The sequence below is a fragment of the Saccopteryx bilineata genome, chromosome 3 (genome assembly GCF_036850765.1).
Source record: "Saccopteryx bilineata isolate mSacBil1 chromosome 3, mSacBil1_pri_phased_curated, whole genome shotgun sequence".
NCBI classification, from domain to species: Eukaryota; Metazoa; Chordata; class Mammalia; order Chiroptera; family Emballonuridae; genus Saccopteryx; species Saccopteryx bilineata.
Window position 1 is genome coordinate 154326669 of NC_089492.1, and position 288358 is coordinate 154615026.

The window sequence follows — 288358 nt, forward strand, 5'->3', positions numbered from 1 at the left end:
ACTATAAATACTTCACATAAGTAGAATTATACAATACTCCTTTTGTGTTTGGCTTATTTCACATAGCATGGCTCTCAAGGTTCATACATGTTGTAGCATGTGTCAGAATTTCCTTCTCTCTCTCTTTTTTTTTTACAGGGACAGAGAGAGGGATAGATAGGGACAGAGAGACAGGAACAGAGAGAGATGAGAAGCATCAATCATCAGTTTTTCACTGTGACACCTTAGTTGCTCATTGATTGCTTTCTCATATGTGCCTTGACCACGGGACTTCAGTAGACCGAGTAACCCCTTGCTCAAGCCAGCGACCTTGGGTCCAAGCTGGTGAGCTTTTTGCTCAAGCCAGATGAGCCCGCGCTCAAGCTGGAGACCTCAGGGTCTCAAACCTTGTCCTCTGCATCCCAGTCTGACGCTCTATCCACTGCACCACTGCCTGGTCAGGCTCCTTCTCTTTTAAGGCTGAATAATATTCTCCTGTTTGTATATACCACATTCCATTTACACATTCATCCATGGATGAACACTTGGGTAGTGTTACTTTAATTTTATGTAGAAGTTCACCTAGGGATCTCTCTTTTGAAGTGGCTTTCCAGTGAAAATCTCCTTCCAGCAAATCGAGCATTTAGACTTTAGCTGCCCTTGGAAAGTGAAGAGAGAAAGGGCTTGGACTTTATTGAGCTGCCATTTCATCACGCTTTACCTTGAACCTGCATATTAAACTAGGCTTATGTCAACTGATGGCCATTGGTGTCAGTTTAGCACCAACAGAAATCCCCAATTTGAGGTTTGGTTAAGAAGGAAATTTTATTCAGTACAGAAAAGCCCAATAGTGATATAGCACGGTTGTGAGGTGGGCCTGGGGCCAGACCCCTTTCTGACTAGACAGCTTTGCTCTGCTTTGGTCAGCTGCATTCCAGGACAGCATGCTCTGGTCTGTGCTCATCTGCTCTATTTGACTCCAGGGAGATATCTTTGGTATTTCAGCTCGAGCAGAGGAAATGCAATCTTCACTGGAAAAGGATAGTTTCCTGCCAGTGCCATGCCGGGAGTTGACTTTTATAGACAAGAAGTCTTCTCCTTTGGTTCCTAATTGGTCCATCCTTTTGCAAATGAGGACTACAAATCCTTGTAGTTTGATTGGCCCAAAAGGCATTGTTCTGACCAATCAGAATGGAGCTGCTCTGATTGGTTGGTAAAGAAACTTATGGGACTATAGCTGCACAGCTCTGACTGAATGGGGAAAGCCTCAGTCCAATTGGTTGAGATAGGATTCCAGGAACACTTTTATAAGGGCTGACTCAGATGTCAGAGACAGTGCAGGCACGAAGTTAAATGCAAAGGGAGATAGTTCACTGCAGGCTTCTCCTTGAAGTGCAGTTGATAGACCCCTGCGTAAGGCTCTGTTTTTTATTGTTTGTTTTATTGTTTTTCATTTGAGCCCTATGAGCCACCAAGAGCCCTTTGTAGTAGGTATCTTCTTTCTCAGGCTCCACGCTTACCTATCTTTAAAACAAATAGACATATCTACTTGCATGAAACTTCTGTCCCATTCTTCCTTTCCATTCCAAGTGTTATTTGGCGAAAATGTTTTAGTGTTGTCCCATTAACAGTTAAAAATTCTCCCATCTCAGCCTTGAGTTCTGCACATTATCTTATAATGGACATTTGCTACCATCACAAGATTTCTGCATTTTCCTTATATTGGTTATTTCAAAGCAATCATCAGGCTACATCTAAAGTATGACAGTAAAGTAACTGATTTTTTTCACTGGTGTCTAAGCGCGTGTTGTCCTTCAAAATGGCCACTTTCTCAAAATGTCTGTGCAATTATCTTCAATTCTATTTTACCAGTTTCATTACTTTACAGTTACAGGGGGCTTCATGGCTGATTACCTCGCCCCTGTTTGGCTAAATTTGGTCATGCCCCAACTTCCACTGCCACTGCCCTGACTAGTGCCTCAGGCAAAGAAGTGGAAGTGGAGGACACGAAGAAGTGTATATACTGTTTCAGGTATGTCTTTTTCATGCATCGGCTGCTTACCTGCTTGAGGAGCCTTAGTATACTGTATAACTATTGGTCATGCACCAGAAAATTCGATCAGAGCAAGCCCATTTTAATACCACGGCCCTAGATGCTACAGAGAAGCCATTTTCTTGCTGTCATCTAACCCCTACTCCTCTGCCCATGTATATACCATGCACAGTTGTGCAGACTGTGCACAGATTAAAGACACAATATAAAAACATAGATTTATCTATTTTTTATAACAATTTCCTGCCAGATGGAAGTCAGGTGCTATACGGCCTTAGGAGCAGCTCTGCTTTTGAAGATCCTGTGTATGTGCATGCACAGACACACACAACAGATTTTTCTCTCCTAATTGCTCTTTGTAATTAAAATTCCATTTTAAGCTTTCTTCTGTAATACTCAAAGTAATCACAAGGTCTGAGAAGCATGATTTAGCTGTGGCTGATACCTAATCCACAATTAACTGATTATTTCACTGTTGCCTTATCAAAGTACTTTCAGTAAAGATCTGAGTCAGTTTTAAGGAACTCATTATTACTCTCTTCTTGCTCCTGGGTTATTTTAGTCTGAAATAGAGAACTGATTTTAGGCTAGACAAGGATGCTTCCCACCTGATATGATATGGATGCTTTTGCTCAAAATTATCCCCACCAATGGTAATTTTTAGCACTTAAAATTCAGCATAAAATTCCTGAAGTGAAAGTTGAAGGGAACTTGCAGACAGAACCATGACAACCTAGTGTCATAGGTCCCAGCCCCTGGCCTTCCCTTCCCCAACCATGGAGACATTATCATTTATCTGATAGAGATTCTGCCTCTAATCTGTATAATCTGCACACTGGGCATGGTATCAGTGGACAGGAACCGGGGTGGATGGAGTGATTCAGTGAGCAGGTCGGGGAGATAACATTACCAGCATCATAGCACCTTTCCTGCTGAGTCTGGATGCAGAAGACCTCCCTAACTCAAAGCTTCAGGTTGGCATGCATTCAAAACCTCTTTGCCAATTTTTAATTCTAGTCTAGGAGTCTCATTAACATGCAAATACCTGGGAGGAAAAATCAGTCTTCATTTACTACCACCTCAGGTAGACTTGTCACCCAGGCATATAATATGAGAATCCTATTTGATTAATCTTCCTCTCCTTTGATCTCTACATCCACCATTCAGGAGGGAACTGAATTTGCTAAGGAAGATACTTGTATTAGCAAGTTTAGGTGAGGAAGGTGAGGCCACCGGGGCATGGATGATGGGAGGGGACACAAAGTGCACTGAATAGAAATAAACAGGAATTTTAGAGCTGGAATAGCATGAGAGTGGAACTGGGGTGGAGGAGGGCAAAGGAGAGAGGCAAGGGAAGGTGTGTGTATGTGGGGGGCAGGGAACCTGGACAGATGACCTTCCCCAGGGTGATGTGGTCAAAAACTCATGTGTGGCCTGAAGTGGACAATTAAGTGAGTGGATGGTGTATGGTGTATGGTGTATGGTGGATGGTGACAGCCAGGTTTCTCACTGTTGGGGTGGGAGGTCACAAACAAGCAAGAGAGGAGGGCAGAATGATCCTAATGCTACTGGATTAGAGTAGGAGACATCAGAATGAATTTATGTTTAGCTTTACACGGATTGTCACCTGCAGAAGTATTTGTTGCTATGTTCATATACTCAGGTTAGTGTACACATATTTCTTTGCTTTGTCAGCTGTGAAGGCCTAGCAACAACACCATCCCAGTTGTACTAGCGCATCTAGTCCCCAGATATTAATTTCTAATACTGTTCTCCAGTTAAAGGAACCAGGACTCCTTGGAGAAATAGCTGATTCTAGAACTTGAGCAGGAAATATATAAGATAAGCGAGCCTACAGTATCTTATAGTGACAGAAAGTAAGAAAATCCTTTAAAAAAACCCCACAATGATGTAGGTATATTAAAGGGGCACAGGAATCAACTGAAAGAGCTCTCAATGACTCAAGCTAGAAGAACTTTAGCAATAAAATAAACAAAGTAGTAATTCATTATAAACAAAAAGTATAAAATAGATATCTATAAGTTCATACTGAAATATATCAAATAATCAAAATAATAATCAAATGGGGGAAAAGAGACACATCCCCCTTAGTTAAAAATTCCAGGCCCTGGCCAGTTGGCTCAGCAGTAGAATGTTGGCCCAGTGTATGGAAGTCCCGGGTTCAATTCCCAGTTAGGGTACACAGAAAAAGCAATCATCTTCTTCTCCCCCCTCCCCTCCCCTTCTGCTCCTGCAGTTATGGCTCAAATGGTTCGAGCAAGTTGGCCTTGGGCACTGAGGATGGCTCCATAGCCTCGCCTCAGGTGCTGAAATAGCTCGGTTGCTGAGCAATGGAGCAGTAGCCTCAAATGAGTAGAGCATTGCTCAGTATGGGGCTTGCCAGGTGGATCCTGGTCAGGGCGTATGCGGGAGCCTTGTCTGTCTACCTCCCTGCCTCTCACTTAATTAAAAAAATCCAAATAATCTGCAGATAGACTACATTCCCAAGGAGGCAGAGCATAACTTCCCACCCCTTATGTGAGAGCTGTGCAGAGAGACTTCCTCCGAAAAGGGGAATGGAAAGGGGAAAAAAGTAACCTTGGCCAGGTGATCAATGCCCACATAAACAGTCATAAGTCATGTTCACACTGCGAACCTTCCTTATGAAGTGATACTATCCTGTAGGAATGCAATGTGCCAAAAACAAGGGAAATGGGTGCAGAATAGGGAACTCTCTGGAGTATCTTCTCAATTTTTCTGCAAATCTAAAACTATTCTAAAATATAAGCTTATATTTTAAAACAATGCATAGGAATGGAAATGTTAAATATGTCATTTCAAGTTCCTTATGTTGATATGATATTAAACCCACCCCAAGGTCTCATGCACTCACTTACTTTGGTTTGAGTGTTGGGTAGAAAATAAAGCCATAGGGCAATAAAGCCTACTTCCCATTTGTCTCTCTCTTGAGACCCATGGAAGGGAGTAATATCCTCTGGAAGGGGTCTCCAGTGCAGTCATATGGTCAATGACCAGCAGGAAAACAGCAGTAACCCACAGCAGAGCTGGCATAGCAAAAACAAGCAGCTTCATGACAGGAAACTCATGAGCAGACCTGACACCAACTCTTCTTTCTCAAATTTCTTAGATGAAGATGTGTCCATAAAAGTCTAGATGGAAAAACTGTTCTAATTATTTCAAAAAGTAGAAATTAAACATAGGTGTTTAGTTACAAAGCTGTTGAAAGAGCAAAAGAGAGCAGAGAAATTCTAGAGGAGCAAGAGAGAAGAGAGCAACAAACAGAGATCAGAAACTGCAATGCTCATGATGGTTCCCTCTGACTCAGCCCAGAATGGAGGACTTGAGTCTGGGGGGATGGATCTCTGTAAGGGTGCTGCTGCACTTTGGGCTTTTGGGAACCAGAATCACTCCCCTCACTGCAGCAATGGCCAATGCTAGTGTGAACCTTGAGAAAGAACACACCTACTAAGAAAGGCTCCTGGTGGCTAACTGAACTCCAGTAAGAAAGCCCCCAAAACAAAAATACAAAACCCAGAGCCTAGCAGCCTTTTCTACACAAAGGGCCTCTAGTGCAAACTGTATGTTAGGAAGAAGCCTGCACTGAACTGCCTGTCTGCACTGTGTTTCTGCCATCTGAACCAGACCTTATGAAAGAGTTCCTGGGATCCTATTTCAACCAACAGAGCTGAGGCTCTCCCCATCCAACTGGAGCTGCCAGAGCGGCTCTATGCTGACCAAACAGGATTGTGTTTTGGACCAAACTGTGAATTTGGAGTCCTTATTTGCATGAAGACGGGCTAATTCAGGGACTAGGGCAGTCACAGCCAACATATGGCCCGTGGGCCGGATGTAATGAGTTTATGAGGCCCGCGATTAAAATTTTAATATTCTCTGCTACTTTAAAATCTCAGCTACTCAGAAGTGGAAGCATCTTTGATTATTGGAAATTGAGATATTTAAGAAGATAGTGATATGCTGAAAAGAATTCCGTGTATGATTAATCTAGGGTTAACTTCCAATAATTGGTAGAATGGATTCGTGATACTTTTTTTTTTAATTCCATTATAAAGATTTACAACTTTTGTACTCGTCTGTACTCGATATGAACTTTTTGACGTTTAGCAGCGATGTAAAACCCACATTCTTTTAGGCGGAGTTTGCCAGTGCGCACTCAAGGTCAAACAATTCGTTATTTTTGCGGTCAAGTGTGCTGAATCAAGTGGCATTGTAGCATAGACAATAGCTGTAGCTGATAACTGAAAACATGTGCAGGCTGTTTGTAAAACAAAATAATTGATTTATTTGCGATATAACCCCTTCAAGCTCATTCTATTAATTAAATATTGTTTTGATTGATTGAGATACAGTTTGGATATTTATATGGTATGTAATTATATTTTTATTAAAATAATATTATACATTAAAATTTTTTCACTCACATTTATTCATAAATAAATTACATAATAAAATTTTGTTTACTTATATAAATCATTTTTGTATTTAACATTTTTTAATTTTAATATTTCATCTGGCACATGAATAAAGTTTTCTTTCTAATCTGGCTGGGGGTCAAAAACTGTTGGCCACGCCTGGACTGGGGCAGGATTCCTATCCATATAAGCCAGCTCCCCTCCAGCTCTGAAAGCACACTTTCCCTTTCTTATTTTTTTTAAATTTTATTTAGAAAATTAACTTTAACAGGGTGACATTGATCAATAAGAATACATTGATTTACATTTCTATAGCATTTGAACTGTTGATTATGTTGTGTACCAATCACCCAACATCAAATCATTTTCCATCACCTTATATTAGTCCTTCTTTATACCCTTCCCAACCCTTTTCTCCTTCCCGCACCTTCCCTTCCCCCTGGTAACCACTTCATTTTATCTATTTCCATAAGTCTCAGTTTTATATCCCATCTATGTGTGAAATCATACAATTCTTAGCTTTTTCTGACTTACTTGTTTCACTCAGTATAATGTTCTCAAGGTCCATCCATGTTGTTGTCATAAATGTCACTGTCATTTCTTTGGCTGAGTGGTATTCCATTGTACATACATACAACATCTTCTTTATCCAGTCCTCTATTGAGGGACATTTGGGTTGTTTCCATGTCTTGGCCACTGTGAACAATGCTGTGATGAACATGGGGCTGCATGTGTCATTACGTACCAATGTTTCAAGTTTGGGGGGTATATACCCAGTAGAGGGATTGCTGAGTCATATGGTAGTTCTAGTCTTAATATTTTGAAAAACCACCATACTTTCTTTCATACTGGTTGTACTAATTTGCATTCCTACCAGCAGTGAATGAGGGTTTGTTTTTCTTCACAACCTCTCCAACATTTGTTATTACCTGTCTTGTTGATAACAGCCAATCTAACAGGTATGCGGTGGTATCTTATAGTTTTGATTTGCATTTTTCAAATAGCTAGCAAAGATGGCATCATTTCATATATCTGTTGGCCAGTTGTCCTCTTGGGAGAAGCATCTGTTCAGGTCCTCTCCCTTTTTCTTAACTGGATTGTTTGCATGTTTGTTGCTGAGCTTTGTGGGTTCTTTATGGATATTAACCCCTTATCAGAATTGTTGTTTGCAAATATCATCTCCCATTTAGTTGCCTATTTATTTTGTTGTCAGTTTCTTTTGCTGTGCAGAAGCTTTTTAGTGTGATATAGTCCCATTCATTTTTTTTGCCTTTACTTTCCTTGCCTTTGGGATCAAACTCATAAATTGTTCTCTACAGCCAAGTATGTATGTTTTCTTCTTTGTAACTTATAGTTTCAGGTCTTATATTTAGGACTTTGATCCATTTTGAATAAATTTTTGGACAGGGGGACAAACTGTAGTCAAGTTTCATTCTTTTGCATGTGATTTCCCAATTTTCCCAGCACTATTTATTGAAGAGTTTCATTTCTCCATTGTGTGTTTTTGGTTCCTTTGTCCAGGATGATTTGTCCATATACATGTGGTATTATTTCTGGGTTCTCAATTCTGTTCCATTGGTTAGTATGTCTGTTTGTCTGCCAATACCATGCTGTTTTGATTATTGTGGCTCTATAGTATAATTTGAAGTCAGGTAGTGTAATACCTCTGGCTTCGTTCTTTTTTCTCAGGATTCCTTTAGCTATTTCAGGTTGTTTTATTTTTTTTGTTTAAATTTTATTGATTTTAATTTATTATGTTTACATAGATTCAAATGTCCCACTGAATATACTTCCCCTGTATCCCCATGTTCCCCTCAACATCACCCTTGCCCCTTCTCCCCAACACCTTCCCCTCTTCCCTCTACAATTTGCTGTCCTGCTCTCTATAATGCTGTGTTATGTTTATATAATTTCACTACTCCCTTTCCCTTCTCTGATTGCATCTTCTCATTCCCTTTCCCTCTGTCCTCTTTCCTCTGGTCCCTTTGATCCTGCCTCTGCCTCTATTTTGTTCCTCAGTTCACATTGTTCATTAGATTCCTCAAATGAGTGAGGTCATATGATATTTTTCTTTCTCTGCCTGGCTTATTGCACTTAACATAATAGTTTCCAAGTCCATCCATAATGTCGCAAAAGGTAAGCTTTCCTTCTTTTTCACAGCCGCATAGTATTCCATTGTGTATATGTAACATAGCTTTTTTTTTTTTTTTTTTTTTTTGTATTTTTCTGAAGCTGGAAACGGGGAGAGACAGTCAGACCGACTCCTGCATGCACCCGACCGGGATCCACCCAGAACGCCCACCAGGGGCGACGCTCTGCCCACCACGGGGCGATGCTCTGACCCTCTGGGGCATCGCTCTATTGTGACCAGAGCCACTCTAGCGCCTGGGGCAGAGGCCAAGGAGCCATCCCCAGCGCCCGGGCCATCTTTGCTCCAATGGAGCCTCGGCTGCAGGAGGGGAAGAGAGAGACAGAGAGGAAGGAGAGGGGGAGGGGTGGAGAAGCAGATAGGCACTTCTCCTGTGTGCCCTGGCCAGGAATCGAACCCGGGACCTCTGCACGCCAGGCTGACGCTCTACCACTGAGCCAACCGGTCAGGGCCAGTAACATAGCTTTTTAATCAACTCATCCACTTATGGACACTTGGGCTGTTTCCAGATCTTGGCTATTTTAAACAATGCTGCAATAGCATTTCTTTTTTTGAATCAGTGATTTGGTGTTTTTAAGATATGTTCCTAAAAGTGGAATAGCTGGGTCAAAAGGCAGTTCCATTTTTAATTTTTTGAGGAATCTCCATACTGTTTTCTATAGTGGCTGCACCAGTCCGCATTCTCACCAGCAGTGCAGGAGGGTTCCCTTTTCTCCACATCCTCGCCAGCACTTATTATGTGTTGTTTTGTTGTTGAGTGCCATTCTGACTGGTGTTAGGTGATATCTCATTGTGGATTTAATTTGCATTTCTCTAATGATTAGTGATGTTGAACATTTCTTCATCTGCCTATTGGCCATCTGTATGTTCTCTTTGGAGAAGTGTCTGTTCATTTCTTTTGCCCATTTTTTGATTGGATTGTTTATCTTCCTGGTGTTGAATTTTACAAGTTCTTTATAAATTTTGCTAATTAACCACTTACCAGATACATTGTCAGAATATGTTCTCCCATTGTGTGGTTTGTCTTTTTTTTTCTTTTCTTTTTTTCTTTCTTTCTTTCTTTCTTTCTTTCTTTTTCTTTTTTTTTTTTTTTTTTTGTATTTTTCTGAAGCTGGAAACCAGGAGAGACAGTCAGACAGACTCCCGCATGTGCCCAACTGGGATCCACCTGGCACGCCCACCAGGGGGCGACGCTCTGCCCACCAGGGGGTGATGCTCTGCCCATCTGGGCGTCGCTCTGTTGCGACCAGAGCCACTCTAGCACCTGGGGCAGAGGCCAAGGAGCCATCCCCAGCACCCGGGCCATCTTTGCTCCAATGGAGCCTCGGCTGCAGGAGGGGAAGAGAGAGACAGAGAGGAAGGAGAGGGGGAGGGGTGGAGAAGCAGATGGGCACTTCTCCTGTGTACCCTGGCTGGGAATCGAACTCGGGACTTCTATACGCCAGGCCGATGCTCTACCACTGAGCCAACCAGCCAGGGCTCTTTCTTTTTTTTTTTTTTTTTTACAGAGACAGAGAGAGAGTCAGAGAGAGGAATAGACAGGGACAGACAGACAGAAACGAAGTGATGAGAAGCATCAATCATTAGTTTTTCATTGTGCATTGTGACACCTTGGTTGTTCATTGATTGCTTTCTCATATGTGCCTTGATCGTGGGCTTTCAGCAGACCAAGTAACCCCTTGCTGGAGCCAGCCACCTTGGGTCCAAGCTGGTGAGCTTTGCTCAAACCAGATGAGCCTGTGCTCAAGCTGGCGACCTCAGGGTCACGAACCTGGGTCCTCTGCATCCCAGTCCGATGCTCTATCTACTGTGCCACCACCTGGTCAGGTGGGGATTGTTTTCTTAATTTCTCTTTCAGACAGTTCATTGTTGGTGTATGAAAATGCCTATAATTTTTGAATATTAATTTTATATTCTGCCACCTTTCTGAATTCATTTATCAGATCCAGTAGTTTTTTGACTGAGACTTTAGGGTTTTCTATGTACAGTATTATATCATCAGCAAATAATGATAGTTTTACTACTTTTTTTCCAATTTGGAGGCCTTTATTTCTTTTTCTTGTCTGATTGCTGTGGTGTGGCTAGGAATTCCAGAACTATGTTGAGTAAGAGTGGTGAAGGGGGATACCCCTGCCTTGTTCCTGATCTTAAGGGGATTTCTTTTAATTTTTGCCAATTGATTATGATGTTGGCTGTGGGTTTGTCATAGATGGCCTTTATCATGTTGAGGTATGTTCCCTGTATTTCCACTTTGCTGAGAGTTTTGATCATGAATGGGTGCTGGATTTTATCAAATGCTTTTTCTGCATTTATTGATATTATGATGTGATTTTTCTCCTTCCTTTTGTTTATATGATGAATCACATTGATTGATTTGTAAATATTGTACTAGCCTTGCCTCCCCAGAATAAATTCCACCGATCATGATGTATGATTTTTTTCATGTATTGCTGGATCTGGTTTGCTAATATTTTATTGAGAATTTTAGCATCTAAATTCATCAAGGATATTGGCCTATACTTTTCTTTCTTTGTAGTGTCTTTGCTTGGCTTTAGATTGAGGATTATGCTTGCCTTATGAAAGGAGCTTGGAAGTTTTTTCTCCTCTTGAATTTTTTGAAATATTTTGAGAGGGATAGGAGTTAGTTCTTTTTTGAATATTTGGTAGAATTTGCCTGTGAAGCCATCTGGCCCAGGGCTTTTGTTTGTTGGGAGTTTTTTGATAACTGGTTCTTCTCATTTGTTGTAATCAGTCTGTTTAGGTTTTCTGAATCTTCCAGATTGATTTTTCTTATTATAATTTTATATTTTTAATGGGATGACATCAATAAATCAGGATACATATATTCAAAGATCTACAAGTCCAGGTTATCTTGTCTTTCAATTATGTTGCATACCCATCACCCAAAGTCAGATTGTCCTCTGTCACCTTCTATCTAGTTTTCTTTGTGCCCCTCCCCCTCCCCCTTTCCCTCTCCCTTTCCCCCCTCGCCCCCATAACCACTACACTCTTATCAATGTCTCTTAGTTTCACTTTTATGTCCCACCTACGCAGATTGATTTTTTTTTTTTATAATTTTATTTTTTTAATGGGGTGACATCAATAAATCAGGATACATATATTCAAAGATAACAAGTCCAGGTTATCTTGTCATTCAATTATGTTGCATACCCACCACCCAAAGTCAGATTGTCCTCCGTCACCCTCTATCTTGTTCTCTCTGTGCCCCTCCCCCTCCCCCTTTCCCTCCCCCATTCCCCCCTCCCCCCCGTAACCACCACACGCTTATCAATGTCTCTTAGTTTCACTATTATGTCCCACCTACGTATGGAATAATACAGTTCCTGTTTTTTTTTCTGATTTACTTATTTCGCTTCGTATCATGTTATCAAGATCCCACCATTTTGCTGTAAATGTTCCGATGTCATCATTTCTTATGGCTGAGTAGTATTCCATAATGTATATGTGCCACATCTTCTTTATCCAGTCATCTATTGATGGGCTTTTTGGTTGTTTCCATGTCCTGGCCACTGTGAACAATGCTGCAATAAACATGGGGCTGCATGTGTCTTTACGTATCAATGTTTCTGAGTATTGGGGATATATACCCAGTAGAGGAATTGCTGGGTCATACGGTAGTTCTATTTTCAGTTTTTTGAGGAACCACCATACTTTCTTCCATAATGGTTGTACTACTTTACATTCCCACCAACAGTGGATGAGGGTTCCTTTTTCTCCACAGCCTCTCCAACATTTGCTATTACCTGACTTGCTAATAACAGCTAATCGAACAGGTGTGAGGTGGTATCTCATTGCCGTTTTGATTTGCATTTCTCTAATAGCTAAAGAAGATGAGCATCTTTTCATATATCTGTTGGCCATTTGTATTTCTTCCTGGGAGAAGTGTCTATTCATATCCTCTTCCCATTTTTTTATTGGATTGTTTGTTTGTTTGTTGTTGAGTTTTATGAGTTCTTTGTATATTTTGGATATTAAGCCCTTATCTGAGCTGTTGTTTGAAAATATCATTTCCCATTTAGTTGGCTTTCTGTTTATTTTGTTATCAGTTTCTCTTGCTGAGCAAAAACTTCTTAGTCTGATGTAGTCCCATTCATTAATTTTTGCCTTCACTTCTCTTGCCATTGGAGTCAAATTCATAAAATGCTCTTTAAAACCCAGGTCCATGAGTTGAGTACCTATGTCTTCTTCTATGTACTTAATTGTTTCAGGTCTTATGTTTAGATCTTTGATCCATTTTGAGTTAATTTTTGTACAGGGGGAGAGACTGTAGTCCAGTTTCATTCTTTTGCATGTGGCTTTCCAGTTTTCCCAGCACCATTTATTGAAGAGGCTTTCTTTTCTCCATTGTGTGTTGTTGGCCCCTTTATCAAAAATTATTTGACTATATATATGTGGTTTTATTTCTGGACTTTCTATTCTGTTCCATTGGTCTGAGTGTCTATTTTTCTGCCAATACCATGCTGTTTTGATTGTCGTGGCCCTATAATAGAGTTTGAAGTCAGGTATTGTTATGCCCCCAGCTTCATTCTTTTTCTTTAGGATTGCTTTGGCTATTCGGGGTTTTTTATAGTTCCATATAAATCTGATGATTTTTTGCTCTATTTCTTTAAAAAACGTCATTGGAAGTTTGATGGGAATTGCATTAAATTTGTATATTGCTTTGGGTAATATAGCCATCTTGATTATATTTATTCTTCCTAACCAAGAACAAGGTATATTTTTCCATCTCATTATATCTTTTTCAATTTCCCTTAACAATGGTTTATAGTTTTCATTATATAAGTCCTTTACATTCTTTGTTATGTTTATTCCTAAGTATTTTATTTTTTTTGTTGCAATCGTGAAGGGGATTATTCTTTTGAGTTCCTTCTCAGTTGTTTCATTGTTGGCATATAGAAAGGCTATTGACTTCTGTATGTTAATTTTGTATCCTGCGACCTTACTGTATTGGCTTATTGTTTCTAGTAGTCTTTTTGTGGATTCTTTGGGGTTTTCGATGTATAGGATCATATCATCTGCAAAAAGTGATACCTTTACTTCTTCTTTTCCGATATGGATGCCTTTTATTTCTTTGTCTTGTCTGATTGCTCTGGCTAGAACCTCTAGTACCACATTAAATAAGAGTGGAGAGAGTGGACAACCCTGTCTTGTTCCTGATTTAAGGGGGAAAGCCTTCAGTTTAGTGCCATTTAATATGATGTTAGCTGATGGTTTATCATATATGGCCTTTATCATGTTGAGATATTTTCCTTCTATACCCATTTTGTTGAGAGTCTTAAACATAAAATTGTGTTGTATTTTATCGAAAGCCTTTTCTGCATCTATTGATAAGATCATGTGGTTTTTGTTCTTTGTTTTGTTGATATGGTGTATTACATTAACCGTTTTACGTATGTTGAACCATCCTTGAGATTCTGGGATGAATCCCACTTGATCATGATGTATTATTTTTTTAATATGTTGTTGTATTCGATTTGCTAGTATTTTGTTTAGTATTTTAGCATCTGTATTCATTAGAGATATTGGTCTGTAGTTTTCTTTTTTTGTGCCATCCTTGCCTGGTTTTGGTATGAGGGTTATGTTGGCCTCATAAAATGTGTTTGGAAGTATTGCTTCTTCTTCAATTTTTTGGAAGACTTTGAGTAGAATAGGAACCAAGTCTTCTTTGAATGTTTGATAAAATTCGCTGGTATAGCCCTCAGGGCCTGGACTTTTATTTTTGGGGAGGTTTTTAATGGTTTTTTCTATTTCTTCTCTACTGATAGGTCTGTTTAGGCTTTCTGCTTCTTCTTGACTCAGTCTAGGAAGGTTGTATTTTTCTAGGAATTTATCCATTTCTTCTAGGTAGTTGAATTTAGTGGCATAAAGTTTTTCATAGTATTCTACAATAATTCTTTGTATATCTACGGTGTCCGTGGTGATTTCTCCTCTTTCATTTTGGATTTTGTTTATATGAGTTCTTTCTCTTTTTTCCTTGGTAAGTCTTGCCAAGGGTTTGTCAATTTTGTTGATCTTTTCAAAGAACCAGCTCCTTGTTCTATTAATTTTTTCTATAGTTTTTCTGTTCTCTAATTCATTTATTTCTGCTCTGATTTTTATTATCTCCTTTCTTCGGCTGGTTTTGGGTTGTCTTTGTTCTTCTTTTTCTAGTTCCTTAAGGTGAGAAGTTAAGTGATTCACTTGGGCTCTCTCTTGTTTGTTCATATATGCCTGAAGTGATATGAACTTCCCTCTTATCACTGCTTTTGCTGCATCCCATAGATTCTGATATGTCGTATTGTCATTTTCATTAGTCTGTATATATCTTTTGATCTCTGCACTTATTTCTTCTTTGACCCATTCATTTTTTAAAAGTATGTTGTTTAGTTTCCACATTTTTGTGGGATTTTTTTCCTCTTTTTTGCAGTTGAATTCTAGTTTCAAGGCTTTATGATCAGAAAATATGCTTGGTACAACTTCAATTTTTCTGAATTTGCTGATGTTGTTTTTGTGGCCCAACATATGGTCAATTCTTGAGAATGATCCATGTACACTGGAGAAAAATGTATACTCAGTCACTTTGGGATGAAATGTCCTGTAGATGTCTATCATATCCAGGTGCTCTAGTGTTTTGTTTAAGGCCACTATGTCTTTGTTGATTCTCTGTTTGGATGACCGATCTAGAGCCGTCAGCAGTGTATTGAGGTCTCCAAGTATGATTGTATTTTTGTCAGTTTTTGTTTTAAGATCAATAAGTAGCTGTCTTATATATTTTGGTGCTCCTTGGTTTGGTGCATATATATTAAGAATTGTTATGTCTTCTTGATTCAGTGTCCCCTTAGCCATTATGAAATGGCCATTTTTGTCTCTGAGTACTTTTCCTGTCTTGTAGTCAGCATTATCCGATATGAGTATTGCTACACCTGCTTTTTTTTGGATGTTATTTGCTTGGAGTATTGTTTTCCAGCCTTTCACTTTGAATTTGTTTTTATCCTTGTTACTTAGATGAGTTTCCTGTAGGCAGCATACAGTTGGATTTTCTTTTTTAATCCATTCTGCTACTCTGTGCCTTTTTATTGGTGAGTTTAATCCGTTTACATTTAGTGTAATTATTGATACTTGTGAGTTCCCTATTGCCATTTTATATCTTGCTTTCTGTTAGTTTTGTGTCTTGTTTGATCCTTCTCTTTCGTTTTTCTATCTTTTGTTTTTATTTGGTTGTATTCCATACATCTTTCCTCTGTTGCTATCTTTTTTTATCTCATGTGCTTCTGTGGTGGTTTTTTCAATGGTGGTTACCTTTGAGTAATGAAAAGGGTCCCTACCCTGTTCATTGTAGCGAACTATTTTGTGAGTACTTTTGCACTCCATCGTCCTTTGCTACTGTTAATCTCCATCTTCTCCCCCTCTTTCTTTTTGTTGTTGTCACAGTTTAAATTTGGTTTTATTGTGTTCTTCTTGGAGCTTTTACTTGTGGCTCTGTTTTTTTTTTGTTCTTTGTATCTGATTGGAGAACCCCCTTTAGTAATTCCTGGAGTGGGGGTTTTCTGATGATAAATTCCCTCATCTTTTCTGTATCTGTGAATGTTTTTATTTCTCCTTCGTATTTGAAGGATAGCTTTGATGGGTATAGTATTCGTGGCTGAAAGTTCCTCTTTTTCAGGACTTTAAATATTGGGGTCCACTCTCTTCTAGCTTGTAGAGTTTCTGCTGAGAAATCTGATGATAATCTAATGGGCCTTCCTTTATATGTTGTATTCTTCTTTTCCCTGGCTGCCTTGAGAATTTTTTCTTTGCTGTTTGTTTGTGTCAATTTCATTATGATATGCCTTGGAGTAGGTTTGTTGGGGTTAAGAAAACTCGGAGTTCTGTTTGCTTCTTGAACTTGAGGCTTTAGTTCTTTCCACAGGCTTGGGAAGTTCTCATCTATTATTTGTTTGAGTATGTTCTCCATTCCATTTTCTCTCTCTTCTCCCTCTGATATACCTATTATTCTTGTTATTCTTTTTGATGGAGTCAGATAATTCTTGTAGGGCTATCTCATTTTTTTAAATTTTTGAGTCTCTTTCTTCTTCTCTCTGTTGTGCCTCAAGTTGCTTGTCTTCTATTTCACTAATCCTCTCTTCTATCTCACCTGTTCTATTAGCTAAGCTTGTTATTTCGTTTTTCAGCTCGTGAATTGAGTTTTTCATCTCTGTTTGATTTGTTTTTATAGTTTCAATTTCCTTGGACATATATTCTTTGTGTTCATTGAGTTGTTTTCTGAGCTCCCTAAATTGCCTTTCTGTGTTTTCTTGTATATCTCGGAGGATTTTTAGTATTTCTATCTTGAATTCTCTGTCATTTAGCTCCAAGGTTTCCAATATATTAAATTTTTTCTCCATAGATTTTTCCTCATCTAGCTGTGTTACCTCTCTTTCTTTTGTATCCATGATATTCGATTTTCTCTTCCTTAATGGCATCTGAGGGTGGTTTTGTTGAAAGTATTAATGAGATTTAATAAAGAATAAAAAGTTAAAAAAATAATAAAAAAATAAAAAATCGAAAAGAATTGTTTTTTTTAAAAAAAAATTAATAATGAAATAAAGAAAAATAAAATAAAAATTAAAAAAAAGGAAATTATTCCCCCCCTCCTTTTTTCCTCTCCTCTCCTCTCCCCTCTTTTTTGAGAAAATCTTGTGGTGGACTGTGAATTATAACAAACAATGCCTGTGATGGAGGGCCTGAATTGGGGAAAAGTAATAAAGGGGCAAAAAAAAAAAAAAAAAAAAAAAAAAAAAAAAAAAAAAGAAAAAAAAAAAGGAAAGAAAAAAGAAAAAAAAAGAGCGTATGGACCCACAAAAAGCAAATAAGGAAAAAATTTGGGTCAAGAATGAAATGATTTGCTTTTAGGTGTTGGTTGTCTAAGAGTTATGATGAGAGGAATAAGAGGAAAATGGAAAAATGGGGGGACAAATTAAAAAATTACTATTGTATTTAGTGGAACAAGAACTAGATAATATGGAGAGCCAGGGATGAGAGCACTACTAGTGAGTTAAAAAGGTGAAGTAAAAACCCCCCAAAATGCCACAAACATAGGTTTGAGTCCCAGATAAGATAATTTGTTTGTTATTGAGGTTTGAATGAGAGGAGATTTAAAGGAGAAAGGAAGAAACTAATATAGAGGGAGAAAAGAAAGAGAGAGAAAAAAAGAGGTAACCACTAAAAGAAGAAAAAAGAAAGGAGAGAGAGAGAGAGAGAGTTAAGGGTTTTGGAGTGCAACCCTCATAGAGAGAAAGGAAGAGAAGAGAAAAGATAATGGGAGATGTAACACTTATGGGTAGTGTAGTTCAAGGAGAGGAGAGAGTAAGACCGGTAGAGAGTTAATCGGCCAAATTGGAGGAGGAAAAAAAAGTATCAAGAATGAAGATAAGAGAAACAAACGAACAAATATAATAAAATGGGATAGGTTATAAAGTCTGCAGATTATTCTTGATTTTGAGAGGTTATCTTCTTGCTTTTTCTTTTCTCTCCCTCTTCCTGGTTGGTGACTCTGTACCCCAGGTTCTGCCCCTTTGGCACGCTCAGGTAGAGGTTTGCAGTTGATAAGTCTCTATGGCAATGTCATGTATTGTGCTTTAGTCTCGTTGGCAGTCGAGGCTCAATAGCATTTATAGGCTCCGACAGTGAGAGAGTCCGTGTTCCTGGAGCCTTTCTCCTAGTCTTTCCTTCCTTAATTAGTAGCCTGATAATCCAGCTATGGGGTTTCTGCTGCCTCTGCCTGGATAGTAAGAGGCTCAAAGAGCTGGCAACTCCCCACTCTATTTCCACTCAGCACAGGGCTCTGGGTAAGGCTCAGTCAGTCAGAGCTGCTAGCATAATCAGGTGGGCTTTCTGCCCACTCAAAGACCTCTGGCTCTGCCACTCTGTCTGGTAACACAAGCGGGCGCCCACTTCCGGGGCGCTTGGAGGAAACTCTCACTCACTGTCTGCGACCAGGATATCCGGCCAGCAGTCTCACGCTCTGAGTGAAACCCCCAACCGCAGGGAAAAGTTGTAGCGTTGGAATTGGCTCTCGCTCCGTCCCCGTGCGCGGCTTTTGCAAGGCGCTGGGGCGGCTCGAGATTCCGCTTTGGCCCACACAAAGGCCCCTGACTCTGCCCCTCTGTGCGATAACATGGGCGCGCACTGCCGAGGCACTTGGAGGAATCCCTCACTCCTTATCTGCGTGCGCAAACCAGGATATGAGGCCGGCCGCGGTTCCCTCTGAGTGAAACACCCTCCAGCACGGAAAATCTCCACCGTTGGAATTAGTTCTCACTCCCTCCCGTGCGTGGCTTTCCCAGGAAGAAATTCTCGCCCACTAACTGCGCACCGACCAGGAGACCGGGTAAAATGGCCGCTCTGCTTTTCTTTCTTTGTTTGGGTTTGGCGCAAGTGTTAGCTTGTATTGCTCGGGTTGCCACAGGATCAGATTTTCCTCGGCTTGGATGTCTGTGCCACAGCCTGGTTCGGCCGTTTGTGCTGCGGCGGCCTGGATCTATTCACCCCCTTTGCCCGCCTCAGTTTCTATATTCACAGTTACCAGAGAAAGCCGCCCTGTTTAGGTTAATGAGGAAGGAGGAGCATTTCTTACTCCCTATTTCCTTCGGGGTTTGGTTATATATTTAGCCAATTTTTCACTCAATCATACCTTTGGGTGTATTGCGAAGCATCTGGAAGCTCCAAGTATAGGTTTTTCTGTTTCTGGTTGAAGATCTTGTTGAGTTTTGGGGGAGATTTATCGGTATCGCTTACTACCCCGCCATTACTCTGACGTCATCCCGCAGATTGATTTTTAAAAGATTATATGTTTCAAGGAATTTTTCCATTTCACCTAGGTTGTCTATTTTTTTGGCATACAGTTCTTCATAGTATTTTCTTACAATCCTTTGTATTTCTGCTGTGTCAGTTGTTACTTTTCCATTCTCATTTCTAATTTTATTCATTTGAGTCCTCTTTTATTCTTGGTGAATATGGTTAAAGGTACATCAATCTTGTTTTCCTTTTCAAGGAACCAGCTCTTGGTTTCATTGATCTTCTGTATTTTTTTTTTTTTTTAGTTCTATGTCATTTATTTCCACTCTGATATTTATTATTTCCTTCCTCCTCCTTCCTCTGAGCTATATTTGCTGTTCTTTTTCTAGTTCTTTTAGATGCAGTGTTGTTTATTTGAGCTTTTTCTTACTTCTTAAATGTTGGAATCCATGGGAGTCTGAAAGACCAGAGTAACAGGCTTTATTGAAAGGAAGAAAGGAACCCTGCCGGGCACTTCTCTCGGGGAGAAGAGCACCAGCACAAGCTAGGGGAACAAATTATATTGGGTCAAGAAGAATTTTGAGCATGTCGGTGTTGAATCAAATGTCCTGGTATGTCCAGAGCTCCTCCTTAGGGCAGCTTGTCAGCTTTTTGGAATTTCTGTCTCAGGGGCGATAGTCCAGTAAGGGTGACATTTGACAGATAAGCAGAACATCAAGAGGGAAGTTTGGAATACACATATCTATCATTTCTCAACTCTGTTGTTACATATAAAAGAAAGGCAATTATTAATTTTATAATATACAGTGAGGGGTGACAAGGAGAAAGAGGAGAAAAAATTGGAAAATTATTGCTTCTTCTGGAGAGAACTCAAGAAGGGAATCTTGCCAAGCCAAGTTCCCCACCCAGTTAAGGAGGTCATTAATTTTCATGCTGTAAGGTCTGAACCAGGTGATGTCTCTGAAAACCTGAGTGAGGAAGTAAAAAAATTTTGTGAGGTAATAATTGTTAGTTGTTTGCTGCAAGTGCTGATTGAACAGGGTGACATGGTGATATACATGGTCTCCTGGATGAGCTTCATGAGATGTGCTAGTCTGGTTCCTCTCGAATGGGAGGACATGCAGAGATTTTTAGAGACAGAGAACCTGTTGGTATAAGTTTTAGAAGGACTGAATATGTGTGGTTAAAAAGGAAGAAGGTTTGGAGAACATTTAGGAGGGAGTTTTTCAGGCTGAGGGGTGGCTTCTTCCTGCTGTCATCCCTACCTATTTGATATTTCCCTTGTGATGTTCTTCTTGGGGTATTGGAGAATAGGAGTGTAGGAGTATTTGGTTGTAGGTAATCCTAGAGATTTCTCTCATCTGGGCCTGTAGAAACTTGATAAATAAGGGGGCAAGTATTTGGAGATCAGGAATGCAGAGATAAGGAGAATTGTATAGCACGGGGTGAAAGTTCTTCCATGGTAAAGTTAGAGATATTCTTTCCTGGCAGCCCTGGAGAGAGCAGTTAGCTTGAGTTAAAAGAAAATGTTTCATGTCCATTTGTAGGCTCTTCTTCAGCCAAGGAAGACCCAGTGATCTTGTCCTCTTACTATGTGAAGGGTAAAAAGATTGCGAAGCATTAAGAGGTGAGTGCTATTCATTCTCCTAGTTCTTCAGGGATATGAGAGAGCTTTAGGGATAGGAAACCTGTAGGGGTTGAAAGATAGGATTTAGGAGGTTTGCTGATATAGGGTTTCAGATTTTTCTATTTTGCGAGGGCAAGTTTCAGAGTTGGTGTGTAGGGTTAGGTAGATTTTTCCAATTTTCTGATTGGTGAAGGTCTGCATGTGGTTATGTAAGAAACTAATGAACAAATGTAAGATGCAGGGTCTAAAAGTTAAAAAAATAAATTGGAGAGTGAGTGGACTATTGAAAGGCAATAGTCAAGACACCCAGTTTGTGTGAAACCACAGATTCCATGTTTACGAATTCGCTGGGCTTCAGAGAGAGAGCGCGCGAATAGGAATAAGACAGGGAACTAGCCAGTCCCCCCGCCCCAGACCTACTTTTGTAGAGATTTCTAAAGCAATAAGAAGAGGGATTACTTGTACAGCTCATTTGGTTCTTAGATTGACGGGTAGTGTACTAGGAATTGAAAAAGGCTCATGGGGTGGGATTAGGTTGATATTTGGGGTGAGATAGATTAGGGTACAAGTTTCTGTCCAATTAGTAAGGAGATACAAATAGGTGTTGGTCCCACACAAGTAGAAAGCCTTTGATTGGGTGAGGCAGGTTGAGAGGTGCATAGAAAATAGAAGGACAAGGGGTCAGTTTTGTTTTTCTGTTTCTGAGCTCTAGATGGTCAGGGTGGAGGAAAGAGTCATCCTAATAAGTGGGGAGAGTAAAGGATTTTTAGCTAGGGTGACTGATTAAGCATTCTTTGAAAACCAATTTTCTGACTATACAAATTCTTTTTTCTCGGAAAAACCTCCTACAACCTGCACAAACCTTCTACAACTTACATAAACCTTCAACTTTCATGTACTTTCTTATCCAGAAATAACTGGCCTTTATAACAACTTGCTTTTCCTTTTTCTTTCAAAAAGTATTTCCATACCTTATACCTTCTATTATCAAAACCTTACAATTCCTTTCTAGTCAGAACTCTTGATTTAAAATTCTTTAACCTTTAGTGACAATTAAGTTGACTTTCTTTTAATCTTTGTTTCCCTTTTCCCAAAGCCTGATTAAAAGAGTCCTTAGTTTTTTCATATATTTCCCATATGTAGACCAACCACCTTCCAGTTTGTGGTTGGAGTAAGGCATGCCGTTTTTCTACTTTAGCAGCAGTGGGAGTTGTCAGGATCATGATGTGTGGACCTGTCCATGTGAAAGTCAGTCCTTGGGTGATGTAATGCTGGAAGCGCCGCTTGGACAGTCTTTGAACAGTTTGCTGAGTCACCTATAAATCCTGCAAGTACTTAGGGAAAAGGTGGTTACATTTCCATACTTTGCAGTTAGAGTATAAGTCTAGTGACCACTGCTTCTAGCTGGAATTAGCAGCAGGTCCCAGCCTACAATAGGCATGGGGCATTGAGACAAAAGGAATAAAAGAGATACTGTACATTAAATAAAGTAACAAAATCAGACTGTCAATACCCATAGTAGAGATCTTCAAGGGATAAATAAAACTCAAATATTCAAGCATTGTAGATGGCCCTTGTGTTTACAAGAAATGAGATCAGTTTATCTGCTACTTGGAAGAAATACTTTAGGCTCATGAACGATGTCCTTGGCCCTTCAGTGGCAATTCCTAGCATGCTGAGCAAGGTCAGGTCACAGGTAGCTGGAGCAGGGCTAGAAGAGATTGAACCCTCCCTCCATGGAGCAAGGGGGCAGCATACCTTCTCATGTCCCTCTTTCCACAGCAGAGGCGTGTCCCTTGATGGGGCTGGGAAACCTGGCAGGCTTCAATTCAATGACCTTTCTTTCCACTCTGGAGCAGGGCCCTGATGGAATTCTATGAAGCCTTTTAGGGCACTGGAGCCAAAAGCTGGTATTTCCTGACTTCTTTTGGGCCTTATTTGCCTTTTCTGTTACTTCCTTGGTTGGCCATTATAGACCTTAAAAGCCATGCTCAGAAGATCTCACTGAGGGGCTTGACTAAGAGAGCAAAATTGGGAATCCAGGTTTAAAAAAGCCCATTAGCCTGAGGAGAGAAAGGATTTGGTTTGCAGTGGGAGGTGGTTGGAGACTGCGAAGGGTCTGAGTTTGATCTAGGGTGAGACTTCAGGTGGTGGGGGTTAGGTGATGCCCAGTGTAAAGCCAGTATACACAGCCACCATCACAGCTGTCTGGCCCATGCAGGTTTGCATTGGATTCACACAGTCGGTAAAGAAACAACAGAGCCAAAAACTGGTGGGCCATCATCTTCAATCCTAGCTTGCACCCAGTGGGCAAGTAAAACACACACTGGGCTCAAAAACCCACTCATTCAGTGCTCACAAAGCTACTGACTTATCCAAGTTTCCTAGAATCAAAGGTTTCTAGCTCACCAGATTTATTCACCTCTGTTCCCCATCTCCTTCCTTTTCTCTGCTCAAACTCTGCACAAACTGGCTTCTTACTCAACACTCCACCATCTTGGCTGCTTCTCCTGGCCTCCTCCATGTGGCCTCTCTCTGCTCTCTAATGCTAATCTCAAGAACCAAGAGTGCAAGCTCCTGGTCTGCCTCACTTTATAGTGCAAAAATCAAAACCTTTAATCCAATATACAAAATAGGGAAGTCTCTAATACAAAGTCACTTATCTGAGGCATGATGGGATTGCACCACCCCACATCAAAAAGGGTGGGAAAGGCTTAGTCCTAAAACCAAGCCCCAGGCTACAAGGATCCTGCCTGCCCACAGCCCACCCCCAACACACATTAATATCACCTGGCGACAGGCTTCCATGTGGGCAGTGCCATCTTTAACAAAGTGAGCATAATATATTTTATCTGCCCAACACCTAGATAGACTAGGGACTGAGAATAAAGTTGAGCCTTAGCAGAGAAGACATGATATCACTTCATAATGAGGAAGTTAAGAAGGGTGGCAGTGTGTCTCCTTGAGGCAGGCAAGGAGGGGCAGCAGAGGAGTAGGTTATTTACATATTGTAAGAGAGTACTAGTTTTGAGATTGCATGCTGCTAAATCCTGAGCTAGTGCCTGCCCAAACAGGTGTGGGCTCTTTTTGATATCCTGGGTAAGACAATTCACGTAAATTGCTGGGTTGCATTAGTGTCCGGGTAAAGGCAAACAGAAAGTAAGAGTCAGGGTGTAGAGGAATGGTAAAGAAGGCATTCTTGAGGTCTAGGACTATGAAATGAGTGGTTGTTGGGCAGATAAAATGTATTATGCTCACTTTGTTAAAGACGAAGCTGCCCATGTGGAAGCCATTGCCCAGGTGATATTAATGTGTGTCTCTGTGGGCTATGGGCAGGCAGGATCCTTGTAGCCTGGGGCTTGGTTTTAGGATTAAGCCTTTCCCACCCGTTTTGATGTGGGGTGGTACAATCCCATCATGCCCCAGATAAGTGACTTTGTATTAGAAACTTCCCTATTTTGTATATTGGATTAAAGGTTATGAATCTACACTATAAAATGGGGGCAGAACAGGAGCTTGCTTTCTTGGTTCCTGAGATTAGCATTAGAGAGCAGAGAGCAGAGAGAGGCCACGTGGAACAGGCCAGGAGAAGTAGCCAAGATGGTGGAGTGTTGAATGAGAAGCCAGTTTGTGCAGAGTTTGTGCAGGGAGAAGGAAGGAGATGGAGAACAGAGGTGAATAAATCTGGTGAGCCAGAAACCTTTGATTCTAGAAAACTTGGATAAGTCAGTGGCTTTTTGAGCACTGAATGTGAGTGGGTTTTGGAGCCCAGTGTGTGTTTTTACTTGCCCACCGGGTGCAAGCTAGGATTAAAATGATGGCCTATCAGTTTTTGGCTCCGTTGTTTCTTTACCGACTGTGTGAATCCAATGTGAACCTGCATGGGCCAGGCTGCTGTGATGGTGGCCCTGGCTACTGGCTTTATAGTGGTGTTTGAGGGAATGTGTGACAGTAACTTGTAAAGATTAGGGACTACTGGATGGAGGGGAATTACTGCCTCATTGATTAGGTGTAAGGCTTGTACGAGGTGATAAGCCCCTGAATATTTTCGAATGGGAAGGATGGGGGTATTTCAGGGAGAGTCCGTGGGGATAAATAAGGCTGGTTTAAGAGGCAGATAATTATTGGTTTAAGGCCTTAGAAACAGACACAGTTGCACATTAAACAGACTTTGCATATTATGAATTAAGAAATTTAAATGAGTGTGCTTGTTTCAATTAAAATTATACTAGAGATATTTTCTGACAAACAAAGAGACAAGACCGATTACTTACTCACATAGCTTAATATACAATTCTGCTTTCTTAAGTTTTTCGAGATAGCAGGGAGTTGCCAGCATAGAGGGGAGGAAGAGAGAAAAGAGACCGATGGACAGTGTGAACAGCTGGATGGAAAGAAGGAGGTTCAGAATCTGCAGGAGGAGGAGGAGGAGGATATTAAGTCACTCGTGGTGGCGCCACGTGGTCAGAGGAGTCAAAAGGATTTAGAGTTCTGAGGAGAGGGGAGAGGACGAGGGGTAGTTGAAGGCACAGTCAGTCTCCGAGGAGGGGGTAAGGATGAGTAGAAGAAGAAAAAAAGACAGCCGAAGCCAGTGGGGTGGGGGAATGGGTCAAAGAAGGAAAAGGGACAGAGCTGTTCATTTGTAAGGAGGGAGGAGGGGTTTAAGAACACTGTGGAGAAGGGAGGGGCCCCTGGCCAGCAGGGGAGGAGAAAGAGAGAGTGTGGTATTGCAGGTGAATGAGAAAACAGTTTTCTGTGAAGGGAGGGGGCTTTCTGGAGTGGAAAAGATTTGCAGAGGGACCAGAGAGGGGTCCTGAGAGAGGGATGTCCTCAGGGGTCAGGCAGGAGAAGGAGAGAGTTGGGAGTCCACGGAGAATGAAAGATTAGGAGCAGAGGTTTTAGGTGAGGTTTCTTTGGCCAAAACGGCCTGCATGTAGAACAGAAGGCACAGAAATTAAGGACAGGAGAGAAGGGAGAAGAAAGCCTGCATGTAAGGAATTTCTGATGCCCTCCCCGTCTGGTGGCAGGAATTGTCAAGATCTCTTAGGATATTGTAATTGACTGTCCCATTTTCAGGCCAATGGAAGTCATTGTCTAGTCTGTACTGAGGCCATGTTGTGTTACAGAAGAATATTAATTTCTTCAGTTTGAAGTCTAAGAGACCGAGTTTGGTGAGGTTTTTTCCAGGGGTCCTGAAACTTTTTACACAGGGGGTCAGTTCACTGTCCTTCAGACCATTTTGAAGGCCGCCACATACAGTGCTCCTCTCACTGACCACCAATGAGAGAGTTGCCCCTTCTGGGAGTGTGGTGGGAGCTGGATAAATGGCCTCAGGGAGCCACATTGTAGCCCGCGGGCCGTAGTTTGGGGATGCCTGTGAGGGCTCTGGTCGAAAAACTTAGACTCTGAAGAGCCATAGAGACAGGTGAGCAAGAGGGGGCATCTCTGCCTTTTGTTACTGTCCCAAGAGGAGAGAATCTCTGTTTGGAGGAGTCGTCCCTGTTAGAGGTTGTCACCACCTGTCAGGAAGCTCTGAGGACGAGAAGTCCAAGAGAGTGGAGAGGTTTGGCTAGGCTCCTAGTCTTTCATGCAGTCCACTGAGACTGAAAGTCAAACCCCTCAAAATGAGAGGCGTGTCAGAGAAAACCGTCTGACCAGGAAGGGGTGTTTTAGAGAGAAATTTAGAGGACAAATTGGGAAGGGGAAGGGAGAAACTCTTTACCTTTCTGGTCCAGCAGGGGTTCAGGGTTTGACTGCCAGAAAATAGACCTACAATTACACGTGCAAACAGAATCAGGGAGTAAGCCCAGGACAAGCGGCCGCTGACCATTGCTTCCCTGGTAGTAAGTTTGATTGGCAAAGAGGGATCATCCAGGCAGTTAGTACCGTGTCCCGGGTTTTGGCACCAAATGTTGGAATCCATGGGAATTCGAAAGACCAGACTAACAGGCTTTATTGAAAGGAAGAAAGGAACCCTGCCAGGCACTTCTCTCAAGGAGAAGAGCACCAGTACAAGCTAGGGGGACAAATTATATGGGGTCAAGAAGAATTTTGAGTGTTGAATCAAAAGTCCTGGTATGTCTGGAGCCCCTCCTTGGGGCAGCTTGTCAGCTTCTTGGAATTCCTCTGTCTCAGGGGCAATAGTACAGTAAAGGTGAGGTCTGACAGATAAGTGGAACATCAAGAGGGAAGTTTGGAATACACATATCTATCATTAAGGTATGCTTGGCCTGACTAGGCAGTGGTGCAGTGGATAGAGCGTCGGACTGGGATGCCGAGGACACAGGTTCGAGACCCCGAGGTCACCAGCTTGAGCGTAGGTTCATCTGGTTTGAGTAAGGCACACCAGCTTGGACCCAAGATCGCTGGCTTGAGCAAGAGGTTACTCGGTCTGCTGAAGGCCCATGGTCAAGGCACATATGAGAAAGCAATCAGAAGACAAGATGGTGATGCAGTAAGTGGATGTACCAAAATCCACCTCCCAGAACCAAAGTGGACTACAAACTAATTTTAAGAAGTATCATCTGGAAAAACCAACTTTGGACTAAACTAAGAGGACTCTTCAACCAAGGAACACTGAAGAAGCCACACTGAGACTGGTAGGAAAAGCGGAAATGCGGAGAGGGCTTCCCAGGTCCCCGGAGCGAATGGCAGCCAAGAGAGACTCGTGTGGTGGGAAGTGAGTTTAGCAGAGAGGGGAGGGTCCTGAATCCCAGGAACAAAGCCCCAGCCTGCAGCCCCAGAGCCTAGAAGAGGCGTAAGGACATATTTAGCTACAAACAAGTCAGGATACTGTTTGTGATAAAGAGTCTGATTTCTTAGACCGAGGATTCTTCTTAAAGGGACTGCGCAGAACTCCTCTCTCACAACCTCTCACCTGGGGTTCTGGGGGATGGGGAGAGAGGAGAGTACTGGAGTAGCAGGAAGAGAGTGTAATCTAGGAGGCACAGGGAGAAACATTTTGGGAGACAGCCACCCTAACCCCTGGGACAAGTCACTTCCCAAATCTTTCCCCCGGAAACAGCAATACAAGCACAGGGAAGCAGGACACCAGCCAAACAAGTTCTCCCATGGCACTCAGAGCAGAGTAGCTTAGAAGGAGGGAGCTTTCAGGGCTACAGTAGTGAGTGTTATGGTCTGAGCTGCAGCACCCCCACCCATATGGCTGAGGGCGAGCAGTGGCGGGACGCGGAGGCACAGTTCTGTCAGCAGTGGCAGAATGGATGCCTGCTGGCCACCACTGGGCTCACGTGTGAGCTCAGTCGTGCCCAGCTGGGGAGGAATAGGCTTGCTAAAGCAGTCAAGCCCATCTTGACCAGCAGACTGTAATCCAGCCTGTGAGAGAAGGATGGGGACCCTGGAAGGGGTGGAGACCAGCCGTTGAGCAAGGGCGCAGGAGCACAGCCTTGCTCTGCACGTGGAACCGAGGTTTGTGGCCTGACTTGGAAGCTGCTCCTCCAGCGGGGGTGGAGCCAAAAGCCCAGAACAGGTGGAGTTCTGCTACTGAGCTGAGCGTGGGCACGCAGTCCTGCCCAGCCCGTAGAGCCAAGGCTAGCAGCAGTTCCACGAGCGGGCTCCTCCTGCAAGGGCGGGGTGAAAGCCCAGACACAGGCAGAGACCCGCAGCTGAGCAAAGGTGCTCGTCACTGCCCTCAGGGCCGAGCATAAAGTCACACACAAAGGTGGGGCAAAGGCCAAGGCCACCAAGGCTTTTGCACCCGAACACATAATCACAGCCACTCCCGTGAAGGAGAGGTGGAAACAACAGCAACGTCCCAAGTGGGCAGGCACCGGCAACGCCCAATCCCAAAAGCCCTAGGCAGCAACAGAAGAGGGGGTGGCGGGCCTGCAGACAGACCATACCTAGGGAACAGAGGCCATACCCAGTGGACTCCAGTAGCCAAAACCTTCCTTTACACAGAGAAAATGCGAAGGCAGAGAAATGCAATACAAATGAACCAAGAGAAATCCCCAGAAAAGGACCTAAATGAATCAGATATAACCAAATTACCAGATGCAGAGTTTAAAATAATGATTGTTAGGATGCTCAAAGATATTAGAACAACAATAGATGGTCATTATGAACACCTAAATAAAGAGATAGGAAATACAAAAAAGGACATTGAAACAATAAAAAAGAATCAGCCAGAAATTGCAAATACAATATCTGAAAGAAAGAACACAATGGAAGGAATTAAAAGCAGGATGGATGAAGCTGAGAATCAAATCAGTGAGTTAGAGGACATGATAAATAAGGGCACGGAAGCAGAGGAGAAAAAAAAAGAGACTCAAAAAGTCTTAGGAAACTCTAAGAGAGCTCTGTGACAACATAAAGAGAAATAACATCTGCATCATAGGGGTTCCTGAAGAAGAAGAGAAAGAACAAGGGATAGAGACTTTGTTCAAGCATATCATAGCTGAAACCTTCCCTCAATTAAGGCAGGAAAACATCTCACATGTTCAGGAAGCACACAGAACTCCATTAAAGAGAAACCCAAAGAAATCAACACCAAGACACATCATAATTAAAATACCAAAGCTAAGTGATAAAGAGAAAATATTAAAAGCTGCTAGACAAAAAAAGACTATCACCTACAAAGGAGCCCCCATAAGGATGACTTCCAACTTCTCAACAGAAACACTTGAAGCCAGAAGGGAATGGCAAGAAATATTCAAAGTAATGCAGAACAAGAGCCTACAACCAAGACTACTTTATCCAGCAAGGCTATAATTTAAAATTGAAGGAGAAATAAAAAGCTTTACAGACAAAAAAAAACACTCAAGGAATTCACTACAACAAAACCAAGGCTGCAAGAAATGCTAAGGGACCAGTTGTAAACAGATCAAAGGAGAAAAAGAATGTAGCAAAAGAGGAATACAGTTTTAAAGAATAAAATGGCAATAAACAATTACATATCAATAATAATGTTAAATGTAAATGAAATAAATGATCCAATCAAAAGACATAGGGTAGCCGCATGGATAAGAAAACAGTACCCATACATATGCTGTCTACAAGAGACACACCTTAAATCAAAAGATGCACATAGACTGAAGATAAAAGGATGGAAAAAAATATTTCATGCAAATGGAAGTGAAAAAAAAGCTGGGGTAGCAATACTTATATCAGACAAAATGGACTTTAAAACAAAGACTATAGTTAGAGATAACTATAGTCACTATGTAATGATAAAGGGAGCAATCCAACAGGAAGATATAACCGTTATAAATATCTACGCACCTAATATAGGAACACCTAAATATATAAAGCAGACTTTGGTGGACTTAAAGGGTGAGATCAACAGCAATACTATAATAGTAGGGGATTTCAATACCCCATTAACATCACTAGATAGATCCTCAAGAAAGAAAATTAACAAAGAAACAGCAGACTTAAAAGACATATTAGATCAACTCGATTTAATAGATATCTTCAGAACCTTTCACCCTAAAACAGCAGAATATACATTCTTTTCAAGTGCTCATGTTACATTCTCTAGAATAGACCACATGTTAGGGCACAAAGGCAGTTTCAACAAATTTAAAAAGATTGAAATCATATAGAACACTTTCTCTGATCACAATGGCATTAAACTAGAAATCAACCACAACACAAAAACTGAAAAATACGTAACACTTGGAAACTAAATAGCATGTTATTAAATAACGAATGGGTAAACAATGAGATCAATGAATAAATTAAAAAATTTCTAGAAACAAATGATAATGAACATACAACAACTCAAAATTTATGGGACACAGCAAAAGCAGTCCTGAGAGGGAAGTTCATAGCATTACAGGCATACCTCAAGAAGTTAGAAAAAGCTCAAATAAACAACTTGACCCTACATCTAAAAGAACTAGAAAAAGAATGGCAAGTAAAGCCCAGTGCTAGTAGAAGGAAGGAAATAATAAAAATCAGAGCAGAAATAAATGACATAGAGGCTAAAGAAACAATACAGAGGATCAATGAAACCAGGAGCCTATTCTTTGAAAAGGTAAACAAGATCAATGAACCTTTAACCAGACTCACCAAGAAAAAAAGAGAGAGGACTCAAATAAATAAAATTAGAAATGAGAGTGGAGAAATAACAACTGATACAACAGAAATACAAAATATTGTAAAAAAATACTATGAAGAACTATACGCCAAAAAACTAGACAACCTAGATAAAATGGACAAATTCCTTGAAACATATAATCTTCCAAAAATTAATCTGGAATAATCAGAAAACCTAAACAGACCAATTACAACAAATGAGATGGAAAGAGTTATCAAAAAACTCCCAAAAAAGAAAAGTCCTGGGCATGATGGCTTTACAAGTGAATTCTACCAAATATACAAAGAAGAACTAACTCCTATCCTTCTCAAACTATTTCAAAAAATTCAAGAGGAAAGAAGACTTCCAAACTCATTTTATGAGGCGAGCATAATTCTGATTCCAAAATCAGGCAAAGACAACACAAAGAAAGAAAATTATAACCCAATATCCCTGATTGATTTAGATGCAAAAATTCTCAACAAAATATTAGCAAACCGAGGCCCTGGCCAGTTGGCTCAGTGGTAGAGGGTCGGCCTTGTGTGCAGGCATCCTGGGTTCAAATCCTGGCCAGGGCATACAAGAGAAGTGCTTATTTGCTTCTCCACCCCTGCCCCTCTCCTTCCTCTGTCTCTCTCTTCCCCGCCCGCAGCCAAGGTTCCATTGGAGCAGGGTTGGCCCAGGTGCTGAAGATGGATGGCTCTATGGCCTCTGCCTCAGGTGCTAGAATGGTTCTGGTTGCAACAGAGCAGTGGCCGAGAAGGGCGTAGCATCAACCCCTGGTGGGCATGCCGGGTGGATCCTGGACAGGCGCATGTGGGAGTCTGTCTGACTGCCTCCATGTTTCCAGCTTCAGAAAAATACAAAAATATATATATATTAGCAAACTGGAGCCAGCAATATATGAAAAAGTTAATACTCCATGATCAAGTGGGATTTATTTTTGGGAGGCAAGGCTGGTACAATATTCGCAAATCAATCAATGTGATTCATCACATAAACAAAAGGAAGGAGAAAAACCACATGATAATTTCAATAGATGCAGAAAAAGCATTCGATAAAATCCAGCACCCATTCATGATCAAAACTCTCAGCAAAGTGGGAATACAGGGAACATACCTCAACATGATAAAGGCCATCTATGACAAACCCACAGCCAACATTATTCTCAATAGACAAAAATTAAAAGGAATCCCCTTAAGATCAGGAACAGGGCAGGGGTGCCCCCTTTCACCACTCTTATTCAATATAGTCCTGGAATTCCTAGCCACAAAATCAGACAAGAAAAAAAAATAAAAGGCATCCAAATTGGAAAAGAAGAAGTAAAACTATCACTATTTGCAGATGATATGATATTGTATATAGAAACCCTAAAGTCACATTCAAAAAACTACTAGACCTGGTAAATAAATTTAGCAAGGTGGTAGGATATAAAATCAATAATCAGATCAGAGGCATTTTTATACACTAACAATGAACTATCAGAGAAATTAAGGAATCAATCCCCTTTACAGTTGCAACCAAAAAAATAAAGTAGGCCCTGGCCGGTTGGCTCAGCAGTAGAGCGTCGGCCTGGTGTGCGGGGGACCCGGGTTCATTTCCTGGCCAGGGCACATAGGAGAAGCGCCCATTTGCTTCTCCACCCCCCCTCCTTCCTCTCTGTCTCTCTCTTCCCCTCCCGCAGCCAAGGCTCCATTGGAGCAAAGATGGCCTGGGCGCTGAGGATGGCTCCTTGGCCTCTGCCCCAGGTGCTAGAGTGGCTCTGGTCGCAGCAGAGCGACGCCCCAGAGGGGCAAAGCATCGCCCCCTGGTGGGCAGAGCGTCACCCCTGGTGGGTGTGCCAGGTGGATCCCGGTCGGGCGCATGCGGGAGTCTGTCTGACTGTCTCTCCCCATTTCCAGCTTCAGAAAAATACAAAAAAATAAATAAATAATAAAAAAATAAATTACCGAGGAATAAATTTAACCAGGGAGATTAAAGACATGTATATGGAAAATTATAAAACATTGATAAAAGAAATCAGGGAAGATACAAACAAGTGGAAGCATATGCCATGCTCATGGTTAGCAAGAATAAACGTCATTAAAATATCTATATTACACAAAGCAATTTATAAATCCAATGCAATACCGATTAAAATACCAATGACTTACTTCAAAGATATAGAACACATGTTCCAAAAATTTATATGGAACCAAAAGAGAACACGAATAGCCTCAGCAATCTTGAAAAGGAAGAATAAAGTGGGAGGTATCACACTTCCGATATCAAGTTATATTATAAGGCCATTGTACTCAAAACAGCCTGGTACAGTCATAAGAACAGGCATATAGATCAACGGAACAGAAATGAGAACCCAGAAATAAACCCATACTTTTAAGGACAACTGATATTTGACAAAGGAGGTAAGAACATACATTGGAGTGGAGACAGCCTTTTCAAAAAATGGTGTTGGGAAAATTGGACAGCTACCTGCAAAAAAATGAAACTAGATCACCAACTTACACCATTCACAAACATAAACTCAAAATAAATAAAAGACTTAAATGTGAGCCATAAAATCATAAGCATCTTAGAAGAAAACAGGCAGTAAGCTCTCTGACATCTCTTGCAGCAATATATTTGCCGATTTGTCTCCAGAGGCAATTGAAATAAAAGACAGGATAAACAAATGGAACTTTATCAAACTAAAAAGCTTCTGTAGGCCCTGGCCGGTTGGCTCAGTGGTAGAGCGTCGGCCTGGTGTGCCGAAGTCCCGGGTTCAATTCCCGGCCAGGGCACACAGGAGAAGCACCCATCTGCTTCTCCACCCCTACCACTCTCCTTTCTCTCTCTCTCTCTCTTCCCCTCCCGCAGCAGAGGCTCCACTGGAGCAAAGATGGCCCGGGCGCTGGGGATGGCTCCTCGGCCTCTGCCTCAGGCGCTAGAGTGGCTCTGGTCGCAACAGAGCGAACCCTCGGAGGGGCAAAGCATTGTCCCCTGGTGGGCAGAGCGTCGCCCCCTGGTGGGCATGCCGGGTGGATCCTGGTTGGGCACATGCGGGAGTCTGTCTGACTGTCTCTCCCCATTTCCGGCTTCAGAAAATACAGAAAAAAAAAAAAAAAAAAGAAAAAGAAAAAGCTTCTGCACAGTTAAAGACAATAAGAGCAGAATAAAAGACAAACTATACAATGCATCTGTTAAGGGGTTGATAACCAAAATTTATAAAGAACTTGTAAAACATAATACCAGGAAGACAAACAATCCAATCCAAAAATGGGCAAAAGAAATGAACAGACACTTCTCCAAAGAGGACATACAGATGGCCAATAGGCATATGAAAAAATGCTCAACATCAGTAATCATTAAAGAAATGCAAATTAAAACCACAATGAGGTATCACCTCACACCAGTCAGAATGGCGCTCATCAAGAAAACAACAAAGAATAAGTGCTGGTGAAGATGTGGAGAAAAGGGAACCCTCCTGCACTGCTGGTGGGAATGCAGACTGGTGCAGCCACTGTGGAAAACAGACAGTATGGAGATTCCTCAAGAAATTAAAAATCGAACTGCCTTTTGACCCAGCTATATCACTGTTAGGAATATACCCCAAGAACACCATAGCACTGTTTGAAAAGAAGAAAGGCACCCCCATGTTTATGGCAGCATTGTTCACAATAGCAAAGATCTGGAAACAGCCCAAGTGTCCGTCAGAGGACAAGTGGATTAAAAAGCTTTGGTATATATATACTATGGAATACTACTCAGCCATAAGAAATGATGACATCGTATCTTTTACAACAACATGGATAGACCTTGATAACATTATACTGAGCAAAATAAGTAAATCAGAAAAAATTAAGAACTATATGATTCCATACATAGGTGGGACATAAAAATGAGACTTCGAGACATGGACAACATTGTGGGGGGGAGGTGAGGGAGGGGGTTGAGGGAAGGGAGGGGCACAAAGAAAACCAGTTAGAAGGTGATGGAAGACAATTTTATCAATGTCATCCCATTAAAATTAATCAAAAAAAAAAAAAAAGAATTTATCTCATGGCCAATTCAGGCAGTTAGAAGAATAGTATAAGGATGCTAATTCTGCTTCTCAGGCCACATCCTGCAAAAGAGGCCCCAAGAAAATTGGTGATTTGGCTCCTCTGATTTTGCCAAATGGATTTAAAAGAATTGGTCAGGAACGTCCTGAAATGGAACTAACAATACATGAGGCTAAATTTAAAGGACTTTTAGATACTGGAGCTAATGTATCTGTTATTGCTAAGCTACATTAGCCTCCTTCCTGGCCCACTCATGCAGCAGCCACAGAATTACAAGGTATAGGGCAAAGTAAATCCCCTCAACAAAGTTCTAGTTTTCTACATTGGGAAGAATAAGAAGGTCATTCTGGATTTTTTTTTCATTCTGGATTTTTTAAGCCTTATGTGCTCCCTGGATGGCCAGTTAATTTCTGGGGTAGAGATGTTTTGAAAAATATGGGAGCGTTGCTTGTCTGTCCTAATGGTTTAGTCAGTACTCAGATGCTTGATAGGGGATTTTTGCCCACCAAGGGACTAGGGAAAGAACAGCGAGGAATTCTCACCCCCATAGAAGTGACACCCAATACCAGAAGGTGTGAATTAGGATTTCAAAATTTAGCATAGGGGCCTTGGTAGCTCCTGCTACCTCAATAATGCATTGTGCAGACCCAATTACTTGGAAATCAGATAATCCTGTATGGGAAGACCAATGGCCCCTTTCTCAGAAGAAATTTAGGGCAGCTGCTCAATTGGTACAAGAGCAGCTAGAGCTTGGGCACATTGAACCATCTAAAAGCCCATGGAATACACTTCCATATTTTGATCTTGTCACCTCCTGGATTATCAAGGGGCATAGGCAACCCTTACAGCTTATTCCTTTATTCCTCCTACCTCAATGGCCCACTCATATTTCAGGCTGGGTCCTACTCCTAATTAGAGCTCTCTTTCCCCCTTCTGCCAACTTCTATTATGAATCTACCCTTGCCACCCAGCTTAGTGTATCCCAAGGTTCTCTTTACCATGCCACAGTCACAGAGCTCCAGGGAAAAGCAACCTGGTCTCATCTCTCCAGGCAGAGGAGAACAGAAGCTTCATCTCCACACATGCTGCAGATGGCTTTTCCAGTCTACCTGAATCATTACCGACTAGAAGCAGCTGTCATTGGGACTTGGACGTGAGCTGCAAAGTATAGAATTGTGACAATTCCAGTGCCATGTGGACTTTTCCTGGATGTAGACTTTTCCTGGACTCCTGCTCCTTGTGACAGCTCCTAACAGACTGAACTGGGGTTGGGTTGCATTTTTCAGGGATTTGGCATGGAGATGGTGCCAACTTGGACTTGGTGAACATGTTAAGGACAGCACTTTTTTATAGATTCTTGCTGTAGTGGCCAAGAGTTTGCTTAAAGGGTTTAACCACTGATAAAAAAACAAAAACAAAAAAAAACAAGAAAAGAAAAAAGTATATATATGGCTGGATAAAGAAGATGTGGCACATATACACCATGGTATACTATTCAGCCATGGGGGATGATGACATCGGATCATTTACGGCAGAGTGGTGTCATCTTGATGGCATTGTATGGAGTGAAGTGAGTGAAATGGATAGGGCCGGGAACTGCACGATTCCATACATTGGTGGGACATAAGGACGAGACTAAGAGTCATGGACAGGTGTGGTGGTTGTGGGGTGCGGGGGGAGGGAAGGAGGGAGAGGGGCAGCGGGAGGGGGGGCACAGGGAAAACTAGATGGAAGGTGACGGAGGACAGTCTTACTTTTGGTGATGGGTATGCAACATGGTTGAATGACAGGATGACCTGGACATGTTTTCTTTGAATATATGTACCCTGATTTATTGATGTCAGCCCATTAAAATTAATAAAAATTTATTTTTTAAAAAAAGAAAGCAATCAATGAACAACTAAGGTGTCGCAATGAAAAAAACTAATGATTGATGCTTCTCTCTGTTCCTGTAAAAAAAAAAAAGGTATGCTTGTAATGCTATGAACTTCCCTCTCAGGACTGCTTTTGCTGTGTCCCATAAATTTTGATTTGTTTTATGTTCATTTTCATTCATTTCAAGAAAATCTTTGATTTCTTCCTTGATCTCATCTTTTTTTTTTTTTGTATTTTTCTGAAGTTGGAAATGGGGAGGCAGTCAGACAGACTCCCACATGCACCCGACCGGGATCCACCCGGCACGCCCACCAGGGGGCGATGCTCTGCCCATCTGGGGCATCGCTCTGTTGCAACCAGAGCCATTCTAGCGCCTGAGGCAGAGGCCACAGAGCCATCCTCAGCGCCCAGGCCATCTTTGCTCCAATGGAGCCTTGGCTGTGGGAGGGGAAGAGAGAGAGACAGAGAGGAAGGAGAGGGGGAGGGTGGAGGAGCAGATGGGTGCTTCTCCTGTGTGCCTTGGCCGGGGATCGAACCTGGGACTCCCGCACGCCAGGCCGATGCTCTACCACTGAGCCAACCGGCCAGGGCCTGATCTCATTATTAACCCATTCATTATTTAATAACATGCTATTTAGTCTCCAAGTGTGTGCATATTTTTCATTTTTTCTATTGTAGTTGATTTATATTATCAATTTATTGTGATTAGAGAAGATGCTTGATATGATTTCAATCTTCTTAAATTTATTGAGACTTGTTTTGTGTCCTAACATGTGGTCTATCAAGAGAATATACCATGAGCAGTTGAAAAAAATGTATATTCTGCTGCTTTAGGGTGAAAGGTTCTGAAGATATCTATTAAATCGAGTTGATCTAGTGTGTCCTTTAAGGCTGCTTCTTCTTTGTTAATTTTCTTTTTTGAGGATCTATCCATTGATATTAGTGGAGTATTGAAATCCCCTACTATTATAGTATTGCTGTTGATCTCACCCTTTATGTCCATCAAAATATGCTTTATATATTTAGGTGCTCCTATATTAGGTACATAGATATTTATAATGGTTATCTCTTCCTGTTGGGTCGCTCCTTTTATCATTATGTAGTGTTCTTCCTTATCCCTTTCTATAGCCATTGTTTTAAAGTCTATTTTGTCTGATATAAGTATTGCTACCCTAGATTTTTTTTTTCATTTCCATTTGCATGAAATATTTTTTTCCATCCCTTCACTTTCAGTCTATGTGTATCTTTTGTTTTGAGGTGTGTCTCTTGTAGACAGCATATTTACGGGTCCTGTTTTTTTATCCATGCAGCTACCCTATGTCTTTTGATTGGAATATTTAATCCATTTACATTTAAGGTTATTATTGATGTGTAGTTGTTTATTTCCATTTTATTCTTTAAATCTACATTTATCTTTTTCTAGATTTTCCCCCCTTTGTTTTGTTTACAACAGACCCCTTAACATGTCTTGCAGCATTGGTTTGGTTGTAACAAATTCCTTGAGTTGTTTTTTGTCTGGGAAGCTTTTTATTTCTCCTTCAATTTTAAACTATACCCTTGCTGGATAAAGAAGTCTTGGTTGTAGGCTCTTGTTTTGCATTACTTTGAATATTTCTTGCCATTCCCTTCTGACCTCAAGTGTTTCTGTTAAAAAGTTTGATGTGTCATCCTTATGGGGGCTCCTTTGTAGGTGATTGCTTTTCTCTTGCAGCTTTTAGTATTCTTTATGTCTTAACTTTGGTATTTTAATTATGATGTGTCTTGGTGTAGGTCTCTTTGGGTTCCTCTTTAATGGGACTCTTTGTGCTTCTTAAACTTGTGTGACTTTTTCCTTCATCAATTTAGGGAAGTTTTCAGTTATGAGGTTTTCAATCAGCTTCTCCATCCCTTGTTCTTTCTCTTTTACTTCAGGAACCTCTATGATACGGATGTTGTTTCTCCTCATGTTGTCACAGAGCTCTCGTACAGTTTCCTCAGACTTTTTGATCCTCTTTTCCTTCTGATGTTCTGATTCCATGCTTTCATTTATCTTGTCCTCTAAATTGCTGATTTGATCCCCTGTTTCATCCAGCCTGTTTTTAATTCCTTCTAGTGTAGTCTTCATTTCTGATATTGTATTTGTCATTTCTATCTGATTCTTTTTGATGATTTTAATGTCCTTTTTGATGCTTCCTATCTCTTTATTTAGGTGCTCATTATGTCTGTCCATTGTTGCTCTAAGATCCTTGACCATACTAAGAATCATTAGTTTAAACTGTGTATCTGGTATCTTGTTTATTTCCATCTCATTCAGTTCTTTTTCTGGGGATTTCTCTTGTTGATTCATTTGGATTGCATTTCTCTGTCTTCCCATTTTGTCTCTGTATAGACTGCTCCTTTGGATGTGCTATTTGTTTAGCCAGCTGAGTATAGGGTTAATGTTATCTGCCTCCAGCTTTCAGTTTTGTTGTTTCTAGATCTTCTTGGGTTGGCATCAGCTGTTGTTTGTAAACCCTTGTGTGCTACTTGTCTGCTGCTAATGCTCTTTTCGCTATTTGTGTTGGAGTTTTCTATGCCTTAGCTGTGCCAGATGTGAGGAGCCCTTCAATAAGATACCACTCTTACTAGGGTTGTTAGGTCCTGAGCTGATGCTCTCCATATCTGGCCTCTGGATGTGCCAACCCTGTATCTCTCTGGCTAGAACCTGGCACAGACCAGTGGGGGTCACTGCTTATGACTGGCCCTTAGCAACCTTCTTGGAGCTACAGGCGGTCCAGAATTTGTGGCTGCTTCTGCTGGGCCCAGAAGTCATTGTGAATATCAGCTGCACTCCTAGGCTTGCTTTTATCTATTCTTGGCCAGTGTGTTTGGCCTCTCTATTCCAGAGGTGTGGTCTGCTTGCCAGCCCATCGCCAACAGACTCCTCAGGGGCTCAGGCATGGGTACTGGTGCTCCACCGGGTGTGCGGGTTCACGGACCACAGCTCAGGCCACCCTTGTGGGTGCACAAGGCTGCCTCACCAGGCCCTGCCCCCTCTGTTGTGTGGGCTACCCTGTTGAGCACCACAGTTGCTGCTGCTGCATCTAGGCCTATCCACCCTTTGGAGGGTACTCAGCAGTGTGGTGGGGGCAGTGTAGCCCAGACCTCACACTGAAAATTTGTGTCCCTGATGTGCCCTTTGCTTCTAAGCGACTCTGCACTGACTGGTGTAGGAGAGCCTCTGGTGGGAGGGGTAATTGCTTCCCTTTGCTGGCATTGGTTCTCCCAGGAAAAATGGCCACTTTAGGTTTGGAGAGTGGTTAGGGGGGCTGTCCCCCACAGTCTCTCCCTGTGCCTCCAAGACTACACTTTCCTCTTGCAACTACAGTCCTCTCGGTGTTCCCCACTCCTGGGTCCCTGGGTAAGTGGCTGTGAACGAGGTTTTCTGCATGGTCCCTTTAAGACAGAGGCTGGGTCTGAGAGTTCTGTCTCCCTCTTGCAAACAGTAACCTGGCTCTTCTTTCAGCTAAATACTGTCCCTATGCCTCTTCTAGTCTCTGGGGCTCCAGGCTGTGGCTCCGGTCCTGGGGTTGAATGAGGACCCACAACTCTCTCAGCAACCCAACCCGCTGTGAGAGACCCTCTGGGCTGCTGCTCACTCCTGGGAGTGGGGCAGCTCTTTCTGCATCTCTGCTCTTCCTACCAGTCTCACTGTGGTTCCTTTCGTTATGCTTGGTTATAGATTACTCTTAGTTTGGTCCAAAGTTGGTTTTTCAAGATGATTGTTTCCAAGTTAGGTTGTAATCCACTTTGCTTCTGGGAGGTGGGAGTTGTAACATCTGCCTATTCCATTGCCATGTTCTCGCAACCTATTCAAGGTTTTTTATGTTTCCATGCAAACCTAGTAATTTTTTGTTCTGTTTCTTTAAAAAATGGCATTGGGATTTTGATGGGGGTTGCATTAAATTTGTATATTACCTTGGGTCAAATGGCCATTTTAACTATGTTGATTCTTCCAATTCATGAACAGGAAATATTTTTCCATTTCTTTGTGTCTTTTTAAATTTCTTTTAATAATGCTTTGTAGTTTTCAGTATATAGGTCCTTCACATCCTTTGTTAAATTTATTCCTAGGTACTTATTTTTTGTTGTTGTTGCAATTGTAAAGAGAATTGCTTTTTTGAGTTCATTTTCTGAAGTTTCATTGTTGGCATATAGAAAAGCAGTAGACTTTTGTATATTGATTTTTTTATGCATACCTATTTTTATTTACTTATGTATTTATTTATTTATTTTTACAGAGACAGAGAGAGTCAGAGAGAGGGATAGACAGGGACAGACAGACAAGAATGGAGAGATGAGAAGCATCAATCATTAGTTTTTCATTGCGCATTGCGACACCTTAGTTGTTCATTGATTGCTTTCTCATATATGCCTTGACCATGGGCCTTCAGCAGACCGAGTAACCCCTTGCTCGAGCAAGCAACCTTGGGGCCAAGCTGGTGAGCTTTTGCTCAAACCAGATGAATCCATGCTCAAGCTGGCAACCTCGGGGTCTCAAACATGGGTCCTTGGCATCCCAGTCCGACGCTCTATCCACTGTACCACTACCTGGTCAGACTGTATATTGATTTTGTATCCTGCGACCCTACTATTTTGGTTTATTGTTTCTAATATTGTTTTGATGGAATCTTTGGGATTTTCAATATACAGGATCATGTCATCTGCAAAACGTGATACCTTTACTTCTTCTTTCCCGATATGAATGCCTTTTATTTCTTTCTCTTGTTTGATTGCTCTGGCTAGAACTTCCAGCACTACATTGAATAAGAGTGGAGAGAGTGGCCAGCCTTGTCTTGTTCCTGATTTTAGAGGAAAAGCCTTCATATTTTCACCATTTAGTATATTAGCTAATGTTTTGTCATATATGGCCTTTATTATGTTGAGGTACTTTCCTTCTATTCTGATTTTTTTGTGTTTTAAACATAAAGGGATGTTGCATCTCATTGAATGCCTTTTCTGCATCTATTGATAGGATCATATGATTTTTGTTCTTTGGTTGATGTGGTGAATTACGTTGATCAGTTTCTGTAAGTTAAACCACCCTAGTGCCCCTGGAATGAATCCCACTTGATCATGATGTTTTATATTTTTAATGTGTTGTATTCAATTTGATAGTATTTTTTAGCATTTTTTTGTATTTTTCTGAAGTGGGAAGTGGGGAGGCAGAGAGACAGACTCCTGCATGTGCCTCACTGGGATCCACCTGGCATGCCCACTAGGGTATGATGCTCTGCCCATCCAGGTCATTGCTCCATTGCAACCGGATCCATGCTATCACCTGAAGCAGAGGCCATAGAGCCATCCTCAGAGCCTGGGCCAACTTTTGCTCCAATGGAGCCTGGGCTGCAAGAGGGGAAGAAAGATATAGAAAGAAAGGAGAGGGGGGAAGGGCAGAGAAGCAGATGGGTGCTTCTTCTGTGTGCCCTGGCTGGGAATTGAATGTGGGACTTTCACATGCCAGGCCAATGCTCTACTGCTGAGCTAGCTGGACAGGGCAATTTTGCTAGTATTTTGTTTAGGATTTTTGCATCTGTATTCACTAGAGATATTGGTTTGTAGTTTTCTTTTTCTGTGTTATCCTTGCCAGATTTTGGTATGAGAGTTATGTTGGCCTCATTAAATGTGTTGGGGAACATTGCTTCATCTATTTTTTGAAAGACTTTGAGAAGGATAGGTACCAAATCTTTTTTGAATGTTTGGTAGAATTCACTAGTGTAACTATTTCATCCTAAACTTTTGTTTTTGGGGAGGTTTTTGATACTTGTTTCTATTTCCTCCCTGCTTATAGGTCTATTTAGGTTTTCCACTTCTTTGTGGCTCAGTCTAGGAAGATTGTATATATAGTTCTAGGAATTTATTCATTTCCTCTAGGTTGTTGAATTTGGTGGCATAGTCTTTCAAAATATTCTACTATAATCTTTTGTATATCTATGATGTCTGTGGTAATTTCTCCTCCTTCATTTCAGATTTTGGTTATATGAGTCCTTCCTTTTTTTTCCTTGGTGAGTCTAGCCAGTGGTTTTTTTATTTTATTGATCTTTTCAAAGAATCAGCTCTTTGTTACATTAATTTTTTCTATAGTTTTTTGTTTTCTATTTCATTTAGTATTACTCTAATTTTTACTATTTTTTTTCTGTTGACTTTAGGTGACTTTTATTCTTTTTTTTTCTAGTTCCTTAAGGTGTGATGTTAGGTTGTTTACTTGGCATCTCCCTGTTTCTTGATATAAGCCTGGAATGATATAAACTTCCTCTTATTAGTGCTTTTGCTGCATCCCAGAAATTTTCATATGTTGCGTTGTCATTTTTGTTTGTATATATCATTCTTTTCTCTTTTTAAAATGTTTATTTTATTGATTTTAGAGAGAGAGGAAGAGAGAGAGAGACAGGAACATCGAGCTGTTCCTGTATATGCCCTGACCATCAAACTGGCATCTTTTGCTCTTCAGAACAATGCTCTAACCAACTGAGCTATCCAGCCAGGGCTGTATATATCTTCTAATCTCTGCTTTTATTTCTTCTTTGACCCAGTCATGTTTTAGAAGTATGTTTTTAATTTCCATAGTTTTGTGGGTTTCTTTTTTTTAAATTTTTTATAGATACAAAGAGAGAGTCAGCGAGAGGGATAGATAGGGACAGACAGACAGGAATGGAGAAAGATGAGAAGCATCAATCATCAGTTTTTTGTTGCAACACCTTAGTTGTTCATTGTTTGCTTTCTCATATGTGCCTTGACCGCGGGCCTTCAGCAGACCGAGTGACCCCTTGCTTGAGCCAGTGACCTTGGGTCCAAGTTGGTGAGCTTTTGCTCAAACCAGATGAACCTGCATTTAAGGTGGCGACCTCAGGGTCTCCAACCTGGGTCCTCTGCGTCCCAGTTCGATGCTCTATCCATTGTGCCACTGCCTGGTCAGGCTTAGTTTTGTAGGTTTCTTTACATTCTTTTTTATAGTTGAATTCTAATTTCAAAGCCTTATGATCAGAAAATATGCTTAGTATAATTCCAATCTTCCTGAATTTGTTGATGTTAGTTTTGTGGCCCAACATATGGTCTATTCTTGAGAATGTTCCATGAACACTGGAGAAGAATGTATAATCTGATGTTTTGGAATGAAATGTCCTACAAATGTCTATTATGTTCATTTGGTCCAGAATGTTGTTTAAGGCTGGCATTTCTTTATTGATTTTCTATTTGGATGGTCTATCTATAAAGTCAACAATGGTGTGTTGGAATCTCCAAGTATGATTGTGTTTCTGTCTGCTTATATTTTTAGATCAGTTAGTAGATATTTTATATATATATATATTTTTTTTCTTTTTTGTTCCTTAAGTGAAAAGTGGGGAGGCAGAGACAGATTCCCACATGTGCCCAATCGGGATCCACCCAACAAGCCCACTAGGGGAAATGCTCTGTCCATCTGGGCCATTGTTCCATTGCAACTGTAGCCATTTTAGTGCCTGAGGTGAGGCCATGGTAACATCCTCAGCTCCCAGGCCAACTTGCTCCAATGGAGTTATGGCTGCAGGAGGGGAAGAGAGAGATAGAGAGAAGAGAGAGGGGGAAGGGTGGAAAAGCATATGGTCACTTCTCCTGTGTGCCTTGACCAGGAATTGAACCCAAGACATCCACACGCTGGGCAGATGCTCTACCACTGAGCCAACTAGCCAGGGTCTCATATATTTTGATGCTCCCTGGTTCAGTGCATATATATTAAGAAGTATTATGTCTTCCTGATACAATGTCCCCATTATCATTATGAAATGTCCATCTTTGTCTCTGGTTACCTTTGTTGTCTTGAAGTCAGCATTGTCAGGTATGAGTATGACTACCCTTGCTTTTCTTTATTATTTTCTTGGAGAATTGTTTTCCAACCTTTCACTTTGAATCTACTTTTGTCCTTGCAGCTTAGATGTGTCTCTTTAAGGCAGCATATGGTTGGATTTTTGCTTTTTGATCCAATCTGCCACTCTGTGCCTCTTTATTGGTGAGTTCAGTCCATTTACATTTAGGATAATTATTGACAGTTGAGAATTTCCTATAGCCATTTTATATTTTGTTTTCAGGTAGCTTTGGGTCTTGTTCAGTTCTTCTCTTTTTTGTTTCTGTAAGTTGTTTTTATTTGGTTGTATTTCATACTTCTTTCCCGTTTTTTCTTTTTTAAGTTGTGTGTTTCAGTAGTGGCTTTTTGTGGGTGGTTATCATTATGTTAAGAAAAAAATGTTCATATGGACAAGAGTCTTTCGTCATATGAGTGCTTCTACACTCCATCCTCCTTTGCTATTGCTGATCTTTATCCTCTCTCCTTTTATGTTATTGTCACAGATTATCCTTGCTTTTATTGTGACATTGTTGGAGCTTTTACTTGTGGTTTTGATTTGGTGTGTGTGTGGTTGAATAATACCCTTTATTTTCTGCAGTGGGTTTTTTCTGGTGATAAATTCCCTCAGCCTCTGTATGTCTGTAAAAATTTTTATTTCTCCTTCATATTTAAGGATAACTTTGATGGATATAGTGTTCTTTGCTGGTAATTCCTGTCTTTCAGTGTTTTGAATGTTTGGGTCAACTCTCTTCTGGATTGTAGAGTTTCTGCTGAGAAGTCTAATGATAACCTAATGGGCTTTCCTTTATATGTTATGGTCTTCTTTTCCCTAGCTGCCTTGAGGATTCTTTTTTTTGTCATTGACTTTTGACAGTTTTATTATGATGTGGCTTGGAGTAGGTCTGTTTGGGTTGTGGTAGCTCAGCATTCTGTTTGCTTCTTGGATTTGAAGCTCTCTTTCCATAGGATTGGGAAATTCTCATCAATTCTTTGTTTGAATAGGCTCTCCATTCCCTTCTCCCTCTCTTCTTCTTCTGATATAGCCATTATTCTTATATTGCTCTTTCTGATGGACAATTCTTATAGAACTCTCTGTTTTATTTTCTCTAATTTGTGAGTCTCTCTCCTCTTCTTTCTGTAGCATTTCTAGTTGCCTGCCTTCGATGTCACTGATTCTTTCCTCTGTCTGGCTTGTTCTATTAGCTAAACTTGCTACCTCAGTCTATAATTCACATATTGAGTTCTTCATCTCCATTTTTAAGGTTTCAATCTCCTTGCCTGACCTGTGGTGGCGCAGTGGATGGGGTGTTGACCTGGAATGCTGGGGTCGTCAGTTTGTAACCCTTGGCTTGCCTGGTCAAAGCACATATAGGAGTTGATGCTTCCTGCTCCTCCCTTTCTCTCCCTCTCTCATCTCTAAAAATGAATAAATAAAGTCTTTTTAAGTTTCAGGCCCCTTTGGTGAGGCATTCTTTTTGTTCATTGATTTGTTTTTTGAGCTCATTAAAGTTGCTTATTGGTGTCTTCTTGCATCTCCTTGAGTATTTTCAGAAGTTCAATTTTGAATTCTCTATGATTTAATTCCAAGGCTTCCATGTGATTGAGATATTTTTCTGGAGATTTTTCATTTTCTTTCTGAAATACATCTCTGTCTTATGTAGCCATTGTATTTTATTTCTTCTTCCTGATGGCATTTGAGAGTGGTATTGTTAAGAACCCTAACAAAAAAATAAAACTACTAAAAAAATTGAAAAAGTAAAAAATAATACAATAAAAATGTAAAAAATTATGAGGAGTAAAGAAGAAAAACCATAGGAAAGAAGATTGAAAGCAAAGAAAAAATAAAAAACACCCACAAGAATAAGATTAAAAACATAGAAATTTAAAAAATAAAATTCATTTTATGAACTTGACTCCAATGGCAAGAGAAGTGAAGGCAAAGATAAATGAATGGGACTACATCAGAATTAAAAGTTTTTGCTCAGCAAGAAAAACTGATATCAAAATAAACAGCCAACTATATGGGAACTGATATTTTCAAATGACAGCTCAGATAAGGGCCTAATATCCAAAATTTACAAAGAACTCATAAAACTCAACAACAAACAAACAAACAATCCAATAAAAAAATGGGAAGAGGACATGAACAGACACTTCTCCCAGGAAGAGATACAAATGGCCAACAGATATATGAAAAGATGCTCAGCTTCATTAGTTATTAGAGAAATGCAAATCAAAACTACAATGAGATACCACCTCACTCCTGTTAGATTAGCTATTATCAACAAGACGGGTAATAGCAAATGTTGGAGAGGCTGTGGAGAAAAAGGAACCCTCATTCACTGTTGGTGGGACTGTAAAGTAGTACAACCATTATGGAGGAAAGTATGGTGGTTCCTCAAAAAACTGCAAATAGAACTACCTTATGACCCAGCAATCCCTCTACTGGGTATATACCCCAAAACCTCAGAAACATTGATACGTGAAGACACATGTAGCCCCATGTTCATTGCAGCACTGTTCACAGTGGCCATACATGGAAACAACCAAAAAGCCCTTCAATAGAAGACTGGATAAAGAAGATGTGGCACATATACACTATGGAATACTACTCAGCCATAAGAAATGATGACATCAGATCATTTACAGCAAAATGGTGGGATCTTGATAACATTATAAGGAGTGAAATAAGTAAATCAGAAAAAAACAAGAACTACATGATTCCATACATTAGTGGAACATAAAAATGAGACTAAGAGACATGGACAAGAGTGTGGTGGTTACCAAGGGTGGGGGGGGAGGGAGGACATGGGAGGGAGGGAGGGAGAGAGTTAGGGGGAGGGGGAGGGGCACAGAGAACTAGATAGAGGGTGACGGAGGACAATCTGACTTTGGGCGAGGGGTTTGCAAAATAATTTGATGACAAAATAACCTAGACATGTTTTCTTTGAATATATGTACCATGATTTATTAATGTCATCCCATTACCATTAATAAAAATTTATTAAAAAAAAATAAAATTCAAAAATGAAAAAGAGAAAAAAGAGTAAGAAGAAAAAAAGGAGAAAGGGAGGAAAAATAAAATTTGAGTTTGAGAGTTATTTTCCAGTAGGTGTCACTGTATTACAACTTTTAGGTCTGTGAAGTTCTTGGGCTGTCCACTGAGATGTTGGTGAGGCAATGATGTAGGGGGGACCACAGTCGAGTGGATGGGTGGGGCATGTTGTGAGGGATTTACTGCTCTGACAATGGCCATCTCAGGCTTCCTGGCACTCCTTCTCATGTCTCAACAGACTTAAGGACTGGCCATGGAGCACCTCTGTTCATCAGGGGAGAGAGTGGTGCTGGAGAGCTAGCTGTGGGGTTTGTCTCTGCCACTCTCATTACTGCAAGGTGAGGGAGGTGGGGTCTGGGAGGCTGACGGCTGCCGTTTAGCTTTTTTCTGTCTCTGCTGAGTGCAGTCTGCAGGCAGACTGAGGTAACATTATGACCTTGTACTTCATTTATCTTTGATTTATCTCCCCCTCTGCCCCTCTGTCTCACCACTGCTCCTGGCAGAAGGAGACCAGTCCCTCTGAGTTTCCCTCTCCATACCGCTAAGACAAAATCCAGAGAGCCTGAGCTTCCCTTCTCCCCATAGTCTAGCAGAGACAAGAAAAATCCCAGTCACTCTGGATTTATCGCCTCTCCTCTCCAAAGCCCACTGTGATTGCGTTTTATCTTCTGCCCCCCTTTTTACCCAATCCCACCTTTAGTCCATTTGGTGCATGGTTCTTTCAGGTGCACCTGTGAGCCAGCTGGGGTTCCTCTGTGCATTATAGTTGTTCAGTTGTTGAAATTTCAAGGGAAGATATCAGGAGAATCTCTCACACCACCATTAATCTGACATCATGCCTATTTTTATAAAGAAAGTTTTACTAGGACATGGCCATACCCACTCATTTACATATCATCTGTGGCTGCTTCCAGCCATCAACAGCAAGCAGCATGGACTACTTGTGACAGCAGCTATATGGCCCACAAATACAAACACTATCTGGCCCTTTACAGAGAAGTTTGCAGTGTCTCTACTTTCCCTTTCTGACAGAGATTGAAGACTACCTCTCTCTGGCTGAGCTAAAATACTAAAGATCTCTATCTGTTTGGGTAAAGGGGGTCAGACCAGCACAGGCAGGAGCAGACCGAAGCAGATTGGAGCAGATCAGCGCAGTGCAGAGCAGGCTGGCAAGGAGAAAACGAGCAGAACAGAGCAGACCACCGAGGAGCAGAGGAGGGCAGAGCTGTCTAGCAGGAGAGGGGTATGATCCCAGGGCTTCCTCACAACTGTGTTGTTATCACAATTGAGCTATTTTGTACTGAATAAAGTCCTTCTTAACTAATCCCAAGTTAAAGATTCCTATTGGCACTGAATTGGTACCAACCATTAGTGATGGCCATGCTGGAATAGTCAGAAGGAAAACCAATTGCAGAACCTACCAAGGAGCTGGAAGATGCAGTGTACACACTCCAGCCCCAGCAGAACAGCACAGAATCTGGAAGCTCAGATGAAGGCTGAGACAATTGGGGAATAACCAGCAAAGGAAGGCACCCTTGACCACGGCATGAGCAACTCTTGGTTTGTACTAACCCTTAAGACCTTTCAGAATCTTTCTTTCCAACATTACTAATACCTTTTCTTCTTGTTTCCTGCTCCTCCTACCAAACAAAGATCCTTTCTGTGCCCTGTGGGGTCCTTTCCTTTCCAGGGACCTTGCCTTTGCTACTTCCTGATGGATGTCCCACACAATGTGTATGAGAAAAAAATCTTACTGTTCTTTCCTTTCTCTCTTCTGACCTGGAAACAGAGGTGTCCTGGTAAAACAAATAAAATAACCAATTTCTAGTAATTGCTCATTTCCATGGGATAACTGTTAGATAGGACAAGGCTCTCTAGATCTGGCCGGGTCTAAATGTTATTTCTAAGTGCTATTGTTATTTGTTAAAGTGTAGCACAGTATTTTGCAGACTCAACTGTAAACATGATAAGCTTGAAGGAACCCAAAGTTAAGTGTACCAAAGGAGAAATTAACCTGCAATTAAGCAAATATAAACAATGGCTGAACTTCTCTTTAAGACAAAGCTTTGGCTGTGAATCCCTCTACTTGCTCCAAGTAAATAAAATTATCTAATGACAACCATGTCTCTGTTCTTGAATAGAACACTCCAAGCTATGAACTCCTAGAGCTGGGTAACATAAACACTCCCACTGGAGTTGCTAATATTCAGCTTGGGTAAGCCTGTACAAGCTGATCTGTCTGGTATACTTCCTGGAAGCAATGTCTTGTGAAATTCCTTAGTCGTCCATCTGAGCCTCTCCCAGAGCACTCACCACTTTCTACCATGAATTATAGTTATTTCTGTACATGGCTTCACTCTCCTACAGAAAAGGATAGGAATAAGGCATGGATTCAAAAAGCAGCCCAACACACAGCAATGTGGACACTGACTAAACTCTCAGAGCTTCAATTTCCTCATCTGTTAAAGGTAGCAACAATCCTACATATATCACAGGGATGTTACAGAATTAAACAAGAAAACATGTGAAAGCATCCTACTTAACAGTTCCTGGCTCATGGTAGCAGTTTTATAAATGCTAGTTTTCTATCTTTCTTAGGCTTCTCACAAGCTAGAAAAGGAGCCATATTACAATTCATTTTTTAATTACCCCAAGTGTCAAGAACAGTGCCTTTTAAGTAGAATTTTCTTGAAAATATTCTTGTTCACATTTCCATGGAGAGAATAAAGTTGATAGCAAGGTCAGGGTGGGGTGGTCAAGAGCCCAGAACCTGGTGAGGTGTTAGGGTGGGCTGATTGGAAAAGTGGAGAGGAGCAACAAGTTTGGATTTAGCTCAGCCCAAAGTTTCCCTAATGAGCCAAGAGGTCCTCTTTGGCACCTCCTTTCCCTCGGACATTCTTACAGCCTCTGGATGCACACTTACTATTTGTATTCCCCAATTCTGGCTTTGGTTGAACTGGAAATCAGGGCCTTGAGCCACAGTTTTCTGGGTGGTAACAACAACAGCAGCAGCATTTCTGACTGCAGCTGCTGATGGTATTTTCATATACATAATCCAGTGGGGCAGGAAAAATTGGCAACAGTGTGCCATGGCAGGAAATGCACTCACCTAGGACTGCTGTGTTTTAAGGAGTTTTGTACAGAAATAGCATGTATTTCACAATTTCTGGCCTTCTTGATTTGATATAACCAGTGGTGGGATTCAAATAACTTAACAACCAGTTCTCTGCCCTAATGTCCATTTTAAGTATAAAAAAAAGATATATAGCCTGACCAGGCGGTGGTGTAGTGGATAGAGCGTTGGATTGGGATGTGGAGGACCCAGGTTCGAGACCCTGAGGTCGCCAGCTTGAGTGTGGGCTCATCTGGTTTGAGCAAAGCTCAACAGCTTGGACCCAAGGTCGTTGGCTCGAGCAAGGGGTTACTCAGTCTGTTGTAGCCCCACGGTCAAGGCACATATGAGAAAGCAATCAATGAACAACTAAGATGTTGCAACAAAAAAACTAATGATTGATGTTGCTCATCTCTCTCCATTTCTGTCTGTCCCTATCTATCCCTCTCTCTGACTCTCTCTCTGTCTCTATAAGAAAATAAAAATAAAAGATATACCAAAAGGTAGTTTATTATTTCATACATTTAATACTTAAATAAGAATAAAAGAGGTACACAAAACTAGATTGTTACAAGAAAGTTTTAAAATATTAATGAAAAATATTAAATAATACCTGACAAAAAACAATAAAACTGTTATTTAAGATATTTCCATGTTGCTTCTTGATTGGCATCGTCACATGCAATTTTCTTCACTTTTATCCTAGCTTCCTATCGGTTTCACAATTTGGGGACAGAATGAAGATTGCTACTGGCGCTGAGAATACACTGTTGTGTAGATGAACATTAAAGAAGAGTAAGGAATGTAAATCTGTGACTTCACATTGGGCGGCTGCCCAGGTGCCTACCTTAGAGGAACCCTGATTACAAGTGCCATTTTAACAACCGGTTCGCGGAACAATTAGGTATCGGTTCTTCTGGACTAGTGCAAATCTGTTGAATCCCACCACTGATAATACCTATCAACTAACTCCCAGTTACACTCTAATATGTTTGGATTCCACTTACAGCTTCAAGCTGACACTGATTGCTTTCTCATATGTCCGTGACCGTGGTGGTGTGTGTGTGTGTGTGTGTGTGTGTGGTGGGGGGGTCCGGGCTCCAGCCTAGCCAGTGACACTTGCTCAAGTTAGCAACTTTTGGGCTCAAGCCTGAGAACCTGAGCTCAAGCTGGACCTCAAGTCTGGGACCACAGGGTTTCAAACGTGGGTCCTCTGCATCCCAGGCCAATGCTCTATCCATTGCACCACTGCACCACTGCACCACCGCCTGGTCAGGCTTAATAAAGTTAAAGAAGCACATTCAGTGAAGTTTAGCAAATGTGCCTGGTGTTCCGAGATCAGCAACTCTGCTGTCTGCTTTGATTTCTCCCTGTGACTGAAGATCAGCACGTCTGATCTGCAGCTCTCCAACACTTTTTGGCATCTCTCTTGATTTGACAACATAAATATCTGTGGGAATTGTAAGGTCGATGGATGAGGCATGGTCATGTGGGGAACTCATATCCAAAAATGTAAGGTATTTTTCCCCGTCGAGAAGGAAGGAACGGGTCCGAGCCGCAAAGTGTGGAGTAATAAATGGCTTTATTGAGTACAGAGCGCACATCCCGCCCGGCAAGGTTCCCTGGCCCCGAGGAAAGAAAGATGGAGGCTAGGGAAGTTGCAAAGATTAAACCATGTGGGAGATATTTAAAGGGTCCCTCTAGGGAAGTGGAGCTACTATGACGTGGTAAAATTTCACTGGCTGGCAGATGATCGCTTCTTTCCAAATGGTTCCTGGGAAGCTTCCTTTGGCGGGCTTGATTGTGGGCGGTCCTAGCCAAAGTGGGCGGGTCTGAGTTCCCCACATGACCATGCCTCATCCATCGACCTTACATTCTGACCTTTTGTGTTAAATAGAAAAAGGGGCGCCGTTTATTCGTCTGGCTACTTCCTGCTGAATAGGGGCATCGTGGGGAAGGGGAGATTGGAAGGTGGTGGCTTTGAGGGGTGTCAGGAGGAACATCTGTGTGGCTGTGACTGGAGAAATTTCGCAGATGCAGTCCTGTAAGGATTTTTAAAAAAGAGAGGAGTAATAGGGGATTTTGCAGGGTCCAGCCTTTTGGTGAGCTGGAGATGGATGGAGTCCAGTGGTTCCAACTGCCAAAGGTCCTATAAGGAGGCAAGCTTAAGGCAGAACTGCATGTCAGGAGTGGCGTAAAAAGGGGAAAGGAAGAGGGTCCCATCCATTCCCATAACCGAAACCTGTGAGGGAACTAGAGGTCCAGAGTATGAAGGCAAAAACAGAGAAGGCAGCCCCCATGTCCACAAGAAATGAGACAGACTGACTTACCCACTTGTTGCAGAACCCTGGGTTCTCCGAGTCCAGGCTGTGTCCTAGGAGTTTGAGTGATGCACCCACCTGGCTGGATTGGCCTTCCATTTGGGCGGCTTGTCCTCCACGTAGAGGCGCTGAGGAAAAAACCTGTTGCCCAAAGGGGCAATCACTCCGCCAGTGACTGGGCTGCTTGCAGTCAGAGCAGGGTTCAGTGGGCAGCCGCCGGCAGGGGCCCTGCCGGGACCAGTGGTCCTGCTTGCCACACTTAAAGCAAGCTGCTGGTGGCTCTGCTGGTCTCAGGGTTGCCACGAGAGTTTGGGTTTGGAGCGTTACCTTCTGCTGCATGCGGGCCTGGCAGAACAGCCTTGGCCTGTTTTAACTAATTGGGACCATTAAAAACTTTAAATGCCGTGTTCACAGGTTCCGGATAGGGGTTTGGGGGTTTGGGAATAAGAGGAGGGGGCTCGTGCGGAGCCCGGCACCCAAATCCCGCAGGAAAAACCCTGGAGCCAAAGGCAGGACAGGGCAGGAACTTCCTGTAAGAAAACTGGGGTTGCACTTCCTGAAAACTGGTGTAAGAGCCAATGCCAGGTTGAGAAAGGCCTGCCGGAGGCAGGACTAGAGAACACAGTGAAGGGAGGGGCCCCTGGCCAGCAGGGGAGGAGAAAGAGAAGGTAGTAGATGGTAAATAAGAAACAGGTTTTTGCGAAGGGAGGGGAGAGAGAGTTTGGAGTCCGCGGAGAAGGAAAGATTAGGAGTAGAGGTTTTAGGTGAGGTTTCTCTGGCCAGAAAGGGCCGTGCAGTGGAACAGGCAGCATAGGAAATAAGGACGGTTGCGCAAATAATTAGAGGCCGTGAATGTAAGAGATCTTCAATCAGTTCCCAGCTTTTTTGGTGATAGTTAAATTGGTGAGGGTGTTAACACCGAAAGTCCCTTCAGGAGGCTAATTGAGTGGGTTCTGTGGCCTGGCCACAGCAGAGAAGAAGAACAGTTTCTTCTTCCTTAGGGGGGGAAATTCCTGTGCCCTCACAGCCGCACTCAGTTCTCGGAGTGGTCAGACCTGAGCATTAGCATCCTAAAAACTCAATGTCCAGCCACGGATGAAAGTGGATGTGCTAGGGGAGGTCTCCACAAGCACACGCTCACTCAGACGGACAGAAAAGACTTCCCTGACGTAGCTACGGTTTTGGACAGGGAGTCTCGGAGGAAAGAACTGAGAGGAAAGCTGGAGGCAGGGGACTTACCGCACCGTGCACCGAAGTGGTTAGAGATCGGAGATCCTGGTTCTTTCTTGGAGGGGAGGAGAAAGGAGTGGTCCTTGCAGACTTCTAACTCCTTCCGGGTTTTCGGCACCAAAAATGTAAGGTATTTTTCCCCGCCGAGAAGGAAGGAAGAGGGCTGGAGCCGCAAAGTGTGGCATAGCAAAAGGCTTTATTGAGTACAGAGTGCGCATCCCGCCCGGCAAGGTTCCCTGGCCCTGAGGAAAGAAAGAGAGATGGAGGTAAAAAATGGAGGCTAGGGAAGTTGCACGGATTAAACCGCGTGGGAGATATTTAAAGGGTCCCTCTAGGGAAGTGGAGCTACTATGACGTGGTGAAATTTCACTGGCTGGCAGATGATTGCTTCTTTCCAAATGGTTCCTGGGAAGCTTCCTTTGGTGGGCTTGATTGTGGGCAGTCCTAGCCAAAGTGGGCGGGTCTGAGTCCCTACGTCACCATCCCTCTATCCACCGACCTTATAGGAATCATCTTTTCTTTCCTATGAGACCAGTGTTTCTGTGGTTCCAGTGATGACATCTCTGTGTTCCTTGACACACCTCCATGCTTGTAGTAGGCATTCAATAGATGTCTATAAAAGAATACTTCAGATAGCACCATAATTCACCCCCTTAACTGTGTTAAAATGGATACGCAGCCCAAGTGTCCATCAGTGGACGAGTGGATTAAAAAGCTGTGGTACGAATACACAATGGAATATTATGTGGCCGTGAAAAAGAAGGAACTCTTACCTTTTGCAACAGCATGGATGGACCTGGAGATTATTATGCTAAGTGAAATAAACCAGGCAGAGAAAGACAAATATTATATGATCTTTACTTATATGTGGAAGCTAATGAACAAAGTGAACCAAGGAACAGAATAGAGGCAGAGGCAGGGTCACAGGGAGCAGAGGGACATCTGTCAAAGGAAAGGGGATGAGGGGATGGGATCAGAGAAGGTGAAGGGATTAGTGAAATTATATATACATAACACAGAGATTCAGTATTGGGACAGCAAATCTCAGAGAGAAGGGGAGAGGGAGTTAGGGGGAGGGTGGCAAAGGGGGTATAAATAGGAACACGGGGTTGGGGGGTGAGGGTGTTATATTGAGTGGGACACTTGAATCCATGTAAACACAAATTAAAATTAATAAAAATTAAAAGTATATATACACTCAACAAATTGGAATGAAACACATCTGATGACATGTTCAGCTAGGCAAAGACAGTGTGATTTCATCCTTTCCTTTTCCTGGTTTGTCCTAATTATACTACTGACATTATTTTCTTATAATAATAATAATAATAATGTGACCAATCATCCTCCTTTAGGGAGGACAGTCCTTCTTTTGTAAGTTCTGTCCTCCTTCGAAAAGTGTCCTCCTTTTTGATTTTGGAAGACTAATCTGTAAATATCCATATTTGATCAATGCAGTTGATTCATTTTGTGTGATGTGATGTATTTGTATCTAAATGAGTACTTTAGCCCTGGCCGGTTGGCTCAGCGGTAGAGCGTCAGCCTAGCGTGTGGAGGTCCCGGGTTCGATTCCTGGCCAGGGCACACAGGAGAAGCGCCCATTTGCTTCTCCACCCCTCCGCCGCGCTTTCCTCTCTGTCTCTCTCTTCCCCTCCTGCAGCCAAGGCTCCATTGGAGCAAAGATGGCCGGGTGCTGGGGATGGCTCTGTGGCCTCTGCCTCAGGCGCTAGTGGCTCTGGTCGCAACATGGCGACGCCCAGGATGGGCAGAGCGTCGCCCCCTGCTGGGCGTGCCGGGTGGATCCCAGTCGGGCGCATGCGGGAGTCTGTCTGACTGTCTTTCCCTGTTTCCAGCTTCAGAAAAATGAAAAATGAAAAAAAAAAAAGAGTACTTTTTTCTTACAATTATTATTAAAAATTAATAGGCATGTAAGCATAATTGCAATATAAAATTAGATATTAGTATTAAGCATTTATATTATACTGTATTTCTGTTGCAATGAATAGAATGTTTCTTTTATTTATGATACTGTTTTCTTCATTTTTGTCCTTTTCCTTGTAAAAAAGTTGGTCACCTTAATAATAATAATAAGCGCTTTATTTTTATAAGACATCTCAGTCCATCACAGCACAGAAGTTTTTTACTTCAGCTGTGTTTCAGGGATTAATCATTTTCTCTGCTGCTACAGTAACTAAGAAAGCAAGGACACAGCTCAGAGAACTGATCAACTTTCTGAGGGAAGGCCTTCAAATAACTTCAAAGCATGGCCAAATTTAGCATGCATAAATATTTCTTTTCATCGCAACATTTTACTGCCCACCACATGCCACCAGGTGGGTTGGGTTCGGAAACCTGGCAACAGCGCTACACTACAGTCCTCAGGCTGGGGACACACCTATCTCGTACACTGCACCAGCCCAATCTCCGGGAAAAACACGCCAGTATGCGCATGCGCTGCGCCCGTCCCACCACCCCTCCTAGCTACATTCTTCGAAAACCGAGGTGAGAGCCGCTGCAGTTGAGCCAGGGGGAGAGGAGGCGGAGGGCGGGACGTTGGGAGGGTGAAGGCTGGGGCTGAGTTGCGCGTGCGCAGTGGTTCTGCTAGCAGGAAACTGGCTTGCGGAGGCAGGGCTTCGCAGGCAGCTAGAGGCGGGGCTCTCCCGGGCCGCCGCCGCCGCCGCCGCTGCCGCCGCCGCCGCCGCCTCCGCGTATTGTGCAGCAGGCGGCCCCGGAGCAGCAGGGCCCTAGACCGGCGCGCTCCTGGGGATGGTGAGCAAGGCGCTCCTGCGCCTCGTGTCTGCCGTCAACCGCAGGAGGATGAAGCTGCTGCTGGGCATCGCGCTATTTGCCTACCTCGCCTGTGAGTGAGCGCCCGCGGCCGGCGGGGAGCCTCATTCATTCCTGGGCGCCGTGGCGGCGGGGCGGGGGTCGGCGGGCTGCGTGCGGCCCCGGAGGCGGCCCTGCAGCCCGGTCTTTCTCCCCTCCGGGACCAGCACCTCCTTCTTCCCCTCATTTCCGGGAGCTTCGGACTCTCGTCCTTTCCACTTTTGCGACAAAGCTGCTAGCAACTTGGGCGCAGACCTTCGACCAGTTAGGCCCGGCGCAGCGGTCCTTGTACCGGAGCGCAGTGACCACGGGGCCCCGCACAGCGGAGGCGCCGCCGTCCTTGACCAACACCGCACACCGTGGCCACAGCCCACTGCCCAAGTACCCCTCCTTGGAGCCTGGGACTGCTGTCCGCGTCGCCCCGGGAGCCGGCCAGGCTTTCGGCTGGCGATTTGTGAGCGTGCCGCACGGGGACACCCTGGGGACATCCGCGGCCCCGCCGCAGTGCGGTGTTGGTTAAGTAGGATAAAAATACTGTTGCCGTTGGCATAGACTCTGCTCTGACTGCTCCTCAGGAAAAGTACTCAGCATTTATTTAACTGTTGGGGAGTCCAGTGTTGCCGGCCCCCGCCGGCCAGCGGACGCTCCCAGGTGTGCGGGCGCTCATGGTTTCCCCGGCACGGCGCTCGGTCTTCCTGTCCCTGACAGCAGGCGCTTCCTTTTGTGCGGTTCTCGTCGCTGCTATCACTCACGGTCGCACCCGACACTGGGCAGGTGTTGGACTAAATGTCTTCTTACAGGCATAAACCGTTTTGTTTTTTTTTAAACTTAAGATCTCGATGGGAGTATATTTAAATGTTTCTATTAATACTTTGCCAAGTGCAAAAATTGGACTAGAAATAGCTCCCAGTGTGAGCTGCGTTTGAACCCTAGCCACCAAACACACACTCAAATTAAAGCACCTGCTAACCGGTCGAGTTACTAACCTTGATTCCGGAGGTGAGAGGGGACTCCGGAAAGTAACTTAGGTTGAGCACTGACTGGGAAGATGTGTGTGCTTCAGACCCAGCCTGTCTAGTGGAGCCCAGCTATTCCAGGAGGTGGAGCTGAGGAAGCTCTAGCGGGGCTTCTGGTTGCTAGGCAAGGTTTCCAGCTGCGAGGGAGGAAGTGTGTCTGATCAATTGTAAATAAGAAAAGCGAGACCCAAGGGCAAAGAACGACTTGAAGTTGCATAAGTATTGTTATGACAGTAATATTACCAAAACTTGCTTATTGCTTATTGTGTATGTGCAGGCATGAGTCTCTTTGGTTGTCTCAATTACCTCAACAGTTCTAGGAAGTAGGTACTATAATTATTCTCATTTCAGAGGTGAGGAAATTAAGGCAAAGAATAATTAGGAGAATTTATGGATGATCACACAGATGATAAGCTATGGAAAACCCAAGTTTTGAACCTGGAGAGGCCAGGGAGCTGAGGCCTAGAACCTAGGTCTGCAGCAGGTTCATGTTGATATGAGGGTTTCTAAAGTTAGGGTGTTTAGAATTAATTGGTAGAGGATCCAGTAGAGACATGGAAAGGTATTCACCATTCATTCAACCAGGAACTACCAACTCCTTACTGCTGTGCTTGATATCGGTGGACACCAAAGAGTGTAGAACACCTAGGTTTTGCAGTTAGAGTCTAGGGCAGTGGTTTTCAAACTGGAGTGTGCATCTGATTCATCTGGAGGATTTGCACAGCACAGGCTGCTGCCACCTACCTCCAGTTCCTGGCTCAGTAGGTCTGGGGTGTGGCCTGATAATTTGCATTTCTAATAGCTTCACCTAGGAAGCTGTTGCTTCGATTTGAGGATCCCACTTTGAGAATGACTGGACTAGAAGGAGAGATGGCTGTGAATTAAGATATCACCCAAATGAGGCTTAAATTATAAATTGGTAGAAGGAAAGAGATGAATAAAGTTTATGACAGAGATTCCTGAGTTAGAGCAAAAGGGATGTTTGTTTACTTGAAGAATTGAGGGTTGAACTAAGAATCGAAGGATATGTAGGAATATATGTAGGAATTAATAAGGAGGTGAAGGAGGGAATGTGTGCCAAAAGGAACAGCATGTGTAGAGGTCCTGTGGCAGCCAAGAGCAAGGAGTATTCTGGGCATGCAAAGGAGGGTAGTGTATTTGGTGTGTGAAAACGAAGTATAATGATGAGGCTGCCCCACCAGACAGGGGCCAGAAAAGGTAGGCATAGGAGAGGCCTGTTCCAGCTTGTGAAGTGGGAGGTTTTATTTGTGAGGGGTTTAAGAAGCAGTGTTACTGATGAGCATGGGTGGTAAATCTGAGACACTTTGCAGGAAAAATGTTACAGGGTTCCTGAGGACCTGAAAGGAACACAGTGTCCAGAAAATGTAAGTTAACAGTGACTTCTGTGATTTTTTTTGTTTGTTTGTGGCAGAGACAGAGTTAGAGAGAGAGACAGACAGACAGGAATGGAGAGAGATGAGAAATATCAATTCTTCGTTGCGGTTCCTTAGTTGTTCATTGATTGATTTCTCATATGTGCCTTGACTGGAGTGGGGGGGGGGGCAGGGGGGCAGGGGTGGCTACAGCAGACCCAGTGACCCCTTGCTCAAGCCAGCTACCTTGGGCTCAAGCTGGTGAGCCTTGCTCAAACCAGATGAGCCTGCCCTCTAGCTGGCGACCTCGGGGTCTTGAACCTGGGTCCTCCACATCCCAGTCTGACACTCTATCCACTGTGCCACTGCCTGGTCAGGTCAACTTCTGTGATTTTTAATGTCTACTTTCCCTTATTATTAATCTTGCCGCCCTATTATAAGTAAATCTCACCTGTGTTGACAAAACTGTCCATACTCCCAAATAACACACTGTCCCTGTTAGCCAGTCCCCCTTCTAGAAATGCTCTTCCTTTTCCTCTCTTTGGTTCTTTAGTCTTTCTCCCTTTCTTTTGCCTCCTCTTCTTCAGTCTTTTTTTTTTTTTCTTTTTTGCCTCTGGGGCCCCAGTGCTCTTCTTGCCACCACATAACTCTTCTATACCATGCTTAGTGGTATGAGCATATGCCAAATTATATTGTACTTATGTTCCTTTCCATGCATATGTTTTCTTAATAAAATTACTAATCCTTGGGGACAGGGAGTGTGTCATATATGTTTCAGTCCTTGTGGCACTTAGATCAGTGCTATTAGGTCATTGGAAGAGCTCCACGGTCTGATTGTTTGAAAATCTGGGCCACCTACTTGGCAGAGACAGCTCCAGTTACCTTTAGTGTTTTTTAACATGCACCTAGTTACAGTTTAATAAGGCAGATAGCCTCTGCAGGAGTTGTTAGGCAAAACAGTGCCCTCTGCCACTACGGTCTCCTGAAAGGCAAGCACTTGACTTCCTAGCTGATTATTTCAGTGTTTGTCTTTGTGCTATAGAATGATCTGCCTCTTGATTATTCATTAGTAGATATTTGTTAATCTAGCAACTTTCCTTTTTGGAAGGTTATTGTTTATTCTCTTTCTTCTGCACCTATGCTCACCACCTCCCGTGTAGGTATGGTGGAATTGGGGGAGATCAACATTTAGTAGTCATGTATGACTAATGCCATTCATAGTGAGCCATGTTGTAGATTACATTTTGCTTTCCTTGGAGCTAATAATTGGCTTTTAAAAAAAATGTACTTTGCTTTTAAGGTACTATTACTTATTCAACACCAACCTCTTTGTTGGTTGTGTCTTCCTGCGAGATGCTCAGAAGTGTCAGGGCCTCCTCTGGAAGAAGTGCCCCAGCCAGAGGCAGATTTTAACGGCATGTGCACTGGGCACGCACCTTGGGCCCCGACTTCTGAAGGGCCTTGCAAAACACTTTTTTCTAATGAAGAGGGGGGCAATATTTTCTTCTGTGCCCAGGGCCTCAACCAACCTTAATCCGCCTCTGGCCCTAGCCTTCAGACCTGCTCTGCCCATCACACTCTTCTGTCTCCTGCTTCCTCATCCTTATTTTACAGAGATGTACACCGGTGAGCAAGCATTTGGAGACTTTGTCCATAAATATCTTTTCTGTCTTCACATTTAATTGATAGATAATGCAGAATTCTAGAACAGGGTTTCTCAGAATTTTTCAGGCATTGTTCCTTTCCCTTTTGGCTTTTAGTGTTGATGAGTTTCAGGCCAGTCCCTTTCTGTGTGATTTGCATTTTTTTTCTGGAAGATTGCAGGATCTTTTTGCCTATGATAGTCACTTTAGGCTCTCTGCCCCGTGGCCTTCCCTCACTCCTGGAGTTTGATGGCCACATGTAATCACTGTGCCCAGGGGCTGAGGGGGTGCCCACTGCACTTCTGGGCCCAGTGGTTAGTTGTGAAGGCAAGTGTCTCCAGCTTTCCAGATGACAGTGCTTAGTATGCAGAGCCCCTCCCATGAAATAAACCTTAAGACTGCATCTTTGTTCTAACTAAGCGTTTGAGGGACCGGAGTTGGTTCCTGAAGCAGCAGGGCAGAGTCTGCTCTGCCTGACCCGCCCTGTGCTCTGCCTGCATGTCTTGTACCCACAGTGCTGGTTACTTTTGGGCGCTTGAAATCCAGAGACTCAGATTCTTCAGTTCTGAAAGTTTTCTTAAATTACTTTTTGGTTATTTGCTTCCTTCCATTTTCTCTTTTCTCTTTCTGGGATTTATTATGCTGATGTAGAATTGCCTGGTTTAGTCTAATTTCCAATTTTCTCTCTTTAAAATTTTGTTGTGCTTTTAGGCAACTTCCTTTGTAGTCTTAACTCTTTTAGTTATTTTAAACAAGTTTTATTTTTGCTATCATTTTTCACTTATAAAAGTTCTTTTTTGTTTCCTGAATTAAAAAAATTGTCTTTGTTTCTTGGTTGTATTCTCTTCATGATAGTTTTGTTTGTTCAGGTTTCTTCTTACAGATGAGCTTCTTTCCCCCAGGTGCACTTGTACGTTTCTTGTTGGAGGCTCTCCTCATCTTTCTAGTGACCTAGGTCATGGGCTGGTGTTTGAGTCAAGGACTCAAGTGGATGGAGAGCTGCCCCTTTGCTGTAAGCTGTGTTGCTTACTGGTGGAGTCTTACCACCTCAGTACCATGGGACTGTCCTATGAGCGTAGTGACAAGGCTGTCCCATTCCCCTGCTGACCAGGGCAGCCTAGCCACTTGCAGTCTGGGAGCCCAGTGGGGAGTGGGCCGAAAGATTTTGATCATCATCTTAGTTGGACTTGGAGCTCCCCAGTGTGAGACCCCTGCATTCTACCCTTTCTAGGATGGAACTGCCCATCTTCTGTTAAAGCAGGAGTGGAGCTGGCAGTCACATTGCTGTTCAGACAGATTTGAAAGTAAACTCTTAGCTGCCTTGTCACCCATGTCTAAGTGCAGCAGGCTGATCATTTTCAGTCCTTATAATGCAGTGGTTTTCATCGTTTTTCATCTCATGGTATACAAACTAACTGCTAAAATTCTGTGGCACACTAAAAACATATTTTGCCAGTCTTGACAAAAAAAAAATAGGTATAATTTTTGATTAATTTGTACTGGATGGCTATTGCTGTGTTCTCTTGACTGTAGTAATTTTTTAAAATTTGAGAATCTAAAGGAAAAGAGGTTAGTGCCCCTGACTAAATACTAAGTGTATTTTAAAAATTCTTGCTGCACTTTGGTTGAAAATTGTTGTACTAAAGTATAACTCGGTCTTTTCCACTCCATCTTCTCATTCTTGACCCCCTCCCTTCAGTGACCCCCTCTTCATCTGCCAGCAACATTTGTACCCCTTTTTCTTGTACACATGGGTTTATACAACAAGAATAAAAACAAGTTTATTTTCTGACATTCTAGTGGAGTCTTTTCATCTTGAAAACTAGAGTTGTGATACCTAGTTAATATTCATTTAATTTTTAGTGTATCATAGATTTGGTTGTAATGACATTGTATTTGTAGTACCTTTCTATTCTATTCTATACATATTGCTGTTATCTCACTGAAAATTTCAGAAAAGACATGAAATTAAATCCTGAGAACCATATAAAAGCACGTTTTGGCCTGACCTGTGGTGGCGCAGTGGATAAAGCGTCGACCTGGAATGCTGAGGTCGCTGGTTCAAAACCCTGGGCTTGCCTGGTTAAGGCACATATGGGAGTTGATGCTTCCGGCTCCTCCCTCTCTTCTCTCTCTATCTCTCCTTCTCTCCCCTCCCCCCAATAAAAATGAATAAATAGCCCTGGCCAGTTGGCTCAGCGGTAGAGCGTCGGCCTAGCGTGCGGAGGACCCGGGTTCGATTCCCGGCCAGGGCACATAGGAGAAGCACCCATTTGCTTCTCCACCCCTCCGCCACACCTTCCTCTCTGTCTCTCTCTTCCCCTCCTGCAGCCAAGGCTCCATTGGAGCAAAGATGGCCCGAGCGCTGGGGATGGCTCTGTGACCTCTGCCCCAGGCGCTAGAGTGGCTCTGGTCGCAACATGGCGACGCCCAGGAGGGTCGCAACATGGCGACGCCCAGGATGGGCAGAGCATCGCCCCCTGGTGGGCAGAGCATCGCCCCATGGTGGGCGTGCCGGGTGGATCCCGGTCAGGCGCATGCGGGAGTCTGACTGTCTCTCCCTGTTTCCAGCTTCAGAAAAATGCAAAAAAAAGAAAAAGAATAAATAAAATCTAAAAAAAAAACCTTAAAAAAAAATAAAAGCATGTTTTGTGTGTGTTAGCTTTGCATTTATGATACTTCCCTGAGTAAGGAATTGCTATTGGAGTAGTTTTGCAGTCTAATCAGTTCCTCTTGAATTCCCTGTAAACATTTACTGGCCTGCTGTCAGGGAGGAGGTGCAGCCTGTTAGCATCCTGATGCCAATCGACTCTGGGGAGAAAAGACAGGGAAGAACAAGCATATTCTAGTATGTGTAGCTGGTGTTTTGATTGGCCTGATTGGAAGACTCAGCCAGTCTGCTGAGATGCAGGTTCCTCCTCAGGCCTACAAAGTCAGAGCCTGGAATCTTCCTCCCTTCCCTCCTTGGGGTCTGGGAGGGTCAATCTAGAAATTGTGTTGAACCCTCAACATTTTATTTTAAGAATTTTCATACCTATCTTTTGCTCTTTCTCTTGAAACATAAATTGAGCAAACACCCAAGGAATTTCCTGCCTAGATATATCAGTTCTATTTTTTCCTCACGTTTGTCCTCTGTTTTTATATTTTTCTTGTGGAAATACTGGAAAATTGTAGATATAATAATGCTTCACTTTCCAATACTTTAATTTTCTAAGACTAAAGACATTCTCCTGTATAGTCTTGTCACCATTATCATTCTCAAAAAATTAACATGAATGTCACTAATCTACAGTTTATATTTGAATTTCCTCCAATTTTATCATAAATATCTTTTATAGCCTTTTCTGTTTTTGTTTATTTCTTAATCTAGGATCTAGTCAAGGGTTGCACATTGCATTTGACTGTTATGTGTCTTTCTTAGGATTAAATTCAGTTAAACTTTTTTTTTTTATAATAATGCGTATTGGTTTATATTATATAAGGGTTATCTCATTGTTGAAAAGTGTGGCACCTGGCAGGGTCCTCACATCACTTCATTTTAAAGGCACATTTCTGTAGTCCTCAGTCTGGGATGATTCCTGGAGACCTTAGGGCCATCTCTAGTTTTCGGCCAGTGCTTTAGTCTCCATTGACAGTCCCTGCCTGGATCCCTTTTTAGAGTAGGACTCACCAAATGGTGATTATCTAATTCTGCAAACCCTTTCTTGCCAGTGTTCTTCTGAAAAGAAAAGAATAACTTGCCCTCCCTCTTCTCTCACTTGCTGCATTTGTTTCCTGAGGCTGCTGTAACCAGTTGCCACAATCTAGGTGGCATTAAAACAAGGGATTTATTCTGTCCTAGCTCTGGAGGCTGAAAGTCTGAATTCCAGGTGTTCACAAGGCCAGGCTCCCTCCTCAGGCTCCTTGGAGGCTCCCAGTGTTTCGGTGGTAGGGGCATCGTTTCTCTCAGTGCCTCTGTGGGTTATAGCGTCTCCTCCTCTTCTGTCACATCTCCCCTTCACTCTCTGTAAGGGTGCTTGTCACTGGATTTAGGGCCCAACTGGATAATCTAGGGCAGCCCTTATGGGGCAAGAGGCACACCGGTGTGCTGCAACAATTTTTAAAACATGCAGTACCTTACTGTTTAATCAGGGACACTGACCTCTTTTCACTCGATTGTCAAATAAAAGAAATGACGACAACACACTAATCATCTGGTGTGAACGAATCAAAATTATACCTATATTTTTGTCAGATCTGCAAAAAATAGATTTTATGGTATGCCGCAGTCTTTTAGTAGTTTTGTGCCATGAGATGAAAAAGGTTGAAAACCACTAGGATGATCTTTTGGTTCTAAGATCCTTAATTACACAGAGATCCTTTTTCCAAGTAAGGTTATGGTCACAGGTCTAGGAATTAGAACTGGGGGATACCAATCAATTTATAAAAACCCCCCTCCCCACTTTTTAAAATCACTTGCACTTTCAATCTTCAAACACGTCCTTGATCTTCGGATGCGTGAGGCTCATTGTGTTCTTCTCATGCCCAAACCTGGAATCCACTTTGTCCACAGAGCCCTGCTGCCTTTCAGTGCAGAATGTTCTTTAAAAATCAGGGTCTGAGGCTCTGACTGGGTGGCTCCGAGGATAGAGCATTGTTCCTTGTGCCACGGTTGTGGGTTCAATCTCTGGTCAGGACACATATCAAGCAACCAGTGAGTGCACAACTAAATGGCATAACTAAGTAGAATGAGTTGATGCTTCTCTCTCTCTCTCTCTCTCAAACCAATGGAAAAATTAAAAAACAAACAAACCAGAGTCTGAGCACTAGTGTACCCTTGCTATTCAGGTGTCGTGGCTCCTATCTCTTTCAGCGGGCAGACCTGAAATGAAAATATTTTTTCCAATCATGAGTCAATGCTTGGTACCCCCAATTTAAATCTTAATACAACTGGTTTCTTCCTTATTCTGTATACCTCTTTCCTTTTCCCCATGGTGAAAATCTTGTCTCTAACAGCAATAGAAACTCATTTGCTCTGTACTACCACACAGATAAAACAGTTCCAGAGTTTCTACATCAATACCGCAACCAAAAACAAACTTAATAAAATTCAGGCTTTGTAATTATTTTTGGCCTTTGAATATATCCTACTAAGGATGTGCATTTTAAAGTATTGTGTTCAAAAACAACTTGAAGTAATTTTTATCTATGCCTCTTATAAGTTAGGTTTATTTTTTTCTGTTTGTGTTCAGTTCAGGATTTTCTTTTATCTTTCTGATGATTAAAGTTATCAATCGTTTATTTTTTTGCACTTCACTTTATTTTGCTTCACAGATGTTGCATTTTTTACAAATTGAAGGCAAGACCCTCGACCAGCAAAAAGATTGACTCTTGCAGTTGTCTGAGGCCAAATCTGCACTGTCTTTGAGATGTGCCTGTACATGATTCGAAAGTCACACTATGTTAAAGTTATGTTAGACATCTCTTGCTGCAGTCTCTCATTTCTCCACCATATTTCCATTTTTATTGGTCTGTTTTATCCATCCTAGATTTCTTTTTGCAAATACAGGCATTTGTGTGTATAATGTGTATACTGTTCATTTTTACCTCCCAAGGTAGCAGGGTACCCAGGCTGTTCTGCCTCTCTTTCTCTTGCCTGCAGTCAGTGTTTCCTGGGAAGCACTCTACGTAAGAGTACAGCTGCAGATCACCTCGGCTCGGTTCTTCTCTTGTGCAGGTGTGCACTGCAGCTTGTTTGACCAGCCTCCTTGGGGGACATTTGAGTTTCTTGAACTGTTTTGCTGTTGCATGTAGAGCTGCAGTGGTAAACGTGCAGCTGCTCCCACCAGCCATACCGGACAGCTGTGCCAGCTACCCAGCAGACTGTACTGACTAGTGTTAGCATTTTCATCAAGTTGAAAAATGCCATCTCCTTGCTGACATACTTTTATCTTATTGAGTGTCCTTAAACTTTTTTTCAAATGTTTAAGGACTGTAGATTTGTACTTTTTCTTTTTGAGAACTATTCATGTTTTTTTGCCTTTTTCAATTGAGGTTTTCATCTTTTTCACCTCTTATTTTTAAGAGTGCTTTATATATTGGGGATGTTAACTGCCCTTTGTGAAGTAAATTATAGCTAGAAATATACATCTAGTCTTTGTCCCCTGTTCCTGGCACAGAGGTTTTAAAACCTTGGGATTTCTAGGCATAACCGGGCGGTGGCACAGTAGATAGAGCGCTGAGCTGGGATGCAGAAGACCCAGGTTTGAGACCCCAAGGTTGCCAGCTTAAGTGCGGGCTCATCTGGTTTGAGCAAAGCTCACCACTTGAGCCCAAGGTCGCTGACTCGAGGAAGGGGTTACTCGGTCTGCTGAAGGCCTGTGGTCAAGGCACATATGAAAAAGCAATCAATGAACAACTTAAGTGCCGCAACGAAGAATTGATGCTTCTCATCTCTCTCCCTTCCTGTCTGTCCCTCTCTCTGACTCTGTCACTGTGACAAAATAAATAAAATTTAAAAAATCAGTAAATTAAAAAAATAAAACCTTGGGATTTCTTGAGTGATAGGAGTGGCTTTGTTATTCATAAGAGCCCCCTTTTGGTCATACCTGAGTTTATGCCACTTAAGTGACTAGGGTGGGGCCCCTGGATAGCTTCAGGATGGGGCTGGAGGGTTGGCACTCTCAGCCCTGCCCATGGTCCTCCTAGAAGAGGACTGGGGTGGAGGTGGGGGCTGGAGATTGAGCACTATAAACACTCAGGCTCCATGAGCTTTGCTGAGCTTCCCTGGTAGACACGTGTAGGTGTGAGAGTGGTGCACCTGGAGAGGATGTTACTGGGGTTCCCCAAGACCAATAGCCACAGGAAACCCCAGAGAAATTTCCAGATGGTTTTATTAAGCTTATCTTGCAGCATAGAGGAAGGAAGGTCCTCCAAGCTGTCTGGGGGTGCTGGCTCAGCTTGGTTGTTTTTATAAGCTGGAGACAAAGCAGGCTTATGCAAAGAGGCAGACTTTTTTCAAAAAGGCAGGTGTAATGCCAGGCAGGTCCACATTGGATTTGGGCAGATGGTCTAGAAATTGCAGACCTGGAAAGCATTGGGCCATTCCTATTCAACAGAGTCTCACAACAGCGGATGAGCAAGGGAAAAAAAACCTCTTCTCACTGCCGCAGGCAAACAAACTGCAAAAATGGCCCCTCACAGTGACAGGCTGGCAGGCAGTCCACCATCTGTCATCCGCCCTGAGGGCAAGCACTGGGAGCCTTACATAGGTGATACACACGTGGCCCTGTCACATGCTCACGCTAATCAGGCAAAGTACAAGTGAGCAAGCCTAACACAGCTGTTTTCCCAACGGAGATAATGGTAAAGGTGCCAGCAGCCCTTAGGCACAGAGGTGATAAGTTGCAGGGAGCGGGATCCTTTGGGGCTTTTAAGGGCAGAACTTAAAGGCTGACCTGATGTAAACTTTGTTCAAAAAGAGGAGTAAACATTAGATGAGAATAACTTTGGATATGTTTTCTAACTTTGCTGTTTCATTTTTTCGCTTATAAAATGAAAATACTGTGCTCTCATATTAAAAAAAAATACTGAGGAATTAAAAGAATTTCATTAAATATAGGTGGTAACTTCGGATGAGCCACCTGGGGAAAAAGGTGTTCCAGGTGTGGGTGTCATAAAGTCTGTGGCGGTGGCGGGGGCACTGTTCTCAGGCAGGAAGGGCAGTAGAAGTGGGTGCTCCATGGAGGATGGGCTGAGGGTTTCTTTGTCTCCCCTGAATTTAGAAGGGCAAGGACTGAATTTCAAGTTAATCTATCAGTTTCTTTGACTACTTGGTTCAGCTTTTTATTGCTCTAACAAAAATTAAAAAGTGAGGTAAGCAATGATAGGAAACACTTGAACCCCTTTGTAGTCTTTCTCCGAGGGAGTCTGAATTTTTTAGAAGATGAAAACTATTATTGTGGTGAGATTTGGGGATTTTACTCCCAAATCTTGGTAACTTTGAACATTTTTATAGTATTTTCAGAAACTGAGAACAGAACATGCTGGTTCTAAGTTGTCATTCAGTGACCATAATGTGGGACAATGCTGCTGTGGCTGAGGGAGGGGGGGCAGCGGGGTGAGCCCAGGCAAGCTTGTCTGTCTTGAAGACCCCAGAGCCCCAGTACCCCAGCTTGGTGGTTGGAAGGCTCATGCCTCAGGTCCAGCAGTAGCACCCTGTCTAGGCCAGGCACTAAGTCCGCAGGGCCCTGGCCTTCCAGGTGCACCTGCTAAAACCTGCACTTACCACAGGCACCTGCCACACCTGCCTGGCTCACAGGCCAGGGCCCACCTGCTGCCTCGCCCACCCCATTCCCAACCCCTTTTGCACCTGCCCACTCACAATCACCTTTCCCCTTTTTACACCCCACCTCACCTGTGACCCATGCCCCCACTTTGCACTCACTTCCCCTCCCCCATTCTTTCCTCTTGCTAGCAGGAATGCTCTCTCTCCTCTTCTACCTGCTCCTCCTATACTCCCCTTCTGTCTCTCCTCTCTCCCTTCCTTGCCTCCCACTGTTGTAAGGTACCAAAAACCCCCTGAAAATTGATATTGATATTCTGGGAGGAAAGGTTAGGCTTTCCTATCAGGCTTTCCTGTTTCCTCCCTCCTTTAGGGAGGGGAAGAAGAAGAATGTAGAAGTTTCTGGCTTGCAAGAACAATGGGTCATTCAATTTCAAATCTAAATCTAACCTAGAAACTTCTTTTTCTTTCAATTGGAGGCAGAATTTACATACCACTTTGCATTGTTTGTAGTTCCTCCCCCTCTCTGGAATCTCGAGGGTAAAATACCTCTAGGCTAGTGAGGGAAGATGAACCCTGGAAAATTTGTAAACATCTTTGATTGTGTTACCTTGAAAGTCTTAATGTTTCTGTGTATCCCCTACAAATGTTGCCAGCTTGTACTGTGACTTCATGCTCTCCCTAGCCCTTGTGTGATCAAGGGTATATAAGCATCCCCTGAACTATTTTTGGCACTGCATGATTTGGGCTTTCAGAAGCCCCATGTCAGCCATATACGGCCGGCATATTTAATAAATCTCCTCTAATAAGACTCTTCAAAATTCATCTGGACTGGGTGTCTCTACGTGAACTTGATGAAATGAGGTGTAGTGCCTTTCAGAATCTGGGGTGCGGTACTTTATAACACCGCCTCTTCCCCCTGCACACACACCCCACTCTCCACCCACTCCCTCACCTGCTCCCTCATGCACACACTCACCCCCTCTGCACTTGCCCCCTCAGTCTCATCCCCTCAGTGCAACCCTGGGTCTGCACTCTCCTGGACTGTGCTATCTCTGATAAAACCCGTGGGTAGTGTTAGAATCCATGGGAGTCCGAAAGACCAGAGTCACAGGCTTTATTGAAAGGAAGAAAGGAACCCTGCCGGGCACTTCTCCCGGGGGAGAAGAGCCCCGGTTACAGACTAGGGGCGAGTTATATAGTGTTTGGGAGAGCCTGAGGGAATACTGAGGCAAAAGTCCTGGTATGTCCGGAATGCTCTTCCTTGGGGGGCTTCGAGCATGTGGGTGTTGAATCAAAAGTCCTGGTGTGTCCGGAGCCCCTCCTTGGGGCGGGTTGTCAACTTTTTGGAATTCCTTTGTCTCAGGGGCGGTAGTCCAGTAAGGGTGAGGTCTGACAGATAAGCGGAACAGCAAGAGGGCAGTTTGGAATTCACGGATCTATCATTTCTCGACTCTGTGGTTACATATAAAAGAAAGGTAGTTATTAATTTTATAATATATGGTGAGGGGTGATGAGGAGAAAGAGGAGAAACAATTGGAAAATTATTTCTTCTGGAGAGAACTCAAGAAGGGAATCTTGCCAAGCCAAGTCCCTCATCCAGTTAAGGAGGTCGTCAATTTCCATGCTGTAAGGTCTGAACCAGGTGATGTCTCTGAAAACCTGAGTGAGGAAGTAAAAAAAAATTTGCTGGGTAATAATTGTCAGTTGCTTGCTGTGAGTGCCGAGTGAACAGAGTGACATGGTGATACATGGTCTCCTGGATGAGCCTCATGAGACGTGCTGGTCTGGTTCCTCTCAAATGAGAGGACATGTGGAGATTTTAAGATACAGGAAACCTGTTGGTATAAGTTTTTTAGAAGGATTGAATATGTGTGGTTAAAAAGGAAGAGGGTTTGGAGAACATTCAGGAGGGAACTTCTTGGGCTGAGGGGCGGCTTCTTCCTGCTGTCATCCCTACCTATTTGATATTTCCCTCATGAAGTTCTCCTTGGGGTACTGGGGAATAGGAGTTGTTGGGCAGATAAAATGTATTATGCTCACTTTGTTAAAGAGGCCGTTGCCCAGGTGATATTAATGTGTGTTGAGAATTGTTGTAGCCTGAGGCTTGGTTTTGGGATTAAGCCTGTCCCACCCTTTTTGGTGTGAGGTGGTACAATCCTATCATGCCTCATAGAAGTGATTTTGTATTAGAGACTTCCCCATTATGTATATTGGATTAAGGGTTTGGATTTCTACACTATAAAATGGGAACGGAGAGGGAGTTTGCGCTCTTGGTTCCTGAGGTTAGCATGAGAGAGCAGAGAGAATAGAGCCAGCAGCGGGAGGAGGCCACGTGGAGAAGGCCAGGAAAAGCAGCCAAGATGGCGGAGTGCTGAGTGAGATGCCAGTTTGTACAGAGTTTGTATCTGGGATAAGGAAGGAAATGGGGAACTGAGGAGAATAAGGCTGTTGAGCTAGAAACCTTTGATTCTAGGAAACTCGGATAAATCAGTAGCTTTGTGAGCACTGAATGTGACTGGGTTTTGGAGCCCAGTGTGTATTTTTACTTGCCCGCCGGGTGCAAGCTAGATTAAAGACTATGGCCCACCAGTTTTTGGCTCCATGGTTTCTTTACCGACTGTCCGAATCCAATGCGAACCTGCATGGGCTGGGCTCCTCTGATAGTGGCCCTGGCCTTGGCTCTTGGCTTTACAGGAGTGTAGGAGCATTTGATTGTAGGTAATCCTAGAGATTTCTCTCATCCCAGCCTGTAGGAACTTAATAAAGAAAGAGGCAGGTATTTGGAGATTAGCAAGGTTGAAAGATAGAATTTAGGAGGTTTGCTGATATAGGGTTTCAGATATTTCTGTTTTGCGAGGGCAGGTTTCAGGGTTGATGTGTAGGGTTAGGTAGATTTTTCCAGTTGTCTGATTGGCGAAGGTCTGCATGCAGTTCTGTAAGAAACTAGTGAACAAATGTAAGAGGCAGGGTTTAAAAGTTAGAAAAGTAAATAGAGTGAGTGAACTAATGAAAGGCAATAGTAAGACGCCCAGGTTGCACAAAACCACTGATTCCATGTATACAAATCCGCTGGGCTTCAGAGAGAGAGAAAGTAGGAATAAGACAGGGAAGTGGCCAGTCCCCCTGCCCCTAGATCTACTTTTGTAGAGATTTCTAAAGCAATAAGAAGAGAAATTACCTGTATAGCTCGTTTGGTCCTTACATTGATGGATAGTGTATTAGGAACTGGAAGAGGCTCATGGGGTGGGATTAGGTTGATATTTAGTGTGAGATAGATTAGGGTACAGGTTTTTGTCTAATTAGTATGGAGATGCAGATAGGTGTTGGTCCCACACGAGTAGAAAGTTCCTGATTTGGTGAGGCAGGGTGAGAGGTGAATAGAGAATAGAAGGACAAAGGGTGGGTTTTGTTTCTTTGTTTCTGAGCTCCAGATGGTCAGGGTGGAGGAAAGAGTCATCCTAATAAGTGGGGAGGGTAGAGGATTGTTAGCTAGGGTGACTGATTAAACATTCTTTGAAAACCAGTTTTCTGACTATACAAATTCTTTTTTCTCGGTACAAATCTCCCACAACCTGCACAAACCTTCTACAACTTACATAAACCTTCAACTTTCATGCACTTTCTTATCCAGAAATAACTGGCCTTCATAACAACTTGCTTTTCCTCTTTCTTTCAAAAGTATTTCCATACCTTATACCTTCTATTATCAAAATCATACAATTCCTTTCTAGTCAGAACTCTTGATTTAAAAAATTTTAACCTCTAGTGACAATCAAGTTGACTTTCTTTTTATCCTTGTTTCCCTTTTCCCAAAGCCTGATTAAAAGAGTCCTTAGTTTTTTCATATATTTGCCATACATAGACCAACCAGCTTCAGGTTTGTGATTGGAGTAAGGCATTCCGTTTTTCTATTTTAGCAGCAGTGGGAGTTGTCAGAATCATGGTGTGTGGACCTGTCCATGTGAAAGTCAGTCCTTGGGTGATGTAATGCTGGAAGTGCCTCTTGGACAGTGTTTGAACAGTTTGCTGAGTGACCTATAAAACCTGCAAGTACTTAGGGAAAGGGTGTTACATTTCTACACTTTGCAGTTAGAGTTTAAGTCCTAGTGACCACTGCTTCTAGCTGGAATTACCAGCAGGTCCCAGCCTATAATAGGCATGGGGCATTGAGATAAGAAGAACAAAGGAGATACTAAACATTAAATAAAGCAATAAAATCAGACTGTCAATACCCACAGTAGAGATCTTTGAGGGATAAATAAAACTTAAATATTCAGGCAAGGCATAGTAGATGGCCCTTGTGTTTACAAGAAATGAGATTAGCTTATCTGCTACTTGGAAGAAATACCTTAGGCTCGTGAACGAACAATGTTCTTGGGCCTTCAGTGGCAATTCCCAGCATGCTGGGCAAGGTCAGGTCACAGGTAGCTGGAGCAGGGCTAGAAGAGACTGAACCCTCCCTCCATGGAGAAAGGGGGCAGCTTACCTTTTCGTGTCCCTCTTTCCACAGCACAGGTGTGTCACCGGTGGGGCCAGGAAGCCTGGCAGGCTTCAGTTCAATGACCTTTCTTTCCACTCTGGAGCAGGGCCTAGATAGAATGCTGTGAAACCCCTTAGGGTGCTGGAGCCAAAAGTTGGAATTTCCTGACTTCTTTTGGGCCTTATTTGCCTTTTATGTTACTTCCTTGGTCATTATAGACCTTAAAAGCCATGCTCAGAAGATCTCACTGAGGGGCTTGACTAAGAGAGCAAAATTGGGAATTCAGTATTTAAAGAAGCCTATTAGACTGAGGAAAGAAAAGATTTGATCTGTTGTGGTAGATGGTTGGAGACTGTGGAGGGTCTGAGTTTGATCTAGGGTGAGACTTCAGGTGGTGGGGGTTAAAGTAATGCCTAGATAGACTAGGGACTGAGAATAAAGTTGAGCCTTAGCAGAGAAGACAGGATAACACTTCATAGCGAGGAAGTTAAGAAGGGTAGTGGTGAGTCTCCTTGAGGCAGGCAGGGAGGGGCTGCAGAGGAGTAGGTTATCTACATATTGTAAGAGAGTACCAGTTTTGAGATTGCATGCTGCTAAATCCTGAGCTAGTGCCTGCTGAAACAGGTGTGGGTTGTTTTTGATCCCCTGGGGTAAGACAATCCAGGTAAACTGCTGGGCTGCATTAGCGTCTGGGTAAAGGCAAACAGAAAGTAAGAGTCAGGGTGTAGAGGAATGGTAAAGAAGGCATTTTTGAGGTCTAGGACCATGAAGTGAGTGGTGTTTGAGAAAATGTGTGACAGTAATTTGTAGAGATTAGGGACTACTGGATGGAGAGGAATTACTGCCTCATTGACTAGGTGTAAGGTTTGTACGAGGTGAAAAACTCCTGAAGGTTTTTGAACAGGAAAGATGGGGGTATTTCAGGGAGATTCCGTGGGGATGAGAAAACCTGGTTTATGAGGTGGGTAATTACTGGTTTAAGGCCTTAGAAACAGACACAGTTACACATTAAACAAAGACTTCACATATTATGAATTAAGAAATTTAAATGAGCGTGCTTTAGTTGTTTCAATTCAAATTATACTAGAGATATTTTCTGACAAAGAGACAAGACGGATTACTTACATAGCTTAATATAATTCTGCTTTTTAAGTTTTTCGAGATGGCAGAGAGTTGCCAGCATAGAGGAGGAAGAGAGAAAGCAGGTGGATGGTCAGTGTGAGCAGCTGGATGGAAAGAAGGAAAGTCAGAATCTGCAGGAGGAGAGAAGGAGGTTAAAGTATTGGTGTGGCGCCACATGGTCAGAGGAGTCAAAAGGATTTAGAGCTCTGAGGAGAGAGGAGAGAGCAAGAAGGAAAGAGGCACAGTCACAGTTTGTAAGGAAGGAGGAGGGGTCGGAGAGGAGACAGACAGAACTGCAGTTTGTAAGGAGGGAAGAGAGGTCAGAGATGAGACAGGCACAGCTTCTTTGGAGGGGGGAGAGGACGAAGAACACAGTGGAGAAGGGAGAGGCCCCTGGCCAGCAGGGGAGGAGAAAAAGAGACTGGTGAATGAGAAAACAGGATTTAGTGAAGGGAGGGGCTTTCTGGAGGGAAGAAACTCCAGTAAAAAGATTTGCTGAGAGACTAGAGGGGTCCCGAGAGAGGGGTGCCCTGGGGGTCAGGCAGGAGAAGGAGAGAGTTTGGGAGTCCGCGGAGAAGGAAAGATTAGGAGCAGAGGTTTTAGGTGAGGTTTCTTTGGCCAAAACCGGCCTGCGTGTAGAACAGAAAGTACAGAAATTAAGGACAGGAGAGAAAGGAGAAGAAAGCCTGCACGTAAGGAATTTCTAATGCCCTTCCCGTCCGGTGGCAGAAATTGTCAAGATCTCTTAGGATATTATAATCGAATGTCCTGTTTTCAGGCCAATGGGAGTCATTGTCTAGTCTGTACTGAGGCCATGCCATGTTACAGAAGAAGATTAATTTCTTTGGTTTGAGGTCTGAGAGACCGAATTTGGCGAGGATTTTTATGAGACATTAGGCCTAGAGGGGTCTGGTCGGAAGGCTTAGACCCTGAAGAGCCCATAGTGGAGACAGGTGAGCAAGAGGGGGCGTCCCCGCCTTTTGTCACTGTCTCAAGAGGAGAGAATCTCCTTGTGGGGGAGTCGTCCCTGATAGAGGTCGTCACCACCTGTCAGGGAGCTCCGAGGATGAGAAGTCCGAGAGAGTGGAGAGGTTTGGCTAGGCGCCTAGTCTTCCGTGCAGTCCACTGAGACTGAAAGTCAAACCCCTCAAAACGTGAGGCGTGTCAGAGAAAACCATCCGACCGGAAAGAGGTGTTTTTAGAGAGAAATTTAGAGGCCAACTGGGGAAGGGGAGGGAGAAACTCCTTACCTTCTGGTCCAGCAGGGGTTCAGGACAGGGTTAGACTGCCGGCCAATCAACCCACAATTACACGTCCAAACAGAATCAGGGAGTAAGCCCGGGACGAGCTGCTGCTGCCCATTGCTTCCCTGGTTGTAAGTTTGAACGGCAAAGAGGGATCGTCCAGGCAGCTAGTACCCTGTCCCGGGTTTCGGCACCAAATGTTAGAATCCATGGGAGTCCGAAAGACCAGAGTCACAGGCTTTATTGAAAGGAAGAAAGGAACCCTGCCGGGCACTTCTCCCAGGGGAGAAGAGCCCCGGTTACAGACTAGGGGCGAGTTATATAGTGTTTGGGAGAGCCTGAGGGAATACTGAGGCAAAAGTCCTGGTATGTCCGGAATGCTCTTCCTGGGGGGGCTTCGAGCATGTGGGTGTTGAATCAAAAGTCCTGATGTGTCCGGAGCCCCTCCTTGGGGCGGGTTGTCAACTTTTTGGAATTCCTTTGTCTCAGGGGCGGTAGTCCAGTAAGGGTGAGGTCTGACAGATAAGCGGAACAGCAAGAGGGCAGTTTGGAATTCACGTATCTATCAGGTAGAAGGCTGGCATTTTCTAGGACTTGACATACAGTCACATCCATTGCACATAGTTCTGTCTTTGTGATGGTCACACCACTGGTGGGAAGTCAGCTCAGAGTGCCAAGTGCCCTGGTCACTTGTGTGATACGCTGGGCATGGTTCCCCTGGTCTAGGTGCACACACTTCCCACGCCATGAACACTGCAGTTTGGACAGGCAATAATGAAATAATTGGAAATAGGGAAATGACGTGTTCAGCATGGAAAATATCATTAGGTAGTGAAGTTCAAAGATGATAGAATCAGTCTTCCTAATTGTTGGAATCCATGGGAGTCCGAAAGACCAGAGTAACAGGCTTTATTGAAAGGAAGAAAAGAACCCTGCCGGGCACTCCTCCTGGGGGAGAAGAGCACTGGTTACAGACTAGGAGCGAGTTATATAGTGTTTGGGAGAGCCTGAGGGGATACTGAGGCAAAAGTCCTGGTATGTCCGGAATGCTCCTCCTTGGGGGGCTTCGAGCATGTGGGTGTTGAATCAAAAGTCCTGGTGTGTCCGGAGCCCCTCCTTGGGGCGGCTTCTCAGCTTTTTGGAATTCCTCTGTCTCAGGGTCAATAGTCCAGTAAGGGTGAGGTCTGACAGATAAGCGGAACATCAAGAGGGCAGTTTGGAATTCATGTATCTATCACTAATGTTCGCATATTAAGATGCCTTTGCCTGCAGAAATAGTCTCTTCACTGAGTGAGATCTTTATTTTTGGCTCTCAGCCATGTTTTATGATTTCTTTTTAGCATTATAAATAAAGCTCTAATAGCAAATACATTGTGAACTAAAAAGTTTTTTAACAGCAAGCTGCAGAATTAACCCCAACGTCATATTCCATTTTTAAAAAGTTTTCCTTTGCCTTTTGCACGAGTCCTTATATATGCACGTTATCCCATCTTGCTCTCAATCTTTATGTTCTACTTTCCAAAAGAAAGTTCGTTCACATTAACTGTTTCCGTTGTATCCTATCTTTGCATTCTGGGTTTGGTTACCGGATAACTTCTCCTTCCACTTAAGAGGTTGTGGTGAGAAGTCTAGATTTACTTTTTCTTAGCTAGTTTTTTTTTTAAACATTTTTCTTGGCTTGTTTTGCCTTAGGCATTCTAACAATAGATTCATCCATCATTATTCTACGTAATTGGTGGAGTTTGTTCAAAGTAGCTGGAAAGGAAGTGTCTGCAGCCGATCTGTGGCCATCAGTGGTTTGCAGCAAAGCCATCGAAGGGGGCAGCAGCAGATATTATTGAGTGGCCTGCTCTGTGCTGGGGGCTGGACTTCCACCACCTCTGCCTTCTGCTCATGCTGGAGTGCCAGTGTCCCTGTGTCTCTGCATAGTGAGGTCTGAGATGTGCTGGGAAAGCCCCTGCTGTCATCACTCTTGGGCAGCAGCCTGGGATTCTGGGAGGGTCTGCTCAGGAGTCTCCCCTTGGGTTTCTCTTATATTATACTTTCATGAGTCTGTTCTTTTCATCAGAAAACTAGGCTATGCGCTTATTTCTTTGACAGAAAATAATGTACAGTTCCTTAGGTTGAGTCACTGTGTAAGTGGAAAATGCAGAATACTAACATGGCAACTGCTGCTGCTGAATCAGGCCAGGCACTGTTGATGTTTGTGAAATTGGGTAGGAGGAGGGGCAGGGAGAAAGTAGAGTCCTCTTGTTATTTGCCTTTGTCCCTAGTAATGTGAAAACTCAAAGTGCATGTTTGGAGTCTGGAGCTCAGGAGTTCTCTGACATTTTCTTTCTCTTTTGACCTATTTATCCAAAATTTTATGCTGTTGTTCAGTTTTTCAGATTAAGAGCCTTTTGAATGTTTACTTATTAAACATGTAGTAATACTATACACTAGACTCTTGAGAATATCTTTGAGTGGAACCTGTTTACAAATTTATTGGTGTCCTGGGAGGAGGTGAAGATTTGAGGACAGAAGGTATCTTAATTCCAGCTTATGTAAGATACAGTCTCATAATTGTTACTTGCATAAGGTGGATCACACCGCTAGCTTTCTTTCCTAGGTTTCTTGCCTTGGAGTAGTGAGCTTAGTTGAAAAACGTGGAAACCAAGGTATTTGGCGATTAAGCATAGTTTCCAGTTTGCATAATATCAATAAGATGCAAGGGTTATGTCTTTTAGAGGCTTAGTTGTAATTCATATTTTCAAACAATGTGGAAGCATTTGGAAGCTCCCTCTCTCTTTTTTTTTCCTTTTGGCTAGTGGTAAGCCTAGTCCCTTTCTCTTCCCTTCAGGCACGAGTGGACACTAGTCTGTATGTATTAATCATCTGATAGTTTTCTTTGCACTGTGTTTATAAAGTATGTTTAGTTTCTCTTAAAATGTAAATGGTTTTGACCATTTGGTTAATGTAAATGGTTAAAATGTAAATGGTTTAAACCATTATGTGATTTGCTTTTTTATTTTGCATATGGAAACAGTCTTTGAATGCAGAGATCTACCTCTTTCATACAGCTGGTTGCATAGAACCCAGTGGTAGATGGTTATTCCATGTCCAAGTGAGAGTTAGACTGTGCTGGGTGAGGGCTTCCGGTGGGAGGGTTCTTTTCCTTCAAACAGTTGTTCTTACAGCTTTTGTGAATAAGAGTAAAACACCTCAAGTATATAATTCAATATTTAGAATTTTAAAGCTTTACCTTAAAGCAGCAGTTCTCAACCTGTGGGTCGCGACCCCGGCGGGGGTTGAACGACCAAAGCAAGGGGTCGCCTAAAGCCATTGGAAATACATATTTTATTTAAAAATGTATAATAAATATGTATTTTCCAATGGCTTTAGGTGACCCCTGTGTTTGGTATTTTCCAATGGCTTTAGACGACCCTGTGTTTTGGTCGTTCGACCCCCCCCCCGGGGTCGCGACCCACAGGTTGAGAACCGCTGCTCTGGGAGGAGAGTCAGATACCATGATGATGCCAGGATTTTCCTGCTCGTAAGTGTGCCTAGTCCATCTCACAAGGACCCAGCGGCCAAGCAAGCTTTCCATCAGAGCCACTGTGCTTTTCATTAAAGGTGGGACCCTCTGTGACCAGTTACTGGTTATTTCATAGTCAGGAAGCACAAATTTACAAGAAGACCCAAGGCATTCAGTGGGTTGGGAAGGCTGGGGAAGGATTGGCATGCTCAGAACTGCGCTACCTGCTTAGGCAGGTGATAGAGGAGTACAGACTGATGGGGTAGGGGAGAGTGTGCCCCATGGAACCCCTTATATATATATAGGTTCCAGAACTGATACATGTGTGTATGTGTATATGCATATACACATACTTTTTACCCTCATCCTTTTATATTTTCTGCCTTTGTTTTATTTATAATGAACATAATATAGTGGTATATACACACATGTGCAGTGCATGTGCAAGATTTTTTGATGTTAGGAGTGGGCAGTCAAAATAATTTGGACAACTTGGAAATCTTGATCAAGAAAATAACAAGGACAACGGCATTCAGGGCAAACCTTCTTGGTGAGAAGGGAGAAATGCCCTGTGGAGATGACAGAAATGGGAAGTCCGTGAGGGAGGGGGCAGGTCATGCTTTGGCAGAGCCTGGGTAGGGGGTGGGCCCAGGGATGGAGCAGGATAGGAGCTAAAGGGACAGGTTGCACAATGAGTCCTCAGGGTCTGCCAGCTGCCTGGGAAGGAAGGGGAGGGCAGCCCAGAGGGAAAGGGGGCTTCTAGAACTATGCCTATTAGAGGGGGTGTGTGGAGAGGACCTATGTTGACATTGTTTTTACTCTGTTGTTGTCTCAACAAAACATGGTGTGTCTTAGGGGATTGGAGCGTGGATGAGGAACAGAAGTAGGATATGTGTGCAGAGGATCTTGAGTGGTAGGTGAATTCATGTCAGCTGGTGCACTTGTTAAAATCAAATGGCTGGGCTCTGTGCCCAAGTTCCCGATTCAGGAGACCCGGTGGGGCCTGAGACTGCATTTCTACAAGTTCCCAGATGCTGCTGCACCAGCGATGCAGGGACATACATACTCTGTAGCTTTGCTCTGAACAGCTACAGAGCTTGTCTTGTTCACCTATAGGAGTCTCCAAGGAATGTTCTCTTATTCAGGCTTTTAAAGCAGAGTGGTGGATTTTCTCGAGATGGTAGTTGAGTAAATACTTTAGGACTTCTCTGAGCTTTTCTAACTCACTGGTTTGGGGGATTTTAATAAGGCTTGTATACTTTGCAAGCCAAGGCACAGACCTCCCTGGATGGGAAGGAGCCAAATCAGTGTTCTCAAGACCTCAAAAGTAGACTTCAAACTTTCTTCCTGCGAGTTGTAGACATTAAAATAATGCAAAATTAGGCCAGTGTGCTCAGTGGATAGAGCGTCAGCCTAGTGTGTGGATGTCCTGGGTTTGATTCCTGCATACAGGAAAAGCAACTATCTGCTTCTTCATCCCTCCTCTCCCCCTTCTCTCTCTCCCCCTTTCTCTCTTCTTTTCCCACAGCCATGGCTCAATGAGTTTGAGCGTTGGCTCTGGGTGCTGATGATGGCTAAGTTGATTAAAGCATCGGTCCCAGACAGGAGTTGCCAGGTGGGGCACATGCAGGAATCTGTCTCTCTATCTCCCCTCCTCTCACTTAAAAAAGAGTATATGAGGTCCTGGCCAGTTGGCTCAGTGGTAGAGTGTTGGCCTGGCATGCGGAAGTGCCAAGTTCAATTCCCGGTTGGATCTGTTTCTCCACCCATCCCCCTTTCCTCTCTCTCTGTGTGTCTCTCTCTCTCTCTCTCTTCTCCTCCTGCAGCCAAGGCTCCATTGGAGCAAAGTTGGCCCTGGCACTGAGGATGGCTCCATGGCCTCCACCTCAGGTGCTAGAATGGCTCTGGTTGTAATGGAGCAATGCCCCAGATGGACAGATCATTGCCCCCTAGTGGGCATGCTGGGTGGATCCCGGTTGGGTGCATGTGGGAGTCTGTCTCTGCCTCTCTGCTTCTCACTTCAGAAAAATACCCCCCCCAAAGAAAGTGTAGAAAGGTTATACCTCCTGTCTCCCAGCCTTTCTTCTGTGAATAAGTACACACGCATATAGTTTTAAACATGCACATAGTTTTAAAAAGCAAAAAATTGATTATGCTGTATGTATTCTTTTACGTTTTTATTCTTAATGTTGACATTTTTACATGTAAAGACTTTTAAAAAGGACCAATCCTCTATAAAGTCCACGGTTTCTTGCATTTTTACCCTCTTTGTAAAAAGAGGAACATCTTAGGGCAGAAATTTTTCCTGTGAGAATGTTGTTGTGAATTTATTAGGTAAGTTTATGGGATGGTATGAATCACTTAGAAGTGTTTTATAGCTGTAATGCGAGCCCTGCCAGCAGGAACTGCAGGGGCTGCAGGGGCTGTGGGGGCTGGAGGCAGGGAGTTGAGAGGACTGTTGTCTTGCCTGCTTCTGGGGCTCATCCCTGGGTCTGGCCTTGGGGAGTGCCTGGAGCAGGGCTGGTGTCGCAAGTAGGTATGAGAAGCAGGTGCCCTTGCTAGGGAGCCTGGTGAGATACCCCTGGTTGCCTTTTTATCTGGGATACTTTTCATTCTGTATCACCACTTAGGACAAACACAGGTGTGGCTGGCTGGGCAGGGTCTAGGGCTCTGTCTGGGCTTCTTCAGGTTAGGGAGCAGGCAGGGATCTCCCTTCAGTGACAGCTACTCTGGTGGGTCATGCTGCCTGCCTTTCTACCCCCTCATTCATGTAGTGGGAATGGAGGTGGAAGCTCCCTCCTTCTGCACTTCTCCCTTTATTTGAAGAATTAAAAACAGAATAATATCTTCTAACTTGACCTTTCTTATTTCTTTAAACAATACATAATACTTTTCTTATTACAACAATATAGAAGTGCATAGTCTTATCTGATTTGAAAAATATTTTAGTTGTGCTACCTAAAAGTTTATCCAGGTGAGTCAAATATTTACTTTGTTACAATACTAGAATTGTGAGTGTTTGTTGGAAGTGAGCAAGGGTGTATCTCTCCTAAGGGCAGTGAATGTTTTGTTCAAGTGGAGGCAGGTAGTCTGGGTGATTAGGGTGGTAAAATTTCCCCAGACCTTGACCCCCTCTTTTTACCCAGGTGATGAGTCTGTGCATAGCTTTGCCTTTGACGGCTGGAGGGTACACACGCACTTGGTAGGGAATGCACCGGGTGGGGAGGAATTGAGCCTCGTGTCCTAGGTTGATTTGAAGGCTGCCATGGGAACATCTGAACGTCAGTGGGTGAAAGGGTTGAGGATTTACCTAACTATGTTTTGGTTCTAGTTAAGTCTCACTGCTTAACCAACTACTTCAAAATTTGGTAGAATAAAACAGCAAGCATTTTATAACACTTATGGGTTCTGTGGGTCTGGAATTTGAATTGTGGATTGCTGCTCTGTTTTGTGATGTCTGGACTTCAGTTAAGAAGTCTGGAAACGGGTGGGCCTGGAGAAGCCCTGAGGATGGGCTCTGCTAGGACTGTTAACAGAGTGCCTGCTGGTGACCTGTCCAGTTGTGAAGTCGTCAGACTCACAGCCAGTGTCCCAGCAAACGAGGTGGATGTGCCCATTCTTTGGACAGGTTTGAAGACTATCATCATGGAGGCCTTTGTATATAAAACACAGTGACACTGTAAGTTTGCATGAGCACTTGGCAGACAGGCTAGTCATAGCTTAGATGGGGCATTTTGTTTGAGTTCACATGCTCAGAAAATCTTGAACAATAGAGCACAGTGAGTGCAGTGAGGTCAGTGTTACTGGATGTTCAGGGTGCCCTCTGTTTGTACAGGTTTCTATTTTGAACACCAAATGAATTTCTAAATGGAAGTGTTCTTGACTCAAGCAAGTAGAAGGCCAGAATTGCTATTCACTCTCCTGAAATGGGGAACATCTTCAGTGTTCAGATGGGTTTTGTCACCCTACTAAGGATTTCATGAGGCTAGTGTGACTCAGTTTGAGTTTGAGTACATATCACACACTAGGAGTCTGAGGGGAGGGGATTTGTTTAGAGACAAGTTTGAAAAACAAACAAAACCAAAAAAGAACAAGATGTCTTTTGTTTCTTTCAAGCCCTGGACAGGTCACACAGGTCTCGGAATGAGGCCTCTAATTTGTGACTGTTGGCCAGAGATATGTGTGGTCACTACTTGTGTGACCCTGAGCAAGTCACATGATAGTCCTCTTGGCTCTGATCTTTTTCTGGGAAATGGAGGTAATAACATGACCTTGTGATTAGAAACAGGGAGAGCGAAAGGCTCACGTGGCAAGGCTGTAGTTGCTGCACATCCCAGACACATGCGTTGGCCTTGTCAATGATATCCCCAGGACTGTGGCCTCTGCCCATCTGGATGCAGCAGTGAGTGCCACGTTTTAATGAACCTTCAGCATACCGATCTTGGGTCCTTGCCTGTTCTTCGGTTGGTGCTGGCTTCCCAGGCCTGTGTTTCTACTAGCCCATTAGACATTTTTCACCTGCAGCACTGTACGATGCCTGGAACCCAGCATATGCTGTTCCCCGCTGTCCTCCGTCAGTGGTGTTCTTTCTCCTGACATAGTAGTATACATGTCACCACCCCACCTGACCTCTCACCTAACCCTGATATAACACCCATTTCCAAGACCTGCCAGCTCTGTCCTCTGCATTCTGTACTTCAGCCAACTTTCTCCTTTGTCCATCTGTCCCGCTTCCTCTTATGCTAAAACACAGTTCTGCCAGTTATACACCGAATGCTTGCTGGTGCCCATTAACTAGAAAAAGTCTTGGAATGCTACAAAAGGTAAAAGGATGGTGCTCCTGTTGGGTTCATTGACAGAATATCCCCTGGGGAGCTTGTTAAAAATATCTTGGTCCAACTTGACCCTGTGGGCTCCTTGTCTCTCTTTCCCCTCCATCCCTTCCTGAAGGTCCCTCTGCTAGCCCTTCCCCACTCTTCCCTCCAAGAGCATTTCCTTCAGAGCCCATTACATGTCCCTGCCCATCTTCACAGTTCAGTGACCTGCATCCTCCTCTCTGCTCCCCAGGGCTAGGTTGACTGCAGCCTTTACTACTCTGGTAGGTATTCTATATGGGTGGCTGGTGGCTGTTTCGCCACAAGGACAAGGAGATTGCACCTAGTCATTCTGGTATCTCTTAGAGCAGGGATTGGCAAACTGATCCATGGCCAAATCCAGTGCACTCTCTAGCTAAGGAAATTTGTGACAGTTTTTTTCTTTTTCTTTTTTCATTTTTCTGAAGCTGGAAACAGGGAGAGACAGTCAGACAGACTCCCGCATGTGCCCGACCGGGATCCACCTGGCACGCCCACCAGGGGGCGATGCTCTGCCCATCCTGGGCGTCGCCATGTTGCGACCAGAGCCACTCTAATGCCTGAGGCAGAGGCCACAGAGCCATCCCCAGCGCCCGGGCCATCTTTGCTCCAATGGAGCCTTGGCTGCAGGAGGGGAAGAGAGAGACAGAGAGGAAAGCGCGGCGGAGGGGTGGAGAAGGAAATGGGCGCTTCTCCTGTGTGCCCTGGCCGGGAATCGAACCCGGGTCCTCCGCACGCTAGGCCGACGCTCTACCGCTGAGCCAACCGGCCAGGGCTGTGACAGTTTTTGAATAGTTGAATAACAGTAAAGAAAAGAGAATGCTATTCATAACACAAAACTTGAATGTCAGTATCCTTGAGTGAAATTGTGGGGTCACAGTTATGCATTTATGATATCTGTGGCTGTTCCATAGGGGCGGAGTTGTGTGGTTGCTTCAGACATTGTATGGCCACAGAGCCCAAACTGTTTATGATCTGTTCTTTTACAGAAAAAGCTTGCCAACTCCTGCCTTCAGGTGCCTATTTCCAATCACCGGAGAGCTTTTCATTCATTCCTTCTTTTAACAAATATGTAATGTGCCCATAGGACGTGCATGTGTGCCAGTGGCACAGATGACAGCAGTGAACAAAACAATATCTTTGCCATATAGAGCCTACATTTTGTTGGAGAGGATCAGACAATAAACAGATTCACAGATAAATCAATATAAAGATATATTAGCTGGTGATAAGTGCTGTGAAGAAAAAGAAAGCAGGTTTAGTGTGAGTGTGGAGGGAAGAGTAGGCAGTGGCAGAAGTTTTACAATATTACAGATGGACTGGTCAGAAGATCTCTTTGATAGGGTAGCTTGAACTGAGACCTGCATGAACTGAGAGGAGGCTGTGAAGAGGCATTTGAGAGAAGTGAGAGCCTGAGGCAGGAACAGGCTTGGCAAATTGGAGAAATGACATGGGACCAGTGTGGCTTGAGCCTGGGCACTAAGAACAGAGAGGTGGGCAACAGGTCGAGGTGTGGTTGTGACTGGTCATCAGATCCTGCAGGGTGTAGGTTCTCTGTCTTCACCAGCAAATATTGATTCTTAGGCCCCGGTCCTGAGATTCCCCTGGGAAGCCTGGATTTTGTCAGTTGAGACGAGAATACAGACCTCACAGCTCCACCCCATCCCCATTCTTGTCATTGTTAGGTCCTGAGAGCCTCTTCAAGCTAAAAGGCATCATCAATTAGGAGCCTCAGCTCAGTAAATAAATGTTTTCATTTTAAAAAGGACACTTGCATGTATGCTGGTGACATCTGTCACTGCTGTTGGAACTTTGCCATATCTCTCTGGCTGGTGTTGAGGGACTGAGTCTCTGTGACCTGGGTAAGTTGCCCAGTGTCTTCTGGTGGACAGTGTTCCACCATTTCCTGCACAAGTGGGGTCAAGCTGTTTTCGCCCTATAGTCTCAGATGGGTCCCTACTGGGCCTTACCTCCTTTGGGATCACTCTCTTCTGGCCCACTGCTCTTGGGGTTCTCCCTGTACATTATGTGCATATTGCTTATCAGATACCTGAAGTTTTGTGCACAGGGTCTTACCCTACCTGTGTCCATGGGCACTGATTTGATTGGATAGCTGGCTGGTGGATGAGAAGGAAGGATTGTAGGAAACATTGAAAAAAGGTGAGTTCTCCATGGGTTCTCTGTGCAGTCAGCAACACCATCACTATGCTGAGTGGGTGTGCCCCTGGCATGCCTGCCAGTGGGCATGCCTTACATGCCATGTTACATAAGTATGTGCCCATGTAGAGAGGCAGGAGAGTGGTTTCCTTAATTCACACTTCTTCCTGAAACTTAGGGTGAAAGTGCATGTGCTTTCCACATGACAGTGGCAATCAGATGCCAAGCAAAAACCTGCTGATGCATACTGCAGCCATCTTAGTTATAAAGACAGGAAATGGAAGTGGTTGTTGGTCTGACCCAGTGTTGTCACTGTTTAAATAGTCCTGAGCAGGAGGCGGTGTCTTCTTTACTGCCTAGTATTCAAGGAGTACTTGATCCCCATTCTAAAACTAAAATTCCTAAAATTCCAAGCTTTTACGGACTCCTGAATTGGTGGGTCTTCATTTGTTTGGGGTCTTGGAACTCTTTGGAGGATTTTTGAAAGCTATGGTCGAGTGCTTTGCCTTGATTTTCAAGGGTCCTTCCCCTTCCACACACATTTTCTGAAACTCATCCATGAATCCATGGAGACCCATAGACTTCAGGCTGAGGAATTGTGTTCTAAAGAAATTTATCTGAAGTAGTGATTAATATTTAAGAAACTAAGATTGAGAACCAAAATGACAGTGGAGTAGGCAGATGCACAGACTCCTAGCTCACACCACCAAACTGGATTACAAATTAATTTTGGAACAGCCAGCGTGAAAAACCAACTTTGGATTAAAAGAACAGGTCTCAAAAACTAAAAGCAAAGAAGAAGCCACATCAAGCCTGGTAGGGAGTGCCAAGGTGCGGTGGGTCTCCCCTGCTTCCAGGAACGAAGGTAGGGTGAGACTGAGAGCCCAGAAGGGCTCTCATTACAAGGAGAAGAGCAGAGAATATCACAGCCACTTGCCTGGGGACCTGGAAACGAGGTGAGCTGAGAGGGCTGGCTTATCTTCCAAAAGGAAAGTGGGGAGAGAGAGACAGACCGTGATAGGCAGAGGAATGCATGGGATGACCTGAGAAGCTGACTCATCCAGTATGGAGGCAGCCATAGCTGGGGGAGAGGTTGAACCCTCAACAAAGCACAAGCCTAAAGTGGATCCAGGTGACCAATCTCCAGAAAACTCCAGCTCCAATCAGAGCAACAAGACACAGCTAAAAACAGGAAGTGGGGAGAAGGGGCAGGACCTTGGGTCTCCATGGAGATCTGATATACACCTCCCTCTACAGAAACTAAGAAAGCACCCCATTCCAGGACAGAAGTTGGTGCAGATGAGGCCTTCAGAATCTCAGGTTACATCCACCACATTCCTGGATACAGCTCCAAATAAGCCCCCTGCTGAGATCAGTAAACAAGACTACCACTGAGTTAAGAAAACTAAATAGAAAACAAACAAATCAAAACTTCAAAGAGGCTTTAGGTAAGGAGATCACAGCTGGAAGAAGCCTACAAGTCATAGAGAATATTGGGTAGGCAGAGAAGCATAAGCATATGCTTCAAAAAGATAAATTCTCTGATAAAGTCTGATCAGAAGTAATCAAATTACCGGATGCAGAGTATAAAATAATGATTTTTAGGATGCTTAAGGATCTCAAAGCTACAATGGATGGACTTAACACTTCAATAAAGAAATTGAAAGCATCAAAAAGGACGTGGAAATCATAAAAAAGAATCAGACAGAAATGACAAACACAATATCAGAAATGAAGACTGCACAAGAAGGAATTAAAAGCAGGCTGGATGAAGCAGAGAATCAAATCAGCGACTTAGAGGACAAGATAAGTGAAAGTACCAAAGTGGAGCAGCAAAAAGAAAAGAGACTGAAAAAATCTGAGGAAATTCTTTTTCTTTTTTTTCCCCCCTGAGGAAATTCTAAGAGAGCTCTGTGAAAACCTAAAGAGAAACAACATCTGCATCATAGAGGTTCCTGAAGTAGAAGAGAAAGAGCAAGGGTTAGAGACCTTTTTCAATGAAATCATAGCTGAAAACTTCCCTAAATTGATGCAGGAAAAAGTCACACAAGTTCAAAAAGCACAGAGAATTCCATTAAAGAAACCCCCCCCAAATCTACACCAAGACACATCATAATTAAAATACCAAAGCTAAGTGATAAAGAGAAAATATTAAAAGCTGTTAGAGAAAAAAAGGCTATCACCTACAAAAGAGCCCCCATAAAGATGACATCCAACTTCTCAACAGAAACACTTGAGGCCAGTAGGGAATGGCAAGAAATATTCAAAGTAATGCAGAACAAGAGCCTACAACCAAGACTTCTTTTTTTTTTTTTTTTTTGTATTTTTCTGAAGCTGGAAACGGGGAGAGACAGCAGTCAGACAGATTCCCGCATGCGCCTGACCGGATTCCACCCGGCACGCCCACCAGGGGCGACACTCTGCCCACCAGGGGGCGATGCTGTGCCCCTCCGGGGCGTCGCTCTGCCGCGACCAGAGCCACTCTAGCGCCTGGGGCAGAGGCCAAGGAGCCATCCCCAGCGCCCAGGCCATCTTTGCTCCAATGGAGCCTTGGCTGCGGGAGGGGAAGAGAGAGACAGAGAGGAAGGGGGGGGGGTGGAGAAGCAAATGGGCGCTTCTCCTTTGTGCCCTGGCCAGGAATCGAACCTGGGTCCCCTGCACGCCAGGCCGACGCTCTACCGCTGAGCCAACCGGCCAGGGCTACCAAGACTTCTTTATCCAGCAAGGCTATCGTTTAAAATTGAGGGAGAAGTAAAAAGCTTCCCAGAAAAAACAAAAACAAAAACTGAAGGAATACATTACAACCAAACCAATGCTGCAAGAAATGTTAAGTGGCCTGTTGTAAACAGAACAAAGGGAGAATATAATATAGTAAAAGAGGAATATAACTTTAAAGAATAAAACTGCAATAAACAACTACATATCAATAATAACCTTAAATGTAAATGGATTAAATACTCCAATCAAAAGACATAGGGTAGCTGAATAGATAAGAAAACAGGACCCATACATATGCTGTCTACAGCAGACTCACCTCAAAACAAAAAATACACATAGATGAAAAATAAAAGGATGGGAAAAAAATTTCACACAAATGGAAATGAAAAAAAAAGCTGGGGTAGGAATACTTATATCAGACAAAATACACCTTAAAACAAAGACTATAGTAAGGGATAAAGAAGATCACTACATAATGATAAAGGGAGCAATCCAACAGGAAGATATAACCACTATAAATATATATGCACCTAATAAAGGAGCGCCTAATTATATAAAGCAGTCTTTGATGGACATAAAGGACGAGATAAACAGCAATACTATAATGATAGGCGATTTCAATACCCCACTAACATCAGTGGATAAATCCTCAAGAAAGAAAATTAACAAAGAAACAACAGAATTAAGGGATACATTAGATCAACTGGATTTAATAAATATCTTCAAAACATTCCACCTTAAAAAAGCAGAACATACATTCTTTTCAAGTGATCATGGTACATTCTCTAGGATAGACCACATATTAGGCCATAAAACGAGTCTCAATAAATCTAAGGATTGAAACCATATCCAAGCATCTTCTCTGACCACAATGGCATGAAACTAAAAATCAGTTACAATAGGAAAACTGAAAAACCTCAAACACTTGTAAATTAAACAGCATGTTTTTAAACAACGACTGGGTCATCAATGAGATCAAGGAAGAAATAAAAAATTTCCTTGAAACAAATGAAAATGAACATACAACGACTCAAAATCTGTGGGACACAGCAAAGGCAGTCCTGAGAGGGAAGTTCATAGCATTACAGGCATATCTTAAGAAGCTAGAAAGAGGTAAAAAAAACAATCCTGCAACTAAAAGAACTAGAAAAAGAACATCAAGTAAAGCCTAGAGGAAGTAGGAGGAAGGAAATAATAAAGATCAGAGCAGAAATAAATGACATAGAGACTAAAAAAACAACAGAGAGGATCAATGAAACCAAGAGCTGGTTCTCTGAAAAAGTAAACAAGATCGATGAACCCTTAGCCAGACTCACCAAGAAAAAAAGAGAAAGGACTCAAATAAATAAAATTAGAAAAGAGGGTGGAGAAGTAACAACGGACACAGCAGAAATACAAAGGATTGTAATAAAATACTATGAAGAACTCTATGCCAAAAAATTAGACAACCTAGATGAAATGAACAAATTCCTTGAAAATTGTAATGTCAAAAATCAACCTGGAAGAATCAGAAAAACAGACTGATTACAACAAATGAGATGGAAACAGTTATCAAAAAACTCCCAACAAACAAAAACACTGGGCCAGATGGCTTCACAGGAGAATTCTATCAAACATTCAATAAAGAACTAATTCCTATCCTTCTCAAGCTATTTAAAAAAATTCAAGTGGAGGGAAAACGTCCAAGCTCCTTTTATGAGGTAAGCATAATTCTGATTCCAAAACCAGGCAAAGACAACACAAAGAAAGAAAAATATAGGCCAATATCCCTGATGAATTTAGATGCCAAAATTTTCAACAAAATATTAGCAAACTGGATCCAGCAATACATGAAAAAAATCATACACCATGATCAGGTGGGATTTATTCTGGGGAGGCAAGGCTGGTACAATATTCACAAATCAATCAGTGTGGTTCATCACATAAACAAAAGGAAGGAGAAAAACCACGTGATAATATCAATAGATGCAGAAAAAGCATTCCATGAAATCCAGTACCCATTTATAATCAAAACCCTCAGCAAAGTGGGAATACACGGAACATACCTCAACATGATAAAAGCCATCTATGACAAACCCCCAGCCAACATCATACTCAATGGGCAAAGGTTAAAAGCAGTTCCCTTAAAATCAGGAACAAGGCAGGGGTGCCCACTTTCATGACTCTTACTCAATATAGTTCTGGAAGTCCTAGACATAGCAATCAGACAAGAAGAAGAAATAAAAGGCATCTAAATTGGAAAAGAAGAAGTAAAGCTATCATTATTTGCAGATGATATGGTACTGTACCTAGAAAATCCTAGAGCTGCAGTAAAAAAACTACTGGACCTGGTAAATGAATTCAGCAAGGTGGCAGGATATAAAATTAATACTCAGAAATCAGAGGCATTTTTATACACCAACAATGATCTGTCTGAAAGCAGAATGAAGAAAAACAATCCCCTTCACTATTGCAACAAAAAATAAAATACCTAGGACTAAATTTAAGCAAGGAGGTTCAAGACTTATACTTGAAGAATTATAAAACATTGATAAAAGAAATCAAGAAAGATACAAACAAGTGGAAGCATATGCCGTGTTCATGGCTAGGAATAATAAACATCATTAAAATTTCCATATTACTCAAAGCAATTTATAAATTCAATGCACTTTCGCCTGACCAGGCGGTGGTGCAGTGGATAGAGCATCGGACTGGGATGCGGAGGTCCCAGATTCGAGACCCAAAGGTCACCAGCTTGAGTGCAGGCTCATCTAGTTTGAGCCAAGCTCAGCAGCTTGGACCCAATGTCGCTGGTTTGAGCAAAGGGTTACTCGGTCTGCTGTAGCCCCATGGTCAAGGCAAATATGAGAAAGCAATCAATTCACAACTAAAGTATCGCAAAGAAAAACTGATGATTGATGCTTCTCATTTCTCTCTGTTCCTGTCTGTCTGTCCCTATCTGTCCCTCTCTCTGACTTGCTCTTTGTCTCTGTTAAAAAAAGAAAAAAAATTCAATGCAATTCCTATTAAAATATCAATGACATACTTCAAAGATATAGAACAAATATGTATTTCAAAAATTCATAGGGAATCAAAAAAGAACATGAATAGCCTCAGCAATCTTGACAAAGAAGAATAAAGTGGGTGGTATCACACTTCCAGTCATCAAGTTATACTACAAGGCTATTGTACTGAAAGCAGCCTGGTACTGGCATAAGAACAGGCATATAGATCAATGGAACAGAACAGAGAACCCAGAAATAAACCCACAACTTTATGAACAATTGATATTTGACAAGGGTGATGATAGCATACAATGGAATAAAGACAGTCTGTTTAACAAATGCTGTTGGGAAAATTGGTCAGCTACCTGTAAAAAAATGAAACTAGACCAACAACTCACACCATTCAAAGAAATAAACTTAAAATGCATAAAGGACTTAAATGTAAGTCATCTTTAATATATGCGGCTTAAGTGTCTGTTTGATGCCGATAGCTTATTGGTTGCTTGCGTAACTGTACTAGCCAATGGGGTGAAGTTGCCACGGCTGAACGCAAAGTGAGCGGGTCAGGGGGAAGGTGAACATTTGTTTGCATTGGCAGTCATTTGCTTTTGAAACAATTTAAGGCTGAACGCAAATTGAGCGTGTCAGGGGGAAGGTGAACATTTGTTTGCATTGGCAATCATCTGTTTTACATAAAAACTACATCTTAACGTAATTTCTTTTAAGAATGCCTCCTAGAAAATACTGTAAAACTTGCCTTTGCTATGACCATCAATAAGTTTCAGGGCCAAACGCTTAAGCGTGTTGGCATTTTTTTTTACCTGAGCCTGTATTTGGACACGGTCAACTTTATGTTGCCTGTTCAAGAGTTCGTGAAAGAACGGACGTAAAATTAAAAATAATTGATGGTCCTCTGCAAGGCGAGCTTAAAAATGATGGAAAGATCTATACAAGAAATGTTGTGTACAAAGAGATCTTTGACATGTGAATTAACACTTGATTATTTAAATCACCTTTATTTATTGAGCTAGCGGTGGCTCTTAAGAAATGCCGCCAGTGGTTTCCTTCATTGCACTCTACTTGAAGCAATTAAGCAAGTAGAAGGGGGAAACCCCGTGGGGCACTAAGCAAAGGGGCGTCCTCGCCGCCTGCCCTGGGTAATTCAGTTTGAATTAGCAGACACCTTTGCACAAATCATTTTAATTACAATTTATAATATCTAGAACAGCGGTCATTTCGTATGACCGCCAGGCTTTCTATTGAAACCATAAGCATCCTAGAGGAAAACAGAGACAATAAGCTCTCCAATATCACTCGCAGTGATATATTTGCTGATTTATCTCCACGCACGAAGAAAATAAAGGACAGGATGAACAAATAGGACTATATCAAACTAAAAAGCTTTTGCACAGCTAAAGACAATATGAACAAAATAAAAAGAAAAACTACACAATGGGAGAACATATTCGACAATACTTCTGATAAGGGGTTAATAACCAAAATTTATAAAGAACTTGTAAAACTCAACACGAGGAAGATAAACAATCCAATCAAAAAATGGGCAAAAGAGCTGAATAGACCCTTCTCCAAAGAGGACATACAGATGGCCAATAGGCATATAAAAAAATGCTCAACATCACTAATCATTAGAGAAATGCAAATTAAAACCACAATGAGATATCACCTCATACCAGGAAGAATCGCACTCTTCAACAAAACAACACAGAATAAGTGCTGGCAAGGATGTGGAGAAAAGGGAACCCTCCTGCACTGCTGGTGGGAATGCAGACTGGTGCAGCCACTGTGGAAAACAGTATGGAGATTCCTCAAAAAATTAAAAATAAAACTGCCTTTTGACCCAGCCATCCCACTTTTACCCCAAGAATACCATAGCATAGTTTGAAAAGGAGAAATACACCCCAATGTTTATGGCAGCATTGTTTACAACAGCGAAGACCTGGAAACAGCCCAAGTGTCCATCAGTGGACGAGTGGATTAAAAAGCTTTGTTACATATACAGAATGGAATACCATGGGGCCATGAAAAAGAAGGAAATACTATTTTTTGCGACAACATGGATGGAACTGGAAACTATTATGTGAAGTGAAATAAGCCAGGCAGAGAAAGAACAATATCATATGACCTCACTCATCTGAGGAAACTGACGAACAATATGAACTGAGGAGCGGAATACAGACAGAGGCGGGTTCAAAGGATTCAGAAGGAAAGTGGACAGAGGGAAAGGTGATGATAGGCTGATAGGATGGGTCAAGAGCAGAAAAACAAATCCTGGAGCTAAGGGAGGAGGGCATTATGGGGAGGAAGACGGGATATACTGGGGAACACAGGTGACATTAGAATCTATGTAAACACAGTAAATTAATAAAAAAAAGGAAAAAAAATAGAAACTAAGATTACTACAGATATAAGTATTTCTTTTAGACTTAGACCTAAAGTTTATTTTGATAACCTTTAATGAGATACAATTTGCATATATAAAAGTATCTTTTGAAGACATTAACATAATATAACTATCATCAATCAAGATACTTACATTACACCCAAAGAGGTCCTTCATGACCCTTTGCATTCAGTCACCACCCAAGACAACTCCTGAGCAGTTTATCATTACTATAGATTTGTTTTGTTGTTCTAGAATTTTATATAATTGGGATCATTCTGTGTGTTATCTTTTGTGCTTGGGATCTTTGACTTGGCAAAATGATTTAGAAATTTATGTCAAAATATTTTTTGTTACATTTTTAAAATTAATTTTAAGGGGGTGACATTGATAAATCAGGGTACATATGTTCAGAGAAAACATCTCCAGATCATTTTGACAGTTGATTATTTTGCATACCCCTCACCCAAAGTCAAATTGTCTTCTGTCACCTTCTATCTGGTTTTCGTTGTGCCCCTCCTCTCCCCCCACCCCCTCTCTCTCCTTCCTCGCCCCCTCCCCACCCCACCCCCTCCCTTTCCTCCCTTTCCTCCCCTCCCTCGTTCTCCCCCACCCCCACATTACCATCACATTCTTGTCCATGTCTCTGAGTCTCATTTTTATATCCCATCTATGTATAGAATCATATAGTTCTTAGTTTTTTTCTGATTTACTTATTTCACTCTGTATAATGTTATCAAGGTCCATCCATGTTATTGTAAATGATCCGATATCATCATTTCTTATGGCTGAGGAGTATTCCATAGATTATATTTACCAAAGCTTTTTAATTTATTGGTCCACTGACTGGACACTAGGGCTTCGCTATTGTGAACAATGCTGCCACAAACATAGGGGTGCATTTCTCCTTTTGGAACAGTGCTATGGTGTTCTTGGGGTATATTCCTAAAAGTGGGATAGCTGGGTCAAAAGGCAGTTTGATTTGTAATTTTTTGAAGAATCTCCATACTGTTTTCCACAATGACTGCACCAGTCTGCGTTCCCACCAGCAGTGCAGGAGGGTTCCCTTTTCTCCACATCCTTGCCAGCACTTATTCTGTGTTGTTTTGTTGATGAGCACCATTCTGACTGCTGAGAGGTGATATCTCATTGTGGTTTTAATTTGCATTTCTCTAATGATTAGTGATGTTGAGCATTTTTTCATATGCCATTTGGCCATCTGTATGTCCTCTTTGGAGAAGTGTCTATTCATTCATTTTGCCCATTTTTTGATTGGATTGTTTGTCTTCCTGGCGTTGAGTTTTACAAGTTCTTTATAAATTTTGGTTATTAACTACTTATCAGACGTATTGTCGAATATGTTCTCCCATTGTGTAGCTTGTCTTTTTATTCTGTTCTTATTGTCTTTAGCTGTGCAAAAGCTTTTTAGTTTGATATAGTCCCATTTGTTTATCCTGTCTTTTATTTCACTTGCCCGTGGAGATAAATTGGCAAATATCAGTATATTGCTGCGCGAGATGTCGGAGAACTTACTGCCTATGTTTTTTTCTAAGATGGTTATGGTTTCACGGCTTAAATTTAAGTCTTATATCCATTTCGATTTTTTTTTGAATGGTGTAAGTTGGTGCTCTAATTTAATTTTTTTGTAAGTAGATGTCCAATTTTCCTAACACCATTTATTAAAGAGGCTGTCTTTACTCTATATTGTATGCTCTTACCTCCTTTGTCAAATATCAGTTGTCCATAAAGTTGTGGGTTTATTCCTGGGTTCTCTGTTCTGTTCCATTGATCTATATGCCTATTCTTATGCCAGTATCAGGTTGTTTTGAGTACAATGGCCTTGTGTAGTATACCTTAATATCAGGAAGTGTGATACCTCCTGCTTTATTCTTCCTTTTTAAGATTGCTAAGGCTATTTGTGTTCTTTTTTGGTTCCATATAAATTTTTGGAATATGTGTTATATATCTTTGAAGTTTGTCATTGGTATTTTTTAAAAGTTAATTATTAATTTTAATGGGGTGACATCAATAAATCAGGGTACATATATTCAAATAAAACATGTCCAGGTTATCTTGTCATTCAATATGTTGCATACCCATCTCCCAAAGTCAGATTGTCCTCCGTCATCTTCTATCTAGTTTTCTTTGTGCCTCTCCCCATCCCTCTCTCCCTCCTTCCCTCCCCCCACCTTTCCCTCCCCCTGTAACCACCACACTCTTGTCCGTGTCTCTTAGTCTCGTTTTTATGTCCCACCAATGTATGGAATCCTGCAGTTCTTGTTTTTTCTGATTTACATATTTCACTCCGTATAATGTTATCAAGATCCCACCATTTTGTTGGAAATGATCCGATGTCATCATTTCTTATGGCTGAATAGTATACCATGGTCTATATGTGCCACATCTTCTTTATCCAGTCTTCTATTTTTTTTTTACAGTGATTAAAGCCTTTAAGCAAACTCTTGGACAATACAGCTAGAGTCCATAAAAGAGTAGTGTCCTTAACATGTTCACCAAGTCCAAGTTGGCCCCATCACCATTTCAAATCCCTGCATATGCAACCCAACCCCAGTTCAGTCTGTTAGGAGCTGTCACAAGGAGCATAAGTCCATGAAAATTCCACATCCAGGAAAAGTCCGCATAGCATTGGTGGGATTGTTGTCACAATTCTATACTTTGCAGCTCACGCCCAAATCCCAATGACCGCTGCTTCTAGCTGGTAATGATTCAGGTAGACTGGAAAAGCCATCTGCAGCATGTGTGGAGATGGAGCTTCTGTTCTCCTCTGCCTGGAGAGATGAGACCAGGTTGCTTTTCCCTGGAGCTCTGTGACTGTGGCATGGTAAAGAGAACCTTGGGATACACTAAGCTGGGTGGCAAGGGTAGATTCATAATAGAAGTTGGCAGAAGGGGGAAAGAGAGCTCTAAATTAGGAGTAGGTCCCAGCCTGAAATATGAGTGGGCCATTGAAGTAGGAGGAATAAAGGAAACACTATATATTAAACAAAGCAGCAGAAAATAGGCCTATCAACTCCCACAACAGAGATTTTTGAGGGAAGAATAAAAAGCCTGACTATTCAGGCAATACATTGTTAAGTGGCCCTTGTGCAAATGGGATCAGTTTACCTGCTTCTTGGAAGAAATATTCTAGGCTTGTCCGCAGTGTCGTAGATGGGGTCGATGGCCCTGGGCACCTTCAGCCTTCAGTGGCAAACCCCAGCATTCTGGGCAAGGTTAGGTCATAGGTGGCTGGAGCAGGGCTGGAAGAGACTGAACCCTCCCTTAGAGGAGCAAGGGGGAAGCCTACCTTCCAGTGTCCCTTTTTCCTCACAGCAAAGGCATGCAAGCTTTAGCTCAATAACCTTCCTTTTCACTATTGAAGCAGGACCCAGATGGCATCCAAATGGTCTCACTATTGAGACCCCTTTGCGGCGTTGGAGCCTTTAAGGGCGTATCCTAAAAGCTGGTAGTTCACCTGATGTCTATTGTCCTTTTTCTGCCTCTAGGTATCTTAAAAGCCATGCTCAGAAGATCTCACTGAGGGGTTTGAGGATCCCCATCTGCCTATATAAATCTTTTCCATATATCTGGAGCTGTTTGGAAAAAGACAAAACAGTGTTATTAGCTGGATCAAATAAAAGAAAGTAGAAGTTTGCAGGAGAAAAAGATTTGATGTCTCCTATTCATCAGCATTCAAAAGAAATTTAAAAATTTTTAAGTAGCCCTGGCTGGTTGGCTCAGTGGTAGAGCGTCGGCCTGGTGTGCGGGGGACCTGGGTTCGATTCCCGGCCAGGGCACATGGGAGAAGCGCCCATTTGCTTCTCCACCCCCCCTCCTTCCTCTCTGTCTCTCTCTTCTCCTCCCACAGCCAAGGCTCCATTGGAGCAAAGATGGCCCGGGCGCTGGGGATGGCTCCTTGGCCTCTGCCCCAGGCGCTAGAGTGGCTCTGGTTGCGGCAGAGCGACCCCCCCCCCCCGGGGCAGAGCATCGCCCCCGGTGGGCAGAGCGTCGCCCCTGGTGGGTGTGCCAGGTGGATCCCGGTCAGGCGCATGCGGGAGTCTGTCTGACTGCTGTCTCTCCCCATTTCCAGCTTTAGAAAAATACAAAAAAAAAATTTTTTTTTAAGTAAAAAGCACGATACAGTAGACCTGTAGGAGTTCCAGGATATGACTCCCCCCTTTTAAATTTTTTTAAATTGACCTTCAAATATTTGCTGGGTACACTTTATTTATTTTTTTTTCTTTTATTTATTCATTTTTTAGAGAGGATAGGGAGAGACAGAGAGAGAGAAGGGGGGAGGAGCTGGAAGCATCAACTCCCATATGTGCCTTGACCAGGCAAGCCCAGGGTTTTGAACCGGTGACCTCAGCATTTCCAAGTCGATGCTTTATCCACTGTGCCACCACAGGTCAGGCGCTGGGTACACTTTAATAATACCTTGACTTTAAAAATTGTAAGAAATACACATAATTCAAAAGGTTTGACGAAATACAGTAAATGCTTTTGCTCCATATCCAGGAGCATTGTCAGTTTAACTATTATTGATAGTTTAGGAAATCCAATAATAGAACAATGCATACAGACAATGAGCTATAATGTGCTTAGCAGCCTCTCCTGTTCTGACAGAGGTTACTATAAATCCAGAATAGGTATCCACTGTAACATGGATCTGGGACTGTTTGCCAAATGAAGGTATATGAGTAACATCCATTTGCCAAAGTTGTCTTGGTAGGGGTCCTTGAAGGTTAACTCCAAATGAAGGGACAGACTGTAGTATAGGACCCCTTGGACAGGATTTCCCAATCTGCCTTGCTGCTTCCCAAGAAAGTTGAAACTGTTACACAGGGCTGCAGCGTTCTGGTGATGAATAGTATGAGACTGAATTGCTCGATCTGTCATGGTTGCTCCCAATAATTTTGTTTTGGGTAGCTTGATCGACAAGGGCATTCCCTTGTGCTAAAGCTGCAGGGAGCATAGAGTGAGCTCAAGTATGTCCTATAAACATGGAGCTCTATGTTGACATACAAGTGTTTGAAGAAGGAGGAACTGCTGAAATAGTTCATCAGCATTTGTCCCTAAGACAGCAGTCTTTATAGTGGAAACACCATAAGTAAATATTTGCTGTCTGTATATAGATTAAAGGAGGAATATGGCAAATGCTGAAAAGCCATGATAATGGCATATAATTCTAGTCTTTGAGCTGATTTTAAGTTGACAGTTTCAGTATAAAGTTGTCCATTGATTTGCAAGAGCGATTTGCCATTTAGTGGAAGTTTCCCAGAGCCATTGTTGTTGAACCTTTGAAAAAAGGAACACAAATAATTTTGAGGCTCAAAACCTATAAGCTGTAAGGGTTGCCTATGCCCCTTGATAATCCAGGAGGTGACAAGATCAAAATATGGAGGTGTATTCCATGGGCTTTTAGATGGTTCAATGTGCCCAAGCTGTAGCTGCTCTTGTACCAATTGAGCAGCTGCCCTAAGTTTCTTCTGAGAAAGGGGCCATTGGTCTTCCCATACAGGATTATCTGATTTCCAAGTAATTGGGTCTGCACAATGCATTATTGAGGTAGCAGGAGCTACCAAGGCCCCTATGCTAAATTTTGAAATCCTAATTCACACCTTCTGGTACTGGGTGCCACTTCTGTGGGGGTGAGAATTCCTCGCTGTTCTTTCCCTAGTCCCTTGGTGGGCAAAAATCCCCGATCAAGCATCCAGAGTACTGACTAAACCATTAGGACAGACAAGCAACGCTCCCATATTTTTCAAAACATCTCTACCCCAGAAATTAACTGGCCATTCAAGGAGCATATAAGGCTTAAAAAAATCCAGAATGACCTTCTTAATCTTCCCAATGTAGAAAACTAGAACTTTGTTGAGGGGATTTACTTTGCCCTCTACCTTGTAATTCTGTGGCTGCTGCATGAGTGGGCCAGGAAGGAGGCCAGTGTAGCTTAGCAATAATGGATACATCAGCTCCAGTATCTAAAAGTCCTTTAAATTTATGCTCATGTATTGTTAGTTCCATTTCAGGGAGTTCCTGACCTATTTTTTTTTAAATCCAATTGGCAAAATCAGAGGAGCCAAATCACCAATTTTCTTGGGGCCCCTTTTGCAGGATGTGGCCTGAGAAGCAGAATTAGGATCCTTATACTGTTCTTTTAACTGCTTGAATTAGCCGTGAGACAAATACTTTTTTTTTGATTAATTTTAATGGGGTGACATTGATAAAATTGTCTTCTGTCACCTTCTAACTGGTTTTCTTTGTGCCTCTCCCCTCCCTCAACTCCCTCCCTTTCCTCCCCTCCCCACCCTGTAACCCCAACACTGTTGTCCATGTCTCTGAGTTTCATTTTTATGTCCCACCTATGTATGGAATCATATAGTTCTTAGTTTTTTCTGATTTACTTATTTCGTCAGTATAATGTTAAGGTCCATCCATGTTGTTGTAAAAGATCCGATTTCATCATTTCTTATGGCTGAGTAATATTCCATATTATATATATATCAAAGCTTTTTAATCCACCCGTCCTCTGAGGGACACTTGGGCTGTTTTCAGATCTTTGCTATTGTGAACAATGCTGCCATAAACATGGGGGTGCATTTCTTCTTTTGAAACACTGCTATTGTGTACTTGGGGTATATTCCTAAAAGTGGGATAGCTGGGTCAAAAGGCAGTTTGATTTTTAATTTCTTGAGGAATCTTCATACTGTTTTCCACAGTGGCTGCACCATTCTGCATTCCCACCAGCAGTGCAGGAGGGTTCCCTTTTCTCCACATCCTCGCCAGCACTTACTCTGTTGTTTTGTTGATGAGCGCCATTCTGACTGGTGTGAGGTGATATCTCATTGTGGTTTTAATTTGCATTTCTCTAATGATTAGTGATGTTGAGCATTTTTTCATATGCCATTTGGCCATCCGTATGTCCTCTTTGGAGAAGTGTCTATTCATTTCTTTTGCCCATTTTTTGATTGGATTGTTTGTCTTCCAGGTATAAAGTTTTACAAGTTCTTTGTAAATTTTGGTTATTAACCCCTTATCAGATGCATTGTCAAATATATTCTCCCATTGTGTAGTTTGTGTTTTTATTCTGTTCTTACTGTCTTTAGCTTTGCAGAAGCTTTTTAGTTTGATAAAGTCCCATTTGTTTATCCTGTCTTTTATTTCACTTGCCTGTGGAGACAAATCGGCAAATATATTGCGAGAAATGGCAGAGAGCTTGTTGCCTATGTTTTCTTCTAAGATGCTTATGGTTTTATGGCTCACATTTAAGTCTTTTATTCATTTTGAGTTTATTTTTGTGAATGGTGTAAGTTGGTGGTCTAGTTTCATTTTTGTGCAGGTAGCTGTCCAATTTTCCCAACACCATTTGTTAAAGAGGCTGTCTTTACTCCAATGTATGCTCTTACCTTCTTTGTCAAATATCAGTTGTCCATAAAAGTGTGGGTTTATTTCTGGGTTCTCGGTTCTGTTCCATTGATCTGTATGCCTGTTCTAATGCCAGTACCAGGCTGTTTTGAGTACAATGGCCTTATAATATAACTTGATATCAGAAGTGTGATATCTCCGACTTTATTCTTCCTTTTCAAGATTGCTGGGGCTATTCGTGTTCTCTTTTGGTTCTATATACATTTTTGGAATATGTGTTCTATATCTTTGAAGTAAGTCATTGGTATTTTAATTGGTATTGCATTGAATTTATAAATTGCTTTGGGTAATATAGATATTTTAATGATGTTTATTCTTCCTAACTATGAGCATGGTATATGCTTCCACTTGTTTGTATTTTCCTTGATTTTTTTTGTCAATGTTTTATAATTTTCCAAGTAGAAGTCTTTAATCTCCTTGGTTAAATTTACTCCTAGGTACTTAATTTTTTTGGTTGTAATGGTGAAGGGGATTGTTTCCTTAATTTCTCTTTCAGACAGTTCATTGTTGGTGTGTAAAAATGCCTCTGATTTCTGAGTATTTATTTTATATTTTTCCATCTTGCTTAATTTATTTATCTGGTCCAGTAGTTTTTTGACTGAGACTTTAGGGTTTTCTATATACAATATCATATCATATATCAGCAATTAATGAGGGTTTTTCTTCTTCTTTTCCAATTTGGATTCCTTTTATTTCTTCTTCTTGTCTGATTGCTGTGGCTAGGCCTTCCAGGACTATGTTGAATAAGAGTGGTGAAAGAGGGTACCCCTGTCTTGTTCCTGATCTTAAGGGGGTTGGTTTTAAGTTTTGCCCATTGAATATGATGTTGGCTGTGGGTTTGTCATAGATGGCCTTTATCATATTAAGGTATGTTCCCTGTATTCCCACTTTGCTGAGAGTTTTGATCATGAATAGGTGCTGGATTTTATCAAATGCTTTTTCTGCATCTATTGAAATTATCATGTGGTTTTTCTCCTTCGTTTTGTTTATGTGATGAGTCACATTGATTGATTTGCGAATATTTTTACAGCCTCCCCAGAATTAATCCCACTGTATAATGCTGTATAATTTTATTCATGTATTGCTGGATTCAGTTTGCTAATATTTTGTTGAGGATTTTAGCGTCTATATTCATCAGGGATATTGGCCCATAATTTTCTTTCTTTGTGTTGTCTTTGCCTGGTTTTGTAATCAGAATTATGCTTGCCTCATAAAAGGAGCTTAGAAGTTGTCCTTCCTCTTGAATTTTTTGATATATTTTGAGAAAGATATGTGTTAGTTCTTCTTTGAATATTTGGTAGAATTCACTTATGAAGCCATCAGGTCCAGGAGTTTTCTTTGTTGGTAGTTTTTTGATAACGGTTTCAATCTCATTTGTTGTAATCGGTCTGTTTAGGTTTTCTTATTCTTCCAGATTGATTTTTGCAAGATTGTGTGTTTCAAGGAATTTGTCCATTTCATCTAGGTTGTCTCGTTTTTTGGCATACAGTTCTTCATAGTATTTTCTTACAATATTTTGTATTTCTGTTGTGTCAGTTATTATTTCTCCACTCTCGTTTCTAATTTTATTTATTTGAGTCCTCTCTTTTTTTTTTTTGTTGTTGAGTCTGGTTAAAGGTTCATCGATCTTGTTTACCTTTTCAAAGAACCATCTCCTGGTTTCATTGATCCTCTGTATTGTTTCTTTAGCCTGTATGTCATTTAGTTCTGCTCTGATCTTTATTATTTCCTTTCTTCTTCTACATCTCGGCTTTACTTGCTGTTTTTTTTTCTAGTTCTTTTAGATGCAGGATTATATTGTTTATTCAAACTTTTTCTAGCTTTTTATAGTATGCCTGCAGTGCTATGAACTTCCCTCTCAGGACTGCTTTAATGTGTCCCATAAATTTTGAGTTGTTGTATGCTCAATATCACTTCTTTCTAGGAATTTTTAAATTTCTTCTTTGATCTCATTGTTAATCCATTCGTTATTTAACAACTTGCTATTTAGTTTCCGTGTGTTTGAGAATTTTTGAGGTTTTCTGTTGTGGTTGATTTCTAGTTTCATGCCATTGTGATCAGAGAAATTTATTGATCTGATTTCAATGTTGTTAAATTTGTTGAGACCACTTTTGTGCCTTAACGTGGTCTATCCTATAGAATGTGCCATAATTACTTGAAAGGAGTGTATATTCTGCTGCTTTAGTGTGAAAGGTTCTTAAGATACCTATTAAATTGAGTTGATCTAGTGTGTCCTTTAAATCTGCTGTTTTTTTTGTTAATTTTTGTTTTTGAGGATCTGTCTAGTGATGTTAGTGGAGTATTGAAATCTTCTACTATTGTAGTATTACTCTTGATCTCACCCTCTATATCCATCATCATCTGCTTTATATATTTAGGTGCTCCTATATTAGGTGTGTAGATATTTATAACAGTTATATCTTTCTGTTGGATTGCTCCCTTTATCATTATGTACTGGCCTTCTTTATCTCTTACTATAGCCTTTGTTTTAAAGGCTGATATAAGAATTGCTACCCCAGCCTTTTTTCATTTCCATTTGCGTGAAGTATTTTTTTTCCATCCTTTTACCTTCAGTCTATGTGCATCTTTTGTTTTAAGGTGTGTTTCTTGTAGACAGCATGTGTACGGGTCCTGTTTTCTTATCCACACAGCTACCCTATGTCTTTTGATTGGATCATTTAATTCATTTACAATTAAGGTTTTTATTGATATGTAATTGTTTATTGCCATTTTATTCTTTAATGCTGTATTCCTTTTTTGCTATATTCTTTTTTCACTTTAATCTGTGTACAACAGGCCCCTTAACATTTCCTGCAGCATTGGTTTGGTTGTAATGAATTTCTTGAGGTTTTTTTCATCTGGGAAGCTTTTTATTTCTCCTTCAATTTTAAATGGTAGCCTTGCTGGATAAAGTAGTCTTGGTTGTAGGTTCTTATTCTGCATTACACTGAATATTTCTTGCCATTCCCTTCTGGCTCAAGTGTTTCTGTTGAGAAATTGGATGTCATCTTTATGGGTACTCTTTGTGGGTGATATCCTGTTTTTCTCTGGCAGCTTTTAATATTTTCTCTTAATCAGTTAGCTTTGGTATTTTAATTATGATGTGTCTTGGTGTAGAGTTCTTTGTGTTTCTTTTTAATGGAATACTCTGTTTTGTGAAATTGTTAGAGTTTTTCCTTTATTAATTTAGGGAAGTTTTCAGCTATGATATGATTGAACAAAGTTTCTATTTCTTGTTCTTTCTCTTCTTCAGGAACCCCTATGATGCGGATATTATTTCTCATCATGTTGTCACAGAGCTCTCTAAGAGTTCCTCAGACTTTTTAGTCTCTTTTAGTTTTTCTGCTCTGCTTCCATGCCTTCGTTCAACTTGTCCTCCAACTCGCTGATTCGATCCTCAGCTTCATCCATCCTGTTTTTAATTCCTTCCATTGTGATCTTCATTTCTGATATTGTATTTGTCTTCTCCGACTGACTTTTTTAATATTTAATTATCCTTTTTTATACTTGCTATTTCTTTATTTAGGTGTTCGTAATGGCCATCCATGGTCGTTTTAAGATCCCTTAAACATCCATATAGTCATTACTTTAAACTCTGCATCCGGAAGTTTGTTATTTACATATCACTCAGTTCATTTCCTGGAGGTTTCATTTAAATTGCATTTTTGTGTCTTCTCATTATGTCTGTGTGTTTGGGTGTATTGTTTGCAGAGCTTGTTGAGTCTAGGCTTGGTGTTGCCTGCCTCCTGTTTTCAGTTGTGTTTTTTCTAGGTCTTCTTGGGTTGGCCTACAGATATAAGTATTGAGGTAGCATTTTTATTTTTTGTAGTTGGAATCGGACAATTTTTCTAATACCTTTAAAAAAATTGTTTGATTTTAGAGAGAGAGGGAAGCATTCATTTGTTGTTCCACTTCGTTTTGCAGTGTATTGTTTGCTTCCCTTATGTTGCCTGACCAGTGATCAAGCCCACAACCTTGGTGTTTCCGGACGACGCTCTAACCACCTGAACTAGCTAATTGCCTAGGGCTAGGGCTCTCATTTTCAATTATAGCTTTAAAATAAGTAAATGTTTGCCCTACATGAAACTTTCTATGTAATAGATTCTCTTGGTCTAGGTTTCCCAGCATAGCATGAAGTCTAGATACAGACATAATGAGAATTGTAGAACCAGTGTGCCTCAGTTTGCATACAAAGTATTTTTAAAATTAATATTAAAATTAGAATAATTTAAAATATCTTGGTAGCTATGTAAAGGAGTTTGGAATCTTTTCTCTTTTATACTTTAGTTAATATTGAAAATCCTTGTATTATATGTAATAAATTTAATTTAGTTCAGTTTAATTCCAATATTTATTGAGTATATCTATTAGTAATTCCTTTTTAGACACTGTAAGATGGGTCACAGTAATGTAAGTACAGGGCAGAATTTCAAAAGCAACATGCATTTTTGACAGTGTTTAACCTGCAGTGTTCCAGGATAGCTCACACAAAACACAGGATCAGGGCTTCATAATTGTGGGAAATCACTTATGTTTCTTCCTTGAAATGATTCTGCAGTTAAGGCATCTTTTATTGCCTTGTCTGGTGCTGAGTGCTTTTCATGCTCCAGAGCAAAGCATATGGAGCTTTTGAGAGTTTAAAAGGAAGCCAAAACACTTGACATGAAACTGTTTTAAAGATTAATTGGTAATAACACTTTTTGTAGATAAAAAGTACTAAGGAAGGGATAAATGAAAGAAAGTGCAAACATTCCTTGACCTATATTCACCTCATTTTGGTGCCTGGCCCTCATGTATTTGGTGTTGGAGATGTAAATGAGGAAACACCTGATCTTACACAGAGATCACCTGTAAACTGCCAATTCAAAAAGAAATGTGTAATAGGCCCTGTGGCAAAACAGAGGGCCTCCAGTGTCCCCTGTGCAGGTGGGGAGGTTGAGTGCTCAGGTGAGATTGAGTGCACTTCTGGCCTAGGCAGGAAGCCATCTCCAGAGAGAGCTAAAGGGTTGGGTTGGTGAGTGGTTTAGGGAAGGTGCAGAATCTGGTGGAGGGGGCTTTCTGGAGGGGGCTACTGTGAAAGGCTGGTTGGTGGGGAGGAGAAGAGACTCATGAAAGCTTGGGTTGACTGGAAAGAGCAGGCTGCTGGGAGGGCAGTGAGTGTGCTTCCAGGTACTGAAGGTTACCTGAAGAGTTCTAAGCCACTGAAATAGATTTGGGTGTTGTCTGCTTATATCCATTTTTTTTTCTATTTATAAAGAGTGGTACAGCTGTGGCTCTGGGTTTCATTCCTGGGGCAGATCCCCAGATCCCTTTCTGCTTCCCAAGGGAGAGATGCTTAAACAGGACAGGTGGGAGATGGAGGATTCAGGAGATCCTGGTGTCTTCTAGGAAGGAGAAAGTGTCCAGGGGTGTCGGAAAACAGCTGTGTTAGGCTTGCTCGCTTTTACTTTGCATGATTAGTGCATGAGCATGTGGCAGAGCCATGTGTGTGTGTGTAGCCTACATAAGGCTACAGGTACTTTCCCTCAGGGCTTTTTAGGCTACAGGTACTTTCCCTCAGGGCTATTTAGGCTACAGGTACTTTCCCTCAGGGTTGTTTAGCATGGGTTGCTTGCCTGCTGCTACTATAAGGGGCCATTTTTCTGTTCATTTGCCTGCTGCCATGAGAAGCTGTTTTCCCCTGCCTGTTTGCTCATCTGCCGTTGTGAGACTAGTAAATGGGAATGACCTTACACTTTCCAGCCCTGCTTCCTCTACTGTCTACCTGAATCCAGTGTGAACCTGCCTGGCCACCGACATTACATCTGATGTAATGGTCAGGATTCAGATCATTTCAGTACAGAGCTGCCAAGGGTGGCTTAGAGGAGTGGCTGTTATTGAGCATGTGGTTCTGGGTGGCTCTCTTATTGGGGGCTGTGGGCTGGGTGTTTTTTATAGCTGAGCAACCAGAAACTAAAGCTTTGTGCAAGAGGCCACCTGAGTTCAAGAATTCCAGTGTGGGTTTGAGACTGAGTGCCGACAGTGGCAGGAGCTGAAATAGTTGATCGAGTAGGAATTGGAGGTTTGAGACCTTTAGTTTGCCCTAGAAGCTAAATGCTGGCAGCGGCAGTTGTTAGAGACACAGCTGTGGGTTCAGGAGCTTCAGTTTCATCTTCAGACCATGAGCTAGCCGCTGCAAAAGTCAAAGTAGTCGTTGAAGAAGGAATTGTATTTGTCCCGGTAGAGTGGCTTTGAGTTGGTGGTAGGAGGTGCTTCCAACTCAGAGGAAGAGGTTTGAGCTGTAATTGCTGTCAGGAGACTCAGAGCCCAGCTGGTGGTCACCCAGAAGGTGAAAACCCAGGAGCCAAAACTGCCCTAGGGACAGTCACAACCCCTTATGCAAGTAGTTGAGCCCTCTGTGGTCTAGCCTACACCCAGAAAGACTTGATGGAGTTAGGAGCAAAATTCAAGCAGAAACCCACTGAGCCCCTGGCAGCTTGGTTGCTATGGTTGTGGTACACGGGGTGGATGGCATCATGTTCTCTGGAACAGAGATAGAGAAATTAGCCTCCATTACCACATACTCCTTGAGGCAGCATCTCAGAACTGCCATGACAACTCAGGAAATCATACCCTGTTAGAATGAGTGATGGCTGCCATTTGTATAGTCTGGCAGAATGCTGGGGACTTACCTGGGGCAGTGAGTCGGTGGCCATCGTATATTGAGCTGTAGCAGGTCCTCCAGGTACTGGGTATGAGGAATGCTGCTTTCAACCTGAGGCCCTGTGGGACAGATGAGGAAGTGTTTACAGCAGTGATGAGGGACTTATTCTCTGTAGCGCCCTGTCAGCCCTTTTTGAGTCACTAGTGACTATCTTGGGCCCATATGTGGGGAAACCCATCAACGTGGTTACACAGATGGTAACAGATTTGGAGGAGGTAAAGGCAGCATGGAACCATAAGGCTGTGTGGGCTGTTGCCCATGCTCCCTCCCCCACCACAACTAACAAGAGAAATGGGCCTGTAAAGGTTACCTGAATACAGGTGTGGGTAGATTTGAATGTGGCTGGGGCAGATAGAGGGAAATTAGATGGCAGGTCTAATAAAGTACTGTTAGAGCTTTGGCAGCAGCTTAAACCAGAACAGAGGTTCCAACCACTGAAAAAGTACGGGAAGCAGGTGGCCCTGGCAGCTGCCAAGAAAATGGCTGGCTCTCTGCAAGATTATATATTGGAGAAAGCTGAGGGAAAGGAGGATCCCCAGGACCCGTTGAGCCAGTTTAAATAGGGAGAAAGACCGAGGGACCTGTCCAGCAACAGAGACAGGCAGGGACCATGAGGCTCTATGTGTAATTGGCAGTCCACTGGTACCCTTCTGATGTGCAGCAGGTTTTGGGCCTAAATGATAATACATGCTTTTGCAGCAGCTGAAAGAACTGTCATGGAGACACAAGCCTTGAATGTGTTTGACCCCGCCAGGCCCTGTGACCTCTGAAGGGTTTGAATGGGGCTTGTGGCAATGGATAGAGCACTTATGGAAAGGTGCTGAGGTCTGTTATCAAAGAGCTGTATGGCTAGTTGCCTGTAATAGACCTTCATCTTGGTGATTTGCACAGACAGCTGAGTTGTCTATCATGGACTGATTATTGAGCGGTATAACTGATTCTAGAAGCAGAGACTGTGACAAGAGGGTGCACCAGCTCCCTTTGCGTTATGGACATGCCACTTGTGGACAGTACTACACTCTCAGTGGGAGGGCGTGGCACCTGTGGAAACCCTCCTGTACCAGGCAGCTATTCCCATCCAGTTGCAGATAACATACCAAGGACACTATTCAAGCTGGGCTTTGGACAGCAGGACAACGTGCTCCTTCCTTCCCCAGTAGTGCTCCTTAAAGACCTACAGTTTCAGTAAAAGAAATGGCCCTGGGTTATACAGGCCCCCCCACCTGCAATGGATAGCCTTGTTGGCACTGTGAGGTAGGGAGTTAGGAGTGGGCCTCCAGTTATCTACCTAGGCAGAGTGCTCAGGGAGACATTTGAAGGGCACCTTTGTAATTATTGTCATTTTTGGTACAGCTTGTGCCTTTGTAATTCTGTTGCTGTGGTCTGTACTGTTTCTGTTTATGTGAGGTACCTCACTTCTCACACAGGGAAGATACTTGTCACGTAGATTGTGAGGTGAGCAACCCTAAAGGGTGGACAGTAGGGAAAACAGCTGTGTTAGGCTTGCTCGCTTGTACATTGCATGATTAGTGTGTAAGCACGTGGCAGAGCCACGTGTGTGTAGCTTATGTAAGGCTATGGGGTGCTTGCCCTCAGGTGGATCACCTGCCCATCACTGTGAGGGGCTGTTTTGCTGTTTGTTTGCCTGGTGCTGCGAGAAGTGGTTTCCCCTGCCTGTTTGCTTGTCTGCCTTCACGAGACTATTAAACAGGAATGGCCCAATGCTTTCTGGCTCCGCAGTTCCTCTGCCGTCTTCCTGAATCCAGTGTGGGCCTGCATGGCCTTGGCCACCAGCATAACAGTGCTCGAATCACCGTGGAAACTCAGTGTTTTGGCATTTTCAGTCTTTTTCTATGCATTTTTAGTATCAGGTGTCATAATGCATATATATTTTTTTCTTCTGGAACTCTCATAACTGCATCCTCATGTTACAACATGGTTGCATAGTCATATTGAATGGCTTTCTGATTTCATTGAGTAACGATATCATAATTTAGGTAGCGGCTTTCCAATTGTTGGATATTCTGGTTTATCCCATTGTCTTTTTTTCTTTAATTATAAATAAGACCATACTTTATGAAGGCAGCTTTCCTATATATATATATGGTAATGGCTTGAGGATAATAATCAAAAGAAAATCACATGATCTAAAGGTATAAAAGGTATAAACGGAATAAACAGTTTCTCCTTTTTTTGATGAATAATGAATATATTACAGATTTATTTTAGTTTCTTCCATTTCTTGCTCACTTGCCACTTTTATTTAGTTGTATTTATTAATTTCTTTTCAATTATAATTTCCTCTATTTGAGGAAGGATATGATTTTATGGAATCCACAACATGTTTCTTCTTAATAGTGGGAATTTCTTGCTAGGGGTGTGATTTTGGACACTTGAGTTCTATTCAATAAACATTAATTAAAGCTCTGCTCTGTACGAGAGGGTAGCAATCAGAAGATGTCCAGGAGTAGCTCCAACCTGAAGGCTTTCCCAAGATCACAAAATTGCATGCCCTGCCATGGTGAAGGTGTTTGTTATTTGCTCTCCTTCTTTCCCCACCACCTAAGAAGCACCTGAGTATCTGGCCCCGAAGAGGAGTTCAGCATTTGGGGAGTAACCACGCAAGGCCTGTGCATGGTGGAGGTTACTTGAAATGGTAACTCAATGTCCAGTATTATGTTTTCAGAGTCATCCATGGTGAAATTTCACCATTGCAGCTGGACTGATTTAGGCATGTTTACTGAGTGCCAGTTGAAGACAGGATAGCCTGCTTTGCAGGTGTCTGTAATCAGGGAGCTAGGCCAGCCACTGAGACATGGGAATGTAAGGGAGATGGGATAGGTGCTGAGAGAGGATAGATGATTGCTAGTTGAAGTTAAACCACATGTCAGGTCTTTATTTAACTTCTCTGGGTTTTGGTCTCATCAACATTTAAAGGAAGTGGGCGAAGAGCTTCAGATCTTTTCTTGGCATGCAGGTCTTTGATCCTTGTGACTGGCTCTGCCTCAGACAAAGATTGGGGACTCCTGTTATCGAAACACATGTAGAGTTGAACACCAAACTTCAAAAGAGATATTCCAAAATTGTGGGGGTATAGGATTGTGTTTTCACTTAATTTTTAGTAGGACAATATTTTAACAGTGTGCATTGTCTTGTTCTTGTCTTCATGAGGTATAAGTTAGTTTTCTCAGTGAATTTTAAAACATTGGTTAAAAATTAAAACTGTATTTATTGAAGTTCATGAATGTCATGAACTTAAGTATTGATATTTTCTTCTTTCCCTTACAGCTGTTTGGGGCAACTTCGTTGGTATGAGGTAATTATTTTTAATAATTTGGATATTGTGATGGGGTTTTATGGACACATTTCAGTTACTATATATATACCATTGTTATGGGTTAATTAAATTTTTTTTTTTACAAAATGAAACCGAATATTTTGCTATTCACACATCTGGGCTGTGTCTTTGTGGTTTTTTTTTTTTTTTTTTTTTTTACAGAGACAGAGTCAGAGAGAGGGATAGACAGACAGGAACGGAGAGAGATAAGAAGCATCAATCATCAGTTTTTCGTTGAGACACCTTAGTTGTTCATTGATTGCTTTCTCATATGTGCCTTGACCGTGGGCCTTCAGCAGACCGAGTAACCCCTTGCTCAAGCTGGTGACCTCGGGGTCTCGAACCTGGGTCCTCTGCATCCCAGTCCACTGCCCTATCCACTGCACCGCCGCCCGGTCAGGCTGTGTCTTTGTTTTTAAGTGAGAGGAGGGGAGATAGACTCTTGGATGAGCCCTGACTAGGATCCACCCAGCAACTGCTGTCTGGGCCAACACTTGAACCTACTGAGCCACAAGAGGGGAAGAGAGAGAGGGGAAGAGAAGCAGATGGTCACTTCTCCTGTGTGCTCCAACTGGGGATTGAACCTGGGATGTCTGCACACCGGGCTGATGCTCTATCCACTGAACCAACCGGCCAGGGCCTGGGTTGTGTCTTCTGTGGATATTTTCAAGGGTAAGGCTGGTCTTTGCTCCAGGGGCAGACCACATGGATGCTCAGACCATCTGTCTATCCCGAGGACTCGTCTAGGCTTCTGTGCATTATCTGTGTTGCCTAATAAGGCAGGAGGAACACTTATAAACGTAAAATCCTGTGTTAATGTTAAAAAAAAAAAGTGAGCAAAAAGTAATCATTCATTGTAAGAACAAATTTGGTGCCATTAGTACAGTTTTAACTTACAGAAGAATTTGTCTTGGTAGTACAGTGAAAAGAATAGCAGTCATGGTTGTGGTGACTGAGTTGGATTTGGAAGTTGAATGCTGCTGTGTGAGGCTACAAGGGTGACGGGTTGCTGTGCCCCTCTAGACTTCTCAGTTTGGGTTGGTTTTGCAAGGCAGGGCCCTGTTATGCTGAATCCTGCCACCAGGGCTTGTGTGTGTCTCCCAACAAAGGCTTCTGTGTGTGGCTAGGTGGGGTGTTCAGATCTCATTTAAAGGAGCTCTTGTTTTTTTACTTGGAAAAGCTCCCATTTTGTATTAAATCCCCAGGAAAGCCCAGCAGTCAGACTTGTACTTCTGAAGACACAGCTCTTGCCTTGAAATCCCATGTTGGGTGTAATGTGAAAATGACATTATTTTAATTTAATTGAAATGTCTCCCTGGTCCTCTTATTTTCCTCTAGCATACCCCCTGGTGGAGGGAATTGGCTCACATGACTGATATTTGGGAAGGAGAGAGAGGTGGGTTGTAGGCTTGGGTTTGTGTTGTGGAAATTTGTTCAGAAATAACACTAGATAGAAGTCATAAAGCCTTTCCATTGATCTCAGTTTTGTAGCTTTCTACTCAACAGGTCTCTCCAGGAAAATGGTGAACTAAAAATTGAAAGAAAGATTGAAGAGGTTAGTCTCTTTTATATTTCTCTTTTATTTCATTCTTTCTACCCTCTTCCCTTCCCTCCCTCCCTTTTCTTCCCTCTCTATTTTTATGTTCTATATATTTATTTACTTTAGTTCCTTTGCTTGTGCTGGTATCTTTATTGTACCATATCTCAAAAATGGCCACTTATTAATAGGAGACTTTGTGTTTGTTTCACTGTAGATGCATCTCTGTTTTAGCCTGGGTCTGTTCTCTACAGGATGCTTTATTAAAACAAATTCTACCTTAAAGGCAAAATGAATTTAAACTTTTATAGGACGTTTTGGGTGAGCCTTTCTCAAATTTCTTAGAGAAAGGGAAGTGATTACCTGTACCAGGAATGGTGGCAAGCACCAGGTCCACTCACCTGAGTAGAAGCTGAAAGGAAAAAGGCCCAACTCAGATGCTAGGATTTAGGGAACATAAAGAGTGTCCGTAGATGCAGATGGGGAAATCACACACCGCTCACTGAAGGTTGGCACCTCTGGTTGATAGTACACCTTCTTTTTAAAAATAATTTCTTATCTTTTAGTCAAATAAATGTAGATGTGGATAGACCATTGTAATGTGGGCCTAGGAAGGGATGACGAGTTCCTCATTTTGATTTGAACCACATGCTAGATTCCTGAGGAAGTCTTTGGATTGCCCTCGTTGTTCTGTCCATGCTCCCAGTATTAACACGTGGGTAGCGATTGATTCATGGCCTGTGGTTTTCTGTGCTGGAGCTGACTTCGTGGAGATAACATGCAGAAGCAAGATGTTAAACTTTGGTGGGCGGCTATTAGGGAATTTTTGGTTCCTGAAAAGACTCCAGTGGTGTTGAGCTGCCTATTTTTATGAGCCTGAAAACCACCTTTAATACTGTTCATAGTAAGGTCGGAAATTAAAAAGGTTAATTTTCTGAGAAACTTACACATCTATGGAGTAACAGTTCCAATGTGCAATTTATCATCTCAGTTCTAGAATTGTGATGGAGGTGGAATAACTTTATTTCAACCTGGAAGTAAATTGTGGAGATTAAAATCTGTTTTGCATATGTCATGCCTATCTGAAATATCAGAGTTTGGTAAAAGTGATGAAAGACTGTGATTTTGCTTTACAACTGATATTAGTTGTTTTTGTTTTAGATTGTTGAACCACTTAGGGAGAAAATAAGAGATTTGGAAAAAAGGTATGTATACTTTTTTCTTTTGCATTTAGGAAAATGCTTTTATCTTAGTAGTTGACCTAAGAAAGTCAATATCTTAGATAAGTTCATCTCAACTGAGTAATTAATTCTATAGTGTGAAAGACACAAGGCACTGTTAAGACAAGAACTTCCCCATGACAAGTTAAATTTTTATTCTGAAATTTGGATGCAGTGTTTTTAAAACTTTTTGACAAACTTAATGACAGAAGGTCATTAAGAATTTTTTAAAATCATTTAAAATTTTTCAATTACAGTTGACATACATTAGTATATTAGTTTCAGGTGTACACCCCACTGATTAGATATTATGTAACTTACTAAGTGGTCATCCTGATAAATCTCGCACCCATTGACTGTATTCCCTATGCCAGGGGTTCCCAAACTTTTTACACAGGGGGCCAGTTCACTGTCCCTCAGACCATTGGAGGGCCGGACTATAAAAAAAACTATGAACAGGCCCTGGCCGGTTGGCTCAGCGGTAGAGTGTCGGCCTGGCGTGCGGGGGACCCGGGTACGATTCCCGGTCAGGGCACATAGGAGAAGCGCCCATTTGCTTCTCTACCCCCACCCCCCCCTTCCTCTCTGTCTCTCTCTTCCCCTCCCGCAGCCAAGGCTCCATTGGAGCAAAGATGGCCCGGGCGCTGGGGATGGCTCCTTGGCCGCTGCCCCAGGCGCTGGAGTGGCTCTGGTCGCAGCAGAGTGATGCCCCGGAGGGGCAGAGCATCGCCCCCTGGTGGGCAGAGCGGCGCCCCTGGTGGGCGTGCCGGGTGGATCCTGGTTGGGCGCATGCGGGGAGTCTGTCTGACTGTCTCTCCCCATTTCCAACTTCAGGAAAAAACAACAACAACAAAAAAAAACTATGAACAAATCCCTATGCACACTGCACATATCTTATTTTAAAGTAAAAAAAAAAAGGGAACAAATATAATATTTAAAATAAAGAACAAGTAAATTTAAATCAATAAACTGACCAGTATTTCAATGGGAACTATGCTCCTCTCACTGACCACCAATGAAAGAGGTGCCCCTTCCGGAAGTGCGGCGGGGGCCGGATAAATGGCCTCAGGGGGCCGCATGCGGCCCGTGGGCAGTAGTTTGGGGACCTCTGCCCTATGCTATACTTTACATCCCTATGACTGTTATCTGTACTTCTTAATTTCTTCACCTTTTTTTTTTTTAAATTATCCATTGATTTAATGGATAGAGAGACAGGGAGAGAGAGAGAAAAGCATTGACTTGTTGTTCCCCTAGGTGTTCCATTTAGTTGTGCACTCATTGGCTGCTTCTCATATGTGCCCTGACTCAGATCAAACCTGCAACCTCAGTGCCCGGGGACGATGCTCTATTTACTGAGACACCTGGCCAGATCCTCCCTTTACCTTTTATTACTCACCCCCCACCTCCCCATATCTGGCAACTGTTAAAACGTTCTCTCTACCTATGAATCTGTTTCTGTTCTTGTTTATTTGGTTTTTTAGATTGAATTGTTGATATGCATTTATTGCCATTTTGTTATTTATTTTTTTGTCTTTTTAAATATAATACTACTCTGCTGGTAGTGAACTCCTTTAGCTTTTTCTTGTCTGGGAAGCTCTTTATTGTGTCCTTTGATTCTAAATGATTGCTTTGCTGGGTAGTCTAATCTGGATTGTAGGTTCTTGCTTTTCATCGCTTTGAATATTTCTTGCCCTTCCCTTCTGACGTGCAAAGTTCCTATTGAGAAATCAGCTGACAGTCTTAGGGGAGCTCTCTTGTAGGTAACTAATTGCTTTTCTCTTGCTGCTTTTAAGATTCTCTGTCTTTATCATTTGGCATTTTCATTATGCTGTGTCTTTGTGTGGGCCTCTTTGAGTTCATCTTGTTTGGGACTCTCTGTGATTCCTGGACTTGTATGTCTGTTTCCTTCACTGAATTATGGAAGTTTTCTGTCATTTTTTCAAATAAGTTTTCAATTTCTTGCTCTCTCCTCCTTCAGGCTCCCCAATAATGTCAATGGTGGTATGCTTGAAGTTGTCCAGAGGTTCCTTACACTGTCCTCATTTTTGTGGATTCCTTTTTATTATTTGCTGATCTGATAGGGTGTTATGTGCTTCCTTATATTCCAATGCTGATTTGATTCTTGGCTTCGTGTATTGTACTGTTGATTCCCTGTAAATTATTTGTTTTAGTAAGTGTATTCTTTATTTTAGACTGCTCCTTTTTTATGCTGTTGAAGTTGTCACAAAGTTCATTGAGCATCTTTATAACTAGTGCCTTCAACTCTGCATCTAGTAGATTGCTTGTCTCCATTTTGTTTCTTCTTTTATTGTAGATTTCTCCTGTTTTTCATTTGGTAAATGTTTCTTTATCTCCTCATTTTGGCAGCCTTCCTATATTTGTTTGTATGTATTAGGTAGAGCTGCTATATCTCCTGGGCTTGGTAGAGTGGCCTAATGTAGTAGGTATCTTGTAGAGCCCAGTGGCATAGCCTCTTCATTTACATTACTTGGGTACTTCCCATGTGCCCCCTTACCACCTTTTTAGTCCTCACCAGTGTGGGCTGTGTATACCCTCCTCTTGTTGAGTTTTGATTGCTGTTGGGATGTCAGTGGGAAGGATTTACCCCCAGGCTGATCAACTGCAAGGACTGGCTGTTCTGCTCACCATCGACCTCTGACCACCATGAATGATCTATTGTGCAGAGGCCTACCCCACAGAGCAGGACTTACTTCAGTGGGGATCTGGTACCTGCTGAGTCCACCCCTTAAGTGTGTGGTGCTTCAGCATGGTCTGAAGCTGTCCACTGAATGCACTGGCTCTGGAATCTCCTGGGAGGTGCAGGCCATAGTTAACCACCACCTCTGTTTTGCCTGGAGCTACCTGGCAGAGCTACAAAGTGATCTGCAGATGGCTGTTACTTGTGTTGGACTTGGAGGCACCCAGGGAGGCCAAGCTGCGAACCAAGGCTGGCTACTGCTAGTGCCAGGCCTGGGGCTGCTTAGCAAGGAGTAGAGGTCTCTCTGAGGCCAGATGCTCCTTGTTTGAGAGATTTTTGGAAAATATGAGGCATGAGCCAAGGCAGGATATTCTCATGGAAAGCCACTGGAAACAGCTTGGATGGGTGTATCTCCTGCAGGAGGTTGAGGCCAGTGAGGTTCACACTGGATTTCGGCATACCCCAGAAGAAATGTGGTGCCAAAAAGCATTGGGCCATTCCTATTTATTTACCATAGTTCTTGTGGTAGCAGGTGAGTGAACAGGCAGAGGAAACCTGCTTCTTGAGGTGGTGGGCGAGCAAACGGGGTAATCCCCATAGGGAAAGTACCTGTAGCCATATATAGGCTATGCACACAAAAATGGCTTTCTGCCAACTGCAGAAATCACTAATTGTGTAAAGTGATTGCAGCCAGAAAACAAGAAAGCAAGCTTAACTGCAGCCTTTTCCCATACACTCCACCTCTTTAGGGTTGCTTGCCTTACAATCTATGCAACAGGTATCTTCTGTGATGGTCCCCTTGAGAGTAAGGTACATTGCATCCATATCCCACAGAAGCAATAGAGACTACAGTAACAGACTACTAAGGCACAGGCTATACCGAAAATGACACTCGAGGTGGTGCGTTAGCTAAAGACGCCCACAATTCTTGGAGGGGAGTCCCTGGTTAAGTGCTCTTCCACCAGGCATGCAAGGCCTGGTTTACATTGTCCCTCAAGGCATTTGCCAGCACTAAGCTACGAATGAAAAGAGAATTGTTAGCAGTACTAAGAGAGGCTAATCTTTCCCTTCTGGTACAGGCCAGAGTTTTGTCTACAGACTACACAGTAGCAGGTACCAGAGGCTGCCCCAGGCAGGCATACCAAACCTTATTGGCCTGCACACTAGAATCTTCTGGTTCTATGTGTAGAACTTATTATAGGCCGTATAATGGCGAACTTTTAATAGGCCATAGAGAAATTACCAAGCTGCCCTTTACAATGATGTCTCCCTGAGCACTCAAGGGATAATACACTTCTACCTTAGGCAGCCAGGTGCTAGTTGCCCAGGGAGTTAACTGGTGGCCCACCTCTAGTCTCTTACCCCATGATTGCCACCCATCATAGGTGTGGGGCCAGTACCTTCCAGAGCCATGTCCTTTGAAGCCGTTGGCCTTTAAGGAGGGCTGTTAGGGCAGGCAGGAGCACATTGCTCTGCCTTCCAAAGCCCAGCTTGAGTAAAATGTTCTTGGTGCATATCTGCAACTGGATGTGAGTAGCTTCCCAATGCAGGAAGGCCCCCAAAGGAGCTCGGCCACCTTGTCGGGTCTCTCATTCAAAATCCAGAGTGCTATCCACAAGTGGCATGCTCATCCAGCAAGGGAGCCGATGCCCCTCTCTTGTCTCAGTCCTTGCTTCAAGAGTCCATTATACCACCATTATACCACTCAGTGATATTAATAGCCTGTGGGTGGTTGGGAACGTGGTGTTTCCTGTCCACCCTCAGGTCTTGAGCCCATTGCTTCACCATGAAACCAGTGAGATGGGTACCGTTGTCACTTTCAAGAACCAGTGGCATCACAGATGGTCCAGATCCTGTATGACTGTCCTCCGGTCTGGGTTACGGTGGGGTAAGCAGCAAGCAGACCAGTGGCAGTATCTACACAGGTGACCACCTATTCGTACCTGTCTGATTTCAGTAAAGATCCAATGATGTCTGTCTGCTCCCATGTCAGTGGAACACGACGTCTTTGGATCTGTCCAGGTGACGCCAGTTGTCTCCGAAGGCGCTCCTTGGAACACACTGCATACTGGCCACAAGCTGTCAGTACTTCTGCATAGGACATAGGCAAGTTTCATACCTTAATCATAGTCCACATAGTTTTCTGCCCTGCATGGAGCTGATACCAGTGAAGCCACTCCACCATATCACCTGTTGGCGGAGTCTCCAACCATCACACCCTTGCCAGGGTGTCTGCCTCATTATTCCTGGGATGAGCTAGAAGGGAATGTCCCAGGACATGATATGATATACTATCACTTATTTCTGGTGTCATACTTCCCATAAGTCCTGCCACATGGCCTGACCCCATAGTGGGCAATGCATTACCATATACTGGTTAATATGTCAAGTAGCAATCCAAAGGGTCAGTCCACGATAGACAACTCAGCTGTTGGTGCAAGTTACCAGAGGTAAAGGTTCATTACCGGCAACTAGCAATATAGCTCTTAATTCCACCCATTGGCTGCTTTGGCCTGTGTTTGTGTCCATTTAAATAGTCTCAGTGGCCAGATGGAAGGTTACAGCCATCTACCTGGCAGGTTGGCCCCTGCTAGAGCCATCAGTATACCAGGCATCATTGGGGATGGGTGTCTGCCCTTCCTGGTAGGGACTGACTTCAGGTTCTGCCTCTTGAGCTCCAGCTGTGCCTGACTCTAGGGTTGCTTGGGTGACGGGACCCAAGACTTCCTGCAGTTCTGTCCTCAATGGGCCGGTGTTAAGAGCACAGCGTTGTTGCAAGTATGCACCCTAGTTGGCCAGGGTGGAAGTTTGTTGCCCAATTTCTCATCGATCCTACAATGGGGTATGTTGTCTTGACCGTAACTAGAGTGGTCATAATACTGTCAGTGGCTAGGAGGCAGCATACAGAGCTACAAGTTGTTTCTCACTAATAGTAACGGACTGCAGCACCTTTCTACAATTGGGACCAAAACCCAATAGGTTGCTATAAGCACTCTGTTGCCACAAACATCATCCAAAACCCTAAGAGGTCACATGGTCAAACACATTCAAAGCCTGTGCCATCTTGACAGCTCTCTTAGCTGCTGCAAAAGCACCTGTGTCTGCTCCGTCCAATCCCACTGAATTCCCTTCTGATTATATTGGGAGCACAGTAACTGAGCCAAACAGGGTATGAATGCTCACTAGTACCCCAACAGACCTAGAAATTCCTGTAACTGTTTTACTTTAGTGGGCACGGAGAACACCTGGATCTTATATATAACTGCGTCAGGGATAACTTTAGTCTTACCCAACCAAACAACTCCCAAGAACTTGACAGATAATTCAGGTCCTTATAATTTGCCCTCATTGACTGCCCAACCACAGGCTTTCAAATGGGACAGCAGAGTAGGGAATGCTTGCTCCAATTCTGGAAGAGAGTCACTGGTTAACACGATATCATCAATGTAATGGTACATACAAATTGCCTCTGGCTGTTTTCATTTAGCCAGGTCAGCAGCCACCAGCCCAGGACATAAGGTGGGGCTATGCAAATAGCCCTGTGGTACCTGCTGTGAAGGTCCATTGCCACCCTTATCAAGTGAAGGCACATTGGTCTTGACTCTGCAACTGCATCAATAGAGAAAAAGACACTAGCCAAATCTCCACAAAGTGGTATGTCCCCAACTCAGGGTTAGCCTTTCCATTGTCTGTGACAGCTTCCCTTCCTGTCTTAAACAACCAAGCTTCAGGCAATTGAACTTTTTCTTTGACTGTATTTTGAAAACTTTGTCTGGAGTAACAGTTGGGTCTTTAGAAGTTTACAAAAGAAAAATAACATTCTTTTAGGTTTATTTAATTTATTTTTCTGTTGCGCATCAACATTGTACAAGTTTTTTATCAAGTCCAGAATAAATGGGAGCATTTTTTTTATTTTGGTGTTCTCATTAAATGATTAAAGAAGAATAAGGATGAATAAAATTCATTGATCAAAATGTATTCATTTTCTTCTCCTTAATTGGTAGTTTTTATGTAGTCAGGAAAACTATTAATTTCACCTTTAATGGAGTGAAAGTTGTTAGTATTTTTAACAAATTCAGTTGTAATAAAAGATTATTTGTAAAAAAAGACAATTGGACTTTGGGTGACGGGAATGCAGCATAAGCGAATGACAAAATAACCTAGAGCTGTTTTCTCTGAACATATGTACCCTGATTTATCAATGTCACCCCATTAAAATTAATAAAAAAAAGATTATTTGTACTTTAAATTATTCTTGCCATATGATGCTGAAATTATACTGCTTGTAAAATTTCACTGGATAAGAGCAAGAATTTCTGACTTCAGTATGACTGGCATACTTTAGTTACCTGTTGTAAAGCCAGTATCTAAGGCCTTATCACAGCAGCCTGGCCCATGCAGGTTCGCATTGGATTCGGATGGTCGGTAAAGAAACAATGGAGCCAAGAACTGTTGGGCCATCATCTTTAATCCTAGCTTGCACCCGGCAGGCAAGTAAAAACACACATTGGGCTCCAAAACCCACTCATTCAGTGCTCACAAAGCTACTGACTTATCCGAGTTTCCTAGAATCACAGGTTTCTAGCTCCCCAGACTTATTCATCTCTGTTCCCCATCTCCTTCCTTCTCCCTGCACAAACTCTGCACAAACTGGCTTCTCACTCAGCACTCTGCCATCTTGGCTGCTTCTCCTGGCCTCCTCCACATGGCCTCTCTCTGCTCTCCTCTCTGCTCTCTCCTGTCTAATGCTAATAATCCCAGGAACCCAGAGAGCAAGCTCCTGTTCTGCCCTCATTTTATAGTGTAGAAATCCAAACCTTTAATTCAATATACAAAATAGGGAAGTCTCTGATACAAAGTCACTTATCTGGGGCATAATGGGATTGCACCACCCCACATCAAAAAGGGTGTGAAAGGCTTAGTCCTAAAACCAAGCCCCAGGCTACAAGGATCCTGCCTGCCCACAGCCCGCCCCCAACACACATTAATATCACCTGGGTGACAGGTTTCCGTGTGGGCAGCGCCATCTTTAACAAAGTGAGCATAATATATTTTATCTGCCCAACACCTGTGAAAAGTGAATCAATTAGATAACTTTCCTATGAGGCAGTGTCTTACAACATAAGATCTCTTTTAAAAGTGTGAGAATTATCGAATTCCCTTTGATACTTTTCTGATCTTTCCATTAACATATATAGTTACCCCCTGTACCCATTACATTCACCACTCAATTCCCTTCCCATCTGACAAATATCAGTCTGTTTTCTGTATGATTTTTGCTTTGCATTTCTTGTTTTTATTTTATTTTTTAGAGTCCACATGTGAGTGAAATCACACAGCACTTACCTTTCTCTGACTTATTCACATAACATGATACCCTCAAGATCCATCCATGTTATTGCAAATGGTAAGATTCTCTCCCTCCCTCCCACCCTCCCTCTTTTCCTTCCTTCCTTTCACTGGGTAATATTGCATTGTATATATCTACCACAACTTTTTATATTTATTCATCGATGGACATTTAGGTTGTTTCTATACCATGACTGTTGTAAATAAATAAATCTGCAGTGAATATAGGGCTGCATAAATCTTTTCAAATTAGTGTTTTTCATTTTTTTTTTTAGAATACCCACAAGTAGAATTTCTAGATCACATGGTTGTTTTACTTTTAATTTTTGAAGGGAAGTTCTTACTGTTTTCCACAGTGGCTGCTCCAACTTACTTTTCCACCAGTAGTGCACAAGGGTTCTCTTCTCTCCACATCCTCTCCAGCACTTACTTCTTATCTTTCTGAGAATAGTCATTCTGACATGTGTGAGGTCATATCATTCTGTGGTTTTAATTTTCATTTCCCTGATGATTAGTGATTGTAAAGCCAGCAGCCAAGGCTACCATCAGAGCAACCTCCTGGCCCATGCAGGTTCGCATTGGATTCGGACAGTCGGTAAAGAAACAACGGAGCCAAAAACTGATGGTCCATAGTCTTTAATCCTAGCTTGCACCTGGCGGGCAAGTAAAAACACACACTGGGCTCCAAAACCCACTCACATTCAGTGCTCACAAAGCTACTGACTTATCCGAGTTTCCTAGAATCAAAGGTTTGGCTCACCAGACTTTATATTCACCTATGTTCCCCATCTCCTTCCTTCTCCCTGCACAAACTGCACTAACTGCTTCTTCCTCAACACTCCGCCATCTTGGCTGCCTCTCCTGGCCTCCTCCACGTGGCCTTTCTCTGCTCTCTCTGCTCTCTCATGCTAATCATCCCAGGAACCAAGAGAGCAAGCTCCCGCTCCGTCCCCATTTTATAGTGTAGAAATCCAAACCCTTAATCCAATATACAAAATAGGGAAGTCTCTAATACAAAGTCACTTCTCTGAGGCATGATTGGATTGTATCACCCCACATCAAAAAGGGTGTGAAAGGCTTAGTCCCAAAACCAAGCCCCAGGCTACAGGGATTCTGCCTGCCCACAGAGACACACATTAATATCACCTGGGCAACGGCCTCCACGTGAGCAGCGCCACTTTAACAAAGTGAGCATAATACATTTTATCTGCCCAACAATCCACCCCTATGTTCACTTTACTACCCACAATCTATACCACTGGCATCCCTGTGCAAGGAAATTAGAACATTACACAAATTACAACAGCAAAAATCATACAGTTTCAACAATTACAAAGGTACATTTCACCAATATCTGAGCACCTTGCCAAAAGCGCAAAATGTCCTCGGCCTTCTTTCTAGCCACGGGAAAAGCTTCCTGGGGTAGGGAAGGGCCTCCATCAAAGCCACCCTCCACCCCCATCAGGGTATTTCACATTGTCCAAAATCCGTAATTCGTAAGTCCATCCAACAAAGGAGCCAATGCCCACTCAGGTCGTAGTCCAGGAAATCAGTCCGTGAACATGGGGCGTCAGCCACCCCCCTCATCCCTGCCTTCCTGGCAGGTCTTACACTGTCCCAAAGAGGGCCACATGGCAATGGCAGTCAGCATTTCCATCTCTGCTCCGGATAGCATGCCCAGCCCTATGTCCCAAAATCGCAGACCTGCCGGGGCCGCAGTAGGTGCTCCTTCCAGCTGGGCTTCCATCTTTTGGAGACTGTAGATCACAACTCCAGCTCGATTCTCCTCATCTTCCAAAGAGGAACTGAAAACACCAGCTCCCACTGCAGGGCTCGAGTCCTGGGCTGCCGCAGCCTTCTGCTCCACAGACCTTGCAGCTCCGGACCCGATCTCAGCTTCAGCCTCAACCTCAGCCCTGGCCTCCCGCCGCTGCTGGCTCTCCACCACATCCAGGGCAATCTGCAACTCACGAACCCGTGATTCCTCCTCCAGCAGCTGCTCCATTTCCAGGTGAATCTCGCAAACCTGGTTGGCCTCCTCCTCCTCCAGCGCTTCCTTCAGCTCCAGGGTCAGCATCTCTTTCTCCCTCGTTTGCTCCAGCTCCTTCCACTGCTTGGTTGGCAGGTCCCGGGCAGCCTCTTCCACAGAGCTCTCAGTTTCCTCACACATGGCTGTAAAAGTCAGCCAGCCTACGGTCCCCAAAAGGACAGCCATGGGGAACCATAACAGCAGCCAGTCCTCTACTCCACCACTCAAAGGCTCCTTGCCGATCTGTATCGAATCCTGCCACAGACTATGCCAAATGTAAAGCCAGCAGCCAAGGCTACCATCAGAGCAGCCAAAGTGAGCATAATACATTTTATCTGCCCAACAGTGATGTTGAGCATATTTTCATGAACCTGCTGGCCATCTGTATGTTTTCTTTGGAAAAATGTCTGTTCAGATCCTCTGCACGTTTTTTAATCAGTTGCTTTTTTTTTGTTATTGACTTGTATGGATTCTTTATATATTTTGAATTTAACCCCTTATCAGATACATGATTTGCAAATATCTCCAATTTAGTTGGTAAAGCCAGTAGCCAGGGCTACCATCACAGCAGCCTGGCCCACGCAGGTTCGCATTGGATTTGGACAGTCGGTAAAGAAACAACAGAGCCAAAAGCTGATGGACCATCATCTTTAATCCTAGCTTGCACCTGGCGGGCAAGTAAAAACACACACTGGGCTCCAAAACCCACTCACATTCAGTACTGACTTATCCGAGTTTCCTAGAATCACAGGTTTCTAGCTCACCAGACTTATTCACCTCTGTTCCCCATCTCCTTCCTTCTCCCTGCACAAACTCTGCACAAACTGGCTTCTCATTCAACACTCCGCCATCTTGGCTGCTTCTCCTGGCCTCCTCCATGTGGCCTTTCTCTGCTCTGCTCCCTCTGCTCTCTCATGCTAATTTCAGGAACCAAGAGAGCAAGCTCCCATTCTGCCCCCATTTTATAGTGCAGAAATCCAAACCTTTAATTTAATATACAAAATAGGGAAGTCTCTAATACAAAGTCACTTATCTGGGACATGAGGGGATTGCACCGCCCCACATCAAAACAGGGTGGGAAAGGCCTAGTCCTAAAACCAAGCCCCAGGCTACAAGGATCTTGCCTGCCCACAGCCCGCCCCCAACACACATTAATATCACCTGGGCAACGGGCTTCCATGTGGGCAGCGCCATCTTTAACAAAGTGAGCGTAATATATTTTATCTGCCCAACAGTAACCTTTTCATTTTCTTGATGGTTTCCTTTGTTGTATGAAAGCTTTTTAGTTTGATGAAGTCCCATTTATTTATTTTTGCTTTTGTTGCTGTTGCCTTTGGAGTCAGATCCAGGAAATCATTGCCAAAACCAGTGTCAGTGAGCTTGCCACCTATGTTTTCTTCTAGGAGTTTTATGGTTTCAGGGCTTAGTTCAAGTCTTCAGTCCATTTTCAGTTGATTTTTGTGTGTGGTGTTATTGGTGGAGTTTCATTTTTTTTTTTTTTGCATGTTTAGTTTTTCCAATCCATTTATTGAAGAGACTTTTTTCCATTGTATATTGTTGCCTCCTTTGTCTCGATTGATTAACCATATATTCGTGGGTTTATTTCTTGGCTCTCTACTCTGTTCTATTGATCAGTGTATCTGTTTTTTTGCCAATACCATACTGTTTTGATTACTAGAGCTTCTAATATAGTTTGATGCTGGGGAGCATGATGCCTCCAGCTTTGTTCTTCTTTCTCAAGATTATTTTGGCTACTTGGGATCTTTTGTGGTTCCATAAAAATTTAGGATTGTTTTCTGTGAAAAATGTCATTGAAGTTTTGATACAGATTGCGTTTAATGTAGATTGCTTTGGGTAAAATGGATATTTTAACACTACTAATCTTCCATTCTATGGGCATGAAATATTTGTGTCTTCAATTTCTTTCATCTTTATGTGTTGGAATCCATGGGAGTCTGAAAGACCAGAGTAACAGGCTTTATTGAAAGGAAGAAAGGAACCCTGCCGGGCACTTCTCTGGGGGAGAAGAGTGCTGGTTACAGATTAGGGGCAAGATATATAGTGTTTGGGAAAGCCTGAGGGGATACTGAGGCAAGAGTCTGGTATGTCTAGAATGCTCCTCCTTGGGGGGCTTCAAGCATGTGGGTGTTCAAAAGTCCTGGTATGTCCGGAGCCCCTCCATAGGGCAGCTTGTCAGCGTTTTGGAATCCTCTGTCTCAGGGGCGATAGTCCAGTAAGGGTGAGGTCTGACAGATAAGTGGAACATTAAGACGGCAGTTTGGAATACACATATCTATCATTATGTCTTATAGTTTTCAAAGTACACATATCTTTCACGTCCTTGGTTGAATTTATTCATGGGTATGTTGTTCTTTTGATGCAATCATAAATGGGGTTGTTTTCTTAATTCCTCTTTCTGATAGTTCTTTGTTATTGTGTAGAAAAGAGATTTTTTTCATATAGAATTTGTACCCTGCAATTTTACTGAATTTGTTCATTAGTTCTAACAGTTTTTTGGTAGTCTCTAGGGTTTTCTATTTATAAAATTATGTTCTCTGTAAATAGTGAGTTTTACTTCTTCCTTCCCAATTTGTATGCCTTTTATTTATTTGTCCTGCCTAATTGTTTTGTCTAGGACTTCCAATACTGTGTGAATGAAACTGGTGAGAATGTGCATCCTTATCTTGTTCCTTAGAGGAAAAGCTTTCACTTTTTTACTATTAACTATTGTGGGTCTGCTATATATGGCCTTTATAATGTTCAGGTAAGTGTTGTCCATACCCACTTTATTAAGAGTTTTTCTTTTTAATGGATGTTCAATTTTTTCAAATGCTTTGTCTGTAGTTATTGATATGATCATATAATTTTTATCTTTAATTTTGTTAATGTGGTGTATCACATTGATTGAACTGAGGTCAGGTGGAGAATGTTAGTGGGACCCCCTTCTTGGGAGGTCTCTTAGGCAGGAGCTCAGTATGGATAAAAGTAGGCCCTACTCTGGAGCCTAATCCCTCAGCCAATGCTGAATACTCCAATTCTATTTCTCCCCAGAGAGGTGAGCAGCAGGTTTAGGTTGGATGGGGCTGGCTATCCCCTCTGCAGAAGTACTTTTAGCTGAAGAGCTCTTGGTTTCAAGAAGAAAGATTAAGAGAGTCTCCCTCTGGGGCTGATTATGAGCCTTCCCCCAGAAGGTGGCTAAGGCCCTCAACTGGTTCTAGCAGTAGGCTCTAAGGAACTTACACTTTGAATGTCTGAGCTCTAACCCTCTTTCCCTTTCTTTTGTGTAATTTAGCCCAGTGGGGGAGGGTATTTGGGACTTGGGCCTGCTGACTGTGAGGCTCTACCTTGCCCAGTACATGTGAGCTGCTCTGTAGGTACAGACCATAGAAAGTGGAATTTGCTCCACCTGGGTATGGTGTCTGATGAGCTTTCCTTTGGATATACTGCTAGTATTGCTAGTTGGATCCTTCTCTGATGTCTGGAGATGGCCACTGTATGTGTTAATTCTGGCTCTCTTAGGAGGGAACCTTTGCAGACCAGTGTAAGACACTGCCTGTGACTGGCCCTCAGCAACCTTTTTGGAGTTAAAATCAATCCAGAGTTTGTGGCTGCCTCTGCTGGGTTTAGGTGCACATGGAAGGACCAAGCCACACACCTAGAATGGCTTTTACCAGCACTGGGCCTCAGGGCAAGTCAGCAGAAGACAGGAGGTTCCCTGAGATTCCTCCTGCTGCCTCTGTTTTCTGGCTTCTAATCAGGAATCAGGAAAGATGGTGGGTGGGATTCCCACCCCAGGGCTCCAGGTACCCACCCCAGGTATAAAGCCAGAAGCCACGGCCACTATCACAGCAGCCCGGCCCATACAGGTTCCCATTGGATTCGGATAGTCGGTAAAGAAACAACGGAGCCACAAACTGGTGGGTCATAGTCTTTAATCCTAGCTTGCACCCAGCGGGCAAGTAAAAACACACACTGGGCTCCAAAACCCACTCACATTCAGTGCTCACAAAACCACTGACTTATCCGAGTTTCCTAGAATCAAAGGTTTCTATTCTAGCCTTATTCTCCTTAGTTCCCCATCTCCTTCCTTGTCCCAGATACAAACTCTGCACAAACTGGCATCTCACTCAGCACTCCGCCATCTTGGCTCCTTCTCCTGGCCACATGGCCTCTTTCTGCTCTCTGCTCTCTCATGCTAATCATCCTAGGAACCAAGAGAGCAAGCTCCTATTCTGCCCCTATTTTATAGTGTAGCTTCACAACCTTTAATCCAATATACAAAATAGGGAAGTCTCTAATACAGTCACTTCTCTGAGGCATGATTGGATTGTACCGCCCCACAGCAAAAAGGGTGGGAAAGGCCTAATCCCAAAACCAAGCCCCAGGCTACAAGGATTCTCAACACACATTAATATTACCTGGGCAACGGCCTCACGTGGGCAGCGCCATTTTTAACAAAGTGAGCATAATACATTTTATCTGCCCAACAATCCACCCCTATGCTCACTTTACTACCCACAATTTACATCACCGGCATCCCTGTGCCAGGAAATTAGGCACATTACACAAATTACAACAGCACAAATCATACAGTTTCAACAATCACAAAGGTACACTTCACCAGTCTCTGAGCACTTAGCCCAAAGCGCAAAATGTCCTCGGCCCTCTTTCTAGCCACGGGAAAAGTTTCCCGGGGCAGGGGAGTGCTTCCAGCAAAGCCACCCCCCCACCCCCATCAGGGTATTTCACATTGTCCAAAATCCGTAATTCGTAAGTCCATCCAACAAAGGAGCCAATGCCCACTCAGGTCGTAGTCCAGGAAATCAGTCCAACCGCATGGGGCATCAGCCACCCCCTCATTCCTGCCATCCTGGCAGGTCTTACACTGTCCCAAAGAGGAGCACATGGCAATGGAAGTCAGCATTTCCATCCCTGCTCCGGCAAGCTTGTCCAGCCCTATGTCCCAAAATCGCAGACCTACCAGGGCCGCAGTAAGTGCTCCTTCCAGCTGGGCTTCCATCTTCTGGAGACTGCAAATCACAACTCCAGCCCAATTCTCATCCTCCAAAGAGGAACTGAAAACACCAGCTCCCGCTGCCAGGCTCAAGCCCCGGGCTGCCGCCACCTTCTGCTCCGCAGACGTTGCAACTCCGGACCCGGCCTCGGCCTCGGCCTTGGCCTCAGCCCTAGCCCCGGCCTCCTGCCGCTGCTGGCTCTCTGCAACATTCAGGGCAAGCTGCAACTCACAAACCTCTGAATCCTCCTCCAGCGTTTGCTCCATTTCCAGGCGAATCTTGAACACCTGGTTGGCCTCCTCCTCCAGCATTTCCTCCAGCTCCAGGGTCAGCATAGATTTCTCCTGCGTTTGCTCCAGCTCCTTCTGCTGCTCGGTTTGCAGGTCCCAGGCAGCCTCTTCCACAGAGCTCTCGGTTTCCTCACGCATGGCTGTAAAAGTCAGCCAGCCTACGATCCCCAAAAGGACAGCCATGGGGAACCCTAACACTAGCCAGTCCTCTACTCCACCACTCAAAGGCTCCTTGCCGATCTGTATCGAATCCTGCCACAGACTACGCCAAATGTAAAACCAGGAGCCAGGACCACCATCACAGCAGCCTGGCCCATGCAGGTTTGCATTGGATTCGGACAGTCGGTAAAGAAACAACGGAGCCACAAACTGGTGGGCCATAGTCTTTAATCCTAGCTTGCACCCGGCGGGCAAGTAAAAACACACACTGGGCTCCAAAACCCACTCACATTCAGTGCTCACAAAACCACTGACTTATCCGAGTTTCCTAGAATCAAAGGTTTCTAGCTCACCAGCCTCCTTCCTTGTCCCAGATACAAACTCTACACAAACTGGCATCTCACTCAGCACTCCACCATCTTGGCTCCTTCTCCTGGCCACATGGCCTCTTTCTGCTCTCTGCTCTGCTCCCTCTGCTCCCTCTGCTCTCTCATGCTAATCATCCTAGGAACCAAGAGAGCAAGCTCCTATTCTGCCCCTATTTTATAGTGTAGCTTCACAACCTTTAATCCAATACACAAAATAGGGAAGTCTCTAATACAGTCACTTCTCTGAGGCATGATTGGATTGTACCGCCCCACAGCAAAAGGTGGGAAAGGCCTAATCCCAAAACCAAGCCCCAGGCTACAAGGATTCTCAACACACATTAATATTACCTGGGCAACGGCCTCACGTGGGCAGCGCCATTTTTAACAAAGTGAGCATAATACATTTTATCTGCCCAACACCAGGGCTCCAGGTATAGGTCTGTCCGGATTTTTTTTTACAAACCTCAGTAGTGTGTGGCCACTAAGAGTCCAGTGATTGTGGCCATTGATACTCAGAGATTTGGTCTATCCACAGTCTGGACAGTTTCTACTGAATCTCCCGTGGGGTGGAAGTGCCAGTCATATTTTCAGGAAAGTGGGGGGGGGGAAGAGCTCCAGCCTTAACATCATACAACTGAGTCACTGTCACCCCAAGTCTTTTCATCCCCGGGCTTCCTTGCCAAAGCTGCTTACTTCTCTTCAGGGCCCAATCTACATAGGGTGGGGCAAGAGAGACTCCCAAGGGCGGGTCAGTTGCTTTCCTTCAGGCTGATGCTGCAAGGAGGGGATTGCTCCACCCATGAAAGACAGCTACAGCTGTATTGGTGAATGACTCAGCACAGGGATTCCTGTGGCTGTCCCCACTATGTCTCTTCCTGGGCTGCCAATTTCACAATCTCGTCACAGGACTCTAGTGTCAGCCTTCCCTGTGCCAGAGCCACGATTACTGGCTGTGAAGGAGATTTTCTGTGTTGGCCCTTTAAGAGAGTGCCTGTTGTCTCTGAGCTCTCCTGTCTCTTTCTTGCAAATAGAAACCTCGCCTTTTTTCACTGTCAAATGCTATGTGGGTACCTCTTCTAGGCTCTGGCGCTCTAGGCTTGGGCATCAGGCCTGGGGATTAGGCCCCACACCTCTCAGGAAAAACCTCCCTGCTGTCTCTCCAGACCCTCAGCTCCCACTTGCTCCTCCCTGGGAGCAGGGTAGCCCTTTTTGTGTCTCTGCCCTTCCTACCAGTTTTGATGTGGCTTCTTCTATGACTCCTTGGTAATAGACTCCTGTTCATTTAGTCCTGAGTTGGTTTTTCAGGATGATTGTTCATAAATTTAGCAGTAAGTCTGGTTTGTTTCTGGGAGGAGGTGGGTGAAATGTCCATCCACCTACTCCATCACCATCTTGGACCTGTATTTTTCTTGTGATTGATTTCTAGTTTCATACCATGATGGTCATAGAAGATTGTTGATATGGTTTCAGTTTTCTTAAATTTATTGAGCCTTGTTTTGTTTCATAGCATGTGGTGTGACCTTGCAAATTGTTGGGCAGATAAAATATATTATGCTCACTTTGTTAAAGATGGCACTGCCCACATGGAAGCCGGTCTCCAAGGTGATGATATTAGTTGCCCTTCTCGCTTGGAATGGGCGTAATTATATTAATGTGTGTTGGGGGCGGGCTGTGGGCAGGCAGGATCCTTGTAGCCTGGGGTTTGGTTTTAGGACTAAGCCTTTCCCACCCTTTTTGATGTGGGGTGGACTTTGTATCAGAGACTTTCCTATTTTGTATATTGGATTAAAGGTTTTGATTTCTGCACTATAAAGTGGGGCAGACCGGGAGCTTGCACTCTTGGTTCCTGAGATTAGCGTTAGAGAGGAGAGCAGAGAAAGGCCATGTGGAGGAGAGGAGAAGCAGCCATGATGGTGGAGTGCTGAGTGAGAAGCCAGTTTATGCAGAGTTTGTGCAGGGAGAAGGAAGGAGATGGGGAACAGAGGTGATTAAGTCTGGGGAGCTAGAAACCTGTGATTCTAGGAAACTAGGATAAGTCAGTAGCTTTGTGAGCACTGAATGTGAGTGGGTTTTGGAGCCCAGTGTGTGTTTTACTTGCCTGCCTGGTGCAAGCTAGGATTAAAGATGATGGCCCACCAGTGCTTGACTCCACTGTTTCATTACCGTCTGTCCGAATCTAATGCGAACCTGCATGGGCCAGGCAGCTGTGATGGTGACCGTGGATACTGGCTTTACACAAATGTAATATGTGCACTTGAAAAGAATGTATATTCTCCTTTGGGGTGAAATGTTCTGTGTATTTTCAATTAAATGCATCTGCTCTAGTGTGTCATTTGAGTCTCCCGTTTTCGTGCTCATTTTCTGTTTGGAGGATCTCTTCAATTTTGTCAGTGGGGCCTTAAAATCCACTACTATACCTGTATTATTGTCGATCTCTTCCATTATGTTTATGAAGATTTGCTTTAGATATTTAAGTGCTCCTGTATTGGGTGCAGAAATTTTTATAGGGATTATATCTTGTTCAACTGCTCCCTTTATCATTATATGGTGTTGTTCTTTGTCTCTTACTACAGCCTTTGTTTTAAAGTCTATTTTGTTTAATATAAGTATTGCTACCCCAGCTTTTTTACCTTTCCAATTGCTGTAAATGTCCCTTTTTTGATCTCTTTACTTTTAGGCTTTGTGTATCTTTATCTCTTATAGATAAGATGAATGTCTTGTTTTCATATCCATTCAGCTACCCTTTATCTTTTGCTCAGAACATTTAAGCCATTTACATTTTAAGTGATTATTGATAGGTACATATTTATTGCCATTTTATTCTTTTCACTATATTTTATTTTATTTTTCTTCTTCTTGTATCTTTAATATTCCTTGTAGTACTGGTTTGGGGTTAACAAACTCATTTACCTTTTTCTTGTCCTGGAATCTCTCTTATTTCTCCTTTAATTTTAAATGATAACCTTGCTGGGTAAAGTAGTCTTAGTTGTAGGTCCTTGCTTTTTAGCACTTTGAATATTAATGCCAGTCCCTGTTTTTCTTTTTAAATATTTTATTATTTTTTTGAGAGAGGCAGGGAGAAAGAGACGGGAATATCGAGCTGCTCCTGTGTGTGCCCTGACTGGGGAATTGAATTGGCAACTTTCATGATCCAGGACGGCGTCCAACCAACCAAGCTATCTGGCCAGGGCTTTGTTTTGTTTTGTTTTGTTTTTTAATATAGACAGAGAGAGGGAAGGGAAGAGGAAGCATTTATTTGTTGTTCCACTCAGTTGTGCATTCACTGGTTGCTTCATATGTGTGCCCTGACCAGGGATCGAACCTGCAACTTTTTTGGGGGATGACACTCTTAACTGACTGAAATAACTGGCCAGGTCCCTGTCCCTTCTTATCTGAAATGTTTTTGTTGAGAAATGAGCAGACAGTCTTATGGAAGCTCCCTTGTAGGTAACTAACTGTTTCTTGAAGCTTTTAAAATTTTCTCTTGGTCTTGAACCTTTGTCATTTTAATTATGACGTGTCTTGGTATGGGGCCTTTTTGGGTCCATCTTGTTTGGGACTCTGCATTTTCTGGACTTGTGTATTTTTCTACTTCACCAGATTAGGAAACTTTTCTGTCCTTATTTATTTAAATAGGTTCTTGATCACTTGCTCCTTCTCTTCTGATACCACTGTGATAAAGATGTTGTTACGCTTCATGTTGTCCCACTCGTCCCTCAAACTGTCCTCACTTAAAAAAAATTTTTTTTTCATTTCGCTGCTCTTATTGGGTGTTTTTTTCTACTTTGTCTTCCAAATTGCTGAGTCCACTCTTTGTTTCATCTAAGCTAGTTTTTTTCTTCTAGTGTATTCTTTGTTTCTAACTGGTTGTACTTTATGGTTCCTATGTCCTTATGTTGAACATCTTATAACCGTTTCTTTGAACTCTGTAGCTGATTAATTGCTTGCCTTTATTTCATTTTGCTCTTTTTCTGGTGATTTCTATTGTTCTTTCATTTGGGCTCTGTTTCTTTGTTTCCTCATTTTGGCTGCCTCTGTGTTTTTTGTTTTCTTTGTATTAGGTAGATCTGCTGTGACTCTCTGTCTTGATAGAGTGGCCTTATGTAGTAAGTGTCCTCAGGAGCCATGATGCAGTCTCCTTGGTCACCCGAGCTGGGTGCTCCAGGAATGTTGCCTGTGTGGGTTGTGTGTTTCTCCTGTTGTAATTGAGTCGTGATTGCTCTTGGTTCGTTTGTGTGTGGGATTTACTCTCAGGCTGGCTGACTGTGAGGCTCAACCCTGATCCCAGTGTGCCTGTTGCTGTGCAGGTGCTGACTATAGGAAGTGGAATTTGCCTCAGTGGGGTCTGGTGCCTGCCAAGATCTTTCTTTGGTTTGCTGTTTGTGAAGCTAATTGGATCCTTCTCTGATGTTGTCCAATGCTGGCTGATAGGTGTGTTGGTTCTTGGCCTTTGGGAAGGGACTATGGTGCAGGCCAGTTTTAGACGCTACTTGTGACTGGCCCTGGTTAACATGTGGAGGTATAAGCAGTTCACAGTTTGTGGCTGCCTCTACTGGGCTTAGGTGCATGTGGGAAGGACCATGCTTTGCACCAAGGCTGACTTTTGCCAGCATCAGGCCCAGGGCAGATCAGCAAATGTTCCAAGTCACCCTGAGAGCTGCCTGTAGCTACTTCCACATGTAGGCTGCCTGTTAGGCTCAGTCACTGTTGGGCAGATAAAATGTATTATGCTCACTTTGTTAAAGATGACACGAGGAGGCCATCGCCCAGGTAATATTAATGTGTGTTGGGGGTGGGCTAAAGGCAGGCAGAATCCTTGTAGCCTGGGGCTTGGTTTTGGGATAAGCCTTTCCTACCCTTTTTGATGTAGGGTGGTACAATCCAGTCATGCCTCAGAGAAGTGACTTTGTATTAGAGACTTCCCTGTTTTGTATATTGGATTAAGGGTTTGGATTTCTACACTATAAAGTGGGGATGGAGCAGGAGCTTGCTCTTGGTTCCTGGGATGATTAGCATGAGAGAGCAGAGGGAGCAGAGCAGAGAGCAGAGAAAGGCCACGTGGAGGAGGCCAAAAGAAGCAGTCAAGATGGTGGAGTGTTGAGTGAGATGCCAGTTTGTGCATAGTTTGTATCTGGGATAAGGAAGGATATGGGGAACTGAGGAGAATAAGGCTGGTGAGCTAGAAACCTTTGATTCTAGGAAACTCGGATAAGTCAGTGGCTTTGTGAGCACTGAATGTGAGTGGGTTTTGGAGCCCAGTGTGTGTTTTTACTTGCCCGCCGGGTGCAAGCTAGAATTAAAGAAAATGGCCTATCAGTTTTTGGCTCCATTGTTTCTTTACCGACTGTCCGAATTCAATGCGAACCTGCATGGGCCAGGCGGCTGTGATGGTGGCCTTGCCTCCTGGCTTTACAGTCACTGAGAGAGCCTTTGGTGGTACTTGAGTTGCATGAGGTTGATTCTCAGTGAGTCACCAAATAGGGGCGAGTTGTGTTCACCAGAGTGATATAGATTTAAAATCGTTGCCAGTGCTGAGTCTGAGGTCATTTAGCCAATGTCTCTGGATGTACTAAGTCTACCTGCCAGTCAGTGGGTACTTGCATATTTTTGTTGTAAAGTATCATACCCCAGATGCTGAAAAGTACCGTACTTCAATTCCGTGGGTTCACGTAGAGACACCAAGTCCAGATGAATTTTGAAGGATTTTATTAAAGGAGATTTATTTAATATGCCGGCCGCATATGACATGGGGCATCTGCAGACCCAAATTGTGTACCCCAAATACATCTTAGGGGCTGGTTATATACCCTTGATCACACAGGCTGGATGGGAAGCATGACATCATGACACAAACTTATAACATTTGTTTAGGGGATCCACAGAAACATTAAGCATCTCAAGGCAATACAATCAAACATACTTACAAATCTTTTAGTATCTGTCTCCCCTCCTTTGCCTAGACTCTAGGTATGTTACTCTCAGGATTCCAGGAAGGGGGGAGGAACTACAATCAATGTAAGGTGGTATGTAAATTCTGTCTCTTATTGAAAGGTAAAAGAAGTTCCTCAGTTAACCTTTATTCTTTAGTTAGAACTAAATGACCCATTGTCCTTGCAAGCCAGAAACTTCTACATACTTCGCCCTCCCCTCCCCAAAGGAAGGACGGGACAGGAAAGCCTGACCTTTTCTCCTAGAATATCAATATTAATTTTGCAGCTTTTTGGTACCTTACTACACCTTTGGGTTTTGACAGGGTCTCGGAGTCATCGAGGTGAGGCCAACAGAGACCAAGATAGACCCAGACAGACCAAAATTTGTCCATGTTAAGGAGAGCTCTGTTCAGGTCTGGTGTGTGAGCGAAAAATGGTTCCTGTCTAGAGCCATGCAACTCAGTCTGTCCTAGATTTTCCTGGGAAGAGAGGGAGCCTAGCAGGGTGGTTCCACTGGCAGTTAGGAGTATGGAAATAATGGATATCCAGTGAGGGGGAGGTCCTGATAAGGCTTGGGGGGGGGGGATGCAGAGTGGCCCCCTGCCTCACAGCCACACATATCAGTCTGTTCTTTAGTTTGCCTCAACCTCAGCAGGGTGGAGCCACTGGAAGTCAGGTGGGCAGGACCATCAGAGCGTGGAGAGTTGGGCTAGCAGACCTCCTGTGAGGAGTAAGCTTCAGTCAGGGAAGGTGGGGGGTATGCTTCCTGCCTCAGAGCCACATGAGAGTCAGTCATTGACACCCTGAGTCTGCCCAGGCCTCTACACCTTGGCCATGGCAGCTGATTCCTTAGGGAGATGTATGCTCTGCAGGGTGGGGCAAGAGGGAGTCAGAGGTTGGGGCTGTTGCTTTCCCCCAGGAAGATACACCACAGAGGGAAGTGCTCCACGCATGAAAGATGATGTCTGTGGTGTGGGAGGATGACTCAGCACGTGGACCCCAGTAGCTGTCTCTTCAGCTTTCTCCCCTGAACCACAAACTCCAATTTTTCCTCTTGCAAGTCCAGTCTAGTCCACCCTCCATCTGGCTTGTCACTTTGAGCAGAGTGACCCCCAAGAAATATTTTTGAAAGGTAATGATTATATGTTTATTAATTCAGAGAAAGAAATGGGGAGAGTGCCATTCTGTAGTCCTAGTAAGTGGATTATGTGGACTTCTTTTTTTTATTGCATCCCCATTTCTTAATACTTTGATTATATGCCATTTTTAAAATTTCATCTTTATGTCATTGAATGTTCTTTGAATAGATAGCAAATAATGATAATTTAAATTTTAAGAAAAACATCTTTACTGGCTGTTCATTAAATAGCAAGGTTGGAGTCTGAAACAGCATAAAGTAATGATAAAGAAATAATTTGGGGCACAAGTAAAGATTTATTATTTAATTCATATTTCAAACCACTGGCAAGGTATAGAGTTCAGGTTAAGCCTGCAATGGTGGATGTGAGGTCTCAGTGAAGGCAGGGGGAATTGGGGCAGGTGTGAGGGCACACAAGCATTGTTGATGTTTCTTTTGCTATCCTCCACCTGCATGGTTCAGGAAGTGTTTAGAATGACAGAAAGTGTCACGTCCCAAAGCAGACATCTGTCAAGCGCCCTCAGGCCGCAGGATGGCTGTGATGAAGGTGGCCCTACCCTGCTCCACAGCAGTAGGCACACTCACTGAGGGGGGCAGTGCTAAGGACATCCCCTGTCGTTTCAGGCTGATCACTTTATGAGGGATACAAATGTCTACGCAATATGTTGTACACCTGAAACTAACATAATATTGTATGTCAACTGTAATTAAAAAATAAATTAAAAAAAGAAAAAAGACGGCCCTTGCCTGGCGGACAGCAGGAAGCACTAACTAAGGTGCATATTAATATGAAGGAAGGCTGGGCTTCTCACCGATTCCCTCAGACTGTCCCACCCGCCTCCTTGTTTCTGTGTCTGCAGGGGGAACTTGACATTTTGAGAACCTGGAAGCTCAAAATAGAGAAATTTGATTGCATTGTTCCACGTTCCAAGTTAACCATGGAGGAAATGCATTCTGAGTCCCAGCTGGCTATGTGGAGGGGGTGAAGATGGTTCCCCTGGCCCAGCACCACTCCAATGAAAATAATGACAATAGTGCCGATTTCTTGAACTTGTTTAAAACACTTTAAGAAAGGCTATTTCAAAGCTGCACTTGGCAGTTCTCATTTGACATCTTACATGCGATTTATGCTACTATCATTGTGGGTTGGGACTCATGGCACCTTTACCTGGGACAAGATGCATTAAAAGATAAAATGAGACATATAGTAGATTCTGAACAGATGGTGAGAGATAGAGTGCTGATGCTCAGTTGTTTTGCCCAGGGGCACGAGTTGGGATGGAGTTGTGAACCCTCCTGAATCTGGAGGCCCAGCTGTGCTATCCCCCCAAGGCACTTCTCCTACTTTGGGTCTGTGACTTTAGGCAGCTGCCTTCTTCCTTCCAGGCCCTGATGGGCATCTTGAGATTGTCGCTACCTCCTTCGTTTTGTGTTTAGCTTTGGCTTCAGGGAGCCTACACATTCTTCAGTTTTCCTTTCTGGGGATAAAATCTCAAGGCAAACCCTTATCTTGGTTTGAAGCAAGGAGTATGATATGTTAGCTCTTTCTTGAATTCAAATTAGCCATTGATGGCTTAGTTTCTGCCACACTCTCTTGGAGTGGAGAGAGAAGGGACAAACAATAACAGTTCTCAAATTGGGTACTCGTGTTTTTTTTGTTTTGTTTTTTTTTCCTGAAGCTAGAAACGGGGAGAGACAGTCAGACAGACTCCCGCATGCGCCCGACTGGGATCCACCCAGCACGCCCACCGGGGGCGATGCTCTGCCACAACCAGAGCCACTTTAGTGCCTGGGGCAGAGGCCAAGGAGCCATCCCCAGCGCCCGGGCCATCTTTGCTCCAATGGAGCCTCGGCTGTGGGAGGGGAAGAGAGATACAGAGAGGAAGGAGAGGGGGAGGGGTGGAGAAGCAGATGGGCGCTTCTCCTGTGTGCCCTGGCCGAGAATCGAACACGGAACTTCTGCACACCAGGCTGACGTTCTACCACTGAGCCAACCGGCCAGGGCCTGTGGGTACTCGTTTTGATGGGAGAGAAAATACTCACAGGAGATGTTTGACTTTTTCATTTTTAATCTCTTTGTATTATACAGCTTCACCCAGAAATACCCACCAGTAAAATTTTTATCAGAAAAGGATCGTAAAAGAATTTTGGTAAGTTTGCATGTCTGATTAATATTTGTCATATTAAAAAACTTGCTTTATAAACTGAGGTATAATTCACACACCATAAAATTTATCATTATAGAATATACAATTCAATGGTTCATATAGTATAGTCACAGAGCTGAAACAGCATCACATTCTAATTCTAAAATATTTTCATCACCCCCAAAAGTACCTACTCCATACCAGTTAGCAGTCATTTATCATCCTCCTCAACTCCAACTCCTGGGGCAAAACTACTTTCTATCTTTATGGATTTTACTGTTTTGGACATTTCATATGAACAAAATGATACATTATGTGGTCTTTAGTATCTGATTTCTTAAACTTAGAATAATTATTCTAAGGTTCATCCATGCTGTAGCATGAATCAGTACTGCATTCCTTTTTATGGCTGAACAATATTCCATTGTATGGATATACCTTATTTTGTTTATCCATTTATCAGTTGATGGCACTAGGGGTTTTCAGTCTGAGGCTATTTGTGAATAATGCTTCTATAAACATATGTGCATAAATTTTTGTGTTGAGATAGGCTTTCAGTTCTTTTGGGTATGTACCTAAGAGTGGAATTGCTGGGTCAGATGGTAACCCTATATACCACTTTTTGAGGGAATGTGATACTTTTCCAGAGCAGTGGTTTTTAAAACCTTTTCTGGTTCACAGATGACTGTAATGACTCCATGGGGGCTTTCTCATCTAGTAGTCTGATTGTTTAGCATTGATACAGATTCACCAGTGAAAGAATTCTATTTATTCTGTAGCTTAACATGTGTCCAAAGAGATTGGTGCCTTTACATTAAAAAAAAAAAAAGCTCTGTTGAGATATAATTTGTATACCATATACTTCATCCTAAGTGTACAATTCAATAGTTTTTAGTATATTTGCAGAGTTGTGCATTTCTACCAATATTAGAACATTTTCATAACTGCAAAAAGAAACCTTGTATCTATTAGCAGTCACTCTATTTTCCCCCACACCCCTCCCTGCACCCCAGGCCCTAGGCAACTCTAATCTGCTTTCTGTCTGTATAGATTTGCCAATTCTGGATATTTCCTGTAGGTGGACTAATGTAATATTTGTCCTTTTGTGACTGGCTTCTTTCACTTAACATGTTTTTAACATTCATTCATGTTGTAACATGTATCACTACTTCAGATGTTTAATTACCAAATACTATTGCATTTTGTGGATGTTTATTTACCTATTTATCACATGAGTCACATGGTAGCTCTATATTTAACCTTTTGAGGAACTGCAAGGCTTTTGCCAAAGTGACAGCCCCTTTTTACCTTCCCATCAGCAGTGTCTGAAAGTTCTAGTTTTGTCCTCATCCTTGCCAACATTTGTTGTATTTTGTATTTTTGTTTGTAGTGCTCCTAATAGGTTTGATGTGGTATTTCATGGTTTTCATTTGAGTTTCTCTGATGGCTAATGATATTGAGATTCTTTTTGTGTGCTTATTGGCCATATCTGCGTCTTCTGTGGAGAAATGTCTATTCAGATACTTAGCCAGTTTTTTTGTTTTTTTTTTTGTGACAGAGAGAGGGACAGATAGGAATAGACAGACTGGAAGAGAGAGATGAGAAGCATCAGTTCTTCGTAGCAGCACCTTAGTTGTTCATTGATTGCTTTCTCATATGTGCCTTGACCGGGTTGGGGGTTGGGCTACAGCAGACCCAGTGACCCTTTGCTCAAGCCAGCAACCTTGGGCTCAAGCTGGTGAGCCCTGCTCAAACTGGATGAGACCATGCTCAAGCCAGTGACCTCGGGTTTCAAATCTGGGTCCTCCGTGTCCCAGTCTGACGCTCCATCCACTGTGCCACTACTTGGTCAGGCGAATGTAGAACTCTTCTAACTCAATAGTAAAAAGGAAAATAACCCAATTAAAAAACTGGCTTGCCTGTTCAGGCAGAAATAAAATGACATATATATGGTCAAATCATCTTTGATAAAGGAGCCAAAACACACGCAATGGAGAGAAGAAAGCCTCTTCAATAAATGGTGCTGAGAAAACTGGAGAGCCATGTGCAAAAGAATGAAACTCGACTACAGTTAGTCTCCTTGTACCAAAATTAATTCAAAATGGATCAAAGACCAAAATATAAGATATGAAACAATAAATTATACATTTCTATTCTGTTCCATTGGTCTGAGTGTCTATTTTTCTGCCAATACCTTGCTGCTTTGATTATTGTGGCTCTGTAATATAATTTGAAGTCACGTATTTAATGTTCCCCAGCTTCGTTCTTTTTCCTTAGGATTACTTTGGTTATTCGGGATTTTTTATAAGTACATAAAAACCTGATGATTTTTTGTTCTACTTCTTTAAAAAATGACATTGGAATTTTGATGGGAATTGCATTAAATTTGTATATTGCTTTGGGTAATATGGCCATTTTAACTATATTTATTCTTCCTATCCAGGAACAAAGAATATTTTTCCATTTTTTGTATCTTTTTTGATTTCTCTTAACAATGCTTTGTAGTTTTTATTATATAGGTCCTTTATATTCTTTATTATATTTATTTCTAGGTATTTTATTTTTTCTGTTGCAACTGTAAAAGATTATTTTTTTGAGTTCACTTTCTGATGTTTCATTGTTGGCATATAGGAAGGCAATAGACTTCTGGATATTAATTTTGTATCCTGTGACCTTACTGTATTGGTATTTTGTTTCTAATAGTCTTTTTGTGGAGTCTTTGGGAGTTTTGATTTATAGGATCATATCATATGCAAAAAGTGAAACCTTTACTTCTTCTTTCCCAATATGAATGCCTTTTATTTCTTTCTTTTGTCTGATTGCTCTGGCTAGAACTTCCAGCACTACATTGAATAAGAGTGGAGAAAGTGGGCAGCCTTGTCTTGTTCCTGATTTTAGAGGAAAAGTCTTCAGCAATTTGCCATTTAATATGATGTTAGCTGATGGTTTATCATAAATGGCCTTTATTATGTTGAGATATTTTCCTTCTATACCCATTTTGTTGAGTGTTTTAAACATAAAATGATGTATTTTATCGAATGCCTTTTCTGCATCTATTGATAGGATCATATGGTTTTTCTTCTTTGTTTTGTTGATATGGTATATTATGTTAACTTGTTTTATGAATGTTGAACCATCCTTGTGATTCCAGGATGAATCCCACTTGATCATGATGGACTATTTTTTTAATGTGTTGTATTCGATTTGCTAGTATTTTGTTTATGATTTTAGCATCTGTATTCATTAGAGACTAGCTGTACCCGGCCACGTGTTCCTGTGTCTCAGCCTGGTTGAATGGAAAAGAAAGAAAAGAGAAAGCATACGTTTCTAATATGTTTAATTTCACAATGCTTGTGGTTATACAATATTTTTTGTTGTTCCATTGTCTGTGCAGATATAGAGATTGTCTGGTTTGCCAATTCTAGAACACGCAACATATAATTAATTGTCCATGTGAGAAGCAATCCATGTGTAGATCTAAACCGCACAATTCTAAAGATTGGCCCTGAGCTTTGTTGATGGTGATTGCAAACACCAATCAAATTGGGCACTGCAATCTCTTAAATTAAAATGGCATATCTGTTGGAATCATAGGAATGCGAGGAATGAGGACATCTTCACCTTCGAAAGGTCCTGTCAAGATTGTTGCTTCTACAGTGTTGCTCATTAATTTTTTTTCTGCAAGCCACGTGCCGTTGCAAAGCTTTGGCTGGTTGATATTTTACAACATGATAATTGGCACGCCGATTTTCAATTGCAGTACGTGTGGTGGCATCCTTGGCAGATCGACTGAATTCAGAAGTTCTGTTGGATAATTAACCACTTCATCTGCTTCCACAACAGTGTCAACGGACTTATATGTGACTGACTCGCTTTGAATGTTAGACTGAATAATATTGTTAAGTTCGTAGACGTCTTTGTTCTTGGCCGCAAGAATAGCTCGTTTACTCAGTCAATCATGATTCTTATAATTGGTTTGGATATTGGGAAATACTTTTTAAACCAATTCTTCTTTTGACAGTCACTAAATTGCAGAAATTATGAGGCAATGAAATTCGTCCTGAGGTCAGATCAACCGGCACCTTTTCGTTCCCAATTTCCAGCAATTGATGTGAGAATATCTCAGCTGATCGATCGTTTTACAGCTGGACACACATATTTGTAGTTAATTTTAACGTCTTTACGTGTTGCCACAAAGTAGAGTATTTCAGGCAAGCATTTATTTCATCTGCTGGTGTCGATTGAGGAATTACAGGTAATGTTTGCAATCAATCTCCTGCAAGCAATATTAATGCGTTCCCAAATGGTATGATGTTTTCGCGCATATCTTGCAATGATCAATCAAGAGCCTCGGGCGATTTTTTGTGCACCATTGTGCATTCATCCTTAACAATAAGTTTGCATTTCTGCAATACTTTTCCCATGCCGGATGCTTTGGAAATGTTTCACGTGGGAGTTTCAATGAATTGCATGTTCAGTGGCAATTTCAAAGCAGAATGAGCAGTTCTTCCACCTGGTAGCAGTGTCACAGCTATTCCGGATGAAGCAAGAGCTAAGGCTATGTCATATTAGGATTGAATTGCTGCCAGAATCAATCTAATTAGGAACATTTTACCAATTTCTCTTGGTGCATCTAAGAAGATTATTTCTCCAGCCCCATTATTTACAGTTTGCATTATTTGATTGTAAATGCCTTTTTGCTCAAGCGTTAGCTTAGGAATATTTGATTACACATACGACAAAAGTTCACCTGTGTTGTAATTTTGTTCACTATGCAATTCCACATTGAACAAAGCAGCAGCTGATTGATTCGGTGATGGCATTCTCAGTTGATTGAGAACTTTGTTCATGATTTCTATGCACAAATCTTCAATCATTATCAACGCTTTGTTGTAGATTTCTGCTGTGAAATCCATGTTCATATTTGAATTTTTGCGTATTCGACGGAAAATATCTTCAGCCATGTGCGATTTATATTTCTCCCATAACATTGAAATGGAATTGTAAAATATTTAGTATAGTGTGTGTTGCTTTTATGTCCAACAGATGGCACTGTTTTTTTTTAAAAAACAACATGTTTTTACCTGTCACAGGTGTGACATCTATATATTAGTAGGTATATAAAACCCATAAAAACACGCATATTCAAATACAATGTTGTGTCAAAATTTCAAAGAAATCGGTGAAGAACTTTAGGAGATTTAAAATTTTGAACAAACGAACATTTACTTTTTTATTTATATAGATATGGTCTGTAGTTGTTTTTTTTTGTGTGTGTGTTGTCCTTGCCAGGTTTTGGTTTGAGGGTATATTTGCTTCATAAAATATGTTTGGAAGTATTGCTGCTGCTTCAATTTTTTGGAAAACTTTGAGTAGAATAGGAACCAAATCTTCTTTGAATATTTGATAGAATTTACTAGTTTAGCTGTCTGACCCTGGACTTTTATTTTTGGGAGGTTTTTGATAGTTGTTTCTATTTCCTCCCTGCTTATGGGTTTGTTTAGGCTATCTACTTCTTTGTGACTCAGTCTAGGAAGATTGTATTGTTCTAGGAATTTATTCATTTCTTCTAGATTGTTAAGTTTGGTAGCATATAGTTTTTCATAGTATTCTATGATAATGCTTTGTATATCTAAGATATGTGTGGTGATTTCTCCTCTTTCATTTTGGATTTTGTTTATATGAGTTCTTTCTCTTTTTTCCTTAGTGAGTTTTCCCAAGGTTTTGTCAATTTTGTTGATCTTTTCACAGGACCAGCTCCTTGTTTTATCGCTTTTTTTCTATAGTTTTTCTGTTCTCTATTTCATTTATTTCTGCTCTGATATTTATTATTTCCTTTCTTCTGCTGATTTTGGGTTGCCTTTGTTTTTCTTTTTCTAGTACCTTAAGATGTGATGTTAAGTTGTATACTTGGGCTGTCTCTTGTTTGTTCATATAAGCCTGTAGTGATATGAACTTCCCTCTTATTATTGCTTTTGCTGCATCCCAGAGATACTGATATGTTGTATTGTCATTTTCATTTGTCTGTATATATCTTTTGATCTCTGCTTTTATTTCATCTTTGAACCACTCATTTTTGAAGTATGATGTTTAATTTCCACATTTTTGTGGGTCTTCCTTTTTTGCAGGTGAATTCTAGTTTCAAAGCTTTATGGTCAGAAAATGCTTGGTATAATTTCAGTTTTTCTGAATTTGTTGATGTTAGTTTTGTGGCCCAACATATGGTCAGTTCTTGAGAACGTTCCATGTACACTGGAGAAAAATGTATACTCTGGCGTTTTGGGATGAAATGTCCTATAGGTGTCTATCATATCCAATTGTTCTAGTGTTTTGTTTAAGGCCAATATTTCTTTACTGATTTTCTGTTTGGATGAACGATCTAGAGCTGTCAGCAGTGTATTCAGGTCTCCAAGTATGATTGTATTTTTGTTTGTTTTTATTTTTAGATCTGTTAGTAAATGTCATATACTTTGGTGCTCCTTGGTTTTGTGCATATATATTAAGAAATGTTATGCCTTCTTGATTCAATGTCCCCTTTATCATTATGAAATGACCATCTTTGTCTCTGATTACTTTTGCTGTCTTGTAATCAGCATTGTTAGATATGAGTATGGCTACACCTGCATTCCTTTGTTATTATTTGCTTGGATAATTGTTTTCCAACCTTTCACTTTGAATTTATTTTTATCCTTGTAGCTTAGATGTGTTTCTTGAAGGCAGCATACAGTTGGAGGTTTTTTTTTTTACAGGACAGAGAGAGGGATAGACAGACAAGAACGGACAGAGATGAGAAGCATCAATCATCAGTATTTTTTTTGTTGCAACATCTTAGTTGTTCATTGATTGCTTTCTCATATGTGCCTTGACCGCGGGACTTCAGCAGACCAAGTAACCCCTTGCTTGAGCCAGTGACCTTGGGTCCAAGCTGGTGAGCTTTTTGCTCAAGCCAGATGAGCCCGTGCTCAAGCTGGCGACCTCAGGGTCTTGAACCTGGGTCCTTCCGCATCCCAATGTGATGCTCTATCCACTGCGCCAGCACCCAATCAGGTTTTTTTTTTTTTTTTTATCCACTCTGCTACTCTGTGTCTTTATATTGATGAGTTCAATCTATTTATATTTAATGTAATTATCGACACTTGAGGGTTTCTTACTGCCTTTCTATATATTGCTTTCTGATAGTTCTGTATCTTGTTTGGTTCTTCTGTTTTGTTTTTCTGTCATTTGTTTTTATTTGGTTGTATTCCATACTTCTTTCCTCTGTTTCTTCTTTTTTTAAGCCATGTTTTTCTGTCATGGGTTTTTCAGGGGTGGTTACTATTAGGCAAATAAAAGGATATATATCATATTCATTGTAGTACATTATTTCATGAGTACTTCTGCACTCCATCCTCCTTTGCTACTGTTAATTTTTGTGTTCCTCCTTTTTTTTTAATATTTTTCTAAGTTGGAAACAGGGAGGCAGACAGACTCCCACATGTGCCCAACTGGGATCCACCCAGCATGCCCACCAGGGGGCGATGCTCTGCCCATCTGGGGCGTCGCTCTGTTGCGACCAGAGCCATTCTCGCGCCTGAGGCAGAGGCCATAGAGGCATCCCCAGAGCCCGGGCCAACTTTGCTCCAATGGAGCCTTGGCTGCGGAAGGGGAAGAGAGAGACAGAGAGGAAAGAGAGGGGGAGGGGTGGAGAAACAGATGGGCACTTCTCCTGTGTGCCCTGGCCGGGAATCAAACCCGGGACTCCTGCACACCAGGCCGATGCTCTACCACTGAGCCAACTGGCCAGGGCCTCTTCCCTTTTTTTTGTTGTCACAGATTAATCTTGGTTTTATTGTGATCTTGGTGGAGTTTTTAGTTGTGATTTTTTTATTTTTGGTATCAGGTCGGATAACACCCTTAAGTATTCCTTGAAGTGGGGGGCTTTTCTGGTGATAAATTCCCTCATCTTTTCTATATCTGTGAATGTTTTTATTTCCCCTTCATATTTGAAGGATAGTTTTGATGGATATAGTATTCTTGGCTGGAAGTTCTTCTCTTTCAGTACTTGAAATATTAGGGTCCACTCTCTTCTGGCTTGTAGATTTTCTGCTGAGAAATCTGATAACAGCCTAACAGGCCTTCCTTTATATGTTGTATTCTTCTTTACCTGGCTGCTTTGAGGATTTTTTCTTTGTCATTGGTATGTGATAATTTTATTATGATGTGCCTGTTTTTATTATGATGTGTCTGTTTGGGTTAAGGTAACTTGGTGTTCTGTTTGCTTCTTGGATTCGAGGCTCTAATTCTTTCCACAGGCTTGGGAAGTTCTCAATTATTTGTTTGAATATGTTCTCCATTCCATTTTCTCGCTCTTCTCCTTCTGATCTACCCATTATTCTTATGTTGCCTTTTCTGATAGAGTCAGACAATTTCTGTAGGGCTTTCACATTTTTTAAAATTTATGAGTCTCTCTCTTCTGGTCTCTGTAGTATCTCTAGTTGCCTGTCTTTTATGTCACTAATTCTCTCTTCTGTCTGACCTCTTCTATTAGCTAAGCTCGTTACCTCATTTTTCAATTTATGTGTTGAGTTTTTCATCTCTGTTTGGTTCCTTTTTATAGTTTCAATTTTCTTGGTGAAGTAGTCTTTTTTTTCATGGAATTGATTTTTGAGCTCTCTAAATTGCTTTTCCGTGCTTTCTTGTACTTCCCTGAGTATTTTTAAGACTTAAAATTTTAATTCTCTATCATTTAACTCCAAGATTTCTAAGCAATTGAAAACTTTTTCTAGAGAATTTTCATCATCTATCTGAGCTACATCTGTCTTTTGTATCCATATTTGATTTTTTTCCCCTTAATGGCATTTGAGATTGGCATTGTTAATAACATTAATAAGAGATAATTAAAAATAAAATAAAAATTAAAAAGATATGAAAAAACAAATTTTATAATGATAAGTGGAACAAAAACTACAGATAACAAGAAGCAGGAACTGAGGAAAAATGACAAGAGATAAAAAATCAAGTAAAAAACATGCAAAAAGCCACAAAGAAAAATATGAATCCAAAATATAATAATTAGTTGATAAATGATGATCAAATGAGAGGAGAAGAAAAATAAAAGTAAAGGTTTTTTAAATGAAACCCTCTTAAAAATCAAGAATGGAGAATGTAAGAACTATGGATAATGAGGTTCAAAAGGAAAAGGAAAGAAGATAAAATGACCGAAATGGAAAAAAAGCAAAAACAAAAGAAAAAAGTTATAAAAATGTAATTTTTCTCTGGTTTTGAGAGATAGCTTCTTCCTTTCTTTCAGCAGGTGGTGCTGTACTATAGGTTTTGCCCCCATGGGCTCTCAAGCAGAGATTTGCTGTTGTGTCACTGTGATAATGACACAAGCTGGGCCTCAGTCTCATTGATAGGCGGGGCTTGTTAGAGCTTGGAGGCTCTGACAGTGGGAGTTTCAGTTTGCCTCTCCACGTCTCTCCCAACTGAGCTATCAGCCTGGGGACTTAGCTGTGAGGTTTGCCACAGCCACTGCTTGCAGAGCAAGAGGCTCTAAGAGCAGCCAGGTCCTTCCTCGAGTACTATTCAAAGTACAGGTCTGGGTAAGGCTGTGGCAACCAGAGCTGCCAGCAAGAGCAGGCAGGGCTGGGAGCCGCTTGCAGATCTAGTGCCTTTCTATGGGCCTTTGGACAGGTCTAGTACTTCTCAGCGCGCCATGGGCTGGGAGCCAGTTGAAGATCAGGCGCCTTTCTAAAGGCCCCTGGCCTGTCTAGTATGCCTCAGCTCTCTGCAAGTCCAGAAATAAACCCACACTTTTATGGACAACTGATATTTGACAAAGGAGGTAAGAGCAAACATTGGAGTAAAGACAGCCTCTTCAACAAATGGTGTTGGGAAAATTGGACAGCTACCTGAAAAAAAAAAAATGAAACTAGACCACCAACTTACACCATTCAGAAAAGTAAACTCAAAATGAATAAAAGACTTAAATGTAAGCTGTAAAACCATAAGCATCTTAGAAGAAAACATAGACAGTAAGTTCTTTGACATCTCTTGCAGCAATATATTTGCCGATTTATCTTCATGGGTAAGGGAATAAAAGACAGGATAAACGTATGTGACTATATTAAACTAAAAAGCTTTTGCACAGCTAAAGACAATAAGAACAAAATAAAAAGACAAACTACACAATGGGAGAACATATTCGACAATACGTCTGATAAGGGGTTAATAACCAAAATTTATAAACAACTTGTAAAACTTAATACCATGAAGACAAACAATTCAATCAAAAAATGGGCAAAAGAAATTAATAGACACTTCTCCAAAGAGGACATACAGATGGCCAATAGGCATATGAAAAAATGCTCAACATCACTAATCATTAGAGAAATGCAAATTAAAACCACAATGAGATATCACCTCTCAGCAGTCAGAATGGTGCTCATCAACAAAACAACACAGAGTAAGTGCTGGAGAGGATGTGGAGAAAAAGGAACCCTTCTGCACTGCTGGTGGGAATGCAGAGTGATGCAGCCACTGTGGAAAACAGTATGGAGATTCCTCAAAAGATTTTTAAAAATGGAACTCCCTTTTGACCCAGCTATCCCACTTTTAGGAATATACCCCAAGAACACCATAGCAGTGTTTCAAAAGAAGAAATGTACCTCCATGTTTATGGCAGCATTGTTCACAATAGGGATTATCTGGAAACAGCCCAAGTGTCCGTCAGTGGACGAGTGGATTAAAACGCTTTGGTACATATATACTATGGAATACTACTCAGCCATAAGAAATGATGACATCGGATCATTTACCACAATATGGATGGACCTTGATACCATTATACTGAGCGAAATAAGTAAATCAGAAAAAACTAAGAACTTTATGATCCCATACGTAATGGGACATGAAAATGAGACTCAGAGACCTGGACAAGAGTGTGGTGTATGGGGGGTGGGGAGACGGAGGAGGTTAGGGAAGGGGAGGGGCACAAAGGAAACCAATTAGAAGGTGACAGAAGACAATTGGACTTTGGGTGACAAGAATGCAGCATAATCAAATGTCAAAATAACCTGGAGATATTTTCTCTGAACATATGTACCCTGATTTATCAATGTCACCCCATTAAAATTAATAAAATAAAAAAAATTTAAAAAAATAAAATAATGTGACTACAGCCAACACCACAATAGCTGTCTGGTGTGAATGAATCAAAATTATATGGGCTTTTTTTGTGAGAGTGGCAAAAAAATATTATTAATTAGTTTATGTGTGCTGTGAGATGAAAAGAGTTGAAAATTACTGCTCAAGGGGAAAATCTCTTAGCTTCTGATGTTGGTAGTCACTCTAGAGTTCCTTGGCTTGTAGACGTGTGACACCAGAATTTGCTGCCACCACCACATGATATTCTTCATGTGTGTCTCAGAGTGGATTTAGGGTCCATTTTCCTCCTGTGTGACCTTACTTAGCTAATCACATCTGAAATGGCCCTGTTTTCAAATAAGGTCACATTCTGAGGCTCCAAGAAGGGCACTAATTTTGCAGGACCTATGTATTCAACCGTATAAAACTGCTTTGAAGACTTTGTCGTATTTGATTTCTTAGCATTTTTGGTATGATGTGTGTGTATCTGTTTTTTATATTTATTGTGTTTGGAGTATGTTGAGCTTCATAAATGGGTAGATTAATGAATGTGTTTCATCAGTTTTGAGGAGTTTTCAGCCACTATTGTTTTGAGTATTTTTTCTGTTCCCCTCTCTTTTCTGTTGCTTCCAGTGCATGCGTGTGGGTATGCTTACCGGTGCCCCAGACTTGTCTGAGCTCTGCTCAGTTCCTCTTGTTTTCTCTGCTCTTTGGATTGCATGAGCCCTCTTGATCTATCTTCAAGTGTGCTGAACCTTTTTTCTACAATCTAATGTTGAATCCCTCTGGTGAATTTTTTGTTGTTGTTGGTATTGTAGTTGTTCCAGAATTTCCACTTATTTGTCTTATAATTTCTCTCTTTAGTTTTAATTATTTCTTTAAACATGGTTTCCCCTAATTCTTTGAGCCTGTTTGTGATCGTTGTTTTGAACAACTTTGTTAAAGTTAACAACCAGGCTCTTGTCCAGGCAGTTTTTGTTGCCTGGGTGGTTTTCTGTGTACAGGTCATGTATTCCTGTTTCCTGTTTCTTTGCATATCTTGTAATTTTTTTTGCGGAAAACTGGACATTTTAGTTGTAGTATATTATAGCAAGTCTGGATATTGCTCTTCCATCCCCTAGAGCCGTGATGGTGAACCTTTTTATAAAACCGCCCACTTTTGCAGTGCTGGTCAACCTGGTCCCTCCTGCCCACTAGTGGGCATTCTAGCTTTCCTGGTGGGCGGTAGCGGAGCAACCAAACGGCACCGCAATTGGCCCATCCTGAAAGCTGGAACACCCACCCACTAGTGGGCAGGAGGGACCAAGTTGACCAGCACTTCAAAAATGGGCTGTTTTGGCCCACCATGAAAGCTGGAACGCCCACTAGTGGGCGGGAGGGACCAGGTTGACCAGCACTGCAAAAGTGGGCGGTTTTTATAAAAAGGTTCGCCATCACGGCCCTGGAGAGTAGATATATGTTTTTTTGTTTCTGTATTTATTTAGTCACTTGGCTGGTTTGTTTTAGTGAAGTCTGTGTCTCCTAGAGTGTGAAGCTCTGATGATTACTCCTTAGAGGCCACGGACTTGGGAATGGGTGCGCTTGACCAGGGAGGACAGTGGTTCCAGCAAGGCTCTTATTGACCAGCTCTTTCCCTGATTTCTCTGTTAAGCTCTCTGCATTGTGTGGCATACCAACTGTTAGGCTTCATAATTGCCAGTTGAGTGAACTCTTCTTTCAATTAATGCTTTGAGTTATATCATATATTGCTCCCCAGTCTGATCCATTAAATCCTGGTCCCTTTGCAGAGGTGGATTTTGAGGCCCTTCTTGGAGGTTTGTTCAGCCTAGGGGAGCTCTCAGGTGTCTCTTTCCCTGGGTTCCCTCCTGAACTGGCTGGCTTGTGGTTGAGTTTGTTGTTCTAGAGCTACCAGCCACCTCTCTGTTGCTTACCACCTAATTCTCCATTGTTTTTGAGAGCACCCTTATGCTTGAAGTTCCCTACACTCTCTTTCAAGTAAAGTTGTTTTTGGAGAGCCTGAGCTTTGGAGTACTCTTGTGTTTATTGACTGCCTCTGTCCTCAGGGAATCTCTGAGTCACTGCTCTGGAGCTCAGGGAGAGAGTGACACTGCTGCTTCATAAGCAGGGAGCGGGGCAGGAGCCGAAGCCCTAGTCTTCTTGCCTTGCCCCTCAGCAAATCTCCCACTGTGCCAGGCTGGGACAGGAGTGACCAGTCTCATTAGTCGCACAGCCTTCTGTGCCTGGCTTAGTCTTCTGCTTTCTGAGTGGGTCCTTGGTGGAGGAGGTGAACTCTTAACCCTCTGGCTCACTTGCCAGGAATTTCGCCTTTGCATCTCAGAGCTGGAAGGGTTGGGAAGTGCTAGAGAGTGGCCCTTCATGGTGAGATTCCGTCTTTTGACTGGGAGGTCCATTTTGGCCATGTCTACCACTCCCTCCCAGTGTGAGCTGTGAGGGTAGAGGGTAGCAGCAGGAGCAAACCATGGCATGTGTTACAGACTCTTACTGAGTTTTAGTAAATTTTCTTGCATAAATGTTTCTTCATTTGTTGTATATACGCTTATGACAATTTCTAGAGACTTTAAATGGTTGGTTTTTTAAAATTGATTTTACCGTTTACAGTGGTTTTGTTGGGAAACAGTCTGTGGAGCACCCCACACTGCTGTTCTGGAAAAATTTCTTATCTGTGACCTTGATATATAAATGTTTAGTACACAGGTTGTTTCTTGTTTTTCTCCCCATCATCTAGGTTGTAGGACTATGTATCCCAAACACCAAAGTAACACTCTTTTTTTTTTTTTAACAGAGACAGAGAGTCAGAGAGAGGGATAGACAGGGATAGACAGACAAGAACGGAGAGATGAGAAGCATCAATCATTAGTTTTTCATTGCACATTGCAACACCTTAGTTGTTCATTGATTGCTTTCTCATATGTGCCTTGACCGCAGGCCTTCAGCAAACCAAGTGACCCCTTGCTCGCCAGCAACCTTGGGTCCAAGCTCGTGAGCTTTTGCTCAAACCAGATGAGCCCGCGCTCAAGCTGGCAACCTCGGGGTCTCAAACCTGGGTCCTCTGCATCCCAGTCCAATGCTCTATCCACTGTGCCACCGCCTGGTCAGGCCAAAGTAACACTCGAGTCAGTATTAAATATGTTTCCCCCACATAATTTCCCTATACATCTAGAAATTATAGAAGATCTCTTATCTTTTTAGATTGTTTACATAAATCTCACCTTGATCAGACTCTAAAGTCTGTTCTACTTGTATACCCATTGTCACATCAGAAATGTGTATGCTTGTAAGTATGCTTGTAAGGATTATGCCAGTAAATTCAGCAGCAAAATTACTTTTCCTATTAGTGGAATCAGAAAATCTGATGCTCTACACTAATTTATGAACCCTGCACAGTCTTGCAAAGGTTATTATTTCCATGTGGGATGTTCTTCCTGTTGATTCTGAGTAGTACTGAGTTTATTTCACTTGACACATAACCACAACAAATGGCCTTAGTGTTTTTCATCTGCCACCTCATAGATCAAGCAACATGACAGAGTCATTTTGGTGTCCTAGTCTGGCATACTGTTGTTAAAACTTAATGAGACTTTTCAGTAATTGTTGAAGCCTTAGAACAAGGAAGAGGTTTGTTTGAAAAGATTTTTTTTTTCTGATTTACCAAGAAGCATGAGTTTGAGTGCTGACCTTGAACTTTAGCTGCCTGTTAATTCCCACAAGAGTGAGAACTATACACAAGTGCATGGAGATGAGCTCATAGACTGCGGTGCCAGGCAAAGCTGTGTGAGGCCAGATCCATTTCAGAGTAAGAGGTCTTTACGTCTTTTCATCCTACTGTGTTTTGGCTCTTGAATCCTTGTTCTTCAGAAAGTATGTCTGTGTTTGGTGATTAATTTTCCTGAGCAAGCTTCCTAAGCAATCAGCTTCAGCAGGTTTTGTTTCTATTTCAAATGCTTGCCTAATGGGCTGAAATTCATTAGGAAAACAATTTTATAACCATCCAGCTATGTTACAGAAATCTTTTGGTATTTTAGATAGAAGGGCATTGTTCAAGAAAAATAGTTCTAATCCTTTTTTTTTTTTTTTTCTGTATTTTTCCGAAGCTGGAAACGGGGAGAGACAGTCAGTCAGACTCCCGCATGCGCCCGACCGGGATCCACCCGGCACGCCCACCAGGGGGCGATGCTCTGCCCCTCCGGGGCGTCGCTCTGTTGCGACCAGAGCCACTCCATCCCCAGTGCTCGGGCCATCTTTGCTCCAATGGAGCCTCGGCTGCGGGAGGGGAAGAGAGAAACAGAGAGGAAGGAGAGGGGGAGGGGTGGAGAAGCAGATGGGCACCTCTCCTGTGTGCCCTGGCCGGGAATTGAACCCAGGACCCCTTGCACGCCAGGCCGACACTCTACCACTGAGCCAACCGGCCAGGGCCAGTTCTAATCCATTTTAAATAAGATTAGGATGGTTCTAGCAATTTTATGTTCCTCCTAAAACTAGGCAAATGTTGGAGATGACTGTGTGTGGTTTGATACAGTGCAGTTCTGCTCACTCTGAGCCACTTCTGTTTCAGGTGCTGACATTCAGTGAGCGTGCTATAGAACATTTTATTTTACAAAGTTGCATATGATATAGTTGCATTAGAAGAGATTAAATTTCCTTTAGAAAGATGTGATTTTTCTCATTAAAAAACTGTGGAAAACGGGCCCTGGCTGGTTGGCTCAGTGGTAGAGCATTGGCCTGGCATGCAGGAGTCCCAGGTTTGATTCCTGGCCAGGGCACACAGGAGAAGCACCCATCTGCTTCTCCATCCCCCCCCCCCCCCCGCCTCTCCTTCCTCTCTTTCTCCTCCTCCCACAGCCAAGGCTCCATTGGAGCAAAGTTGGCCCGGGCGCTGAGGATGGCTCCATGGCCTCTGCCTCAGGCGCTAGAATGGCTCTGGTTGCAACAGAGCAATGCCCCAGATGGGCAGAGCATTGCCCCCTGGTGGGCATGTTGGGTGGATCCCAGTCGGGCACATGCGGGAGTCTGTCTGACTGCCTCCCCGTTTCTAACTTCAGAAAAATACAAAAAAAAAAAAAAAAGAAAGAAAAGAAAAAGAAAAAAAAAGCGGAAAACGGGAAAATGCAATCAAATAAAGGTAAAGTTAAATGAAATCTCACCTCATGAGTTGTGCCCTAGTGGTGAACCAATTGGAAATTCATTCCAGAAAAATTATTTCAAATCATTGTTTAGTTATAAAAGTAGAATGTAGGAGTACTCAAGATAAAACGCAAACTGGACAAGCTGACAGATAGATTGGAAAAAGGAAAGACTGGAATTAAGACGGGACTTACATATCGTTTACCAGTGTTCTGGGGATGTTGATGGTTAAACCTCTGTTCTTCTGGGTGCTGTCTCTGAGGGGATTCAGAAAACAGTGCTCTCAGGAGAGAGTGAGTGTAGCTGATGGAACATCGTTGAGTGTCAGGACTTCCCACAGTTCACATTCTAATCCATGTTTGTATTTCCATCAGCTTGCATGTAAATATCTAGTTGTGGTTGACAGTGGGCAGATGGTACCCCTCTAGCTCCCCTAAATCTACCTTTTTCACCCAGGACAGCCAGCTCACCTGTGATAAACCCTGCAATTATGTGTCAGATTTTATTTGAACAGAGGACTTCATGGCAAATTAAATGTTTTAAAACTATAGACCAAGGTGTTTACTTTTTATTTTAGGTAAAAAGAATTTTTTTTTCCTACTGTAGATTTTTTTTACTTTGGAAGAGGAGCATGAGGGAATGCACATTTTGATAGGAGAGAAAGCAGATAGAGGATAGGACAAGACATGACAGAAAGGTTCCCATCATTCACGTATCTGTTTTCTGAGTTTATTCCTTTTCTTCCCACCTCCCTGAAATGAAATATGCTTTATCTAACCCCCTCAGTAATAGTATCCCATTGTGTATATGTTACCCCACCTCCTTTCATCCACTGACAAACACTGAGTGCCATACCTTGGCTATCATAAATAATGCTTCAACAAGAACCCTTTAAGAATCTAAAATTTTCTATCAAAGAAGACATTTTGAAACTTGGAACTACTACTTTTCTATCTTTCTTACTGGGTGGTAGTTTCAGTTTTTAGGCTGTTTGAAAGCTGACAGGTGGCTGAACTTCTTGCTCTGGTGTAAGCAGTGAAGATACTGCTCTAAAGCCTCTGCCCTCTCCTTCCTCCTGCACCTAAGTGAGTGTTAAGTTGTGGCTGCACCAGAAATACATCTGGAAGTTGATTGTCACTGTGTTCTCTTGTGCTTTCTCTGGGGATGTTTTACACACTGTCTTGATGCAGATAACTGGAGGAGCGGGGTTTGTGGGTTCCCATCTCACTGACAAACTCATGATGGATGGCCATGAGGTGACCGTGGTGGACAACTTCTTCACGGGCAGGAAAAGAAACGTGGAGCATTGGATCGGCCACGAGAACTTTGAGCTGATTAACCATGATGTGGTGGAGCCCCTCTACATCGAAGGTGAGTGACACCAAGCACTGTTACCACTTAGAGGCCCGTAGCTGTGGGCTCATCAAAGCAGTCAGCCCCTGAAAGTAAGCCAGAGTCTGACTCAAGACACATCCAGTTTGTGTTGTGTTTTGTTCCTGAAATCATCTTTCTGTGTCCAAGGCACTGGTCTAGTTTCTGTGATAGAAAATGTTTGTAACAGTGTGAATGTCTGATTTCGCTATTACATTCCCCCTCCCCCTAGAGGATGTGCGTGAGTTCACCACATATTCTGGAAGGAATGAATGCACACATAATGCTGACCAAAGCTAACATCTAGCCCTCAGCAGGGAGAGCCCCTGTCAGCAATCCAGGAATGGGTGAAGCAGGGAATTTTGGAGGGAATAGAATAGCCTCATTCCAGCAAATGGCCTTACTGTGGCCCTAAACTTGGTGCTGAATTTGGTTAAGGCTTGCCCAAGATCTGACAGATTGAACTTGTATGATCTCAAGGACCAACTTCAACACATGACACGGTAGCTTCATTCAAGCAAGCTGTGTATTTTCTAAGTAACAATGGACACATCTATTCCACTGTAGATGATGATCATTTTAAATCCACAGATGCAGAATAAGTGGGTCTAATTTGGTACCCGACATGTTTTCCAGCTGGGCCTAATTTCACAATCTGTTGCCTCCAGTTGTGCATATGTTTGACCAGTTGATTTCTAGAAAGTAGGTTTCATCTATCAAGGTCTCAATTGGTATCCTTCTGACACTACTGCTCTTCTGTTTTTTTGAAGCTCAAAGGGAGATAGGCAACTGCCAGGGATGTGAACCAGACTGGAATTTTTTAAGGAAGTTACAAATTAGCCAGTTATAATAACTCAGGATAGATAGAAGTGGCAGAGGGATACTACCAAGAAAGTGGGGCAGTTATTATTGTACTTAGATAATACTCGGAGTCTCCTAAAATATTTCCTGTTGAGAGAAGATGAGTACGGCGAGGGACTATCAGCAAGAGAGCTAGCCAAGAAACCTACTAACCTCTGCCTGGTTTTGTTCCCCATTTTGGTCATGTGGGGTTATGTTCAAAATTGTACCTTTTTTCAGCTTGTCATAGCTGCTGCCAGTGTTCTGTAAACATGGGTTCTAGTGTGACTTGTGTGGCAGAGGGGAGGAAGAAGTGTTACCATGTTTTGTACAAAATAGGTATGTCCATATATTTAATAAATAGTTATATAGTGTTATAAAAAAAGTGAAGGACAAATACTTTTCTCAGACAAAAATTGCCTGTAAGGACCTGCCTTATAAGAAGCATTAAAAGAAGTTCTTACATGATGTTCTTTTAATGCCTTATAAGAAGCATTAAAAGAAGTTTCTTTACAGAAACTCAGACCTACATAAAGAAAAGAAGAATGTTAAGAAGGAGTAAGTGGTGGTAAACAAAAACCTTGGAAGCTAAAAGTTGTCTGGGAAGAAAGGGTTTATTGAGCCATATGCTAGCCAGGGAAGGGCCAGGTTCTGGGGCGCAGCCTAATCCACTAGCTGCAGGGCCCAGTGAGGAAGACATGTCTGCCATCCTGGGTTTGGTGAAGACAGATGTTAAGTTGCTTGGAAAGAGTTTATACTGGGTATACATAAAGGGGGCGGGAGAAGATGAAGCGGAGAAGGTCCTGGTGAGCTGCCCTTAAAGAAGTATTTCCTGCTTCTGGGTTGGTTGTAGGCAACAGTCCCGCATAACTCATGGCTAATCAAATGTGGTTCATATTGTGGTTAGCTATTCTCTCACTCCAAGTTTCAGCATACATTCAGGAATGTAAGCAATCTTCTCTTGGTTTTGCTGCCACCCCCCATTCCCCACTCCCTGGCTATAAATGATTAACTCCCCTTGTATTTTCTGCCCATCTTCTTGGCCTGCTATAATTTAATTTAGGACATCTCAAAATTTTTCTCCTGTTATAAAATAAAAACATTTATTTTATCTTTAATTGAGCTAACAGATAACAGCTTCTTCAAAGTAATGAAAGCAATATATTGGGTGATTTCTGTTTATGGACAAATGAAATGAATGATAGCAGTGTTTAGGAGATAAGTGGAAGAATTGGGGATATCATTGTATCAGGTACCCACTAAATGTGAAGCAGATAGTGTTATTGAAAGTGGATGTAAGAGTGACGTCACAGAAATGGCGCCGTGAGCAGCACGTCCGACAGCTCTCCCCTAAATCACAACAAATTTATCAACTAGAAACAGAAAAATTTATCCTCGGAGCATTCCGGAGTTCCACACAAACTGATAGCAAAAGGACTGTTATCACTTGAATCTGAGAGACGAGGGTGTGGAGGAATCTACCACAGGGACGTTCTTTCAAACCGCAAGGAAGTGCGCCTGTGGTGAGTCAGCCCATATACTTGGGAACCGCGAGACGCCGCGAGCGGCCGACGCGAGCCGCCACCGCGAGCCGCCGCCACGAGCCGCTGCCGCGCGCGCCCGTTCCGGTTGAGCACCGCTGACGTTCCCAGCGGCCCGCACACTGCGAGTGGGGGTCGCCCCATTCACGCGCGTGCCTTGGGCATTCCACGCGCCCAGGGCGCCCTGCTGGCCCGCACACCCAGGGGGCTCCATTATCCTGCGCCTGGTGCGGTCCAGCCGCCAGCGGCGGGGCGAGCGGGAGAGGCTTGGGAGATTCTCTCCGCGGGGCACCTCACCCAGCCATTCAAGCTAACAATCAAGCGTTGGGGGAGGGGCGCGCGCAGGCAGCCTGAAATACCTTCGGAAGCACAGCTGCGACCCAATCACTGAAATTAGCTTAACCCATGAAATCTGCGCACCCTCGGTTCTAATTGATAAGATCTCTCTCAATTCAGCGATCCAAGACAAGAGGCATGATATTTTTTAGTGCCTCTCACTAAAGGGGCGGGGGCAACTTCTGATTAATAGAGCCTCCATATTTAGGGATAAACGCTAACAAGAAGGACTTGGCAGATAATAAGGTCTATACTACACTAGTCGTAAGCAGAGACTAGTGCCTCTTCTTCCCTGCAAAAACAGGCTACAAAGTGTGGAAAGCCTGGGTTGAGAGGTCCAACTAAATGATAGGTGCTGAACAGTCACCTTGACAACAATTGACTCCCACCCCCGCCTGATTACACTGGAGGCCCTGACTGTCAGAGCCTTTCCCAAAGCCTTGCACTGAGTGGGGATAGAGTGGGGATTTCCCAGCTCTTTGAGCCTCTTACTCCCCAGGCAGAAGCAGTTGCAGCCTTATAGCTGGATCACCAGGCTGCTAATTCAGAAAGGGGGGACTAGGAGAGAGAATCCAGGAAAGCAAACTCTCTCATCATTGGACCCTGCAAACGCCAACAAGCCTTTACTTCCAGCAAGACTAAAGCCAATTATATGACATTGCCATAGAATCCCATCAACTGCAAATCCCTACCTAAGAGTGACACAGGGGCAGAGCCTGGGGTACAGAGTCACCGACCAGGAAGAGGGAGAGAAAAGAAAAAGGAAGAAGTTAACCTCTCAAAATCAAGAAAAACCCACAGACTTTACAACTTGATCCACTATTTTTTTTTTTTGTTGTTGTTGTTGTTGTTTGTTTCTTCTATCTTTTTGCCTTTATTTCCTCCACCTTGGTCCTTCTATTCTCTGCCCATCTTATGCTTCCCCTTTCTTGAACTACACTACCCATGAGTGTTGCATTTTATTTTTCTTCTTCATCCTCACCCTCCTTTAAGGTTATACTCCAAAACACTTAACTCTCACTCTCTCCTTTTTTTTTTTTTTTGTCTTGCTTTATTTTGTTTTTTTCTCTTCCTATTTTATTTCTTCCTTCGTTTTTCTGTTTTTCTTATTTTTTCCTTTCTATTCGTTTTTTCTTTTCTCATTTTACTTTCCTCCCATATAATCCTCAATCACGAACAAATTAGTTAATTTGGGACTCAAGGCTTTTTTTTGGCTTTATTTCTCTTTTTTGCTTTTGTTTTTATTTTTTTTTCTTGTTTGTTTATTTTTGTGGCATTTTGGGTCCTCCCAACCCAAGGTCTCCATTGTATTTAGTCTTCGCTCCACTTAATACAACAGATTTTTACTTATTATTTTTATTTTTTCTTCTTTATTATTCTTTTTTGGTCCTTTTTTCTGGTTCCCTCTTATCCCTCTCATTATATCTCTTAGTTGACCATCACTTACAAGCAAATCATCTTATGCTTGTCTAAGATTTTCTTCCTTTTTTTTTTTTTTTTTTTTTTTTTTTTGCATTTAGTAGGTCCCTACTCCCTTTTTTTTGCCCCTTGAACTCTTCACCCCAAATCAGGCCCTCCATCATTATAGGCACGATATTTCCCTGAGGAGGGGAGAGGAGGGAAAGAGAAGAGAGAAAAAAAGGGGGAAATAATAAATTATTACTGTTTTTTTTGTGGGGTGTTTTACCTTTTTTTTTTTTTTTTTTTTTTTACTTTTTACTCTTTATTAATTCTAATTAGTGCTATCAATAAGACCACCCTCAGATGCCGATAAGAAAGAGGAAATCGAATATTATGGATACAAAAGAAAGAGAGGTAACACAAATAGATGTGGAAAAATCTATGGAGAGAAGACTTAACATATTGGAAGCCTTGGAGCTAAATGACAGAGAATTTAAAATAGAAATCTTAAAAATACTCAGAGATATACAAGAAAACACAGAAAGGCAATATAGGGAGATCAGAAAACAACTCAATGAACACAAAGAATATATTACCAAGGAAATTGAAACTATAAAAACAAATCAAACAAATGAAAAACTCAATTCACGAGCTGAAAAACGAGGTAACAAGCTTAGCTAACAGAACAGCCCAGATTGAAGATAGGATTAGTGAAATAGAAGACAAACAACTTGAGGCACAACAGAGAGAAGAAGAAAGAGACTCAAAAATAATAAAAAACGAGAAAGCCCTACAGGAATTGTCTGACTCCATCAGAAAGAATAACATAAGAATAATAGGTATATCAGAGGGAGAAGAGAAAGAAAATGGAATGGAGAATATACTCAAACAAATAATAGACGAGAACTTCCCAAGCCTGTGGAAGGAACTAAAGCCTCAAATTCAAGAAGCAAACAGAACACCAAGTTTTCTTAACCCCAACAAACCCACTCCAAGGCACATCATAATAAAGATGACACAAACCAATGACAAAGAAAAAATTCTCAAGGCAGCCAGGGAAAAGAAGAGTACAACATATAAAGGAAGGCCTATTAGATTATCATCAGATTTCTCAGCAGAAACTCTACAAGCTAGAAGAGAGTGGACCCCAATATTTAAAGCCCTGAAAGAGAGGAACTTTCAGCCAAGAATACTATACCCATCAAAGCTATCCTTCAAGTATGAAGGAGATATAAAAACATTCACAAATACAGAAAAGATGAGAGAATTTATCAACAGAAAGCCCCCACTCCAGGAAATACTAAGGGGGGTTTTCCAACCAGATTCAAAGAACAAAAGAAAACAACACCACAAGTAACAGCTCCACCAAGAACACAATAAAACCAAACTTAAACTGTGACAACAAAGGAAAAAAAGGGGGGAGAGGATGGAGATTAACAGTAGCAAAGGATGATGAAGTGCAGAAATACTTATAAGATAGGGTACTACAATGAATATGGTAGGTACCCTTTTCATTACTTAATGGTAACCACCCTTAAAAAAACCACCACAAAAACACTTGACTTAAAAAAGGTAGCAACAGAGGAAAGAAGTATGGAACACAAACAAACAAAAACAAATGATAGAAAAACAAAAGAGAAGAATCAAACTAGATACAAAACTAACAGAAAGCAATTTATAAAATGGCAGTAGGGAACCCACAAGTGTCAATAATTACACTAAATGTAAATGGATTAAACTTACCAATAAAAAGACACAGAGTAGCAGAATGGATTAAAAAAGAAAATCCAACTATATGCTGCCTACAAGAAACACATCTAAGCAACAAGGATAAAAACAAATTCAAAGTGAAAGGCTGGAAAACAATACTCCAAGCAAACAACACCCAAAAAAAAGCAGGCGTAGCAATACTCATATCTAATAATGCTGACTACAAGACAGAAAAAGTACTCAGAGACAAAAATGGTCATTTCATAATGATTAAGGGGAAGTTGAATCAAGAAGACATAACAATCCTTAATATATATGCACCAAACCAAGGAGCACCAAAATATATAAGACAGCTACTTATTGACCTTAAAACAAAAACTAACAAAAATACAATCATACTTGGAGACCTCAATGCACCGCTGACGGCTCTAGATCGGTCATCCAAACAGAGAATCAATAAAGATATAGTGGCCTTAAACGAAATACTAGAACACCTGGATATGATAGACATCTACAGGACACTTCATCCCAAAGCAACAGAGTATACATTTTTCTCTAGTGTACATGGAACATTCTCAAGAATTGACCATATGTTGGGCCACAAAGACAATATCAGCAAATTTAGAAAAATTGAAATTGTACCAAGCATATTTTCTGATCATAAAGCCTTGAAACTAGAATTCAACTGCAAAAAAGAGGGGGAAAAACCCACAAAAATGTGGAAACTAAACAACATACTTCTAAAAAATGAATGGGTCAAAGAAGAAATAAGCGCAGAAATCAAAAGATATATACAGACAAATGAAAATGAAAATACGACATATCAGAATCTCTGGGATGCAGCAAAAGCAGTAATAAGAGGAAAGTTCATATCACTTCAGGCCTATATGAACAAACAAGAGAGAGCCGAAGTAAACCACTTAACTTCACACCTTAAGGAATTAGAAAAAGAAGAACAAAGACAACCCAAAACCAGCCGAAGAAAGGAGATAATAAAAATCAGAGCAGAAATAAATGAAATAGAGAACAGAAAAACTATAGAAAAAATCAATAAAACAAGGAGCTGGTTCTTTGAAAAGATCAACAAAATTGACAAACCCTTGGCAAGACTCACCAAGGAAAAAAGACACAGGACCCAAATAAATAAAATGCAAAATGAAAGAGGAGAGATCACCACAGCCATCATAGATATACAAAGAATTATTGTAGAATACTATGAAAAATTATATGCCACCAAATACTACAATCTAGAAGAAATGGATAAATTCCTAGAACAATACAACCTTCCTAGACTGAGTCACGAAGAAGCAGAAAGCCTAAACAGGCCAATCAGCAGGGAGGAAATAGAAAAAACTATTAAAAACCTCCCCAAAAATAAAAGTCCAGGCCCAGACGGTTATACTAGTGAATTCTATCAAACATTCAAAGAAGACTTGGTTCCTATTCTACTCAAAGTCTTCCAAAATATTGAAGAAGAAGCAATACTTCCAAACACATTTTATGAGGCCAACATAACCCTCATACCAAAACCTGGCAAGGATGGCACAAAGAAAGAAAACTACAGACCAATATCTCTAATGAATACAGATGCTAAAATACTAAACAAAATACTGGCAAACCAAATACAACAACATATTAAAAAAATAATACATCATGATCAAGTGGGATTCATCCCAGAATCTCAAGGATGGTTCAACATACGCAAAACGGTTAACGTAATACACCATATCAACAATACAAAGAACAAAAACCACATGATCTTATCTATAGATGCAGAAAAGGCTTTTGATAAAATACAACACAATTTTATGTTTAAGACTCTCAACAAAATGGGTATAGAAGGAAAATATCTCAACATGATAAAGGCCATATATGATAAACCATCAGCCAACATCCTATAAAACGGCATAAAACTGAGGACTTTCTACCTTAAATCAGGAACAAGACACGGTTGTCCACTCTCTCCACTCTTATTCAACGTGGTGCTAGAAGTTCTGGCCAGAGCAATCAGACAAGACAAAGAAATAAAAGGCATCCATATCGGAAAAGAAGAAGTAAAGCTATCACTTTTTGCTGATGATATGATCCTATACATCGAAAACCCGAAGGACTCCACAAAAAGATTATTAGAAACAATAAACCAATACAGTAAGGTCGCAGGATACAAAATTAACATACAAAAGTCCATAGCCTTTCTATATGCCAACAATGAAATATTAGAAAACGAACTCAAAAAAATAATTCCCTTCACGATTGCAACCAAAAAAATAAAATACCTAGGAATAAACATAACAAAGAACGTAAAGGACCTATATAATGAAAATTACAAAGCATTGTTAAGGGAAATCGAAAAAGATACAATGAGATGGAAAAATATTCCTTGTTCTTGGATAGGAAGAATAAATATAATCAAAATGGCCATATTACCCAAAGCAATATACAAATTTAATGCAATTCCCATCAAAATCCCTATGAGATTTTTTAAAGAAATGGAACAAAAAATCATCAGATTTATATGGAACTATAAAAAACCCCGAATAGCCAAAACAATCCTAAGGAAAAAGAATGAAGCTGGGGGCATTACAATACCTGACTTTAAACTCTATTATAGGGCCACGATAATCAAAACAGCATGGTATTGGCAAAAAAATAGACACTCAGACCAATGGAACAGAATAGAAAGCCCAGAAATAAAACCACATATATATGGTCAAATAATCTTTGATAAAGGGGCCAACAACACACAATGGAGAAAACAAATGGTGTTGGGAAAACTGGAAAGCCACATGCAAAAGAATGAAACTCGACTACAGCCTGTCCCCGTGTACTAAAATTAATTCAAAATGGATCAAAGACCTAAATATAAGACCTGAAACAATAAAGTACATAGAAGAAGACATAGGTACTAAAATCATGGACCTGGGTTTTAAAGAACATTTTATGAACTTGACTCCAATGGCAAGAGAAGTGAAGGCAAAGATAAATGAATGGGACTACATCAGAATTAAAAGTTTTTGCTCAGCAAGAGAAACTGATATCAAAATAAACAGACAGCCAACTATATGGGAACTGATATTTTCAAACGACAGCTCAGATAAGGGCCTAATATCCAAAATTTACAAAGAACTCATAAAACTCAACAACAAACAAACAAGCAATTCAATAAAAAAATGGGAAGAGGACATGAACAGACACTTCTCCCAGGAAGAGATACAAATGGCCAACAGATATATGAAAAGATGCTCAGCTTCATTAGTTATTAGAGAAATGCAAATCAAAACTACAATGAGATACCACCTCACTCCTGTTAGATTAGCTATTATCAACAAGACGGGTAATAGCAAATGTTGGAGAGGCTGTGGAGAAAAAGGAACCCTCATTCACTGTTGGTGGGACTGTAAAGTAGTACAACCATTATGGAGGAAAGTATGGTGGTTCCTCAAAAAACTGCAAATAGAACTACCTTATGACCCAGCAATCCCTCTACTGGGTATATACCCCAAAACCTCAGAAACATTGATACGTGAAGACACATGTAGCCCCATGTTCATTGCAGCACTGTTCACAGTGGCCAAGACATGGAAACAACCAAAAAGCCCTTCAATAGAAGACTGGATAAAGAAGATGTGGCACATATACACTATGGAATACTACTCAGCCATAAGAAATGATGACATCAGATCATTTACAGCAAAATGGTGGGATCTTGATAACATTATAAGGAGTGAAATAAGCAAATCAGAAAAAAACAAGAACTACATGATTCCATACATTGGTGGAACATAAAAATGAGACTAAGAGACATGGACAAGAGTGTGGTGGTTACCAAGGGTGGGGGGGGAGGGAGGACATGGGAGGGAGGGAGGGAGAGAGTTAGGGGGAGGGGGAGGGGCACAGAGAAGTAGATGGAGGGTGACGGAGGACAATCTGACTTTGGGCGAGGGGTTTGCAACATAATTTGATGACAAAATAACCTAGACATGTTTTCTTTGAATATATGTACCATGATTTATTAATGTCATCCCATTACCATTAATAAAAATTTATTAAAAAAATAAAAATAAAAAAATAAAACTATCCTGGCCTATTGAGAAAAAAAAAAAAAAAAAAAGAAAGTGGATGTAATTAGGTCTTGTAAAATGTAGGAGAACCACTAAAAATTTTTAAAGAATAATTGCTATGCTAAAAGAGGAGAGAGAATATAATCTTATATAACACTTAATTAAAATGAGAGAAGGCATAGAATAGTAGAAGACAAAGAACAAGGGGCATGAATAGAAAATAATTACAGGATGTTATATTGATTGGGACACTTGAATCCATGTTAACACCATAAGTTAAAATTAATAAAAATGAAAAGGATTTAAAATATACACACTAAAAAAAAAGAAAAGAATTATAAATATGGAAGATATTAATCTAAGTATATTTGTAATCACTTTATATATGAATGGTCTAAATACACCAGTTAAAGAAACAGAGACTCTCATAGTGTTTAAAAAAAAACCCAAAACCCAGCCCTAGCTGGTTGGCTCAGTGGATCGAGTGTCACCCCAGCGTGTGGATGTCCTGGGTTTGATCTCCGGTCAGGGCACACAAGAGAAACAACCATCTGTTTCTCTCCCTCCTCCCTCCTCCCTCCTCCCTCCTCCCTCCTCCCTCCTCCCTCCTCCCTCCTCCCTCTCCTTCTGCCTCGTCAGTGGTTCGATTGGTTCAAGCGTCTGCCCTGGGCGCTGAGGATAGCTTGATTGATTTGAGCATTGGCCCCAGATGGGGGATGCCAGGTGGATCCCGATTGGGATGCATGTGGGAGTCTCTCTATTTCACCTCCTCTTAAACGAAATAAAACCTTACTACATTTGACCCTTAAACAACACAAGTTTAAACTACAGGGGTCTGCTGTAAATGTATTTTCTTTATGATTTTCTTAATAGAATTTTCTTAATAGCATTTTCTTTTCTCTAGATTACTTTATTGTAAGAGTATAGTATATAATGTTTCTTTAATCATTTTTTATTTTTCTATTACAGTTGACATACATTATTATATTAGTTTCAGGTGTATACCCCTGTGACTAGACGTTACATAACTAAGTGATCATCCCAATAAATCTAGTACCCACCTGACACCATACATAGTTATTAGAATATTATTGCCCATATTTCCAATGCTCTATTTTACATCCCCATGAGTATTCTGTTACTACCAATTTATACTTCTTAATCCCTTCACCTTTTTCACTCACCCCCTCAACCTCTTATCTGACAACCATCAAAATATTCTCTGTGTTTACGAGCCTGTTTCTGTTCTGCTTGTTCATTTATTTTGTTTTTTAGATTCAATTATTGATAGATATGTACAGGGTGGGGCAGAAATAGGTCTGTACTTGTGTGTACATGAATCAGTTTATTCTTGTATTATTTATTAACAGTTGCATTGTTTTTCATACAAACAACTGTAAACCTATTTTTGCCCCACCCTCCACCCTGTCTTTTTTTTTTTTTTTTTTTGTATTTTTTTCCGAAGTTAGAAGTGGGGAGGCAGAGACAGACTTCCGTGTGCACCTGACCGAGATCCACCTGGCATGTCCACCAGGGGGCGATGCTCTGCCCATCTGGGGTGTTGCTCTGTTGTGGCCAGAGCCATTCTAGCACCTGAAGCAAAGGTCATGGAGCCGTCCTCAGCACCCGGGCCAACTTTGTTTCAATGGAGCCTTGGCTGCGGGAGGGGAAAAGAGATAGAGAGGAAGGGTAGAGAAGCAAATTGGCGCTTCTCCTGTGTGCCCTGACCGGAAATTGAACCCGGGACTTCCACATGCTGGCCGATGCTCTACCACTGAGCCAACTGGCCAGGGCTGCACCCTGTCTTTATTGCCATTTTACTGTTCATAGTTTTGATTTTTTTCCCTCTCCTTCTTCCTTCTTCTTCCTCTTCTCTTTTCTTATTCTTCTTCCTTTCTTTCCTCTTCTCCTCCCCTTCTCCTTCCCCTCTTCCCTGCCTTCTCTTCCTCCTTTCCTCTACCTTTGTCTTCTCCTTCATTTCATATAATATTGGTTTGGTGGTGATGAACTCCTTTAGCTTTTTCTTGTCTGGGAAGCTCTTTATATGTCTTTCCACTCTAAATGATAGCTTTGCTGGGTAGCATAAGCTTAGTTGTAGGTCCTTTCTTTTCATTACTTTGAATATTTCTTGACAATCCCTTTTGGCCTGCAAAGTTTCTGTTGAGAAATCAACTGACAATCTTAGGGAGCTCTCTTGCAGGTAACTAATTGCTTTTCTCTTACTGCTTTTTATTTATTTATTTATTTATTTATTTATTTATTTATTTATTTATTTATTTATCTTTCTGAAGCTGGAAACAGGGAGAGACAGTCAGACATACTCCCGCATGCGCCCGACCGGGATCCACCCAGCACGCCCACCAGGGGCGACGCTCTGCCCACCAGGGGGCGATGCTCTGCCCCTCTGGGGGGTCGCTTTGCCGCAACCAGAGCCACTCTAGTGCCTGGGGCAGAGGCCAAGGAGCCATCCCCAGCGCCCGGGCCATCTTTGCTCCAATGGAGCCTTGGCTGCGGGAGGGGAAGAGAGAGACAGAGAGGAAGGAGGGGGTGGGGGGTGGAGAAGCAAATGGGCGCTTCTCCTATGTGCCCTGGCCAGGAATCGAACCCGGGTCCCCCGCACGCCAGGCTGACGCTCTACCGCTGAGCCAACCGGCAGGGCCTTCTCTTACTGCTTTTAAGATTCTTTGTCTTTACTATTTTGCATTTTAGTTATGATGTGTCTTTTTTTTATTTTTTTATACAGAGACAGAGAGAGAGTCAGAAGAGGGATAGACAGGGACAGACAGACAGGAACGGAGAGATGAGAAGCATCAATCATTAATTTTTCATTGCGCATTGCAACACCTTAGTTGTTCATTGCTTGCTTTCTCATATGTGCCTTGACTGCGGGTCTATAGTAACCCCTTGCTGGAGCCAGCGACCTTGGGTCCAAGCTGGTGAGCTTTTGCTCAAACCAGGTGAGCCCGCGCTCAAGCTGGCAACCTCGGGGTCTTGGACCTGGGTCCTTGGCATCTCAGTACGATGCTCTATCCATTGCGCCACTGCCTGGTCAGGCAGTTATGATGTGTCTTGATGTGGGCTTCTTTGGGTTCATCTTGTTTGGGACTCACTTTGCTTCCTAGACTTCTGTGTCTGTTTCTTTCAGTTTCAGAAAACTTCAGTTGTAGAAGTTTTCTGTCATTACTTTTTCAAATAGATTTTTAATTTCTTGCTCTTTTTCTTCTCTTTCTGGCCCTCCAATGATGTAAATCTTGGTATGCTTGAAGTTGTCCCAGAGGTTTCTTAGACTATCCTCATTTTTGTAGATTCCTTTTTATTTCTTTGCTGATCTGATAGGGTATTTTATGCCTCCTTATATTCCAATTGCAATCGCTGATTTGATTCTTGGCTTTATCTACTCTACTGTTGATTCCCTGTAACTTCTTTTTTGTTTTTTTAATTTTTAAAATTTATTGATTAGAGAGAGAAGCATCTGTTTTTTGTTCCACTTAGCTGTGCATTCATAGGTTGTTTTCTGTATGTGCCCTGACCAGCAATCAAACCCACAACTGTGTCATATCAAGATGATGCTCTAACCAACTGAGCTTCCTGACCAAGGCACCCTGTAAATTATTTTTTATTTCAGTTAGTGTATATTTTATTTTGTACTGGTTCTTTTTTTATGCTGTTGAAGTTCTCATTAAGCATCTCTCATTGAGCATCCTTATAACTAGTGTTTTGAATTCTGTATCTAGTAGATTGCTTGTCTCCATTTTGTTTAGTTCTCTTTCTAGAGTTTTGTTCTGTTCTTTTGTTTGAGACATGTTTCTTTGTCTCTTCATTTTGGCTCTTCCCTGTGTTTGTATGTATTAGGTAAAGCTGCTCTGTTTCCTGGGCTTGGTAGAGTGGCCTGATGTAGCAGGTGTCCTATAGAACCCATGAGCTGGGCACTTCCCATGTTCCCCTTCCCGAACCCCTTTTGTTTCACCTTGTGGGCTGTACACACCTTCTTTTGTAGTTGAGCCTTGATTGCTGTTGGCATGTCAATGGGAGGCATTTACTCTCAGGTTGAGCAGATGCAATGACTGGCTGTAGCTGGGAAGAATCAGCCATGCAGAGGCTCATCCCATTCAGCAGGACTTATTGAAGAGATTCTTTGCTGCCTTGCTAAGTCCGCCCCTTGAGTTTGTTGCTTGTGGAGGTGGTGAGTGGTGCTTTGACATGGTCTGAAGCTGTGCACTGGGTGTGGTGGCTCTGGGGCCTCCCAGGAGGTGCAGGCCAAGTTCAGTCACCTCCACTGTCTGTCATTGGCTACCTAGCATGAGCTACCAAGTGATCTACAGATGACTGCTGCTTGTGCTAGGCTTGGAGATGCCCAGGCTAGGCCAAGCTGTGAATCAAGGTTGGCTGCTGCTAGTGCCTTGCCTGGGGCCACTAATGGAGAGATATGGAGCATGCTAAGGCCAGATGCTACTTGTTTGAGAGTTTTTTTTTAATTTTATTGAGAAAATTAACAGGGCGACATTGATCAATTAGAGTACATAGGTTTCAGGTGAACATTTCTATAGCATTTGAACCATTGATTATATACTGTATAACCATCACCCAAAGTCAAATCATTTTTCATCACTTTATATTTGTTCCTCTTTATACCCTTCCCCCTATTCCCCCTGCCCCCTTCCCCTTTGTCCCCCTTCCCCTGGTAACCACTTCACTTTTATCTATGTCCACGAGTCTCAGTTTTATATAGTTCTTAGTTTTTTCTGTAAATGTGTTTGAAGGATGTAATTTACTTATTTCACTTAGTATAATGTTCTCAAGGTCCATCCATGTTGTCATAAATGGCACTATGTCATCATTTCTTATGGCTGAGTAGTATTCCATTGTATATATGTACCATATCTTCTTTATCCAGTCCTCTATCGAGGGACACTTTGGTTCTTTCTATGTCTTGGCTACTGTGAACAATGCTGCGATGAATATGGGGGTGCACGTGTCTTTACATACCAATATTTTTGAGTTTTTGGGGTAGATGCCCAGTAGAGGGATTGTTGAGTCATATGGTAGTTCTAGTCTTAATTTTTTGAGGAACCACCATACTTTCTTCCATACTGGTTGTACTAATTTGCATTCCCACCAGCAGTGAATGAGAGTTCGTTTTTCTCCACAGCCTCTCCCAGTACTTATTATATGTCTTGTTGATAATAGCCAATCTAACAGGTGTGAGGTGATATCTCATTATAGTTTTGATTTGCATTTCTCAAATAGCTAGCAAAGATGAGCATCTTTTCATATATCTGTTGGCCATTTGTATGTCCTCTTGGGAGAAGTGTCTTTTCAGGTCCTCTCCCCCCTTTTTAATTGGATTGTTTGCTGGTTTATTGCTGAGCTTTGTGATTTCTTTACAGGGGGTCCTCAGGTTATAACAGTCTTGACATACGAAGTTTCGAGTTTATGACATTCACTTGCATAAAAACTTTAAAAAAGGAGACGTAAGTGTTTCGGCTTATGCTGTTAGTGTTGTACTTACAGACTACGTGGGTGAACTAGTGTGGTTGCATGCAGTGGAAGAAGATGCAATCATGTGGTGTATGAGTGAGGGAGTTGGCACCCCCAGTATGCTTACCTATTCCATTTTGGACTGTTAAAAGCATAAGTGTTCTGTTTGTGTTAGGCCAGGGTGTGTTTCGATTTACACCATAGTTCGGGTTATGTCACTAGTGTGGGAATGAAACTGGGTCATAACCCTCCTTGTATATATTTTGGGTATTAACCCCTTATCAGAGCTATTTGCAAATGTCATCTCCCATTTAGTTGGCTTAGGCTCATTTCTTAACGCTCCTGTTTTTCTAGCTGTGATTACAGTGCTTGGCCCTTGTAAATGTAACAGAGTTGCCAAGGGAGGGGTCATATGGCGGTCAGCATCTTCTAGAGGCACATGTCCAGCAACTGAATGAGCCTACCTCTCCCCTTTTTTCTTCCTCTCTCTACCCCCTGCTTAGAGTTTCCAGTGCTGTGCTCAGTTTTGGTATACTCTGAACTGTGTAATTGACATGGTTTGAGGGTGTTTTTTCCTGGGCTGTGAGGGGTTTTGCTGCTCTGTTATTCATATTACTTAGTACAGTATTTCCATAGCACTTCTCATTGTATCATTATAGATTATTTGTGATTGTTCTAAAGTTTCTCCCCAACTCTTTTCTTCAGAATTCCTTACTGGATTAATTAGTTAACAGATTCTAGTAGCATGTCCTTTTTAGGACAAAACTGTAGTTAATGTTTTGGGCAGAACACAGTCTCAAGGGAAAGGAAGGCTGTTGAAAACATTAGTTTTTCATATGGTTTTCAGGATCCTCAGTAGGATACTTGGGTGTTGCTATTTAAGTAAACATTACAAAATAGTTTTATAGGATGTACTTAGCCTTTGCAGGTAGGGTGAACAGGGCTAACTTAACTTGTCCAGCATGAAAAAGCAACAAACCAGATGATGCAAAGCCTTTTGGATGAAGAAACCCCAAGTTATGTCTTATCTTTTCACTCAGCTCACTTCACTGTTCCCAGATTGACTGGGGCCAAAGCACCATATAGCAGTGTGTTTGTTTTCAGTCGCAGATTTCCAGGTTGCCTAGACAGTTTGATGCATTAGATCTGTCCAGGAGTCTGCATTTATGTGCCCCTGGGTTATGGAGAGGCTGCCCTCCCTGCAGAAAACCAAGCTGGATGGTGACCCGCAGGAAGAAGAGGGCTTGCTTCTCCTGCTCATGAGCTCATCAGCTAGTGAAAATGTGTTTGAAGGATGTGATGAAGCAGACTGAAGTCATTGTTAAGCAGTGCACGGTGGCCCCCAGTGAGTTACTTTCTGGGCACTGAATGGGCTTCCTACACAAAGTGGCATTTGAATTGAGCCTTGTGGAAGAGAGCCTGAGGCAGGTAAAGGAAATAAGTGTCTGTGTTGCTATGTTTGATGTCAGGGAATTATGACTCTTAAGGCACCAATGTTGTTTTTTCTTAGTCTTTGATGCAGTTTCCTTCACTGCACACGTTGTCACCTCAAGGGCTAAAAATACTGTGGAATATTGGTGCTGTAAGACCATCACCCAGACTTGTTGGTTTCCACTGGCTTTGGGGAGCATTTGGAAGCCCTGTCCATGTGAGCAGAACTGCCAGTCAGTGACTTGTGAACCAGGCGGGACGCCAGTTTAGGCTCAGGTAGGTGCGCGTGCTCCCTGGTGTGGCACTCAGCTGTGCGGTCTGTCCACATTCATTGTTTTGAATCTGGCGCAGTCCTACTCGAGAGCAGCTGCGGGTGTGACAAGGTATTTTAAAAGGGAAATGCGGCCTGAGCAGGCAGTGGCGCAGTGGATAGAGCGTTGGACTGGGATGCGGAAGACCCAGGTTCGAGACCCTGAGGTCGCCAGCTTGAGCGAGGGCTCATCTGCTTTGAGCAAAATCTCACCAGCTTGAGCCCAATGTCGCTGGCTCAAGCAAGGGGTTACTCGGTCTGCTGAAGGCCCGCGGTCAAGGCACATTAAAAAAAAAAAAAAAGCTTTCAAAAGGGAAATGCGATGGTCTGCTCCCTTATACCTGCAGACCGTGGGTGTTTAAGAAAGCAGGTGTTGGTCCTGGCCGAATGGCTTGGTTGGTTAGAGCATCGACTCAAAGTGCAGAGGTTGCTGGTTTGATCCCCAGTCAGGGCACATACAGGAGCAGATCTGTGTCCCTGTATCTCTCTTGCTTCTTTTTTCTAAAATTAATAAAAATAAACATAAAAAAAGCAGGTGTGTGGGCACTAATCTGTGCTCTTATGATCACATTTGTAAGCTAGAAAAGATTAAACAGCCTACAAATACTGGGGTTTTGTGAGAACTGTCTTGTCAACTTGCAACCCTCATAATAGAACGTTTGCTTTTTGTTTTTAGCTGTTTATCAGCACAGAAGAACTGGTGGGAGTTAGCAGTCCCAGGAATTTCCTCCTACTTAGATCTTTTCAGTCGATTTGTATATTGAGAGATTACAAGTAATTTTAAAAGGTTTTGTGTATTTTTAGAGTTTTTTGGGGGGGACAGACAGAGAGAGACAGATAGGGACAGACAGACAGGAAGGGAGAGAGATGAGAAGCATCAATTCTTCATTGCGGCTCCTCAGTGGTTCACTGATTGCTTTCTCATATGTGCCTTGACGGGGGGGGGGGGAGGCTACAGCAGATCTAGTGACCCCTTGCTCAAGTCAGCGACCTTGGACTCAAGCCAGTGACCTTGGACTTCAAGCTAGTGATCATGGGGTCATGTCTATGATCCCATGCTCAAGTTGGTGACCCTGCACTCAAGCTGGCGACCTTGGTGTTTTGAACCTGGTGTTTTGTCCCAGTCCGATGCTCTATCCACTGTGCCACTGCTTGGTCAGGCTATTTTTAGAGTTTTTTAAGAAAAATTATTCTTTCAATATATTAAGGGTTCTATTTTTAAGTTAATCTAGTGGTTTTCAAAGGTGGCTTTTAAACACACATGTGTGTAAATGTCTGGTGTCTCCCACCTGGAGTGTCTGTGCTGGGGGCCCATGAGCCCAGGCGTTGTGAAGCTTCATCAGGCATCCCTGATGCAGAGCAAGGGTGGAGGGAGAATCTCGAATGATCTGCAGTGGGCCAGGAGCCTGATTTTGACCCCTTATATTCCCAGGGTTGAGAAAGGGAGAACAAATATATAAACTAAAATGATTCATTTTGACTTCAGCTTATGTAATAAAGGTTTTACGTATTTCCACTAATACTTGTTTTTGCATCCGCTTTTGCCACTCATAAGTACCTTTGTTTTTTGTTTTTTATCATCTTAACCATTTTTTAAATATACAGTTGAGTAGTGTTAAGTATATTCACATTGTTGCAAAACAGATCTCCAGAACTTTTTCATTTGCAAAATGAAACTATACCATTGAACACTTAACTTCTGTTTCCTCTCCCACTGGGCCCTGCTAACCACCATTCTACTTTTTGATTCTATGAACTTTACTACTCTAGGCACCTCATTATATAAGTAGATTCCTCCAGTATTTGTCTTTTTGTGACTGGCTTATTTCACTTAGAGTTATGTCCTTAACATTCATCCATGTTGTAGCATGTACAGGGTTTTCTTTTTAAGGCTGAATAATATTCCACTCTATGTGTATGCCGTATTTGTTCATCCATTCGTCTGTTGATGGAACGTGGATACTTCCACTTCTTGGCAATTGTGCGTGGTACTGCTCTGAGCAGGAGTGTGAGTGTGCAGAGGTGGCTTCAGGACTCTGCTTTCAGTTCTTTGTTATATCCCCAGGAGTTGAATTCCTGATCACATGTTAATTCTATTTTTAATATTTTGAGGAACTATTATACTGTCTTCTATAGTGGCTGCAGCTTTTTACATTCCCACCAACAGTGCACAAAGGTTCTAGTTTCTCCACACCTCACCAACACTTGTGATTTTCTGTTACTGTTTCAATAGTAGCCCAAGGGGTGTGAGGTAATACCTCCTTGTTATTTGGATTTGCATTTCTCTGATGATTAGTGACATTGAGTATCTTTCATAAGCTTGTTGGCCATTTGTATATAATCCTTGGAGAAAGTCTATTCAAGTGCTTTGCCATTTTTTAATTGGGTTGATTTATTTTTTTAATTTATAGGAATTCTTTATATAAATATATTCTAGATGTTAACATTTTAGCACGGTTATGTTTTGGAAACGTTTTCTCCCATTCCATAGATTGTCCTTTTACTCTGCTGATGTGCCCTTTGTCATTGGCATAAAGTTTTAAAGTTTGACATAGTCCCAGTTGTTTGTTTTTGCTTTCATTGCCTTGTTTTTGGTGTCGTATCCAAGAAATCTTTGCCAAATCCCATGTGAGTGTCAGCTTTTCTCTTGTGTTTTCCTCTGGGAGTCTTTAATCCATTGTGAGTTAATTTTTGTTTTATGGTGTAGTAAGATAAGGGTCCACCTTTATTCTTTTGCTTGTATATATCATGTTTCCCACCATTTGTTAATCCTTTCTCCTTTCACAAGTGAGTGACATGGTATTGTTGAGGATCATTTGACCATATACAAAAAGATTCATTTCTGGGCTCTATGTTCCATCGGTTTATATATCTGTGTTTTTGTGATTACCCCACCATTTTGATTATTATTGCTTTGTAATAGTTTCAAAACCAGGAAGTGTGAGTCCTCCAACTTTGTTCTTTTTAAAATAAGATTGTTTTGGCTGTTCATGCTTCCTTGAGAGTCCGTATGAATTTTAGAATGAAATTTTTTTCTATTTATTTGAAAAATACTGTTGGGATTTGGACAGGGATGATGTTACATAGTATTAATATTTATTTTTAAACAGGAAGACCTTTTAAAAAAGTCACCTCAAGAGTTTGCTGTAATAGTCTTGACAAAATAGCCTCACAAACAACCAGAAGATGAGATCTGCAGTCTTTCCCATGTTCTTGCCTCCCTCCACGTATGGTCGCAGTGTAGGTACATGCAGGTACAAGGGCTCTGTGGAACGGCAGTGCCCCCCCCACCCCCCCCCGTGCCCCTGACCATGGTGGCTCGTGTGCGCAGACGTGCAGACACATTTAGGCTTGAGAGACTGATGATTAGGGCAAATTAAGTGGCGACCAAGCTCACAGCCTGGAGAATTCCACTCTGATGGGGAGCTGCCACTTCTGCCCTTGTCTGAGGATGGAAAATTGTTGTCTGACTCTCGTTCTAGGGTTGGAGTGTGTTTCAGGAAATAGCCCCCAGGTCCTAGAGGGTTCTGCAGTTTTTCCCATGCCCTCCTGGATATGTCAGGCGATTTTCAGGTGGTGATGTGTGGGTGGGGAGCTTCGGCAGTTTTGGTGGGGGGTGTTTTTTGAGATAGTTATGTCAGAGAATTAGTCATGGAGACTGTTTTTTGGGTTTGCTCGTTTTGCCTGTCATGTCTGAAACCTAGCCCCTAGTGTGCTGTTACCTCAAAGGAGAGCCCTGGCTTGGAAGAGAGTTATGGAGGAACCCCGGCAGGTGCCCTTGTAGGGGTCCAAGCTGTGACAGGGGATTCCCCGTGGCAGTGGTGTTTCAGTCCCCGTCCGTGAGTCTCCTGTGGTGATGCTTGGGATTTTTGGCCTGTAGCTGAGGTGAGATGGCATGGCCCAGACTCTGCCTGCAGGTGGCTTTCCTCCTTTGTGCTCATTCACTGCTGCCCTTTCGCAGGGAGATGCTGTTCCCAGGGGCCTCTGTTGGGTGGCAGGTGTCACCAGACCCTGGAGAGAGGGTTGTGGGTGGTGGTGTTTGAGGGATGTCTGTGCACGAGGGGAGGTGTGGTTTTCTGTGTCCTGGGTACATAAAAGCAAAGTGAAAGGCGGTATCTCCCATGCTTTTGTGCCTTTCCTTTTACATCAGATTTGTTTTTCCAATTAAAAATGTTTACCTTAGAACAGTGATTTTCAACTGATGTGCCACAAGAATTTTTAAAACATGGATACCTGACTATTTAGTCAGGGGCACTGTTGTCTTTTCCCTTAGGTTGTCAAAATAAAAAATGACAACAGCTAACATGACAATTACCGCCTGGTGTGAATGAATCAAAATGATACACATTTTTATTTGTCAGATCGGCAAAAAATATATATTTTTTGGTATGCTGCAGAATTTTAGTAATTGGTTTATGTATACCATGAAATGAGAAAAAGGTTGAAAATCACTGTTTTAGATATTCATGCTTAATTCTGTGTCTGAAAAGTCAGTCTCCTTTCTGATGTAACTGCTTTATTTTGGGCAGATCTCAGAAAATAATGAGCTTGGTAGTCACATTGATCCTAATTAGTAGAGAACTGGCCCAAATAAGTGGCCCAGCTCATGTTTTTGTTCCAGATAATTAGAGTTTCTGGTTTTGTTTAAAAATTCTTCTAATGGTAAATGCAACTTAGTTTCTAGGAAGAGTAATAAAAAAGTTTGGTGAAAGATACACGAGTGAACACCTTTATAAAACAGTCTGAATTCGGGCATTCAAAATATTTTTAGTGTTTTTCTTGGAAATAACAGACTTCATTTTGTTTCCTGTAGTTGACCAGATATACCATCTGGCCTCGCCAGCCTCCCCTCCAAACTACATGTACAACCCCATCAAGACGCTGAAGACCAACACCATTGGGACGCTGAACATGCTGGGTGAGTTGCCCTCTCTTTACTTTGCAGAGGTTGGGAATGTTGTAGGCAACTCCCAGCCTAGGCCATTGACTGTGCTGTAGAAGTTTAATCCGGGTCTTCACAGCCCTCCCTCAACTCTGCCTGGGCTATTTCAGTGTGACTATATTTGCCATCAGAATTGGTCATGTTGGAGATGGTCATTGTAGTAGCCAGTCTGTGCTGCCCCAGCACAGTACCCTGGGATGACCACCTGTGCTGCCAAGTGACGACCCAGTCTCCCTCCACTCCTCTCTGATGCGTGGTGGGTGTGCATCCTGCTGGAAAGGGAGCTGGTGGCTCTGTTCTCAGATTGGGTTGGAGAGGACTACATGCACACTCACCATAGACACACATAACACACCACAAAGACGTGCACATCACACATACACAACACACGCGCATGCACATAGGCACATACCATAGACGTATACACAGAGTGATAACACACACACACACACACACACACACACACACACACACACGGGAGTTTCAAGAGTGCTCTGGAAGGGGTAGGAGGAAAACTGTCCTTATGGGGTATTGAAACCTAGTCCCTGGCTCCAGACAGACCTGCAGCATTCACCTTACAAGTCCTGGATGAGAGTGAGGACCGTTAAAGGGGCCACCTGTGTACTCCCAGGTGACATGCTGTGGCTGACAGACACATTGCTGCCTGAGTCGGGCATGCTGCGATGGAGCTTGGCACAGGTTCCAGACTCACTAGGGGTTTTGATGAGTTACAAAGTGGAAGAAAGGAACCACTTTTGAAAATGTCAGGTAAAAATGGACTTAATTACAGGAACATTTAAAACAAGTTCTATAATTAGGTTTGGGAAAGATAGCACAAAATTTTAATTGAACTGAAGCATCAGACAAGGGTCTGAAAAGGCAACTGGAGACTGGTTTTCAAGCTATCTGTACTAGACATTTAGGGGACTTTAAGCTCTGCATGAAGTCAAAGGATTTATTCTTAGAATTTAGAAAAGGCACTTGTCCTCCTCTGTTATGACTCCTACCCTGGTCACCAGACAGATGAAAGTGCCCTCCCTTTTCTGCTTAGAGATGAGGCATGTCACAGGCTGCCTGTTTCTCACCATGACGGCTCCGCCCCTTCATCACGCTCTCTGTCTCCCCGACCTCTGCTCATATCACTACTAGACACAGTAGAGGAAAAGTCACCAAACACGTGATGTTAAGAAAGATGTCATTTATTCTGCTAGTTTGGCACTGCAGTCAGTGTGCCCAAGCTACTGCCCTGCTTACTGTGGGGGGATTCCGATAAGGACTCCGCTCATCCTTCTGGGGAGCCGGGCGTCTTGGGGGAGATAGGACATGGCAAGGCACCGGCGGTGCTGACTAGGGAGTGAGGGGTTCTAGAAGAGAATGGCATGCTCTCGAGTTTAAGGTGAAGTCACTCGGGCTGAGGCTTATACCCTGAGTGAGGGTGGACCTGCAGGTCTTGGAAGAGTGGCAAAGGGTCTTCTGGGAATTATACGGGCAGATACTGGAGAGGGACGATTGTGATACCGGAGAGACCCAAGTGAGACTTTATTCTGAAATGAGAGGAATGTTGCTAGCTAGCTATTTAGCACTTGAGATAAGATGCCTGAATGGCGCCTAGCCCCTTCCTGGTTGGGCCCTCCTCTCTCTGTGGTGTCACTGCCTCCATAGCCTATGCTTGAGCCTCTTCGTGCTTCAGCCCCTTTGTTCGGTCTCTGCACAGACACCTGGGCACTACAGCAGCACAGCTGTGTTCTCCTTGTTCCCCCTTGTGGAGAAGGAAGATGTTCTGTGTCTTGAGTACATTATGTTCATATCCTGGTTGGGATACTGAACTGTATAGATGAGCAAGCTTTTACTGTTGGGTGAAACAGGATAAAGGGTACATAGGATCTCTCTGTATTCTCCCAACTGCCTTTGAATGTACAAGTCAAATTAAAAGTTTAATTAAAAATGAATACCTCGGATCCTTCACTTTAAAGCCACAACCATTGTCTCTGTGCAGTGACACGTGTGGTGATCCCCTCACAGACTGCAACGTGGCCTGTGGCCTTGGGAACCTGTAGCCCTAGCCCTCACGTCTTGCTGCATCCCTGACCATTTCTTCCTCAGCACATGGCGGCATGTGCACAGTAGCCTCCAAAAATGTGCTTCTCAACAGCTCTGTTGTCTTGTCCTTCATGTGCATCTTCACACCCCCCAGGTGCCCCTGCACACTCACACCCCTGTCTGCTCATGCCAGGATGCTTCCTTCTGTCTTGCCTGGCCTCCCCAGAGGGCTGCAGTTACATGTGCCTGCCTCCCCTGCCCATCACAGCGCTTCGTGGCTGTGTGCGGGGCTGGGTGCTGAGGGGGTGCTGCCCAGGGGCCCTCGGAGCCTGTGTCTGTGCCCATGGCTCAGTGCTGGAGTACGTTGGGGAAGCATGGGGCTCAGTGAAGTACAGTGGGGTTGTGCTGTACAGGGCTTCTCAGAGCCTCTGACGTCATCCAAACTGGCCACACTTATACAACTACCATAGAGAATAGTGTTTAGTCCACTGTGCATGTGAGTGGTCAGTGAAGGAAAGGGTGCAGAGCAGGATGATGGAATGTGTAAGTTGCTTTGGTGAAACCTAGAGGGAGGTGGGAGGGCAGGGTGGAGGTGCCTGGACAGGGGTGCATGTCGAGGAAGGTGCGAGGGACTGTGTGAAGGGCCTTGCCTCATTCCAATAACGGCGAAGCTTTCTCGTAACATACTGGGTGATGTGTCGGGCAAAGGAATCTGAAACTCGACAAATCACACTTCATCAAACAGCAGATTCTGTGTTTAGCCCTGCTTACAATGATAAGTATCTAACTAAATACTGTGCTTCTGAGGGTTTGTGTATGTTTTCCTGTTTTTATTGTTTTTTGGTATTATTTCCAAAGTAGATGCAATGAGAGTGGATAACTGAAGATGCATGAGTGATCAGATACCATTAATACTAGAAAATTGTGAAATTGGCTACAGAAATGTTCACATGTGTTTTTTCCTTGTTTCCCTGAAATTGAGTTTCTCTTCCCATGTCCCTGCTCTCTGTAGGGCTGGCAAAGCGCGTCGGTGCTCGTCTGCTCATGGCCTCCACTTCGGAGGTGTATGGAGGTAAGTGGGCTGGGCTCCCCCAGACAGCTTCCATCCTGTCTCAGATGAGTAAGAGACCAAAACCGAACCCAGAAATCCCTCTCTGAGAGGCTCACCTGCTCCTCCGTTCAGGGCACAGCAGAGAGAGTCCTGTCTCTGTCACCGTGGCCTCTGGGCTCCCGCCCTCTTGCTGAGCACACCCTCGGAGGACTGTGTCACAGTTCCTTACCAAAGGGGACCTTCCACAGAAGTGTCTGCCGTTCTGCTCTGAAAGTACCCCTAGAAGTCAGTGAAGCATTCGGGATGCTTTGCCAGTTTAGCTGGTGCATGCTGTTTGTAAACAATGCATAGTGAGCCGACCCACTGAGAACTCCGGGTTGACCTTGACGCTTGCTTGTTGAAGGGATGTGTGCCGACACTTCACTGTTGTATAATCATTTCTGGATGATCCTGCTATTTCTGGGAGTGCCAGAAAACTCAAGGGCCTGTTCTGCCCACTTGCAGCACTTCACCCCACCCCACAGGAGTGTGCAGCTGGGTGCAGGGCTTTGGAGCACTGCTTAGTGGGTGCAGCAGGAGCAGACTGCCATGATGGAACTTAACCCATTCACATCCTGCTATGGATAGGACAAATGGGGGAGTGGAAGGGCAACATGGGAAGAGGTGAGTTTTTATTAAAGGCAACCAAAGGAAAAAAGTCTGAGACACAGAAATGCTACTACATGCAGTTATTGTGTTCATTGTAATCCCTTTGAAAAGGTGAGCACCATCTACTTTGCAATCCTTGGTGGTTAAAAGAACGGAAATGTCCACAGTTCCCTCCCCTGTTCGCCGTGTTGCTTTAGGAATAGGTAGTTGAGTGGATGCTGGAGTTCTCCCCTCCCTGTTCTTCCCATATGAGACTCTACAGGGGATCAGCAAGTTCCCCACTGGTATTGGACGGTTCCCCTTTGCTTCCTTCTGTGGCTTCACATGTCACAAAAGGAGTGGCGTGGACAAAGTCTGTTGGGCTGTATGTTTTTAAATGCCTCAGACCTAAAGGTGACAGTGTTCTGTGTCTCAGAGGGCACAGGGGCATCTTCCATATCTGCCCTAGTCCTCCTCCTTCCTCACTTAGCGTCTGTGCATTTGGCAGTAGCTTGTGTTCTTTAGGATCTTCAATAATCTATGGGCCAAACTCATGGTGTCTACCTGGTCCACTGGGATCCATACTGGTGCCCAGTATCTCAGAACTGCAGTAAACTGGCATGTGGGCCTGTGCACTCGGTCTGATAGCTGGGCAAAGTGCTGTCAGAAGCCTGATTAGAAACCAGCTGTGACTCTGGCCCTTTACTTTTCTAATTCAAACTGATTTTGTGAGGAAACTTTAAAGCTGTGTCATGGACCTCAGGCTTCTTGGGCATGTCAGCCCCAATGGTGCCCGTCAGGGTAGGTGGGTGTGCCCAGCCTTCTCTTCCTCATCGTTTGCCAAGTTTAGGATTGTCTCTTTTGTAGTCCAGCTTGCCCAGCCCTTGTGAAAACTCCCCAGGAAAGGCCTGGTGTGAATTACGTCCTGGTTTCCCTCTCCCTGAGGGTGTTTGCCCTAAACGTCTCCTCTCCGGGCAGTGGAAGCGTGCCTCCTCTTGGGGGAGTTAAGCCTCAGCGGAGGCAGCAGGGTCTGCGTCCGCACGGACTTGCACTGCCCTCTGGAAGAGGAGCCAGTCTTGGTGGATGGCCAGCTGAGGCACGTGTGTGTCCATGTCCCCTCCCTGTAAGGGTCCTACTGTGCCCATAAGCCGAAGTTAGACTTCTGCTTCAAGGTATGCAAGAAGGGAATTTATAACAGATTTTTGGGTAAAGATTTACATATTTTATACCATGATTATATAAAATTCCTGGTATATTAGACTAGATAAGTTTGTTATTAATTCACATTATTACTGGGTTTTCTTAAGTAGTTATTCCCTGGGCACATCTTAAAGTGTGATTGATTCTTACACCAGAGAAACAGGAATTGGGAAATAGAAAATACATGCTAAAGGAGCCATTTGCCACTTGTCATTGATGTTCCCATGACACGGGACCAGGCCCCTGGGTGTCTGCACATGTGAAAGTCATTTTCCACAGAGATGCTCTTAAATTTTCAATAAATACATGCTTTGCTTTCATTACATACATATATATATTTATGTGTGTGTGTGTGTATGTATCTATACATACACATTTTTTTAAGTGAAAAAAAGAGGAGATAGTGAGATAGACTCTCGCATACACCCTGACTGGGATCCCCTTGATAACCCCTCTCTGGAATGATGCTCAAATCAACCAAGCTATTTTTAGTGCCTGAAGCTGATGGCTGGGATTAACCGACCCATCAACAATGCTCTGGAGGGGAAGAGGGACAGAAGGGGGAGAGGAAAGGGGAGAGAAACAGATGGTCATTTCTCTTGTGTGCCCTGACCAGGAATTGAACCTAGGATGTCCACAGGCTGGGTGGGCCAACACTCTACTCCTGAGCTAACTGGCCAGGGCTGCATTACATATTTTAAATATAAAATTGAACCATATATCTCTTCACATAGATTATATTTAATTATAGTTTGTATAATAATTAAAAAGTCAATAGTTTATGGGAGAGAAGGAAGACAAAATTGAGAACCTTTGATCTTGTGTTTTCCTGTAATTGCAATACTAATGTGAGAGGCAAGAACCATGTCCCACTGGAACTTTGGACTGTGGAGCACTGAGGTTGTCCAGATCTGGTCTCTTCATGTGGAAGTTTATCCTGGTCTTCTCACAGCTCCTTTTTATCATAAATATTCAGTGTTCATCATGAATCTGAACTTGCAACAAAAGCAAGATGAAAACACGGTCTGATTTCTCCCCTTCATAGATCCGGAAGTTCACCCTCAGAGTGAGGACTACTGGGGCCACGTGAACCCGATAGGCCCCCGAGCCTGCTACGACGAAGGCAAGCGTGTTGCCGAGACCATGTGCTATGCCTACATGAAGCAGGTACCAACCTGAGCGTGGGAGCCAGGGGTGCAAACACCAGAGCTCCTGTGTCAGTTAAATGTCTGGGGGCGGGGGTTTGGGGAGGAAGCCCAGGTTCCCACAATCATAAATGATAGGGATTATTCACAGGTGCCACCTTTAGAAATAAAATTATTTCTGGAGGTAAATTCTTAGGTTTGGAATGCTGTCGCACAGCTAGGCAGCATGTCGCTTGCTGTCCAGTTGCCCACCAGCAGTTACCAAGTGCCCTATTGTCCTAGAGCAAGTGGTCAGTGGCTTGACCTCCAGAACCTAATAGAGACAGAAATGAGCTGATGACAGCTTTTGTCTGCACCTGTCTAGAGACTGTTGCTTACTGCCCTTTCCTGCTCTCCTAGTTATTCATTGCTCTGCAGAGGATTTCTCTGTGGGTAGTCTCATGGCTCAGATTTGCGCACTCACGTGCTGTAGCGGAGGAACCCGTGGACTGAAAGGCAGAGTTCCAGCCTGGCTCTGCTGTGCCTTGTCCTCAGAGATGTGCCCTGGCCTCCTTGGCCTTTCGGTTCTTGTCTCTGATTGGGGTTCAGTGCACGGTCCTCCTACCTCAGGGTAGTTGTGTGGGAGCAGATGGGACATCAGACAGGCCCCCGAGGAACCTGGCCAGAGCCTGGCTAGTCCACTTATTTTGAGGTGACTACCCTGTTGTGTCTGGACCTGCACTCCTCACAGAGGGCCCTTTATTAGAGGAAGGGACACATCAACAGGACAGGCTGTTGACAGATGTGTGGGAGCTTGTGCTCTTAGGACTTAACAGGACTGGGCATATGTCCCTGGGAGCAGTGCTCCTCAGGCCTCTGGGGGGCTTTGTAGAGGACAGGGCCGTGTCTGGGTGCCTGGTGCTGAGCTGCCGATGGCCAGGATGTCCCCGAGTGTCTTCTTAATGAAATGCCAGCATTAAAGACCCACAGAATAACCTTGTGCTGATGTGAGTATTTAGGCCTTTCCACCTGTTTCTTGGCCAGAGGCAGAACTAAGACCTTTGTAAGCTACTTTGGACAGTTGGCTTATAGTATCTATTAATTTTTAAGAAACACTAATCAGTTTTAGAAAGGACATATCTTTGTCATTTTTGAGCTCAGATTATCTTGACCCCAAAATTTAAGCTGGTCTTTCAGATACATAGCACAGGCTGTGTGTGTGCTGGTGCTTGAGAATCCTGACTTGAGTGCATGAGGAACGTGTGCCTGCACTTTAGTGCAGAGTCAGTTTGAAAAGAATCATGTCTCCCAACTGTTCTTTGCTTTCAGTTTAGTATTTGTCAGTGAATTTTTACATAGGTAAAGCTGGTGGGCATAGGAATTTTTATTGAACTTTTAATTTTTATTAAATGATTTGTAGTGTAACATGATTATTTTGTAAGTATACATATTATCTTAAGGTATGAGCTCATGATGGTGATGGTATGAGTGGTGACATAGTCGGTATTACTGAGCACTGACTGATGCTAGGATGGTCACCCCTCTGGGCACGAGCCAGGGTGTGCACTTCACACCCATAATAACAGTGGCATCCATGTCATCCGTTGTGAGCTTGGGATGTAGCACCTGGATGACGGGACTGTCAGCTTTTACATGGCTGCTCACAGGGTCTTGGGAGAAGACAGGCATGAATGGTGTGCCCTGAAATCTGGGAAGTAATATGCCCTTTCGAAGCCCCTTGTGTGGACAGCTGGTCTGTGGCTAAGTGTTCCCACACAGCTGGCGATCCGTCTCTCACCTGAAGAACTGATTCTGCTGTGGAATGTCTGGCATGTGCTTCTCTACAGGAGGCCCTAACATGATTGACAGTGGGTGGGAATGTCACACCTGTGGTCATGGTAACAGTGTGCTTGGTCTCTGTGGGGCTTAGCCTGTGGTGGGCTCAGTCTGCTTAGTCTCCCCTCATTCTCACGGCCCCTTTCAGGTGGGGCTGACTTGCCCATTTTATAGGTCAGCACCTTGGCCTATAAGCAGAACTTAGACTCATGCCTGGCAGCCTGCAGGTCATGTCCCTCTACCTCTCCCGGCTGTCTTGGTGGGTCACTGAGGGCGAGGGGGCTTGGCTGAGCATGAGAAGACATAGCTCCAAGTTCAAGGGCCCAGGACAGCAGTCCAGGTGGCACTGCTCTAGAAGAACCATTGCTCCCCAGAGCAGTGAGGGTCATCAACAAGGGCTGCAGTGGAGCATTGTCACTTTATAGTTCTACAGAATAGCAGCTTTTAGGAGAAAATTCAATACTTGAAGTGATGCAATTTGTGCTATCTATGGATTAATGAAAGAAAATGACCAGCCTGACCAGATGGTGGTGTAGTGGATAGAGCATCAGACTGGGATGCAGAGGACCCATGTTCAAAACTCTGAGGTCACTGACTTGAGCATGGGCTCATCCGGCTTAGAGCATAGTCTCACCAGCCTGAGCACTGGGTCGCCGGCTTAAGCATGGGATCATAGACATGACCCCATGGTCGCTGGCTTGAGACCAAAGGTCGCTGACTTGAGCAAGGGGTCACTTGCTCAGCTGTAGCTCCCTTGGTCAAGGCACGTATGAAAAAGCAATCAATGAACAACTAAGGTGCCACAACAAAGAATTGATGCTTCTCATCTCTCTCCCTTCTGTCTGTCCCTATCTGTCCCTCTCTTTGTCTTTCTCTCTGTCTCTCTCTCACACACACAAAAGAGAATGAAGAATGACCAGAAAGAAGGATGAGTCAGGTGGGATGCTATGTCTTTGGCATGTTTTTAATTAACTACTTAGTAATACATATTACTATTTTTTGTATATAATGATATTCACTCAAGTATAAATCGTTGTATTATTCCCTACGTGGATATATTTTACTCTGAATAAACCTAGTATATAAGGATTGAGAATATAAACAAGATAGAGATAGGAATACTCTTTTTATAGTTTTCTCTTTCCCAAAGGATTCTCTTCTGAGTGTCTCTTAATGAAATATGCTAATGTATTAAAAATAGAATTTGATTTCCCAGGAAAAAAACCCCGTGGCATGTATATAAAGAGAAGGTCCCTTGCATTTTCTTTGGGGGGAAAAATGAGAGGGCAGTGGTGATTGGAGGGCTTAGCATCTTTCACGAATACTTAGAACTTGTCAGACGAATTAAACTGTGGCTTCTGTGTGCACTTGGATGTGGTAGTTTTATAAATGCGGGGCCTTCTCCGGTGGGCTGTGGCCAGTGCCTGGTATGTGTGAACTCAGCCGAGCAGGAGCCTGACATTCCCAGACCCTTGGCCCACCCACTGGGCAGGGCCTGCGCACGGCTGCCATCCATAAGCCGCAGAGATGTAGGGCACTGATCAGTCATCTAGTAATCCATTGGCCTTGAACGGATGGCTTTGTTTGATTTTCTGACATGAGAACACTTAAGAAAACAACATGGTTGATATGTACCTTATATTTTAGTTTTAAAAAAATTACACAGCGAGCTAAAACAAATCAAATGTTCTGTGGGTAAGATTCATACCCTAGGGATGCAGACTCTGTGGCCTGGACCTGCCCCGCTATGCCATCTGCTTCTTGGGCACCCGCTCTCTATGCCTGCTGGCCCTCCCAGAAGCTGGCAGAGGAACACGTTCTCCCCTGGCCTTGAGCGAGTGCAACTGCTGTGTGGCCAGCACTCAGACCCGGTAGTTCTGCTACAACTAGAGTGGGCTGTGTAGGGAGATTGCTAGGCAGGCACATGCCACACTCCTCTGAGCTTGTGTGGCTTTCCTCCCTCTGTCACCACCCAGAAGGGGTTGGAATGGGTTAGCACAGGGGTTGGGAACCTTTTTGGCTGAGGGAGCCGTGAACGCCACATATATTAAAATGTAATTCCATGAGAGCCATACAACCACCCGTGTACATTATACATTATCCAATAAAAATTTGGTGTTGTCCAGGAGGTCAGCTGTGATTGGCTCCAGCCACCCGCAACCACGAACATGAGCGGTAGGAAATGAATGGATTATAATACATGAGAATGTTTTATATTTTTAACATTATTATTATTTTTATTAAAGACCTGTCTGTGAGCCAGATGCAGCCATCAAAAGAGCCACATCTGGCTCGCGAGCCATAGGTTCCTGACCTCTGGTTTAGCACCTCAAGAGGCCTGCTCAGCAAAGTGAGCTCTGCCTTCTATAATGACCTGGGCCTTATGTACGGGTAGGGAGCAGCCCCAGTAAGAAGTGTTTATGAGAGGCCACGGGAAGTGTGGTGCTGCCTCAGGGCTGCAGGGACCCCTGCCTTAGGGAGGTTGTAGGGCAGCTCCTACCTCAGCTGCAGGGACCCCTGCCTTAGGGAGGTTGTAGGGTGGCTCCTCTCTCAGCTGCAGGGACCCCTGCCTTAGGGAGGCTGTAGGGCAGCTCCTGCCTCGGCTGCAGGGACCCCTGCCTTAGGGAGGTTGTAGGGTGGCTCCTCTCTCAGCTGCAGGGACTCCTGCCTTAGGGAGGTTGTAGGGCAGCTCCTGCCTCGGCTGCAGGGACCCCTGCCTTAGGGAGGTTGTAGGGCAGCTCCTGCCTCGGCTGCAGGGACCCCTGCCTTAGGGAGGTTGTAGGGCAGCTCCTGCCTCGGCTGCAGGGACCCCTGCCTTAGGGAGGTTGTAGGGCAGCTCCTGCCTCGGCTGCAGGGACTCCTGCCTTAGGGAGGTTGTAGGGCGGCTCCTGCGACTTGGCCTGGGCAGGGGAATGAAGGAAGCCTCACAGGGTAGTCCTGTTGGACTGGGGAGTGCTTCCCGTTAGCTCTCTGTTCTGTGCTCTGCAGGTAAGTACACCCTGTTGCCTTTCAGGACCGGCTGTGCATGTGGTGGAAGCACTTGCTCTCCCTGTGTGCTGCTTGTTTCATCCTCCAGCACCACCCATCAATAAAGACGGTGGCTGGTCATACTGTGGTGTTCAGTGGAGAGATCAGTCTCCAAGGAATGGTCACACTGGAAGAGAACTTGAGAACGAGAGCTGCTTAACCCCTGCTGCTAAAACTTCTATGCTTGGGAGATGTTGGAGTTGGGGAGGAAACCCTATACCTTCACTTCTGCCTGCCTCTCCAACCCCTCCCCCTCCTGGCTGTGACAGATGACTTGAAAAAGAGGCATCCTGATGCCAGCTTACCCCTCTGGGTAAGCTGTCTAGTCACTGTTGCCAAAGCCCAGTCATTAAAGTGATCCTAGGCACCTGGTGGAAATGTTTCTGAGATACTTTACATGGGGTCACCATGATGCCAAGAATTTAATGTAATCAGGGAATGAGGTCAAAGTTCAAGGGCAGATACTAGATTTCAGGCCATCACTTGGAGATAGGAATGATGACTGTTTCAAAGCAGAGTCATGTATTTTCTTTTAATTCATGTAATGGAGGCAGAGGGATATTGTTATCCCCATTCCAAAGATTAGGATCTGAAATGTGAAAAAACACAAGTGACTTCCTGAGGAATGTGTGACTAGTGAGTGACAGGACCTTGGTGACAGCCCTCCAGCTCCCCAGCCTCCCCACATGCTCCCCAGTGCCTCTTGTGTGTGTTCCCTGTGCTGCTTACCTGTGTGTCCTTAGCCTGCTTGCCCACATGGCACTTTGAGCATCTGTCCCCTCTGTGCCCCCTACCTCTATGCCAGTTGACTTGCACTTGCAGGAGTCAGGCTGGTGCTTGACAAGAACTTGGTGGCACTTGGAGACGTAAGTGGATGAGTCCTGGTTCCCCACATGGGACAAACCATGGACACGAAGTGATGTCCGGCATGCTTTAAGATGACTCTGTTGTCCTGCCATGTAGACAGAGGCCTTGTATCTCACAAGCTAGAAACAGATAGATACCCTCACATGCTGTTCCTGGCAGATGAAGTGTTGAATGTGAGTCAGCAGTTTGAGTTGCTCACTGGTCATCAGAGTAAGTTCTCCCTTAAAAAGAGGCACGGTGGCTTGCCGGCACTTCCTGGGTTTTTATCCTAGGAAGCAGGGCTTTGGGTGATTGACCCTTTCTTCAGGCCTGAGATGCCCATCAGACCACCACCATGAATAGCACGTGGGGACCTGCTGACTATCCAACATCCTGCCTGGGACCACTGCAGGATCCCAAGGGCTGTCAAATGGCTGACAGACTGCATGCTCAGCTGGTACCTTTGTGTCCTGATGCTACGTAGAAGGAGCCAGTGCACTAGAGGAGAGCTGGTTTCAGTGGAGGGAGCTTTGGTTTTAATTTAATTCAGAAGATGAGGCTTAATCTGGAGCTAGTCTCTTTGATGTCAGCTGGCCTTGGGAGCCGGAATTCTGGTGACCCTGTGTCGCCCAAGGTGATGATTCAAGTGGGAAAATAAAAACTAGCAGGCTTGTTTGGGGTTGGCCAGATAGTGCTGGCAGAGCTCTGTTTTTAAGGAGGCCATGCTCTGGAGCATAGTTCCTGTGGAAAGGGAAGGTCAGGAGGACAAAAGCGTTGGTTTTGCTGCGACACTTGCAAGCTCACGATCTTCCTCCTGCCAGGCTTGTGGATCTGACTGCTGTAAATCTGCTAAAAGTTTTCTAGTTTCGTCCTAAAAGAAAGCCATATTTATCCACTTCTGATTCTTTCGTCTTAACAATTAAATGCAAGTGGATACTTTTATTTTCTATTTAGACCAACATCTGTGTACCTCCTGCTTTCCTCTCTTCCACTGTTGGTGTTTTTTTTGTTTGTTTGTTTTTTGTTTTTAAAATTCTCTTGTTTAGTTCAGTAGTGAAAAGGGTTGATTCAAATTCCTGGACTGAGTATAACAACTCATATCTTAGTCCTCAGAATCTGAAAAATCATATGAAAACATTACAATGTATTGCTGGGAGGAGTTAGCAAAAATACAGTGCTTTAGTTTCTAAAAGTTTACTGTATGCTGGGTCCATGACTCCCAACCGCTTCCTGTTTCAGTACATGTAGAAACTGCACACCAGGGACTCAGATGAGGCTGCTGTTGGCAAACATGGCCAGCTGAGTGGCTCCAGCCTCTTTGAGACCAAACGTGAGCCCTTGGGACACTGTAACTGATTGCTTTTAACTCACTATACAGCAAGCAGAATTCAGTGTCTCACAGCTCTATTAGCTAGGAGTCCAGGTGGTTCCTGATGTGTGCCCCATGGTGAGGCAGTACAGTAAGAGAAGAGGGGAGAGGAAAAACGATGTTTCAGCCAGTTGTAATGACGGTAACAACTAATATGTATCACCGCTGGGCTTGCACTAAAGGTAATACAGGCTTAATTTTTATAATAATGCTGTGAAGTAAGTACTGTTCCTCTCCCAATTCTGCTCTGACTGAGAGAGGGTAGGTGCAGGCTGGCTAAGCAATGGAGTGGGCTCACACAGGAGACCCAGTCTTTAAGATACCTCCTACCTGCCTCAGACACCCAGAAGATGTACGTCTGCAGCCTGATGGATCCAGCAGATTAGAGACACATACACTGAGAAAGTCCACTAATTCAGAGTTTGTGTTAATCCATGTGACTTCTGTGTTCATGAAAAGCCTTCGGTGAAATGAATAATTAGACAACATAGTTGAAAGAAGGCTTTTAGGGTTTAAAAATATACTTTCCTGGTTACATACTTAAAAATATGCCTTCCCTGATTGCAAAAGCAATACTTATATTAAAAATAGAAACATTTAAAGAATACACAGAAGAAAACGAATGTCTAATCCTACCATGTAGGTATGTCTCTTTCCAGGCCATTCAGCTGACAGCCTGTAGTGGGTGCCATGTTGTCTTCAATCTTTGGGTGGAACAGACTGGGGTGTTGGCAAAGTGTAGCATTTAAGAATGTTTATGGCCCTGGCTGGTTGGCTGAGAGGATAGAGCATTGGCCCAGTGTATGGACGTCCTGGGTTTGATCCCCAGTCAGGGCACACAAGAGAAATGACTATCTGCTTCTCTCCCCTCCCATTCCCCCTTTTCTCCCTTTTCTTCTCCTGCTTCCAGGGGCTCAAACGGTTTGAGTGTTGGCCTCGGGCACTAAGGATAGCTTGGTTGGTCTGAGCTTGTCAGCCTTAGGTGCTAAAAGTAGCTCAATTGATTCAAGCATCAGTCCCAGTCAGGGATTGCGAAATGGATTCTTGTCTGTGCACATGTGGGAGTGTGTCTCACTATCTCCTCTCCTCTCATTTAAAAAAAAAAAAGAATGTTTATATGTTTCTTCTTTCCTAAGATAAACCACTCTTTTTTCAAATCAGCTATTAAACATACATGAATAGATTTATTCTTTATTAAGTGATAAATTTGCAAAAAATAGTATGTGAAAAAATTATAAACGAATGAGCACAGCATGATCCCATTTGAAAAATTAGATACTGGGGGGAAAATGTGTATAAACGCACAGTGTCATGCAAGTGTTCTAACAGTGTTAATATGGTAACCTTTTGGTGTTGGGACGTGGGACATGTTAGACTCTCTTTGTGTAGTCTTTTGGGTTTATTTATATGAGCACATAGCACATGATACAAACAAAACAGCCATTTTCATTTGGAATGAAAGCAGACTGCAAAGTGAAACGTGTCTCACCTCCTCTGCTTCCTGTTCCAGGAAGGTGTAGAAGTGCGTGTGGCCAGAATCTTCAACACTTTTGGGCCACGCATGCATATGAATGACGGCCGGGTTGTCAGCAACTTCATCCTGCAGGCGCTGCAGGGGGAGCCGCTCACGGTATGTGCCAGTCTCTGAAGCCAGGCGTTGGCTTCTTTCCAGCTATGAAAGTCCTAGATGGCATCTTCTTCCACTAGAAGGCTATTTCATCTACCCTGACAGTCTGTTGTTCACTGTTGCTACCTTCACTAATTGTCTTCTGGAGAACCTGCAGCTTCTCATCAGCACTTGCTGCTCCACCTTGCACCCATGTGCTAGAGATACCTTCTTTCCTTAAACCTCGTGAATCAACATCTACTAGCTTCAGGCTTTTCTTCAATTTATCAATTAAGTGTGCTGTCTTACATGGGTGCAGGTCATAGTGTCCTAAAACAATTATAGCATTAACATCAGAGATCACTGATCACAAGTCACCATAACAAATATAATAATAATGAAAAACTTTGAAATACTGCAAGAATTTCCAAAATGTAGCACAGAGACACAAAGTCAGAAATGCTGTTGGAAAAATGGTGCCGATAGACTTGCTTGGTGCAGGGTTGCCACAAACCTTCAGTTGGTAAAAGACTGCAATATCTCTGGAGCCCCATAAAACAAGGTGGGCCTGTCTCTGTGTCACTGAGTTCTGTAAGTCACCCACAGAAGCTGTAATCTAAGCAGAATTGTGTTCCAGTTCAGAAAGTTCAGAAAATGGATGAGTATGGTTTGGGTGGAGCTGGCTAAGTAAGTTTATTAAACTTAAGTTTATTTTGAAGAGACTTTATTTCATAGTTGAGTTCAAACACAGAAACACGCCAACATCTTTGCAGTAGGGTTGGATTCTGCCGTGCCACCTGGCTGTGATTTCTTCAATTTACAGATGAGAACGGGCTTCACTGAGGGCAGTTATTTTCCCAGCACAGCCCAGATATGGCAGATGTAGGATTTGAATCTAGGTATTAGTAGCATTTACAAACCTTGCTATTTTTCCAAAGGAAATTGTGGAGAAGCCATACTTCTAAGATCAGTCCAAAGTTAGCATTGTTATTTACCCCTCATACCAACAGTCTGGGTTCATAAATGATTCCTAACTCTAGCCCTTTGTCTGTGCAAAGATGAGCAGACTCCTAGGCACCTGAGACCTTGCAGCTAGGGTGCCATGCTCCCCACAGTACCCCATGGGTGTACCTCTCCTTTGGGGAATTCCTGGATGACCAGGCTGCTTTGACCTGCACACAGTGCTCAGGGTCAGGCCTTGCTGGCTAGCACACTCACTGAACACTGTGCTATGCTGGGCTGTAGCAGGGCAGGGATGAGTGGGACTTCATTCCTGACCCAGGGGGAGGGCTGTTAACCACAGGGCCGAGCAGTGCATTCTTTCCTGGGAATGAGTCTGGGGAGTGTCCCAAGGACGTGATCTCTGAGCTGGTCCCTGAGCAATGAGTAGCTGTGCCAGGTGGGAAGCAGATGAGAGGTAGAGACCTGGAAGCAGCAGTGGACACAAGAGTGTGAGGCCCCTTCCTCCCACCACTCTGTCTTCCACCCAAAGTTCCCTGGGTGGTTCCCTACCTTGGCCACACATTATAGTGACCTAGGGAACTAGAGTACCAGGTGCTGGCTTCCCGGCAGAGGTTGTGTGGCCTGATCTGAGAGGACCCAGCTGTCCTGATGGCAGCCTGTGGAGGACTGGGTGAGACCTGAGTGCTGTTTGTGTAGGTCTGTCCCCTGCTGGATCCTGGCCCACAACCTGACACATCACAGGACTGACGAGATCTGACTCCCAATGCTGTCTTTTGAGGAAAAACTTTGTACGTGTAAATACGCACATAGTATTTCTGCCACCTTCTCACCACTGGGTATAGTTTTGAAACTCATACATGAGGCCTAACTGTTGGTGTTCCCCTAGGTGTACGGATCCGGGTCGCAGACCAGGGCCTTCCAGTATGTCAGGTAAGGCAGCAGGCCGAGCGAGCCTCGGCCTCCGTGGGACTCCAGCGAGGCTGGTGCTGACCCAACAGGCTGTGTCTCCTTTTACAGTATTTGCTCTCACAACTCTTAATGGTGTGGCTTATGGAAAGTTCATCTTAACTTTAAGATGGGAAAGTTCTTTCAGGTCTCTGTTTAAAGTTGAAAAGTTTACATGCGTGTGTACGTGGCTGGTGATTCCTGTGCTAGCCCTCTGCTGCCACCTAGTGTTTCATAGGTAAACTCGCTGGAGTGGACGTAACTTGATTTCAGTTCAGGTCAACGTAAGACTTGGCCTTAAACATCCAGCAGATCTACAGGCTCTGAATTGGCCTCACTTCACACACACATGGCTTTCTGGGTGGGTGAGCATGTCCTGCTGTTGGTGAATTGTGTGCCTAAAATTATATCGAAGAAATTTGAGTAGTCCCCTGTGGTGAGTTTTGTTGTCTTCGTGGTATTCTAGTTTTTGTTGTCAGTTCAGTTGGTGACCAATTTTAAAGTGCAGTTTGGATTCTGAGAGAAGGGTTACCACGTAAACAGTTACATAGGCCCAGACACTGCCCCATGTGACAGTTACTGAGAATTCTATGCAGGTTTGCAGTGTTTTGAACTATTATATCCAGTTCTTTTTCACTTTCCAGGGAGAATACCATATTTTTCGCTCCATAAGACACACCTAGGGTTTCAAGGAGGAAAATAAGAAATAAGAAAAAAAGGCTCTGCACCAAATGGTGTGTTAAAATATTTAATAAAATATACCACAATAATATTTCAACAATGTAAGCTCAACAGCAGTATTAACAACCATTAGCACTGTTATTAACAAATGAGAAGAGACTTTAATGTTCAAATACTCTTCTAGTCTGGGAACCTGCAGCAGCTAAAAAAAAAAAAAAAGAATATTTGTTTCATAAGATGCACAGGCGTTTCCCCCTCTACTTTTGGAGGGAAAAGTGCGCCTATGGAGTGAAAAGTACGGTACCCTGAACTGCCTATCAGCCAGGAAATACTTTCCTGGTGGCAGTGGGTGCGGCCCCAGCCAGAGCAGTCAGAGACTTGTGTCTGACCATGTGACGGTCCAGGGGAGAAGTCTCCTTGAGAAATGGACCTGCTTGCTACTAAAAAACAAAACAAAAGACAGCCAAACAAAAAAAACCTTAAAAACAACCAGTATAGATTTTTCCTGAAAATGTTTGTTGTTTTTGAATTTTCACTTTTAGTCCAAAAGAAAGCTATGAGTAAACATAAATAATGGTCAGTGTTCCCTTCCCATGCCTTCCACCCCCACCACTCATTAGCATGTTGCCCAGCAGGACAGAGCGCCTTGGGAATGTGTGAAGGGCCCACTTTGCTGGCCAGGCTTTGTGAGAAGGGACTGAGCCAGGACATCTCAGGATTGCTTCCACTTCCGTGCACTTAACCTAGGCACCTGTACTCAGAGGGAGGGGTCACGGCACATTTCTGCATTGCGACCATAGTAATTTGACTTCTGTGTATTATCTTTTCATAATATTTTCTCACCCCACCCTCCTTCAACTGCCCCCCGCCAAGTCTGTGCACTTTCTTGAGGGACCTTGCAGTCTCTATTTGTACTGAATTTCCTGAACTGCCTCATCAGTGTACCCATGTTTCTGCACACCTCATGAAACGTTAGTGAGACCAAGTAAAAGGGAAGCCAGGACCCATTCTTTCTACTAGTCTCATTATTGCAAAGACATCCGATACAAAATTCATTGAAAACAGCCTCAGATACTTGTGCTGATAATTAAAATACAGTGTGTCTGTAAAGTCATGGTGCACTTTTGACCAGTCACAGGAAAGCAACAAAAGACGATAAAAATGTGAAATCTGCACCAAATAAAAGGAAAACTCTCCCAGTTTCATACCTATTCAGTGCAGTTCGATGTGGGCTCATGCACAGATTTTTTAGGGCTCCTTAGGTAGCTATCCCGTATAACCTCTACAGACTCATCACTGACTGATGGCCTACCAGAACGGGGTTTCTCCACCAAACTGCCGGTTTCCTTCAACTGCTTATCCCACCAAGTAATGTTACGGACACACTATATTATAAGAATTTAGTGGTGCTCGTGTCCCACACCATCCAGTGTGGGACAGGCTTGGCCACACTGCCAGGCCTGCTCTGCTAGGCCTGGGTCATGCATGTGGTCATCAACTCAGAGACCAGCAGACAACTTGAAGACAGAACTTTAGAAGTCTCACTGGATATGTTACTGATAACCCTTTCAGAAAGCCCTTCCTTCACAACACCGCATCCTCATCACGCCCCTCTCTGATGGAAATCTCTATCTCGTGTCAGAGAGGCTGGGATAATGAGGCCTCATGACTTTACCAATCTCGGCAGAGAGCTTTCCCGACTTCTACTTTTAGTTATTCAAGACTCAGCTGAAAGGCTTAACTTAACCAAAGTTGTGCTACTTTTAGTAAGCTATTTTTTAGAAACTGAGAATCTTCCTACTTCACAGTTAAAAATATACAGTATCTGAATTTGTAGTCACTGTACTAAATCAACTGTTCCTGAAATTCATGGTTGCCTTGAAACAGCATCGTATGGTTCCTGAGGTCTAGGTCATATGCATTGACATCCTGGCATGATTGTGTTTGATATTTTCATGGTCAGGTTATGTCCTCATCCACATAACAAAGACATGTTATAGATATATTTTTAAAGTCACTTTGTCAAAATGACACTTAAAAAGGGCTTCAGGTCAAACGAGTGTGATCTATGCAATGATGACCTTAAAAGTTGTCAGCTTATTACATGTAAGGTGTGTGACCTGCCTCCTCCATTCCCCAGGTGAGTTTGATTGTGTAATAGTCACCTTCCCATTAACATGGGCCCTCTTCTTCCCCCCAGTTTCAATAATAAAAATGATTATTACTACTCAATGGCAGCTTTTAATGTCTTTTACGAATACGCAGAGACATATGCCACAAGAGGATGTGCTGTGATGTGATAAATACTGTCAGAGATGAAGTGACTTGTATCAGTTTCTAGGAAAGAGAAACTGCCACTGTTGGCTATGACTTGCATTCGCGCTTGAATCTGTGAAAGCAGAATGGACTTTAGGCATATTCATACAAAATACCCATTTGTTGTAAAGAGAAACCCAGAAAATTGTTTATTAAATATCCCACCAAAAAAATAGTTCTTCAATGGGAAGGATAGCAAAAACTAAGGTTTTCTTTTGGAAATTTACCTGCTCCTTTATGGTAATGATGGAGGGAGAGGTTTCAAAACAGACTTTATTTGGATCACCAAACTGAACTTTAAAAGTCTTAGAAATATAGCTGATGAAAATAGACTTAGAGAAAGTATTTATGTATCGCAGTGAGGTGTCATTTTTACGAAGTAACTTTTTTTTAACAGAGCCACACTTTAGAGCTTCTGAAAATAAGAAACAAACCTTGGTAAGCGAACATTTGCTTACTTATCTTCACCTCCATGGCCCAGTCTATCACAATCCATCTGAAACATCCAGATACCTCTTACGGTCTCATATGAGGTCTTGTGGGTGTGGGTGGTGGCTCACTGAAGGCTGAGGGGATCAGGAGCAGCGTTCCATTTGGTTTCAGCTCTCAGTGTTGTTTGGCTTTCTCTGTGCTGCCCAGTGTGGGGATAGGATTCAGGGGTCTTTTCATTTCAGTGGGTCTTTTTGTTGTTGTGTTTTTTTAATCATCTGCTTTCGTATGGGCCAATTACCTCAGTTCACATGTCATAGGGAATTTCATCAGAAACTGTGTCAGTGCCATAGTTTTTGGGTGTGTGTATTTTAACTTATTTTTATTTTGTGATTGGTAGAGGATTTCGGAAATTTGCAAAACAGCACTCAACCCAATCACTTAGTTTCCATCCTGATTAGCCGTCTACACCCCCACCCACTGAAAGCAAGTTCCAGATGTCATGTCATCTCATCCATGGGTACTTTAGCTTTCTTAGCACCCTCTTATTGGCAGGATGTTATTTTGACATCCAGTTTTCCATTTGGTTTTGGTTTCCTTCCGGGAGGTGGCTTTTGTCTGACACTCAGCATCTGCATGCTCTGCAGAAGCACCTGAGCTGGCCTTCCCTTCTCTCCTAGTGACCTGGTGAACGGCCTAGTGGCTCTCATGAACAGCAATGTCAGCAGCCCTGTCAACCTGGTGAGTATGTGAGTGCGCCTTGTCCCCCCACCTCTAGGTCCGGTCACAGGCTCCTTCCCTCTTGTGAAACCGTGGAGAGCAGCAGGCTCTGCTGTTTGCTGTACCTCAGTTGAGGCATGCCTGCTTGTTGATACTGAATACTAGAGAAAGAAACACAAAATAAAACAAAGTTAGAAATTAGAAGTGAAATGTTGGCAAGACATGGACAAACAAGGTAATAAACACTAAGCCTACTCCATCCACCTAAAAATTTGTAAAGCATTTGGTAGTGGTGGGTGGACATTATTTTGTGTACATCCCTTCTCCATCATTTAACATGCTGATGATCTTTATAAGATTGATTTCATGGGGTTGGAGCTGGAGGCAGTCAGTAAAGTTTCCCAGGAACCTCTGTGATTCAGCGGCACAGACCAGTGTGTTAGACAGTTTGCTCCGCCCCTTCCTCACTTCTGCAGTCCCAGAGTCTCCAGGTGGGGAGGGCTGGAAGAGTGTTTTGTCTGGCCTTAAACACATTTAGTGCTGGTGAACTTGCTTCTCCAAAAGAAATTCTTTCTGTCTTTGGCCAGTTCTGGCTCACAGAAAGATTTTCCTTACCCTTAGGACTAAATCTCATTCTCTGTACACCCACTTGCTGGTCTTCCTTCTCTTGGTGTGGGGCCATTCAGCACTGGTCTGAGGCTCTTCATTGTCATAGCTTTCTAAGGACTTGAAGGGCAAGGTCATACCCCCCGAGTCTTCTCTCTAGCTTTTCCAGCCGGAGTCCTCTTACCCTGCCAGTCACTGTCTTCTGAATATTTCCTTGCCACGTCGTTCATAATGTGAGGTTCACTGTAGACTGTCCAGCATTCAAGCTGTTCTGCTTCTATTGACGCCAGCTGACACGAGTGCCCCTCAGTTCACTAGGGAGCCACTTCGACATTGCTTCACCTCAACAGTGTCACCTCGACAGCGTCATGACAAAGTCTGTGTCAGGTGCTTCTCCCAACCACCTCTCTTGCTCCCTGCAGTGTTTTAGAACTGGTGCTGCCATGCTTGCTTATTTCTGGAAACCACTTTGACTCAAAAGCCTTTCCTTGTACTTTTCTGTGTAGCCAGCTGTCGTAAGCATGGCTGTAGCATTCCTTTTTCACTGAGCTGGGAGTGGGCTCTTATCAAACAGGAGAGACTGGGCCCTAGAGAGGTTGTTCCCGGTGGAACTGCTGACCAGCTCACCAGTACAGGTGACTGCCAGTACCTGGCCTGTGTTCCTTTCATGCACTTTTGAAGAAACATCAAGTAAAAAGAGAATGTGGTGTGTGGTGTGAGTCTCAGTCTATCCGAGTATTTACCAATCTGACACCCTTAGACAGGCCACCCTCACCCTGGTATTTTCTCCACGTGCCCTTTAAATTGTGTGTGTTGTCAGCCATGTCTTTTCTTTAGATGCCACGTCCCTGCTTCCTCCTTTGTGAAGGCGTCTGAACAGGGATGTTTGGGAACTCTCATCTCTCATAGAAACTCATCTTCTTCGAGTCTGAGGTGTGCCTTCTCCCAGGCCCCCTCTGTGGACTGGTCCGGCCCAGGGCCCCTGCCTCTGACTTTCTAGCTCAGACTGCTCTGGGAAACTGGGAGTAGAGCGTGTTGAGGATCTGTAACTGCCAGATTTGTGGCGGTCTCTTGCTGGGGGGCAGCACATCAGAGCAGGAGTGTGGGGAGAAGAGAGGGGCAGTGGCCGCTGCAGTGTGTGAGAGGAGGAAGAGGAGGCGAGAATGGTTCTCCTGAAGTCCCCCCACATCAGCCTGCTTCATGCACTTTGTTGCCTCCCCCTCCCCCACTTGCCCAGAGCCCTCGCCCAGAGTGCGTTTCCCTTCCAGTATAACCTTCAGCCGAAGTATGCATGTTCGTTAGTATGTACGTTGTTCGTACAGTGCACTGAGACAGAAAGAAATTGTCTGAGGAGAGCTGATTTTATAGACCAAACTTTTATTATGGAAAGTGACACTGCAGTTAAATGTCAAAACTCTGCCACCTGCCTGGTCTGTCCTGGAAGTGGTAACTCTTCCAGGGAATATGTGTTCACACAGATACTCTTGACCTTGCCAAAGGGGTGTTCTTGTACCAGATGTTTGTCTAGAACAGTGTGTTTCAGCTGCTGGTCTGTGGACTGGTCCACCAGAAATTTCCTGCCGGTCTGTAAATTAACCACCTCCATGTTCAAGGATTATAGACCAAGGATTATAGACTCCTATTGTTTTCTTACAACCTGAAGGTGGTTAACTGTTTTGAGAACTGGCACAACACTTCTGGCAGACTGGCACCAGTCTGTAGACCATGGTTGAAAAATACCTGTCTAAAGGACAAATGCGAAGTTCACTCTGCCGTGTTGAGTAGTCATCGTCCAGAACAGTTAAGCACCCAGTGAACCGTGAGGCAGGGGTCTGGGGACTTCTGGAGATGCCAGAGTTGGCCCAAACACCTAGGAAGACATTCATGTGTGTGGGTGGCAGGGGTGGCATTTGCTGTTGCGAGTACACTTGTAACTAGAACCCATTTCTTCCTTAGGGGAACCCGGAGGAACACACAATCCTAGAATTCGCACAGTTAATTAAAAACCTCGTTGGTGAGTAGGACAACACCCTTTAGAGTGAAGCTACCTGCACTTCCCCTGTCACTTAAAATACCTTGACTGGGGCCTGACCTATGGTGGTGCAGTGGGTAGGGCATTGTTAACCTGGGATGCTGAAGGTGCCAGGTTCGAAACCCCAAAGTCACCAGCTTGAGTGCAGGATCATTGACATGATCCCAGGGTCGCTGACTTGGCTTTGACCTCCTGGTCAAGGCACATATGAGAAGCAATCAGTGAACAAATAAAGTGCCACAACTATGAGTTGATACTTCTCATCTCTTTCCGTCTCTCACAAACAAACCAACCACCTTGACTAGGAAATGTGTATTTAATACAAGCTAACTGAATTAGATGAACAGCAGTTTTATCAGGAGCACTTAATTGTTTCCTGATTCTTAGTTAAGGAAAGGTGAAGAGGAGGGGATGGGGAAGGAGCGAACTTTGCTTACATTTGTAAGGACTGTGGAGCAGGAAGCCTGGCTCTGTCCCTAGGGCCCGAGCCCTGACAGTGGGAGTCTATGCTGCATGGTGACAGTCTTTGTTCTTCAGAGCCTGGCTGTGCTGAGTGCAGAGGGTCAGAGCTCAGGAGGTCGTCATGCCAGCTGCATGTTTCTGATGGAGTCCGTTTACAGTTTAACCTTCTGTGTCCAGCCTGGGCCGGCCAGCCATGGAATTTGGAGGCAGTGTGGACACTGGAGTAGCCCCAGGCATGGGTCTGCTCTTCAGCCATAGAAGTTTGTGACTTTTCAACAGTAGCAGACATGCCCTAGGTGTCCTCTTTGTCACATTATCAGACTCACTGGAGCTCTGGGAAATCCTGCACTGGGGTGTAGGGGCAGAGGTATCTATTTGAGTCAAGGCAAAACCAGACTGGCATGTAGTTGGCTAGACTGGGGATGGATGTGATGTAGGATGTTCTGAAGTTACTGTCCAGACCCTGCTTAGCTGGCTTGATTCTGCAGGGTTGTCCTTCCTGGCATGAAGCTGTTACCTGCCAGCATTTGCTCATTCCCTCTGTACCGCTGAGCGGTGAGGAGATGATCTTCCTGAGACATAAATCGCTGTGGCTCCAGCAGCCTCCATTCAGATCCACTGCCCAGGCTTTTCCATTCAGAATGTCCATCCCTGCCCAGCAGAGGGGAGATGTACTCTGATAACAGCTAGTGTGGGACTGAGGCCACTGTCCAGAGCCAGGCCTGGGGCCGGCCTCTGCAGTACCATCCCACTCAACAAATAAATGCAAAAATGCTGAATCGCACACCCCACCCATCTCCTGGAATAGAATTTACTTTTATCAAAGATCCTCAGGTGACCCATCCGAGTGTTGAAGTTTGAGAAGCACTGGCCTGAGTGGCCTGTAGTGTGGCTGCTGTGTTTCTGTGAACAGCTGTGACACACCACCCCACACCACAGTGGCTGAACGCAGCAACTGTTTTATTTGTCCAAGATTCCATGATGGGGCTGGCCTCCACTGCGGATTCTTCTGCAGGCCTAGGCAACGGTCACTGGTATGGCTGTGTTCTGCTAGCCAGCAGGCTCTGGGCCCAGCCAGGGTGCTGAACAAGCCAGGCTGTCTGTCCTCTGCACGTAGTCTCTGCAGCACAGCAGCTGGACATCTTATGTGTTGGCTCAGGGCTTGCTCCTGTAGGCCCATTAGTGCCCACGTCTTTGTTAGGGGTCAGCCTGAAAGTGGCCTGTGGTCATTTCCCCTGCGCTCTACTGGCTAAATGAGTTAAAGACCAGTCTGATTCCAGGCCAGGGCCTTGACCAGGGCTTGAGCACCTGAGGTGCCCTGTGGGGGCAGCAGCATCCTTTGCTATTTTGGAGTCATACTCAGTGGGCACACCTGCTGTGTTAGCATGGTGGGTGGTCTGTCTTGGAGCCAGCAGTGCAGGACCAGCCCTGGAGTGTCACTCAGGCCATTAGGAGCAGAGTAACCTGCCCCTCACCTAGCTCTCGTGGGACAGAGGACAGTTCCTCAGGTAGCTGAAGGACTCGATATGTGTCACGCAACCCGTACCCTGTTTACTTTGACGTATCTAGTGACATGTGGTATTCCTAGGGGTTTGTGATGCCCTTACCTTTCTTTTGTTTTGTTTATTGAAACAACTCAGGTAGTGGAAGTGAAATTCAGTTTCTCTCTGAAGCCCAGGATGACCCGCAGAAAAGAAAACCAGACATCAAAAAAGCGAAGTTGATGCTGGGGTGGGAGCCTGTGGTAAGTGTGGGGTTCCATGACTCGGGGAGCAAGGACGCCCCTATCACGCATTCACGTCCTTGCAGGTGCTGAACATTGTCGGCAGCCCCTGGTGGAGCGAGGTGGGCGTAGACATCTGGGCAGTCCAGACGTCGGGTTTTCTTCAGGCCATTTATTATATGTTTGTCACATTGTATGCTTGTCACGTTGTGAGTCTCATCCTCTGACCCTGGGAAAGGCTTGGGCCTACTGCATTTGTGGAATCTCTCCCTCTCTTTCTCTCTCTCTCACACACACACACACAACTTCCTCTGTGAAAGCAGCAGTGAGGGTGATGGCCACATGTAGTGCTGGCCTTGCACAGCCTCGGTTATCCTGCTGTCTCCACGTGGCCCAGATGTCTTCGTACCTGCAGGGTTGGGCGAGGTTGCTGTCAGCTGGGCAGACAAATCCCACACAGGCAGAGCACCAGGTTGGAAGTGTGAGAGGTGGAAGGTGAGGGAAAAGGTGGACATCCACACCTTCCAATGTGCTTAGACTGTCAGACTCTCATGGCCGCAGGAAGCTGCAGAGCTCCCCACTCAGCCAAGAATGCCAGTCGTCCTGGGCTCTGTGTCCCCCAGGGCTGCACATGGCCTTCCTGGGTGACCTTGTCTCCAGAAGCAATCTTACCGTTTACCATCTGTCCTGTCTCTACCATTCCCTCTTTGCCTTGTGCCCCCTGCCCTGTGCACCCTGGGCCTTGCTAGAATGTGCTCTCCCTGAGGACAGAGACGTTTGGGCTTGGACACAGCAGTCGGCCCAGCAGCTCCCACAGAGCCTAGCACAGAGTAGGTACTTGAAAAATGTACAGCCATCCTAGGTGTGGCCCCATGGGCTGCATTTTTTCCATGTTGGGTCACAGATACACAGAAGAGGGGTGCAGGCCATAGCTCTTCTCCTTTAGAAAATGTAAGTTCCCCCTATCTTTATGAGTTCTCAGCTGATACCCCAATAATAAAGGACATATTAACAAGAGAAAAACAGAGGTTTATTAACATGTATACCTCATGTATACATGGGAGATACCAGAGAAAAATGAATAACCCAAAGAAGTGGCTTAGAATTCAGGCTTATGGCCCTGGCTGGTTGGCTCAGCGTTAGAGCATTGATTGGCCTGGCGTGTGGAAGTCCTGGGTTCGATTGCCAGCCAGGGCACACAGGAGAAGCGCCCATCTGCTTCTCCACCCTTCCCCCTCTCCTTTCTCTCTATCTCTTTCTTCCCCTCCTGCAGCAATAGGTCGAATGGTTCGAGCAAGTTAACCCTGAGCACTGAGGATGGTTCTATGGCCTCTGCCTCAAGTGCTAGAATAGTTTGGATGCCGAGCAATGGAGCAGCAGCACCAGATAGGCAGAGCGTCATGGGGGTTGCCGAGTAGATTCTGGTTGGGGCACATGCGGGAGTCTCTCTAGCTCCCCTCCTTTCACTTAAAAAAAGAAAAAGGAATTCAGGCTTAAATACTATCTTTGTAGGGAAAGAGGAGGGGGAATGTAGACCTTTTAGGGGAGAGTAAATGATTTTTAAAAAAGATGAATGAACCCTTAGAAAAATAAGTGGGAGATTAATGGTAGTTTGTGACAAAGGTTATCTGTGAAACTTGAGTGTCCTCTCCTATAATGAGTCCTCCTTGGTTGATGAATCTCCCTGGGAGGGATTTATATCAGTCGAGGTTTTTTTTGACAAAGGGAAGTTCAGAGAAAACCTCTCCTTGCATTTTCTGTTTTTCAAGCGCCTGCAGCTCAAAATCATCCATGTGCCAATGAGGCAGATTTTGGAGTGACATTCTACTACCCTTCAGAGAGCTAGATAATTAAGTGAGTAGAAACATAGGCTGTTGAACCTTAAAAAATGAGAATTCTAGTTCTATCCTTATTTTATCCTCTGATCTACAAGTCTAAGTGATCTCCTGAAGGCCACACAAATTGTTGAATGACATAAAAATACAATTATGCCCAGACTTAACAAAATCTAATATATAACAATGCCAGCATTACAGAGCCTGTTACAACAGACATAGTCTTCATATTTAGAAGGAATTTGTCATTGTTCGTAGAACCTTTGTTTTAAACAAAATACTTTGAACAAAGTTAAATGCACATCCACTACACAGTAACTGTTACTCATAACTTATGTAAAGAATGTTTACAGTGGGTATTGTTATTTGTCCGGAGTTAAACACATATTTTAACATTGTTGGAAATGAGGCATCTGTAGCTAGTTTTTCTTCTTACTAGAGGTTTAATTCATAAGAAAAATTTGAGAGTTCTTGTCCAAAGGGGCTTTTAGTCATATCTATCTTCATATTCTGTGTCTGTTTGTAACAGCTTCATTGAGGTTGGCATACAGCAGACTGCCCATATTTAAAATGTACAATTTGATAAGTTTTGACATGAAACCATTACCACCAAGATAACAAACATATACTGCTTCCCCCGCACCCCCAGTTTCTGGTGCCCCTGGGCGGTGCCTCCCTTGTACTCCTTTCTCCTTTTCTTTTCATGGACAGTTGGTGAGATTCCTGTTTCCTGTTTGCTGCAGGGCTGATCTAAAGTAAGACTTTTTTAGAAAGTCCTTCTCAGACTTGGCCTTTTAGGTTACTGGGGTGAAAGTGAGGTATGTGGGTCAAATCCCGGTGCTTTCCAGGGCATCTCTTGTCATGGTAGGTGTATGTGTGCGTTATTTTAAAAGTGATCTTTGTGGCCCTGGCCGGTTGGCTCAGTGGTAGAGCATTGGCCTGGCGTGCAGGAGTCCCGGATTCGATTCCCAGCCAGGGCACACAGGAGAAGCACCCATCTGCTTCTCCACCCCTCCCCCTCTCCTTCCTTCTGTTTCTCTCTTCCCCTCCAGCAGCCAAGGCTCCATTGGAGCAGGGTTTGCCCGGGCGCTGAGGATGGCTCTGTGGCCTCTGCCTCAGGCGCTAGAATGGCTCTGATTGTGGCAGAGCGATGCCCCAGATGGGCGGAGCATCGCCCCCTGGTGGGCATGCCGGGTGGATCCCGGTTGGGTGCATGCAGGAGTCTGTCTGACTGCCTCCCCATTTCCAACTTCAGAAAAATACACACGCAAAAAAAAGTGATCTTTGTGACTGATTCCAACTGGAGTAGGCATCAAACCTACAAGAAATAGTTAAGATCTCTCGGGGGTGACAGCTCATTTTATGTCATTCTGTAATATAAGTTGTCAAATTTTCTAGGGTATGCTGAAGGGCTCTTTGGAAAGATGACTAGCTTCTCCCAGGCACACTGAGCACAGTTGTGACCCCTAGTCGGCACTTCTTTCCTGTGCCTGGGACAGCCTGTTGTTTTAGTGAGTGGCCAACTAGCCTCATTCTCACTTTTTCTTTCATTAAACAGGTTCCGCTGGAAGAAGGTTTAAACAAAGCAATTCACTACTTTCGGAAAGAACTCGAATACCAGGCAAATAATCAGTATATCCCAAAACCAAAGCCTGCAAGAATAAAGAAAGGCCGGATGCGCCATAACTGAAAACCTCATTCTCGGGACCGAGACTCCCCTGTTTCACACTGATGCGATGTATTTTTGTCTTCTTTTTTATTTTTTCTTAAAAGAGAGACTTAAACAGGTGTCATGAAGAACAAACTGGAATTTTATTCTGAAGCTTGCTTTAAAGAAATGGATGTGCCTAAAACCTCCTCTCAAAAACCTGCAACTTTTGCCTTGCACTTTTTAAAATCTGTCTTTTTATGTAAAATAGCGTAGATGCATCTCTGCGTATTTTCAAGTTTTTTATCTTGCTGTGAGAGCACATGTCTTGACTGTCGTTGACAGTTTTATTTACTGGTTTCTTTGTGAAGCTGAAAAGGAACATTAAATGGGGTAAAAAAATGCCGATTTTATTTATGAAAGTGGTATCTACAAATGAGATATTATGCTACACACAAAGAAAACAACCACCTGACAGTACTGTCCCGCAGGTGGCTCACCGGCATTTTTTCTTTGGGTGGATGAAAGCATTCTGTGTGAGAGCTTTGTTTCTTTTAATTCAGAATTTTTCTAAGGTCCAATTTTAATTGCAAATCTGACTTTGGAACATTTCTGTTGGTTATCATGATCAGGATTTTGAAATCACTACTGTGTTGTGCTGCATATTTGGGGGGTGTTGGGGAACAAAGTTAAGGTATTCTTGGTTAACAGTGGTTAAATATGCTATTTTTAATAAAATATTGAAATTCAATTTCTGTTTTAAAGGTTGGTTGGCTTTCTGCTTTCATTGTTGGATTGCTCAGAAAAACATTGGAGAATTTAATTTTAAAAATTCTGAGAACATTCATGTTGGTATAATACATAATTTGATAAGAAGATATTGAAAGCATTTATATGCTCCTTGGGCTGACTCTTAATATACTTATTACCTGCTGTGTGAAGAGAACTTCATCTCTCACCCAGGTTAGAATCACTGTGTGTCCTTTTCTGGCTATGCAAGCCAGATGGAGAAAAAGAAGTACCTCTGAACTAGCTCACTGAGTGGAAATTTGGAGAGCTTTCACTTTCATTAAGAATTCTTTCAAGATTTAGTGTTCACATTCTTGTATTCCTTTTATAACAAATGGAAGATCAGTGCAGTAAGCTGAAGCAGTACCTCCAGTGGCTCTGCATGACATGGACAAACCTGGACTGGCACCAAGGAGGGAGAAGCATCAAGCATTTGGCCACAACACTTGTTTCCCTAACCAGGATTTTTTCTGTCAAGAACACCTTGGAATATTTTTTTTTAATTGGAGACACTGGTTTTATTCATCATTCTGAATTCTCTGCAAGATTTTGGAACCAGAAGTCAGTGCTAGATTGGATGTGGTTTGAGAAGAAAAAGAGAGGCCTCAAGGGTAGTTTCTTATTTTTGATGGTCATTATTTTGGCCAGAACTTAAAGATACACAATTTACTAAGCAGGGATGAACAGAGCTCAGAAGCTTGTTTGGACACTACTAATGATGCCCATACATTGGAGACAGAACACAGACAAGAAGGGGAGGGAAGTGTGTGGAGCTAAGCCGTGTGGTGCTGTGGGGAAAACAGCGGTGTTAGGCTTGCTCATTGGTTTCCCAGCTGCAAGCACTTTGCATGATTAGTGCGTGAGCACATGGCAGAAAGCCACATGTGTGTCTCTATGAAAAGGAATGGGTGCTTTTCCTCGGGGGCGATTCTCCCAGATCGTTCTTCTGCACTGCAAGGGGCGGTTCCCTGATTCCCTCAGCGGCCACAATGAGGGGCGGTGTTCCTGATACCTTGCCCTCCACTGCGAAAAGCTGGTTTTCCTTTGTTATTCACTCACCTGTCTCTGCAAACCTCCAATAAATGGGAATGGCCCCACACTTTCTGACTTCACAGTTCCTCTACCGTCTGCCTAAATCCAATGTGGACCTGCCTGGCCTCACCCACCAGCATTACAGGTGCACTTTGGGAATGCCCCAGAGCCCCAGGCTCCAGAGTTCTACCTGGTTACTTGTTCATTCTGTAGCACTTCTATGGGTTTCATTCTTCTGAGATTATTTCCCATTGATTTTATAAAATGCAGGGAACATGGAAGAAGAGGAGACAGGGTTGTGTGTCATAATTCAGGCTCAGGAGAGGGCAGTACATGCAGGGAAACAATGAAAACTTCATATTCAGCATATCACTGTCCCAGGGAGACAGGAAGGTGGTATTGAGGGATCTGGATTTCAGTGACACCCTTGTGAATGCTGAGCCCAGCCCATAGGCCCTATGTGGACTCTTGCCCCATTGTGGCTGCTCCATGAGTGTTGGAGTCTTCAGTCACTGGTTCTGGTGTAGGATGAGCTGCTGTTTGGTTTAACAGTTTTTAGTTTTGCATGTGTTTGACTTAGTTCTGAACCTGGAAGTTGTGTTGCGTTAAATGCTGATTTGGCCAGGAGAGGGGTTTGCAATTTAGTCTCATGAGAGAGCAGGGAATTCTAGGTGCATCTCAGAGGTTTCCTTGGGTAGAGGAGCTGTGAGTTTTACAGTTTTAGTTTGCATATTAAAGTGATCTGTGTGCTTTGTCTAGACTTTCTCGGTGGATGATTGTCACCATTGCCAGAGCATTGAAAAATGGCTTGCCCTAAGGCTGCTACCATGATTTTTCCCAAGGGTGGTATGTGCATTGCGTCAAGGACCCCAACAGGGCTTTGTAGTTCTAATTATCGAGATGAACCACCTGCTTATTCTGTATTAAAAATTCTTATCTGGATTCTCTTTGTACCTTTGCCATATTGGGGAATAAGGGTCATTTTTATCTACAGCTGTGCTGTGGGAAGGGAAAAGGTAGGGATTTTATTATCCAGAATCTTAATTTTTATTCACCCTTTAGGCGGAACAGTGTCTAGGGGGCTGGTGTTAGTTCCCTTTCCCCAGGGCAGTTAGGCCTGATCTAACCCCCACAGGTTAGACTGTGAATTAGTTTCTCCTAAGGGCAGGTTTTGTTATGAAGAACAGAGTGCTCTGATGTAGTTGATAATGTTCGTTTTCCCTTCCTGGTACTAGAAGCATGAGGTCTTTCTCTGCTCTTCTCTATGAGAACCCAGTTGAGCTCTGGGAGATAAAACTCAAATTTTTGGGGTCCCCCTATGAATGGCTCCTCTTGAATTTTTAAACTCGGGCTTGTCTACACTGATCCTCCAACAATTTGTTCATTATATCCAATAGTTCAGATTTTCCTACCCTGGCCCTGGTTCATGAAGGTGGAGGTTGCTAATCTGGTATATTGTGATTCTCTATTTGCCTGTCTCTCTCCCAAGTTTGTCTTCTGATCTCACTTCTCTGGTTTATCCAGTAAGAGTTGTTGATTTTTGCGTTCTGCTTTTTAGCAGTTAGGATGCAGCAATGACTTCCCAAGATACTTACATGTTGGTTAATGGTAAGGTGACTAATATTTGACAGTGAAAAGGAGGACAAAAATAAATTGAAGAAAACAATATCGTAAATAAAAGAAACATTTTATTTATTGCAACAGTAATACACTATAATATGATAAATGCATAATAAAACATTTGTAATATTTTATATTATAATTATGCTTACATGCCTATTAATTTTTAATAATTGTAAGGAAAAAGTACTCATTTAGATACAAATACATCACATCACACGCAATGGATTGACTCTGCATCAATCGAATATGGACATTTACAGATTAGTCTTCCAATATCAGAAAGGAGGACATGGAGGAGGACACTTTTCGAGGGAGGATGGAACTTACAAAAGAAGGACTGTCCTCCTTAAAGGAGGACGCTTGGTCACCTTATTAATGGGTTTATTAAAAAACCTTACTCTTTTGGTACATTTTGAATTTTGTGTTTCTGTATTTTTAATACATTTGATTTGAAGTAAAACTAATGTGATAGTATAAAGACCCAGCATTCAGAAGCCAAAATAGCTGACTTTACATTTATCCATCACAGGAGGTCAGTTTTTTTTGTTTTGTTTTGTTTTTTTTGAATAGGAGAAATGCTTTTCAAAAACTTTTTAAAAAATTGATTTTAGAGAAAGAGAAAGGGAGCAAGAGAGAGCTAGAAACCAATCTGTTTCTTTGTATTCCCTGACTGGGGCTCAAATTGTTGACCTTTGCGTGTTGGAATGATGCTCTAAACAACTGAAGAAGACAGAAAATTGTAAAGAAGAGACTTCTGTTTCCAAGGAGATGGCGCAGACATATTTTTCCTACCCAGAACTATGTAAAATTCTGGGCATTAAATATAAACCAAACGTAAGGATACTCTGATAGTATGTAGAGAAAGGCGGACAGCCAGGAACCTCAGGACCCAAGGAAGGTCACAGCGGCATTATGGGCTGACTTATGTCCCCCAAAGTCCTTACATTGAATTCCTAATCCCTATAACCTCAAAATGTCATTTTGCAGGTAGGGTGTTTAAAGAGGTTAGTAAGTGACAAGTAAAAGGCATCCAAGTTGGAAAGGAAGATAGTTATGTAGAGAAACCTGAAGTTTCTCCCCCCCACTTTCTCTAAAAATCATTAAAAAGAAAGTGCAGAATTCCTAAATGAAGGGCAAGCTGGGTGTCACCTGCATTACCTACAGAATCTGGAAAAGCTTGTGCACCTCTGAAGGTTGCCCAGCTCAGGACAGAGAAAAAGATGAGGGCAGACTGCCCTGTAATAGAGTCCCCAAAAACTCCACTTTGACTCAAGGGCCAATGACAGATAAGCCCATCACACTGAAGGTGCAGTGAGCATGCTGTCTTTCCAGCCTTCATTTGGGTGGAAAGGTGTGGAGAGGGCATCCATGAGAAGAGTAACCACCAGCTGTTCCTGCACGGCCTACGAATCCACAAGTGGAGAACTTAAGGTGCGGTATGGTCCCTGTTTTGTAGGCCCTTCCAAAAACCTACCCTGCCCCAACCCCTGCACTCTAAGACACTAGCAAAAAGGAAGTACATGTGCTACCTGGAAGAATCCAGCCTTACTCAGGCTTTAATTCTTAAGGCTCCAAAGAAGCATGCCATAGTTAGATATTGCATAAAATCAAGGAGAGAAGACACCATGAGTGAGAAACAATGGATGGCAGGCAGATATCTGCAAAGACTTCTTCAGATACTGACAATAATGATGTCTATAAAAGAAGTTTAATACTTCCAAAGAGATAAAAGATACTTGAGGCCCTGGCCAGTTGGCTCAGTGGTAGAGCGTCAGTAGAGTGTGGATGTCCCGGGTTTGATTCCCGGTCAGGGCACACAGGAGAAGCGCCCATCTGCTTCTCCACCCCTCCCCCTCTCTCTGTCTCTCTCTTCCCCTCCTGCAGCCAAGGCTCCATTGGAGCAAAGGTGGCCCGGGCGCTGAGGATGGCTCTGTGGCCTCTGCCTCAGGCTCTAGAATGGCTCTGGTTGCAATGAAGCAACACCCCCTAGTGGCATGCGGGTGGATCCCAGTCAGGCACATACGGGAGTCTGTCTCACTGTCTCCTCACTTCTCCCTTCAGAAAAAAAAAAAGAATACTTGAAAATCTGAATAGATGACAGAGACATAACATTTTTTTTCTTAACTCAGAAAATTAAATTTAATGGAGTGATATTGATCAATAAGAATACACAGGTTTCAGGTGAACAGCTCTATACCATTTGAATTGTGTTGTGTGCCCATCACCCAAAGTCAAATCATTTTCCGTCACCATATATTTGTCCCTCTGTTTCCCTCCCCCTCCCCCTGATAACCACTTCACTTTTATCTATGTCCATGAGTCTCAGTTTTATATTCCACCTATATGTGAAATCATACAGTTCTCAGCTCTTTCTGATTTACTTATTTCACTCAGTATAATGTTATTAAGGTCCATCTATGTTGTTGTAAATGGCAGTATGTCATTTCTTATGGCTGAGTAGTATTCCACTGTATATATGTACATCTTTATCCAATCCTCTATTGAGGAACACTTTGGTTGTTTCCATGTCTTGGCCACTGTAAATAATGCTGCGATGAACATGGGGGTGCATATGTCTTTACTAAGCATATATATATATATTTTTATAATTTTATTTTTTTAATGGGGTGACATCAATAAATCAGGATACATATATTCAAAGATAACAAGTCCAGGTTATCTTGTCGTTCAATTATGTTGCATACCCACCACCCAAAGTCAGATTGTCCTCCGTCACCCTCTATCTTGTTCTCTCTGTGCCCCTCCCCCTCCCCCTTTCCCTCCCCCATTCCCCCCTCCCCCCCCGTAACCACCACACTCTTATCAATGTCTCTTAGTTTCACTATTATGTCCCACCTACGTATGGAATAATACAGTTCCTGTTTTTTTCTGATTTACTTATTTCGCTTCGTATCATGTTATCAAGATCCCACCATTTTGCTGTAAATGTTCCGATGTCATCATTTCTTATGGCTGAGTAGTATTCCATAGTGTATATGTGCCACATCTTCTTTATCCAGTCATCTATTGATGGGCTTTTTGGTTGTTTCCATGTCCTGGCCACTGTGAACAATGCTGCAATAAACATGGGGCTGCATGTGTCTTTACGTATCAATGTTTCTGAGTTTTTGGGATATATACCCAGTAGAGGAATTGCTGGGTCATAAGGTAGTTCTATTTTCAGTTTTTTGAGGAACCACCATACTTTCTTCCATAATGGTTGTACTACTTTACATTCCCACCAACAGTGTATGAGGGTTCCTTTTTCTCCACAGCCTCTCCAACATTTGCTATTACCTGTCTTGCTAATAACAGCTAATCGAACAGGTGTGAGGTGGTATCTCATTGCCGTTTTGATTTGCATTTCTCTAATAGCTAAAGAAGATGAGCATCTTTTCATATATCTGTTGGCCATTTGTATTTCTTCCTGGGAGAAGTGTCTATTCATATCCTCTTCCCATTTTTTTATTGGATTGTTTGTTTGTTTGTTGTTGAGTTTTATGAGTTCTTTGTATATTTTGGATATTAAGCCCTTATCTGAGCTGTTGTTTGAAAATATCATTTCCCATTTAGTTGGCTTTCTGTTTATTTTGTTATCAGTTTCTCTTGCTGAGCAAAAACTTCTTAGTCTGATGTAGTCCCATTCATTAATTTTTGCCTTCACTTCTCTTGCCATTGGAGTCAAATTCATAAAATGCTCTTTAAAACCCAGGTCCATGAGTTGAGTACCTATGTCTTCTTCTATGTACTTAATTGTTTCAGGTCTTATGTTTAGATCTTTGATCCATTTTGAGTTAATTTTTGTACAGGGGGAGAGACTGTAGTCCAGTTTCATTCTTTTGCATGTGGCTTTCCAGTTTTCCCAGCACCATTTATTAAAGAGGCTTTCTTTTCTCCATTGTGTGTTGTTGGCCCCTTTATCAAAAATTATTTGACTATATATATGTGGTTTTATTTCTGGACTTTCTATTCTGTTCCATTGGTCTGAGTGTCTATTTTTCTGCCAATACCATGCTGTTTTGATTGTCGTGGCCCTATAATAGAGTTTGAAGTCAGGTATTGTTATGCCCCCAGCTTCATTCTTTTTCTTTAGGATTGCTTTGGCTATTCGGGGTTTTTTATAGTTCCATATAAATCTGATGATTTTTTGCTCTATTTCTTTAAAAAACGTCATTGGAAGTTTGATGGGAATTGCATTAAATTTGTATATTGCTTTGGGTAATATAGCCATCTTGATTATATTTATTCTTCCTAGCCAAGAACAAGGTATATTCTTCCATCTCATTATATCTTTTTCAATTTCCCTTAACAATGGTTTATAGTTTTCATTATATAAGTCCTTTACATTCTTTGTTATGTTTATTCCTAAGTATTTTATTTTTTTTTGTTGCAATCGTGAAGGGGATTATTCTTTTGAGTTCCTTCTCAGTTGTTTCATTGTTGGCATATAGAAAGGCTATTGACTTCTGTATGTTAATTTTGTATCCTGTGACCTTACTGTATTGGCTTATTGTTTCTAGTAGTCTTTTTGTGGATTCTTTGGGGTTTTCGATGTATAGGATCATATCATCTGCAAAAAGTGATACCTTTACTTCTTCTTTTCCGATATGGATGCCTTTTATTTCTTTGTCTTGTCTGATTGCTCTGGCTAGAACCTCTAGTACCACATTAAATAAGAGTGGAGAGAGTGGACAACCCTGTCTTGTTCCTGATTTAAGGGGGAAAGCCTTCAGTTTAGTGCCATTTAATATGATGTTAGCTGATGGTTTATCATATATGGCCTTTATCATGTTGAGATATTTTCCTTCTATACCCATTTTGTTGAGAGTCTTAAACATAAAATTGTGTTGTATTTTATCGAAAGCCTTTACTGCATCTATTGATAAGATCATGTGGTTTTTGTTCTTTGTTTTGTTGATATGGTGTATTACATTAACCGTTTTACGTATGTTGAACCATCCTTGAGATTCTGGGATGAATCCCACTTGATCATGATGTATTATTTTTTTAATATGTTGTTGTATTCGATTTGCTAGTATTTTGTTTAGTATTTTAGCATCTGTATTCATTAGAGATATTGGTCTGTAGTTTTCTTTTTTTGTGCCATCCTTGCCTGGTTTTGGTATGAGGGTTATGTTGGCCTCATAAAATGTGTTTGGAAGTATTGCTTCTTCTTCAATATTTTGGAAGACTTTGAGTAGAATAGGAACCAAGTCTTCTTTGAATGTTTGATAAAATTCGCTGGTATAGCCGTCAGGGCCTGGACTTTTATTTTTGGGGAGGTTTTTAATGGTTTTTTCTATTTCTTCTCTACTGATAGGTCTGTTTAGGCTTTCTGCTTCTTCTTGACTCAGTCTAGGAAGGTTGTATTTTTCTAGGAATTTATCCATTTCTTCTAGGTTGTTGAATTTAGTGGCATAAAGTTTTTCATAGTATTCTACAATAATTCTTTGTATATCTACGGTGTCCGTGGTGATTTCTCCTCTTTCATTTTGGATTTTGTTTATATGAGTTCTTTCTCTTTTTTCCTTGGTAAGTCTTGCCAAGGGTTTGTCAATTTTGTTGATCTTTTCAAAGAACCAGCTCCTTGTTCTATTAATTTTTTCTATAGTTTTTCTGTTCTCTAATTCATTTATTTCTGCTCTGATTTTTATTATCTCCTTTCTTCGGCTGGTTTTGGGTTGTCTTTGTTCTTCTTTTTCTAGTTCCTTAAGGTGGGAAGTTAAGTGGTTCACTTGGGCTCTCTCTTGTTTGTTCATATATGCCTGAAGCGATATGAACTTCCCTCTTATCACTGCTTTTGCTGCATCCCATAGATTCTGATATGTCGTATTGTCATTTTCATTAGTCTGTATATATCTTTTGATCTCTGCACTTATTTCTTCTTTGACCCATTCATTTTTTAAAAGTATGTTGTTTAGTTTCCACATTTTTGTGGGATTTTTTTCCTCTTTTTTGCAGTTGAATTCTAGTTTCAAGGCTTTATGATCAGAAAATATGCTTGGTACAACTTCAATTTTTCTGAATTTGCTGATGTTGTTTTTGTGGCCCAACATATGGTCAATTCTTGAGAATGATCCATGTACACTGGAGAAAAATGTATACTCAGTCACTTTGGGATGAAATGTCCTGTAGATGTCTATCATATCCAGGTGCTCTAGTGTTTTGTTTAAGGCCACTATGTCTTTGTTGATTCTCTGTTTGGATGACCGATCTAGAGCCGTCAGCGGTGTATTGAGGTCTCCAAGTATGATTGTATTTTTGTCAGTTTTTGTTTTAAGATCAATAAGTAGCTGTCTTATATATTTTGGTGCTCCTTGGTTTGGTGCATATATATTAAGAATTGTTATGTCTTCTTGATTCAGTGTCCCCTTAGCCATTATGAAATGGCCATTTTTGTCTCTGAGTACTTTTCCTGTCTTGTAGTCAGCATTATCCGATATGAGTATTGCTACACCTGCTTTTTTTTGGATGTTATTTGCTTGGAGTATTGTTTTCCAGCCTTCCACTTTGAATTTGTTTTTATCCTTGTTACTTAGATGAGTTTCCTGTAGGCAGCATACAGTTGGATTTTCTTTTTTAATCCATTCTGCTACTCTGTGCCTTTTTATTGGTGAGTTTAATCCGTTTACATTTATTGTAATTATTGATACTTGTGAGTTCCCTATTGCCATTTTATATCTTGCTTTCTGTTAGTTTTGTGTCTTGTTTGATCCTTCTCTTTCGTTTTTCTATCTTTTGTTTTTATTTGGTTGTATTCCATACATCTTTCCTCTGTTGCTATCTTTTTTTATCTCATGTGCTTCTGTGGTGGTTTTTTCAATGGTGGTTACCTTTGAGTAATGAAAAGGGTCCCTACCCTGTTCATTGTAGCGAACTATTTTGTGAGTACTTTTGCACTCCATCGTCTTTTGCTACTGTTAATCTCCATCTTCTCCCCTTCTTTCTTTTTGTTGTTGTCACAGTTTAAATTTGGTTTTATTGTGTTCTTCTTGGAGCTTTTACTTGTGGCTCTGTTTTTTTTTGTTCTTTGTATCTGATTGGAGAACCCCCTTTAGTAATTCCTGGAGTGGGGGTTTTCTGATGATAAATTCCCTCATCTTTTCTGTATCTGTGAATGTTTTTATTTCTCCTTCGTATTTGAAGGATAGCTTTGATGGGTATAGTATTCGTGGCTGAAAGTTCCTCTCTTTCAGGACTTTAAATATTGGGGTCCACTCTCTTCTAGCTTGTAGAGTTTCTGCTGAGAAATCTGATGATAATCTAATGGGCCTTCCTTTATATGTTGTATTCTTCTTTTCCCTGGCTGCCTTGAGAATTTTTTCTTTGCTGTTTGTTTGTGTCAATTTCATTATGATATGCCTTGGAGTAGGTTTGTTGGGGTTAAGAAAACTCGGAGTTCTGTTTGCTTCTTGAACTTGAGGCTTTAGTTCTTTCCACAGGCTTGGGAAGTTCTCATCTATTATTTGTTTGAGTATGTTCTCCATTCCATTTTCTCTCTCTTCTCCCTCTGATATACCTATTATTCTTATGTTATTCTTTTTGATGGAGTCAGATAATTCTTGTAGGGCTATCTCATTTTTTTTAATTTTTGAGTCTCTTTCTTCTTCTCTCTGTTGTGCCTCAAGTTGCTTGTCTTCTATTTCACTAATCCTCTCTTCTATCTGACCTGTTCTATTAGCTAAGCTTGTTATTTCGTTTTTCAGACTAAGCATATTTTTTAAAGGGAAAATATAATTGAAACGTATCCACTGCAATCTAGTTCCAGAAATAAATAATAAAATGGGGAAGAAGTAACAAAGTAATAACAGTGAGAATTTTTCTAATTTGTTTAAAAACACTGACCCTCAGATTAAGAAGCACAGCAAACCCCAATGGACAGAAATATAGATAGAGCTGACAAAGATGGATATAATAGCAAGTTGGAGAGGACAGTAATACCCATAGAGGAATCACAGAAGAATAGTGAAATTCATAACAGTGGAAACCATAGGCCAGTGTTATTATATCTTCAAAGTACTGATTAAATAACCAAAGATTCTATGCCAAATGAAACAAGGGAAAGTGTCAGACTTGAGAATTTACCACCAAATGACCCTCAAAAGGATTCTGAAGAATCTAATTCAAACTGATGGAAAATGACCTCATGTGCATACGTGAGCTGCAAGGAAAAATAGTGAACTGAAATAAATATATGAAAATCTAGATAAACCGATGACTACATGTGAAACATAATTTGTGGGGAAAATATTGATACAACAGGCTAGATTTTAAATTCCAATTTATAATAGTTTATACATTAGCAGGAAAATTGAAGAACAGAGTGTTGAAAGGTTCAAGAGAAGACTATGGCCATTGATTATCTGTAACTTCTTAAATATGTATTAAATGGGAAAAATGCTAATAGAATAGATCCAGTTAACAGAACCAACAAGTAAAGGAGAACAAAATAGCCCTGAAGGCAAGAGAGGGGGAAAGGAAAAGGTAAAATGGGACAAGTCGAAAGTTCAAAATGGGATATTAGAAGTAAAACCAAATCACTAATCACACTAAGTATTAGTGAACTAAATTCTCTCATTAATAGTTATACTATGTTTTAAAAACAAGCAAAAACAATTTGAGCAATGTACTCTACCAAAGACACACCTAAAGAACACAGAGGAATAAAGGCAAAATTATGGAAAAGATAGAACAGGTAAGTAGGAACCAAAAGGAGGCATGTGTAGTCACACATATTAGGAGAATTCAGGCAAAATGCATTATTAGAAATAAGGAAATTTGCTGCATTTGTAAGTGATTCCATTCACCAGGAAGACTTACTGATTCTGAATCGTGTACTACATGAATTTGCCTATAGCTTCGTGTAAAGCCAGACTGACAGGATTAAAGGAAAAACTCATCAAGTCCATCATAATAAATTTTAATACACTTAACAGATCGCACGCTAACCATTAGATTGAATGGATCAAAAGGAATAAAATAGAAAAATGTGTAAAGTATAAGTATGAAACTTGAGCTAATGGGACTTGACTACATTTGATGTCTGGAAAAGACACATTCCTTTCAGGCACATACGAACACTTTCCAAGGCTGACACACACATTTGACATAGCTGGCCGACCTCATGTGCTCAAAGGGTCACATTATTTTTTAACCATGATGCAATGAAGTTAGAAAACAAAGCCAATAAGATAATTAAAAATATTTATTCACTTGGAAATTTAATAACAATTCATGGGTCCAAGAAGAAATTATAATTGAAATTAGAAAATTTCAGTATGCAACTTTTCACATCCAACTCATGAGATACAGTACTGGAAGAAAACTTAGCATATTAAATGCTTGCCTTTAAAAAAAAATAAGAAGGCTTAAAATGGAATAAAAAATTAATATAAATCAAAGATCCATAGATGCAGAGCCAAGGAAATTACAAGAACAGAAATTCATGCAATAGAGAGAAACAGATAAAGAAGAGATCAACAAAGCAAAAGCTGCACGTTTGGAAAGATAAGCTTTTTTTTTTTTTAAAGGCACAAATAAAGTGGAATGAGCCTGACTAGGAGGTGGCACAGTGGATAGAGTGTTGGCCTGGGATGCTGAGGACCCAGGTTTGAAACACAGGGTTGAGTGTGTAATCATTTACATGACCTCATGGTCACTGGCTTGAAGCCCAGGGCCGCTGGCTTGAGCAGGGAATCACTGGCTCAGCTGCAGCATGAGAAGCAATCAATGAACAACCAAAGTGCTGCAATGACAAGTTGATGTTTTTCACCTCTCTCCCTTCCTGTTCCCCTCTCTCTGTCTCTCTCGCTATAAATAAATAAATAAATAAATAAATAAATAAATAAATAAATAAATAAAATAATATAATATAATATAATATAAAATGGAATGAAAAAGGCCCTGGCTAGTTAGCACACTTGGTTAAGAGCATTGTCCTGAAATGACAATGTTGAGGGTTCAATCCTCCGTCGGCACACTCGGGAGGCACCCAATGAATGCATGACTTAGTGGAACAATGAACGAATGCTTCCCTTCCCCTTCGCCTCTCTCTTCCTTTCTCTCTCTGTCTCAATCAGTAAATTAAAATTTGAACTCTGGCTGGATAGCTCAGTTGGTTGAAGCATTGTGCTGGAGCACTGAAGTGCTGGTTCGATCCCTGGTCAGGGCACACACAGAAGCAGCTCCATGGCTCTCACTTTCTCTCTGTCCTTACCTCTCTCTCTCTCAAAAAAAAAAAAAAAATGTAATGAAGAAAAGGAGAACATTAGCACAGATGCTACAGAGGAAAATAGATAAGAGGAAATTAAAAACAACTCTCAACACACTTCAAAACATTGATATAATGGATGATGATGTGTTAAGATAGAACTTTGCAAAACAAATCAAGGAGACAAAATTGGACTAAACCTTTAACTGTAAAAAAAATGCAATCAATAGACATTTTATGATGAAGAAAGCACCACATTCAAATGGCTTTATATGAATGTTGCTGAACACTTGGGAAACAGATAACTTTTATTTTTAAACAGAGAATAGAAAACATTTATGAACATGGATGCAAAAATTCTGAATAAATACTACCCAACCAACAACAAATGAATAATTTTTCATTAAGTTATGTATATTCTAGGCATTAATTGATTAGTGTTAGAATTTTACTAATAGAATTTACCACATTAATCATAGATTAAAAAGGAAAAACTATATTATCTAATAGATAAAAATAGGAAATTTGACACCCATATGACATTAAAAATTTCTTAGCATATTTTGAAAAGAATCGAAATTTTTTCACTTAATAAGAAACATCTACAAAAAGTATCCAGCAAACATAGCTATAATGAGACATGAGAAACACTTCTTTTGAGATTAGGAATGAAGCGAAGATGTTCTATCATCCTTTCTCCCTCCATTTTAACATTGCATGGAAGTGTGAGCCAGCCAGGAGTGGTCAAGAGAAGACACAGAAGTTTTGAGGGTGGGATGTAATATAGTATAGCCACTGTGGGAAAGATGTGTATCAGTTCCTCAAAAATTAAACAATTACTGGATGATTCAATAATTCCACTTGTGGGCATTTATCCAAAAGAATCAAAAGCAAGGGTACACAGAGATACTGGTATACCACTTTTATAGAAGTTAAAAGGTGAAAGTAATCTAAGCGTCTAGCAACAAATGAGGGGATAAACAAAATGTCATCTAACAGGTACTGGAATAATATTCAGCCTTATGAAATCCTGTCACGTCCTACAACATGGAGGAACCCGAAAGACATTTTCTCAGTGAAATAAACCAGTCATAAAAGTGCAATACTGTATACGATTCTACTTCACTGAGGTTCCCAGAGTAGTCACATTCACAGACATAGAAAGTAGAATGGTGGGTTGCAGGGGCTGAGGGAGGCAGGGAAGGAGAGTTAGTATTTAATGGGACAGTTTCAGTTTGGAAAGATGGAAATATTCTGGAAACGGATGATGGTGATGGTACAAGAAACATGAACCTACTTTGGCTACTGAAGTGTACCCTGAAAAATGGTTAAAATGGCAGATTTTATATTTATTTTACTATAAATTTTAAAAAGTTATAATGACGACAAAGGAAGAAATAAAATTACTATTATGCAGATGCTATTACTGTCCATAATCATTGCTCTCATGATGTCAATATTTCCTACTAAGCCCAGGATTTTTTGTTACCTACAGCTCCTGAATGGGAATGTGTTTCAGAGACTGTATGCAAAATTATGTGTTATTTTTCTGAGAAAGAACAAACAAGCTTCTATTGGACCAGCGCTTTTCTTTTTTTTCTTTTTTTCTTTTTGTATTTTTCTGAAGCTGGAAACGGGGAGAGACAGTCAGACAAACTCCCGCATGCGCCCGACCGGGATCCACCCGGCACGCCCACCAGGGGCGACGCTCTGCCCACCAGGGGGCGATGCTCTGCCCCTCCGGGGGGTCGCTCTGCCACAACCAGAGCCACTCTAGCGCCTGGGGCAGAGGCCAAGGAGCCATCCCCAGCACCCGGGCCATCTTTGCTCCAATGGAGCCTTGGCTGAGGAAGGGAAAGAGAGAGACAGAGAGGAAGGAGGGGGGTTGGAAAAGCAGATGGGCGCTTCTCCTGTGTGCCCTGGCCGGGAATCGAACCCGGGACTTCCCCACGCCAGGCTGACGCTCTACCGCTGAGCCAACCGGCCAGGGCAGACCAGCGCTTTTCAACTGGTGTGCCACAAGAATCTTTAAAACATGCAACATCTGGCCCTGGCCGGTTGGTTCAGTGGTAGAGCATCAGCCTGGCGTGGGGAAGTCCCAGGTTCGATTCCCGGCCAGGGCACACAGGAGAGGGTGCCCATCTGCTTCTCCACCCCTCCCCCTCTCCTTCCTCTCTGTCTCTTTCTTCCCCTCCCGCAGTCAAGGCTCCATTGGAGCAAAAGATGGCCCAGGCGCTGGGGATGGCTCCTTGGCCTCTGCCCCAGGCGCTAGAATGACTCTGGTAGCGACAGAGTGAAGCCCCGGATGGGCAGAGCATCGCCCCCTTGTGGGCGTGCCGGGTGGATCCCGGTCGGGCGCATGTGGGAGTCTGTCTGACTGCCTCCCCGTTTCCAGCTTCAGAAAAATACAAAAAATAAAAAATTAAAAAAAAAAAAGCATGCAACATCTGACTATCTAGTCAGGGGCACTGACCTCTTTTCCCTTAGATTGTCAAATAAAAAAATGACTACAGCCAACACAACAATAGCTGTCCAGTGTGAATGAATCAAAATTATACTTTTTTTTTTGTCAGATAGACCAGTGGTTTTCAACTCTTACACTAGGGAACCAATGAAAACAGAATTATTCAGAGACTGCTAAGGCAGAAATAAAAACCATGATTAGTATTTTGCACATTATCTTTTAATTATAATAGTATAAAGTGAAAATTCTCTCAAACAGTAAAAAACATATTTTTTAATAGAATACAACTGAAATTTCTAGAGAGCAGTATTCAATTCAAGTAAAGCGAGTGTGAAATCTGACATTGCTTCTTTGCAATATACTTAATACCCAAGGCTGCAGTTTTGTTTCTGAGTGATGAAGTGTTATATTAACATCCATTCCGTTTCTCTGGTTGGTTTTTATAAGTGATAGGGCCAAAAAAGTCTTCTCACACAAGTAGGTAGGAGAATACGATTAAAAATTTAATAGGTTTGCAACTAAGAGATGAATATATTTTTTTCAGTGATATCCAAAATTGTGACAATGATTGCATTTTATGTTTGGACACCAGAGTGACATCAGAAGATAAACCTATCAGTTTTTCTTTTTCATAGTGATAAAGGGAGCAGGAGTTGATATCTTCTGTGAATGGGTTTATTGATCCAGAGGTTACCTTTACGAGGATCCTTATTCTCAGGGTAATAATGGTCCAAGTTTTGAACTAATGCTCTTAAATGTTGACTTTTTATACAGTGTGTCCATAAAGTCATGGTGCACTTTTGACTGGTCACAGGAAAGCAACAAAAGATGATAGAAATGTGAAATCTGCACCAAATAAAAGGAAAACCCTCTCAGTTTCTGTAGATGATGTGGCAGCATGTGTGCATGCACAGATAATGATATAACACCATGTATACAGCGGAGCAGCCCACAGCCATGCCAGTTGAGATGTGGACGGTACAGAGGAAAGTTCAGTGTGTTCTGTGGCTCGCTAAATTCGAATCCGTGACCAAAGTGCAACGTTGATATTGGAGTGTTTATAATGAAGCGCCATCACATAGGAATAACATTACTCAGTGGGATAAGCAGTTGAAGGAAACCGGCAGTTTGGTGGAGAAACCCAGTTCTGGTAGGCCATCAGTCAGTGACGAGTCTGTAGAGGTTATACGGGATAGCTACCTAAGGAGCCCTAAAAAATCTGTGCGTGAGCCCACATTGAACTGCACTGAATAGGTATGAAACTGGGAGAGTTTTCGTTTTATTTGGTGCAGATTTCACATTTCTATTGTCTTTTGTTGCTTTCCTGTGACTGGTCAAAAGTGCACCATGACTTTACGGACACACTGTATATTAAATATGAATTTCTGGTTGATGTCTGTAGCAATCAAAGAGTATTGGAAAAGTGGAAACATTTCTACATCTTGTTCCTGTAAGTGACTTTCCCAAAAAACAAGTTTCTTTTTGAATGAGTCTATCTTATTTCTTTATTTTCTTTTTTGTGACAGAGACACAGAGAGAGACAGAGAGAGGAACAAACAAGGACAGACAGATAGGAAGGGAGAGAGATGAGAAGCATCAATTCTTCATTGCAGCTCCTTAGTCTCCTTAGTTGTTCATTGATTGCTTTCTTATATGTGCCTTGACTGGGGGCTGCAGCAGAGCAACTGACCCCTTGCTCAAGCCAGTAACCTTGGGCTCAAGCCAGCGACGATGGGGTCATGTCTGTGACCCCATGCTCAAGCCAATGACCCTGCTCTCAAGCTGGTGAGCCTGCACTCAAGCTGGTGACCTCGAGGTTTCAAACCTGGCTCCTCTGCGTCCCAGTCCAACACTATATCTACTGTGCCACTGCTTGGTCAGACCATCTTCTTTCTTTTTTTTTTTTTTTTTTTTGGCATAGACAGAGAGAGTCAGTGAGAAGGACAGACAGACAGGAAGGGAGAGAGATGAGAAACATCAATTCTTCGTTGCGGCACCTTAGTTGTCCATTGATCGATTTCTCATATGTGCCTTGACCGGGGGGCTACAGCAGACTGAGTGACCCCTTACTCGAGCCAGCGACCTTGGGCTCAAGCTGGTGAGCTTTGCTCAAACCTGATGAGCCTGTGCTCAAGCTGGTGACCTCAGGGTCTTGAACCCTGGTCCTCCGCGTCTCAGTCCAATGCTCTATCCACTGCACCACCGCCTGGTCAGGCTACCATCTTATTTCTTAATGCAAAAGTGTTTGTGTTAAACCCCTGAAAAGAAATATTAATTTGTTTAAGAGGCTGAATATATCCACCACATATGCAAGCTTCTATTCATTCTTCATTCAACAATAACTCTATTAATGAAGAGTTTTGTCCTTGCAGAACCTGTTTCACTTCCCTTAGCTCAAGAAGGCGTGAAAGAGCCCTTCCATATAGAGAAGGATGTTGGTGTTGTTAATCCATGTATCATTCACATTCATTACTGCGTTCAATTCAGGGGAAAGTTTCTTTGCAACTGAATGCTTCTGGCAAATCATACAGTGCATGGACATTTCTAGATGTGCGATGTTCTTTATTTTTAAAACTCCCTGAGTGAGGTTCAATCACAGTTGCAGCCCTATATGTATACACTTCGATGCACTTTCCCCAGTCTAAGCCCTTTACTTGAAATTACTCATTAAGAGTATAAATATCTCTCAACTAGTGGTCTGACCAGGTAGATCAGGACAACAGAGTAGTTCTTCCCTGAAGTCTTTATCATCAATATAGCTCATGAAGCAAAGTAGAATAATAATATGGTTACTCATGTCAGTTGATTCATCAAGCTGAATAGCAAAAACAATTCTATTTCTTTATCCCCTCTACAACTTGCTCCTTAATATCATTGACCATATCAACAATTCTGTTCTGAATGATATTGGCTGGAAGTGGTATATATCCTCACATTTTCATGTGGCTTGAGGACCCAAAATTTCCTGAGTGACTAATTCTTCACCAATAATGAATTTTGTTTGTTTGTTTTCAATGTTCAAAGGGCAGAAAAATAAGACACTTGAAGCAGCAATTTTCTACTAGTTATCATTTTCTTCATTTGACTTTTCCAACTTTTCATTTGGTTGTGCAATATTTCAAAAAGAATTCAGTGGTTTCTCAATCAGATCGCTATGCTTCCAACACAAATGACGAGTAAGGTTGGAAAGTTTCATTGCATCATTTGATAGAATTTCAGAACATGCTACACACAAGGGCTGTAGCAATAATTCACTACCAGGTACTACAGTGAAACCAAGTTTTAAATACTCCTTGTGTTACTGCCTAACAGTTTGTGTGTGTGTGTGTGTTTTGGTTTCTATTGCACCTTCCAAATTATCAGCACATTTCTTTTAAACTTGAAGCACTAGTACTTGATTTATTTTGTGTCATCACTACTTTTCTTTAGACTATTGTTTTCACTTTTGAAGAGAGTTAAGATGTTTTTCTGTTTTTTTCTTTCCATTTTCTAGGGCTTAAAATTTACAGCACAATGACCCTAAACACACAATAATTTATTTGCAAATACTATAGACATGTGCTGAACAGGTAAGTACATAAATGACTATTTGCACAAGTGTGAAAAAGAAATGTACTACTGAGAGAGGAAGGGGGCCAGAAACAGAAACATGCAATGGATAGTTTTATTATACTGCACATGATAGTGCACTGTGGTGCAAAGCACAATGCATGCCACATGGACAACACACTGAATGCTACATAAGTTTGTCCAAAAGCTATTTGTGCAAGTATGTAAAAATAGTGGTCTGACTAGAGAGAGGGCATGGGAGTTAGAGCCTGAGCATAACCTAGCCAGCCAGAAATGGAAACATACATTGAATAAAGTTCCATTTTACCAAGCATAACAGTGCAACAGGTACAAGCTGGTGCTTGATTTCTTAACTCCAAATGTACGATGCCTTGAATACTACATTGTCGGGAGCCGATCCACAACTGCTGTCTGACAAGGTCACAGCAGAAGAAGACCCACAACTGCTGGCTGACAAGGTCACAGCAGAAGAAGATCAAAAACTGCTGATTGACAAAGTCACAGCAGAGAAGACCAATGGCTGTGGGGTGACAAAGTCACTGCAGTGAAGACCAATGGCTGCGGGGTGACAAAGTCACCACAAAGGATAGGCACAACGATACTTCCCCCTTTGACTTTTTGAATTAATCTGGCCTTATATCCCCCCTTTTCTGGGTGTGTGCTATTAATTATGGCACAGGGATAATAGTACCGTGCTTTCCCTGTAGATTCGTAGTGATTTCTTTGGAAATGAGACAGAGGGTGTGAGTTCCACAGAAAAGCCTGCAAGCCCCTTGAACTGGGCTCATAGACATAAGAGGCTAGCTATGATATTCCTCGTAAAGGGTTAAGTTTGTAGAAGAATTCCTTCTTAATCATGATAAAAAGAATAGATTGTGACTTGTGAATGGTTAGGAGGCAGTGGCTGTGCACAGAGCACCCTTGGCCTTCACTTAACATTTTTCCTCCCTAGCCTTTTCATGTGATAAGTAGAGAAACATTCCTTTCTTCTTTGATCTGCAAATAGTGGTATATTCTGAGAAGAATAGAGTCAGAACTTAACTAGTGTTTAAATATAATAAATAAGTAATATTTGATTAGACAATAGTATCTTAGATAAGGTATAGTAGGATGGCCCATTGTGTGGCCTAGAATGAGAGCGTAGTCAGCAAGAAAAGAATGTTTTACTAAGAGAATTGTCTTTTGACTAAAGGCAATTGCTAGGCTTTCTCAATGAGATGTTCTCATGAGATTTAAAAATATAGGGAAATCCATGGAATGTCTTGTGTTGCTGCTGGGCTATCTTGCAAGTGCACTCTGCATATCTTTGAATGAAAGCTATTCTTGATGTTATGTTAATTTCTTTAGAGGCAAGCCTTTTAGAATCTTGTGAGAAAAAGTAGGACACTGCATAAACCCAAGGCCATTTACCTGAGCAAGCGGTGGTCCATTGTTAGTCGTCTGCTAAATCTCTCTCTGCCCCTTAACTCACAACAGTAGTAAAGTTAGTTAACTTTTAGAACTAATACTCTAAAAGCTTTTACTGATGTTGTTATCGCTATTCAAGTTATTTTGTATTTTGAATGATTTGCTACCTGACTTGTGACTCATAGATGTAAATTAACTGTTATCCGGAAACATGCAAACATAGTGAAACAAAAGCAATAATTAACACCATGTGATTGTAACTCGGTGTGCGTGTATAAAAAGGGAGCTATACTAGCATTTTGGCAGAGATGCCTGGCAGTAAATGCTAACCGGAGAATAAAGAGAACGAAAAGAATTCGGCTCTCTCACTCCATTTTCGCCGACGCCGTCTCCTCCTGTGGGACCCCTGGATACCCCCCCCCCCCGGGGCTGGACCCCGGCACTACATAAGTTTGTCTGAATGCTTTTTGTCTATTGCACATGATTTGTAAATGCTCTGCGTGATGCAAAAGGTCATTTGAATAAGCCTGCAAGTTCCAAAACTATCTAAGGCAACCTCAATAGTATTTTCAACGATGATACAGGCTGATAAGTGGCAACGACCCTGAGCATAAGCAAATTCAACTAAGATCACTGGGTCTGTAATCTTCATACAACATCAAGGTGGTGAATTCTTTCATGAACCAGCATGAAATTTCTGGGGGACCGGCAGTTGAAAAACACTGAATAGACAATATTTTTTTGGTGTGCCACAGAATTTTATGTGTACCATGAGATGGCAAACATTGAAAATGGCTGCATTAGACTCTCAGAGTGTTTTGTGACCTACAAAAGTATAGAGCCATTCTAAGTGGACCCTCCTATGTTCATCCCCCTCCCCAATACCCGCCCTGTGGTGTGACTGTGCAGGCTGTGACCGGACTGTTTCCTATCGGTAATGCCCTTGGGGCCTTCACTGGGCCCCCATTTCCTTCCCCGCTTCCTCATCCCCTTGGCCCCACTCCAACACCACTTTTTCTTTCATTCACTCAGGTGATTTAAATCTGTAGCAAAGTATACTCTTAAATCTTTCTTGAATTCACTGGACAAGGTTGAATTTTGTTAAAATAGGTGAGGCTCTGAAACCAACCAAAATCCAGGGTTTGTCTATTACTCTTCATTTCCTGGACAGTAACAGGTCCAGCTCTAGCGTAAGGAGTCAAACCCAAAAAGCCTAGTTCTGTAACCTTAAATAATGTTCTTGCTGGTTTTATATCTTGCATTTAATGTGGACTGAAATTATTATTACTACTTTTAGTGAGAGAAAGAGATAGGGACAGACAGACAGGGTGGGAAAGAGATGAGAAACATCAGTTCTTCATTGGGGCACCTTAGTTGTTCATTGATTGCTTTCTCTTACATGCCTTGACTGGGGGGCTCCTGCTGAGTCAGTGACCCCTTGCTGAAGCCAGGGACCTTGGACTCAAAACAGCGATCTTGAGCTTCAAGCCAGTAACCTTTGGGTTCAATTCAGTGACCATGGGGTCATGTCTATTATACTACGCTCAGCCAGTGACCCTGCGCTCAAGCTGGCGACCTTGGGGTTTTGAACCTGGGTCATCAGCGTGCCAGGCTGACACTCTATACCATTGCATAGTCAGGCTATTGTGGACTGAATTTTAATGAAAGGAAGACCCTTGCTGAGTCCCAGGGCCTGCCTGGGGTGGTGAGGATTTCTGGGAGGGCCACATTGGGATGATAACAAGTGGTGCCTGTCAGATGACGCTTCAACTTTAGAAGCATCCAGGTAATGAAAACTGTCACCAGCTTAATTTTCATCCAAATCCATTCTGAGACTTTTTAACAAAATGTTTTTATTGCCATTTTAAACGAAATGCACTGTTAAGTACTTGCATAAAATATCAAAAAGCACTGAACTCTTCCTCTCTGGGCATAGGAAGTGGGCAGAAAAGAGCTACTGAGACAGCGCAGCAAGAACCGGCTGTGCCCGGCATCATGAGGAGGAAGGGGGATCGCTGCTGGATTCTTAGTAGTCATCATAATTGACGCTGGCTCCGTGTCGGAAGCTTTCGGGGCTTTGGGGACCAATGGCGGCATCTTCATCATAGTGATGGAGGTGGTAGTCATAGTAGTCATGTCCGTTCCGGTCTCTGTTTAGCCAATAGGTGACATCATCTTCAAATTTCTGGAGGAGAAGACAGAAAACTATAGAGAATGGATTTAAGGACACATATACCCCTGACCACATCTTACCACGGGTTTTCTCAGTAGTGATTTTCTTCAATGATTTAACAAGCCTTACTAAGAAGACGTCCTGTTGCAGTATTCCTCTGCTCAGAGGTCAGCACAGCCAGCCACAGATGACTGATACCACATTTTCCCCAAAGGAGGTCACACCCATGCCCATGAAAACTTCTGTCACATGAAAATTTACAAATATATTGCACACATCATCAACATTTGTTTCTTTTTTAGTAAATAAAATGGACATCTGCCTAATACAGTAACAACTTGGCCTGACCCCTGAAACTGTACGTGGCACACACGTCTTATCTTCCTGTCCCACTCTAGTGCACAGAGTAGATGCTTAACAAATGTTGGCTGAGTTTAATGTCACGGCCCTGGCATTGGACAGCCACAAGGCAGGCTATTTTGGGTACTCCTGACAGTGACCTTTACACCTGTGTGGCTCAGGAGCATGCACAGATCCACAGAAACTGCGTCAATGGACATAGCATGTCAACACAAGTAAGACATTCCCAAGAAGCCCACAGTTCCCAAAAGACACATATGAAAACAGTTGCAGTTAATAAAAATAAAAGGGAAGGAGGATTGCAGATGAGTGAGACGTGAAGAACGATGTTCTGGTTTGCAGTCTGGGCAACTGGTCTTTGCTGTTAATCCATTTTTAAAGAAGAGACTAGTTTTTTGTTACAATGTAGTGAAGGTGCGTAATGTATTTGAATTGAACGAACTCACACTTGTTGATGCTCAGGACTTGGTGGGAGATTTGGGGTAAGAGCAAAAAGGCAAAGCAGGCAAAAACAGGCTGGGGAGGTTAGAGTGTGTTTAAAAGTTTGGGCTTTGGGGCCAGGTTTTCTCAAAGTGTGGCCAGAGCATCACTGCTTCCAAATCTCTAGGGTTGCTATAAAATGCAGGTTCTCGGGCACCACTGCATGCCTCCTGGGTAAAATTTTCTGGTGGTTGGGTCTCAAGAATCCAGTTTAATTTTTTATTTAATTTATTTATTTTTGTATTTTTCTGAAGTGAGAAGCAGGGAGGCAGAGAGACAGACTCCTGCATACACCTGACCAGGATCCACCTGGCAAGCCTGCTAGGGGGTGATGCTCTGCCCATCTAGGGCATTGCTCTATTGCAACCAGAGCCATTCTAGTGCCTGAGGCAGAGGCCATGGAGCCATCCTCAACACCCGGGCCAGCTTTGCTCCAGTGGAGCCTTGGCTGTAGGAGGGAAAGAGAGAGATAGAGAGAAAGGAGAGGGGGAAGGGTGGAGAAGCAGATGGGCGCTTCTCCTGCGTGCCCTGGCTGGGAATCGAACCCGGGACATCAACATGCTGGTCAACACTCTACCACTGAGCCAACCAGCCAGGGCAAGGAATCTATTTTTATTTTAATAAGACTGCCGGTGACCACTAACTAATATATGCCAACTCTTTGAAGCTGGCAGCCTAGCCTCACCTACAATGCTGTTCTCAGTGGCCATCCTCCCTGGCTGAGTGCCAGACCAACTGTGCCAGGCTGAAGAGCAGGACTCTATGCCTGTCTCTGTGTACTTAGCCGCGGGGCATCGAGGAAGCCTCCCCAGCTTCTGCCTTGAAAAGGAGGACACTAGCTTGTCTCCCAATGTTGCAGTTTTTCCTTTCCTTTCCTTTTTTTTTTTTTTTTAAGAGAGAAACAGACAAGAAGGGAGAGAGATGAGAAGCGTCAGTTCATAGTTGTGGCACCTTAGTTGTTCATTGATTGCTTTCTCATACATGCCTTGATGGAGGGGGGGGGGGGCTCCAGCTGAGCCAGTGACCCCTTGCTCAAGCCAGTAACCTTGGGCTTTAAGCCAGTGACCTTTGGGCTCAAGCCAGCGACCCTGTGCTCAAGCTGGTGAGCCCACACTCAAGCCGGTGACCTCAGGGTTTTGAACCTGGGTCCTCAGTGTCCCAGACTGATGCTCTATCCACTGCACCTCTGCGTGGTTTGGCACTGCAGTTTTTCCTATAGCAAAACATTCTTGTTCCTCTATTTTTCTCATTTTAGAATCTTGTTACAGTAATATAATGTTATAGTAATTAAATATATAGAAATATAGAAATACGGATATAATATTAAAAGCCATTAATGCAAGTGAATAAGACTACGCCCTCTGGGTGGGAACTAATCTAGTGTGTAGAGATATGATAGGCAAGAATATACCTTTTGCACAGGGCCCAGCTAGTGTGTGCATGAAATTATATAGATAAAGAGCCCCCTGGGAGGAACTCCCTAAAAGTGGCTTGATGTGACAATTCTGTAGGTTAACAGAAAAAAAAGCTCCCAGCTAGGAACTCCCTACAAGTAGCTTGATGTGACGATTCTGTAGGTAAACATAAAAAAGAGCTTATTGCTAGGAACTCCCAAAAAGTGGTTTGATGTGATAATCCTGTAGATTAACACCTGTTAGAAGGTGTATGCCAGAAAAGGTACGAAAGTGAGGAGTCCCCAACTGTAGTTAGTTGTCCAGACTCCAGCATTAAACGTGGACTGTCTCCACTCCGCTCTGACCAAGGACAGCCGAGAGGAGCACGCCAACAGGGTCCCCTTAAGCTGTACCCAGGCACGCCAAAAGTATTTGTGAGTAATAAACTACCTGTGTGATCCTTGCAATTAACTTGTGTGTTGGTCGTGTCTTTCCTCCGGTGGCAATTGGTCTTGGTACCAATAAGTAGAATCCTCATAGCTGCCTCAAGAGTAGTCTCAAAGAGGCTGCCAGCCCTGCTGACAAGCAGGAGTGTCCCACTGCACGGGGCAGTCGAATCGGGGATGCCTGATCGATGTAGAGCTCAGGCTCTACTGGGACAAATCTTGTTTGAGGTTTGGTTTAAAATATATTTTTTCACTAAAATTTTTAAATGTTTTATGACTACTGAAAAGAATGCAGGCTCATATTTTAAAATCTGTATGTAGGAGATGAACAAAGAAAACGGGAGATCATAATTCCATTGCCAAAGAGAGCCACTACTGACATTTAATAAGTAAAAGTGTCAGGTGCTGCTGAAGAGGGGAGAGAGTTTTGCCATCACATGTGAATTATGTGCATATGCAATTTGGCAATACTTAAGGGCTTTAAATGTAATTCTACCTTTGTCCCAATAACTCCCCTGGGCAGAATTTAACACTAAGTGAGAAACAAACCACACACAGATGCAAATAACAGCGCCTGCCTTTTGGGTTGCTGTGAGTTCATATAAGAACTAGAATCATTCCTGGCACAGAGTTTGGCTATTTTGTTTAGCTATTTGCACAATAAAAAATTATATTTGTGCCTGACCAGGTGGTGGCGCAGTGGATAGAGCGTCGGACTGGGATGCGGAAAGACCCAGATTTGAGACCCTGAGGTCGCCAGCTTGATCGTGGGCTCATCTGGTTTGAGCAAAGCTCACCAGCTTGGACCCAAGGTCGCTGGCTTGAGCAAGGGGTTACTTGGTCTGCTGTAGTCCCACGGTCAAGGCACATATGATAAAGTAATCAATGAACAACTAAGGAGCTGCAACGAAAAACTGATGATTGATGCTTCTCATCTCTCTCCGTTCCTGTCTGTCTGTCCCTATCTATCCCTCTCTCTGAGTCTCTCACTGTCACTGTAAAAAAAAAAAAATTATATTTGCTTAGCAAAATGATAATTGGGAAACTGATATATCCAATGGTTGGGAATGAAAGGGAAATTATGATAAGGCTACAGGTTTGCATTCTATGCAGCCATTAAAAATAGTCTCTTCGACCCTGGCCGGTAGGCTCAGTGGTAGAGTGTCGGCCTGGCGTGCGGGGGACCCGGGTTCGATTCCTGGCCAGGGCACATAGGAGAGGCGCCCATTTGCTTCTCCACCCCCAACCCCCTCCTTCCTCTCTGTCTCTCTCTTTTCCTCCCGCAGCCAAGGCTCCATTGGAGCAAAGATGGCCCGGGTGCTGGGGATGGCTCCTCGGCCCCTGCCCCAGGCGCTAGAGTGGCTCTGGTTGCGGCAGAGCGACTGCCCGGAGGAGCAGAGCATCGCCCCCTGGTGGGCAGAGCGTCGCCCCTGGTGGGCGTGCCGGGTGGATCCTGGTCAGGCGCATGTGGGAGTCTGTCTGACTGTCTCTCCCCGTTTCCAGCTTCAGAAAAAAAAATACAAAAAAAAAAAAATAGTCTCTTCAGGCCCTGGCCAATGGTTCAGTGGATAGAGCATTGTCCCCGCACACTGGGGTTGCAGGTTTGATCCCTCATCGGGGCATGTAGGAGAAGCAACCAGTGAGCACTCACTAAATGGAACAGCTAAGTGGAACAACAAATTAATGCTTCTTTCTCTTCCTTCTTCTTTTTCAAATGAATGAAAAAAAAAAAAAGTGTCTCTTCAGCACCTGGGCCTGTTTTATAATTGAATTGTTTGTTTTATTGTTCTTGAGTTATATGAGTTTTTTATATACTTTAGATATTAGCCTTTGATCAGAGGTATTGTTTGCAAATATCTTCTCCATTCAGTTCGTTGCCTTTTTGTTTTGTTGATGGTTTCTTCTGTTGTGCGGAAGCTTTTCAGCTTGACACAGTTCCATTTATTTATTTATTTATTTATTTTTGTTTTGCAATAAATTAAATTTGAAAATGATGTCTCTAAAGATTTGTTTTCACCTATTTCAGTATTTTGTATATACCCTTGACTCACAATATGAATCATGGGCTAGTTTGGAAAAACATTTCCATCTGCCCTCATTGGAGAGCTTTCTTTCCCCTCATCTGCTCCCAGTTGGGAGGTAAGCCAAGTGCTCCTCACCCTAGGCCTCGTGCACTATGCTCCTCCCATGCTCCCAGGCCCTGCGCAGCCCTGTCAGTCACTTTGCTGAATGCTGTGCAGTAGACTCCCCCACCTTAACCCTATGCTGTTTTACCTGTCCCTGGTCCTCAGTTGGGAGTATGTGATTATAAACATTTTTTCTGTAGTTTGCTGAATAAGTTCCAGTCATACTATCTGGACACATGAATGGAACTATCTTTTCTGAAAACACATTGACAATTATTCCCAAAACTTCCGCAAAGACCTGTCTCTCTTTAAAAGTCGGTTTTCATCTCTTTCTATTGTCCTTATAGATCTTTGCATTGATCTTGTTTCTGACATTTTTTGAGATAAAGCTGATAATGTTTTGGGGAAGTTTTAAGGACACCTAGGCAAAACTGTTATAATTGTTCCTAGGACCCTGGATGGGTAGCTCAGTTGTCCCAACATGCTGAGGTTGTGGGTTCAATCCCAGTCTGGGTACAAGAGTCAACCAATGACGGGATGAATGAGTGGAGCAACAAATTGATATTTCTCTCTCTCTCTTTCTTTCTCTCTCTCTCTCCCTTCTCTCTCTCTAAAAATCAATGGACTAAAAAAAAAATTGTTCCTAGGAAAATCAGATTCTCAAAGAATCTAAGTTCCTGCCAATTTGGGCAGTGATCTCTCTGGAATTCAGTTTCCCAAACATATTAGAAGGGACTTCCAGTTGGACTTAGTGTGATGGAAAACTCCAGCTGCTGTCCTCATACTGATGGTCATGTAGCAGCCCAATGTCTGGATAATGCTTGGCTTAGCATGGCGGTTTGTATTTCTGGAGCGAATAATGATGACTAATATTCTGTGTCCCGTTTCCCCAAGCTATACATCTGCCCCCCCCCCCCCACTGCCCTGCAGGGAGCCAGGCCCTCATCAGGAGAGAATACCCACCGCCTCGTCAAAGCCCATGTAGAGGAACTGCTGGTACCACTGCTGGACCTCTGGCCGGGTCCGGTCCCACAGCTGCCGCCTCTGGCGCTTCAGACTGCCTAAGAAGTCTTTGGCTTTGCTCTCGTTAACAGCCACTTCCGTTTTCTTTGGAGTGGGCGCTGAAATGAGTAATTCCCACCCCAAAAAGTACAAATTAATGATTTCTTGTCTTGTTGGGGTGAATCCAGTAGTGGGATTCAGCTGATTCACACCAGTTTGGTAGAACTGATACCCAATTTTTTGTTGAGTTCAGTGAACCGGTTGTTAAAATGACACTTGTAATCAGGGTTCTCTCTAAGGTGAGAGAGATTTACATTCCTTACTCTTAATGTTCATCTGCACAACAGTGTATTCTAAGCACCAGTAGTAATGTTTATTCTGTCCATATGTGAAAAAAATTGCAAGTAAGGACACCAGTCAAGAAGCAATATAGAAATAAATAACAGTTTTATTGTTTTTTGTCAGGTATTATTTAATATTTTTCATTAATATTTTACAATTTATAATCTAGTTTTGTATACCTCTTTTATTGTTCGTATTTAAGTATTAAATGTATGAAATAACAAACTACCTTTCAGTATGTCTTTTTTTTATACTTAAAACAGTCATTAGAGTAGAAACCCGGTTGTTAAATTATTTGAATCCCACCAGTGGGTCAATCACTAGTATACAGCCCACCCATATACAGTGCCGCCTGGAGAAGATGGGTTTGACTCAGTGTTGTTTCTTAGGTGGGGTCCTTATTAGTAAGTTCTCCTGTTTGGGAGCAGCCAGGTGAAGCGGCATGTGCTAAACTCCCACTTCTCAGGCCCAGGGCTAAAATAAATTCAGCTCATCCTCTGCAGCACTCCCCACGCTCAAACACCTGGCCTTGGCCTTAGACAGGGGCTGGTGGCTTACCCCTTGGGCTGTCTAGTGCCCCCGGTGCATTTGCACTGCACATGCAAACAAGAAGGCATGGTGCTTGCTCAGGAGACTAGGTAGCAAAAACGACTTGAATGACAAGCCCTGCGGGGCAGGTGTGACAAGTGCTCACCTTAGATTGCCAGAACACACAGTGAGACCTTGGGCCACTATTCCTGGGCCTGAAAAATCAGTGAGGAACCGGATGAGTGTTGAAGGGTCCAGATGCTTTAACATGTGTCCTCTGTCATCTTTCTGTGTGATCTCCACTGTTTAAAGGGACTGCTGCAGGATGTGCTCAGGGGGAGCAGCTGCTGTTGAGGACACCCCTGCTGTCTGGCTGTAAGCCTCTGGCTCCTCATCTTAAAACTGAACTATCCGTGTGTTATGAAGGCTGTATAGGGTGGCGGGAGTTAGGTGCTCCAAGTGTTCGTTGGTCACATAGGTAACTATCAAAGGGTTTTTTTTTTTGTTTTTTTGTTTTTGTTTTTTACAGAGACAGAGAGTCAGAGAGAGGGATAGACAGACAGTTACGGAGAGAGATGAGAAGCATCAATCATCAGTTTTTCGTTGCGACACCTTAGTTGTTCATTGATTGCTTTCTCATATGTGCCTTGACCGTGGGGCTACAGCAGACCGAGTAACCCCTTGCTCGAGCCAGTGACCTTGGGTCCAAGCTGGTGAACTTTGCTTAAACCAGATGAGCCTGCGCTCAAGCTGGTGACCTTGGGGTCTTGAACCTGGGTCTCTCATCCCAGTCCGATGCTCTATCCACTGCGCCACCACCTGGTCAGGCTGAAAGGGTTTGTTTTTATTTCACTCTTGTTCATCTGTCTCCCTCAGGGCCTGTCACACTGTGTCACACACAGTAGGTGCTCCACATATATTCCTTGACTTGAACTGAATAAAAATTGCAGATGTACAAGCAGGACCTGTGACTATCCTGGAGGTTTCCTCTCCAGCAACCCCCTTTGTCAGCCCCTGCAAAACCTTCTGTCACTGGTTGTCCCTTGGGAAGACAGCTGGCTTCCCAGCATGGGGAGGAAGCCCTTCAGGGCGCCTCACAGACAGTGGGGAGACCGGGGCCTCATAAGCAGCTGGAGACACTGGGAAAGATGCCCTGGCAGCCTCCATTTCTGAGAGGAGCTTCAGGTGCTCAGGGCCCACCCGGCACTCCTGAGGGCCCACCGGACGAGTGTGGGTGAGTGCTGGCCTGTCGGAGGGAGCCATGCTAGCCTATTACAGTCTCTGCTAACTCAGACAAGAATAAGTGATTAACACTCACATCAGACATGTGGTCACACTTTTTAATTTCTCAGGGACAGTTAACTTCTTAATTTTACAGGTGAAGGTGAAAATTCTCAGAGAAAATGGCCTTCACAAGACCACACCACTGGTTTCAGGATGGACCTGATGACCGCGCCTGGACTCTCACTGTGCGGCTTCCAGACTGCTCCATTCCTACGGCATTTTGCTGCTGTTTACCACATTTATCTTAGGAGTATTTTTCATGACAAGTGTTAGTAACAAGATGTTTTTCTGTTTAACCCTCCTCCCACTGGTGAGATGGACATGGACCACCAGGAGAGCACAGTGCTGTGCGCCCAGCGCCTGTGCGTTTCTGGGCTCTAGAGGACATGCTTTAAATCAGATGTGTGTTCTAGGGCAGTGGTCCCCAACCTTTTTTGGGCCACGGACTGGGTTAATGTCAGAAAATATTTTCACGGACCGGCCTTTAGGGTGGGACGGATAAATGTATCATGTGACTGAGACAAGCGTCAAGAGTGAGTCTTAGGCGGATGTAACAGAGAGAATCTGGTCACTTTTTAAAAATAAAACATCGTTCAGACTTAAATATAAATAAAACAGAAATAATGTAAGTTATTTATTTTTTCTCTGCGAACCAGTACCAAATGGCCCACGGACCAGTACTGGTCTGCGGCCCGGGGGTTGGGGACTACTGTTCTAGGGTACCACGTCCTAACACAAGTACCATTCAGTGAACACTGTAGCACTGTTTATTTTATTTCTGAGTCCACACTGATAGCTTTCAAACATTTGCTGGCAATACTATTTATGTAATAAAATATCACACCACACACCCACAGAATAAGCTCTTCAGATCTGCAGACCCTTGAAGGACTAAACATTTCTGATTTTCCAAATATGAGACTCCAGTGAGCATGTTCAGCATTGCCATTTCATTCGACTCCCACGAAGAATGCAACCCTTACCCGTTTGGGGTGTGCTTACCTTCCCGTTTCTGCAGCATCAGCTTGAGTTTATTTCCATTTATGGCACCTAAAGTAATGAAAATAGAAGTCAGGTTCAGAGTTGTACTGTGTCTTTAATTTCCCAAATGCAAAAATCAGTTGGAAAAACTTACTGCATGCACCTTGATTTGGCAACTTGATAGTATTACAATGTTTAAAGCTTGTTACATTGCCTGTTGTGCAGAAAAAGCCAGTCAGGCTGTCCACGGTTAAGACTGGTGACAATGACCATGGTTGACCAAGAGCATTAGGGTCTGAGCTAGTCTTTGCAAAAAGTGACATTGTTCTTCCAGTGCTCACGTCTTATTATGAGGGCCAGCCCCGGTTATATGCAGTTTCCTGTAGACTTTCTCTTTTCATGGTATAGTGGGTGGAAATGCCTCCCCTTCCCTTAGTTCATGGCCACCTGAAACCTTGGAATGTGAACTTATTTGGAAATAGGGTCTTCACAGATATTATTAGTGAAAGCTCTCGAGGTGCTATCATACTGAATTTAGGATGGGCTCTAAACCCCACAACTGGTGTCTTTATAAGGAGAGGAGAGGATGCAGAGAAGGTAGCCATTCGAAGATGGAGGCAGGCAGAAATGAGGGTTAAGCTGACACAAGCCAAGGGACACACCTCAGCTCTCTAAAAATTCAGCTCAGTTTGTACCTTGTCCTGATCATCTTATAATCAGGCATTACTTGTAGCATTTGCTAATATTTTATTCACTTCCAAAAACGTTTCTAATCAGCTCAATCATTACAATAGAAAATAATGTGTCTGGCCTGATAGAATATCCCACTCCCTGAGGTGATCTGGTTTGAGGACCTATCAGTGCCTCTGATCCTAAAGTGCCGCATATAAGCACAAGGCTTGTCCTCTGAAGGGGAACCAAAGTCCTGGGGAAAAGCCCAGCCTCATTAGCAGTAAGCCAAGCATCTTCAGGTGGAAGAAGCTAGGCTGGGCCCAGGATACACACTGGCACTGAGGTGCTTTTGTGAGCAGGCACTCAACCTCCAATTCTATGGGCAAGCCCCAAGGTCTGTGTTTCTATCTGCAAGGTACAGTTTCCTGAGAAAAGAAGCTATGGTTTTTGCCAGATTCTTAAAAGTGTCTGGGACCTGAATAAGATTAAGAACCCCTGCTTAAAGAATTTACTAGATAGTTGAGGGAAAAGAACACCCTTGTAGGAAAAGATTACAAACTGGCTGCCCACAGCTGAACTTTTCCTGTGATATGCTTTATTGTCAAGCCCAGTGTTTACAGAATCTGAATTTGAGCACCTCTGGGCCCATGTCACTCAGCATGGTTATAAACCACAGCTTCACCTTAGCCCCCTGTAAGCATTCAGATTTGAGTGACACCCAACTGCCTTTAGAGCAGGTGTGCCAACAGGGAGCCCGGTTTAGAGGGGTCGCTAGAGTTTGCACTGACGGACTGGGGGTACAGGTAGGTGCTGCCCTCATGTCTTCCACAGGAGGTGGGTGTCTGCAGGACAGTGGGCTCAGACAGTAGCACCATGTACGGTGGCCCACTGAAGAATTCGTTGGGTTTCATTGTCTACATGCGCATCAGTCTACAATGATGCAGTTATTTTAAAGGCAATTCCAATTTTTAGGCTGCTGTAATAACAGGGTATTATCTTGTGGAAAGGAAGTAACTGTCCTGTCTCTGTTCCATCACTCCTCTGATCAGATCACTGCTCTACTATCTGGTTCAGTTCCCAACATCTGACTTTCAGAAGGTCACAGAAAAACTGGAGTTGTGGTCAGAGGAGAGAGTCAGGAGAGGACAAGGGCCCAAACATGTGTTATATGAGAAAAGAGTAAAAGAATTTATATGTTTAACCTAGAAAAGGAAAGCCATGGCTCTAAGGGGCCTCATGGCCATGGATAGGACATGAAGTAAGGTTTCTAGCACTTGGCAGCCATACAAAATTGGCATATGCTGTGCCAGGAAGTTTCATCTCAAGAGTTCTGGAGGATTCTGAGCACAAATAAGCAGAGCCAAGCACTTGATGAGGTCACCACAGATGAGATTACTCAGAGGGCAGGGTACAACTCTTAACGAACTGTAGAAATGATCCCTGAAAGTATAGTTTTAGGGTGCGACTCTTAAAGGCTGTGCTTTCTTTCCAACCTTAAGAGCCAATGAAGAAATCAATGAAATCATTTCTCAAAGCAGACAGGTATGTTTCTTGGCACGAATATCACTAATTCACTTGTTGAGCTACAACAACTCATATGGAATTAAGTCCCTCCACCTGCTTGCTTTCTGTAAAAGTTCTGAACAATGAATGAATAAAATGTGCTCTGATATAGAAAGAGATGCTAAGTTTAAGCATTTACAATGATGCTGCAAATGTGTTACCACTGCTATAGATTTGAAGCCTCGCCAATTCTCAGCAATACAGCCGAAAAATATGAATAAACGTTAAATTACAAATTGTCAATATTGTCATTGTGCCATTTACTACACATGGAACTATGTGGATAAAAAAGGGGCCACATACTAAACCTGACAAGCTCAGGGGAGGCCTGTGTGGCAGCCTTACAAACTCAGAGACCTGAAGTAACTACATAGGATGGTCTGAAATGAAAACTTTCTAACTAAAAGTGAGTCAGGGCCCTGGCCGGTTGGCTCAGCGGTAGAACGTCGGCCTAGCGTGCGGAGGACCCGGGTTCGATTCCCGGCCAGGGAGAAGCGCCCATTTGCTTCTCCACCCCTCCGCCGCGCTTTCCTCTCTGTCTCTCTCGTCCCCTCCCGCAGCCAAGGCTCCATTGGAGCAAAGATGGCCCGGGCGCTGGGGATGGCTCTGTGGCCTCTGCCCCAGGCGCTAGAGTGGCTCTGGTCGCAACATGGCGACGCCCAGGATGGGCAGAGCATCGCCCCCTGGTGGGCGTGCCGGGTGGATCCCGGTCGGGCGCATGCGGGAGTCTGTCTGACTGTCTCTCCCTGTTTCCAGCTTCAGAAAAATGAAAAAAAAAAAAAAAAAAAAAAAAAAAAAAGTGAGTCAGGGCAGGTAGTCTTCTCCTAGGCCAGTATCTTCCTGACAAAAGTCCATTTTTTAACCAAGTCTGTCTATTGTCTTTTTGCATCTAGATCACGTACTTTTGAAACATCAGGATAATTTGTCCCCCTCACCACTCTTCGCTGCACCAGAACAGAGACCACAAAACCCCTCACTGTTATTGTTAATGTGTTGTTAACTGTTAACTATCCTATACTCACACATATAAAACGTGTCTACTCATTTTATTTTTTATTGTTTATTTTTAATTAAGTGAGAGCAGAGGAGGCAGAGAGACAGACTCCTGCATGCATCTGGACAGGGATCAACCCTGCAAGTCCCCTATGGGGCAATGCATTGCTCCATTGTTCAGCAATGGAGCTATTTTTAGAGCCTGAGGGGGAAGCCATGGAGCCATCCTCAGAGCCAGGGGCCAACTCGCTGGAACCAATTGAGCCATGGCTATGGGGGGGTGGGGTGGGGAGGGATGGAGAGAAAGAGAGAAAGAGGGGAAGGGTGGAGGAGCAGATGGTTGCCTCTCCAGTGTGCCCTGACAGGGAATCTAACCCATGACATCCACACACCAGGCTGATGTTTTACCACTGAGCCAACTGGCCAGGGCCTATTCGTTTTATTTTTTAGCCAATCCTAGAGATCCCACTTCTTTGGCTTTCTCCTGCTTCCCTAATCCATCACCAATGACTTTCAAGTAGCCCCTTAGGTCTTCCCCTTTGATTCTGGTATATACAATAAGCAGTAAAAGTGCCACCCTCTAGCATTTTCTCAATCTGTTGAAATTTTGCTTCCTGGAAATTGTCATTAGTTTGGCTCATATATATTCTCTACAAGTTTAAATGTTTCTTACATTGACAACTATAACTTTAACACATAGAACTGGACACCATACTAAATTTGTTTGAAGAAAAACACAAAGAACAAGTGAATAACTGATTTTTTCCCTATAGCATGGATTTCTTTTATTCCAACACCATCAATTCCTATTTCTATGCTGTAATAATAGGCACTTCTGAATTTATAACATTTAATTACCTGGTATAGATCTCCCAGCAGGTTCAGAATTGCAAAATATCTTTTTGATTAACTTATCAATTGATCAGAAGGGCAATGGCCATTTTTCCATTAAATATTTTTGGATGTCACAAAGAGCTACCTTTGGGACTCTACATAGGTATAAAGATTTTCATTTTATGTCATTAGAACTTTCACATTCCAGCTCAATTATGGTACTATAATATCTTAATCTCACTCTTTTCACTATGCTCTTGGTATGAATGAAATAAAATACAAGCCCTGAAAAGAAATGTCTTATAGCCAATGCTCTCTCTCTTTATTGGGATGTGCTTCTTAAAATGGGAGGAACAAAGGGTAGGAGGTAGACAAATCATGTAACGGGAAATTATCCACTAGCTTCCCTGTGGCTGTAATTTAGAACTGCAGGACTCCTACTTGAACAGGACCCCTACTGGTCTAAGGACCCCAGCTTCTGCCTCAGGGATCCCACTGCATGCCTGCTCCCTCCCCTGAAGGAGCTTGGTTTTCAATTCCTGCTTTGACTAAGTAAAATAAGGAAGCTGAGCAACCCAGAAAGTCTTCCATTTCCATCAGCTAGTGGCCAGCTAATGTGCAATGTGAAGAACATCAGCCTCAAGTCTTGGACAAGTCACTTAATGCCTTCCATGCCTAGTAGTAGATCTGGGGCCACAGCAACTGCTTCTCCCAGTTGTGAGCCTCAAAGGCACTAAGGTAGTATCATCCAGAAAAAACACACTATTTCAGATGGCCTTTCTTAAGGTGGGGTCTGTGTGTCTCTCAGCATTCAGATGTCTGCCCATTCACCAGACAGCTTCATTTCAGGAGTATATGTGAATGTGCACATATTACAGGAAAAGTTTCATTGGGAATTTTCAACCCATTCGCTGAAGGCTCCTAGAATAAGAAGGTGAAGCATGTCTCCTTTAAGAGCGTTCCCCATATGAGATGGTAGGTCTGCTCACAGCTTTGCTACCTGGAACTTGACCCAGCTGGGAAGTGGGGGAGGGAATTTGGATGATGATGGGCCTTTTGGGCTCGCCTCAGTGTGTGTGTGTGGGTGGTGGTGGTGGTTGGGAGTGGGTGCACTACCCTATTCAAGCTCCTTTCCCCCTTTCGCCATCACATTAGTCCTGAACACTCCTTGCCCTTCTTTCAGACCTCAGGCCCCGGCCCTCATTTTCTCCCAAGGTTATCAGACTTATCTCACAATGCCCTTGGCCCAAGAGTACTAGTTGCTACTCGAGCAAGTGCAAAAACCAGCATCGGATCAGCCTTTGTCCGGTCCCGGTTCAAAATGGGTCCCTCTGCCCCCACTCCAGCACTGACCTCCCTTCCCCGCTCCTAGCATCGCCCGGCTTACTTGGGCTCAGACACAGCAGCAGGAACAGTGACAGCGCAGTCACCGACAGGACAGCGGGCCGCGCGGAGGAGGAGGCCATGGCTGCAGGACGGAACCGCGCGCACTACTGGCCGCCGCGCGGGAGGACTAGCTTGCGGACCGAGGGGCGCGGATGGGAGGGCACTGCCTGCCTCCCTGACGGGGCGGGGCCACCGGCCAGGCCGCGCGCCCAGCGCATCTGAGCCCGGCCCTCCGGCCACGTCCCCAACGCCACGGTCCAGAGGGCAGCGGGCGGCGAGGACCAGCGCGACGCCAGCGGCCCAGGGAGCGGCTACGCCGCCCAGGAGGGAAGGCTGGCTCCGGGAGGGGTGGCGGGCGGACTGCCGACCCCAGCCCAGGTCTCCCCGCTCTCTTCCCGGCCCTCTCGCCCCAGACGGCACCCTGTGCCTGTGCTGTCCTTGTCACTCAGCACCATTGGTTTAGGAAAGAGGTCTCTGGAATTTCCTTAATTCCCTGAGTTGCGCTTAAAGATCCCTTTGGCGGCACTGTGTTTGGGATATTTTGAAAGACACTACAGTGCGGGCTCAGAGCTGCCATCCAAAAAAGCAGCTCGCCCCAGCTCCTGGAAGAGGAGCCTTTTAGAAAGCAGGCGCGGTGAGCCTTTGGTGCTGGCACAAGTCCCCGCGGGATGTCCTGTGGTCCGCGCTCCATACCTGCCCCCGAGTGAGGCCGAAATGGGGACTGGCAGGGTGGAGAAGGAAAGCAGAGATGATTTGTCCAAGCTGACTTGGGCCGGTCACCTCAACCATCTTTCTAGGCCTGTTCCCTAAATAGCCACAGTGTTGAAATTACCTGGGGGCTTTCAAGCTAAGATCTGCTCTGAACTCAGCTTCTTTCCTTTACCCAGGGTCTGACTTTCCACATCTTTCAGTGGTGAGTGCCTCCCTGCTTCACCCTGTGATTAGTTCGCATGTGTGTCAATATTGAACCAGAAAAAACAAATGGTGGCCAACCAAGAGAAAATGTGAAGTGGGTCTGACAGAGACACAAGGACTGTGCTGCACAGGTTTCCCGAGAGGAGCAGAGAGGTGATATCAAACAATCAGGTGGTTGTAGCTTGACCAGGCAGTGGTGCAGTGGATAGTGTCAGCCTGGGACACAGAGGACCTAGGTTCACAACCTGAGGTCCCTGGCTTGAGCGTGGGCTCATCCGGCTTGAGTGCAGGTCACCGGCTTGAGTGCAGGTCACCAGCTTGAGCATGGGATCTTAGACATGACTCCTGTGGTTGCTGGCTTGAAGCCGTGGTCGCTGGCATGAGCCCAGGGTCACTGGTTTGACTGAAGCCCCCTGGTCAAAGTTCATATGAGAAAACAGTCAATGAAAAACTAAGGTGACACAACTATGAGTTGATGCTTCTTATCTCTCTCCCTGCTTGTGTGTCTGTCCCTCCAGCTCTCTCTCTCTCTCAAAACAAGAACCAAACATCAGATGATTGCAGGGAAAAGTATAAACCCTTGGGGAAGCTCTGGAGTAGGGGATAGGATTAAAAAACAAACAAAAAACTGAAAAAACAATATGTACACTTTTGTCCAAGGACAAGAAATTCATTATTAGAAAGAAAATCAAAGCAAATAGAAAGTCGAAGTTCTGTTTGGAGTGGTTTAGAACATACATTAAAGATATTAATTATAATCTCTTGTTTGTCTTGTGGAGATCATCCTCCTTTGCTTCAAATCTCCAACAGAATTTGCTTCTAATATAATATTTAAATCTTTGTCTCTTAACCAGGATCTGATTACAACTGAGTTCATGGAGCCAGAGGGCAGTAACCCTCACATTACACCCTCTACCCATCTCTTCTTGTGTACACTTGGAAACACAGTGGCAGTTTTACTTTTTGTTAATTCAAAGAGGCCAGGGGGGAGGAATGTCTGCTTTAATCAGTTCATACAGTGGTAGGTTATGAAGACAAAATAAATATTGAATCCTAATTTTTAATGGGCCTATATAGAAAAAGTACCTTGATTACTGTTTCATAATAGAATTGGTAAGACAGATTAAGGCTATCCTACAGAGAATTATTTCAAAATAATTGTCAATAAGGTGAGAACATTTCTTGAGGATTAGCTGGATGCTTCTCCCCAAGGAGGGGATGGAGATGGAGAGAAGCCCATCCTCTAGCCCACTTCACGCCACTCACGCTGGTCCTAGGCAGGACAGCAGCATCTCTCACTAGAAGGGTGATGACCAGAAGACACAGCCAGGACAGTATGCCTCTGAAAAGTCTTCATTTTGAAGCTAAGATGCTTTCTAACCAAGAAGATAAAAATAATTGCTATGTGATATAAAAGGCCCATTTGATAATCACACAGAGCTTCGAAGTATACAGGGGGCCCTAGGGTTTCGACACAGTTCTATTCCTATGACAGTGATGTAACCCAAATTTTGGTGTTAATAGAAACATAGCCTAGCCTAACACAAATGGAGCACTTGTGCTTTTAACAGTCCAAAATGGCATGGGTAAGCGTACGGGGGGACACCAACTCCCTCACTCACACACTGCGTTACTGCGTATTCTTCTGCCTTGTACAGCCAAACTAGTTCACCCATGTAGTCTGTAAGTATGATGCTAACAGCGAAAGCAGAAACACCTACGTCTCAATTTTTTAAAGTTTTTATGGGAGTGAACATTGTAAACTTAAAACGTCATATGTCGAGACTATCGTAACCTGAGGATCCTCCTGTACTTGCAAAACAAGAGAGGTTTCCAATATATTCTACAGTTCCTGGATAAATGGAACATTACACACCCTTCATAATGACTGAATTCTTTACCTCTGCCAATAAGAGACACAGCCTCTTCATGTAAAATGTTCATTAAAGATGTGAAGATCAAATACACGGCATAATGATCAAGAAACAACATTGTCTACATTCCAAGAGTCCCTTTTCCTTCTCCTCCCTCCCCACCTCACATGTACTATAACATAATAGTGTAGTTGGTGCAATCTTTTTTTAGAAACATTTTATTGGTATTTTATTTTCATTTCCTTAAAAAGAAAAAAAACTCTCCTGAAATAAAGATTGCGGTCATCAAGAGGAAGACATTAATTAATAAAAAGAAGTGTTCAAAAGCATAAGATTTATGACTGTCGATTTATCCACTCAGTTCAGTTCTATCCTGTATCCATATCCATTTCTTAAATGCTCACTGGATGTTTTTGGCTTAGACAGTATTCTACAGTGAAATGTCTTGTCTCCAGTATTCTTGTCTTTTTTGCACATTGTTGCTAACATTTTGTCACCAGTAATAAAATGGCACAGTGCACATTCATCTACTATCACATTTGTCTTCCCGTCATTTCCATTCATGATGGTCTATGGCAGGGGTCAGGAACCTTTTTGGCTGAGGGAGCCATGAACGCTACATATTTTAAAATGTAATTCCGTGAGAGCCATACAATGACCCGTATACGTTACTCATTATCCAATAAAAATTTGGTGTTGTCCCAGAGGACAGCTGTGATTGGCTCCAGCCACCTGCAACCATGAATATGAGCGGTAGAAAATGAATGGATTGTAATACATGAGAATGTTTTATATTTTTAATGTTATTTATTAAAGATTTGTGAGCCAGATGCAGCCATCAAAAGAGCCACATCTGGCTCGCGAGCCATAGGATCCCGACCCCTGGTCTATGGTTTTACCTGAATCCCTGCTCTGTGGGGATTTTCTTGCCTCTTTCCCACACCAATGTAGAGGAGGCTGGCAGGAGAAAGGCGACTGACCAGGCCCCAGTGGCCATTACTGCCACCTCTTTCAGTACGAGGGTGTGACCTAAGTCCCTAGGTTTTAATAAGCAGTGAGTGTTCTGTGGCAGGGAGCCACTCACTGTGCCTTCGCAGGAAGCTGCTGAACTCAGTGTCTCAATGAGAGAACATCAAAGAATTTGTGGCTACCTTTAATTCACCACTCCCCCCCAGCTTCAAGGTCAACCTCAGATGCAACTTCCTCTAAGAAGCCTTTTTGCTTCCCCCTTTTGTGCTAGAGTGTTCTTTCTTTTGAATTCTTCAACACTTATGTTTTCCCGTTTTACCTTGGATTTCTCTGTGTGCCTTATTTCTCTTTTCTCCATTAGATTTTAAGCTTTGAGCTTCTGAATGTATTTGTAATTTTTAAAAAATTTCCCATAGCCTGACCAGGTGGTGGCGCAGTGGATAGAACGTCGGACTGCGATGCGGAGGACTTAGGTTCAAGACCCCAAGGTCGCCAGCTTGAGCACGAGCTCATCTGGTTTGAGCAAAGCTTGGACCCAAGGTCGCTGGAGCAAGGGGTTACTCGATCTGCTGAAGGCCCGCAGTCAAGGCACATATGAGAAAGCAATCAATGAACAACTAAGGTGTCGCAACGAAAAACTGATGATTGATGCTTCTCATCTCTCTCCGTTTCTGTCTGTCCGTCCCTATCTATCCCTTTCTCTGACTCTCCTCTCTGTCTCTGTAAAAAAAATAAAATAAATTTCCCATAAAACAGAACACTCAAATATATGATGAATGAGTAAATGTGAGTCATCTAAAAGTGAGTCTGTGGATACACAGATCGTGTATAAACAAGATTATTTTGAATGTCTTTGTTTTTTTATTTTAAGTTTGATATTTAAAAAGTATACATTACACATAGCAGCAGCACAGTAACAATAATAAAGACAGAAGGAGAGTGAACCCTGCCAAATGCCAACTGTAGCAACGGTCTACCCCTAAGGATTGGTAAGCATGGGGTTAATTATTTTTGCTCAGTGGTGGGTCCTCACAATTCTGTTCCATTTATTAAGCAAATTTCTGTGGTGGAATTTTAATAACTTCTGCCATTTTAAATAACTAACTGAAGCCAAAGGCAGGAAAAGCAGGAAAGTTTCCTTTCAGTCTAAAAAAATATTGAGGAGCACAAAACCCTTATTATGCATGTCGCAGCTCACGACACAGAGTCTCTGTGCACAGGCCTCTTGTAGAGCTGCTGGAGCTTCACACGCAGATGTGGCCTCGTCGTGAAGATGAGTGTAAGCCCCCATCCAGATGGCCTGGAGACAGACCAGAAGTCTCCAATAAATGGTCTTCTAAGGGATTTCTGGTGAGAAGAGTTGATTTTATTAGAATGGATTAGCACATGAAATGAGGCCAGTTTCCAGACTCTTCATACCTTGAACTTGCAGCATTTTAACTAAAAAGATCCTGACAGCTGAGGAGATCACAAGGACAGAGCAAACTGCCATGGTGGCTCCCGTGCACATTTCCGAAATCCTTTGCCTGTGGATTCTTAATGTAAAATTCTGAGCAGCACTCAACCATCTGAACACAAAATATGGGTTTTAAGGCAGGAGCTCGTAGCTCCAGAGGTGGCAGACACCAGCCTGAGGGCACCTAGACCAAGGCAGAGGCCTGCTCTGGACCTTACTCTGTGACCCAGGTATGGTCAAGCTGCCACCTGCATGGATGGGCCAAGCAGAGGCCAAAGAAATGACAGGCACCACCAGCACGTGAGGATTTCTTGCTTGCTGGATGACTCAAGAGCCCTTCACTTCCAAAGTGGTGGAACAAAGATCTTGTCATTGCTCCTGCAGGCCACGGAATGTTGTTGATAGAACCTTATTCAGTTCTATTGGGGCCAAATTATTGGCACTTCACTGTTTCTCTTCTTTTTTTGTGTGTGACAGAGACAAAGAGAAGGACAGATAAGGACAAACAGACAGAAAGGGAGAGAGATGAGAAGCATCAATTCTTCGTGGTGGCACTTTAGTTGTTCATTGATTGCTTTCTCCTATGTGCCTTGACTGGGGGCTACAGCAGAATGAGTGACCCCTTGCTCAAGCCAGTGACCTTGAGTTCAAGCTGGTGAGTCTTGCTCAAACTAGATGAGTCCGCGCTCAAGCTGGCAACCTCAGGGTTTTGAACCTGGGTCCTCCATGTCCCAGTTCGACACTCTATCCACTGTGCCACCGCCAGGTCAGGTGGAGCTTCACTGTTAAGTACACACAACACACAATTCATAGAGCTCCCCAAGAAGGTAGTAATTGTTATGTTATTTCCCCTCACTTCCCCTCTTCTTTTAGTGTTGTCTCATTTCATAATCTGTTTTATGTTAATTACTGAGCATAGACTTTTAGGATTGCCCTGTAAATTCAGAGAGAAAATGTAGATCACGCTACCTCTCTAAATCCTTAATGTCAGAGTCAGAGTCATAACTTGTTTTAAGGAGTATCTCTAAGACACTTTGTTTAAATAAAAAAATATTTTTGATAAGGTACTAACAAATTAGGCACCATTCATCGAGGAGAGAAGAGCAGCAGTGACAACATCCCCTCCAAGCATTTTATCCACTTCCAAATGGCTGTTGGGTACAGAGGGCTATCCTGGTCGTGAAAAACCTATAGTTTAAATGGTACTTTGTGACATCCAGTTTGAGTTTTGCCAGTCCTGCAGGGAAGGCAGGAATGCAGCCTCCATCTATAGATAAGGAACCGGAAGGTCAGAGGTGTGACTCGCCCATAAGCAGTTCCTACCGGTGTCCAGCCTTTCTGCCTCTCAGCTTGGTGCTCTACATCCCTCTGGTCCCTTCGTGCCCTTGGATTTCCTGGAGACAAGACCCTGTGTTGGGTGCCGGGTGAAGCCTGATTCTTGTCCTTGGGTTGCCCATCTTATCAGAAAGGCAGGACCTCAACATGAGAGTGATGGGGAGCTGTAAACTGCAATAAGATTTTGCAGCTTGAAGGCTATCTCAGAACTGGCATTTTTAAGGACCCCAAACAACCAAGCTTAATATTATTGGAAACAAAAATGGTAAAGGTTTATGGAAGTGATTGATAGTTTATAAAGCACCTTCTGATGGAGTTCATTATTTCAAACTCAGGGGTCTGGACTGAGGTCACTTTTCTCTAACAAAACATGTCTCTTCATCTTAAGATTCTGCTTAGGAATCTCATCTCACCCAAGATATTTATGCAGTAAATTTCCTTTGCTTTTTCATGATTATAATGCCATTCATATCATCTTAGCTATTAACATGAACTAGCTTAGATATTTTCTTTGTGAGATTTAGTTTCTGCTCTATTTCCCCCCATGAGTGTATTGAAGGGGAAGGGGGAGTGTATTTTGAAGTCACTTTTCATATTGTGTTTATTTGGCCTCCCGGCTTAGATACACACTCTGAGTCATTGCTCACTGCCCACTGGGAATGTCATCCTGGAGAGCTGCCTGGGTGGAGGTGCAGGAAGAAGTGTCTGGCCCTGGCTGGTGGGATGGCTCCAGGTCTGGGTGGGGGTCGAGGGGTTTGTTACACAGGTGGTTCCTGGTAGCCCTTTTCATCAATCCTCTCTCTTATTTGAAGGCCCTGGAGGAGGCTGCTCCTGTCCCAAGGCAAGGGTGACATCAGTCAAAGGGCACATTCACACAACAGCCCCCTGTGACCATGGTGGTTGAGTCCTGTTAGCCTCTCCCTCCTGTCCAGACAGACCCTAGGTGCCACTCACTGGGAATACAGCCCTGGGACCCAAGCTGTGAAGGATTTGTAGGAGCCCCACTCCCTATCATGCATATAAGTTACACCCATAGAAATGTTTCTGACTTTTCCCAACTGTCCCAAGCCTGAAAACTGAGTCTAATAACATCTACATGTTCTAATTATTTCATTAAGATATAATTGAAGTACCATAACTGCATCCAGTTAAAGTATGTAATTCAAAGAGTTTTGACGAACATACATTTCACAACCACTACATGATCATGACACTATTTCTATTACTCGGAATGTCCCTTATGCCACATGGCAGTCACTCCCCTCTTCCCATGCTCTGGTCCCTGGTGACCGTAACCTGCTTCCTACCACCACAGCCTTGCCTTTTCTAGAATTCCTCATACATGGAATTATACACTGTGCATTCTAGTGTATTTGGCTCTTGCCCTTAGCACAGTGTGTTCTAACACATGTTGTTGTGTGTATCAGCAGTGTTCCTCTTTATTGATGAGCTTTGTTGATGATTCCATTGTATGGATTTAGTGTAATTTATAAACCTATCTAATTACCAGTTAATGTATACTTGAGTTGTTTCCATTTTTTGGATACTAGACATAAAGCTGCTATGGACACTTGTACATATGTCTTTGAGTGGACATGCTTTCCCTTCTCTTCTGTAAATCATGGTGGGCAATGGCTGGGTCATATGTTAGGGCGTGTTTAGCTACCTGTTTTAATCTTCATAGTGATCATGAACATGTGTGAGGCCACCTGTTTATTCATCAAATGTCACTAGTGAACAGTCAAGTGGATAGGCTCTGGGAACACAGAGGCTAACGAGTCCCTCCCTTCAAGGGGGATTTGCCGTTTCATCAGCTCCTGGAAGGAAAGTGAGTGAACTTAATGGGTTCTCATAGCTATGTCATGATCCTGCCTGTGGGGTATACTTATGAGCAGAGAGACTCGCTGCTCCACGGAGAAGCCACCTTTGAAACCTTTCCAATTATTATAAAGTTATCTAGTTGAGCCTGTCCCTTCTTCTCTAACACTGCTTTCTGGGGTAAGCCTAACCCTTTCACTCAATCCATGAGCCTAACGGACACTCCTTAGCTCTGTAATTTGTATCAGCTGACTTCTTCCTTTCCCTTTCAGTCTCAGTGGTACTCGTGAGGCCGTATTGATGCTACCCTTTTAGGCTGACTACCTTTCGTCCATGCTCTGCAGCATTCCCAGCTCACCTTCTAGTCCTTTCCTCTGCACATTGCCTCCAAAATAGCCCTGGGTTCATTCCAGAATTGTTGTCAGACTGAACTGAAAACTATTTTGACAGAATCACCATGTCTCTGGGAATGCCCCGCCCTCAAGGAATGTTCCATCTCACCCCCAAGCTTTCCACAGCCCCATCTCCTGCCCCAGAGTGGCCAGGGAAGACCATTTCCTGCTACCCCTATTTTCTCTATTCCCTTTCCTCCACCCCTCCCTTTAATAGGATTAGTCCCAACAATATTGGCAATATTAATACAAATCCATAAATAACACATCAGAGGAAAATACCTGCATTTTAATCTCTTTGATTTTTATTGCGTTAGAAAGAAAAAGTGTGTCCTCGTCACCAGAATAACATCATGGATAGGTGAACGGCGCTTTCTGCAGGTGTTTAGACTCGCTGGCAGATGCTGCTTCTGCAGATGCTGAATTTGTGGCAGTGGTTTTCCTTTACTCAGAGCTGAGGCTGAGCTACTGAGAAAGCCAGAGGGCCAGCTGTCTTCCTCTGTCGTCATGCTGGGCTTTGCCAACCTCTCCGCCTTCACCAGCTGGCCCACGAGACCCTGGGCCTGACTGTGCTGTTGGTCTCCCAGCGCTCGCCACCAGGTCCTCTTCTTCCTGTACCCATTACCGATCCTCCTCTTATGTCTGGGCTGGCCTTGGACCTGTTGTGACTGATAGCAGAGGTCAGCAGACTATGGCTTGCAGGCCATCACACATTCTTGTGACTAAAGTTTTAATGGAACACAGCCAGTTCCTTCCTTCACGTATTGTCTATGGCTGCTTTTATAGTGCAACCACAGAGTTGAATCTTTGTGACAGGGACCATATGGTCCAGATGAATGAAGCCCCGTGATTAAGTCCAAGGAACCAGCCCCAGAATCACCCAGCTGAGCCACCCAGCTCATGAAAATTGTGAAAAATCATTGTGAGCTGCCATCATTGACACCGCTGAGTTTGGGGGTTTGCTATGCAGTGGTAGGAAGCCCAGCAATGCCGCAGCTCAGGGCCCATGAGGCAGAAGTACAGAAGGCAGGCAGGGGAGAGGCAGGAGGAAAGCTGAGAAGATCATGGAGAAAGGTTGGAGGAGCACACCAAGGAGGAAAGGAAAGCAGGGGAGGGAATGTGCTAGGTGAGTGAATGAGGGTGGGACTTGCAGGGCTTACGTAGAGCATCATGGAGCAGGGGGAGAGTGGACACACCAGGGCAAGTCCTAAGGTGTGGCCTTTAGCAAAGTGCAGAGATCCATGTTTTAAAAATACCAAGTGCAGGCCCTGGCCGGTTGGCTCAGTGGTAGAGCGTCGGCCTAGCGTGCGGAGGACCGGGGTTCGATTCCCGGCCAGGGCACACAGGAGAAGCGCCCATTTGCTTCTCCACCCCTCCGCTGTGCCTTCCTCTCTGTCTCTCTCTTCCCCTCCCGCAGCCAAGGCTCCATTGGAGCAAAAATGGCCCGGGCGCTGGGGATGGCTCTGTGGCCTCTGCCTCAGGTGCTAGAGTGGCTCTGGTCACAACATGGCGACGCCCAGGATGGGCAAGCATCGCCCCCTGGTGGGCAGAGCGTCGCCCCTGGTGGGCGTGCCGGGTGGATCCCGGTCGGGTGCATGCGGGAGTCTGTCTGACTGACTCTCCCTGTTTCCAGCTTCAGAAAAAATGCAAAAAAAACCCAAAAAAAACCAAGTGCAGGTATTTTTAAAAATGTGTGAAACTATACAGCAATGCATGTAACAGACACCTGGAGTTTCCAGGACATGGTGAGTTTTTGTCATATAAAGAACATTGTGCTTTGTAGCAATCTTGTTAAGTTTAAATCTTTTTAAATGTGTGCCATAATGTGCAGTTTAATGGAATGCTGTGAGAACTTCAAACCAAAGGAACTCAATCAAATTCCAAGGGTCATGCAAGTCAACCCACAAAGACATCCCAACCTCCTGCTGATGCTCAGTCCACTAGGCGTGCTGACAGCCCTGGACTCGCCTGGGAAATCTTGCAGTGAGCAGCCCCCACAAGAGAGGCTATGAGACCTTGCTTGGAGGTGCTCCACTCCCTCTGCATGGTAAATTCCATGCCATTGTTTTCTAGTGGTACTTTAAGTCCATCTTTATTCCAGTATTTAATCACATGTTCACAATTCTTCCATGGGCAGTCAGTAGCAGTTGCTTGTGATTTCCTGCTCTCAACATGGTGGAACATTTTTCCAAAAATGTAAGTGAGTAAGACTTTATAGAGTGCCTACGTGTGCAAGGTGCTGCTCTAACACAAGTAGAAAATCATGATGAACAAGAGATATTCCCGGCCCTTAACAAACACACTGTTTAGTTTAATAATATATTTTCTCTGTCTTTCTTTTAAAGGGTTGAGGGAAACCACATATCCAAGACCACAAAATTCTGTTTCTCCTTCCATGATGGGGGGACGTGGTAGGTGAGTTAGAACATAGTTTGCTGTTTTTTGTTTTAAACCAATTAAAAGATGACCACATCAGAAAAATATTGGGTAAAGGACAATAGAAAATCTGTGACCAACCAGAACTGGATTCATGGCTCCACTAGAAAAACGCCCATCTGGCCAAGGGTACTGAAGAGTCTTCTTATTTGCCCAACACTCACCCATCAGCATTTGTTCTTTGATCTGCTTCTACCAAGAATGCCCTTCCCTTGTTCCAAACATGTTTCCTTCTCTTAGGTGATCTGCTCTCCAGGCCTCCATTGGTTGACCCAGAAGTGTACAGCTAATCCAGGTCCCATTCCTGGGCCTCTTGGGCCTGTGTCAGGAACAGTGTCGCTAAATGTGGCTGAAGGAAATGTTGGTATCTGTGTTAGCCGTCACATGGAGAAAGCAGTCCACAGAAGGAAGAAGAATAAAGTTGTGGGGGAATAACAGAGATGAGAAATGGGCACTCTCAGATCTTGTCAGGTGGATTCTGCAGAGGCCAAGACCTTCCTGAGCCTGAGCGACAGCCTGCAACAGTTCTGGTAATTATGTACTTGCTTTAATTAGTTCAGTAAGACTCTGTCGCTTAAGACCAAAAGTAGCCTGTTATCCCAAAATTTCCACAGAAACAAGCTACTCATGATTTAATACCCAGCTTGAAATAGCATGAAAATAAAAGTGGCCGTCTCACAGAGCACTCTCTGTTGTAATTTCCATTTTGGTACTTGGGCCAAAACCACTGTGCATTTCCTGTCTTACTCCCACAGAGGCTGGCAAGGGGGGTGGGGTGGCTGCGGGGGGTTCAGACACTCTGGAGCATACAGCCAGTAATGCTGGAATCTGACAGGAAAAAGGGAGAATCCATTTCCATTAATAAGAAGCAACACGGTTCTTCGTTGACTAGCTGAAGCTTTTATTGTAATTTTAACATTAATATACTTCATACACACTTGGGAGGAGTCTCTCCAGCACTCGTTCTCCCACTCCTCACAGACACCCAGACCTGAGTTGTAAAGCTCAAGATTGGACATGAATGTAATTAGCAGTTTGTCTCTTCTATATATAAGCAGCTCATATTGATTATACTGAGCATTTGGTTTCTTTTATTAGTTGTTTTTTTTTTATATGAATCAAGTCATATTTTACATAGCATGGGGAAAAAAAACCTTAAGCACTTACATACTCTGCAAGATTTGAAAAAAATTTCAACCCCAATCAACTCAATTAGTACTCCTTATCTTGTAATGAGGAAGACTTAAAGTAAATAACCTTGGTAAAATTTTAGAGAAAAATACATTGGTTAAAATTTGCTTTTTAAAAATAATCTGGTTCAGTACTGGGGAAGTCTAATATCTAAATCAATTGAATTTTTAGTTCCCAGATTCATTCAAACATTTTGATTAAAGGATTCCAATTATATACTACTGGTTGTAGATATGAGTGAATATGATCAATTTTACAAAGCTTAAATGCAAATATTTTTATCTTGGGTCAGCTTTTTATTTTATTTTATAAATAAATTTTTATTAATGTTAATGGGGTGACATCAATAAATCAGGGTACATATATTCAAAGAAAACATGTCCAGGTTATCTTGTTATTCAATTATGTTGCATACCCATCACCCAAAGTCAGATTGTCTTCCGTCACCCTCTATCTAATTTTCTTTGTGCCCCTCCCCCTTCCCCTTCCCCTCTCCCTCCTTCCCTCCTGCCCCCCCTTTCCCCCAACCCCCGGTAACCACCACACTCTTGTCCATGTCTCTTAGTCTCGTTTTTATGTCCCAACAACGTATAGAATCATGTAGTTCTTGGTTTTTTTCTGATTTACTTATTTCACTCCATATAATGTTATCAAGATCCTACCATTTTGTTGTAAATGATCCGATGTCATCATTTCTTATGGCTGAGTAGTATTCCATAGTGTATATGTGCCACATCTTCTTTATCCAGTCATCTATTGAAGGGCTTTTTGGTTGTTTCCATATCTTGGCCACTGTGAACAATACTGCAATGAACATGGTGCTACATATGTCTTTACGTATCAATGTTTCTGAGTTTTGGGGGTATATACCCAGTAGAGGGATTGCTGGGTCATAAGGTAGTTCTATTTTCAGTTTTTTGAGGAACCACCACACTTTCTTCCATAATGGTTGTACTACTTTACATTCCCACCAACAGTGAATGAGGGTTCCTTTTTCTCCACAGCCTCTCCAACACTTGCTATTACCTGTCTTGTTGGTAACAGCTAATCTAACAGGTGTGAGGTGGTATCTCATTGTAGTTTTGATTTGCATTTCTCTAATACATAATGAAGATGAGCATCTTTTCATATATCTGTTGACCATTTGTATTTCTCCCTGGGAGAAGTTTCTATTCATGTCCTCTTCCCATTTTTTTATTGGATTGTTTGTTGTTGAATTTTATGAGTTCTTTGTATATTTTAGATATTAGGCCCTTATCTAAGCTGTTATTTGAAAATATCATTTCCCATTTAGTTGGCTGTCTGTTTATTTTGTTGTCAGTTTCTCTTGCTGAGCAAAAACTTCTTAGTCTGATGTAGTTCCATTCATTTATCTTTGCCTTCACTTCTCTTGCCTTTGGAGTCAAATTCATAAAATGCTCTTTAAAACCAAGGTCCATGAATTTAGTTCCTATGTCTTCTTCTATGTACTTTATTGTTTCAGGTCTTATATTTAGGTCTTTGATCCATTTTGAATTAATTTTAGTACAAGGGGACAAGCTGTAGTCGAGTTTCATTTTTTTGCATGTGGCTTTCCAGTTTTCCCAGCACCATTTGTTGAAGAGGCTTTTTTTTCTCCATGTGTGTTGTTGGCCCCTTTATCAAAAATTATTTGACCATATATTGTGGTTTTATTTCTGGACTTTCTATTCTGTTCCATTGGTCTGAGTGTCTATTTTTCTGCCGGTATCATGCTGTTTTGATTGTCGTGGCCCTATAATATAGTTTGAAATCAGATATTGTAATGCCCCCAGCTTCATTCTTTTTCCTTAGGATTGCTTTGGCTATTTGGGGGTTTTTATAGTTCCATATAAATCTGATGATTTTTTGTTCCATTTCTTTAAAAAATGTCATTGGAATTTTGATGGGAATTGCATTAAATTTATAAATTGCTTTGGGTAATATGGCCATTTTTTTTTTTTTCATTTTTCTGAAGCTGGAAACAGGGAGAGACAGTCAGACAGACTCCCGCATGCACCCGACCGGGATCCACCCGGCACGCCCACCAGGGGGTGATGCTCTGCCCACCAGGGGGCGATGCTCTGCCCATCCTGGGCATCGCCATGTTACGACCCTCCTGGGTGTCGCCATATTGCGACCAGAGCCACTCTAGCTCCTGGGGCAGAGGCCACAGAGCCATCCCCAGCGCCCGGGCCATCTTTTGCTCCAATGGAGCCTTGGCTGCGGGAGGGGAAGAGAGAGACAGAGAGGAAGGCGCGGCGGAGGGGTGGAGAAGCAAATGGGCGCTTCTCCTATGTGCCCTGGCCGGGAATCGAACCCGGGTCGTCCGCACGCTAGGCCGACGTTCTACCGCTGAGCCAACCGGCCAGGGCCAATATGGCCATTTTGACTATATTTATTCTCCCTATCCAAGAACAAGGAATATTTTTCCATCTCATTGTATCTTTTTCGATTTCCCTTAACAATGCTTTGTAGTTTTCATTATATAGGTCCTTTACATTCTTGGTTATGTTTATTCCTAGGTATTTTATTTTTTTTGTTGCAATCGTGAAGAGGATTATTTTTTTTGAGTTCTTTTTCTAATATTTCATTGTTGGCATATAGAAAGACTATGGACTTTTGTATGTTAATTTTGTATCCTGTGACCTTACTGTATTGGTTTATTGTTTCTAGTAATATTTTTGTGGAGTCTTTGGGGTTTTCAATGTATAGGATCATATCATCTGCAAAAAGTGATACCTTTACTTCTTCTTTTCCGATATGGATGCCTATTATTTCTTTCTCTTGTCTGATTGCTCTGGCCAGAACTTCTAGCACCATGTTAAATAAGAGTGGAGAGAGTGTACAATCCTGTCTTGTTCCTGATTTAAGGTGGAAAATCCTCAGTTTTATGCCATTTAATATGATGTTGGCTGATGGTTTATTATATATGGCCTTTATCATGTTGAGATATTTTCCTTCTATACCCATTTTGTTGAGTGTCTTAAACACAAAGTTGTGTTGTATTTTATTGAATGCCTTTTCTGCATCTATTGATAAGATTATGTGGTTTTTGTTCTCTGTTTTGTTGATACGGTGTATTACGTTAACCGTTTTACATATGTTGAACCATCCTTGAGATTCTGGGATGAATCCCACTTGATCATGATGTATTATTATTTTTTAACATGTTGTTGTATTTGATTTGCCAGTATTTTGTTTAGTATTTTAGCATTTGTATTCATTAGAGATATTGGTTTGTAGTTTTCTTTTTTTGTGCCGTCCTTGCCTGGTTTCGGTATGAGGGTTATGTTGGCCTCATAAAATGTGTTAGGAAGTATTGCTTCTTCTTCAATTTTTTGGAAGACTTTGAGTAGAATAGGAACCAAGTCTTCTTTGAATGTTTGATAGAATTCACTAGCATAACCGTCTGGGCCTGGACTTTTATTTTTGGGGAGGTTTTTAATAGTCTTTTCTATTTCTTCCCTGCTAATTGGTCTGTTTAGGCTTTCTGCTTCTTCATGACTCAGTCTAGGAAGGTTGTATTGTTCTAGGAATTTATCCATTTCTTCTAGATCGTTGAATTTGGTGGCATATACTTTTTTGTAGTATTCTACAATAATTCTTTATATATCTATGATGTCTGTGGTGATTTCTCCTCTTTCATTTTGGATTTTGTTTATATGAGTCCTTTCTCTTTTTTCCTTGGTGAGTTTTGCCAAGGGTTTGTCAATTTTGTTGATTAATTAATTGTTTTATTAATTTTTTCTATAGTTTTTCTGTACTCTATTTTATTTATTTCTGCTCTGATTTTTATTATTTTCCTTCTTCGGCTGGTTTTGGGTTGTCTTTGTTCTTCTTTTTCTAGTTCCTTAAGGTGTGAAGTTAAGTGGTTCACTTGGGCTCTCTCTTGTTTGTTCATATAGGCCTGAAGTGATATGAACTTCTCTCTTATTACTGGTTTTTCTGCATCCCAGAGATTCTGATATGATGTATTGTCATTTTCATTTGTTTGTATATATCTTTTGATCTCTGCGCTATTTCTTCTTTGACCCATTCATTTTTTAAAAGTATGTAGTTTAGTTTCCACATTTTTGTGGGTTTTTTCCCTGTTTATTTGCAGTTGAATTCTAGTTTCAAGATTTTATGATCAGAAAATATGCTTGGTACAATTAGAATTTTTCTGAATTTGCTTATGTTATTTTTGTGGACCAACATATGGTCAATTCTTGAGAATGGTCCATGTACCCTAGAGAGAAATGTATACTCTGTCGCTTTGGGATGAAGCGTCCTGTAGATGTCTATCATATCCTGGTGCTCTAGTGTTTTGTTTAAGGCCAATATATTTATTGATTTTCTGTTTGGATGATCGATCTAGAACCGTCAGCAGTGTATTGAGGTCTCCAAGTATGATTGTATTTTGGTCAGTTTTTGTTTTTAGGTGAATAAGTAGCTCTCATATATTTTGATACTCCTTGGTCTGGTGCATATATATTAAGGATTGTTATGTCTTCTTGATTCAGTGTCTCCTTAATCATTATGAAATGACCATTTTTGTCTCTGATTACTTTTGCTGTCTTGTAGTCAACATTATTAGATATGAGTATTGCTACACCTGCTTTTTTTGGATGTTATTTGCTTGGAGTATTGTTTTCCAGCCTTTCACTTTGAATTTGTTTTTATCCTTGTTGCTTAGATTTGTTTCTTGTAGGCAGCATACAGTTGGATTTTCTTTTTTTAATCCATTCTGCAACTCTGTGTCTTTTTATTGGTGAGTTTAATCCATTTACATTTTGTGTAATTATTGATACTTGTTGGTTCCCTATTGCCATTTTATAAATTGCTTTCTTTTAGTTTTGTATCTTGTTTGATTTTTTTCTTTTGTTTTTCTATCATTTGTTTTTGTTTGTTTGTACTCTATACTTCTTTCCTCTGTTGCTACCTTTATTAAGTCATGTGCTTCTGTGTTGATTTTTTCAAATGTGGTTACCATTAAGTAATGAAAAGGGTATCTACCATATTCATTGTAGTACTCTATCTTATGAGTGTTTCTGCACTTCATCGTTTTTTGCTACTGTTAATCTCCATCCTCTCCCCCTTTTTTTTGCTTTTTTGTCACAGTTTAAATTTGGTTTTATTGTGTTCTTGGTGGAGCTTTTACTTGTGGTTTTGTTTTGTTTTGTTCTTTGAATCTGGTTCTAATACCCCCTTTAGTATTTCCTGGAGTGGGGTTTTTTATATGATAAATTCCCTCATCTTTTCTGTATTTGTGAATGTTTTTATTTCTCCTTTGTACTTGAAGGATAGCTTTGATGGGTATAGTATTCTTGGCTGAAAGTTCCTCTCTTTCAGAACTTTAAATATTGGGGTCCACTCTCTTCTAGCTCGTAGAGTTTTTGCTGAGAAATCTGATGATAAAATAATAGGCCTTCCTTTACATGTTGTATTTTTCTTTTCCCTGGCTGCCTTGAGAATTTTTTTCTTTGTCGTTGGTTTGTGCCATTTTCATTATGATGTGCCTTGGAGTAGGTTTGTTGGGGTTAATAAAACTTGGTGCTCTGTTTGCTTCTTGAATTTGAGGCTTTAGTTCTTTCCACAGGCTTGGGAAGTTCTCGGCTATTATTTGTTTGAATATATTCTCTATTCCATTTTCTCTCTCTTCTCCCTCTGATATACTTATTATTCTTATGTTATTCTTTTTGATGGAGTCAGATAATTCCTGTAGGGTTTTCTCATTTTTTAAAATTTTTGAGTCTCTTCTTCTCTCTGTTGTTCCTGAAGTTGCTTGTCACTAATCTTACCTTCTATCTGGCCTGTTGTATTAGCTAAGCTTGTTACCTCGTTTTTCAGTTCATGAATTGAGTTTTTCATCTCTGTTTGATTTTTTATAGTTTCAATTTCCTTGGTAATATATTCTTTGTGTTCATTGAGTTATTTTCTGAGCTCCCTAAATTGCCTTTCTGTGTTTTCTTGTATATCTCTGAGTATTTTAAGGATTTCTATTTTAAATTCTCTGTCATTTAGCTCCAAGGTTTCCAATATATTAAATTTTTTCTCCATAGATTTTTCCACATCTATCTGTGCTACTTCTCTATCTTTTTTATCCATGATATTTGATTTCCTTTTTCTTAGTGGCATCTGAGGGTGGTCTTGTTGATAGCAGTAATGAGAATTAATAAAGAATAAACAGTTAATAAAATAAAATAAAATAAAATAAAAAATAAAAAAATGAAAAAAAAATTTGGACAAAACCCCACAAAAAACCCAATAATAATTTATTATTTTCCCCACTTTTCTTTCTTCTCTTCTCACCTCTTCCCTCCTCCTTAGGAAAATATCATGATGAAATGTGAATTATATTTTGCTAAATGGAACAAAACTGCCTATAACGGAGGGCCTGAGTTGGGGGGAAGTGTTCAAGGGGCAAAAAAGGAAGCAGGGACCCACAAAATGTAAAAAAGGAAAAAATTTGGCTCAAGTATAAAATGATTTGCTTGTAAGTGATGGTCGACTTAGAGATATAATGAGAGGGATAAGAGGAAAACAGGAAAAAGGAAAAAAAATAACTATTGTATTAAGTGGAGCAAAGACTAAATAGAATGGAGATCCTGGGTTGGCAGGAATACTAATGAGTTAAAAAGCAAATTAAAAAGCACCCAAAATGCCACACACACAAAAACACTTGAGTCCCAAATTAAATAATTTGTTCGTGATTGAGGATTGAATGAGAGGAAAAGTAAAAAGAGAAAAGAAAAAACTAATAGAAATGGAGAAATAAGAAAAAGGGGAAAAGGAAAGGAAGAAAAAGAAAAAAAACAAAAAGAGAGAGAGAGTTAAGGGTTTGGAGAGTAATCCTTATGGAGAGTAAGGAAGAAGAAAAAAATAAAATGTAACACTTATGGGTAATGTAGTTCAAGAAAAGGAAAGAATAAGATGGGCAAAGAATAAAAGGACCAAGGTGGAGGAAATAGAAATAATAATAATAAAGGCAAGAAGATGAAAGAAACAAGAAAATAGTGGAACAAGTTATAAAGTCTGTGGATTTTTCTTGATTTTGAGAGGTTAACTTCTTCCTTTTTCTTTCCTCTCCCTCTTCCTGGTTGGTGACTCTGTACCCCAGGCTCTGTCCCTGTGGCATGCTTAGGTAGGGATTTGCAGTTGATGAGACTCTATGGCAATGTCATATATTTGGCTTCAGTCTCATTGGTAGTCAAGTCTTGTTAGTGTTTATGTAGCATCCACTGGGTACAAGAACAAACGTCAGAGACTTTCAGGAGTATAGATGTAACTTTATTGGCCAGTTTTACCTGCACAGGGGCAAATTCCCGAGGTGTCCGGAGACACTGTGCTCACAAGGGGCTGCAGATGGGAATCGCACCTAGCACTCACAGCTAAATCTTTTTATAAGCTAAGCAAGCAAGCATATAATACAGAAGCAGATGTGGCGGTAACCTATTTGCTAAGGGGCTGCACATAGCATAGCAACAGGGGCTGGGGTCTAGCTCATTGGCGAATTCCAAACATAAATTTCTGATTAGGGTCTTTTAACCAATAGAATGCAAACGTTTGTCTTTTCTTTTCTTTTTTTTTCCTTTCTCAGCCTCACAGGGTCCCTATCTGTCTCTGCTTCTTGAACGACCTTGGGCATGTTGTTCCTAACAGAACAAGAGCAGGACCTGCCTGTAACCCTTAAGTTCCCTGTTCCATTAGTGCCCTGCTTATTTCCTGATCTTCTCTTGGTCCTTACATTCCCTACTCCTGTTAGGGCATAAATCAAACCCTTGATTCTTCATCAGTGGGAAGAATGGTATAAGTAGGTTGAGATAGGACCATTACCTTTACAGTTTCAATTCTTTCTTTTATAAATGCAAGGAGTTTATTAAGAACTATAGGCCCAACAGTGAGAGCTAACAAAAGTATCAGTAGTGGCCCAGCAATTGTAGATATAAGAGTAGTTAGCCAAGGGGAAGTTCTGAACAAAGAGGCATACCAACCTGGGTTATCTTCTTCATCTAACTTGCTATCCTTTAATCTATTTGCTAACACTTTAATATTTTCTCTAATTACTCCAGAATGATTAGCATAGAAACAGCATTCTTCTCCTAAGGCTGCACATAGTCCTCCTTGCTTGAGGAAAAGGAGGTTTAGTCCTCTCCTATTCTGTAGGGCTACTTCCGCTAGGGAATCTATTTGCTTTTCTAAGAAAATTACCTGGTTCTGGAGTATGGCAATGTCCTTTGAGAAAGTATGAGACAATTGCTTCAAATTCAAGTCTCCCTGTATTAGAGCGGCAGCTCCTACTGATGCCGATCTGATGACACCTATAGTAGCTATAATAGGTATTAGAATGGGAGCTCTCTTCTCTCTTACAGGTGGGACAAGAAGGAACTTAGGGTTGCCTCCATACAGATACAATTGTGGGATGATGTATGCACTGACACAGAGTTCAGGGTTCGTAGGAACAATACACTTGAATATACCTTGGGTGCACACAAACCATAACCCCTCTGGTGCTTTCATTACCTTAGGTCTTTCTGGATTACTGGACAGAGTTTCTTGATTAAGACAATAGTCACTGTAATTGGAATTAGTTAAAGTAAAATTTGCTGAGGAATAACAAGTTCCTTTTCCGTGTAACTCAGCAATGGTGAGAGATCCTCCAGAAAAACAGTCTTCTATTTGGTCTTGTTTCCCCGTGGTGGAAGGGATTACAGTGCTAGGAACCAAGTCCCCTCCTTTTGATGTATTAACCCCTATTCCAATGTAAAAAGGTGGCTTAGGACTAAGGCACAGCCAACAAGACTCAGTGATGTCGGGCCGGGTGTTGTTAAAGTAAGTAAACACCTTGTCTAATAAACCTAGTTCTTCCAGTTGTCCGTCCAGTGACAGATGGAGAGTGTGATAAGGTACCTTCTGATTTGCCCTTTCTGGTCTTATGGAAGGACTAGTCAAAGATGTGGTTGGTAGCCTGGGTGCTCTCGGGGCTAGCTTATTCTTTCCTCCCTCAAAGAGAAGCTTATTCTTTGTGGGTAGCTTTCTAATAGTAAAGAAGGTTCCTGGATCCGCACCTGCAGTATAAAGTCTTAGTCCCCATGTTTTTCCCTTACTCCAATTTGGGTCTTGAGGCCTCTTGATAGTGACAATGATAGGGTTACAATTGTTTATAAAACATTGGTAATCTATACCTTCATTAGGCCTTTTCCCTCCATACTTAGTTCCTAGGCGGAGGAGATCTATGTCAGGGTCTGGTCGTGATGGCTTCCATTTCCATTGACTAGTAAGGGTTTCACAACCCCATGCTTTACAATAAAATTCAGTGGTAGAACCACAAGTGTAGCGTTGCCCTGGAAGAGGCTCAGGACACGCATAATGTGGAGTATACCACAATGCCCTACTGTGGCATAAGGGCAAACACACTTCAATATTCTCCCATTCTGGTAAGCCTATAGGTGCCTGGGGCGTCTACTTTACAGACCTGTGTGCTGTGGGAGAGTTACAGAATTCATCACTAAAAACTTTGAAAAATCTACACTAAAAGTTACTTGGTTGCCCCATGTATTGTTTTGTGCTATTGTAATGCTATCTGCTGTTCTAATAATTACCCATTCATTTAATTCTAGTTCCCTACTGGGTAAAATACAGAAAGTCATTAGTCCTAAGTGGAGGAGAAGGTGAGCTTTAAAGGCTCTCCAGGGGTCTGCTTGACTTGCCATCTCCGGGATCCTTCGTCGGGTGGTTGGGCTGGTTTCACGTGGGAGAGATGGATCCAATAGGGCTTTTCTACTACCCGGACTGCAGAAGGGGTGCTGAGCAACACCTGGAATGGTCCTTGCCACCGTGACTCTAGGTTCCCTCGACGGTGGTTAAGGACCCAAACCCACTGTCCAGGGTCCGGTGGCGACAGCCTCTGGGTGTTGTCTTCTAATGCTGCAGTCCTCTGTTCTCGCAGCTTCCTTACTTCTCTCTGAATCTGCTGCAATGCCTGTAGGGACTTGAGGAAATTATGATTAGACATCTCTATTTCCTCTCTGGTGAGCTGGGGAACCAGTGGAACGGGTTGTCCAAACATGAGCTCATAGGGGGTCCATTTATTAGTGTACATCTAACCTGGAACAGGGCAAAAGGGAGTAACTCTACCCAGTTTTCGCCAGTCTCCTCTCTTAACTTAATTAGAGTTTCCTTTAATTTCCTATTCATTTTTTCTACTTGTCCTGAACTCTGAGGCCTGTAAATACAATGCAATTTCCAATCAATTCCTAGCCTCGTAGTTAATTCCTGGGAAATCTTAGAGATGAAAGCTGGTCCATTGTCAGATCCTATGGCTATGGGAATTCCATATCTAGGGATGATCTCTCTTAGCAGGATCTTGCAAACTGTGGAAGCAGTTTCACCTTTGGTGGGAAAGGCTTCTGTCCATCCTGTAAAAGTATCTATTAGCACAAGTAGATGCTTAAATTCTGCCTTTCCTGGAGTCATTTCTGTGAAATCTATTTCCTATAACTCTCCTGGGCACTTTCCCCTATATATAACTAAAGGGGGAAGCTTCTTGTTTATAGCATTGACCTTAGCACAAGCCTTACATCTAGAAACTATAGTCCCCCATAGTACTTCTTAATTAGTTGTTCTATCTAATTTTGCCCTAAGTGGGAACTTGCGTGGATTTCCTTTGCAATTTCTCCTATTATTCCTTGGGGTAGGTAGAGTCTGGTGTCAGGAAGTTCTATCCACTCCTGCTTATTTCTTTTACCCCCTAATTGCTTTCCCTCCTGCTCTTCCTCAGAAGTATACTTAGGGTTTGGAGGCAGCAAGGATTGAGGCAAGAGTGGTAGAATGTCTGCAGTTCCTTCTTTTGCAGCTTCTCTGGCAGCGATGTCAGCAAAACGATTTCCTTGAACAATTGGAGAGTCCCCCTTTTGATGTCCTTTGCAATGAATTATGGCTACTTTAGAGGGAAGCCAAATGGCATCAAGCAGGGCTAAGATCTCAGTCTTATTCTCAATTTCTTTTCCCCCTGCCGTTAGCAAGCCTCTTTCTTTGTAAATGGCACCATGAATGTGAGCAGTGGCAAAGGCGTATCTGCTGTCCGTGTAAATGTTGGCCACTTTGCCCTCAGCTATCTGGAGGGCCTTTGTAAGTCCAATTAGCTCTGCTCGCTGTGCAGATGTACCTTTTGGTAATGTCCTCTGCCATAAGACACTGTCCTGGTTAGTTATGGCTGCTCCTGCATATCTTTGTCCATCTCGGACATAACTGCTTCCATCAGTGAACAGCATGAGGTCTGCCTTCTCATAGGCCTGGTTCCTAAGGTCCGGTCTGGCCCCTGTGACAGTGTCCAATATTTGTCTGCAGTCATGGACCACTGATGGGTCTGGCAATGGTAGCAAGGTGGCAGGATTTAAGACTGCCGTCTTCAAGAACTGCACTGCTGGGGGATTCAATAACTGTGCTTGGTACTGTGTCAATTAGGCATTGGAGAGCCACCTATCTGGTGGGGCACGCAGCACTTGTTCTAGATAGTGTTCTCCAATAACCTGGATGTCCTGACCCAATGTCAGTTTGTTGACCTCCTTAACTAGGATTGAGGTAGCAGCAAGTGCCCTCAAACAGGTTGGCCAGCCAGACGCTACGGGGTCTAGCTTTCTGGATAGGTATGCTACAGGCCTCTTCCATGGCCCAAGCTCTTGGCTGAGGATTCCCAAGGCTACCCCTCCCTTCTCAGCAATGTATAACTGGAAAGGTTTGGCCATATCTGGTAGGGCCAATGCTGGGGCAGCTACTAGGGCCTCCCTCAGTGCCTGGAAAGCCTTCCTTTCCTTGTCTGTCCAAATAAACTGCTCTTCTTTGCCCCACGTCAATTTGTGGAGGGGCCTGGCCAGCTCTGCAAATCCTAATATCCAGAGTCTGCAATATCCTACTGCTCCCAGAAATTCCCGCACTTGCCTTTTGTTAATGGGTTCTGGGATCTGCAACACAGTTTGAATCCTTTGACTGGATAATGTCCTTTGTCCCCCTTGTAAGTTATATCCCAAGTAACTTACAGTTTGGGTGACAATCTGGACCTTCTTGGCAGAGACTCGATACCCCATCTGCTGGAAATCCTGAAGTAGGTCTAAGGCGGCCGTCTTACATTGCTCTTCTTCGGCTGCAGTGATGAGGAGGTCATCCACATATTGGAGCAACACAATTAAAGGGTGGGCAGCTCGAAACCCCTGCAAGTCCTTACACAAAGCTTCATTAAAGATAGTGGAAGAATTCTTAAACCCTTGAGGAAGCCTGGTCCATGTATACTGTCCCACTAGTCCATTTTCCGGATCATTCCATTCAAAAGTAAATATCTCCTGGCTCTTGGGGGCCACTGGAATGCAAAAGAAAGCATCCTTCAAATCCAGTACTGAATAATATGTACAAGTAGGGGGTAATGAACTTAGCAAAGTGTACGGATTTGGCACCGTTGGGTGAATAGTCTCTACCCAGGCGTTTACTTCTCACAGATCTTGCACCGGGCGATAGTCCTGGGTCCCAGGCTTCTGAACTGGGAGCAAAGGTGTGTTCCAGGCTGACTGGCATTCCCAGAGGATACCCGCTGCTTGTAAGCGCTTCAGATGCTGAGCTATGCCCTTCTTAGCTCGTGCTGGTATGGGATATTGCCTTACCCACAAGGGGCTAACAGTGCTCAGCAACTGCACTATGACAGGGGGCTGATGAGCAGCTAAGCCTGGTGGGTTGGTTTCTGCCCACACCCCTGGCACCTTTTCCCGTATTTCCTCTGGGACCCTGATGACTTCATCCTTACCTTCTTGTAGGACTGCCATCAAGTATTCTTCAGATATGGGCACCGTTACCTCGAGACTGACTTTTTCCTTTCCCTCCTGGGAACTGCTGTCCTCTTGCTTAAAGGTTATCGTGGCTTGAAGTTTCTGCAAGAGATCTCGGCCCATGAGAGGATAAGGACAATCTGGAATGACTAGAAATGAGTGAGTAATAGTGCCTCTACCTAAATTTGTGATTCTTGCGGTGGTCCGTGGATAAGCTACTGCTTTTCCCGTTACCCCTATTATTTTTGTAGTTTCTTTTTGTATGTGTCCTTGTGGCTTCTTTAAAACTGAATAGGTGGCTCCTGTGTCAACCAGGAAGTCTATTGGCTTTCCATCGACTGTTAGGGTGACCATGGGCTTCTGGGAGCCCACAGAAATGGACCCCTGGCTCCATTAGTCTAAGGTTTGGAGCAAGACCTCTGGATCTTGCTTTAGCTTCTGACTGTTAACCCATAACTTTGGGCAATCTCTCCTCCAGTGTCCTTTCTCCTTGCAATAGGCACACTGGTCCTTGCCTATTTGCTTCCATGGTTGACTTTTCTCTTTGCCTTTTTGCTGCTCTCCTTTTCCCTTCAAATCCTTCTAATTTCTGAAGCTTCTTCCTAATGTCTGATGCAGCTTGTGTCACAAAAGCTATATTTACTAACCTGCGATTCTCCTCAGCTTCTGGATCTATAGGGGTATAAACCCGGTAGGCCTCCATTAGCCACTCCAAAAACACGGTGAGGGATTCTTCCCTTCCCTGGATAACCTCACTTACCTTACTGAAATTAGTGGGTCTCCTAACTGCTGCTTTTAAACCCTGCAACAGAGCCCGGCGATACTGGAAGAGTGCTTCCCTTCCCCCTGAGGTATTCGGGTCCCAGGTTGGGGGCTGTTTGGGAAGGACATTCTCGACTTCCCCATCCGTTCCCCCGTCCTCTAAAACTGCCTTTGCTGTTTCTCTCATTATTCTATTTCTTTCTTCTGTAGTAAAAAGAGTTTGTAAGACCTGTTGGCAGTCATCCCATGTTGGCTGGTGGGTCCTAAAAACTGTCTCAAGCAAGGATATTAGTCCCTGCGGTTTCTCAGAAAAAGGAGGATTTCCCCGCTTCCAATTGTACAAGTCACTGGTGGAAAAAGGCACATAGATGAAGCGAGGGGGCACTCATGGACCAGCATCTGGTGCCAGCGGCACTTCCCGGAGCAGTAAAATGGCCACGCTCCCCTCGGCACCTCCTGCAGGAGAAGGAGACAAAATGGCGGTGCCTCCTGCAGGAGACAAAGGCAAGATGGCGGCGTCTCCTGCAGAAGGAGACAAAGGCAAGATGGCGGTGTCTCCTGCAGAAGGAGACAAATATATTGCCCCTCCTCAGGTGTGTGGTGGACTCAAAAATCTACTCACATCCTGCTGCGTGGAATCAGGTTCTCCCTGCCACTGATAGGGAGGAGGGAAATTTACTGGGTCTAAGGCAGGGGTCTCAAACTCACGGCCCGCCGAACAATTTTGTGCGGCCTGCAGACTAATCCACGAAGTTCAAAATATTTTGGATAAAATTAAGTAAGCCCGTGGATTAGTCTGCAGGCTGCACAAAATTGTTTGGTGGGCCGCATGCGGCCCGTGGGCCGCGAGTTTGAGACCCCTGGTCTAAGGGATCCTCCAGCGGTTCAGGCAAGACAGGGTAAATTCTAGATGGCGGTACAGTGGACCGTACTGGGGAATTGGTCTTCTCCTTTTCCTTCTTATTGCCTTTCCCTGACCTCTGGTTACTTGCAGTAACACATACTGCCCTTCTCTCTCTCTTGCCATTCTTTATGTACTTTCTGATATACCCTGGCTTCTCTGTGGCAATATCAACCCACACATCTATATACAAATATTGGTCTGGATGGGGCACCTGGTAGATAATAGCTCGGACAGCAAACACAATAGGAAGATCAAAAGTTCCCTCAGTGGGCCACCATACGTTGAAGGCAGGCCATTCTAACTGACTCAAGGTCCGGAGGGTCTCTCGGTCTGGAGGTGGCCCTCCGTACCCCTGGGCTCTTTTCTGAAAATCAGAAAAGTTGTTTAGCAGGCACTCAAGTGGAGAACCGGGTACAGACTCTTGTTGTCCCATTCCTCTGTATTTGGAGTATCCCGCTTTGTCTGCCAGATAACATTCAAGAATTAACAGAACAAGCATCAAAACACCAATACTAACTGCCAGTATGGCCCAAGCAACACATTTTCTAAAACTATGCTCAAGCATTTACTTAGACAAAACGCAGCGCAGCGCGGCGCAAAATTTCTAATGTGACCTGTCACTTCTAGAGTTAACTCCTAGAGTTAACAATTCCTTTCAGAAAATGGCGTCCTGTTCTGAAAGCCCTGGGTAGGTTACCAGCGACGTCCCACCTACTACCTCAGGTTTATATGCTCCGGAGCTCAAAAACAAAACCAAATGAGGATCCTCAAAGAGTACTTACTCAGCTCGAGCTGTCCCTCCAGTCTCCGACCAAAAACTCCACCAAGGGAAATCCCGGGTGAGCCCCCAGAGATGTAGCATCCACCGGGTACAAGAACAAACATCGGAGACTTTCAGGAGTATAGATGTAACTTTATTGGCCAATTTTACCTGCACAGGGGCAAATTCCCGAGGTGTCTGGAGACACTGTGCTCAAAAGGAGCTGCAGATGGGAATCGCACCTAGCACTCACAGCTAAATCTTTTTTTTTTTTTTTTTTGTATTTTTCTGAAGCTGGAAACGGGGAGAGACAGTCAGACAGACTCCCGCATGTGCCCGACCGGGATCCACCCGGCACGCCCACCAGGGGCGATGCTCTGCCCACCAGGAGGTGGTGCTTTGCCCCTCTGGGGGGTTGCTCTGCCGCGACCAGAGCCACTCTAGCGCCTGGGGCAGAGGCCAAGGAGCCATCCCCAGCGCCCGGGCCATCTTTGCTCCAATGGAGCCTTGGCTGCAGGAGGGGAAGAGAGAGACAGAGAGGAAGGTGGGGGCTGGGGGTGGAGAAGCAAATGGGCACTTCTCCTTATGTGCCCTGGCCGTGAATCGAACCCGGGTCCCCCGCACGCCAGGCCGACGCTCTACCGCTGAGCCAACCGGCCAGGGCTAAATCTTTTTATAAGCTAAGCAAGCAAGCATAATACAGAAGCAGATGTGGCGGTAACCTATTTGCTAAGGGGTTGCACATAGCATAGCAACAGGGGCTGGGGTCTAGCTCATTGGCGAATTCCAAACATAAACTTCTGATTAGGGTCTTTTAACCAATAGAATGTAAACGTTTGTCTTTTCTTTTTTCCTTTCTCAGCCTCACAGGGTCCCTATCTGTCTCTGCTTCTTGAATGACCTTGGGCATGTTATTCCTAACAGAACAGGAGCAGGACCTGCCTGTAACCCATAAGTTCCCTGTTTCATTAGTGCCCTGTTTATTTTCTGATCTTCTCTTGGTCCTTACATTTGCAGGCTCTGACAATGAGAGAGTCCATTTTCCCAGAGCCTCTCTCCTAGTCTCTCCTTCCTGAATTAGCAGCCTGATGATCCAGCTATGAGGCTGCCGCTGCCTCTGCCTGGGAAGTAAGAGGCTCAAAGAGCTGGCAAATCCCCACTCTATCCTTACTCAATGCAGGGCTCTGGGTAAGGCTCTGGCAGTCAGAGCCGCCAGTGTAATCAGGCAGGGCTGGGAGCCAATTGCTCTCATGGTGACTTTCTATGAGCCTCCAGGCCTGTTCAGCATGCCTAGCACTGTGTGGGACCACTCTCCCCAGGCTTTCCGCACTTTGTAACCTGTTTTGGCTGGGAAGAAGATGCCCTAGTTGTTGCCTGCAGTACAGAAGGTCTTAACATCTGCCAAGTCCCTCTTTTTAGCATATATCCCTGAGTATGAAAGCCCTGCCAATCAGAAGTTGCCCCCAACCCTTTTAGCAAGAGGCACTAAAAAATATCACGCCCCTTGTCTTGGATCGCTGAACTGAGAGAGATCTTGTCAATTAGAGCCGCGTAGGTCAGTTGGGAGGTGAGCAGACTGTAGGTTAAGCTAATTTTAGCAATTGGATCCACCGATCTGCTCCAGAAAGGACTGCAAGCTGCCTGCGCGCCCCTCCCCCAACACTTGATTGTTAGCTTGAATGGCTGGGTGAGGCGCCCCGCCTGCCTAGAGAAGCTCGGGTGTAGGAAAGTTTGCTTTGGCGCACTCCCTCGCACTGCTGGCAGCTGCTGCTCAGGTGCGGGTGGTTACTCACAGTGCGGGCAGCTGGATTGCTCGGGGCGTGTGGGTAGCTGGGTTGCTCAAGGTGCGGGCACTTGCTCGTGTGGGCTGATTCACCACAGGCACAGTTTTTTCTCAGCTTGAACGAACGTCCATGCGGCAGCCTAGCTTCCTTCACACCCTTAGCCCCCCCTGACTCTCAGTTCCAAGTGAAAGCAGCCTTTGCTCAGGTTAGTGAGGAAGGCAGAGTGTTTCTTTGTCTGACTTATTTCCTTCAGGGTTGATTATATATTTAGTCAGTTTTTTGCTCGATCCTACCTTCACCTTCAGTGTGTGGAACTTCCATACGCTCCAAGGATAGATTTTTCTGTCTCTGGTTGATGAACTTGTTGAAATTTTCGGGAGATTTGTCGGTCGTGCTCCTCATGGTGCCATTTCTCTGATGTCACTTAGCTTTTGTTTTTTCATCAAAATTCCTGATAGTGGAAAAAATGAGAAGAGTCCTCCAAAGAAGTAATAATTTAAACTCTGTTGATGCACATCCAATTATTACTGCCAACAGGAGGAAGCTTTTCTATTTCCCCAAATGCATTAGGCATTAGAATAGTTTAACAATTATTTAAACATCAATTATTAAAGTTATCCAGGCCATGCTTTGCAGATAAGCCCCTCATGTCCCTGTTATAGAAATGGGGAATTTGAAGCTTGTTAAATGATATAGTCAAATCCATATCAAATGAGGATGGCAAAATCTTTAGAATTGTAGATGAGCTGCTTCCAGGATTACTATTTTTTTTATAAATAAATTTTTATTTTAATGGGGTGACATCAATAAATCAGGGTACATATATTCAAAGAAAACATTTCCAGGTTATCTTGTCATTTAGTTCTGTTGCATACCCATCACCCAAAGAGAGATTGTCCTCCATCACCCTCTATCCAGTTTTCTTTGTACCCCTCCCCCTTCCTCTCTTCCTCCTTCCCTCCCCCCACCCCCCGTAACCACCACACTCCTGTCCATGTCTCTTAGTCTCGTTTTTATGTCCCACCAATGTATGCAATCCTGCAGTTCTTGTTTTTTTCTGATTCACTTATTTCACTCCGCATAATGTTATCAAAATTCCACCATTCTGCTGTAAGTGATCCGATGTCATCATTTCTTCTAACTGAATAGTATACCATGGTGTATATGTGCCCCATCTTCTTTATCCAGTCTTCTATTTTTTTTTTACAGTGATTAAAAGTCTTTAAGCAAACTCTTGGCCAATACAGCAAGAATCCATAAAAGAGTAGTGTCCTTGACATGTTCACCAAGTCCAAGTTGGCCCCATCACCATGCCAAGTCTCTGAAAAATGCAACCCAACCACAGTTCAGTCTGTTAGGAGCTGTCACAGGGAGCAGGATTCCAGGAAAAGTCCACATCCAGGAAAAGTCCGCATGGCACTGGAGTTGTCACCATTCTATACTTTGCAGCTCATGTCCAAGTCCCAATGACCGCTGCTTCTAGCTGGTAATGATTCAGGTAGACTGGAAAAGCCATTTGCAGCATGCGTGGATATGGAGCTTCTGTTCTCCTCTGCCTGGAGAGATGAGACCAGGTTGCTTTTCCCTGGAGCTCTGCGACTGTGGCATGGTAAAGAGAACTTTGGGATACACTAAGTGCCTATGTTTTCTTCTAAGATGCTTATGGTTTCACGGCTTATATTTAAGTCTTTTTTTTTTTTAAATAAATTTTTATTAATGGTAATGGGATGACATTAATAAATCAGGGTACATATATTCAAAGAAAACATGTCTAGGTTATTTTGTCATCAAATTATGTTGCAAACCCCTCGCCCAAAGTCAGATTGTCCTCCGTCACCCTCTATCTAGTTCTCTGTGCCCCTCCCCCTCCCCCTAACTCTCTCCCTCCCTCCCTCCCATGTCCTCCCTCCCCCCCCACTCTTGGTAACCACCACACTCTTGTCCATGTCTCTTAGTCTCATTTTTATGTTCCACCAATGTATGGAATCATGTAGTTCTTGTTTTTTTCTGATTTACTTATTTCACTCCTTATAATGTTATCAAGATCCCACCATTTTGCTGTAAATGATCTGATGTCATCATTTCTTATGGCTGAGTAGTATTCCATAGTGTATATGTGCCATATCTTCTTTATCCAGTCTTCTATTGAAGGGCTTTTTGGTTGTTTCCATGTCTTGGCCACTGTGAACAGTGCTGCAATGAACATGGGGCTACATGTGTCTTCACGTATCAATGTTTCTGAGGTTTTGGGGTATATACCCAGTAGAGGGATTGCTGGGTCATAAGGTAGTTCTATTTGCAGTTTTTTGAGGAACCACCATACTTTCCTCCATAATGGTTGTACTACTTTACAGTCCCACCAACAGTGAATGAGGGTTCCTTTTTCTCCACAGCCTCTCCAACATTTGCTATTACCCGTCTTGTTGATAATAGCTAATCTAACAGGAGTGAGGTGGTATCTCATTGTAGTTTTGATTTGCATTTCTCTAATACATAATGAAGCTGAGCATCTTTTCATATATCTGTTGGTCATTTGTATCTCTTCCTGGGAGAAGTGTCTGTTCATGTCCTCTTCCCATTTTTTTATTGGATTGTTTGTTTGTTGTTGAGTTTTATGAGTTCTTTGTAAATTTTGGATATTAGGCCCTTATCTGAGCTGTCGTTTGAAAATATCATTTTCCATTTAGTTGGCTGTCTGTTTATTTTGATATCAGTTTCTCTTGCTGAGCAAAAACTTTTAATTCTGATGTAGTCCCATTCATTTATCTTTGCCTTCACTTCTCTTGCCATTGGAGTCAAGTTCATAAAATGTTCTTTAAAACCCAGGTCCATGATTTTAGTACCTATGTCTTCTTCTATGTACTTTATTGTTTCAGGTCTTATATTTAGGTCTTTGATCCATTTTGAATTAATTTTAGTACACGGGGACAGGCTGTAGTCGAGTTTCATTCTTTTGCATGTGGCTTTCCAGTTTTCCCAACACCATTTGTTGAAGAGGCTTTCTTTTCTCCATTGTGTGTTGTTGGCCCCTTTATCAAAGATTATTTGACCATATATATGTGGTTTTATTTCTGGGCTTTCTATTCTGTTCCATTGGTCTGAGTGTCTATTTTTTTGCCAATACCATGCTGTTTTGATTATCGTGGCCCTATAATAGAGTTTAAAGTCAGGTATTGTAATGCCCCCAGCTTCATTCTTTTTCCTTAGGATTGTTTTGGCTATTCGGGGTTTTTTATAGTTCCATATAAATCTGATGATTTTTTGTTCCATTTCTTTAAAAAATCTCATAGGGATTTTGATGGGAATTGCATTAAATTTGTATATTGCTTTGGGTAATATGGCCATTTTGATTATATTTATTCTTCCTATCCAAGAACAAGGAATATTTTTCCATCTCATTGTATCTTTTTCGATTTCCCTTAACAATGCTTTGTAATTTTCATTATATAGGTCCTTTACGTTCTTTGTTATGTTTATTCCTAGGTATTTTATTTTTTTGGTTGCAATCGTGAAGGGGATTATTTTTTTGAGTTCGTTTTCTAATATTTCATTGTTGGCATATAGAAAGGCTATGGACTTTTGTATGTTAATTTTGTATCCTGCGACCTTACTGTATTGGTTTATTGTTTCTAATAATCTTTTTGTGGAGTCCTTCGGGTTTTCGATGTATAGGATCATATCATCAGCAAAAAGTGATAGCTTTACTTCTTCTTTTCCGATATGGATGCCTTTTATTTCTTTGTCTTGTCTGATTGCTCTGGCCAGAACTTCTAGCACCACGTTGAATAAGAGTGGAGAGAGTGGACAACCCTGTCTTGTTCCTGATTTAAGGTAGAAAGTCCTCAGTTTTATGCCGTTTAATAGGATGTTGGCTGATGGTTTATCATATATGGCCTTTATCATGTTGAGATATTTTCCTTCTATACCCATTTTGTTGAGAGTCTTAAACATAAAATTGTGTTGTATTTTATCAAAAGCCTTTTCTGCATCTATAGATAAGATCATGTGGTTTTTGTTCTTTGTATTGTTGATATGGTGTATTACGTTAACCGTTTTGCGTATGTTGAACCATCCTTGAGATTCTGGGATGAATCCCACTTGATCATGATGTATTATTTTTTTAATATGTTGTTGTATTTGGTTTGCCAGTATTTTGTTTAGTATTTTAGCATCTGTATTCATTAGAGATATTGGTCTGTAGTTTTCTTTCTTTGTGCCATCCTTGCCAGGTTTTGGTATGAGGGTTATGTTGGCCTCATAAAATGTGTTTGGAAGTATTGCTTCTTCTTCAATTTTTTGGAAGACTTTGAGTAGAATAGGAACCAAGTCTTCTTTGAATGTTTGATAGAATTCACTAGTATAACCGTCTGGACCTGGACTTTTATTTTTGGGGAGATTTTTAATAGTTTTTTCTATTTCCTCCCTGCTGATTGGTCTGTTTAGGCTTTCTGCTTCTTCATGACTCAGTCTAGGAAGGTTGTATTGTTCTAGGAATTTATCCATTTCTTCTAGATTGTTGTATTTGGTGGCATATAATTTTTCATAGTATTCTACAATAATTCTTTGTATTTCTATGATGTCTGTGGTGATCTCTCCTCTTTCATTTTGGATTTTATTTATTTGAGTCCTGTGTCTTTTTTCCTTGGTGAGTCTTGCCAAGGGTTTGTCAATTTTGTTGATCTTTTCAAAGAACCAGCTCCTTTTTTATTGATTTTTTCTATAGTTTTTCTGTTCTCTATTTCATTTATTTCTGCTCTGATTTTTATTATCTCCTTTCTTCGGCTGGTTTTGGGTTGTCTTTGTTCTTCTTTTTCTAGTTCCTTAAGGTGTGAAGTTAAGTGGTTTACTTCGACTCTCCCTTGTTTGTATATAAAGGCTGAAGTGATATGAACTTTCCTCTTATTACTGCTTTTGCTGCATCCCAGAGATTCTGATATGTCGTATTTTCATTTTCATTTGTCTGTATATATCTTTTGATTTCTGCGCTTATTTCTTCTTTGACCCATTCATTTTTTAGAAGTATGTTGTTTAGTTTCCACATTTTTGTGGGTTTTTCCCCCTCTTTTTTGCAGTTGAATTCTAGTTTCAAGGCTTTATGATCAGAAAATATGCTTGGTACAATTTCAATTTTTCTAAATTTGCTGATATTGTCTTTGTGGCCCAACATATGGTCAATTCTTGAGAATGTTCCATGTACACTAGAGAAAAATGTATACTCTGTCGCTTTGGGATGAAGTGTCCTGTAGATGTCTATCATATCCAGGTGTTCTAGTATTTCGTTTAAGGCCACTATATCTTTATTGATTCTCTGTTTGGATGACCGATCTAGAGCCGTCAGCGGTGTATTGAGGTCTCCAAGTATGATTGTATTTTTGTTAGTTTTTGTTTTAAGGTCAATAAGTAGCTGTCTTATATATTTTGGTGCTCCTTGGTTTGGTGCATATATATTAAGGATTGTTATGTCTTCTTGATTCAACTTCCCCTTAATCATTATGAAATGACCATTTTTGTCTCTGAGTACTTTTTCTGTCTTGTAGTCAGCATTATTAGATATGAGTATTGCTACGCCTGCTTTTTTTTGGGTGTTGTTTGCTTGGAGTATTGTTTTCCAGCCTTTCACTTTGAATTTGTTTTTATCCTTGTTGCTTAGATGTGTTTCTTGTAGGCAGCATATAGTTGGATTTTCTTTTTTAATCCATTCTGCTACTCTGTGTCTTTTTATTGGTAAGTTTAATCCATTTACATTTAGTGTAATTATTGACACTTGTGGGTTCCCTACTGCCATTTTATAAATTGCTTTCTGTTAGTTTTGTATCTAGTTTGATTCTTCTCTTTTGTTTTTCTATCATTTGTTTTTGTTTGTTTGTGTTCCATACTTCTTTCCTCTGTTGCTACCTTTTTTAAGTCAAGTGTTTTTGTGGTGGTTTTTTTAAGGGTGGTTACCATTAAGTAATGAAAAGGGTACCTACCATATTCATTGTAGTACCCTATCTTATAAGTATTTCTGCACTTCATCATCCTTTGCTACTGTTAATCTCCATCCTCTCCCCCCTTTTTTTCCTTTGTTGTCACAGTTTAAGTTTGGTTTTATTGTGTTCTTGGTGGAGCTGTTACTTGTGGTGTTGTTTTCTTTTGTTCTTTGAATCTGGTTGGAAAACCCCCCTTAGTATTTCCTGGAGTGGGGGCTTTCTGTTGATAAATTCTCTCATCTTTTCTGTATTTGTGAATGTTTTTATATCTCCTTCATACTTGAAGGATAGCTTTGATGGGTATAGTATTCTTGGCTGAAAGTTCCTCTCTTTCAGGGCTTTAAATATTGGGGTCCACTCTCTTCTAGCTTGTAGAGTTTCTGCTGAGAAATCTGATGATAATCTAATAGGCCTTCCTTTATATGTTGTACTCTTCTTTTCCCTGGCTGCCTTGAGAATTTTTTCTTTGTCATTGGTTTGTGTCATCTTTATTATGATGTGCCTTGGAGTGGGTTTGTTGGGGTTAAGAAAACTTGGTGTTCTGTTTGCTTCTTGAATTTGAGGCTTTAGTTCCTTCCACAGGCTTGGGAAGTTCTCGTCTATTATTTGTTTGAGTATATTCTCCATTCCATTTTCTTTCTCTTCTCCCTCTGATATACCTATTATTCTTATGTTATTCTTTCTGATGGAGTCAGACAATTCCTGTAGGGCTTTCTCGTTTTTTATTATTTTTGAGTCTCTTTCTTCTTCTCTCTGTTGTGCCTCAAGTTGTTTGTCTTCTATTTCACTAATCCTATCCTCAATCTGGGCTGTTCTGTTAGCTAAGCTTGTTACCTCGTTTTTCAGCTTGTGAATTGAGTTTTTCATTTCTGTTTGATTTCTTTTAATAGTTTCAATTTCCTTGGTAATATATTCTTTGTGTTCATTGAGTTGTTTTCTGATCTCTCTATATTGCCTTTCTGTGTTTTCTTGTATATCTCTGAGTATTTTTAAGATTTCTATTTTAAATTCTCTGTCATTTAGCTCCAAGGCTTCCAATATGTTAAGTCTTTTCTCCATAGATTTTTCCACATCTATTTGTGTTACCTCTCTTTCTTTTGTATCCATAATATTCGATTTCCTCTTTCTTATTGGCATCTGAGGGTGGTCTTGTTGATAGCACTAATTAGAATTAATAAAGAGTAAAAAGTAAAAAAAAAAAAAAAATGTAAAACACCCCACAAAAAAAAACAGTAATAATTTATTATTTCCCCCCTTTTTTCTTTCTTCTCTTTCCCTCCTCTCCCCTCCTCAGGGAAATATCGTTCCTATAATGGAGGGCCTGATTTGGGGTGAAGAGTTCAAGGGGCAAAAAAAGGGAGTAGGGACCTACTAAATGCAAAAAAAAAAAAATAAAGGAAGAAAATTTTAGACAAGCATAAGATGATTTGCTTGTAAGTGATGGTCAACTAAGAGATATAATGAGAGGGATAAGAGGGAACCAGAAAAAAGGACCAAAAAAGAATAATAAAGAAGAAAAAATAAAAATAATAAGTAAAAATCTGTTGTATTAAGTGGAGCGAAGACTAAATACAATGGAGACCTTGGGTTGGGAGGACCCAAAATGCCACAAAAATAAACAAACAAGAAAAAAAAATAAAAACAAAAGCAAAAAAGAGAAATGAAGCCAAAAAAAAGCCTTGAGTCCCAAATTAACTAATTTGTTCGTGATTGAGGATTATATGGGAGGAAAGTAAAATGAGAAAAGAAAAAACGAATAGAAAGGAAAAAATAAGAAAAACAGAAAAACGAAGGAAGAAATAAAATAGGAAGAGAAAAAACCAAAATAAAGCAAGACAAAAAAAAAAAAAGGAGAGAGTGAGAGTTAAGTGTTTTGGAGTATAACCTTAAAGGAGGGTGAGGATGAAGAAGAAAAATAAAATGCAACACTCATGGGTAGTGTAGTTCAAGAAAGGGGAAGCATAAGATGGGCAGAGAATAGAAGGACCGAGGTGGAGGAAATAAAGGCAAAAAGATAGAAGAAACAAACAACAACAACAACAAAAAAAAAAAAAAATAGTGGATCAAGTTGTAAAGTCTGTGGGTTTTTCTTGATTTTGAGAGGTTAACTTCTTCCTTTTTCTTTTCTCTCCCTCTTCCTGGTCGGTGACTCTGTACCCCAGGCTCTGCCCCTGTGTCACTCTTAGGTAGGGATTTGCAGTTGATGGGATTCTATGGCAATGTCATATAATTGGCTTTAGTCTTGCTGGAAGTAAAGGCTTGTTGGCGTTTGCAGGGTCCAACGATGAGAGAGTTTGCTTTCCTGGATTCTCTCTCCTAGTCCCCCCTTTCTGAATTAGCAGCCTGGTGATCCAGCTATAAGGCTGCAACTGCTTCTGCCTGGGGAGTAAGAGGCTCAAAGAGCTGGGAAATCCCCACTCTATCCCCACTCAGTGCAAGGCTTTGGGAAAGGCTCTGACAGTCAGGGCCTCCAGTGTAATCAGGCGGGGGTGGGAGTCAATTGTTGTCAAGGTGACTGTTCAGCACCTATCATTTAGTTGGACCTCTCAACCCAGGCTTTCCACACTTTGTAGCCTGTTTTTGCAGGGAAGAAGAGGCACTAGTCTCTGCTTACGACTAGTGTAGTATAGACCTTATTATCTGCCAAGTCCTTCTTGTTAGCGTTTATCCCTGAATATGGAGGCTCTATCAATCAGAAGTTGCCCCCGCCCCTTTAGCGAGAGGCACTAAAAAATATCACGCCTCTTGTCTTGGATCGCTGAACTGAGAGAGATCTTATCAATTAGAACCGAGGGTGTGCAGATTTCATGGGTTAAGCTAATTTCAGTGATTGTGTCGCAGCTGTGCTTCCGAAGGTATTTTAGGCTGCCTGCGCGCGCCCCTCCCCCAACGCTTGATTGTTAGCTTGAATGGCTGGGTGAGGTGCCCCGCCCACGGAGAGAATCTCCCAAGCCTCTCCCGCTTGCCCCGCCGCTGGCGGCTGGACCGCACCAGGCGCAGGATAATGGAGCCCCCTGGGTGTGCGGGCCAGCAGGGCGCCCTGGGCGCGTGGAATGCCCAAGGCACGCGCGCGAATGGGGCGCTCCGGGCACCGGTGGCCGGCGACCCCCACTCGCAGTGTGCGGGCCGCTGGGAACGTCAGCGGTGCTCAACCGGACCGGGCGCACGCGCGGCTGCTCGCGGCGGCGGCTCGCGTCGGCTGCTCGCGGCGGCTCGCGGTTCCCAAGTATATGGGCTGACTCACCGCAGGCGCACTCCCTCGCGGCTTGAATGAGCGTCGCTGCGGTAGCTTCCTCCACACCCTCATCTCTCAGATTCAAGTGATAACAGTCCTTTTGCTTTCAGTTTGTGTGGAACTCCGGAATGCTCCGAGGATAAATTTTTCTGTTTCTAGTTGATAAATTTGTTGTGATTTAGGGGAGAGCTGTCGGACGCGCTTCTCACGGCGCCATTTCCGTGACGTCACTCCTCTCTTTTCTATATTTAAGTCTTTTATCCATTTTGAGTTTATTTTTGTGAGTGATGTAAGTTGGTGGTCTAGGTTCATTTATTTGCAGGTAGCTGTCCAATTTTCCCAACACCATTTGTTGAAGAGGCTGTCTTTACTCCATTGTATTTCCTTACCTCCTTTGTCAAATATCAGTTGTCCATAGAGCTGTGGGTTTATTTCTGGGTTCTCTGTTCTGCTCCATTGATCTATGTGCCTGTTCTTATGCCAGTACCATGCTGTTTTGAGTACAGTGGCCTTATAATATAACTTGATATCCGGAAGTGTGATACCTCCCACTTTATTCTTCCTTTTCAAGATTGCTGAGGCTATTTGTGTTCTCTTTTGGTTCCATATAAATTTTTGGAATATGTGTTCTATATCTTTGAAGTAAGTCATTGGTATTTTAACCGGTATTGCATTGAATTTATAAATTGCTTTGGGTAATATAGACATTTTAATGATGTTTATTCTTCCTAACCATGAGCACGGTATATGCCTCCACTTATTCGTATATCCCTGATTTCTTTTATCACTGTTTTATAATTTTCCGAGTACAAGTCTTTAATCTCCTTGGTTAGATTTATTCCTAGGTACTTAATTTTTTTGATTGCAATGTTAAAGGAAATTGCTTCCTTAATTTCTCTTTCTGACAGTTCATTATTAGTGTATAAAACTGCCTCTGGGCCCTGGCCGGTTGGCTCAGCGGTAGAGCGTTGCCCTGGCGTGTGGGGGACTCGGGTTCAATTCCTGGCCAGGGCACATAGGAGAGGCGCCCATTTGCTTCTCCGCCCCTCCTCCTTCCTCTCTGTCTTTCTCTTACCCTCCCGCAGCCAAGGCTCCATTGGAGCAAGGATGGCCCGGGTGCTGGGGATGGCTCCTTGGCCTCTGCCCCAGTCGCTAGAGTGGCTCTGGTCATGGCAGAGCAACGCCCCGGAGGGGCAGAGCATCACCCCCTGGTGGGCAGAGCTTTGCCCCTGGTGGGCGTGCCGGGTGGATCCCAGTTGGGCGCATGCGGGAGTCTGTCTGACTGTCTCTCCCCGTTTCCAGCTTCAGAAAAATACAAAAAAGAAAAATAAATAAATAAATAAAAATGCCTCTGATTTCTGAGTATTGATTTTATATCCTGCCACCTTGCCGAATTCATTTATCAGGTCCAGTAGTTTTTTAACTGAGATTTTAGGGTTTTCTATATACAACATCATGTCATCTGCAAATAATGATAGTTGTACTTCTTCTTTTCCAATTTGGATGCCTTTTATTTGATTTTCTTGTTTGATTGCTGTGGCTAGGATTTCCAGAACAATGTTGAATAAGAGTGGTGAAAGGGGGCACCCCTGCCTTGTTCCTGATCTTAAGGGTATTGCTTTTAATTTTTGCCCATTGAGTATGATGTTGGTTGTGTGTTTGTCATAGATGGCCTTTATCATGTTGAGGTATGTTCCCTGTATTCCCCCTTTGCTGAGAGTTTTGATCATGAATGGGTGCTGGATTTTATCAGATGCTTTTTCTGCATCTATTGAAATTATCATGTTGTTTTTCTCCTTTCTTTTGTTTATGTGATGAATCACATTTGATTGATTTGCGAATATTGTACCAGCCTTGCCTCCCAAAAATAAATCCCACTTGATCGTGGTGTATGATTTTTTTCATATATTGCTGGACCTGGTTTGGTAATATTTTGTTGAGAATTTTTGCATCTAAGTTCATCAGGGATATTGGCCTATTATCTTCTTTTTTTTGTGTTGTCTTTGCCTGGTTTTGGAATCAGAATTATGCTCGCCTCATAAAAGGAGTTTGGAAGTCTTCCTTCCTCTTAAATTTTTTGAAATAGCTTGAGAAGGATAGGAGTTAGTTCTTCTTTGAATATTTGGTAGAATTCAATTGTGAAGCCATCAGGCCCAGGACTTTTCTTTTTTGGGAGTATTTTGAAAACTGTTTCAATCTCATTTGTTGTAATTGGTCTGTTTAGGTTTTCTGATTCTTCCAGATTGATTTTTGAAAGATTATATGATTCAAGGAATTTGTCCATTTATCTAGGATGTCTAGTTTTTTAGCGTACAATTCTTCATAGTATTTTCTTACAATATTTTGTATTTCTGTTGTGTCAGTTGTTATTTCTCCACTCTCATTTCTAATTTTATTTATTTGAGTCCTCTCTCTTTTTTTCTTGGTGAGTCTTGTTAAAGGTTCATCGATCTTGTTTACCTCTTCAAAGAACCAGCTCCTGGTTTCATTGATCCTCTGTATTGTTTCTTTAGCCTCTATGTCATTTATTTCTGCTCTGATCTTTATTATTTCCTTCCTTCTATTAGTTCTGGGCTTTACTTGCTGTTCTTTTTCTAGTTCCTTTAGATGCAGGATTAAGTTGTTTATTTGAGCTTTTTCTAGCTTCTTGAGGTATGCCTGTAATGCTATAAACTTCCTCTCAGGACTGCTTTTGCCGTGTCCCATAAATTTTGAGTTGATGTATGCTCATTATCGTTTGTTTCTAGGAATTTTTAAATTTCTTCTTTGATCTCACTGTTAACCCATTAGTTATTTAATAACATGCTATTTAGTTTCCAAGTGTTTGAATGTTTTTCAAT

At 42.7% G+C, this 288358-nt stretch overlaps 2 protein-coding genes, 1 long non-coding RNA gene and 1 other non-coding gene across 8 annotated transcripts; 2 read left to right on the forward strand and 2 right to left on the reverse strand.

Moving 5' to 3' along the window:
* The first annotated feature begins 33778 nt into the window (after nt 1-33778).
* On the forward strand, nt 33779-33854 carry TRNAT-GGU (transfer RNA threonine (anticodon GGU)). Its single transcript has one exon. It is a non-coding gene; the product is annotated as a tRNA-Thr (tRNA).
* Nucleotides 33855-52288: 18434 nt separating this feature from the next.
* Nucleotides 52289-58536, reverse strand: LOC136330686 (uncharacterized). Its single transcript, XR_010730358.1, has 3 exons — nt 58360-58536; nt 55047-55160; nt 52289-54789 (listed from the first exon to the last, which is right to left on the reverse strand). It is a non-coding gene; the product is annotated as an uncharacterized lncRNA (long non-coding RNA).
* UXS1 (UDP-glucuronate decarboxylase 1) lies at nt 57174-211151 on the forward strand. 5 transcript variants are annotated; one of them, XM_066267841.1, is made up of 16 exons: nt 57193-57407; nt 112564-112591; nt 114104-114167; nt 115311-115354; nt 140435-140495; nt 157949-158129; nt 180051-180155; nt 183232-183291; nt 186143-186264; nt 194810-194929; nt 196755-196798; nt 200920-200980; nt 203522-203579; nt 205700-205803; nt 207552-207636; nt 209176-209308. In XM_066267841.1, the coding sequence occupies exons 1-15, from the start codon at nt 57314-57316 to the stop codon at nt 207600-207602; spliced, it is 1197 nt and encodes a 398-aa protein (XP_066123938.1). In that variant the 5' UTR covers nt 57193-57313; the 3' UTR covers nt 207603-207636; nt 209176-209308. The 5 variants fall into 5 exon arrangements, with proteins under 5 accessions (XP_066123941.1, XP_066123938.1, XP_066123939.1 ...); XM_066267839.1 differs by lacking the exon at nt 207552-207636 and having other exon boundaries at nt 57197-57407; nt 209176-211151; XM_066267840.1 differs by lacking the exon at nt 207552-207636 and having other exon boundaries at nt 57197-57407; nt 114119-114167; nt 209176-211151.
* Nucleotides 211152-232201: 21050 nt separating this feature from the next.
* ECRG4 (ECRG4 augurin precursor) lies at nt 232202-247089 on the reverse strand. Its single transcript, XM_066264860.1, has 4 exons — nt 246926-247089; nt 241498-241545; nt 238303-238460; nt 232202-232545 (listed from the first exon to the last, which is right to left on the reverse strand). The coding sequence occupies exons 1-4, from the start codon at nt 247002-247004 to the stop codon at nt 232387-232389; spliced, it is 444 nt and encodes a 147-aa protein (XP_066120957.1). The 5' UTR covers nt 247005-247089; the 3' UTR covers nt 232202-232386.
* Nucleotides 247090-288358: the final 41269 nt, after the last annotated feature.

Bases quoted from the DNA above. Each gene is read 5' to 3' on its own strand.
- ECRG4 (XM_066264860.1), bottom strand. From the start codon at position 247,004: ATGGCCTCCTCCTCCGCGCGGCCCGCTGTCCTGTCGGTGACTGCGCTG. The intron at 241,546-246,925 runs GTAAGCCGGGCG...TCATTACTTTAG, and splicing joins GCTGCTGTGTCTGAGCCCAA to GTGCCATAAATGGAAATAAA. The intron at 232,546-238,302 runs GTGGGTATTCTC...CTTCTCCTCCAG, and splicing joins ACATGGGCTTTGACGAGGCG to AAATTTGAAGATGATGTCAC.
- UXS1 (XM_066267839.1), top strand. From the start codon at position 57,314: ATGGTGAGCAAGGCGCTCCTGCGCCTCGTGTCTGCCGTCAACCGCAGG. The intron at 194,930-196,754 runs GTATGTGCCAGT...GTGTTCCCCTAG, and splicing joins TGCAGGGGGAGCCGCTCACG to GTGTACGGATCCGGGTCGCA. The intron at 196,799-200,919 runs GTAAGGCAGCAG...CTTCTCTCCTAG, and splicing joins AGGGCCTTCCAGTATGTCAG to TGACCTGGTGAACGGCCTAG.